The sequence below is a fragment of the Ictidomys tridecemlineatus genome, chromosome 14 (assembly GCF_052094955.1).
Source record: "Ictidomys tridecemlineatus isolate mIctTri1 chromosome 14, mIctTri1.hap1, whole genome shotgun sequence".
In the NCBI taxonomy this organism is placed as follows: Eukaryota; Metazoa; Chordata; class Mammalia; order Rodentia; family Sciuridae; genus Ictidomys; species Ictidomys tridecemlineatus.
In genome coordinates this window covers 62,295,849-62,551,253 of record NC_135490.1, presented here as the reverse complement: position 1 = coordinate 62,551,253, position 255,405 = coordinate 62,295,849, and the positions used below count along the sequence as shown (strand labels likewise).

General features: G+C 43.9%; 7 protein-coding genes, 3 long non-coding RNA genes and 1 other non-coding gene across 34 annotated transcripts; 6 read left to right on the top strand and 5 right to left on the bottom strand.

Moving 5' to 3' along the window:
• The first annotated feature begins 30,320 nt into the window (after positions 1 to 30,320).
• Positions 30,321 to 32,980, top strand: Adrb3 (adrenoceptor beta 3). The gene is made up of 3 exons (XM_005338381.5): positions 30,321 to 31,667; positions 32,088 to 32,148; positions 32,343 to 32,980. The coding sequence occupies exons 1-2, from the start codon at positions 30,475 to 30,477 to the stop codon at positions 32,125 to 32,127; spliced, it is 1,233 nt and encodes a 410-aa protein (XP_005338438.1). The 5' UTR covers positions 30,321 to 30,474; the 3' UTR covers positions 32,128 to 32,148; positions 32,343 to 32,980.
• Positions 32,981 to 42,794: 9,814 nt separating this feature from the next.
• LOC120884095 (uncharacterized) lies at positions 42,795 to 104,906 on the bottom strand. Of its 6 annotated transcripts, none has more exons than XR_013430431.1 (5): positions 104,296 to 104,906; positions 52,468 to 52,613; positions 52,127 to 52,222; positions 43,994 to 51,061; positions 43,422 to 43,652 (listed from the first exon to the last, which is right to left on the bottom strand). It is a non-coding gene; the product is annotated as an uncharacterized LOC120884095 (long non-coding RNA). The 6 variants fall into 6 exon arrangements; XR_013430433.1 differs by lacking the exon at positions 52,468 to 52,613 and having other exon boundaries at positions 43,994 to 50,261; positions 50,504 to 51,061; positions 104,296 to 104,905; XR_005726311.2 differs by lacking the exons at positions 43,422 to 43,652; positions 52,468 to 52,613 and adding an exon at positions 42,795 to 43,343 and having other exon boundaries at positions 49,425 to 51,061; positions 104,296 to 104,878.
• On the top strand, positions 49,800 to 54,846 carry Got1l1 (glutamic-oxaloacetic transaminase 1 like 1). The gene is made up of 9 exons (XM_005338406.5): positions 49,800 to 49,914; positions 50,585 to 50,766; positions 51,190 to 51,301; positions 51,717 to 51,826; positions 52,041 to 52,133; positions 52,229 to 52,379; positions 52,858 to 53,023; positions 54,043 to 54,185; positions 54,639 to 54,846. The coding sequence occupies exons 1-9, from the start codon at positions 49,800 to 49,802 to the stop codon at positions 54,812 to 54,814; spliced, it is 1,248 nt and encodes a 415-aa protein (XP_005338463.4). The 3' UTR covers positions 54,815 to 54,846.
• A 53-nt stretch (positions 104,907 to 104,959) lies between the features above and the next one.
• On the top strand, positions 104,960 to 136,327 carry Rab11fip1 (RAB11 family interacting protein 1). Of its 2 annotated transcripts, XM_005338379.5 has the most exons (6): positions 104,960 to 105,438; positions 120,668 to 121,113; positions 122,217 to 123,000; positions 124,098 to 125,909; positions 126,745 to 126,853; positions 132,681 to 136,327. In XM_005338379.5, the coding sequence occupies exons 1-6, from the start codon at positions 105,062 to 105,064 to the stop codon at positions 132,897 to 132,899; spliced, it is 3,747 nt and encodes a 1,248-aa protein (XP_005338436.2). In that variant the 5' UTR covers positions 104,960 to 105,061; the 3' UTR covers positions 132,900 to 136,327. The 2 variants fall into 2 exon arrangements, with proteins under 2 accessions (XP_005338436.2, XP_005338437.1); XM_005338380.4 differs by lacking the exon at positions 124,098 to 125,909 and having other exon boundaries at positions 104,962 to 105,438.
• Positions 136,328 to 142,425: 6,098 nt separating this feature from the next.
• Brf2 (BRF2 general transcription factor IIIB subunit) lies at positions 142,426 to 147,189 on the top strand. Its single transcript, XM_005338378.5, has 4 exons — positions 142,426 to 142,739; positions 143,375 to 143,434; positions 144,360 to 144,681; positions 145,879 to 147,189. Exons 1-4 carry the CDS (start codon positions 142,586 to 142,588, stop codon positions 146,603 to 146,605), a joined length of 1,263 nt encoding a protein of 420 aa, XP_005338435.1. The 5' UTR covers positions 142,426 to 142,585; the 3' UTR covers positions 146,606 to 147,189.
• Positions 147,143 to 185,426, bottom strand: Adgra2 (adhesion G protein-coupled receptor A2). Of its 5 annotated transcripts, none has more exons than XM_005338377.5 (19): positions 184,742 to 185,425; positions 173,077 to 173,148; positions 161,707 to 161,778; positions 161,373 to 161,444; positions 161,135 to 161,206; positions 160,707 to 160,870; positions 160,033 to 160,246; positions 159,140 to 159,304; positions 157,631 to 157,829; positions 157,056 to 157,205; positions 156,768 to 156,929; positions 155,829 to 156,053; positions 155,424 to 155,640; positions 152,731 to 152,930; positions 151,873 to 152,000; positions 151,435 to 151,558; positions 150,785 to 150,930; positions 150,218 to 150,307; positions 147,143 to 149,973 (listed from the first exon to the last, which is right to left on the bottom strand). In XM_005338377.5, the coding sequence occupies exons 1-19, from the start codon at positions 185,002 to 185,004 to the stop codon at positions 148,701 to 148,703; spliced, it is 4,008 nt and encodes a 1,335-aa protein (XP_005338434.1). In that variant the 5' UTR covers positions 185,005 to 185,425; the 3' UTR covers positions 147,143 to 148,700. The 5 variants fall into 5 exon arrangements, with proteins under 5 accessions (XP_005338434.1, XP_077887331.1, XP_077887332.1 ...); XM_078031205.1 differs by lacking the exon at positions 184,742 to 185,425 and adding an exon at positions 181,556 to 181,656; XM_078031206.1 differs by lacking the exon at positions 184,742 to 185,425 and adding an exon at positions 173,638 to 173,697.
• Trnaa-agc (transfer RNA alanine (anticodon AGC)) lies at positions 162,067 to 162,141 on the top strand. Its single transcript has one exon. It is a non-coding gene; the product is annotated as a tRNA-Ala (tRNA).
• A 20,307-nt stretch (positions 185,427 to 205,733) lies between the features above and the next one.
• Positions 205,734 to 227,035, bottom strand: Plpbp (pyridoxal phosphate binding protein). Of its 4 annotated transcripts, XM_005338376.5 has the most exons (8): positions 226,861 to 227,033; positions 221,328 to 221,435; positions 221,216 to 221,251; positions 220,422 to 220,497; positions 211,909 to 212,043; positions 209,852 to 209,994; positions 208,960 to 209,058; positions 205,734 to 207,499 (listed from the first exon to the last, which is right to left on the bottom strand). In XM_005338376.5, the coding sequence occupies exons 1-8, from the start codon at positions 226,957 to 226,959 to the stop codon at positions 207,368 to 207,370; spliced, it is 828 nt and encodes a 275-aa protein (XP_005338433.2). In that variant the 5' UTR covers positions 226,960 to 227,033; the 3' UTR covers positions 205,734 to 207,367. The 4 variants fall into 4 exon arrangements, 3 of the variants coding, with proteins under 3 accessions (XP_005338433.2, XP_077887330.1, XP_021590966.2); XR_013430425.1 differs by lacking the exon at positions 209,852 to 209,994 and having other exon boundaries at positions 207,350 to 207,499; positions 226,861 to 227,035; XM_078031204.1 differs by lacking the exons at positions 221,216 to 221,251; positions 221,328 to 221,435 and having other exon boundaries at positions 226,861 to 227,034.
• LOC144370451 (uncharacterized) lies at positions 223,396 to 226,852 on the bottom strand. Of its 2 annotated transcripts, none has more exons than XR_013430428.1 (2): positions 226,460 to 226,852; positions 223,396 to 226,148 (listed from the first exon to the last, which is right to left on the bottom strand). It is a non-coding gene; the product is annotated as an uncharacterized LOC144370451 (long non-coding RNA). The 2 variants fall into 2 exon arrangements; XR_013430429.1 differs by lacking the exon at positions 226,460 to 226,852 and adding an exon at positions 226,330 to 226,452.
• Positions 227,036 to 227,120: 85 nt separating the features above from the next.
• LOC144370450 (uncharacterized) lies at positions 227,121 to 235,966 on the top strand. Of its 2 annotated transcripts, none has more exons than XR_013430426.1 (3): positions 227,121 to 227,370; positions 231,503 to 231,690; positions 231,812 to 235,966. It is a non-coding gene; the product is annotated as an uncharacterized LOC144370450 (long non-coding RNA). The 2 variants fall into 2 exon arrangements; XR_013430427.1 differs by lacking the exon at positions 227,121 to 227,370 and adding an exon at positions 230,645 to 230,993.
• On the bottom strand, positions 233,065 to 249,227 carry Erlin2 (ER lipid raft associated 2). 9 transcript variants are annotated; one of them, XM_005338375.5, is made up of 12 exons: positions 249,096 to 249,227; positions 247,798 to 247,919; positions 246,180 to 246,261; positions 244,924 to 244,970; positions 244,260 to 244,321; positions 243,981 to 244,106; positions 241,633 to 241,706; positions 241,435 to 241,493; positions 240,679 to 240,770; positions 239,741 to 239,830; positions 236,606 to 236,685; positions 233,065 to 236,192 (listed from the first exon to the last, which is right to left on the bottom strand). In XM_005338375.5, exons 2-12 carry the CDS (start codon positions 247,902 to 247,904, stop codon positions 235,992 to 235,994), a joined length of 1,020 nt encoding a protein of 339 aa, XP_005338432.1. In that variant the 5' UTR covers positions 247,905 to 247,919; positions 249,096 to 249,227; the 3' UTR covers positions 233,065 to 235,991. The 9 variants fall into 9 exon arrangements, with proteins under 9 accessions (XP_005338432.1, XP_077887327.1, XP_013219740.1 ...); XM_078031201.1 differs by having other exon boundaries at positions 247,798 to 247,840; positions 249,096 to 249,204; XM_013364286.4 differs by lacking the exon at positions 249,096 to 249,227 and adding an exon at positions 248,837 to 249,088.
• Between the last annotated feature and the right edge of the window lie 6,178 nt (positions 249,228 to 255,405).

Genomic DNA, 255,405 nt, shown 5'->3' with positions numbered 1-255,405 from the left:
GGAGATATCATATCTCTTAAGCAGGGAGGAATGACATGATTAGAGTTGCTTTTTAGAAGGATAAATAGGGACTGTTGAGTCTACAAGTGGACTGAAAGAGGTCAAGGTCTGAGGTAGGAAGACAAATTGGGTTTGGTCTCACTCCTAAACTAAACTCTAGGCCTGCAGTGCCTAATATAGTAGCCACAACCCACAGGTGTGTTGAGCCCTTGAAATGCCACGTGTCCCAATTGAAGTGTGCTACAAGTGTAAAATACACCTCAGATATCAAAGACTTAATATTAAAAAAAAAAACATGAAATACCTCAGTAATTCATTTATTTTTTCCCCATAGCTTTATTGAGGTAAAATTGAAGTACAATAACATGCACATATTTGAAGTATGCAATTTGATCAGTTTTGACACATATGTAACCGATATAATCATATAAAAAGCATTTCCATTACTTTTTTAAAAAATTTGAAATCATGCAGACTGTTGTTTCCTGCATGATTTAAATAATTTGTTTTTACATTGATTACAGGTTCAAATAATATTTTTTAAAATTTATTCGTTGTAGACACAATAGCTTTATTTATTTTTATATGGTGCTGAGGATTGAACACAGTGCCTCACACTTGCTAGGCAAGAGCTCTACCATTGAGCTACAACCCCAGACCTCAAATAATATTTGGAGAATAAGGGGATATGTATAATATGTTATTAAAATGAGTGGAATGCAGTGATGCAACACCAGGAGGCTAAGGCAGCAGCATGGCTTGAGCCCAGGAGCCTGGAAACCAGTCTTGGCAACATAGTGAAAACTTATCTTAAAAAACAGTAAAAACGAATTCTACTTATTTCCTTTTTATAGTACTAGAGGTTGAACCCAGAGCCTTTTTTTTTTTTTGTAGTTGTAGATAGACATATGCCTTTATTTTATTTGTTTATTTTTATGTTGTGCTGAGGCTCAAACCCAGTGCCTTACACATGCTAGGCAAGCGCTCTGCTGCTGAGCTACAGCCCCAACCCTACTTTACATTTTTGAAGTTATATGTTACTTTTTTTTTTTTTTTTTGGTGCTGAGGATTGAACTTAGGGCCTGATGCATACAAGGCAAGCACTGTATCACTGAGCTACATCCCATATTTTACATTTTTGACAAATTCTCCACTAAATTCTGTGTCCTAAGGCAGGAGGATGGCTTGAGCCATTTCAACTGTGGTGATTTCTACCAATTTCCAGAGCAAGGATTTCTTCATATCAAGTCTTGTAACTGAGTACAAAGGGATATGGGGTGGGGGAGTGTTTTTCCGATTCTCACAAGGTCAATGCAACACTTTTGACATCAGATAAAGGGGCCTTTTCCTTTTATCCAACCAAGAAATTCTGCTGCAGGCATTCTGTAATGACACCAGCCCGATGTCCTCTAACTCAATTCAGTTCTGACATTACCTGCCTGGAGATAGTGTCAGAACCCCAAAGCTGAGGGTTGTCCTGAAACAGACTGTAGTTGGGGCTTCTCTAAAATGAAGGGCTGAGTGAAGGCTGAAGATATCCCCCACCACCACATCCCCCACAACCTGGGAGACACTAAGAAAGCTGAGAATGGAGATTCTCCCTGAGATAGGAATTTGGAGATGCAGAAAAGGAAAGGTAGACTGAGTCTTAAGAGGAGTGCCTGTGAACCATTGAAATGCAGAAAACACTCATGAACCCTTTTACTGTACTCCTGAGCAATCTAGCCCATGCCCTTCCTGAGCCCTTGACCCATGCCCTTGCTTACAAAAAGGAAGGAGAGGGCAATGCCCAAGTGCAGGGAAAACTGCACAAACTTGGGTAACCCCCACCCTAAATCCATCTCTACTGCAGCCCCTAGCAACTGTCCCTCTATAAATATCAACATCCTGCACCTACAGGTTGCTGTCTTTCCCTGAGGAGATGGCCTGCATTATCCCTTGAATATGTATTCTTTGCTTTACCCCAAAAGTGTCTCACCCTTGAGATAACTCACATTCTCCCTGGAATGTGCCTCTGCCTTCCTAGAGAAAACTTTTTCTGTCTCTCTGACTAGTACATGCTGGAATTTTCTACCATCACGTAAGTCAAGAACCCCACTTGTCCTGAATCTAGTTCTCCTTTCTGGGAACTCCTTGGTCCTTTGGTGACATGATACCCCCTTCCCAGGCCTGATTCGCACAGGCTATGGGCATATGTATATTTCCTGTCTTTTGCCTTACTATACCTGTCTTTTAAAAGCTTTGATTGCTCTCAGACCTGAAGATGGAATTTTTTTTTAATATTTTGCTTTTTAGTTGTAGTTGTAATAATATCTTTATTTTATTTTATGTGGTGCTGAGGATTGAACCCAGGGCCTCACACATGCTAGGTGAGCGCTATACCACGGAGCCACAACTCCAGCCTCTAAAGATGGAATTTTTGAAACCAAAGTTTTTTCTATCTTCCTTCAAAGCTGGCTTTGAATAAAACCAATTTTCTTACCAGTTTCATTCCTAACATTTGTAGAGCCTCTTCCCTCAGGCAGTATTAGTGTCATGGGGTAATAGTCTCACAAAACTGCCTACCCTCCTTCAGGTTGCAAGCACAGACCAACTGGTTAAAAACTGGGATTTCCGTGACCCCACTTCTTGAGTTCCAATAATTTGCTGAAGTGGCTCACAGAACTCTGGGAAACATTTACATTTACTGGCCTAACAGATACTACAAAAGATACAGGTAAAGAGATGCATAGGCCCAGGTATGGGAGAAGAGGCCTTCTCTTGGCACCCACCAACCAAGTACTGGATACCTGTTCAGATGTCTGGAAACCCCTCTTCACCTCTGTACTCTGTCCTTTTGGATCTTTTTTTGCAACTGGTGTTTGAATCCAGGGCACATGGAACCACATTGCCAGCCCTTTTTTTAAAAGTCTAAGACAGGGTCTCCCTAAATTGCTTAGGGCCTCAGTAAATTGCCGAGGCTGGCCTTGAACTCACTATCCTCCTGCCTCAGCCTCCCAAGTCTCTGGGATTATAGGCATGCACCACCACACCTGGCTTGTCTTTTGGGGTCTTTATGGATGCTTCATTAACTAGATATGATTGTTTATATCATTGGCCATTGGTGATAAACTTAATCTTCTATGCTCCTGCTGGGAACAAGGTGGGGCTGAAAGTCCCAATCCTGTAATCAAGACTTGGTCTTTCTGGTGACCAACCCCCATCCCAAAGCTAACTAGGGACCCCCTAGCCACCAATGCACTCATTAACAGAGAAAAGATACCCTTATCACTCTAGAGATTCCAAGGGTTTCAGGATCTGTGTGTCTGGAAACAGGACAAAATTTGTACTTTATGGTATCACAAAGTAGCAACCCCTGCAGGGCAGGGACCATGTGTTTACCCACTGTCACTCTCATAGTACCTACCTTAGAGAAGTTATTGATGATCTTTTTTGGGTGTTGGTGCTGCCTCCAAAAGCCACACTTGGGTGTTTATTTGTTTGTTTTTTAAGTATTACAAATAATTTATCAACTGGGTTTGATGGCGCATGCCTGTAATCCTATCAATTTGGGAGGCTGAGGCAAGAGGATCTCAAGTTCAAGGGCAGTCTCAGCAATTTAGCAAGGCCCTAAACAACTTAGCAAGACCCTGTCTCAAAATATAAAAGGGCTGGGAAAGTGTCTCAGTGGTTTAGTGCCCCTGGGTTCAGGAACACCCCCCTCCCAATTTTTAAATTTTTTTTTTAGTTGTATTTGGACACAATACCTTTATTTTATTTATTTATTTTTATGTGATGCTGAGGATTGAACCCAGGGCCTGGCACATGCGAGGTGAGCACTCTACCACTGAACCACAACCCCAACCCTTCCCAATTTTTTTTATTAGTACATTTTATTTTATTGTGGTGGGAGGTCTACCGGGGATTGAACTCAGGGGCACTTAATCACTGAACCACATCCCTAGCTCCATACTGTATTTTATTTACAGACAGGTCTCACTGAGTTTCTTAGCACCTTGCTTTTGCTGAGGCTGGCGATCCTCCTGTCTCAGCCTCCTGAGCTGCTGGGATTACGGGTGTCATCCTACAATAGTGCCTGGCTATTCCAGTCCCACCCCCCCATTTTTTGTTAAATATTTTTTAGATGTTGATAAACCTTTATTTTATTCATTTATTTATATCCAGTGCAAAAAAAAAAAAAAAAGAAAGAAAGAAAGAAAAGAATGCTGTTGCCAAATGCTCAGCAGATGCTAATAAAATGATCTTGGACCCTCAGCTTCCATAACTCTGAGCTAGGTAAGCTATTCTTTATAAATTACCTGGTCTCAGGTAATTTATTATGACAGACTAAAACAACCCCTTATCCAAGAAAGCACAGGAGCCTTCAGAGACCACTGGAGCCATGACAACAGGACCCAGGAGCTAATATGAAAGATTCTAAATGTTGAATTTGCTGTTTAAATGGCTTCATGGACTTAAGGTTTTACATAAGATCTTAGTGGCTCAGAGTAGGGTCTGCAGTCTCTGCCTCATCCCTGAACTCCAAGAATGGGCCGTTAGGTTTAATATCCTTAAGAATTACCCCTTTTCTTCTACAGTAGATCAGGTAACTACTAACTAACTTCTCTGGTAATTTTTCTTCTCCTTCAACAGAGAATCCATTCTCCAAGAGCAGGGACTTGGTCTTGTTGGCTTCTGGATCTCCAAAGTCTAGAACAGAGTTCGGCACATAGTACTTGCTGGGAATATTCCTGTTGAATGAGTTAACGGAAACAGTGGCATGCATATAAATAGCCTTACTGTGCTCTTGTGTGAGTGTGCATGCACACACAAGCATTTGTAGACCAAAAGTTTTCTTTTTTGGAGGGTGGGGCAGGGGTACTGAGCCATATCCCCAGCACCTTTTATTTTTTATTTTGAGACGGGGTCTTGCTAAGTTGCTGGGGCTGGCTTTGAACTTGTGATTCTTCTGCCTCAGCCTCCCAAATTGCTGGGATTATAGGCATGTGCCACTACACCCAGTTTGTAGACAAAAGTATTTTTAGGCTTTATGAGGTCCAGGTGCTGCAGTGTAACAGGAGGCTATGCAGTATCAGCAAGGGGTGAGACTTCAAGTATGTGGACATACAGGAATAAAAGAAGTGCCATTGAGTCTGCCTACCCAGCTACACATGAAAGTATGGATTCCAAGGTGTAATGCTGGGTTTTTTTTCTTTTTCAATTTTTTTTTTTTTTTTTTTTGGTGCTGGGGATCAAATCCAGGGATGCTTTACTACTGAGCCAAATCCCTAGTTCTTTTTATTTTTTATTTTGAGACAGGGTCTCACTAAGTTGCTGAATGGCTCACTAAATTGCTGAAGCTGACCTCAAACTTGTTATCCTCCTGCCTCAGCCTCTCAAATTGTTGAGATTACAGATATGCACCATCATGCCCTTTGTATGTTGATTTGTTGTTATTGTTTTTGGTACTAGGGATTTAACCCAGGGTTGCTTTACCATTGAGCTATATCCACAGCTTTTTTTTTTTTTTTTTTTTTGAGGCAGGGTCTCTCTAAGTTGATGAAGGTCTTGCTAAATTGCTGAGGCTAGCCTTCAACTTGTGATCTGCCTGTTTTACCCTCCTGAGTTGCTGGGATTACAAACCCATGCCACCATGCCTGGCTATATGTTGTTTTTAAAACAAAACAAAAAATTTGAAGTTCACTTACAATTAGCTTTAAGACGGTTATAAATCCTCATCCCATAATGTCTCACATGGCCCTCACTCCTTGGGTGCTGCTTGCAGTATTCTCTTTTATGGCTTATTTCTCCTACAGGATTCCTCTGAATTCATCTGAACTGACTTCACCCACACAGTGGTTTTGGAGAGTAGAGGGAATAGCCACTGAGTGATTTGCCTGGGTTTTCCTTCTTTAGATGGCTTTGGGTGTGTCCACCTGAGATGGGTTAGGCTAAGAAGGCATGTGTGTTGGTTGGGAGAGCCAAAACACCAGGGAGAAACTTGGGTGGCACTGGGGTCCTCAGTGACAGCAGGGGATCAGCTACTGGGACTTAACGGAGTTTCATGTACGTGTCTGTCAGGGTCACCCAGATTGGGTAATTTGAAAAGTTTAATAAAGTGATGATTTACAACAGGGCAAATTGAGTTTAAAACTTGTCCTGAATCAGGTTGGTGCACCCGCATGTAATCCCAGCAACTCAAGAGGCTGAGGCAGGAGGATTGCAAGTTTAAGGCCAGCCTCAGTACCTTAATAAAACCCTTAGTAACTTAGTGAGACCCTGTCTCAAAATAAAATAATAAAATGGACTGTGGATATAACAGTGGTAAAGCACCCCTGCTTTCAATCCCTGGTATCAAAATAAATAAATAAATAACCAAATAAATAAATAAATGAAACTTGGCCTGAAGGAGCAAGGGAAAGGGTGTGGGTGGTTCCTGGAATCCAGGGAGACTACAAGCTGTGTGGAGAAACCACCTCCTAGGAGCTCTCACCTTCAGTCTGGGCCACACATGGGAAGGAAGTTGGGCAATAGGTAATCATAGTTTGCTTACTCACCACATGACCTCAGATATCCCTTCCAGTTCCTTGATGGCAGAATTCAGCTGGAAAAAGAGCACAAGGAAGACCACTGATGAATGCTCTTAGAGGCTCCTCCTGGGGCCCAGAGCAAGGGGAAATGGGAGGAGAGTGGAGGCTAAGGACCAACAGAAGATTCTGGCACAGTGACAGAGAGAGAAAACAGGGAGAAGGTGTGCAGAGCAGACCAGAGCAAATGCCAGGCCTGAACAAATGTGTGTGTGTGTGTGTGTGCGTGCGTGTGTACATGCACCTGTGCACATGCAGAGTGTGTACTGAAGATCATAATGCTCTCTTCCTGCATTGGGGTGTGGGCTGTGCCCCAAGCCCACAATTCCCTTATACACAAGTGAGGCGTCAAGAGCCTCAGTCCACATGTTCTTTCTCACCCCAAATACCTTCGCAGATTGAGGCCTGAAATTGTCCTATTTTAGCATTTTTTATCTTTTAGCTAAAGGTTCTGTGAACTGTAACGGGCACCTTGGGGTTTCTGACACCACAACTAAGGGAAAAAGGAAATGAGCATTTACTGAGCTTCTACCCCAGGCCAGCGCCGTGCAGGAGGGTTCCCATTGATGGAGTCATTGAAATGTTGCCCAAGCATTTAAGAAAAATATGACCTCATTTCACACAGGAGGAAAATGAGGTGTGAGGTGGGGATGTGGTTAGCCTGCCCAGGCCCAAAGCCCAAGTTCAGGTATTTTAATACTGTGTTTAGTTGGAAGCCCACACAATTCACCACTGCATTTGAATCCCAGATGTCAGTGTTTCATATTAGCTGAGGAGCTTGTGAAATAGGTGGTATCTTTAACTGAGAGCAGGTTTTAATGTAAGGAGAGAAGAAAATAATTCTACAGAAGAGCAAAGAATACAGTGGAGGCAAGGACAGTGTGTTAGCTTGGGCTGTTTGAAGAAAATGCCACCAACTGGGGGCTTAGACCACACTGGAAAGTTCAAGATCAAGGTGCCAACAGATTTGGTTCATGGTGAGGGTCACTTCCAGGCTTGCAGACCCTGGTCTTCTCATTGTGTCCTCAAATGGCCATGGGGCTGGGTGTGGTAGCACATGCCTGTAATCCCAGTGGCTCAGGAGGCTGAAGCAGGAGGATTGCAAGTTCAAAGGCAGCCTCAGCAACTGCAAGGCACTAAGCAACTCAGTGAGACCTTGTCTCTAAATAAAATACAAAACAGGGCTGGGAATGTGGCTCAGTGGCCCCTGGGTTCAATTCCTGGTACCAATAAATAAATAAATAAATAAAAATTAAAAAAACATGACCATGGGGGCTCTGGTGTCTTTTCCTCTTTTTTGTAAAGACACTAATCTTATGTGGGCCTTATCTCATGATCTCATTTAAATCTGCCTCCCAAAGGCCCTGCCTCTCGTTACCATCACACGGTATTAGAGTGTGCTTCCATATATAATTTGGGGGACAATAAGGACATAAACATGAAGTGCAACAGACAGGAATCTAGAAAACTTTTGCATATGATGGGTCCAATCTTCTGAGAGGTGACAGTGTCCCTCTATCCAACCCCCTAGAAAGGCTCCAGTGTAACTGCCTTCCTCTGCTCTTCTCCTGACACCACCCGAAACCTGCATTCAATCTTCCAGCCTCCCTGGATCTCACATAGCAACACTATCAGTAGTGATATAATGGAAGAGAAAAAGCCGATGATATAGTTAATACTCTGAGTGTTCCTTCCACCTTCCACTATGGAACTAGGCCTCTAGCATGCAAGGCAAGAGCTCTACCACTGAGCCACATACACACCCCCTTTTTATAAAATAAATAAATAAGTAAATATTTTTGAGACAGACTCCCTAAGTTGCCCAGTTGGGTCTCAAACTTGACATCCTCTTGTTTCAGCCTTCCCCGTGGCTGGGATTACAGGTGTGCACCAGTGTACCAGGCTAATTCTATGAGATTTATAGACAGAAAGTCCTGGGTTCAAAATCCACAATCTATGTGCCCTTCACAAATCACTCTGAAATTCACTTTTCTCAGTTGCAAAACAGGGGTACACTAATTGCCTGTGTCTGGGGCCGTGTGGATTTAGGTAAAGGGATTCTTAGAAGACCGCCTTCTGGTTCCCAGGCCTGGGATTCTCAAGCTTCAAGCCCTCCATTTCCTTTATTGGAGACACAAAATGTGACATTTACTATGTGTCCCACCGACTAGAGGCTTGGCTTTGGTACAGATAGGTGCGTCCCCCACCACTGGGAGGAGAAAATCCGCCCACGAATGAAAAGGAAAAAGACAGAGCTGTGATAGGAAGGCAGGTGGCTGAAACAGCGGATGGCTGGAAGATGCTCTTCTGCAGCCATCCTAGAGCAAGGGGGACCAGGGAGCCAGCAATTTCACCGCGCCGCTCCCCAGCTCATTAGCTGCTGGGACAGAGCGCCCCCTCGTGGCCGTCCCTCTCAGCCTATAGGCTTTGCTTTGCTTTGTAAAATATTTTTCTTTTCAATAAAACCAATTCAGGGGCTGGGGCTGGGGCTCAGTGGTAGAGTGCCTCCCTCGCACGTGTGAGGCACTGGGTTCCATCCTCAGCACCACATAAAGATAGATAGATAGATAGATAGATAGATAGATAGATAGATAGATAGATAGATAAATATATTATGGCTATCTACAACTAAAAACGTATTTTAAAAACCCCAAGAAAATCCCAGTTCATTTCACAGTGGTAACTGCTGTCTGTTCTTTCTTTCCCCCAACAAATGTTTACAGCGAGTATTATTGGCCAGGGGGTATTCTAGGTACTGGGGACAGAGCAGTGAAGGAAGCAACCCAAATTTCTGGAGTGTTCTTTCTCTAAATTCACACTGTACTCCATTAGTAACTTCCTTTAGAACCGCTGAAACCTGTGATTTGTTCCTTTTTTTTTTATACTGCCAAAAGTGAACATTTTAACTACTATGCACAGAACCCAAATAAAATAAAACCAGAACATTTTCTTGTAATATTAGTGTAAATTTGATGATTGAACCTTGTGTGTGTGTGTGTGTGTGTGTGTGTGTGTGTGTGTATGTGTGTGTGTAAGTGGGGAGGGAACACTGGGGCTTGCACATGCTAGGGCATCCCTAATCCTTAGAAAAAAAGTTTTTTGAGACAGGATCTTTGTTAGTTGCTGAGGCTGGCTTTGAACTTGGGATCCTCCCACCTCAGCCTCCCAAGTTGCTAAGATAATGAACATGTGCCACTGTGCCTGGCATCCCCACCCTGTTTAAAATTTTATTTTGAGTCTAAGTTGCTTGGGGTGGCTCACACCCTACCCTACCATTCCCTCTCCACCCTCAGGCCTCTGCACCCTCTGCCCATATTTTCTGTGGCTCTCACTTCCTGTTGCCCAACAAGGTCTATGTTCTATGAGCACCTCCAGAGTACCTCTACACACTTGATACATTGCCCGGGATGTCCTCAAATTTGCAATTCTCCTGCGTCAGCCTTCTAAGTAGCTGTGCCACCACGCCTGGCAAAACAGGGTGAGATGATTGAGATGAATGACCTTGTTTTAGTTCTTCTCAAGCATCTTGTACCCAGAGGGCATCAGCAACCCAACACTGTGGTTTCAAAAGCTTTGTATCCGCCCAGCAGCAGCTGCTGAGTACATCACCCAGAGCTGAGCAGAAAGAACCGACTATCACTTGAATAGCGATGACATCAAGATACACCTCCTTCCTCCTGCTGAGTTCTGTTTTGAGGCCAGTGAGGTGATCAGGAGCCCTCTCCTACATTGTTTGCTGGCGTTTCCTCTTTCATTCTCAAGGGCTCATTAAAGGGTGGAGGCTTGGGTAGTGGCCAGGAGAAACAGAACAGTCACTAGAATGGAAGGAAGGTATCAGTGACTCTTTGGTCTTCAAGCTGGAGGCATCTGTGGAGAGGAAGTGTTTTGTTTTTATATTGGGGAAGTGGAAGAGGTCATGGCCAGATTACATTGGAGGGATTTCCTTCCTGCAGCCTATAGAAGTGGCCCAAATTCTAGAAGTAGCTGAAAAGATAACCCCTTAACCTGTGGGGTGTGGAGTTCTCCATTCCTTGGATCCCATTCTACGTTCCTGGTGTTCAGGGAGGATGTCTAAACACTCCCCTCTCCCTGCAAGTCCAGGAATCTCTCTCTTCCACCACACCATCCTGGCACGCCTTTTTGGCTACTAGGACTGCTACTTTGGGTCTCAAATGGCATCACGACATTGGAATCAATTTCTAATCTGGGGCAGATGTGAACCTAGGCATGAATGGAAAGTAAGTTAAACCAAATTAAGCACTAATGATTCCTAAATGATAAGTAATTGCTCTAACAAGACCCGCATAGATATGTTTGCTGCTGTGGTCCAGCACAGCCTGGGAGTTAAGTGGGCCATCTAATCACAGGCCGTCCCTCTGCCCATGTTTTCTGTGGCTGTCACTTCCTGTTGCCCAACAAAGTCCATGGTCTATGAGCACCTCCAGAGCACCTCTACACACACACACACACACACACACACACACACACACACACACACACACTCCTGCCTCACCTTGGGTAGCCTAGAGAATGTTCCAACAAGCATTTGATGTTAGGGCAACTGTCCCTTCCTCCTTATGAAGAAGGCCTGGGCCAGCTCACACCCTACCTTACCATTCCCTCTCCACCCTCAGACCTGCAAATGGGGTTGGGGGATAGCTGGGGACCTCACTGAGTAGGAGGGTGGTTGCACCTGGTGGTCTGCCAGCATGAATTTGAAAACCAGTGGACACAGGTAGTGGGGCTGTCAGGAGGGCAATTTCTATCTTTAACCCTCTCTATTTTTTTCAAGAATTTACTTAGGACACTGGAGAAAATGGAGGGAGAGATACCAAGAGGAAGGGGGAGCTTTGAAGCATGCCAAGCGATAGCAACTTTCTATTTGAGGTGATGCAGTCCTAAGGCTGGACTCATTCTTGTCTGCTCCCAATGGTGAATGGCAGATGTGAGGCATTGTTAACTGACTCAAAGACTCCAGATGGACTAGTGAACCCTGTGGGTTTCATGGAAGTCCTGGTTGCAAGTCCCTGAAAAACTTGGGCATACGTGACTCTACATGAGAACCCAGAGACTCCCTAGTAGGCCTCCAATTGACCTGTGTTTCCTTGTTAGCCAGCTTTCTGTCACTATAACAAAATACCTGAGAGAAATCAACTTATAAGGAGTTTATTTTAGCTTATGTTTTCAGAAGTTTCAGTCCATGGTCACTTGGCCCTGTTGCTTTGAACCTGTGGTAGCACAGTGCACTGTGGAGAGAGCACATGGCCAAGGAGCCCTGTTCATTTCACGGTTGCTGGGAAGCAAAGAAAGAGAGGAAGAAGCCAAGGTCCCAATATCTCCTTCAAGGGCATGCCCCAAAGACCTAAATTCCTCTCACTAGGTCCCACCTTTTAAAAGCCCCACCACTCCCAATAGTGCAATGAGTTGGGGACCAAGTTCTTAACTTATGGGCCCGTTAGGAGACATTTCAGATCCAAAATAAAGCAATCCCAAACAGGCCCCCCACCCCAACTGGTTGACATTTAGTTGGGTTTATAAACAAACACCAATGTGACAATCCTGGTTGAATTAGCGGGTTAGTCTAGTGGGTTCAGATCAGCTTTGGGAAACTCTGGACCTTACCAGAACATTTGGCTGCAAACTCCACATTTAACTCATTTAACTCTGCAAACTCACATTTAACGTTTAACTCCATGTGACAGGAAAGCACTCATGAGTATGAGCGTGGCTGCGTTCTCATAAAACTTTACGTATGGGTCTGAGTGTGGTGGGACACGCCTGTAATTCCAGCAACTGGGGAGCCTGAGGCAGGAGAATTTCGAGTTCAAAACTAGCCTCAGCAACTGAGTGAGGAGCGGTCCCTGGGTTCAATCTCCAGTATCAACAAACAAACAAACAAACACAAAAAGAAAAGAAACAACTTTCTTTTCAAAGAAAAGAAGCATATGACAAAGTTACTGACATCTAGAAGCATTGAGAACATGCTGAACTGATAAGTACCCTAAACTTTCTGAGGCACGTCTATGTGAAATGTGAAGGTAGGTCAAAATAAACAGGGCAGCTTTGGAAGTGGAAAAAGGTTGTCAGGTTCGCAGCAGCAGCCCTTTGGGGCGCAAGAGAGGAGCTGCGCCTATAGGGGAGGCACTTCTCCTTTTTTCTGTTGCCCTAGGGATCCTCCTTTCTATTTGCCCAGCCTGCTCTCTGGCACCGTCCACATTTTGCTATTCTTTTTTTTTTTTAGTTAATTTTATTTTTTTTTTTCACATTTTACTATTTTTATTTGAAACTGTGGGACTATAAATCAAGGTCTCTTGTCTTTTCGGCTCATTTGCAGCAACAATAAAGCCTAGAAGTTTTGTTTTTACTTTTTTTTTTTTTTTAAAGAACACTGACATTATTATTATTATTATTTTTTAAAGAGAGAGAGAGAAAGAGAGAGAGAGAATTTTAATATTTATTTTTTTTAGTTATCGGCGGACACAACATCTTTGTTTGCATGTGGTGCTGAGGCCGAACGCATGCCAGGCGAGCGCGCTACCACTTGAGCCACATCCCCAGCCCCAGTTTTTACTTTTTATTAAGCAACATTTTCAATATAAACAAAAGCAGAGAGAAGAACAGTATTTCTCTTCCCATGGGCCCATCACACAAAATCAATAATACATGGACAATCTCGTTTCATTTGTACATCCACTGGATTATTTTGAATTGAATCCCAGGAATCTCATGATTTCATTTGCACCTAGTCTATAACTAGAAGATAAGGGTTGTTTATTAACAATCAAACCATAATAACATCACTACCCCTAAAACAAAATCAGCAGGAGGCTAGGGATGTAGTTCCGTGCTGGAGTGCTTGCTTAGCCTGTGTGGGTTCCTGAGTTTGGTACCCAGCACCACCAAACAAAGAAACAAGCAAACAATACATAAAATTCTTAAAATTTTTATTATTATTATTATTTTTTAACCAGGGATTAAATTCAAGAGTGGACCACTGAAGCTACGTCTCTAGTCCATTTTATGTTTTATTTTGAGACAGGTCTTGCTAAGTTGCTTAGGGCCTCACTAAATGGCTGAGGCTGGCTTTGAACTCGAAATCCTCCTGCTTCAGCCTCTGAAGCTGGTAGGATTAAATTCTTAAAATCATCAAATATTTAGTTATTGTTATTGTATTCTCTGTCTCTCACTCTCTCCAGTTTTTAAAGATTTTTAAGGTTGTTGTATAACATAAATAATATGAACTTTTCCATTTTATTTGTTTCGTACTGGGATTGAACCCAGGGGCTCACCACTGAGCAACATTCGCAGCTGCCCTCCTACCTCCAGTATCTTTTTTAACTTTTTATTTTTATTTTTTTAGTTGTAGTTGGATACAATACCTTTATCTTATTTATTTTTATGTGGTGCTGAGGATCGAACCCAGTGTCTCACATGTGCTAGGCAAGTGCTCTACCACTGAGCCACAATCCTCAGCCCTTTTTTAAAATTTTGAGACAGAGTTTCACTAAATTGCCCAAGCTGTCCGGGAATTTGGGATCCTACTACTTCAGTCTCTGGAGTCCCTGGGATGACAGGCATGCACCACTATGCCTGGCTAAAATTTGCCATTTTAAATACACAACTCAGTGGCATTAATTACATTCACATGTTGTGCAACCATCACTACTATTTTTAAAAATTTTTCATGACCCCAAAAAGAAATTCTGTACCCATTAGGCAATACCTTCCTCTTTCACCTCCCCTCATCCCCTGATGAACTTTAATCGACTTTCGGTTTTCATGAATCTGCCTATTTTAGATATTTTATTTTAAGTGTAGTCATATGATATGTGTCCTTTTGTGTCTGACTTATTCCTTAGCTTAATGTTTTCAAGGTTCATCCGTGTTGTGGCAATTCATCAGAACCTCACTCATTTTTTTTTTTTGGATGGAAAATATTCCATTGCATGTTTGTACTGCATTTTGTTCCAACATTCATCTGATGATGGACATTTGGGTTGTTTACACCTTTTGTAAATAATGCTGCAATGTACATTGGTGTACAGGTAACTATTTGAGTCTTTGTTTTCATCTTTGAGGTGTATTCCAGAGTAGAATTGCTGGGTTATATGGTAATTATTTTACTTTTTCTGGAATAAATTATTTTCCATAATGGCTGCATCATTTTACCTTCTACCAGCAATGCACAAGGGTTCTGATTTTTCTAAAATCTTCTTCAATGGTTGTTATTTATTTATTTATAAATAAATAAATATATATTTATTTTGGTAGTTGCTGTTCTGCATTTTTATTATAGTCATTCTAATAGATATAAAGTCATATCTCAAGTTGGTTTTTATTTGCTTTTCCCTGATGACTAACGATGTTGAACATCTTTTTATGTTTTCGTTAGCTATTTACATAGCTTCTTTGGAGAAATGTATTCCTAAGTCCTTTACCCTTCTAAAAATTGGATGGTTTACCTTTTTGGTGTCAAGTTGTAGTAGTTTTGTTTTATGTCCTAGATAATAAATGCTTTCAGATATATGACTTAAATTTTATCTCATCCTGGGGATTATCATTTCACTCTGTTGATAGTGTTCTTCAGTGTATAAAGATTTTTAGTTTTTTTCTGGGCTGGGGATGTGGCTCAAGCGATAGCGTGCTCGCCTGGCATGCGTGCGGCCCGGCTTTGATCCTCAGCACCACATACAAACAAAGATGTTGTGTCCGCCAATAACTAAAAGAAATAAATAGTAAAAGAAATTCTCTCTCTCTCTCTCTCCTCTCTCTTTAAAAAAAAAAAAAAAAGATTTTTAGGTTTTTTCTTTTCTTTCCTCTGTGCTGGGGATCAAACCCAGGGCTTTCTGCTAAGCAAGTTTTGTACCACTGAGCTCTACCCCCAGCCCTATTTATTGATTTGTTTGTTTATTTATTCATTTTGGTATTGGGGATTGAACCAGGGGTGCTTTACCACTGAGCTACATCCATAGCCATTTTTTTTTTTTTTTTTTTGAGAGAGGGTCTTGCTAAGTTGTTGAGGCTGGCCTTGAACTTGCAGTTCTCCTGCCTTAGCCTGCTGAGTAGCTGGGTTTATAGGCACGAGCCACTGTGTCTGGCCCCAAATTTTTAATTTTAATAAAGTCTAATTTATCTCTTTTTTTTTTCTTTTGGTGCCATATTTAAGAAACTGGCTAAATCTAAAGTAATGATGATTTTTATAATTTTATTTCTTAAATGTAGTTCTTGTATCTATTTTAAATTATTTTTCTCTACATTATAAGGTAAATGCCTAACTTGAAGCTTTTGCATATGGATATTCAGTTTTCCCAGCACCATTTATTGAAGAGACTGTTCTTTTCTTATTGAATGGTGTAGTCAAAAATAATTGACCATGTATGATGTGATGGTTTATTTCCGGTCTCTCATTTCTATTCCATTGGTCTATATGTTTATCCTTACACCAGTACCACACCAATTACTGTAGTTTTGCAGTAAGTTTTGTTTGTTTGGATGGAGGGGTCTTGCTATGTTGTCTAGGCTAGTGTCAAACTCATGGGCTCAAGCGAGCTTTTCCCTCAGCCTCCTGAGTGCCTGAGACTAGAGGAATATACCACCACACCTAGCATCTGTAAGTTTTGAAATCAAGAAGTATGGGCCCTGGCTGGGGATGTGGCTCAAGCGGTAGCGCGCTCGCCTGGCATGCATGCAGCCCAGGTTCGATCCTCAGCACCACATACAAACAAAGATGTTGTGTCCGCTGAAAACTAAAAAATAAATATTAAAAAATTCTCTCTTTCCTCTCACTCTCTCTTTAAAAGAAAAAAAAAAAAGTATGGGCCCTCCGGCTTTGTTCTTTTTTCAATATTATTTTGGCTATTCCAATGTGAATTTTAAGATGAGTTTTTCCATTTATGCAAAAAAAAAATTGGGATTTTGATATGAAGCACATTGAGTCTGTGTAGTACCACAGATATCAAATCTTCCAATCCAGAACACACCCCCCCATTTATTTAGGGCTATTTTAATTATTTTCAGCAATATTTTTAAATTTTCAGTGTGAAAGACTTTTGCTTTCTTGATTACTTTTTTTTTTCCTAAATGTTTTATTGTTTTTGAGGCTATTGCAAATGGAATTGGTTTCTTAATTTCTTTTTTGGATGTCAGAATATAACGTACAGAAGTATGACTGATTTTTTGTGTTTTGATTTTTTGAGATGATGTTTTGCTGTGTGGTCCAGGCTGACCTCAAAATTCTCAATTCTAGGTTGGGGTTGTGGCTCAGTGGTAGAGCACTTGTGTAGCATGTGTGAGGCACTGGGTTTGATTCTCAGCACTGAATATAAATAAATAAAGAAAATAAAGGTCCATCAACTATACACACACACACACACACACACACACACACACACATATATATATATCTCAGTCCTTCTGTCTCTGTTTCCCAAATAGCTGGGATTTCAGGCATGCAATGCCAAACTTGGTTTGTTTGTTGATTTGCATCCTGCAATTTTGCTTAGTTTGTTTTGTGTGTATATGTGTGCATGTTCCTTAGGGTGTCTATATAAGATCATGCCATCTGTGAATAGGGATAATTTTACCTTTACAATTCAAATGGCTTTTCTTTCTTTTTCTTGCTTAATTACTCTGGCTAGAAATTCTAGCAGTGTATTAGATAAAACTGTCTTGCTCCTGATCTTAGGGGAAATCTTTCAGTTATTTTTGAGAACGATGTTAACTGTGTCTTTTTTTTTTTCTTAACATGAGCTTTATCATGTTTAGGAAGTTTCTTTCTATTCCAGTTTGTTGTATATTTTTTATTGTGAAAGAGTGTTGGATTTTTTTTTTTGTCAACATCAACCTTTTTCTGCATCAGTTGATTTGAATATGTGTTTTTTTCTTCTGAAGTCTATTATTGTGGTATGTTACATTGATTTTCATATATATATATTTTTTTAATATTTACTTTTTAGTTTTCAGCCGATACAACATCTTTGTTGGTATGTGGTGCTGAGGAATCGAACCCGGGCTGCACGCATGCCAGGCGAGCGCGCTACCGCTTGAGCCACATCCCCAGCCCCTTGATTTTCATATATTGAACTACTCTTGCATTCTTGGAAATCAGTCGGTTATGGTGTATAATCATTTTAGTATGCTGCTAAATTTAATCGAGTTAAAAAGTGTCTCTCATTTTAAAGTTTTAATAAGAGTTTGAGAAGAATTAGTGTTTCTTCTTCAAATGTTTGGTGTAATTTTCCAGTAATCTGTTTCTTTTCTTTTTTGGGAAATTTATTTTCTTTCTTGTTAAAGGATGATTAAGGGTTTCTAGTTCTTATTTAGTCAGTATTTGGTAGGAAATTGTATTTCTTGTAGGAATTTGCCTATTTCATCTAGGTTATCTAACTGGAATACATTTGCTCATAGTATTCTTTTTTTTTTTTAAAGAGAGAGTGAGAGAGGAGAGAGAAATAGAGAGAGAGAATTTTTAATATTTATTTTTTTTAGTTCTCGGCGGACACAACATCTTTGTTGGTATGTGGTGCTGAGGATCGAACCCGGGCCGCACGCATGCCAGGCGAGCGAGCTACCGCTTGAGCCACATCCCCAGCCCTCATAGTATTCTTTTATAATTCTTTTTATTTCTGTAAAGTTAGTGATAATGCCCATTTTTTCTTCCCCTTTCTTCTTCTTCTTTCTTTTTTTCCCTCCCTCCCTCCCTTCCTTCCTTCCTTCCTTCCTTCCTTTCTTTCTTTCTTTTTTTGGTGGTGCTTGGGATCAAACCACTAAAGCCACATCCCCAGCCCTCCCCTCTTCCATTTCTGATTTTAGAAATTTGAGTCTTCTCTCTTTTTTTTCATGATCGAGGTGCCATGCGCTTTGATTGCGTTACACTGGAAGGCATGTAAAATGTGGCTATCTCTCTTTTGGTGATATTAAAATTGATCAGTGGCATTTGGGAATTGCCATCCTGATGCATTCATTATAAATCTCCCCTTCAACTTCTCCCTAGTTGTTTTATCAGCTGTTGATGGTCACTGCCTGCATCCATTAATCCATAGGAGGGTGTGAGGGTTTTAAAGGATAATATATTCTTTTTAAAAAATATTTATTTTTTAGGTGTAGATGGACCCAACAGAATGCCTTTATTTTTATGTGGTGCTGAGGATCGTACCTGGGTCCCGCCCGTGCTAGGCAAGCGCTCTACCCATGAGCCACAATCCCAGCCCCCAAGGATAATATATTCTAATGAACTCAAATATGCCAAGATAGAATAAAGACAAATGTGTTTTTAATGTCCAGCTTTCTAGTTCTGGAGCTCAGTGTGATAGAAAGGAACTCATCTAGGAGTCCATAGCCTGGGAACTGGTCATGTGTTATAAGATCTTGCATAAATCATTTGCCCCTTTAAATTTTTTAAATTTATTTTATTTTTTGTTGCTCAAGACAATATAATGATCTTTACATATCATACATTTGATTCAAATAGGGTATGAATTCTCACTTTTCCACGTGTACAAATTGCAGGATCACATTGGTTATACACCCATGTGTATTCATACAGCATCTGGAAAGTAGTGTTCTGAGAAAGATGAATTTATTGCAATGTTTAATCGTATGTGTCAATTTTATGTGACTGAGCTAAGGAATGCTCAGTTAGATTTCTAGGTATGTGTGAAAGGGTGTTTCTGAAAGAAATTTGCAGTTGATTCAGTAGAGTGAGAAGACCTATCTTTACCAATATGGGTGGGTATAATCCAATCTATTAGGGGCCAGAATAGAATGAAAAGATAGAGTAAGGGCAAGTTCCCTCTCTCTCAATGCCCAACTTCTGCCATCAGATATTGGAGCTTCCTGTTCTCAGGCCTTCAGATTTAGAATGAATCATACATACCACTAGCTTTCAGCTTATAGATGGTAAGGGATGGGATTCGTTGGTCTCCATTGTTGTATGAGCAAATTTCCATAAACTCTTAGTTGTTTATATATCTATAAATACATATATATATTTATAAATATAAACATATGTATAAATATATATGAATATATATATTTATCCTTTCTTTTTTTGGTGCTGGTGATTGAACTCAGTGTTTTTTTTTTTTTTTTAACCACTGAGTGGCATACCTAGCTCTTTTTTTTTTTTTTTTTTTTTTTGAGACAGGGTCTTGCTAATTTGTTGAGAGTCTGACTAAGTTGCTGAGGCTGGTCTTGAATTTGTGATCTTCCTGCCTTAGCCTCTTGGTTTCTAGGATTATAGTCATGAGACACTGTGCCTGGTGCCATTTCCCTTCTTCTCCTCTCCTCCTCCTCCTCCTCCTTCTCCTCTTCCTCCTCCTCCTCTTCCTATTCCTTCTTTTCCTTCTTCCTTTTTTTTTTTTGGTACCAGAAATTGAACTCAGGGGCACTCAACCACTGAGCCACATCTCCAGCCCTGTTTTATATTTCAGAGACAGGGTCTCACTGAATTGCTTAGTGCCTCACCATTGCTGAGGCTGCCTTTGAACTTGTGATCCTCCTGTCAGCCTCCTGAGCTGCTGGGATTATAGGCATGCCACGGAGCTGGCTCCTTCATAGTTATCTCACAGCCACTGATGTTCACTTCCTTCTCTGCCTTTGTCATGTTGCAGTTATTCTCTTGTGTTTAAGTCTTGCCTTTTAGAGTGGACTCTGTCTGAAGGCAGCTATCATGTCTGATGCCTTTTGGTATCTCCCAGCACCTAGTCCTGTCCAATAAGTGCTGACCAAAGAGTGAGTAATTGATGCAATAGGCTAGGTATTCTTTCTCAGTCGTCTTCATCCAAACACACCAACCAACCAACAAACAAAGGACTGGCTTGAAGAGTTTCCCTGGGACAAATGACAATGGAACACGGAGAGCTGGCTAGCCAGTGACTTGTTGCCTCTGAGCAAGCAGGGGTTGTTCTGAGTTTAATTTAGTTTGCTCTGTCTTTCATCTTTAAAAGAACTTTCCCATGACAAAGTCAGCACCTGAAGTTCTGTGCCATTAGCACCATTACTGAGAGATGAGTGGAGAGAGATGCAGCCAAGTGCCAGCCCCTCACCTGGTTCCACTTCTGCACCAGGGTAGGGGTTTTTTGCATCCATGCAGGTTTGGTGTTTCCTTTCCAGCTCAACCAGATGGAGCATGCCATGTGGGCTACAGACCCTGGGCTTCTGCACGGAGTGTGGGCTTGCATCTATTACTTAGGCTGGGTGCACAATGACTATGCTTATGAATGTGATGACCCTCTTGGGGACTAAGGGTGTACATCTGAGTTGCTATGGAGTGTGTATATACCTCTCTGAATATGAGTGACATTGGTGGTGTGTGTACTTATGTGTGGGAGTGTACTTATGTGCAGATTACACCTGTGCTCATCTGTGTGTGTGTCTGTACATGAGAGAATTCTCAGTGAGTGTCTGCCTTGCTAGATGGGTGCAGGTGTGTCCCCTCTGGAAGTACATGTGCCATCCAAAGTGAATGTCAGCAGCTCTCCATTGGTTCCTAAGAACAATGGCTCCTTCTTGTCCCCAGACCCTAATCTTGGCACCACATGAAACAGATTCTAATTAGCTGGTTGGCTCCTCCTTCTCCTTCTGGAGACGGGGAAGAAGGAATGGAGGAAGCCCACACTTCCCCTAGCTAGGACTCTTCTTCATAAAGCCATTTCTTCTTGGTGCTCTGAGCCCATGGGAACCCCAGGAGTCCTGGGCCTTCCAACTCCATAGCATTATTTGGAGCATATTAGTGGGGTCTAGGTGGTGAAAAGGGAAGACCTTATTTAGAAAGCTAGTGTGTCTTCCATTGCCCCCCTCCCAGGAGAGAGTGGGCCTTCCCAGCACTGTTTACATTCTTTTCCTCTTTTCCTCCCCTTCCCCACTCGTTGTAGGACTTCTCACTCTGGGCTTATAAACAAAGCATCCTTCCTGTTCTGGGGGAGCCTGGCCCACCTTGACTCCCCATAACTTGGAATCACACACTTCCTTCACCCATTCTTCTTCTGTGGCCTCCTTCCCCACTGGAACAACCCTTTCCTCTCATTTAGGGGATCAGGATGCAATCCAAATTCTGGGAAATGGAGCCCATGTTAAAGATTTGTGACTTGTTTTCTGTCTCCTTCCTGCATCTCCTGCAAACCCCTGTAAACCCTTCTCCATCAGAGAAGGTAGGACTAAAGGAGGCAAGGGGCGAAAATCTCCAGGATGCAGACTCCAGAGAACTGGCTTTTCTTGGTCATCCCATTTTCCTCTCTGACTGAACAAGCCTCCTCACTAAGTCTGAATAGTACTATTTATGCAAGGAAAAATATAATTGCCACCAGCTCCTGCTGCCAGTATCTTGTAGAGCGTCCGTGAAACAACACTTCACAGGGACCATAAAGACAAGCTCAGGCAAGAGATTGGCAGGATGTGTAATCCAGCTTCCTCTGTCTCCTTTGGTGCTAGGGCCAGGTTTGGGAAGACAGAGGGATAAATTGTGACTGTCATACTAGGAAGGAGAAAAGGCATTCCATCTTTGAAGATAACCTGCTGTCCCATTGGCTCAGGGGAGACTGGGTCAAAGGTACAGCAGGTTATCCTCAAAGGTTTTACCTTGGTCATCCAAGAGATGACCAAGTTTGCTTTCTTTCCCTTCTCCATCATGGGATGAAGCCATCTCAGGCAGTGTCTACACTCAAAGCTGTCCATCACAAGGCTGGCAGCACTCCTTTGGGGAAACAAAAACCCAACTCCTTTCACAGAGCTGGGAGCCCCCTCCTGAGGGGCAGGGGAATGGATCCTAGTCATCTCTCTGTCAGCATGCCCAAGGTGGGGCCTGGCAGGCACAGGTGGGTTCTAACAGTATGTCAAGGGGTGACAGGAGGCTGGAAGCATGGCCACCAGCAAGGTCCTCCTGTCATCGTAGGAGGCCTGAAGTTGTCTCCCTCTTCCTTCTATTTTCTGTTTATCATGAGAGAGGAAGAGGAGGGTCCATCCTGACTAGAAATCAAGATGCCCTGCCTCCTCTTGGAAAAAGCAAACCCAAACAAAACAATGGCATTTCCCCCACCCATGACTTCTTCAAAAGCAGGAAACATTTCCCTTTCCATTTTCCATTTCTCTTTGCTTCAGCTGCTCCTGCTGGCATCTGGACCTTGACCATCCACAGACTCACTCCTTTCCTAATGGGCTTTTCGCCATCTACAAGGGTTTGTGGGGATTATAATGGCCTCCTCTTTCCAGCCAGTCCTGTGCCTTCTTCTTTATTTTCTGGTCATCCATGAAAAAAGTGACTTAAAAAATATTTCACGACTGAAGTGGGACCTTGCTCTGGTTTCTGAATAATTATTAAACCTTTCACTATCAGAAAAGAAGCTTCCCAGCCAGGGGTGGTGGCACACTCCTGTAATTCCAGCAGCTGGGGAGGCTGAGGCAGGAGGATCTGGAGTTCAAAGTCAGCCTCAGCAAAAGGGAGGTGCTAAGCAACTTAGTGAGACCCTGTCCTAAATAAAATACAAAACAAGACTGGGGATGTGACTCAGTGATTGAGCGTCCCTGAGTTCAGTTCCCGGTACCAAAAAAAAAAAAAAAAAAAAAAGTAAAAGGCGCTTATGAGGTATTGGTTTCCCCACTGGAGGGACCATCCTCATTGTTTTTTCCTCTGTCCCTTCAAGCACCAGCACCCTTTCCTCAGCGCATGCTCCCCAGGGGGAAGACGTGAGTTAATAGAAGGAAAGTGGCAGGGCATGTTCCTGCTCAGTACCAGCCTCTTCTTGAATCATACAGGCTCCAGCCTTGTTTGAGCTCCACCACTTCCTGTCTCTCTGGAGAAGAGGGGGAGAAAAGACCATGGACCCAAACAGCATGGTGGGTAGGCCCTCTTCCCTACTGCTTCCCTCTCCCCATAAGCCATGGCTGCACAGAGGTCCGTCAGCCTGCAGTGTCCAGGGGGACCTCTCCCACTGGTGTAGCCCCTCCCTTACTGTCTAGGAGAAGATGCCTTACTGGACAGAGACTTAAAGGTTTTTGTCTGGGCTATAGGTGGGAATGTGTGACCCCAGGGAGCTGTTTCTGATAGTTAAGGATTCAATGAATGATCATCCAGAGACTAGAGCATGGATTTACTCTTCTGACTTCAGGACTGAAAGACATATAGTCCTTCTTCCATTGCTGATCAGGAAATAAATGAGAAAGTACGGATCTGAGAATGTAGCCCAGTGATAGAGCATGAACTTGGCATTCTCCAGGCCCTGAGTTTGATCCCCAGCATCACAAAGATAAATAAGTAAAAAAAAAAAAAAAAAAAAAGACAAGGCACTGCTGGAAAACCCTATATGTCTGCCTCTTTCTTTCCCAATGTAAAGCTCTGGTCCCAGGCTAGCCCTTATATACTAGCACCTGAATACTATTGTTTCTCTGCCTCTTCTCCAAGAGCCTCTGGATCCAACCCTGAGAACCAACTCTAATGCACATGGAGTTGACTGGGCTGCATTATAAAAGACAAAGAAAAATCATAGATTGGGGGCTGCTTTTCAGTTCTGATATGTTCCACCTTTCTGCCCCCCAGGGGAATACTGGTCTATCCTGGGACCTCTAGAGATCAGACTAGAAGGTGGCACCAGCCACAGTCTGTTTGGGAGTGAAGGGAGGTGTTCTGGAAAAGGAGCCAGGTCTTCAGATGCCCAAAGACTTGCTATGAATGAACCTTGACTGTGTGATCATGAAGAAGCCTCAGTTTCTTCTCTGGGATCCAGGTTTTAATTCTGTAAAATGTTGGTGTTCTTTTTAATTGTTACTCTCCTTTTTTTTTTTTTAAAAAAATAACTTTTTAGTTGAGGATGAACACAAAACCTTTATTTTACTTATTTATTTTTATGTGGTGCAGAGGATCAAACCCAAGGCCTCTCCCGTACTAAGCAAGTGCTCTACCTCTTAGTCACAATCCCAGTCCTGTTAGTCTCCCTTTTAACTCTTAGTCATACCCCACCTCCCTGCTAAACCCTAGACCTTAAACTAATTTTTTTTTTGGCTACTTGGTGTTGAACCCAGGGGCGCTTAACCACTGAGAAATGTCCTCAGCCCTTTTTATTTTTTACTTTGAGACAGGTTCTTACTAAATTGCTTAGGGCCTTGCTAATTTGCTGAGTCTGGCTTTGAACTTGTGATCCTCCTGCTTCAGCCTCCCAAGTTCCTGGGATTATGGGTATGTGCCACTGTGCCAGTCTCACCCTAGACTAATTGTGACAAAAGGAGAAACATCAACACCAAGACAGCTATTCAACATAATTTAATAAAACTAAATGGGAGTGGGCTGGGGTCGTAGCACTTGCCTAGCAGGTGTGAGGCAGCAGGTTCTATCCTTAGCACCACATAAAAATAAATAAATAAAATAAAGGTATTGTGTCTATCTACTACTAAAATAAAAAAAGAAAAAAAAACAACTAAAAGGATGGTCATTGCAGGCTATGGAGAAGGAATACAGAGGTTACGAGGGTGAGAAGAACTTTAAAGCTAGGAGAGTTGATTATGAATGGTAGAATGTAGCCATGTTTTCGGGGTGTAGCTCAGTGGTGGATCATATGCTTAACACAAGCAAGGCCCTGGATTTGTAACAAGAAGCACATTCTCTCTCTCACACTTTCTCTCTCTCTCTCTCTCTCTCTCTCTCTCTCTCTCTCTCTATATATATATATATATATATATATATATATATATATAGCTACCTTTAACACATGTAGTCTTAGACAAGGTACAAGGCAATATAGTCCAATAAACTCTCTAGGTCTTCCTTCTGCCAGGTTGTGTAAACACACACAGAGATATAAGCACACATACATACACCCAGTTGTGAGTTTGCATGACTACAAACTACAAGCTACAAGGGAGAGGGAAGACCTCCCCACCTCTCTGCTATTAGAACCTCTCTTCATCAGGGGGTTGCTGCTTCTTCAGGCTCTGCCAACCACATATTCTGAATCACTAATTGCTATTCTCCCAGACAGTAGAGCCAGACTACCCCAGGTGCCCCCAACACACAAACAGCAGCCTGGGAACCTCAGTAGATTCAGAGGCCCATGTTCACTGCCTGCTTCCAAGGACACAGAACAAAGGTCATCTGAAACCCTGGGTAATGCTTACTCTGGGCAATGTATGCTTCTATCCAGAGTTGGATGACCTCTACAGACCAGGCAATACTAATTCCCTATGGGCCAGTCATTAGGATGACTTCCCAGAGCACTAGGCCACTTGCCTCCAACCCCCTGTTGGCCACCAAAAATGACGGTGAGAGTGTAAATGGGTACATTGCCTGGAGAGTGCAATTTGGCATTCTCTTCCAAATTTGCAAGTACATATGCCTTAAACACAGCGATTCTATTTGTAGAAACTTATTCTACAAATATACTTACACACATGTATGAACTAATTTATTCATTGCCACATCATCTAAATAAAGATAGAAAGTCTGGCTTGGTGCCTCATGCTTATATTACTGTCTACTTAGGAGGCTGAGGCAGGATAATCACAAGTTTGAGGCTAACCTGGACTGAGCAAGATTCTGTCTCAAGATAAAATAAAATTTAAAAAAGGGCTGGGTATGTAGCTCAGTAGTAGAGCATTTGCCTGGCATGTATAAGTCCCTGAGTTCAATCCCCAGTACTGAAAAAGAAGAATAAGGAAGAGGAGGAGGAAGTGAAAGAGGAAAAGAAAGGAAATAACTAGATATCTCTCAGTATATAATTGGTTTCATGGATTATGGTACATCCATGCAATAGAATATTTAAAAATGGGAAGATTTTATGTATTGATATGAAAGGATCACAGATATATAGTTAAGCTAAATAAGAAAGGTGCAGAACGTTGTATGTTTATGTGGAGAAGAAAGGACAAAAGAATATACATTTGAGCTAGGTATGTTGGTGCATGTGTGTTGTCTCAAGTTACTTGGGAGGCTGAGGCAGGAGGATTGCAAATTAAAAAAAAATTTTTTTGTTCTTTTTAGATATACATGACAGTAGAGTGTATTTTGACATATTATACATACATGGAGTATAACTTGTTCTAATTAGGATCCCATTCTTGTGGGTGTACATGATATGGAGTTTCACTAGTTGTGTATTCATACATGAACATAGGAAAGTTATGTCTGATTCATTTTACTGTCTTCCCTATTCCCATCCCTCCTCCTGTAAGATTGCAAATTTGAGGCCAGCCTGGACAACTTAGGGAGGCCCTGTGTCAAAATAAAAAATACTGGGGATGTAGCTCAGTGGTAGAGTGACCCTGGATTTAATCCTCAATAACACACACACACACACACACACACACACACGCGCGCGCATGCACACACACACACACACACACACAGAATGTGTTTGTGTTGACTTGCATGTGTATAAAGTATTATTGGCAGGATAAAAAAAAATCTAATGGGAGTTACTTGTTGGGGAGATGAAAACTGGGATGAAGGCAACTTTCTATAATATGCATTTTGAGAATTTTGATGGGTAAATAATGTGAATGTATTATCTATTTTAAAAATTATAAATTTAAAACACAAAATCACATAAAAGGAGACTATTCTATAGACTACAGTGGCAAAGGAGTGAGCCTTCCATGAGTCAGCCTGGGCAGGGGAGACAAGACCAAAAAATTAAAGGAGGAAAGGGCTAGCGCAGAGGAAGGAAGCCAAGTGCTTTGGCATTGACATTGCTCTGCTTGCTCAGAAAAGCCTCTGCTTACAGGAGTCTGGCATTTTTCTTCTCAGTGTCCTTTGGTTATTGGTTGAATCATTTTCCAAACTCAGGCATGCTCGTGTGATTTGAGAAATCTTGACTTTTTTTGAAAATGTAAACATTTTTACACATTTCCTCCAAAGAACAAGGTCACCCCCTGAAGCAATGACATCTTTTGAAGTGGCTGCACTTCTTGGAATCCCTTTCCTTTCCCCACCAACTCTGATGTTCTGGAAAAGAATGGTATGTATTTGTTTTAGAGATTATTTTTTGAGAATCTTATGATACCCCTTTGGGATAACTAGCAACACTCTGGGGTGTTGCAAAACCTGATTTAGGAGTGATCGTCTTGATCAGCAAGAAGCCACAGCCAAATGAGGCCTGCACCACTCTGGCAGGACTCTGGAGGGGGAAGGGAGAGGGAGAGGAGGGGCCAGAGGTTTCCTCTTCATCACTACCCCCCTGTGGGCTTCCAGGGATCTGAAGGCCTGTTTGGGGTACTTCAAGAGAGCTCATGACAAACCCTGCTCATGGGTGAACTGCTGGGTCCCCGGGAGATCCAGCTGGTTCTCTTTTCCTCAGGGATAATTTTAGGCTCTCACTTTGCCTTCAGTCTTTCTAACTCCCAACCCCTGGCTCAGCCTCCCAGAGGGACTGCTTAGACCAGTGACTATACAGTGCTCTTTTGAAATATAGAGCTGTTCAAAGAACATGCTAGGGCATAGCCCTGGAGGCATTTTCCATGATATATTTTTTTTTTCTCCTTTTGTCCCATTGTTTCAGGGGAGGAAACAAAATAGCTCGAGGATCAGGTCCTGATAGGCCTGAATAAAGGTATCATACATCCCTGCCCCCCCAACTTGGATTTTATTTTCCAACCTCTCTTCCCCACACCCAACTTGAGAGGAACTGGTTTAAAGCCTGGGAGACTGGGCTGGAAGAACCAGGCCTTGTAAGTCTGAATGAGTGAGCAGGAAAGGGGCCTCTGGGTTTCTTCAGGTGAGGCAAACTTGCTGGGAGTGAATAAGAGACCTCCCAGGCATTAGAATACCAGGCCTGACCTACTGCACTGGAGAATGCACATGAGAATTCCTAAATCCAACATCTTCTAATTTCCAAAAGCTCATGAATAAAGTCTTCACGGTAGTGAAGAAGAATTTACCATTGGTGGCTGGTGGAAGATTTGTGGACAGTTGAGAGTGATGGGTGGACAAGGCTTAACCTCAAACCCATTCATCTTTTATTTGGCAGTGTTGAGGACTGAACTCAGTGCCTCAGAATACTAAGTTCCCACTCTGTCCCTGAGCTACACCACCACATCCTATTCATCCTATTATTTTACTCTGTTATTTATTGATTGATTGAATTTTTGGTACCAGGGATTGAACCCAGGGGCACTTTACCACTGAGCTACATCCCCAGCCCTGTTATTTATTTTTGTGGTACTGGGGATTGAACTCAGGGCCTTATCTTGAACATGCTAGGTAGGTGCTCTACCACTGAGCTACACCCCTGTTCACTGTTAAAATTTCATTTGTGACAGGGTCTTGCTAAGTTGCCTATGCTGGTCTGAAACATTTTTTTTTTTTTTTTGCACCAGAGAGTGAACCCAGGGGTGCTTAACCACTGAGCAACACCCACTGCCGCCCCCCCCCTTTAAAATTTATTTTGTAGTTTTGGTGGACCTTTATTTTATTCATTTATTTATATGTGATGCTAGGAATCAAACCCAGTGCCTCACACATGCTAGGCAAATGCTCTACCACTAAGCCACCATCCCAGTCCTCCCCTGCCCTTTTTATTTTTTTTTTTATTTTGAGACAGGGTCTCTATAAGTTGCTTAGGGTCTCACTAAGTTGCTGAGGCTGACTTTGAACTCACAATCCTTCTGCCTCAGCCTCTCAAGCTGCTGAGATAACAGACTTGTACCACTGCCTGATCTGGCCTGGCACTTTTGTGATCCTCCTACATCAGCCTCCCCAGTAGCTGGAATTATAATGTGCACCACTCCTACTGGCTCTGTTTATCCCTTTTTCCTCAGGCTTACTAGGCAACTGCATTGCCACTGAGCTACATCTCTAGCCCCATCTATTTTAACATGTCATCGTGACAGAGAATTTTAAGAGATGAAATCTATCTAGAAAATTTCTAGGTGGAAAGGTATGTGAAGGGGGCAGTATAGGTAAGGGAAGATTGAGGAATCAAAACTCTTCAGCATCCCAAACTATATAATACCAAATCCAAATGAAAATGGGCAAGCAATGAAAGACTCCTGAAATAGCAATTTCCTCAGTAGCTGGGGGAAAAAGAAATACAAATAAAAACCCAGAAAACTGGAAGGGAAGAGAAGGCAAGTGAAAACAGAAAGGGAAAGTGATAAATCTCATCATGGCTTGAGGTCTTGGGAGAGGACAGGAGGTACGGGCTGCCTTCTATTACTTAATTTAAAATACCTTAGGCAGGATGTGGTGGTGCACACCTATCATTCAGCAATTCAGGAGACTGAGGCAGGAGGCTCATAAGTTGGACATCAGTCTGAAACTCAGTGACATCTTGTCTCAGAAATAATAAACAAATAAACAGCTAGGGCTGGGGATGTATGTCAGTGGTAGAGTGCCCCTGGATTAAATTCCCAGTACCAAAACAGTAAATAAATTTTGAAAATAAAATAAAATACCTTAGGTGGGCTGAGGATATAGCTCAGTGGCTGAGCATTGGCCTGCATGCAGGAAGCCCTGGGTTCCATCCCCAGCACCACAAAAAACGATACAAACACTTTAGCGGAGGCAACCAAGTAGATGACAGGCTACTCTGGATATTTTGCTTGCCTTGGGAAAGTCATCTTTTCCTCTGACTCCTTAAAGGTTGGAGGTGGGAGGGTTCTTTTTTACTTTCTCCCAGTGTTGCTCCTGGCCTGTGGCAATAATGGACACTCTGTGGCAGGTCTTCCCTTCCACCCTCCACTTTGTCCCTTAGAAACTATTGGTCGCTGCCCCTTTAAGCAGGGCCACACCTCCCCCCACCCCCGAGCTCTCAAGGGAGTGGGGGTGTGGTAGTGGTGGGGGGAGGCTGACCGGTCTCATCCCTGTCAACCACGGAAGATGGCCCAGGCTGGGGGAGTCGCTCCCACGTTCTGCTGCTCCCTCCCCTGAACCAGGGGACGGGGAGAGCCCCTCCCTCCCTCTCTCTCCTGCTCCACTCGCGACGCGGAGATGGCTCCGTGGCCTCAGGGGAACGGCTCTCTGGCCTTGTGGCCAGACGCCCCTACCCTTGTACCCAACACCGCCAACACGAGTGGGCTGCCAGGGGTACCTTGGGCTGCGGCATTGGCTGGGGCGCTGTTGGCGCTGGCCACTGTGGGAGGTAACCTGTTGGTAATCGTGGCCATCGCCCGGACGCCGAGACTCCAGACCATGACCAACGTGTTCGTCACTTCGTTGGCCGCAGCCGACTTGGTGGTGGGACTCCTGGTAGTGCCGCCAGGGGCTACTTTGGCGCTGACTGGCCACTGGCCCTTGGGCGCGACTGGTTGCGAGCTCTGGACCTCGGTGGACGTGCTATGCGTGACCGCCAGCATCGAAACCCTGTGCGCCTTGGCTGTGGACCGCTACCTGGCCGTGACCAACCCACTGCGTTATAGTGCACTAGTCACCAAGCGCCGTGCTGGAGCGGCCGTGGTCCTGGTGTGGGTGGTGTCCGCCGCGGTGTCCTTTGCGCCGATCATGAGCCAGTGGTGGCGCGTAGGGGCGGACGCCGAGGCGCAGCGTTGCCACTCCAATCCGCTCTGCTGTTCCTTCGCCTCCAACATGCCCTACGCGCTGCTCTCCTCCTCAGTCTCCTTTTACCTTCCGCTTCTGGTGATGCTCTTCGTCTACGCACGAGTTTTCGTGGTGGCCAAGCGCCAACTGCGCTTGCTGCGCCGGGAGCTGGGCCGCTTCCCGCCGGAGGAGTCTCCGTCGGCTCTGTCGCACTCTCGATACCCTGTCACCTCGGGGACGTGCGCTTCGACTCAAGTGCCCTCCGGCGGTCGGCGGCCCGCGCGGCTTCTGCCTCTCCGGGAGCACCGGGCCCTGCGCACCTTGGGTCTCATCATGGGCACCTTCACTCTGTGCTGGTTGCCCTTCTTTCTGGCTAACGTGTTGCGCGCCCTAGGGGGACCCTCTCTAGTTCCTGACCCGGCTTTCCTCGCCCTTAACTGGCTAGGCTATGCCAACTCTGCCTTCAACCCACTGATCTATTGTCGTAGTCCGGACTTTCGCAGCGCTTTCCGCCGTCTTCTGTGCCGCTGCAGCGGCTGCCGTCCAGAGGAGACCCGGGCCACTGCCTCCCCAGCCCGCCATCCCTTGAGCTCTCCAGCGGCCGGGGCCAGCCCCGTGGAGTCCAGGCCACATTCACCGCTCAACAGGTAGGTAATCAGGGCCGAGGGACAGGCAGTTTAGAGTCAGAAAGTATACGGCATCTTCATTTCTGAGTTTAGGGTTTGGTAGAAGGAAATGGGTGTCTCCGGGAGGGTCTCTGCCTTGAAAGAAGAGCGAACAGAGTAGGGAACCCAAAGGGGACCAAGGTCCTTTCCTTTCCTGGATCCAACCACAAGGGCTGAAGCAAAAGAGAGGCAGGTGGTGGGTGGTTCTTCATTCTAGGATTTGCCACAGAAAAGAATAGCTGTGTTCCCAGGCCTCTCCTCCCCGTGGTCGGCTCTCCTGTTGGTTTTCTAGCTCAGTTCTTTGGGCGCCCAGATTTCTGGCCATCATTATCACTGGCTCAGACTTGCATGGAAAACTAGTGGCCCTGTCAACCCCTGGTCCTCAGTTGATTTCTCTCAAAGGTTTGAAGGCTATGAAGGTGAGAATGCACTTCGAATATGAAGGACAGCGCAGGAGGAACCTGTAAGTAGAAATTTGTGCCCCATCCCCTTCAAAGACTGGGCTGCAATTGGGGGATGGGATTTTTGTAACTTAGTGGTCCCCCATGTGTGTAATAAAATATGCTTTCCAGGGTCCCTGTGGGAGCTATCCCTTCCCTTCAGTGCCCCATTCCCCCAGTCAGCCTTTACCCAAAATATGTTATCTCCATTTTTCAGGGCTTCCTGAGGAGTTTTAAGAAACAATTCCGTGGATGCAGAACCTTTGGAAAGTCTCTGGTCTCTGTTCAGAATGAGGCCTAAGGAGTGCCCCAGCTGTAGAACTACTTTCCAGAACCTGCCGACTGGGCTATGGAATGGGAAGGGGGTTCCTTAAACCAAGGGGGTTTTCACCATCTTCTCTCTCTCCGAGGGAAGTTTTCTAAACCTCATCCCACTACTACCTCAGCAGCCAGGCTGCCAGGCTGCCTGCACCAGCTGCCCTGAGAGCAGCCCCATGGCTATGACAGGGTGCGTATCACCTGGCTCACTTGTGTGTGGTGTGTGCAGGGCAAAGAGAGCACTCTAGCTCCATTCCTGCTGCTGCCCAGACCCAGAAAAACCATGGGTATTCTCTAGGTTCTGTGACCAGGCTAGAAGAGGGTTAGGGTTAGGGTTTTGTCCCTGTTTCCTGCTCTATGGCTCTTGGCACAACAATGTCTCTCACATTAGACACAGAACAAGTCTGATCTACCTCACAGCAGAAGGATTTCTTCAGGGTTGGGGGGGGGGATTCTAGGGTTCATAGGAAGATGAACCATTGGAACAGATCCCTTCTTTTCCATTTAAAATCAAATTAATAAATATTACGGAATACAGCTCATCCTTTGCTCTCTTTTTCTCTCCATTTGTTTTCTTTTCATAATCCATTTGCTCCCTTCCCTTTTACTCAGAGCTAGCTTTTGACAGAGACCGTAAATTATAACTAATCCCCGTCCCTTTCTTCCTAATCCTCAGAAAAACAAAAAATGAAAATCTGTGTGGGTGAAGTGTGAAGCGAGTCAGCTCAGGCCTTTGACTCTCCTGCCTCCCTATGCTTTCTGAAATTCCTGGAATCCAGTTGCAAGGGAGTAGCAAAGCCAGGCTCACTGTGTCCAGGATCATACATGGGACATTGGTCACTTTCCATATTATAAACCCATGGGGGATCCATAATCTTTTATTGCCAGCAGGAACCAGTTTGGTTCAGTGCCATGTCTATGTGATGTGTGTGTGTGTGTGTGTGTGTGTGTGTGTGTCTAGACATAGCACAGTATTTTTTTTTTGTGTTGGGCAATGTCTTGGGCAATAAACAAATATTTCCATAGCCTCTACCTTCCCACTCTATTCCTAGGCTGCAGAAATTTATGTTATTCTCTTCGAGTAAAACCAAAGTTACAATTTTGAGCCTGTTGATACCTTTTTTGTTTCTTTGTTTTTTGTTTTTGTTTTTATACCAGGGATTGAACACCCCGTGCTTTACCACTGAGCCACATCCCCAGCCCTTTTTATATTTTACTTTGAGGCAGGGTCTCACCAAGTTTTGTATGGCCTCAGTTTCTGAGGCTGATCTTGAGCTTGCAATTCTCCTGCCTCAGCCTCTTGAGCCACTGGGATTACAAACATGAACCACCATGCCTGGCTCCTTACTTCAATTTTAATGAAACTTATTGGGCAGGTTTCCTATGGAAAGAAAAATTCTATGGAAATCTCTTGCTCATTTTGTGGGCTCTTATTTAGACTCCATAAACCATGGTCTGGGCTGATTTACAGGATACTCAGTAAATCACTAAATGTTTAGCATGCTTGTGACATGGTATACAGTGCATTGGCTAGGTTCAAGGGCCCTAGAGTTATAAAACTTAGATCTGCCCTCAGGATAAGCTTAGTGTATTTCCACATATGGGTGTTCTCTGTGAATTGGACCCGGTCTATGCTGTTCTCTTTTCTTCTGGAGCCCAGGTTTTATGTCTCAGGATGTTTGCATACCAAAGATGACTTTCTCCTTTCCAATGCAGAGCAGTGTGCAATCTCTGGTGTCTGAGGTATCTAAGGTTTCTTGGAAAGGACTCAACTCTTGAACTGTCTCTTAGTGGAGAAGGAAGTCTTGCTCAAGTCTGGGATAAATAAGAGGGCCTCCTCTACCCATCTCTGAATATTTTCCTGACATCACTGAGGAAAATCGCCCAGTCAGTCCTAGGCAGGGAGAGGATGATTTGGAGGAGGGGACTCTGGTTTATAGAATCATCCTTGAATAGCATCCAGAGCTCATACTGCTTGTGTCTTGCTCGATATGCACCCGGGTGCCAACTGTCAGCCTCCTTTGGAGTGTTTAGACTTGTACTGGGCTGTGGATTCCATCTGCAGATTGTCACCAGTGTATTTGACAGCTGGAGAGGCAGCCTCTCTGGTCATTTCTCTAGCAACTTGTGGCCAGGTGTCAAACTGAGGGAGATTTACATCCTTGGGCGGAGAGCAGGCTGCTTTTGCTAGCAGGAAGCCTGTGCATTTGAACTGTGAAGATGAACAACCATGGCTGTGAACCTAGAGATGTGAAGATTACAGACCAATGAAAACTGAAGAGCCTGTGGAGCCACTGGTCCTTCCAGAAGTCTGTTAGCAGGAGCTGGGCATGAGATGGAAATGACAGCAAAAGGGGATTGAGTTGGAGAGTGAGTGAGAAGCAAGTGGGTTTTCCAGAGGTGACCTACTAGGTGGAACGAGAGTTAGAGCAAGGAGGAGGTTGGCAGCAAACTTTCCCAGGACTCCCCCATGGTAGATTCTTCTAAGAGATGGTGGTAAGTGTAGCCCACCATAGGCAATCACTGGGCTGTAATTATACACCAGCTTCATTCCTGAAATCTTAATAGCTTCTCCCAATAGAGACTAAAACTTTCTCTCCTCTCTTGTCTTTAGGAAGATAGTCCTTCCAGCTCTGTGAAGGCCTGGGCAAGAGCTTCACAGCCTTAGCATTGACTCCATCCCAGGCATAAATGGTCGTGGGCGCCCCCTGATGGTGATATGAAGTATAACAGGTGAGGACTTTGCAAAGCTGGTCTGTTAACTAGACTGGCAGCCAGAATTGCTGTTTTCATAAGGCTGCAAACTAACAGAGCTGGAAGACAGCATAGAAATAATTTAGTCCAGTCTTCTGGTAATCCACTTGATAAAAATGGATGAAGAATCTGAGATCTAGAGGGATGAATTTAGTAGCCAACATTCCTTTAGCCAGTGGAAGGCAACACTGAATTAGTGTGAGGAGCACAGAATTCAGAGCTGCAAAACCAAATAATAAACGGAGGAAGGAAAGAAACGGCCATTTAGTGAGCATCTGTTGTATGCCCAACACAGAGGTGCTCTGAAAATATCATTTATTTAATAATGATAACAAAAAAAATAGAGCCGCATAGAAATCAAATAGTTTTTGATAGTTAAAATTTGCTGGTGCTAATTTTAACCAAAATTCATTTTCTTTTCTCTAATAATACAGTTATGGGACAGTGAACAAGTTACTTAGCTTCTCTGACCATTTGGTTGCCAGTAAATCAAATGGAGAAATGGAAATTTTTGTTGTTGTTGTTTTGTACTGGGGATTGAATCCAGGGTACTCTACTACCGAGCTACATCCCCGGCCCTTTTTATTTTTTATTTTGAGATAGGGTCTGACTAAGTTGCTTAGGGCCTCACTAAGTTTCTGAAAATGACCTCAAATTTACAATCCTCATGGGAATAATAAGAATTCATACCCCATTTGAATCAAATGTATGATATATGATATGTCAAGATCATTGTAATGTTTTGAGCAACTAATAAATTTCTGATGTTTAAAAAAAAATTACAATCCTCCTGTCTCAGCCTCCCAGGTCACTGAGATTACAGATGTGCAATCAGTGTGCATGGCTCGAATGGAGATATTATTGCTCTACTCGGCTCATGCAGACTGATTTTGAAGACCAAATGAAATTTTGTATGTGAAGATTATTCGGAAATTGAAAGGGTTCCCCCAGAACAAAGTGGTGGAATTAAAGTTTGGAGGTAGGAGTCCCAGATCTCCTGGTTTTGGCCTACAGGTAGAGTTCTATTCATAGTAGCATCCTGGATCTTGATCCACACATTTTTGCTCACTGTGGGCATGCCTTGCCTGGTATTTCTTTCCCACCTCAGACTCATTGTGGGGAGCCACCCGTGAGCTATTTGAGTGGTACTGAGCCATGAAGATTTAGGTTTTTTTTTTTTTTTCCTTGGGAACTATCCTGGCTTTCCCATGTGCATCAGATCACCCAAGGCATGAGATCTCTTGTCCTCGATCTACTAGGGAGACAAGTCTTGTAGCTCCAGAGTTGGGTGAAACCCATTGGGAACTGGACAGTTCATCTCCTACCTTATTTGGCAAAGAACATTCCATGAAAAACCTTTGATGCTCCCCCTTGTAAAAAAAAAGCAAGCGTGGGCGCCATTCCTCTCTTTCTAGTGTGGAAGCTCGATCCCTAAGATTGGCTAGCTATCCCACCCCAGCTTTTTAAAAACTACTTTCTGTCCTGTGGCTTTTTTTGCAGCCTTGTCTTTTTTTTTCTTTAATATTTATTTATTTTTTTTTAGTTTTAGTTGGACATAGTACCTTTATCCCATTTATTTATTTTTATGTGGTGCTGAGGATTGAACCCAGGACCCCGCACATGCTAGGTGAGTGTTCTACCACTGAGCCACAATCCCAGCCCTTTGCCACCTTGTCTTACTTAGCCTTTATTTTGTAGCCAGCCACTCCACGAAGAGGAACCTCAATTCTTTCATTTGTGTGGGACGTGGGTGAGAACTCATATCCTTGGTTTCATAACCCTATCGCTAAACATTCACACCCTTGGCTCTGTTTCCATGTTCAAACTCTGGACTGGCCTGAGCCTAGTATTTTGACCCTGATTTGGATCATCCCACCATCGCCAATGCAGCATTGACAATGAGATACATTTCAAGGATGGGGAGAAAGTTGAGAGTAGAGGGCACTCACTGCTAGATGTCAGAATTTTATGGTCCAGCCAGTGTGGCAGCACACACTTAAAATCTCAGTGGCACTGGAGGCTGAGGCAGGAGGATTGCAGGTTTGGTGCCAGCCTCAGCAATATTAGCAAGGCCCTAAGCAACTTAGTGAGATCCTGTCTCAAAATAAAAAAATTAAAAGGTCTGGGGATGTGACTCAGTGGTTAAGCATCCTTGGGTTCAATCCCTGGGGAAAAAGAGATCTTATAGTCTGCTTTAGTAGGGGTTCATGAGCTTGGGCTCCAAGGAAGCAGAAAGGAGAGAGAAGGTATATAAATTTGAGAGGCTGCTGATAACAAATTTAGGTTTTTTCCCTTGGGAACTATCCTTGGGAATAAACATTTATTCTTTCACAGTGCTGGAGACTGGCAGGGCACGGTCCTTCTGAAAGCTCTAAGTGGAAACCTTCCTTGCCTCTCTAGCTTCTGGTAGTTGCCAGCCACCCTTGGTATTATTTGGCTTGTAGATATGTCACTGGAACTTCTGCCTCTGTCTTCACATGACCTTCTTCACGTATCTGTGTCCAAATTTCTTTTATAAGGACATCAGTCATTGGGTCAGAGCCCAATCTAATGCCATATGACCTCATTTTAAAAAAATATGTTTTTTAGTTGTAGTTGGACACAATATCTTTATGTTATTTGTTTCTTTTTATGATGCTGAGGATTGAACCCAGAGCCTTGCACGTGCCAGGCGAGCACTCTATTGCTGAGCCACAACCCCAGCCCCAAGTTTAACCTCATTTTAATTTGATTACATCTGCAAAGATCCCTTTTCCAAATAAGGAGACAGTCATAAGTTTTAGGGTTAAGATTTCAACATGTTTTTCAGGAGGACACAATTCAATCACCAACAGAGAATGTGATAGGGAAGGGGGATCCCTGTTTTTCCTGGCCTTTCTATCCTCATCCTATACCTGATGCTTCAAACCCATATTTTGAAGCCTTTGTTTTTTTTAATTGATGTGTTATAATTATACATAATAATAGTGGGATTCATTATGCCATATTCACACATGCATGTGACAAAATTTGATCAATCTCATTCCCTGTCCCTTCCCTTTCCTTCCTCACTCCCTCCCCTGATCTGTTTGCTCTACTCTGCTGACTTCCCTTCTATTATTTTTATTTTGATTAGTGCATTTAATATATTAATTTATATAATGAATTATATTATGTATAGAAATTATATACCACATGTGTAGATAAATATATTTATTGTTCATTGTGATATATTCATACATAGAGAGCATAATTTGGTACATTTCATTCCTCAGTCATTCCCCATCTCTTCCTTTCTCCCTCCCTCTTGATCTCCTTCCTCTGCCCAGTTGGTCTTCTGAAGCTCGATCCTATCATCATCTAGAAGGGTAGTGGGGGTGCCATCCATGCCTAGATTTAATTTCTGGGCCTTTTTGCCCACCTCCTGGGTTCTGCTTTGAGAAGTCACTGATGGAAGTCAGACCTTTAATATTAGAGCATCCTGTGAGCAGATGCTGCTATCCTTTCTCCATTCCTCCCTTCTTCCTTTAGTAATGGTAACCCTAAGCTTTATCAGGAAACATGGCCTTGAAGCTAAGAATGCTTTGCAGCCTCACTTGTAGAGAGCTGTGGCTAGGTGACCAAGTTCTAGCCAATGGAAGTATGCGATTTCCAAACCTGCGATTAAAGGGAAAGGGTATGTCCTCCATGACCTTTGCTCACCTTACCTCTGGCTGGAAGGCAGGTGTGATGGTGAGATGGTCGTGAGATGGCAACCATGTGTTGCAGATGACAGAAGAACTAGATGGAAGGAGCCTGGGTGTCCAGGAGTGTGGAGCCCCTATTTTAGTTCCTGCACTGCTTGTGTGTAAGATCCTTAAAGAAAACTTGTTCAGGTCCCAGTTGTTTTAGCCTTATTTATTTATATTCAGTAGCTGACCCAAACAGATGCATCAGTGAGGGAATGGTAAAGTAGGCTATTCCTTCTTCTGAGAGGTACATGGACATCCCCCCAGGTTCTGTGATGAGTGTACCTTGTGTTAGTCTAACCATAAAACTGCCTGTGCTAGGACCTCTTAGGGCATCTCTGATCTATGGGAACTGGCATCTTTGTAGAGTGTAAGTTCTTGTTGGACCTAATGCCACCAAGTCTGTCTCCTTGGCGCTGATCCCTACGGGGATAATTATCAGTGAGTTTATCAGTTTCCCAAGGCTGCCAAAACAGATCACCTTAATCTTGCTGGATTAAAATGACAGAAATGAATTCCCCCATAGCTCTGGAGGCCAGCAGTCAGGAATCAAGATGTGGGCAGGGCTGGGTCCTTCTGAAGACTCTGAGGGAGAATCTCTCCCGTGCCTCTCTCCTTGCTTCTGGGGACTTGAGCACTCCTTGGCAGTCCTGGCTTATAGACATATCACTCCACATCCCTATGTTCTTGTGTCTTCTCCTTTCTGTCTTTTATAAAGATACATGTTAGTAGACTTGGGACCCATCCTAATTCAGGATGATCTCATCTCAAAACTCTTCCCTTAACTACATTTACAAAGACCATTCTTTTTTTCTTTTTTTTTAATTGTTGACGGACCTTTATTTTATTCATTTATTTGTATGTGGTGCTGAGAATCGAACCCAGTGCCTCACACAGGCCAGGCAAGTGCTCTACCACTGAGCCACAACTCCAGCCCAACCATTCTTTAATATAAGGTCACATTCTGAGATTTTAGGTAGGCCTATCTATTTGGGGTGGCACCATCTAACTTACTCCCGTGAGACGTCTGTGAGCCCTTTAAGTGAGATTTTTGATCTCAAAAAATGATCATCCACTGCGATCACTTTTCAAGGAAGGACTGTTCTCTCCAGAAGCTCTTGGACTCTATGGCAGGCAGAAACCTGCCTGAGATGAATCCCAATGGCCCATGATCTATATACTCCTTTCCCACTGAATGTGGGTGGACCTATAAATTACTTCTAGCTCATAGAATATAATGAATGTTCCAAGAATCTTCTCCTGCAGTTATGTTGTTATATGGCATAAAGAAGGGATTTTTAAGATGTAATTAAGGTCCCTAGTCAATTGACTTAGTAAAGAGAGAGATGATTCTGGTTGAGCCTAATCAGGCCAGCCATTTAAAAGACAGCTGAGAGGTCAAAGACTGAAGAAGTCAGAGACAGACTCTTGCTGGCTTCCAGGAAGATAGCTACCATGAGTTGTACAAAGTTAGGGATAGGTTCTGCCAGAAGCCACAGGAGCTTAGAAAAAGATCTTGAGCCTTGGGTGAGACCATAGCCTTACCCAACATCTTGACTGCATTCTGTCGAGACCCTGGAGCAGAAGATCCAGCTAACCCACACCTGGGCTCCTGACACAAGGAAACCGCAAGGTTAATAAATTTGTGTTCTTCTGAGCTGCCACATGTGTGGTGCTTTATTACACACAATAGAAAATAAATACAGACTCACTGCACAATTCCGCTGGAGGCTGCTCTTTCCAGCACTTCTTCTCTGGCAATGTTTTTAAAGATTTCCCATCAGAACCCCAAACACAACAGGACTGTAAGCTCAGGAAGGTCCCCCTGCTGTGATCTAATGTTCCCTAGCCATCCTTTGCTTCTGAGAGAATGACCAGCCATCCCATAATTCCTTAGCCCTCACATACATCTTAAGAAATTTAGGAGCTAGAGGTCCAAAACCCCAAAGGGAGGAAGGATGGGTCACTTCTTCCCAGAGAAGAAAGAACTGGGCTTGGGACAGCTTTGCACCTGCTCAGTGCTGATCTCTGGTTTCTCATTGTGGGATCACGTGAGCAAGCCCTTCCTCCTAGGGCCTCCCCAGGGATCAAGTCTGAATCTAATAGATGTTAGAACTCTCTCCCAGACCTGCTGGGAGAATGAGGGAAGTACAGGAAGCTGCTTTTCCGTAGGAGAAATTCCTACCTTTGGGGGGAGGGGAAACACACGGGGCTGTGGGTGAACTTCACTGCTCTAGCACCCTAGAGACTCAGAGCTTGGGGCTGTAGGTGTGGCTCAGTGGTAGAGCCCATGCCTAGCAGGCGTGAGGCCCTGGGTTCTGTCCCCAGCAGCACAAAAACAAACACATTCACAAACAAACAACAAACAAAACCAAAACCCTCAGCATTTACCCCTAAGCCACTCTTACGAACCATCTCCTTGGTTAGTCATAGGGCAGGATTGCTCGCTATCTGGTATTGACTTTGGAAGTCTCTTGTTAAAGCTTCTGATCTTACACCAGAACCATTTTTAAAGCCTTGCCCATGCTTCTCTCTAACATTTTTGCAAATTGCTATAATGAAAAAATCATGTTTCTTAAAAAGAAGACTAAGGAGGCAGAAAAGTTGCACAAAATGAGTGGACTTTTGGATACATAAGATATTGTTTAAATTTTAAAAAAGATATTGTTTAAATTAAGATATTTTTCAAAACCACCTCTGCCTGCCTGCATCTCTCCCAAAAGGCTTGGGATGGTGCCTGGTATTTTTATGGAGGACATCTGTCAATTCTACTCCTCAGCCAGTGCCTTAGCCCAGGCCTTCCTCAGTTCTTAACCCAGTTAACCAAATAGGCTCCTCTTCAATCTCCATGAGCTCCCAGAAGGAATTTCTAAAACATAAGTCCAATCATGTTATTCTCATTCTTAAAATAACATGGACAGAGCCTACCTTCCTGACTTGATTTCTTACCATCCCCACCCCCATATACCTCTGTTTCAATCATACTTAAATCCACCAAGGAAATTGTCAAGTTTTTATTTTTCCTACATTGTGCTCCTGTCATCTTTACATATAACAGATTGTACCCTCTGCTCATCCATCCATCCCAGGAATGAATGAATGAATGAATGAATAAATAAATAAATAAATATTTATATATTTTTTATGTTAGGGATTGAACCCAAGGCCTTATGCATGTGAGGCAGGCACTCTACCAATGGAGCTATATCCCCAGCTCCAGCAGTAAATTTTTATTGAGTAAAGAGACACACATATTAAATATGCTACAAGGTTCAATTCTAAGATAATTTGCTGAAGTCTTAAATGTAGGATGTAATTATTTGAATATGGTTTGAATATGTTTCTAAGGGTTCACATAGTGGAAACTTGGTCTCCAGTGTGGGGGAAATGGAACCTTTAAGAAGTGGATCCTAGTGGGAGGTGTTTAAGCAAATGGGGGTACTGCTCTTAGAAGAGATTAACATCATTCTCATGGAACCCTGAGTTAGTTTTCAGAGAGCTCAGTTGTTACTGACCCCTCCCTGTGTTCTGGCTTGTGTCTTGCAATGTGACCTCTTCTCATATGCACTCCTGACATTGTGATGTCATTCCTATAAGGTCTTCACCAGAGCCAAGTTTATTCCGGAGCTGAGCCCTTGAACCTCCATAACTGTGAACTAAATAAACCTTTTGTTCTTTATCAAGTTAACCAGCCTCAGGTATTTCATTTAGTTGTGGAAAACTAATACATAGGGTATAAGAGAAAAAGAGAGATGTTAAGGGTAAGCGTAAGATTTTCAGCCTCAGCATTTGGCAGAATGAATTTGCCATTTACAAAATGGGGAAAATGTAATAAGAGCAGGCTCAGCGTGGGGATATGAAGCTATGAGTTAGTTTTTGGACACAGTATATTTGGAGAATCTATTAGTTATTTATTGGAATATCAAATGAGCACTGGATTTTTCAGTTTATAGGTCAGGCGAGAAGTTGGGACTGGATATATAAATTTGAGATATAGGTATATATGAATATACGTATTTTGAAAATGCCAGATGGGAGTTATTGTGGTTTTATCTAAGCATGCACATGTGCACACACACATGTGCACACACACACACACACACACAAAGTGCACATGAACTCTCTATTCATTTTCTTCACTGCACAGTCTGAAGTCAGGATTGGTGACTGACAGCCAGCTGGGCTGCTCTTCCCATGATGCTTTGTGGTTCTTGGAGGAAACATTGTGAGCAATCTCAGTACAGTAAGGTTTGCTGCACATCAGCAGCACTTCCAGCTCTTGCCATTGCAGATCAGGAACTTCCAGAAGCCACTTGGTGGCATGAGCTTTGCTTTCTTGTTTGCCCCATAACCAAGGCTGGACATCAAGATCTGGTCCTTGAATCTTCTCAGTGTTTTCAGTACCTCTGGGTTTGTGCCAGTAACACATCTTTGGTCCTCTTTTTTTTTTTTTTTTTTTTTTAAGAGAGAGACAGAGAGAGAGAGAGAGAGAGAGAGAGAGAGAGAGAGAGAGAGAGAGAGAGAGAGAAACAGAGAGAGAATTTTTTAATATTTATTTTTTAGTTATCGGCAGACACATCTTTGTTTGTATGTGGTGCTGAGGATCGAACCCGGGCCGCACGCATGCTACCGCTTGAGCCACATCCTCAGCCTCTTTGGTCCTCTTTTGGATGGTTTTGGGCTTCACATGAGGTCTGAGGGCAGCCAAGATGCCGAATAGGAGATGTCTGCCACCTCTCTAGGCAGCGCTAGAAGAAGACAAGAGATAGGTATTTAAGTTCATGAATGTAGATTACTTGCATGGTGAGTATAGATAGAGAAGAATTCAAAAGCCTGGGCTCTGGGGCATTTCTATATTTAGAGGTCATTTAGAGGATATTTAGAGGCAATGGTGCACCTCTTTTCCCAGGCACTTGGGAGGCTGAGGCAAGGAGCATCACTTGAGCCCAGGAGTTCAGGGTCAGTAGTGAAAGAAGAGCCAAGAGAGCAGGGTCCCAGAAGTCCTGGGAAGAAGATGTTTTAAGGAGGAAGCAGCCAGTGATGTCACATACTGTTGAAACATTGAATAACAAGAGGACGGAGAACATACCATTGAATCTGGCAGTGAAGGTCTGTCCTTGGTGACCTTGATGAGACCAGGCCCAAGGATGTGATGATGATGACATGCTGATCAGATTGGACCCAGCAGAATTCCCAGTGGAGAAGAGGTGACAGAACAGGAAGCATTCTTTCAAGAGCTATTGCTTTGAAGAGGGGCATAGAAGCACAGTGAGACTGATCATCTGGTGTCATCTTGGTTAATCAGGGAACTTTGGTTCCCAGCATCTTTTTTGAGACTCTGGGGTAAAGTTGGACAAAAGGGGAATGCACACAAGCTTTGGGAGGCAGAAGTGAAGGAGGATCCCTTAATACAGGGAGGACTTCAGGAGAGATATAGAAGCAGAAGTAGTTTGGGGGCTCCAGCTTGTCTTCAGCTCTGTTTGTGTCCAGCTCTGCTTGCAGACTGTTGGTTTTGCCAATCCTCAGAGGACCTCACAAGACACTTGACTGCAAACCCACAGGGGCAATAGCTGATCTGAAGCCCCATCTTCCCTTAGACCTCTCCATACATTCTGCCTCATGGGAACCATTTCTGCAGCTAGATGTGTTGGCTGGGCCTAATTCTTCTTCCTACATCTTCTACCTTCACTTCCCTAGCTCCTCCCCCAGCTATGTAAGGTCTAATTCCTAGAATATCCATCTTTTTCCTTGTTGAACCCTGATTGACAGGTACATGAGGTATCTGGAAGGAAAGTATGAGATCAAAGGAAAGATGTTTGTTTTTAAGGTGGGACTTTTACTGCCTGTTTATATGCTCAAGAGAACTCTCTAGAAGAGGGGAATTTTATTCTACAATAATGCATTTTTTCCCACATGCAACTCAAAACTCACTCTCTCATCCCAAAAGGAAACAACCCAAGCCACATTTAATATTTAGTTTAGAGCTCAGGATCTTTGGGTGAGATGTATTTTTCTGTATCTGAAAGTGGGTACTTATGACATTGGAACTTATGGACTAAAAGTAATGTAAATGTAAACACTCTTAAATATACTCAGTGTACAGTGCCAGGAAGAAAACTGCTCTAAAGCCCCCATTTAGAAAAATGGGAAGAGAAGCAACATAGTCTTCTTTACTTCAAAGCACATACTACCCCTACAGTTGTGGACACAAGGTATAATTACTTTTTAATTCTTGTTTTATGTTAGTCTGCTTTCTGTTACTGTAACAAACACTCAAGACAGATAAAAGGTTTATTTTGTTTTCCAGTTTTAGGTTTCAGTGCATGACCAATTAGCCCCATTGCTTTGGGCCTGGTGGTGGCGTATCATGGCAGGAGTTCAAGGAGGACCAAAACTGCTGAGTTCATGGTCAGGAAGAGAAAGAGAAAGAGGACGAGGCAAGGGTCCCACAATCTGCTTCAAGGGCACACTTTCCGGGACCTGAAGATCTCCTACTAAGTCCCAAGTCTTTAAGATTCCACGGACTCCCAAGAGTTGGGGACTAAGCTGGGGACCAAGCCTCCAATACATGGATGTCTGGGGGACACTTATTCAAATATAGCATGTTCCTAGCAATGAAATGAGCTCTTTGGATAAGCTAGCAAGGATACCTTTCTTGAGTCCGTTCCCTGCTGGCAGCCATTATCCTTTGTTCCCCTTGGCTAAGCCTGAGAGGGACTGGAGAGATTACCTAAGGGGCTATTTCTCTTAAGCAGTCATCTTCAGTGAGTATCTGTGAGCTGGACATTTTCTGGGGAAAAATATAATAACCTAGTTTGTTTGAACATCAGCTGTATTTCAGGGGAACTCCCAAGTATCCTGTACTATAAACTCTATCGTCAAAACTTACATTTGGACCTCAGTTTTTCAGTTTCTGTCTCTTTGTAACAGCTTGAGGGACATGCTTATTTCCATAAGCCTCACAAGTAAAACACAATGTTTGTTATTTCTATTAGATACACGCACACATGCACGCACACACACATACACACACATTCATGGATGCACACACACACACATATTTCAAAAGGTTTATACCCAAAAGACTTAAAATCAGCATACTACAGGGACACAGCCACATCAATGCTTATAGTAACTATATAGTTACTATATAGTTTTATAGCTAAACTATAGAACCAACCTAGGTATCCTTTGACAGATGGAAGGATAAAAAAAAGTGGTATATATACATAATGCAATATTTCTCAGCCTTAAAGAAGAATAAAATTATGGCATTTGCTGGTAAATGGATAGAGCTGGAGAATATCATGCTAAGAGAAATAAGCCAATCCCCCCAAAACCAAAAGCCGAATATTTTCTCTGATATGTGGATGCTAATTCACAATAAGGGAGGGGGCTAGGGAAGAATGGAATTACTTTGGATTAGGTAGAGGGAAGTGAAGGGAGGGGAGGAGAATAGGGGTAGGAAGGATAGTAGAATGACTCTCACATTCTATATGACTACACAACTGGTAGAACCAAAAGAACGAGAAGTTATACTCCATTTATGTATGATGTGTCAAAATACATTCTATTGTCAGTATAACTAATTAGAATAAAAAAATGGAAAAAAAATAATAAAAGATCTTGTGAAGATGTCAACTATTTAAAAAAAAAAGGTTAAAAATAAGCATCCTTTAGAGAAACATGCATTCCCATGTTTGTAGCAGCACAATTCACAATAGCCAAGTTATGGAGCCAGACGAGGGGTCTGTGAACAGATGAATAGATAAATAAAATGTGGTCTATATACACAATGGAGGCTTTATTAAGTTATGAAGAAAGATGAAATTATGACATTTGCTGGAAAATGGATGGAACAGGAGAAATGTCAAGGGAAATAAGCCAGACTCGGTAACACTAGTGTCATATGTTTTCTCTTATATGTGGAAGCTAGAGAGGAAAAAGCAAAAAAAAAAAAAAAAAAAAAGATCAAATTAAGTCTTAGATGTGTATGCATGCATACATATGTATACTCTGAGGTGCAGAGATTTTAAGCAACTTGCCCAAGGCCACAGAGGAACTAGGGCAGAGGACTGAGGTGGAAATCCAGGTCTGCCTGGCATCAAACGCCCTCCTCTGTCTTTGACCCTTCTCTGTCCTTAGGCTCCACTTAATGAGTTCTGGTGTCTGAGTACTGTTCAGAGGCAGGGAAGAATGGAGGGAACGGTTTTCAGGGGTCCCTGAGGGCCACAGGCAGGTGCTGGCTGCTGGTAGGTAACAGTTTTGCTTATGGGGGCTTCAGGAGACTGTCCCATTTGGCACCTTTGTGGATCATGTACTTGTTATCGTGGTGGCCAGTGCCTGTGGCAGTGGGGAAATACTGAGCCCACGTGACATTCTGAGAAGCAGATGTCAACTTAGGGGAATAGGACTGGGTGACCACGACAGCATGATTCCCAAGGTCCCACAAGAAACCATGAGGAACTCCCGGAGACAACTGGAGGAGGCAAAGAGGGGCCAGTGATTCTGCGCTATGTAGACAAAGGCAATTTATTCTAGATAATATAACCTTATTTGTGCTCTGGTTTGGTCAGAGATGGAAATCTGGGGCCACAATTATTGGCTACCCAGCCAACAGGCAGAACCTCTGACACAAACTAACTCCCCTCCCCTCCCACGTCCCTCACTCCCATTCACTGCTTCTACCCTCTGGGCTCTCCGTGAGAGAGGGTAAGCCCAAGGAAAACCTCCTCTGCTTCCCACGGCTGCTTATGGAGTTTGGAAGTTCAAGGCCAGAAAACAAAAGAGTAGCTGGGGGTGTGACTCAGTGGTAGAGCACGTGCTTAGGTGTTCAGAGGGAACTGAATTTAATTCCCAGCACCAAAAAGAAAAAAAAAAAAAGTAGTGTCTTTTAATTTTAGAACAGATCATGCAGTGAACATTTGCTGACAGTCTTTCCCCAGATCCCTCCTCCCTTTTCTCATTCTAAGAGAACCTGGAATATTCTTCAGGGGCATCTTTTTTAGCCATGCCGTATGGGAGGGCTAGACACCACCCATGGCTCTAGGTGATGGTGTGTGTGGGCTGGGGAGTGAACCCAGGGCCTTATAGGGGAGGCAAGCACTCTACCAACTGAGCCACATTCCCAGCCCTAGGCAATTGTTTTAAACTGACCAGAGTATCTCATCTCATTCATGGGTTAAGATCAAGAAATTGGCCCTGGACTCCACTGAAGCCAAGGAGAAAGGACCAAGAAGGATGTGGGCTTCGGGGACCCAAGAGAAGCCACTCTCTCTTCTATGTAGAAAGGATATAATGTCTGAAAGGCTGCAGCCATTTAAAAATGTATAAGCACGATTGGAGGTTTTTGCTTTTTTTTTTTTTTTTCCTGTACTGGGGAGTGAACTCAGGGGTGCTTTAAAATTGAGCTACCTCCCCAGCCCATTGTATTTTTTGAGACAGGGTCACACTAAGTTGCTGAGACCGGCCTCAAACTTGGGATCCTCCTGCCTTGCCTCCTAAGTTGCTGGGATTACAGGTGTGCTCTCCACACCTGGCTATAAGCATGATTTTTGAATGGGAAATCTATTCACATGGTCTAGGATTAAAAAGAAAAAAAAAGCAGCTCTTTCCACCAGATATCCAATGCCCTGGACAATCCCGGAGACAACTGGAGGAGGCTACGAGAGGCCGGTGATTCTGCGCTATGTAGACAAAGGCAATTTATTCTAGATAATATGACCTTATTTGTGCTCTGGTTTGGTCAGAGATGGAATTACAGAGGCAATTACACTTAGATGGCTCTTATGTATCCTCCTGGAGAATCTATAGGCACACAATCTTATCCATGCAAATAGACCTTTTCTTTTCCTCCAAATGTCCCTCGCATTGCTATGTATTCAGTATTTCCCATGTTTTCTGCTTCAGATATCTTAGAGATCTTCCCCCATCTGTACATCTGGGGCTGCCTACAACAGCTGCATAGAATTCCGTCATGTTGCTCTTCATGAGTCATTTAAACATTCCTTCAGTAACTGGTGTTTAGTTTTTCATTGGCATTGCAAAGAAAGCTATAATGTAGATCCTGAAAATCTGTCTCATTTTGTGCGTATTGCATTGTTTTTTCTGTCTGCTGGCCTCTGCTGTCTACCTGTACTGATGGGCCATCAGTCAAGCTGTGAAGTGTAGAAGTCTTGGCTGTAGATTACTGAGACAAACATGGACTTAACTGAGTTGCAAATTACACTGTTTCTAGTCATGGGACTCTGTTAAAATAACTGTGGAAGAAAACAGCACACTCTTCCTATTGCTTTTAAAAGATTAGGCCCTTTGCAAAATGAAAGTAGAAAGTTTAAAACTTTATCCCTCTGGACTGAGGGTGTAGCTCAGTGGTAGAGTGCTTGCCTAGCATGTGTGAGGCACTGGGTTCGATCCTCAGCACCATATATAAATAAATAAAGATCTATTAACAACTGATACAATATTTTTAAAAAAATTATCACTTGACTTGTGCTGCTATGTGATCTGGGAAGCCCTACCTGGTTCATGGGTCTCCAACCTTGTCCTATTTTCTAAACAGCTGACTTGGTATTTTGGATTGGATGACTTGGGGGCTAGAGAGAAGGCAGTGCGTTAGAGAAAAGTGCCTGGGAATTCCATGTCCTTCCCTGCCCCTTCCCTCTGCCAACTCTCCCAGGGGATTCTCCTCAAGTGCCATGGAATGTTCCCGTGGCCCTTGAGTGTTGCCCTGGTGGAGGCTGGGAGTTGTGAGGTTCTGTTGCTTGGCAACCAGCTGTCCATAGTCTCTGTATTGGAGCTGCCAGGGTCTGGGAAGAGTGAGGACTGTCTGGCCCAGGCCTTGGGGAAGAGCAGGGGTTCAGGCTCAGAGCCTGGGCTTCCCTTTCATTTTAGTTATGCCCACCCTTTCAGTGTTCATGGACGTGCCTATGATGCACAAGCTGGAAGGCACCTTGTTAAAGACCTACAAACAAGACGATTACCCTGACAAGATGTTCCTGGCCTACAAAGGTAGATGCTGGTAGTTTTAGAGTTGGAGACTTAATATAGATACAGCAGGATTTCACTGCTACAGAGGATGGAGGATGGCCCAAGCCTTTGCAGGTGGAAAGGTCTTTACTTTTTAACAGAATTGCCCAGTGGGGAAAAGGGCAGAGAAGGTCCCAAGTCATTCCATGCCCTCTGCTCTTCTCTGGGACCTTCTAGGAAATAGTCAGGGCCTCTTGTACAGTTCTATACTTTGGACTCTCTTCAACTGCTACCTTCTCTTCCTCCTCCTCATGCTCTTCTTTCCTTCTCCTCTTCTTTCTTTCTTATTCCCCAAATTGACCCTTCTGATATGCAATCAGCCCTTGGAACTGTGAAAGTCAAGGTTGCCTTGGTTTAGTGTTGTGTATCCATAACTTGAACCGAGTATACAATTTTAATCTCTAAAATGTCATAGTTTTGGTTGTCTTTTTTTTTTTTAAAGAGGAGGACAAAATTTAGACACATCTGCTAACAGCACATTGTTTATATGAAGAAAAAATAAAGGTGATGGTGGGGAATATCTTTTCATAGGCAACTTTCCAAAGCCCCAAGAAACCCAGAACAGACTTACTGTTTGTGGGTTGTCTGCAAAGCCCACACTTGTAGGCTCCAAGACTGGACATCAGAGCTCCCTCTGTCGCTTCCTTCACAGTCTGCATGACCAATGAAGGCCAACCCTGGGTTTCTCTGGTGGTAAACAAGACCCGACTGCAGATTGCACAGGATCCCTCTCTGAACTATGAGTACTTGCCTATGATTGGCATGAAATCATTCATTCAGGCCTCCTTGGAACTCCTCTTCGGAAAGTACAGCCAAGCCATTGTGGAGAACAGGGTGAGAGCCAGAGAGTAGACATCTGTGTCTGCAGAACCTTAAACCATCAAGGAACTTTGCAGGGCCCCCCCCCCAACATTGACAAAAGCAGCACGTGAGACTCAGAAAGTCCACAATTTTGCCCTTTAAGGGTCAGCCTGGATCTGAACCCCAATCCAGTGCTATTTGCACTCACTCACTCTGCTGGTTCGAAAACTCGAAATTCAAGAAAGACCTGAACTGGGGACCGGGGTTGTTGCTCGTGGTACAGCACATGCTTAATATGCACAGCCAGCCCTGGCTTCCATCCTTAGCACTGCAAAAAAAAAAAAAAAAAAAAAGTTTGAGTTCCAGGTTACTATTACTTCTTTAAAGTAATTCTAACTGAGTTCCAGTTACTATTACTTCTTTAAAGTGTTACTTCTGCTTATTTTTTACTGACAGGTCGGAGGTGTGCACACTGTTGGTGATAGTGGTGCCTTCCAGCTTGGGGCCCAGTTCCTCAAGACCTGGCTTAGGGATGCTCAAGTCGTTTGCATGATTTCAACTCAAAAAGGTGAGTGTTGGGTCTGGGACTGTGGATCAGTGGCAGAGCGCTTGCCTCACACATGTGAGGCATGGGTTCGATCCTCAGCACCACATAAAAACAAACAAATAAATAAAGGCATGCTATCTATCTACAACTATAATAATAATAATAATAATAATAATGATGATGATGATGATGTGAGTGTTGTACAAGATGAGGGCAACTGAAGATCCCCATTGCCTGTTCCTAATTCCCACCCCATCTGTAATCTTTCACTCTTGTCCTTATTCTCTATCATGAGAAACATGGTGCACAAGCCAGGCAACTCTCTTTCTGTTATTGTTCCTCTATCAGCCAGTGACTCAGCCCCGTTCTCCAGTGTCTCTGCCTCTATCTGTCCATTCCCATGTACCACAGCTGATGGAGGGCTTCATTCCTACAGAACCATATGGAATCGTCTTCCAGGACATGGGCTTTACAGTCTACGAATACTGCATCTGGGATCCCAAGCACCTGTGCATGGACTCCAACATATTCTTTGATGTGGTGGAGGTAGACGGATCCCCACTCAGAAACTTCTGCCCAGACCTGACTTTTAGTCTTATTTGCCTCTCCTCCTCCCCAAGTTGTTCACAGCCTTCACTAGGCTTGGATTTACCTGGCCTTGTGGTAGGAACCAACATGGACGAGCATTTCTCCTCCAAATGCCCTGGTGCCACTATCCTTTGGTAGAAGACCTACCTGATGAGACTGTCTCTACTTGCAGCAGATGCCACATGACTGTATCCTGGTGATTGGGAACATCACTGACTGCAAGTGGACACAAAGTCAGTTGACCAAGTTGATGCTCACCATTAAGGTAAACTCAGCGTCCTGCCTGAACTCCCTCCTTCTTGCCATCTGCTGTCTCCTCCATCAGGTCCCATGCTTTGCGGGTTCTCCTTTCTCCTACAGAACAAACGGATATTCCCATTTTTTGACATTCCCAGTCAAGGTTTATCCACCGGTGACCTGGAGGAAGATGCCGAAATCTTACAGTACTTTGTGTCTCAAGGTTTTGAGTTCTTCTGCAGCCAGTCTCTGTCCAAGAATTTTGGCATTTACGGTATGGTATGGGCAGAAGGAGAAGGGGTAGTCTGAGGTGGAATTGGTGCCACGTCCGTGACAGGAGCAGTATGTTTGACGACACTTACCCTCTGGAAGGAGTGCAGGACTCCAGGGAGAGAGAGCCATGGCGGCCGAAAGGATAAGGAATGAACTGGAAGTTGGGCTCTGATATGATACTGGCTTCCCAAACCAACTCTGGTCCAATCATTTCACTTGGTCAAGCCTCTGTTTCCTAAGACGAGAGGGTAGGACTAGCGATGGATCGTTCAAGTTCTTTTTCCTCCTTGAAGGAGGACATGTGGGTGCTTTTTCTAGAAGAGAATGTAGCAGCTTCCTGGGTACAGATACCACCGACTATTCTGCATGAAGACCTCATAGTTCAATCCTCTCTTCTGTAAGGCTGGGGGAGGGGTGTAGGTGAGGGTCTAGGTCACGCAGGAGGAGACTGAGGGTGAGCTGTCTTCCCCAAATTGCAGATGAAGGACTGGGGATGCTGGTCGTGGCAACACTCAACAACCAGCACTTGCTGTGTGTCCTCTCCCAGCTGATGAACTACACCCAGGCACTGTGGCTCAACCCTCCTGCCAGGGGTGCTCGCATAATCACCTCCATCCTCTGTAACCCCGCCCTTCAGGGAGAATGGTAAAGGCAGGAGGATTGGGGTAGGGAAGGTGGGAAGAGCCCTTGGATACCGAGACTTGGTTCATAGTATTCAGCTGGCTGGTTCTCTCTCTGCCATGTAGCCTGTTTATCTCATCATACATTCATCAATTCATTTGCCAAATTTTACAGAGGGACTACTGTATATGTATACCTGTAGCTATGCCAAGGGTTTGCCCTACCTTGGGAGAGGTGGAAAATAGAACATTCCTTTTGGAAATAGGCCCATGGGTTACTTGAACATTTTTTGATTGCAGGAAGAAATCTGAAAGCATCAGGAGATTGTTATCCTGGCAAAATCTGCCTGGGAGCCTGTTCAACATATTTAGATTATTGTGGGATCTGTATCACTCAGCTTTCCGTTACTGTAATAAAATGCCTTAGATAATCAACTTAAAAAGAGGAAAGGTTAATTTTGGCTTATAGTTTTGGAGGATTCAGTTTGTGTTTCTGTGGCTTAGGCCTGTGGTAAGGTAGTACAATGTGATGAGGAATGTGTGTGGAGCAAGCTGCTTATTTCATGATGGCTGGAAAAAAAAGAAGGGAGAAGAAAGGGAGTAGGGTCCCAATATTGCCTCAAAGGGCACACCCCCAATAACCTAACTGCCTCCCAGGAGGCCCTGCCTCCTGAAGGCTCCACCGACTCCCAGTAGCATCACAGGCGAGAGACCAAGGCACACGGGCCTTTAGGGGACATTTAAGACCCAGACTACAGCAGGATCAAATCTTCCTCCCATTTAAGCCACCCCAGAGCCCAGACTCCCCTGGTGTCCCTAGGGCACTCTGCTGGGGCTTTGAGCAGTGGGAGGAGTGGAAAGGCAGTAGGGAGGTTCAAAGCAGGGGAGGGGGCTGGGTGGCAGAGCACTTGCCTAGCATGTGTGAGTTACTGGCTTCGATTCTCAGCACCACATAGAAATAAAGTCCATCAGCAACAAACAAACAAGCAAACAAAAAGCAGGGGAGACCTCGTACTCTCATTTTTTGTTATCCTTTCTTGGCAGGAAGCAGAGTCTCAAAGAGGTTGTAGAGAACATCATGTTGATCAAGGAGAAGGTGAAGGAGAAGCTCCGGCTCCTGGGTACCCCTGGCTCCTGGGATCACATCACTGAACAGACTGGGACCCACGGTTATCTTGGACTCAGCCGTAAGTGTCTAGAGCAGGTGCCTCTCCTCTTTCTGATTTTGGGACTGTATTTGAGCCTTAAAGTTCACTGACTAGGTAACCAGTCCACAGCACTGATCCAGATTTGCCTGATCCCTCTGGAGAGTGGGGCTGCTTTGCCAGGCATTGCCGCACACACCTGTCATCCCAGCAGCTTGGGAGGCTGAGGCAGGAGGATCGCCAAATTCAAAGCCAGCCTTAGCAACTTAGTGAGGCCCTGTTCCCAAAATTTAAAAATACAAATAAAGAAGGGCTAGGGAGGTGTCTCAGTGATGAAGTGACTCTAGGTTCAATCTCTGGTACTAAAAAAAAGGGGGGCTGCTTTAAAGATCCTCTTGGAACCTCAGAAATGCCAACAGTTTCTATCCCAAGTAATCCTGCCTGGGAAATTAAAAGTGGCCAACTCCAGGATGTGAAGTCCTGTGATTGTCACAGACCAACAGGTGGAATACCTGATCAAGAAGAAGCATATCTACATGCCCAAGAGTACTAGGATTAACTTCACCTGTATCAATGCCAGCAACATTGACTACATCACCCAGAGCATCAATGAGGCGATCCTCTTCACAAAGAACTCCGAGAAACATCTTCAGGATGTAAATAACCACTGATTGGAATAAAAGCTGTAGTCTTTGCAAAAGTCCTGTGCTAATGACTCATTGCTACATTTCATTATATTCATCTATTTATGAAGCAACGGATTGCTTTGGTAAATGGCGGGGTGGGGGCAGGGAGAGCCAGAGAAAAGGATGTCTACCTTCATTGGTCATATATTTATTGAGCAGCTATTGTGTTAAGGCCTCGAGCTGGTAATGCAAAAGGTACAATTCAGTCCTTTGTCTCCAGAAGCTTATAGTCTAGTTGGGAGATAAGCCTTAGTCAGATGAAACAGTTAAGTGATATTTCAAGGCTGGATGTGGTAAAAGTCACACTAGATTCTCCAGTCAGAAGATATGTCAGAAATATCTCAGTGTGGACTGAAATAACTAGGAAAATTTTAAAAAATATATATTTTTTTAGCTGTAGATGGACACAATATCTTTCTCTTCATTTTTTTTATGTGTTGCTGAGGATCGAATCCAGGGTCTCATGTGTCCAAGACAAGTGCTCTACCATTGAGCTACAACCATAGCCCTTAGGGAATTGTGTGTGTGTGTGTGTGTGTGTGTGTGTGTGTTACTGGGAATTGAACCCAGTGTTGCTTTTCCAATGAACGACATCCTGGGTCCATTTATTTATTTAGACTAAATAAGTTGCTCAGTTGCTGAGGCTGGCTTTGAACTTGCAATCCTCCTCCCTCCGCTTCCCCGCATCCAGTCATTGGGATGACAAGCCTGCATTGGTACACCTGGCTTAGAGAAAACCTAATGCGGAGGAAGGACTTGATTTGGATATTGATGGGTGGCTAGGATTGGGATGATAGGTGGAAAGGAGCTAAAGGCATATCCTAGGTTTGAGAGCAACCTGAGAAAATGTCACTGGCACAATAACAAAAAATATTTACAGGGTATCTACTAATAGCCGGAACCCTCAAAAACCCAGGACAAAAATGTATAAGACACAATTCTGCTTTATGGTGCCTTCTACTCTAACTGGGGAGACAAAATTTATGTGTCTGGAAAGAAAAGTGTGTATGTGTGTGTGTGTGTGTTTTCTCTCTATTGTTCTACTCTCTGCTACTGCTCTCAATTTTGACAGCAGATTGTGTGGGGTCTCCTGCACAATAGTTCAGTTCTCTGGTGGACACAAACTGCATATTCTATGATTCAACAGTTTCTCACATGATCTACCTGGAGGTAGTGTCAAATCCCAAAGGAAGTTAAGGATTTAGTCCCATGAGACTGGCCCCACTTCAGATGCCAGTTGCAAGCCCAGATTGTCACCTGGGCTTCTAGCAGAACTGTTATAAACTGGAGGTTCCCATAAACCCCTCCTTGGGTTTAATAATTTGCTAGAATGACTTTCAGAACTTAGGAAGACAGTTTGTTAGATGTATCAGTTTATTATAAAAGGATGTGACTCAGGGACAGGCAGATGGAAGAGACACACAGGGCAACTATGAGGAAAGAGACCTGGGATATCCATACCCTCTTCAACGATGACCCCTCCCCATTCCTCCATGCATTCAACAGCCTGAAAGTTCTCCCAATCCCTCAAAGTAGGGTTTTTAAGCAGGAATGATTGACTAGATCAGTATGCATGATTGATTAGATCAGTATGCATGATTGATCAGATCAGTATGCATGATTGATTAGATCAGTGTCGTCAGTGATAAACTCAACCTCCAGTGTCTCTTCTTTCCTGGGAGGTTGGGGCTGGGGCTAAAATTCTGAACCCTCTAATCACATGATTGGTTCCCCGGGCAACTAGCCCTTCATCCCCAGAGGCTTCTAAAAGTCACCTCATTGACATAAGCTAAAGGGGTTTGCTGTGAACAAAATGATGCTTCCTTCACCTTTACACCTCTTAACACTCAGGGAATTTCAAGGGTTTTAGGGCTCTGTGCCAGGAACTGGGTGGAGATAAAATATATGTATTTTTAAAATTATAAATCACAACATCACAATGATAAAAATGTAGGCAACAACAACAACAAAAAAAGGTGACGTCCTAAATGCCAATGAGTGTTTCAGTAAAGGATTTAGCTGGGAGGAACTGATTGCCCAAACCCTGAATGTTCCAAGGGTCTTCAGTGTGGCCCTTGACCTGCTTCTCTTGCTGATTCTGCCTGGTAAGAGTGTCTTGATAAGCCTGAGGCCCCAGGATGTGCTCCCAGTGTGACCTCTGGGGAGTAATGGAGACTGAAGAGCAGAGGTCAGCTTATGTGAGCACTACATGCCTATGTGATTGATGTCCCCAATAAAAGCTCTGAACACCGAGGCCTGCTGAGTTTCTCTGGTTGGCAGCATGTCATTTATAGTGCCATACCTAGTTGCTGAAAGAGTTAAGTAATGTTTGTGTGACTGCACTAGAGGACCACGGCCACTCCCACCTGCCTGCTCCAGGACTCCATGTTGTGGGCCTTTTTCCTTAGCTAATTTCAGTCTGTCACTGAGATCCACTGTTACCACAGGTATGGCAGTTTTCTGGGTTCCATGAGCCCTTCTAAGGAATCATTACACTTGCAGGTGGCCCCGGAGGCCTTGACACACACATTAAATTAGGTGCAGAGCTGGGTCTAGCACAAGGGTTCAGGCAATTTTATTTTCAGGTCCCTTGCCTTCCTTGAAGATCACGCTTAAGGGGAGCGCAGACAAGCCACAGACTTTGTGGGGTTGGATTTGAGGTCCCAGAACCTGTCTGTTAAACTTATTGAGCTCCTGCCTGGAAATTAAATAGTCCCATTCCAACAGACTGTAATTCTTACAGAGGAAGCAGAAATTCCGTCGAGAGAAGGACTGCCATCAAGTTCATGGTCTAAGGTAGCCCTCTCCCCTAGCTTTCTATGTTTCCAAATAGATTGATTTTTAGTCCCTCTGTTTGTCCACAAATGCATGGTCCCCTTCAGGACTTCTGAAGCTTTCTTTGTCCCCAGGTCCTAAGAGCTTCCTGTCCCAATGTCAGGATAACTCCTGAGGACCCTTTAGTACCTATGGGTGGCGTGATTTAACTGTTCTCAAAAGTGGCTTTGCTCAGCTCTGGTTTCTTTCCAATCTCTGGGGCCAGAGAAAATAACAGACTCTTAGGGTTATGTCGATCAGAAAGTTTAGGTCCACTAAACTTTAAAACTTTCTATGGTAAGCATTTTCAAACACAGTAGGAAGAATTATATAAGGAATCTCCTTGTACTCATCACCTGGTTTCTGCGGTTAAATCATAGACAATATTGAGTTTCCTCTATATAGTCATGCATACCTCCAGGATATTTTGAAGCAAATCATCGAATATTTTCATCCATAAATATTTTAGTATGATTGTCTAAAGACAAGGACTCCCCTTTATAAAATAACTACAATAGCATTATCATGTACCCTCCAATACACATTACTTAATGTCACATATATGCAATATTACATTGCATATTATTTATATATATATACATAATATATAAGCATATATATAACATCTGTATTTCCCTGATTTTCCTAAAATTATTCTTTTTAACAATACTTTTTATACTAAACCGATTGTAATTGTTTATTATGGTGACTTTAATTTTTTAATTGTAGATGGACACTATACCTTTATTTTATTTATTTATTTTTATGTGGTGCTGAGGATAGAACCTAATACCTCACATGTGCCAGGCAAGGGCTCTACCACTGAACTACAACCCAGCCCCCCCCCCAAAAAAAAAATTTCTCGAAAATTCTTTGACATTCCTCTCATCAAAAGGTAAAGTTTTGGGGTTGGAGGTGTAGCTCAGTGGTAAATACATGCAGAGCATGCACAAAGCCCCGGATTCATTCTTTGGCAACCCCTCACCCCAGGAAATAAATAAATAAGATAAAGTTTAATTCTTCTTGCCTTAGGGAAATTTCTAACAAATGGAGTATAGCAGAGGTGATGCTGTGTGACTTTTGCAGCCAAGTTTTACAAGGTGGTACAGCTTCCACTGGTCCTCTATGTCTTCCCTCCTCTCCCCTTCCCTCCCTTCCCTCCCTTCCTTCTTGCTTTGTGAGCAAGCCAAGCAACCTTATGGGGTGGCCCTATGTGAGTGTTCTGGCCCCAGCTCCAGAGAAGGTCCTAGTTCACAGCCAGGATCAGCTGCTAGACATGTGATGATTCTAGCCTCCAGCCTTCCAGCCTGAGTGGAGCAGAGATAAATTGTCCCTACCCAAATGACAGATTCACGAGCAAATTAAATGTTGCCATTTTAAGGCACTAAATTTGGGGAGTATTTGTTATACAAGTATAGACAGCTAGGGCAAATTCTTTTGTCTTTCATATCTCCTTTAAAAAATAGTTTCTTCCTCCATCTTTTTTTCCTTTGCAATTTCTTAAAATTGAATTGGCTTGCTATAGTTCAGATTTTGAATGTCCCACAAAGACCCCAGACAGCTTGATTTTTTTTTTTAATGGTCTTAGGATGGTCACATGATAAATAGTGTTGCTTCTTTCTCCTGGAAGCACATGAAACTTGTTGTCTTATTAAGATGTTAGCAGTTATTGTTGATCATTGCCTGGCTCAATTATTCATTAGTGTTGCAGAATAGCAATATTTTACTTTCATGGTGCTGGGGCTCAAACTCAGAGCCGTGCACAAACTAGGCAAGTGCTCTACTGCCAAACTCTATCCCATCCCAGAAAAGTGATGTTTTAATTCTAACATTCTTTCTTTATTGATTAGCTGGAATAGATTTATAAGTAGAAACTTGCCCTCACTGTGATTTATTTTATGTGATATACATTTTATGTAAGAAAGGCAGAATTAGCAGAATTAGAGCTCAATTCTTTCATTACTTTTTTTTTTTTCCAGGGGGAACCACTGAGCCACATCCCAGCCCTTTCTTATGTTTTATTTAGAGACAAGGTTTCATTAAGTTGCTTAGGGACTTACTAAGTTGCTGAGGCTGGCTTTGAACTCATGATCCTCCTGCCTCAGCCTCCCAAGCTGCTGGGATTTCAGGCGTGGGCCTCAGAGCCTGTCCCATTACCTGTTTTTAAACGAAGGGGTTAGGGGCTAAGGCTGTAGTTGAGTGATAAATGCTTGCTTAGCATTTTACTTTCTTTCCTGATTATGTAAAGAACGTTCCAAAGTTAAAAATGTCTAGTTGCTTTTACTGTACCTTCCAAGGTAATCCTTCCCTTCCTCCTTTTAAAAAAAGTTTTATGATTTTATCTTTCCATTTTGTTTAAAATCTAATCAATATACATATGTATGTATAAGTATTCATAACCCCTTTAAAACAGTAGACTTTGGAGCACAAAAATAGTATTCCATTGATTAATATTAAATTTGAATGGTTCAGCCTCAAGAAGATCTGTGCTTACCCTATCCACATCCTGTTTTCTTTCCAGAGTCTAACTTCTTAGTATGACTCCCTTTCATTCATGGATAATTAATGTGACTCTTAAACTGGATGTGTATCTTTGAGCAGATAATTTCATTTTTCTGAACTTACTTAGTAAATGATAAAAATTTTTCAACATCTTTTTCTAATTAAGAACTTTATTATGTACCAAACTTTCTTCAATTAATGCATATTTTCCCCACACATTTTAAAAAATTTTGGGGAGGTATGGGGGTTGAACTCAGGGGCACTCGACCACTGACCACCTCCCCAGCCCTATTTTATTTTTTATTTTATTTGCAGACAGGGTCTCACTGAGGTGCTTTGTCCCCACACAGTTTTTATTGGTGCATTACAGTTGTACCTAATGTTGGAATTTGTTGCTACATATTTTACATGCACCCAAGTCATTTTTTATCCTTAAAGTATCATGTCCCATTGAATCATAACACTATCTAAACATTCTCTTGGCTCTTATATTCTGTGCAACTCTATCCAGCATCTGCCAGAGGAACCTGTGGCAAATGACAACCTTTGGGCCTTAGGAAGCCTTTGCTTTGAGATATTTCTATGTCATTCCAGTCATCACTCACAGTAGATTCCAAGTTTCTTTTGTATTTTGTATGAGACGCTGTGTTAGCTGATAAGCACACAAGGAGGTGTAGGACATTATTAGTCAAGCTGTTGAAATGTCAAAATTCGGCCAATAATTTTCTGCTATTATAGCTCCTAAGTAAATTTTTTTTAAAAAGTTGGTTTACAATATACACAACACAAAGAAAAAGAATTCCTTAAAGGAAAAATTGGCTAAGGATACAAACCAGCAATTTACTAAAAAAGAAACATGAGTAGTTGAAAAAATTATTATTCATTATTTATTAAATAAAGCAAACTAAAAAAAATCATTAAGAGGGTGGAGAAATAGACAAGAAAAATAAAATAGTCAATGTCCCTAGCATCCAAGAACAAGAAATAAAAGGGGATTGTATCAGTCAGCTTTTCCTTACTGTAACAAAATACCTGAGACAAATAAAAAAGAGGAAAAGTTTATTCTGGCTTATGGTTCAGAGGTTTCAGTCCATGACCAATTGGCCCCATTGCAAGACTGCACATCATGGTGGCAGTTTATTGTGGAGCAAGCTATTCATCTCATGGTAGCCAGGGTGTAAAAAAGAGAGGAAGAAGCTAGAGTTCCATTGTCCCCCTGAGAGAATACTCCCAAAGACAATGATCCCTGAGTAGGCTGCACTAGACAAGCACTCTAACACTGAGCTCCATTCCCAGTTATAGGCCCCACCTCTTAGAGGTATTACCATCTCACAGTAGTGCCATGCCGGGCATCTAGTCTTTAACACATGGATCTTTGGGGGGACATTCTAGATCCAAACTATAGCAGAGAGTCTGTGTCACTGGAGGGCAATAGAAAAATCAGGAACTAAGACACATTATTCCGCCTCTTGTGGGAAATGATCCAAATGAGGTGGCCCACACCTGTAGTCCCAGTCACTTGGAAGGCTGAGGCAGGAGAATCTGCCTGAGTCCAGGAGTTCAAGATCAGCTTGAGCAACATGGTGAGATCCTGTCTCCAAAATAAACAGATGAAGGTAGCAAAGAGTATGAACCGAGTGTCCAGATTATTATCCACTTGTGTTGAACAAGGTTCTGTGGTCTCTACCATAAAATTCAACTGCTTGTATGAAGACTCAGAGCAGATGGGTGTAATTAGGACTGAGGTTCCATAGGAAAATGTATGACACAGGAGAGGAGCAAAAGAGATACAGGGCCCACAGGCAGCAAGCAGTGTTCTACTCATGGTATCGTAACGGGGTGTGAAGGAAAGTTAAGATAGAGGAACAGAAGTGACATCAGTGAAAACGGTGGGTTAAGGACCTCTGGAAATCTTCTCCTCCACAAAAGCGGGGAGAATCTGGCAAGTTGTCAGCAACAACTTTTCCAGAACTCTGGATATTATCAAAGGCTCGCAGCAACCCAGAGAGTGTTTATTCAAGAAAAATAGCTGAACAATGAGCTTTGTAGTGCTCTAACTTACCTAATTCCCGTCCTCCTCTCTCCGGTTATGGCCTAGCTTTAAAAAGCAACAGCAAACAAACATGGTTAAAAACCAGTTTCTGATAGAGGGTTGAATGAGGTTGGAGCTCCTTCGAAGCCTCATTCCCAGAGAATTGTCAATATTTGACCCGTCTGGTGGTTCCTTGGAAGACACCACTTTTAAGTCTGACTGATAAGAGCTAACACAACACGAACGCCTTGTCTCCAGGGCGTTTGTCAGAAGACATTTAGCAGTAATGGTTTAACTTTGCAGCTGTCTAGATGGTGGGACAGATGATAACCTAACTAAAAAGCTTCACAGGAAAAGTTGGAGAATAGATGCTTACAGGGTTTTTGGAAAGCTCCCACATATTCCTGGAATCTCTGCATGCCTAGGGTTATACACGTGCCTCTCTAGCTTTGGCACGCCTGTTGCTAGGCTGGTATCCCTGATCACACCCAACTACAGCTGCCCCCGGCCCTTTGGAAGCCCTGGCACTAGCCTGGCCCAAGGCAGGAAGGATGACAAAGCTCCAGTCCCTCCTGCTATGGCAAACACAGCTGGCAGATGTTTTCTGTCCCACTTCTCACTACTGACCTTCCTTATATGACAGTCACTGACCTGGCGCCTCACTGAGGTTCTGCCTAAAAGATGAGCTCGTTGCAGCCTCTCTAACGCAACAAAAATTCCATGGGAGGCTTTTCAGCATGTTTAATAGATGACAACAATTTCTACTGATAGGAAGTCATTATTGGTCCTCCAGATGCACTTTAAGAATGTGGTGTTTTTTTTTTAGCCAGGCTCAGAGGCTCACACCTGTAATCCCAGTGGCTCGGTTCGGGAGGCTGAGGCAGGAGGATTATGAGTTCAAAGCCAGCCTCAGCAACAGTGAGGTGCTAAGCAACTCAGTGAGACCCTGTACCTAAATAAAATACAAAACAGGGCTGGGGATGTGGGAATGTGGCTCAGTGACCAAGTGCCCCTGAGTTCAGTCCCCAGTCCTCTCCCTGCGCCCCCTCCCCTGCCCGCCAAAAAAAAGAATGTGGTGTTTTTAAGACTCATCTCACTTTCCCCAAGTATTATTCCTTCCAGCCTCCTAAAATTAAATTCATTACAGATATCTGGCACACAAATGTTGATAAAAGTGATGATATTTGTATTTCTATTCTTCATGAGTCTAGGAAGGATAAATATGGTCATGAAAAGCCAAAGGAATACTGGCTTCCTCTCCACACTGTGGAAACCATCATATTTACTGTCATTTTTGTTGGGAAGCACTTGGTACTGGGAACACCATTTTGAAACATGTCCTCCATCACCTCATGGTCACTCTGACTCAACCTCACCTAAACTCCAGAAAATACTCCATCTTCATACAAAGAAGGAAAACCATTATCTGGGACTGAAAAATTCTGAAAAACACCTGGTTCCACATGGATCGGTTGCCACCTCAAAGAACGGAGGAGATGACCACAGGCCCTTTCCCTGACAACCCTCTAGCAAGGACCTAATTCCCCCACTCCCTCACGCCCCTCAACCACCCCAGGCTGTAAGCGGAAGAAGGGTCTCAGTCTCTCCTGGGCCCTCTCTGCAGGTTTGTCCTGATCAATCTGTGTTACTGGTGAGCCCCCTTCTCCTCTCTCTTGAAGTGTGAACAATGTCGACAAGAGAGCTCTCATTTCTCTTGCTGTTTCATTAGTGGACAAACTGTCATTAAAGACCTGGCACCTGTCAGCTGGTTAAAGGTGAGTAACACAGCTGCTGGTCTGGACAGATGGAGCTGATCCCTGTCACTTAGGTGTGGGCAATGCCGGTCCTGACTTGCTTCAGTTTCCTTTCTGGAGGAGAGAGTTTGTGCTTGGCACAGAGGAGGGCTGGGGACAATTGCAAGCAGAAGATTGGGGTGACTCCCCGTTGCTGCACAAAAAGATCAGACTGAGACTTTGAGACAAAGTCTCAGTCTGATCCGAGGTCTTTGGGAAAGAGGTGATCCGTTAATCCCAAGTGTGAGCCAGTCTCCTTATCTGGAGAAATGCCTGTTTCTACATGTACACCCTGATGGTCAGGCTACTCCCAACTACTCTCCATGTCTTGCTGACTCTCAATTATTTCACTTTCTCTCTGTCAAGGGCTAAATAGAGTCTCTAGAAACCTCAGGCTTTCTTATCAGAGTGCCTTCTTTAGATCTTCACAAGACACCTTTTCTTCTGTATTTCCCCCTCATCCTGCACAGAAAAACCCAAAGTTCTATATCATTTAATTACAGCACACTTCCTCTTATCTCTCCTAGTCCGGGGAATCTGATTTTTTGCCTTCTTAATTGGAGATATCACTCAGAATTTTTTGCCTCCCATGCTCAAAAGGGCAGCTTTCCTAGTTTCTTAGCTGCCTGCCTGACAGCCGTCTGATATGTCAGCTACAGGGGCAAGTGCTCGAGCTGTTTGGAAGTCAGAAAGAAAAAAATGTCCCTTTTAAATACCAGCGGATGTGGAACATAACAGACTGTTTCCTCTTTTCTTACTCTGGGATTCTGCTCTTTCAGTAAGTTTCTTGCACTCTGTTCTGCTAAAGATGTACCATATACCATTATGGTAATTATGACCACATCACTTTTTATTTCAAAGCCTCTGTCTTTTTCTGGTGAATTTACCTTTAATCCTGCATGCCTAAATTAGTATATTTTGTCTGATTAGTCTTGTTTTGTCTAACTGGGTTTTAAAAAATTTTTTCTCTCCTGTGTATGCTTTTTCATGCTGACCTTATTCGGAGGCCAATCACTTAAGGGTTAACTCTCGAATACACTGGAAAAGGAAAAAAAGAGCTTCTCCTTTGGAAAATCCTAAGGAGGAAAATAAACAGTAGTGATGGTGGGAGTAGATATGCCTCCATGGAAGATGAGTGGCCCCCTGAACCTTTGATTTCAGCACCCACCACAGCTGACAGGCTCTACCCCTAACATTCCCAACTGCACAGGCCCACCCCATACCCGGGTAATACTGTAAAAATCTGTGACTGGCTCTATTTTAATTTCTAAAAGGCTAAATCTGATAGATATTGTGTAATGACTTTTGCTCCCTACGTGTAGGGCATAAGGTTTGCTTCAGAATATGAATTTAAGAAAGAGTCTGAAATTAGAAAAGAGATCCAGAACATTATAGGTATGAAAATATATTTTAGTACTGAAACTGAAGTTTTAAGATGATACCTGATTCACTGCATCTGCTGGCAGGTGGGGCCTGCACAAGCTGCAGGCCGCTGAGAAGTGTTGCTGCTCTTAATGGCAGACCATGCCCTCAGCCCACCATTAATTTCTTCTTCTTTCAGGGTTATTGTCTCGTGAATTCAAAGAATGAAATCCATAGACAAGGATGAGTGAGTGTAAGGATTTATTGAAGAACAGAAGCAGAAACAGAACTCTTGCAATGCAAGAGGAGACCTGAGAGCAGGTTTTCTCCATCTGTGTGCACTAGTCTATGGGTTTATAAAGCACTGGAATCACTGCTATTGATCCAAACTTATGCTATTCTTTTTTTTTTTTTAACAATACTTTTATTTATTTATTTTTTAATGTAGTGCTGAGGATCAAACTCAGGGCCTTGCATGTGCTAAGCGAGCAAGCACCCTACCACTGAGCCACAACCCCAGCCCCAAACTTACGCTAATTAAGATTCGGAAATGTACTAACTCTTGAGTCCCAACTTCCATTCAGGTCTGCCTCGCTTCTATTTTCTTACCACAGGTCAGGAAGCAGGAGGTTGAGGTCATTCATTGGACAATCTATATTCACAGTTTCTGGGCTGCTGTGCTGGGTGGCTACAGCTGACATCCGTTCCGTGTCTAGGCCTGGCTGCTAAAGGGTGACAGGTCTGCACACCTTTTTAGCACCTCATGACTGCCACACCTGCATGATAGGCTCCATGTGGCCACAGGCCATGCTTGCCACCTGTGCTCCAACCCACCCATGCTGCCACTGTGCTACTCTACCCCTCCTCAGACACTCTTGGGAGGGACCCATAGACTGGCTGTGTGGCCTGGCAGCCAGGGAGCTATGTCAGTATGGAAAATCAGAGGAAAAATAAATGTTTCTGGATGAGAAAGTGTGTTATATGATAAAGTAATATTCTTGTGCTAAAGTCCAAGATGAAAAAGGACAAAACTAAGGATATAAATAAGTTGTAGAATGTCTAAGTAGGTTGCAAAAGGTTTGTAGAAGGTAAATCTCAAAAAGTTCCTGTATGTGGGCTGGGGTTGTGGCTCAGTGGAAGAGCCCTTGCCTCACATGTGTGAGGACCTGGGTTCAATCCTCAGCACCACATAAAAATAAATAAATAATGTAAAGGTGTCCATCTACAACTAAATGATAATAATAATAATAATAGCTTCTGTATGTGATCAAGTTGGCTATAATCAGCAGGAAATTATTCAAGGTTTTTTCTAAGGTTAACTTTTAATATGCTAATTCTCTATGTTTAGAAATAACAAGGTCTTCTTAAAATATTGATCTACTCTTTATGTAACAGAGGTCCATTTTTAAAAGTAACCTTTGCTGCCTGGCCACTGTGGCTTATTTCAAAACTGACACTTTTTCCCCTTTCTCTTCTCCCTCTCCACCTCCCTAACTTGAGAGGGAGAAAGAAAAACAAAACAGCCTGAATTAAGACAATAAGGCTTCACCTACAGGATGCTGAATGTGCAAAATCACAACATATCCACACTAAGAAACATTATAATAAAAATGTCCAACATAACAGAAAAAAGAGAGAATTTTAAAAGCTACAAGAGAAAGGAATCAGATTACATATAGAGGAAAACCAATTAGGATAATATCAGATTTTTCAACCCAGACCCTGAAAGATAGAAGATCCTGGAACAACATATACCAAGCTCTGAAAGAAAATGGATGCCAACCAAGAATCTTGTATCCAGCAACATTAAGCTTTAGATTTCTTGATAAAATAAAATCCTTCCTTCCATGATAAACAAAAGTTTAAAGAATTTAATGCTATAAAACCAGCACTACAAAATATCCTTGTAAAAAATATTCCATGAAGAGGAAACAAAAAAACAACAATGAAAATCAGCAGAGGGAAGTAGTAACCTAAAGGAAAAACTAATCAAAGAAGAAAATCAAGTCAAGTTAAATGACAAAAATAAACAAATAAGGCTTGGAATACAAACCATGTCTTAATAATAACCCTGAATGTTAATGGCTTAAACTCACCAATCAAAAGACATAGGCTAGCAGATTGGGTTAAAAAAAAAAAAGATCCAATAATATGCTGTCTCCAGGAGACTCATCTGATAGGAAAAGACATACACAGACTGAAGGTGAAAGGTTGGGAAAAACCATACCACTCACATGGACTATGGAAGCAAGCAGGGGTTTCCATACTCATATCAAATAAGGTAGACCTTAAGCCAAAGTTAATCAAAAGGGATAAAGATGGTCATTACATACAGCTCAAGGAAACCATGCACCAACAAGACATAACAATCATAAATATATATGGCCCAAACAATGGAGCAGCTATGTTCATCAAACAAATTATTCTCAAGTTCAAGAATCATATTGACCACAACACAATAATCTTGGGTGACTTGAACACACCTCTCTCACCACTGGATACATCTTCCAAACAAAAGTTGAGTAAAGAAACTATAGAACTCAATAATACAATTAATATCTTTGACTTAATTGACATATATAGAATATTTCAACCTACATCAAGTAGATACACTTTCTTTTCAGCAGCACATGGATCCTTCTCTAAATATGCCACAAAGCAATTCTTAGCAAATACAAAAAAGTAGAGATACTACCCTGCACTTTATCATATCATAATGGAATAAAATTTGAAATCGATGACAAAATAAAAAATAAAAATTACTCCAACACCTGGAGACTAAACAATATGCTACTGAATGAACAATGGGTTGCAGAAGACATCAAGAAGGAGACTAAAAAATTCTTAGAGGTAAATGAGAGCATAGACATAGCATATCGAATCTCTGGGACACTATAAAAGCATTACTAAGAGGAAAGTTCATTGCAAAGAGTTCATTCCTTAAAAGAAGAAAAAGTAAACAAATAAATGACCTAACATTACATCTCAAAGCCCTAGAAAAAGAAGAACAAATCAACAGCAAAAGCAGTAAAAGACAAGAAATAATTAAAATTAGAGATGAAATCAATGAAATTGAAACAAAGAAACAATTGAAAAAATTGACAAAATAAAAAGTTGGTTCTTTGAAAAAATAAATAAAATTGACAAACTCTTAGCTATGCTAACAAAGAGAAGGAGAGAGAAAACTCAACTTACCAGCATACGAGATGAAAAAGGCAATATCAAAACAGACACTACAGAATTACTGAGGATAATTAGAAATTATTTTGAAAACTTATATTTCAATAAAATAGAAGATATTGAAGGCATCAACAAATTTCTTAAGTCATATGATTTTCCCAGATTGAATCAGGAGGATGTACACAATTTAAACAGACCAATATCAAGTGATGGAATAGAAGTGCCATCAGAAACCCACCAACCAAGAAAAGCCCAGGACGGATGGATACACAGCCAAGTTCTACAAGACCTTTAAAGAAGAACTAATACCAATACTCTTCAATTTATTTTAGGAAATAGAAAAAGAGGCAGCGCTTTTAAACTCATTCTGTGAAGTCAAAATACCCTGATTCCCAAACTAGGCAAAGACACATCAAAGAAAGAAAACTTCAGACCAATATCTCTAATGAACATAGATGCAAAAATTCTCAATAAAATTCTGGTAAATCAAATATAAAGACATATTGAATATAAAGACATATCAAAAAGGTATGTAGGATTCATCCCAGGGATGCAAGGTTGGTTCAACATACAGAAATCAATAAATGTAATTCATCACATTAATAGACTCAAAGATAAGAATCATATGATTATCTCAATAGATGCAGAAAAAGCACTTGACAAAATACAGCACCCCTTTATGTTCAAAACACTAGAAAACAAGTTATAAGGTGACTGACTAGAAAAACAAGGGATAACAGGAACATATCTCATCATCATAAAGACTATCGACACTAAGCCCCAGGCCAACATCATTTTAAATGGAGAAAAATTGAAAGCATTCCCTCTAAAAACTGGAACAAGACAGGGATGCCCTCTTTCACCATTTGGGTTTATACACAAAGGACTTAAAAACAGCATACTACAGGGACACAACCACATCAATGTTTATAGCAACACAATTAACAATAGCTAAACTATGGAACCAACCTAGATGCCCTTCAGTAGATGAATGGATAAAAAATATGTGGCATATATACACAATGGAATATTACTCAGTAATAAATGAGAATAAAATCATGGCATTTGCAAGTAAATGGATGGAGTTGGGAAGGATAATGCTAAGTGAAGTTAGCCAATCCCCCCAAAACAAATGCTGAATATTTTCTCTGATATATGGTGACTGACTCATAGTGGGGTAAGGAGAGGAGCATGGGGGGAATAGATGAACTCTAGATAGGGTAGAGGGGTGGGAGGAGAAGTGAGGGGACAGGGGGTTAGCAATGATGGTGGAACGTGATGGACATTAATATTCAAAAAACATATGAAGACATGAATTGGTGTCAACATACTTTATATACAACCAGAGATATAAAAAATTGTGCTCTATATGTGTAATAAGAATTGTAGGGCTGGGGTTGTGGCTCAGTGGTAGAGCACTTGTCTCACATATGTGAGGTACAAGGTTCAATTCCCATCAACAACTAAAAATATATTTTAAAAAAAGAATTGTAATGCATTTCACTGTCATTCATTTTTAAAAAATCAATAATAAAGTGGAAACAATCTTCAAAAAAAAAAAAGACAATAAGGCTTCACCTCCAGGATAGATAGGATATAATCCTGACTTCTAGTACTAATGTTGACCCCAATTCAATGAAGTGATAACTGTCAAATTGTAGACTCTGAAGTTATAACCCATTATTACCATTAAGACTGCTGAAACTGGCCTGCTGGATGTTTAAAACTAAAAACGTAAAGACCCAAATCAAGGAAGTAAAAGGGCCAAGGAAAAAGTAGCCAACATTTTATCTCTCATCCCCTAAGGTTGGCTAGGATCCAGGGAATGATGAGACCCCTCTAAGGGCCCTGCAATGCTGACAAATCACCGAACCTCTTGATCAGAGGGATGGAAAGGACCCTAGAGAACAGGGAGCTAAACAGTGCACATTTAGCAAAGAGAAATGTCACCAGAAAGGGAAATGTCACCAGAAACAGAAATGTCCCTGATACCTCCAAAGGAAACCACATATGGTCAGCATGACCCTGACTCACTCTGGCAGATGGCGTGACTGGTAGAAGAAGGCTAAAGGAGCCAGGAGGCTTCCCACATGTTCCCAAGAGTGAATTCTAATGAATCTCAATTGACCCTAAGGGTAGATAAGAAAAAGGTCAATTTTGACCAACTTGGTCTTGTTTTTAAAAAATTTTTGCATCAACATCCTTTTATTTTGCCAGAGGATTCTTTGATGATGTTTTTTAAACAAGCAAGTATCTAAAATGAACTTACAAATATTTTGAATGTTGAAAACAGATTGACATGTAATTTGTCAAGGACATATCCTCTAAAGGAAGTATAGTTTTAAAGTGTTGAATAAGGTCATGAAAGTTTTTGTGGGAAGGAAAAGAATGTAACATTTATTTCTACCTTTTGTCTACATCTCAAAATAGACCAACTGTACATCCTATTGTTACTATTTCTTTGCTATGATATCAATCACATCTTATTTAATTTTAGTCCATGACCCTGAACACAGTGGCGTACTATGGAGATGCTTTGTCCTGGGACAAGTTTGTAGGGGCAGAGTTGTGAGGGAGGTTTGCCTAAGAAGTGGCAGGAGTGGGCTGCCTCGGAGGGGAGTGTGGAGAAGAGCCAGGGAAGGGCTGAGTTGTACCCAAGACAGACTTTTTTTTTATATGAGGGGGAGATTCCATTGTGGCCTCAAATGTTACCTGTCTGTCTCTCTTTCCCTCCCTTTATCTGTTTTTTGTTATGACTGGCCCAATTTGGTCTTAAACACCTAGCAAGAGAGTATAACCAAAACACAGTCCCAAACATGCATGTTAAGAAAAAGGCAATGACTCTTTTAATGTAACTTGAAATGTACACTTGTGTCTGTTTTCCTGCTAGTAAATAAAACAGGGAGGTTAGAAAGGGTTATATTAGACATTGCCAGAGTCACAAATTTGGTTTAAGTCAATTTGAGACCAACAGAATTTCTTGACCTCCTACGAATGTAAACTCAATCTGTTTCTCACTGGTATGATTATCTGGCTCTAATATTTGTCTCTTAGATTGGCTTAAAAGGGAAATCAGATGGCAGTCAGGCGTCAGTCAGGCTTGGGTGTCCAATTCCTATCCTTGGCAGGGGCATCCTAATCCAATTCAAGGCCTCCATTCATTTTAATTCCCACCATAGCTCTCCACACTCCTCTGCTTTCTTCTTTCAAAGAATCCTCTGGCAAAATATGAGAGGAACTACCCTACAGGAAAAGCCAATCAAAGGAGAAACCAAGTAAGTTAAAAACCAAAACGAAACCAAAATAACCGGGAATACAAACCATATTTCAATAATATCCCTGAATGTTATTGGCCTAAAATCATCAATTAAAAGACATAGACTGGTAGATTGGATTTTTTTAAAAAAAGACCCAACAACATGCTGCCTTCAAGAGACTCATCTCATAGGAAAAGACACACACAGACTGAAGGTGAAAGGATAGGAAAAAAACATACCACTCACATGGGCTATACAAACAAGCAGGGGTTTCCATCCTCATATCAGATAAAGTGGACTTCAAACCAAAGTCAGTCAGAAGAGATTGCCGCAGTCTGGCGGTGCTGATAACGCCAAGGTCGTGGGTTCATTCCCAAATGAACAGTCTGGCTGGGCACAAAATAACCGAGCCACCACAAAAACTTGTAGATTCCAACAGCAACTCTTTATTCCCGAACTCTCACCCGCACTCTACACGCACATTCTGGGAAAAATACACTACCTCCACCGGGCTCTGCGTACCAAATACTCTAAATCCCACGAGAACTCAATGGGAACACAAGGAGCAGGTGCCTGAGGCAGCAGGATATGCCCTATTCCCAGCAGGATCCACCCTAAACCCGGAGCCACCCTAATCCCTGAGCAAGGTCACCTTTCAACCAAAACTCTCAAACATTCATGCAATGTCACTGCAAATGACCTGGGTCCAAGGCAAGCCCATTTCCACAATGGAGAGTCCTCCCTCTAAGCAACATTGGGTAGGCTGACAAGGAAGTTGCCATGCGTCATTCCTACTTGGCTATGGCTCTCAGCAAGAGATAAAGAAGGTCATTTCACACTGCTTAAGGGGATCATACATTAACAAGACATAATAATCATAAATATCTATGCCCCAAACGATGGAACATTCACATATATCAAACTAACTCTTCTGAATTTTAAGAATCAAATAGACCACAACACAATAATATTGGATGACTTTAACACACCTCTCTTACCACTGGACAGATATTTCAAACAAAAGTTAGATAAAGAAACAATAGAACTCAATAATATAACCAATAATTTAGACTTAACAGACTTATACAGAATATTTCATCCATCAACAAGCGAATACATGTTTTTCTCAGAAGCACATGGATCCTTCTCTAAAATAGACCATATATTATGCCACAAAGCAAGTCTTAGCAAATACAAAAACACAGAGATTCTACCCTGCATTCTATCAGACCATATGGAATGAAGTTAGAAATCAATGATAAACAAATAAATGACCTGACATTACATCTCAAAGCCCTAGAAAAAGAAGAACAAATCAACACCAAAAATAGTAAAAGACAGGAAATAATTGATGTAAAGGCTGAAATCAATGAATTAAAACAAAAGAAATAATTGAAAAAATTGACAAAACAAAAAGCTGGTCTTTGAAAAATAAATAAAATGAATAAACCCTTAGCCGCCCTAATTGAAAAGGAGAGAGAAATTTCAAATTACTAAAATTCGTGATGAAAAAGGAACTATCACAACAGACTCTATTGAAACACAGAAGATAATTAGAAATTATTTTGAAAATTTATACTCCAATAAAATAAAAAATCCTGAAGACACTGACAAATTTCTAGAGGCATATGATCTGCTCAAACTGAATCAGGAGGAGATATATAATTTAAACAGATCAGTTTCAGGCAAGAAAATAGAAGACACTATCAAAAGCTTACCCACCAAGAAAAGCCTGGGACCAGATGGTTTCTCAGCTGAGTTTTACAAGATCTTCAAAGAAGAATTAATTCCAATATGCCTCAAATTATTCCATGAAATAGAAAAGGAGAAAACTCTACTAAACTCATTCTATGAGGCTAGTATCACCCTGATTCCAAAACCAAACAAAGACACATCAAGGAAAGAAAACTTCAGACCAATATAACTGATGAACATAGATGCAAAAATTCTCAATAAAATTCTGGCAAATCGCATACAAAAACATATTAAAAAGATAGTGCACCACAATCAAGTGGGGTTCATCCCAGGGATGCAACTTTGGTTCAACATACAGAAATCAATAAAAATGTAATTCATCACATCAATAAACTAAAACACAAGAATCACATGATTATCTCAATAGATGCTGAGAAAGCATTTGACAAAATACAGCACCTCTTCATGTTCAAAACACTAGAAAAACTGGGGATAGTAGGAACATACCTCAACATTGTAAAAGCTATCTATGCTAAGCCCAATGCCAACATCACTCTAAATGGGGAAAAACTTAAAGCATCCTCTTTAAATTGGAACAAGACAAGATGCCCTCTTTCACTATTTCTATTCAACACAGTCCTTGAAACTCTATCTAGAGAAATCAGAGAGATGAAAGAAATTAAAGGGATACGCATAGGAAAGAAGTACTCAATCTATAACTGTTTGCTGATGACATAATTTTATATTTAGAAGATACAAAAAATTCCACCAGAAAACTTCTAGAACTAATAAATGAATTCAACAAAGTAGCAGGGTATAAAATCAGTACCCACAAATCAAATGCATTTCTATACATTAACTATGAATCCTCTGCAAGAAAAACTAGGAAAACCACCCCATCACAATAGCCTCAAAAAAATAAAATAAGAGAGAGAGAGAGAGAGAGAGAGAGAGAGAGAGAGAGAGAGAGAGAGAGAGAGGTGAAAGACCTGTACAATAAAAACTACAGAATACTAAAGAAAGGAATTGAAGAAAACCTCAGAAGATGGAAAGATCTCCCATGCTCTTGGATAAGCAGAATTAATATAGTTAAAATCACCATACTACCCAAATTGTTATACGGATTTAATGCAATTCCTATAAAAATTTCAATGACATTCTTCACAGAACTAGAAAAAGCAATCATGAAATTCACTTGGAAAAATAAAAGACCCAGAATAGCCAAGGCAGTCCTTTGCAAGAAGAGTGAAGCAGGAAGCATCACAATACCAGACCTTAAACTATACTACAGAGCAATTGTAATAAAAACAGCATGGTATTGGCACCAAAATAGAAATGTAGACCAATGGTACAGAATAGAAGACACAGAGACAAAGCCACATAAACATGGTTATCTCATACTAGACAAAAGCACCAAAAACATATATTGGAGAAAAGATAGTCTCTTCAACAAATGGAACTGGGAAAACTGGAAATCCATATGTAGCAGAATGAAACTGAACCCCTATCTTTCACCCTGCACAAAAGTCAACTCAAAGTGGATCAAAGACTTAAAAACACTAGAACAAAGATTCAGTGCCTAATAGAAGAAAAATTAGGCCCAAATCTTTATCATATTGGCTTAGGACCTAACTTCCTGAACAAGACTCCTAAAACACAAGAAGTAAAATCAATAATCAATAAATGGGATGGATTCAAACTTAAAAGCTTCTTTTCAGCAGAGGAAACAATCACTAATGTGATGAGAGTGCCTACAGAATTGGAAAAAAATCTTTACCACATGCACCTCAGACAGAGCACTAAACTCCAGGATATATAAAGAACTCAAAAAATTTAACACCAAAAAAAAAAAAAAAACCCCAAACAAATAACCCAATCAATAAATGGGCTAAGGAACTAAATAGACACTTTACAGAAGAAGAAATACAATTGATCACCAAACATATGAACAAATGTTCATCATCTCTAGCAATTAGAGAAATGTGAATCAAAGCTAAGATTTCATCTCACTCTAGTCAGAATGAAAATTATAAAGAATACAAACAATAATAAGTGTTGGCAAGGATATGGGGGGCAAGGTACACTCATGCATTGTTGGTGGAACTGCAGATGGGTGCAACCTCTATGGAAAGCAGTATGGAGATACCTCAGGAAACTTGAAATGAATCCACCATTTGGCCCAGTTATCCCACTCCTCGGTTTATACCCAAAGGACTTAAAATCAGCATACTACAGTGACGCAGCCACATCAATGTTTGTAGCATCTCAGTTCACAATAGCTAAACTATTTATGGAACCAAACTAGATGCCCTTCAACAGGTGAATGGATAAAGAAATGGAATGTTACACAACAAAATATTACTCAGTCTTAAAGAAAAATGAAATTATGTCATTTGTAGGTAAATAGATGGAACTAGAGACTATCATGCTAAGCGAAATAAGCCAACCCTAAAAAAAAAAAAGCCAAATGTTTTCTCTGATAACTGGATGCTGATCCATAGTGGGGCAAGGGGATAGGGAAGAATGAAAGAACTTCGTTTTGTGTAGAGGGGAGTAAGGGGAGGGGTGGGGCTGTGAGGATGGGAAGGACGGTAGAAAGAAACGGACATTATTACCCTGTATACATGTATGATTACACTACTGGAGTGACTGAATCATGTACAGCCAGAGGAATGAGAAGTTGTGCTCCATTTTTATACTATATGTCAAAATGCATTCTACTGTAAAATAATAATAATAATTGGAGAATTGGTTATCTTGGGCTACTAGGACAAAATACCATTAGCTGGATGGCTCATACAACAGAAACTTAATTTGTCACATTTCTAGAGGCTAGAAGTCTGAGATCAGGGTGCCAGTGTAATTAGTTTGGGTGAGGGCCCTCTTTTTGGCTTCGAGATGCCTGCCTTCAGAGACAGAGAGAGAGAGAGAGAGAGAGAGAGAGAGAGAGAGAGAGAGAGAGAGAGAGAGAGAGAGAAGGCACATAATTCTTTGGATTAGCATTCTCCCTTATTACTCCATTTAACCTAATCACCTCCTAAATACCATATTTCCAGATAATCAAATTGGGGATTAGGGATTCAACATATAAAACTGTGTGTGTGGTATGCAACAATTCAGTCCATAGCAGATGGTATTAACCTGAACTAGATAGTAATAAATTAAAATGTCAATTGTAGGTCTGGAGTTGTGGCTCAGCAATAGTGCACTTGCCTGGCCTGAGTAAGGCACTGGCTTGATTCTCAGCACCACATATAAATAAATAAAATAAAGGTCTATCAACAACCAAAAAAAAAAAAAATCAATTGTAATCCTCAGGTCAACCAATAAGAAAAAAACTAAAAACATGTAGTAAAATGGATGAAGTACATGTCCATCTAAATTCTAAGAAGCAGTTTAACTTCAAAGACACAAATAGGTTGAAATTTAAAAAGTGTCAAAAGGTATACCATGCAAATAGCAGTCAAAGTCAAGTGACTATAATATCAAATGTAAAAGATTTCAAGACAAAAAATCATTACTAGGTACAAAGATAGACTTTTATAATGATAAAAAGGAATCCACTCAGAAGATTGAACAATTACAAACATACATGCACCTAACAAAATAACCCTAAATTACATGAAGTAGAAACTATCAGAGTTGAAGAGAAAATTAATTCAGCAATGATAATTGAAAACTTTGATAGTTCATCTTCAACAATGGGTAAAACAACTAGACAGAAGGCCAACCAGGAAATAGAAGACTTGATAAACAACATAACAAACTAAAAGACATCCATAGGATCGTGGGTGTGGCTCCCGGTAGAGCACTTGCCTAACACGTACAAGGTCCTGTCCCAGTACCACAGGAAAAAGTTTTTAAAAAGATATCTATAAACAGCTCTGCTCAACAATGGAAAATACACATTTTTTTGAAGTACACCTGGAACTTTTTTTTTTTTTTTTTTCTTGGTGATGCTGGGGATTGAACCCAGGGCCTTGTGTCTGCAAGGCAAGCACTCTACCAACTGAGCTATATCCCCAGCTCTCCACCTGGAACATTTTCGAGGCTAGACCAGATATTAAGGCATAAAACAAGACTTGAAAAAATATTTTAAAATATTGTTTTAAGTTGTTGATAGGCAGTTATTTTATTTATTTACATGCAGTGCTGAGAATCAAACCCAGTGCCTTACTTAGGCCAGGCAAGTGTGCTACCACTGAGCCCCAGCCCCAGCCCCAAGCCTCAAATTTTAAAAGATTGAAATCATACAAACTATATTCTCCAACCACAATGGGATGAAATTAGAAATCAATGAAAATGGGAAAGTTGGGAGATTTATAAGTATGTGGAAATTAAACAACATACTCCTAAATAACTGATGGGTCAAGAAATAAATCACAAGGGAAATTAGAAAATACTTTGAGATGAATAAAAATGAAAATACAACATTATGGGAAACACTGAAAGCTGTGCTTAGAAGGAAATTTATAGCTACTCATGTCTATATTTAAAAAGAAGCAATATGATTCAGAAATTTATAGCTATTTATGTCTGTATTTCAAAAGAAGAAATATGAACTAAAAATTCCACTTCTGGGACACGTTCAGTCCATAGCAATGTGGCCCATAATAGATGAAGTAAATGAAAATAGTTGGTAGATTTTGAGAGGAATGTGTGTGTGTGTATGTGTGTGTTGCTTGCATTCATCTAGTGTTTCTTGCAGAAAAGATCACCCACGTGTTATGGCTCAGATAAATTATGGACAAATTGTTCATTAACCTGTCAATCATGTTAAAACAAATTAACAAGCTGATTCTAAAATTCATATTGAAATGCAAAGGACTTAAAGTGATTTTGCCACAATTACTTTGAAAAAGAATAAAGTTGGAGATCTAACGCTACCTAATTTCAAGTCTTATATAGTTACAGTAATCAAGGTTATGTGGCATATTGTTAGACAAATAGATCAATGGAACAGAATAATGTCCAAAAATAAACATATATGAATAATTGGCATTTTATAAAGACGTGAATACACAAATGATGCTATAAAAGTTAGATGTCCATAGCAAGAAAAGAAAGAATGAACGGAAGGGAAAAGCAAACAAATGAGAGAACTTCAATCTATATCTCACATTATACACAAAATTTAACTCAGAATTGTCCATAGACCTTAATGTAAAACTTAAAACTATAAAACTTTAGAAGAAAATGCAGGAGAAAAGTTTTTTGACCTTGAGTAAAACAAAGATGGATTAGATAAAATATCAAAGCATAATCCATGAAAGAAAAAATAGATACTTTTGAATTCATCAAAACTAGAAAATTCTACTCTGTTAAAATAGTTCAGAGCTGGAATGTCTCCCCTTAAAAACTCCTGTGTTAAAGGCCTGATGATCAGCCTGTGGCGCTGTTGGGAGATGGAGATGGGACCCAGTGGAAGGTCATTGTGGACCTAGTGGAAGGTCACTGTGGACCCCCTGGATGTCATAGATGTGCAGCTGTCTCTACCGCATACTCCCACCAGGGTGTGCTGCTCTGCTATAGGACCAACAGACCATGGACTGAACCCTTTAAAATCATGAGCCAAAATAAACATTTCTTTTCTAGAAGTTGAGTTTCTCAGGTGTGTGAGGGTTTTTTTAAAAAAATTATTTATTGCAATACAGGGCTTGGAACCAGGGGTGTTTACCACTGAGCTACTACTTCCTTTTTTTGGGGGGGGTCACTGGAGATGGAACCCAGGTGCATTTATCATTGATGTATACCTCTAGGCTTTTCAAAAAAATTTTTTTTTTCTTGAGATGAGACAGGGTCTTGCTAAGGTGCTGAGGCTGGACTTGAACTTGGGATCCTACTGCCTCAGCCTGCCAAGTTGCTGGAATTACAGGTGTGTGTTTCACCATATCTGGCTACTTCCTTTTTTTTTTTTTTAGATAGAGTCTTGCTAAGTTGCTGAGGCTGGCCTCGAACTTGCCATCCTCCTGCCTCCATGTCCCAAGTAGTTGGGATTACCTGTGTATGCCATCGTACTTGGTGAGTTTCTCAAGCGGCTGACTTACATGTGCTTTTTGAAGTCAGTGTTGAAAGAATGAAGACAAGCTACAGAATGGGGGGAAAGATTTAAAATCATATATTTGATGTAGGACTTGTATCCAGAATATATAGATAACTCTACAAACTCAGTTATAACAAAATAAACAACACAATATTTTTAATGAGAAAGAGATTTTAATAGACATGTCATCCTTGACCACCCATGATAGCTGGCTAGCCAATAAAGCATTTGAAAAATTGTTCAATATCCGTAGCAAATAGGAAATTGCACATTAAAAGGCTGATCACAGTGAGTACTGGAGACGATGCAGAGGAACCGGAAATCTCCTATTCTGCATAAATGTAAAATGATGTAAAATGAATGTAAAATGATGCAAACCAGTTTGGCAGTTTCTTAAAGAGATGAATGAACATACACTTATTATGTGGTCCAACTATTCCACAATAGATATTTACCCCAAAGAAAAGGAAATACACGTTTTTATAGAGTCTTGTTCATAAACATTTTTTAAAAAAATATTTTTTAGTTGTACTTGAATATTTATTTATTTTTATGTGGTGCTGAGGATTGAACTTAGAGCCTCACACTTGCTTGATGAGTGCTCTACTGCTGAGCCAAAACCCCAGTTCCTTGTTCATAAGTATTTATAGCAGTTTTATTTGTAATAGCCAATAACTGGAAACAATCAAAATGTCTATCAACAATGAGTGGATTTGACTAAATTAACAAATAATGGTATATCCATAAATGGGACACAACTCAACAATAAAAAAATAAATACATATAATGACATGAACAAATCTCAAAATAATTACGTTAGGTAAAATAAGTCAGACAAAAAATGCATATTGTATGTTTCCACTTGTAAAATATTCTAGAAATGCAAACTAGATTGTAGAGATAAGAATCAGATCTTGGTTGTCTAGGGAGAGAATTGGAGAAGGAAAAAGAAGGGCAGATAACGAATGGGAAAAAGGAAAATTTGGAGAGGAATCATAGATATGTTCACTATCTTGATTGTGGTGATGAATTAACAAGTGTATACGTACAAGGGGGCTGGGGATGTGGCTCAAGTTGTAGCGCACTCGCCTGGCATGCATGCAGCCCGGGTTCGATCCTCAGCACCACATACAAACAAAGATGTTGTGTCCCCCAAAAACTAAAAAAAAAAAATATTAAAAAAGTGTATACGCACATTTCAAAACATCAAATTGCACATATTATGTATGTGTAGTTTATTATGTGTCAAGTTATACATCACTTTCTAAATTTTTTATTTGTTCTAATTAGTTATACATGACAGTAGACTGCATTTTGACACATTGTACACAAATGAAGCACAACTTCTCCTTCCTCTGGCTGTACATGGTGCAGATTCACACCAATAGTGTAATCATACATGTATATAGGGTAATAATGTCTCATTCTATCGCCCTTCCCATCCCCACAGCCTCACCCTCCTCTCACTCCCCTCTGCTCAATCCATGCTCAATCCAAAGTTCCTTCCTAACTGCTCCCCCCTCCCACCCGTCCTCTATGAATCAGCATCCACTTATCAAAGAAAACATTCAGCCTTTTTTTTTTTTTTGGAATTGGCCTATTTAATTTAGCATGATGTTCTCTAGTTCCATATGTTTACTATACATCACACTTCTAAAAAGAGATAAAAAATGATAAAGAGTAGAAAGTTATCTGGGTGTGGTGGTGAATGCCTGTAATACCAATTACTTGGTAGGCTGAGGCAGGAGGATGGCACATTTGAGGCCAGCCTCAGAAACTTTGTGAGATCCTGTCATAAACTAAACTAAACTAAACTAAACTAAACTAAACTAAACTAAACTAAAAGGCTAGTGATCTAGATCAATAGTACAGCACTTGCCTAGGATGTGGGAGACCTTGAATCTAATCCCTAGTAATTAATACACACATACACAAACACACACCCCCAAAACAAAAGAGTAGAATAGTTGTGGGGCCAGTAGAGGGTTTGTTGAAATCAGAGCAGAGGAAGAGGTGAAGATCTGCTGGTGGGATGGGTGAAATCAAGACTTCAGCAATGGAGCACTTTTTTTTTTTTAAATTTTCATTTTTTAGTTCTCGGCGGACACAACATCTTTGTTTGTATGTGGTGCTGAGGATCGAACCCTGGCCGCACGCATGCCAGGCGAGCGCGCTACCGCTTGAGCCACATCCCCAGCCCAGCAATGGAGCACTTTTTGGTAATGTTAATGACTAGATTATAACTACAAAAGGGTGACTAGGTGGAGTGGAGAAAGAAGGTTGTGTTAAGGTAGGGGAACTATTGGCTCATTCTTTCAACAGAGGTCCTAATATATGTACATGTTTATTTTTGTTTTTTTTTTTTAGTTGTTGATGAACCTTTTTAATATTTTATTTATATGATAGCTGAGAATTGAACCCAGTATCTCACAAGAATTGAATCCAGTATCTCACACATGCTAGGCAAGTGCTCTACCACTGAGCTACAACCTCAGCGCCATATGCACATATTTTGAAAGAAGGCAATTTCCTTAGTGCCCTGCCCAAAGTGGATTACTTTTTATTTTATTTTGTTTATTTTTTTAGTGTTGATGGACCTTTATTTTATTCACTTATTTATATGTGGTGCTAAGAATTGAACCCAGTGACTCATACATGTGAGGCAAACACTCTATCACTGAGCCACAACCCCAGCCCCCAAAGTAGATTACTTTTTGATGCAGCAATACCATTTCTTAGAATTTACCTCAAGGAAATAAACTAGTACCAATAATTTTGTACAAATGCTTATTATCAAAGATTTATATTATTAAAAAATGGAGGGCTGTTGGATATAGCTCAATTGGTAGAGTGCTTGCCTAGTATGCACAAGGCTCTGGGTTCAATCTCCAGCAACACACACACACACACACACACACACACACACACACCACAAGGAATGTGACTAAATGTTAAATGAGAGGGGATTGGCTAACTAAATAATAATATATCTATTCCTTTGAATACTATGCAGTCATTAAGAATGGAAAGAAAAGAACTGGGGATGTAGCTCAGTGGTAGAGTGCTTGCACTGGGAGAGAAAAAAGGTAAATGTAGAAGTTTAATGATTTGTAAAGCAAGGCATGTAGGGGTTAAGTATATGGACCCTCCCACATTTGTGATTCTGCCAAGTCATGTAACTTTTCTAGGATTTAGCTTTTACAAATGAGAACATGGAGTAACTCAGGGTTAGGCACCTCCTGAAAACTATTCATCATGGAGTAGCTCAGAGCAGAGCACAGCCTGCTGTCCATACACAAGGAGGTGTTAGGTACATTAACCCAGTTAACATGCAAAACACTTTAGGGCTTAACATTATTAAGTACCATATTAAGAATTATCTAGTATTATCATATTTCTTATCCCTTAAGTGAAAAATAGTTTATAAAACAGTATATACTACATGAGTCCATTTTTATAAGGAAATTATATTTAAATTATTTATATTTACATTTGGAAAAATCTAGAATGATATATTTCCAAGACATCTTTGGCTGATGGAATCATGAATAACATTTTTTTTTCTTCACGTATTTAACATTTGTATTACTTTCACATTCAGGAAAAAAAAAACTATTTTTATTTAATTAATTATTTTATTTGGTGTTGGGGATTGAACCCAGAGGTGCTTTACCACCAAGCCATATCCCAAGTGCTTTCTATTTTTTTCTTTTGAAACAGAGTCTCACTAAGCTATTTAGGGTCTCACTAAATTACTTAGGGCCTCACTAAATTGCTGAGGCTGGCCTAGAATTAATTTATGATCCTCCTGCCTCAGCATCCTGAGTTGCTGGGATTGCAGGAATATGTCACCATACCCAGCAAAAAAAAAAAACAAACCACTTTTATTTTTAAATGAATACTTATATAATAATTATTACTTAATAATTATCATATAATCTTATTAATCACTATATAATACATATATGGTAAATGATAAAAGAAGAATATTGGCATATTCCTATAATCCTAGTTACTCTGAAGTCTGAGGGAGGAATCTCAAGTTGAAGCCCAGCCCAGGAAACTTAGCAACACCGTGTCTCGACATCACCAACAAAAAAGTCTGGGGATGTAGTTCAGTGGTATAGCACCCCTGGGTTCAATCCCTAGTACAACAACAACAAAAATTAGATGAATATAAGCCAGAGATAATATTGTTTAAAAATTGAAAACAAGCAATTTATTAGGAATTGTGGGAAGGGGACAGTTTCCTTATTTGGATTTCTTCATGCTGGGGCAGAGTTAAAATGGGAAGGAATACATTTTCACTTTTTAAACTTAGTGCCCAGCTACCTTAGCAACCCAGCCTACAATGCTGGAAACACAGGAGCTTAGGCTGAGTAAATTGTCGTAAATGCATCTGATTCTTCCAAGAAATCAAGGCAGTAATAACAACCACTATTTTAGCAATTAAGGTCGTTGAGTGCTCACTCAGACCTGTTCCAAGTGTGTTAAGTCCGTGGTTTCATCTACTCTTCATAAACATTCTGTTTATTATTATTATCATTCTCATTTTACACTCTTGACAAGCAGCAGAAACCTGCCCAACCAAGGTTCCCCAGTGAGCAAGACGATGTGCCTGGGGACTGCTACGGTGCTGGCTTCAGGAGTCCAGGCTGCTTCCCATTGCTCCATCATTTTCGCCTCCAATGCTCTCGCACCTGAGGAGATGTTAAGAACCCAGAGCAGGGTCCAGAGAGCCCTGCGTCCATGCCTGGAGCCAACTTTACCTACCACCTTAAGGAGTTGCTGCCTAGCTGCGTCCCCACAGGCAGATCAGGAGACCACAGCGAGACCAATACCGGGACAGGGAGGAGGACAGGGAGGATGCTGCTCACTAGCGTCTGGAGGGGATGGCTGCTGAAAACCAGGGTCCAGAGCCCGGTCCAGAGGCGCTTTCTGCATAGACATGGTGTCTTAGCTTTTACTGGTGGCCGTCAGGTTCCCCGAAAGCATTGCTGACGGCTGAGTGGACCTGGCTGGCCAAAGTGGCTGAGGCTTGGGTGAGGGTTGTTGGGGAGGAATTATTACAAAGCTCAGTGTCAGGGATTCATGTGTGACCGTGGTTATGGGTTGAGTGCAGCCATCAGAATGCAAAGACATCACAAAGCAGAGATTGGAGCAATGAGATGGGGAGAAAGATTGAAGTGGAATAACGAAAGATTATAATCTGCAGACATTCTAGGAAGTCAGAGAAATAAGGAGGCCACACAAAGTCAGTTGTGCGGTCGTCGCTGGTCTTCAAGTGAATCCGGCTCAGAAGCTGTTTTGCAGGGACACTCAGGGGTTCCAGAGCGTCCTAGGGACGTGCCTGTGTCTTGATGGCTAGCGCAGGATTTGAGCCTGGAGTTTGGAGGCCTGCCCCCAGCGTCTCTTGGGCTCCTTAGGTATAACCTGCACTCTGGATCCTCCCTTAAAGACCTAGGAAGCTAGCCTTTGGGGTAGTATTCGGGGGCCCTATTATGTCTCTACACGGTTCCTGCACTCAGATCAGTAAATGTGGAACCCTGAGTGGAGGTGGGCCTGACCTCTACCTGTTCCCTTTCCGGGCAAGTTAGCACATCATGGCGTTCCTCCAAAACTGATTCCTTGCCACAGTATTGAAGCTGTCCCTGGAACCGCGGAGATGTGAATTTACTCTTTGTTGAAAACTTAGTAAATCCCTATTAGATCTCCCCAGTCTTTCCCCAAAGTCCCTGATTGGCTACCAGCAGCCTCTTTTCTTCTCCCATTCCTCTGGCTTCTTACATCTCTTTTAATGGCCTTGAGCAATTTGGTCCAGACTCCAGGGAGTGTTGGGGGTAGGAATTGGGGGGGAGGGTTATCACCTCTCCCTGACGAAATCCTGCAGCCTACTTAATGAAAATGAATTTCCCTGGAGGGGTAGGAGGGGGACGGGTATATTCTATACTTATGAAAAAATAACTTTTCCCCATTTTATTAGAACTTTTTTTTTTTAAGGACAGTCTAGCAGGAGACTATGTTTTGCAGTGAGAGGTTGAAATCTGTTTTTGCATTGACTGTGGGCAAATTACTGATTATCTCTAAGATTCTATTTTCTCATCTGTAAAACGGAGGTGAAATACCCACTTTTATAAGTTGTGGTGAGGATGAATAAGATCATTTATGTAAAGAGCTTGGAGCATAATAACTGCTCAATAAGATCTAGAAGAAGCGTTGGGGATGTAGCTCAGTGGTAGAGGGCTTGACTCGCATGTGCAAGGTTTTGGGTTCAATCACCCAGTGCTTGGGAGAAAAAAGCTAAGTCTTAGCAGAAGTCTTCCAGAAAGTTCTATTATCATTAAAGTCTGCAGGAAGGAACTCAAGGAGTCCCCAAAGCCAGGATGGATTATGAATGGCCTTTGTATGGCCTCCATATTTCTCTGACTTCCTAGAATGTTGCAGATTATAATCTTTCATTATTCCACTTCAATCTTTCTCCCCATCTCTTTGCTCAAATCTCTGCTTTGTGATGTCTTTGCATTTTGATGGCTTCACTCAACCCATAACCATGGTCTTACATGAATCATGGGTACTGTTAGGCATCATGGGACTTCCTCCTCAAGGAAGAAACCTGACTAATGAAAGCCATAGATGCTCATTTGCAAGGGGGTCTGGAGCTCTTAACCTTTTCTGGGTTGGGACCTTTTGAACTGATAAAAGATAGATAGTCCCTGTCTCCTTAGAGAAATGTATAATGCTCACATGCATGTGTAATTCACATACAGTTTCAGGGACTCTTGGACCCAGTGAAGCCCATTCAGCATTCCTGCAGTATCCTAGAGATCCAGGAAGCCCAGATGCCATCTTCAGGACTTTCCTGCACAGTTGTCCACAGAGCTGCAGCAGTAGGAAGATAAGCAAAATTCAACCCTCCTCCCTTTTCCTGCCTTCCCTTTGCCAGGATGTGCCAATATAAGAAAACAATCACTGTTTTAAGGAGAGTGGAGAGATAAAAAATGAAATAAGCCAGTGCTCAGAGACAGCTCATGGCAACTGAGAAATGACTGAGATGATAGGAGCATATTTTGTGAGCTTCAGGACGATTCACAATTCAATGAAAAAATATACAGCAATGAAGAACTTTAAGAATGGCAAGGGAGGCTGGGTACAGTGGCAAACACCTGTAATCCCAGCAGCTGGTGGGGCGGGTGGGCTAAGGCAGGAGGATTGCTAGTTCAAAGCCAGCCCCAGCAAAGCGAGGTACTAAGCAGCTCAGAGAGACCCTGTTGCTAAATAAAATAAAAAATAGGGCTGGGGATGTGGCTCAGTGGACAGTGCACTGAATTCAATACCCGGTACCTGCCCACCCTCCCACCCCCAAGCAAAAGAAAGAATAGTAGAGGAAACAGAGGTTGAGAAGAGAAAGTGTCATTAACAATGTTCCTGGGCTTAAAATGAAAATATCCCTGGAGATCAGTTGCATGACATTATGAGTATACTCAACACTATAGAATTGTACATTAGAAATTTAAATGTTTTCCTATGTGTATCTTACCACATTTTTTTTAAAAAGAAGTTTCTGGGCAATATGTCCTCCAAGAGAACTTTTAAAGTCTACCCTGCAAGACCTTGAACAGTTCACCACCCATTCTTATTAGGAAATGCAGAAGTCAATGACAGAACTTGGGTGTAGGACCCATTTTATCAATGGGAGTTTGATGATGGAGGATCACTGATGGGGCAGGTGGGAAGGAGGTGCCTAAAGCTGTGGGAAATTGGTGGGTTTTGGCCACAGAGGGGCTGAAGTGGACTAGGGAGGGGATGATGAGGAGAAAACACAAAGCTGGACAGCAAGTATGTCCTCCTCTCCCTCTGCCTTTTTTGAGGGTCTCACAAGTGAGCCTTAAATGTGAATCTGTACGGCTCATTCATGACTTTCTGGACAGCAGGTGGCGCTGTTTAACAAATGTGGGCACCGAGAAGCAACCTGAACTTTTAATTAAGAAATGAGCACCTGCATCCTGGTAATTGGCTCCATTTGATAGGCAGAGGAGGGTATGGGAAATGGGGATCTTCTTCCTCCTCAAGCTCCTTAGAGCACCCCAGCCAGCCCTGGAGAGGAGGGAGGGCGGGCTGAGATCTGTGCTTGTGTGTGTTTCCCACACGTGTTGCTATTCCAAATGTCTCTGGAATGTGGCCCAGGTGAAGTCCTGGGTGGTGGCCACCTGCAGTCTTTCTAGATGGGGTGAAGAAATCTAGATGGATCATCACACACCTTCCTTAGCCGGTGACTCACAACTCTACCCAACTCAGGGCAGCATCAATGACTTTGCCAGCTCCTCTTGGTCCTAGGATTGTCACCTTTCCTTAGAAAGCTGGAACTAGTCTGGGGGTGTGAATCAGTGGCAGAGTGCTTGCCTAGCATGAGTGACGTCCTGGGCTCCATTCCCAGCACTTACAAAGCAAAACCAAAATCACCACTCTGAGGACTCTGGGACTTCCCAGTAAAACAGACCAAACACTTGATACCCTTTCAAACATGTTTTAAAATTTTAGACTTTTTGGTCTGGGGTGGTGGCTCAGCAGTAAAGCGCTTGCTTAGCACAAGCAAGGCGCTGGGTTCAATCCTCAGCACCACATAAAAATAAATAAATATAAAATAAAGTTATTGTGTCCAACTACAAAAAAGAAAAATTAAAAAAAAATTCAGACTTTTATCCATGAATGGAGAGGTTGAATGGAGTGGCTGATGAACCATGGCGCTTTCCAAGTGGGTGATAGTGCTGGATTAGGTGGGAGGTCTCCTTCTACCTTGTGAATCAATAGATGTTTCCCCAGGCTTTTCCCCCTACAATGACAGGATTCTGGAGAATGAAAACACAGCACTGGTCTGACAGCTTCAGCAAGTTCTAAAAGGCTGGGCACTCCAAACCCTTCAGAGTGTCACGTCCTGGCCCTTGTTTTTCCTCTGCCTCACCTTTCTCACGGTGCTCAAATTTATGTTGTTTAACTTCATTTATGTGGTTTTGTAGAGAGCTTTAAAAATTTTTTTTTGAAACCAGGCAGGGTACAAATAAACAGAAAAAAAAAAAAACCCAAAACCTTCAGTTCTCAAAGGTTAGATGACTTGATATTGGCTGAATCTTGTGATGATGTAAGGAAATTGCCTCATCTCTCAGAAGCACAACATCCAGAATCTTCCAGACTGGCCGTGGAGAGAACTACTCTTTCCAGAGCAAGGCAGCAGAACTCGTGACCTAACTTTTGACCCCTGGAATTCCTGGTGCCGTTCCCTTGGCATCTCGGGTAGGGTGGAGATACTGAACTCTTAACAATTTTGCCATTGTTAGCTCATGACCTTTTCTTAAACTCCCCTAGCAGAGCTTTTAAATCTCTAAATTCCCAAGACTGGAACATTTTAAATGACTTTAAGAAAGGACGATGAGGGCTGGGATGTGGCTCAGCGGCGGAATAACTATCCAACATGTGTAAAAGAAGGCCCTGGGATTGATTTCCAGAGACACAGACACACACACACAGACACACACACACACACACACACACACACAATGTGATAACAAGCAAAATGTAAGACGAAATTAACACAAAACCAGGTCATTCAAGGTATAACTTATACTTCATTTTCCATTGTACGAGTCTCACTTAGTCTCCAGCTGCCTCAAGATACTGGGGCCATCTTAGGTTGTACACACACCTCTTCCAAGTCCACAGTGAAGGCAGCAAGGCCTGGTCAGAAACAGGCAATGCCTTGTCTGCCAACATCCTCAAAGCCCCCTCTTAGTTCTATTTTCTCTCAAAGAATTTGCTTCTTTTCCAGATAATTGATTCTTGGAATGACACCACCTTCCAAGGCTGTGCATATCAGAATAACACTTCACATGATGACCTCAACTTTTCTACAAAAGTCCATCAGGTCAGTGGTTAATTTATTGTACTAATTACAGACCTGAGCAATCTTCAAACTGCAGGACCTCATGTTTCCCTTCCTCAGCAGGGTGGTCCTTCTAGCGCATCTTCCCAGTGTCACTTTCAAACCAGGTGATGTTTTGTGACTTCCAGTACCAACTTTGGTTTTCCATTTCAACGTGGCCTTTCCCCCATTAGAAGATAACATAAACTGGGCACACAGCACAGACCTGTAATCCCAGTACCTCAGAAGGCTGAGACAGGAGGATTGCAAGTTCAAGGAGAGCCTCAGCAATTTAGTGAGAACCTGTCTCACAAACAAACAAACAAACAAAGGGCTGGGGATGTAGCTCAGTGGCAGAAGCTTAAGAGTTCTAGGTCCCGGGCTGGGGATGTGGCTCAAGCGGTAACATGCTTGCCTGGCATGCGCGGGGCGCTGGGTTCGATCCTCAGCATCACATAAAATAAAAAATAAATAAAGATGTTGTATCCATCGAAAACTGAAAAATAAATATTAAAAAAATTCTCTCTCTCTCTCTCTCTCTCTTAAAAAAAAAAAAAAAGAGTTCTAGGTCCTCAGCCAGGCACAGTGGTGCATACCTGTTATCCCAGAGACTGAGGCAGAAGTATCACAAATTCAAGGCCAACCTTAGCAACTTAGTGAGAGCCTCAGCAACTTAGCAAGACTGTCTCAAAATAAATTTGGTAGTAGAGTATCCCTGGTACCACAAAATAATCAAATAAACAAAAATTCAGAAGTTAAATCCTATTCTGTTTTTGAAAAGATATAGCTCAGGGTGTGGAGCCCCGGGCTTAATATTCAGTGCTTCCAAAAACAAAACAAAACAAACTTTAAGATGATGAATGAGGAGGTCCTCCTTAGTTTTATGAATCCATATGGAATGGTTTAAGTGTAATTCAGCCTGAAGTAAGGAAGCCCTTTGGAAGTCTTTTCTTATCTCTGATATCAGGATTCAGTGAAATAGATCAAAGAGGGAACTTCACGGCTCATTTTCTGCCATAGATGTCTTCTCCTCTCTTATAGAGTACAGAAAATGGGATAAATTGAATCTTACAGAACAGAAAGATTAGGATCACTCAGACAGACTGGATGTTTCTAAAAGACCTTGTAATTATAAGAATTTGTTATTATTAAAGAAGGATCAGAAATTCAGTAGAGTAAGGGTCAAGCTGTTGGATAAATTGTGTTTTAATATTTAATTAACATTTTGGGGGAAACAAGTAAAATTTATCTTTATACCACATCATGTACCAATACAAATTCCAGAAAGATTAACATATAAAATAGTAAAAGTTCACACCAAAGAACACTACATGAAAACATAGATGAGAATTTATCTAATATCCAAAGGGAGGGAGACTTTTCAAGCTTAAGCAAGAGAAAATATTTGCCCTCCAAAAATATTTTTGGCCTTTTTTTCACCCTCATTGTTATACAAAATTACATATAAGAGGTTGTGAGGGGAATGGGATAATAAACATGGAGGGAAATGAATTACAGTAGATGGGGTAGGGAGAGAAGATGGGAGGGGAGGGGGGATAGTAGAGGATAGGAAAGGTAGCAGAATACAACAGTCACTAGTATGGCATTATGTAAAAATGTGGATGTGTAACCGATGTGATTCTGCCATCTGTATTTGGGGTAAAAATGGGAGTTCATAACCCACTTGATTCTAATGTATGAAATATGATATGTCAAGAGCTTTGTAATGTTGTGAATAACCAATAAAAAAATAAAAAATTAAAAAAAATTAATGATCACATAAAAAGATACACAACAAAACTGAGGGAAGAAATAGATGATTAGAAACTATCCAAAGGATCAGTATCTATATTACATAAGAATACTTACAGATGAGCCAAGAGCACCAAGACCCCTATTAAGAAATGGGGCAAAGGATAAAAGCAGTTTTTTTCACAAGATAAAACAACTGATTAACACACGGAAAAATATTCAACCTTGAAAGAAAACAAAGAAATATAAATTGCACTATTTTGTAGATTATATATATATATAAATTGCCATTTAATCTATTAACAAATAACAGTGCATCATGTTGAATACTGGTGAAGAATGGGTGAACTAGTTTTTCCATACTTGATTGGGGGAGTGATATACTGTTATATATAATGAATATTAGAAATATTCACAGCTTTTGAGCATTTCCCAGCATCTACCCTAAGGAAGTACATTCAGGAAATAAATCTAAGGAAAAATGTTTTATGTGTAAAGATATCCATGTGTTACTTATAGTAGTAATATATTCCATAAAAGGGAGATGATTTAAAATTCCATCATATGATGGAATTTAGCAAATGATGGAAATTAAATTTATGCATTTTTCCAATTAAATGAAAAAATGTTGGGGAAATAGAACTCATAAAATTGTATACAGAGTATAAACTCAACTATATCTAAAGAAAAGTGTGCACAGAAAAAAAAAGACTGGAAAAATACACTGTAACAGTAATAGCTATCTTTCCAAGGTGGAATAGAATTGCTTTCTTCCCACCCCCTGGTACTGGGGATTGAACCCAGGGGCTCTGTACCACTGAACTACCTTCCCGGCCTTTCCTATTTTTTTTTTTTTTAATTTTGGGACAGGATCTCAATAAGTTGTCCAGGCTGACCTTGGATTTGTAATCCTCCTGCCTAAGCCTCCAGAGTAGCTGGGATTACAGGTGTGCACAGTGTTAAAAGTGCTTTAAAAAACAGAACAATTTTTTTCTACTTTTCTATTTTTTTTTTAAACTCAGGGGCACTCAACCACTGAGCCACATCCCCAGCCCTCTTTTGAAATTTATATATAGACAGGGTCTCACTGAGTTGCTTAGCACCTCACTTTGCTGAGGCTGGCTTTGAACTCGCGATCCTCCTGTCTCAGCTTCCTGAGTAGCTCGGATTATAGGCAAGCGCCGCTGCGCCCGGCTACTTTTCTCCATTTTTTAGATTTCCCATGAACCAATTCTAAATGTTTCCCTAGATGAACACTGAGTTCATGCCTTAAAAAGAAATGAAGTACTGGGGTGGGAATTGTAGCTCAGTGGTAGAGGGCTTGACTTACATGTGTGAGGCACTGGGTTCGATCCTCAGCACCACATAAAAATAAAAGTACTGTGCCCATCCACAACTAAAATATTGAAAAAAAGAAAAGAAATGAAGTACTCAGGTGAACTTTGAAAACATTGTGCTAGGTGAGAGAAGCCAACACAAGGCCATGTGTTGATTCCATGCATGTGAGATGTCAAGAGTAGGCAAGGCCATTGCAACAGAAAGCAGATTAGTGGCTACCAGTGAATGGGGACGGAGAAATCGGGACTGACTGTTAATGGGGATTTGTTTTTTCTCCTCCAGATGATAGAATTAAATATTGGTGATTACAGCATGACATAGTGAATATCCTTGACCTGGAGGGTCCCTGGAGGATTGGTTCTAGAACCCCAATCACATACTAAAACCCACAGATGTTCAAGTCCCTCCCATAAAGAAATAACACATTTGCATAGATCATAAGCACATCCTTCCAGATACTTTAAATAATCTCTAGATTACTTATAATATGTAATGCAATGCAAATAGTTATTTATTGTGCTGTTTAGGGAATAAATAGAAAAAGAAAAAAATAATTTGGGCCAAGAGGGTAGCTCAGTGGTAGGGCACTTGGGCAGGGACTTTTTTTTTCAGTGCTTCAATCCCCAGCACTGAAAAAAAAAAAAATAGAAAAAAGAAAGGAGGAGGAGGAGAAAAAGAGAAAGGCAAAAGGAAAAGAGATCTATATATGTATATAACCATTTTTTTGTATGTATATAATCATTTTTTCCAAATATTTTCAATCTGTGGTTGGTTGGGTCAGTGGATGTGAAACCAGTGGATACAGAAAGTCAACTGCATACTAAAACCCACTGATTTGAAGACTTTAAAAATGGTTAATTTGGCAGGGGGCAATGGTGCATACCTGTAATCTCAGTGATTTAGGAGGCTGAGGCAGGAGGATCACAAGTTTGAGGTCAGCCTGGACAATTTAGTGAGGACTTAAGCAACTTAGCAAGACACTGTCTCCAAATAAAAAATAAAAAGGGCTGAAGATGTAGCTCAGTGGTAAAGGGCCCCAAATAAATAGGTTGATTTGGGGCTGAATTGAGCTTGGGGTGTAGCATGGCTGTAGAGAATTTGCCTAGGAGGCCCTTGGTTCAATCCCCAGCACCACACATACACAAAAAAAAAGTAAATGAAAACATTAATTTTATGTTACCTATATCGTGTCCAAAGAAAGAAAACAAACAAGAAAAACTTAGATTTAAATTTTAAAATAGAAAAAGAACGGGACACACGGGCACGCACCTGTAAGCCCAGCTATTCAGGAGGCCGAGACAGGGGGATCACAGGATCACAAGTTGGAAACTTGTGACCTAGCGATTTGGCTAGACCCTATTCATAAATAAATAAATAAAATGATAATGGTAAAATAAAAAATAAAAGAAAGAAAGAAAATGGGCTGTGATGGGATGCAATCAGACGTGAAGACTCTTGGGTTCAAGCCCCAGTGAAGGAGGAGAAGAGGAAGAAGAAGGAAAAGAAGAGAAAGGAGGAGGATGAGAAGGAAGAAGAGGAGGAAGGAGGAAACTGAGATAAATGACAGCCTTTGGTTGGGAACTTAGTAGAACCCGCCCATTTTTAAATGGTGGTCTCTACTTTCAAGGCAGCAACCATCAAAAGATCTAGGCGTCCTCCCCAATCCTGGCAGACCTGATGGACCTCACTGGGCGGTGTATGTATCAGAGAGGGGAAGATGAAGGCAGAAAGTGAAGGAGAAGCATCAGACACTGCTCTGTGTGTTCTGACTGATGGGCTCCTCTAAGTATCAGAAATGTTTTACAAATTACAAATAGTAAAAAAAAAAAAAAAAAAAAAAGGAAAAAAAAAGTAAATTGATACCATTTATAATAGTATCCAAAATGTGGAACACCTGGGAATACTTCTATCAAAAGTCATACAAAACTCCTACACAGAACACTACAAACATGGAGAGAAATTAAATATAAAGATGTCTTTTTTTCATTATTTCAGATTCAGTATCATAAACATGTCATATTTCCCCAAATTGATCTATAAATTCAATGCCATCTTCATCAAAATTCAAGCAGGCGTTTTCCTCCCCAAGAGATGGGCAAGTTGATTCTAAAAATGCAAAAGGACAAAAATAGCCCAAGGAATCTTTTTGTTTTACAGTGGCAGTGATCAAACCCAGGTCCTTCCTTGCACATGCTAGGCAAGCATTTTACCATAGAAATCTTGACAGAGGGACAAAGATGAAAGCTTTACACTATTAGATATCAAGAAGTACTGCAGCCATGTGCAGTGGTGCTCTCCTGTAATCCTAGTGACTGGGGAGGCTGAAGCAGGAGGATCTCAAGTTTGAGGCCAGCCTGGACAACTTAGCATGTCCCTATCTCAAAATAAAAATAAAAATTAAAAAGGGGCTAAGGCTGTAGCTCAGTGGTAGAGTGCCCCTAGGTTTAATCCTTAGTACTGGAAAAATATGAGTTATAAAATTATTGTACTTAAAACAGTGTGGCACTGGCTTAAAAGTAGAATAGAGTTCAGGGCTGGGGCTGTGGCTCAGTGGTAGAGCATTCCCCTAGCATGTGCGCTGAGGCCCTGGGTTCGATCCTCAGCACCACGTAAAAATAAATAAATAAAGGTATTAAAAAATAGAATAGAGTTCAGAAATATGATACTGAAAAGCTGGTGAGGGAAAGCCGAAACTTTCAATAAGTGGCAGCAGCTTTCTCAGATATTCATACAGAAAAGACTTCATTCCATCTGATACGTGGTAGGGAAATTTTTGTGCTTCAGTGGAAAACTACATTGTCTATAGTACCCACTCTGGATTATCTAATTTTAATTCTACAAAAGCTATTTTACAACACTGTGACCTTCACATAACTAACTAATAGCAATGCAAAATTCATGAAAACAAATGTCCAGCCGAGGGTCACTCTCCCTCCACTGTGGAAAAGCCAGTTTTGCCTCCCTCCATTGACATGTTCATGTCAATATTCCTGATTTATAAATGTAGCTATTCTTTGAATTTACTTTTGAACAGGTGTTAACACTTTATTATTTTTTATTAATTAAATATAATTTTATTGTGTTCATTTTAAATTAAGTATGAGAGTCGTGATTTTCTCTTCTCTTTTTTTTTTTTTTTGGTTTTGCTTTGGTGCTGAGAATTAGAGGCAGAATCTCTTGTATGTTAAGCACATGTTCTACCACAGAGCTACACTCCAAACCCATGATTTTTTTCTTTTGGTACCAGGGATTGAATTCAGGGGCACTTAACCACTGAGCCACATCCCCAACCCTGTTCTGTATTTTATTTAGAGACAGGGTCTCACTGAGTTGCTTAGTGCCTCCCCATTGCTGAGGCTGGCTTTGAACTCAAGATCCTCCTGCCTCAGTTGCCTGACCTGCTGGGATTATAGGCATGTGCTACAGGGCCTGGCCAACCCCATGATTTTATCTTTAAAAAACAACAGACAAAAATTATTTCCAGGTGACTTGCCAATCTCAATGGAAAAAATAAAGTGATATTGCTTCCAGAAGATTTCAAAGGATAAAATATTCATGACTTTCGGATAGCAAAGATTTCTTAAACAGGGCACCAAAGCACTGACCATAAAAGACCGATAACTCAGGTTTCACTAAAATTAGGAACTTCTTTTTTTTTTCTTCCTTTAGTACTGGGGATTGAAGCAGGGCCTTGAGCATGCTAGGTGAGCACTGTATCACTGAGCTACATCCCCACCCCTTAGTTTTATTTTGAGATGGGTCCTGCTAAATTCCCCACAATGGTCTTGAACTTGCCATGCTCCTGCCTTAGCCTTAGCTGAGTAGCTGGTCTTACAAGTGTGAACCCCCGTTCCCACCAAGGAACTTCTTTTCATCAAGAAATACCACTGAAGGGGCTGGGGTTATGGCTCAGCGGTAGAGCACTCGCCTAGGATGCATGAGGCATTGGGTTTGATCCCCAGCACTACAAAAATATAAAAGAAGGATTTTGTGTCAACCTAAAACTAAAAATAATAAATATTGAAAAAAAGAAATGCCACTGAAGAGAGTGGAAAGGCAAACCACAGAGTGGGAGAAAATATTTACACTACATTTTTTTTTATAATAGTGCAATACAATGTATATATATCCCACAGTAAAAAGACAGACAAAAATCACTAAGACAATAAAAGAAAAGAAAAATGGACAAAAGACATGAATAGGCACATCACAAGGACCAAATACAAACAGAAAAAAATATACTTAAGAAAAACCATATAATCTCATTACTTCTTGGGAAATGCAAATTAAAAGCACTGCCCAGCCACCAAAAGGCCAAAATACAAAAGGCAGACAATAACAAGACTGACACAGATGTGGAAAAACTGGATCTCTCAAACATTGGTGGGAGTATAAATTGGTTTAGCCTCTTTGAAAATTTGTTTGGCAATATCTCAGTGCTGAACATATACCTACCTTGTGACCCAGCAATTCCATTCTTGGGTGTGGGTGAGCATTTATGTACATGCACCAAAAGACACAGGAGAACAAATAGCAAATCTATTCCTAATAGCTCTGATAGATCCCAATAGTATTCTGTGGCTATTGTAACATATCACCACAGACTTGGTGTCTTAAAACAACAGAAATTTATTTTCTCTCTCTTTTGGGGCTCAGAAGTCGAAAGTCAATAGAACTGAGTTTCCTCTAGAAGCTCTGGGAGGAGGGGATTTTTTTTCCTTGTCTCTTTGAGCTTCTGGTGGCTGTAAGCATTCCTTGATTTATAGATGTGTGTTAGTCAGTTTTCCATTACTGTAACAAAATATCTGAGCTAATCAACTTAAAAAAGAAAAAAGGTTTATTTTGGCCCAGAGTTTGGAAATCTCAGTCTGTAGTGGTTTATCCCATTGCTGTTGAACAAGGCAGCACACTGCATTGGAAGTATGTGGCAGAGGAAGCCCTCACCTCACGGCCAGAAGTGAGAGAGTGGAAACAGAAGAGGCAAGAGCTCTAACATCCCCTCCAAGGGCATGGCCCTAATGAACTAAGGTCTCCTATTAAGCCCCACCTCTTAAAGATTCCACCACTTTCCAATAGTGCCATGGACTAGGATCATGCCTTTAACATATAGGCTTTTGGGGGACACTGCAAATCCATACTGTAGCAATGCATCATTCTAATCTCTTCCTCTTTCTCATGACTTTCTCCATTTCTACCTGCCTCATTTTTGTTGTTGTTGTTGTTTGATTGATTGATTTTTTAACGCTAGAGATGGAACTGAGGACTTTATGTAAGAGGCAAGCACTATACTGCTGAGCTGTACCCCTGGTAAAGACATTTGTCATTGGAGTTAGGATCCAGCCAGATAATCCAGGATGACTGATCTCAAGATCCTTAATTACATCAGCAAGCACTCTTACATCTAAATGAGACAGCACTCATAGGTGCAAAAACTAGGACGTGGGCATATAGCTTCTGGAGAGCCACCACCCACTCCACTGCGAGCTTTGAAACAACCTTATTATCAGCTTTGGGATGAAAAATAACTTGTGGTGGCGCACTCATACCATGGAATACCATAACCAGTAAAGAAAACAAATTATTGCTATTGAACAGCTTTGGTGAATCTCATAAACATAATACTGAGTGAAAGGGGCCAGAACTGAAATAATCCCCTATGTTTGACAGATTAATTATGTTCAAAAATAGTGAAATTAATCTATGTAGATTTATTTCTTGATTTGGGTGGTGAAATTTCACCAAATCTAAGCTTTTTATATACCTTTTCTGCATAGGATATTTATAAATGTTCATTGGGTGAATGTTTTTGCTTTTTTTTTTATATCTATGCTATGTTTTAATTAAGAAGTCTGTTTTTAAAAATTCATTCCTGAGCTGGGAGGTAGCTCAGTGATAGAGCATTTGCCTAGCATATGCAAGACCCTGGGTTCCATCCCCAGCACTGAAAAAAAAGGCTCAGTTTGTATGTTATACAAACTATTTCTTCATATATAAACATATATACAAATATATGATTTCTATGTTTATGAAATATTATGAAGTGACAGGTGTAGTGGTGCATTCCTATAATGCCAATGGCTTGGGAGGCTGAGGCAGGAGATCATGAGTTCAAAGTCAACCTCAGCAACTTAATGAGGCCCAAAGCAACTTAACAAGGCCCTGTCTGTAAATAAAATATTAAAAAGGCTGGGGATGTGGCTCAGTGGTTAAGTGCCCTGGATTGAATCCCTCATACAAAAAAAAAAAATATATATGAATCATTATGACAATCTTTTATTTTTCATTATGGGTTTAGGTAGTACCGTATCTCAGAAATGTTTGTTTTAGGGACATGGAATACACACACAAGCACATGCATGTGAGCGTGTGCATATATGCACGCACATATGTACATATTATTTTTTCCCTCAACAAGTCTGGATGACCAATTAAAATGGAGGACTCAATCATGCCATGGATTAAGTTGCTTTATAATTCCATCCTCCAACTACTCTATGACTTTGGTATCACTGACTTAAAAAAAAAAAAAAAAAATATATATATATATATATATATATATATATATATATATATATATGGGCTGCTGATAGACTTTATTTTATTTATTTATAGGCAGTGCTGAGAAACAAACCCAGTTTGGTATCACTGACTTTAATTGCTGAAGGCATGTCCACATTTGGAGTGTAGGTGGTTGGGGTGGTGTGGAAAATGTTGTTATAGGAGAAATAAGCAGACTTAAGGGCAGTATAATGCACCCTAAGATGGATGAGGGGGTAGGGTTTCCCAAAAGAGGGTAGAGATTCATAAGAGGGACTATAGAGGCAGGTGAGAAGAGGGGACCTGAACAGTGAACCTGGGGCTGGGAGTGTGGCTCAGTGGCAGAGAACTTGGCTAACATGCTAGAGGCCCCGGGTTCTCCAGAGAAAGGCTGGGGGTGAGGGGAGAGCAAGAGAGACAGACACACCTGGTGTAGGTGTTGTCCCTAGGTAGAGAGCTTTATTGGTACTCCTCTTGAGACTCTGTAAACTCTTACATGTTGGGTTCAGTTTCCTAGTTTTAGCCTCAGGCTCAAAAGTCAACATACTCATCAGCCAGTGCCCTGTGTAGTGGCATGGAAACAGGAGAGGAGTTCAGGGGATGTGGAGTTGTTCACATCCACCCCGTGGCCAGCTCTGCGTGGAGGGGACTGTGGCCAGGGGTCCCAGTAGTTGAGAGAGTGAAGGCTCAAGGCGGATTAGAGAGAGGCCAGGGAATAGTCCCTGATGAGCTCTCCTCGGAACATTAAAAAATTCTGCTTTCCCTTAATGGCACAGAAAGTTCTGGAAAAGTGGAGTGGGGTCTGTATCTACAAAGAACACATACTTCTTTTCTAATTAGAAAAAAAAGAACCATCTTTAAAAGATGGTTGTACCGGATATGTGTGTTAAAGGTGGCGGCAGCAGTGATTGAGTGTTTGAGTCCTGAAGGTTGAAGTCATTTATGTCTCTTGTACCTAACTTGAACTGCCTTCTAGTTACAGGGACTTGGGCAGCTAGAAATGGTAATTTCTAGAGGTGAGCTACCAACTTTCTGCTTTGGACATGATTACAATAAATAAAAACAGGGACTGAACAAGAAATATATGAGGAGGGAAAGGCTGAGGGGTGATATTGGCTGAATTATATTGTGTGCATGTATAAATAAATATGCAACAACGGATCCCATGTGTTCAACTATAATGCACCAATAAAAAATGTGGTTAAAAACAAAAAAATGAGGGCCTGGGGCTGGGGATCAGTGGCAGAGCTCTTGCCTCTCACATGTGAGGCACTGGGTTCGATCCTCAGCACCACATAAAAATAAATAAAGATATTGTGTCCATGAATAACTAAAAAAATATTTAAAAAACAAAAATAAAAAAATGAATTAGGAAACAAGAAAGAATTCTGAATAGGAGCCACCAGGAAGACTTTGTATAAAAGGTGGGAAGGTAGCGTACACATGTCCTCCAGCCTTGGAGTTGTGAAATCCAAGGCCTTGTTTGAAGGACAAATTGGGAAGAGAATACCTTTGTGTTATCTATGACACAAACTTTGTTAAGCAAAGCAATACCAGCATGAGGTTGTAGAAAGGATGGCTAGCTATTCACCAGTGGCCAGCAGCTCAGTCCAGTTCAAATATTCTTGCCCCGCCCCCCTGCCCCTTAGGCCATGGGAAGAGAGGCTGATGCCAGGAACTGGAGCCCCCTGCCTCCTTGCTGATCCACTAGGCAGAACACCCCTTGCTTCTCAAGCCTGGGCCTGGAAGGCAGTCAGAGTCAACCAAGCAGTCAGGAGGCTGAGGCAGCTGGACACGGAAAAGCCAGACAGTTGTTTACCAGGAGTCAGGTGAATGAATCACTATGTGTGGACGTTTGTCACCGCACCCCAGGGGCTAGGCAAAGGAGAAAGACAAGCAGCCATTACCAGCTGCTTTCTGCCCCTCCTTGGGATAGCGCACTAGCCCATTAGGAACCCGCAGAGGGGATTTTTAAATTGGTGTTCCCATGGGGGGTGTGGAGGGGCTGAAGAGCTGCAGGGTGGAGTGACAGGCAGTTCGCAGGGTGGTGGAAATATCTCCCTCACATCTCCTTTCTCTTCACCCCTAGTGTGGCTGCACGGAATTCCTCATGGTGGGAGACGCTTCTCAGCTGGTCTCAACACAAATCTGCATTCCTGATCTGATCTAACTGAGCAACTGGGCTGCCCTGGCTCCAGGCTGTTGCCTGCAGAAGGGCCCAGGAGCATTTTGGCCTCTGGGAGTCTGCTGCTTTTGGAGGAGGGCAGGTGTGTCACCTGTCCAGTCTAACCTGCCAGGCACCTGGTCTGTGTGCTCAGGGCCCACAGAAACTCTCTTCCTCTTTCAGTCTGAGCTGGAGGCGGGGCAGGATGGGAGGAAAGAGCAGCCAGCTCACCGCACCCAGGCAGTGGGAGGTATTTACAAACACTCCTGGAATTCAGTGGAAATTGTGAAGGTTTGGTAGCCTTGGCCAGTGGAAGAGGTCAGAGGAGTTGTGGGAGAGAAGGGAAAGCCAGGCAGGGCGCCAGCTTTGTCATTGCCCTTGTCACTGTGCCTGTGATCTCCCGGGCCAGAAGGTAGGGTTGTAAGATTGAGAGAAGACAGATTTTCTTACTCCTGGGTGGTAAGTCGCTGAGTCTTGAGGACCATGTGCTCTGTCTTGGATGACCACCAAGAAGACGGCTCTGAGGCACATCCTCTGCTGGGGCTTCCTTCTTCTCTCACCTATTTCCAATTCCTGCCTGAGATGGGCCCCACACCTCTGAGTTACCCCCTGCCTGTGTCCCCAGTGAGGACAACCTTGATTTCTCCTGGTGGTGAGGTGGCCTCGCCCTCCCCATCCTACCACCTCTGCTTTAGCCAGAATCTGCAACTTACAGAAACCCAAACACACAGGGTCACAGGTGCTCAGAATTTTTCCTTCCTCTCCTGCTCCCCTCCCTCTTTCTAATTTTTTCCATGACAGGAAGAGAGGCTTCATTTCCCTCCGGGCCTATGAAGCTGCCCAGCTAGGTTTCATTCCTCGCTTTCTTCCTTGTGGAAGCTGCACTGACAATGTGAGTGTGGGGGTAGAAAGGAGACCAGAGGTGAAGTTAACTCCCAGGGCCAGCTTTGACCCTAAAACTAAACTTTGTGTAGCTGAGATGAAGCACTGGACAGTCAGGGCAACCAAAGAGGAAAGTGTATGCCTTATTTAATTCAGTATAAGATACCTAGCATGGGGAAGGGGCAGCTAGATGGGGAGGAGGCAGACAATCCCTAAGTGAAAATGAAGGAAGATATTTAGCTGTGACCTTGGCTGATCACATCTGCCCAGCAACCTGAGCACAGCCTAATGATATCACTGCTCAAAGCCCTCTGAAGGCTGGCTACCCATGTCCAACACTTTGGAATAAACTCCTTAGACTGTTTTTTTTATTTCTTTGGGGATTGAACCCAGGGATGCTCTACCACCAAGCTACATCCCTAGTCCTTTTTATTTTGAGACAGGGTCTTGCTAAGTTGTCCAGGCTAGCAACTGCCTCAGCCATCGGAGTTTCTGGGAGTATAGGGGTACATCACCATGCCCAGCCTTAGACTGGTGTTTATAATCTGCATGATCTGGCCCACGATGGATGACCTATTTCTACCACCCACCCCTATTACCCCTCTTAAATATCCTATATCTCAGCCTCCTTGGGTACCCTTGAACATACCATGACTCTTAGGTGCCCCTGCTTTTGCTTTGACTGTTCCATTTTCTCCTTAGCAAATGCTGTGCCTTTCTGTCTCCTTCTCTGCCCTTTGAATCTGAAATATTCTTAAGGGCCCAACTCAGTGCAATTTCATAAAAATCAATCTGCCTAGAGAAACCATTTTCTCCTTAAGACACTGAAAGCAGTTCATGAATACAGGAGTTCCTTTACATTATCATAGGGTGCCTGGAACTGATTCTTATTCAGCTTTGTGAAGCATCTAATATGTGCCTGGCACAAAGCACATTCTAAATAAATCTATATGAAAATGAATTGAGCCATGAGATTGAATGAAGTTAATGGATCTTCAAGAAGGGGAAATGGTACCAAAAACATTCTGTTCTGTTAGGCTTTGCTGCCCTGTACCTCGACCTCCTTATCACCATTAAATATTTACAATGTACTAAATAGGCCTGTCCCACACTGTATCTGCCCCCAGTTGCAAACCTGAGGCATATTTATCTTCTAATATCCTACATGGTAAAAGGAAACACTATGTACTCAAAGTTGGCTGGAATAGCCTGAAAACTCTTTGACACTATTTCCTGAAAACCTACTGTGTGCCCAGGTTTCTACTGGGAAGTGTGAAAGGGACAAGATGAATAAGTCACTGCTTGGTCCCTGCCCTCAAAGTGACTATTGGAAATCAAACCTTGGAAAAATTCGAGCAAAGCCTTGTAGTGAGGAGACCCTGGATAGGCAGAGAGGATGGCAAGGGCAACCAAGGGGACAAGGAGTGAACACCATGAGGGACAGAGATAATCTGGGCTGCATGTTTGTTTGTTCAGGAGGTAGAGGAGAATGAGTTGGGGTGGGACCTAAAGAGGAGTGTCTTGAAATCTCTTGAGTGTGAAACCAAATGCAGCTGGTGGTAAAGCAACATTTCAGGATTAGTGAAGGTTAGTGAAGCAACACACAGTGTGGATGACAGGGAGGAGAGCCTGCAGATCATGTGGGAAATAAAATCAAGGTGTGATCCAGGGCTGGGGTTTTGAGCATCTAAAAGAAGCAAGAGATGCAGTCAACACTAGATTGGGAGTCAGGAAACCTGGGTTTTCCTCCCAGCTCTGCTGTGGGACCTTGAACAGGTCATGTCTCTGTTCCATACCTCTTCTTAGTTGTAAACTTTAAACCCTACAGAGCAACTTTTCCAATCTGATGACCAATGTGGAGGAGTTGAGCCTTTGAACCAGGACTGAGAACTCAAGGGAAGCAACCAATCTAATAGACACTTGGAACAAGGAAGTGGCTGAGTGGAAGCCCAACTATGAAGCCCAGGAAGAGAATGAAGTTGACCTAGGCAGGGAGAAATGGGGAACTAAGGGGCTGGGTGGTGGCTGGACGCTGGTCCTGATGTTTGGTTTGGCAATCCCATTTCTAGTTCCCCCTTTCTTCACTTTTCCTAACTTAGCCTCACCTTATTTGGTGAGAGCAGGGAAGAAGAGGACACTCCCTCACCCATGTCATGCCCCTCAACTTACCTTCTCCTTTTCAGACCCTCAAAAGATCCTCACCTTCCAAGGCTCCTGCCGTCTTCCAGTGGTCCAAAGTAGAAAGACCACCGGGAGTCATCTTCATTATCACTCTGAGTTTCCATTTACTTAGAACTCACAGGTGCTAAGCACTGTGCTAAAAACTTTAAGGCATTATTTTTCTTTTACAGCAATTCTGGGGGCGGGGAGGTGATTTCAATCTCCTTTTACAGATGAAGAAACTGAGACTTAAATGTGTTAGTAATCTGGGCTGGGGTTGTGGCTCTGCGGCAGGGCACTCGCCTAGAACGTGCGGGGCCCTGGGTTTGATCCTCAGCACCACATAAAAATAAATAAATAAAGTAAAGGTATTGTGTCCGTCTACAACTAAAAAATAAGTAAGTAAATATTTTTAAAAATGTATTAGTAATCTGCAAAAGATCACACATCTGCCACTTGGCGATGCTGGACTGTAAACTAGGTCTGACTCCTAGGGCGGTGGAACCTTGGCAGCCGCGGACATCAACCCTCACCGACCACCAACCTCAGAACTCCTGAAGCCCTCTCCTCCACCCGCCCCTGCCCCACGTGACCTCCTGCCTCTTCCTCGGCGGCGCCAGCCCCGCCCTCGGCGCCCCAGAGGCCGCCCCGCGCGGGCAGGTGGGGCGGGGGCCGGCAGGGTAGGGGCGGGTCCTGACGGGGGCGTGGCCGGAAGCCTTAAAGCGGCCTGGACAGCGGGGCTGGCCCAACAGGCCCCGAGCGGCCGCGATCTTCTCCTGGTGCCCTAGCCCGCTGCAGTATCGTCACCATGTCTCTGGCGGCCTCGGCGGGCCGGGGCCCGGGGGCCGTGTGGTCCCCCACCCATGTGCAGGTGACGGTGCTGCAGGCGCGGGGTTTGCGGGCCAAGGGCCCTGGGGGTACGAGCGACGCGTACGCGGTGATCCAGGTGGGCAAAGAGAAGTACGCCACCTCGGTGTCGGAGCGCAGCCTCGGCGCGCCGGTGTGGAGGGAGGAAGCCACCTTCGAGCTGCCGCCGCTGCTGTCCTCCGGAGCTGTGCCAGCGGCCGCCGCCACCCTGCAGCTCACCGTGCTGCACCGCGCGCTGCTCGGACTCGACAAGTTCCTGGGCCGCGCCGAGGTGGACCTGCGGGAGCTGCACCGCGACCAGGGCCGCAGGAAGACGCAGTGAGTGCGGACCGGGACCTAGAGGACCAGGGCGGAGGGAAAGGGACAGCGGCGCAGGCTCGGCCCCTGGGCCAGTGGCCGCCGCACTGGGTCTCTTTTGGAATGGGCGTGGAAGTCACAGTCCGAGAGGGCTCCCCTATACTTCATTCTGACCTAGCTTCAGCTTCTCATCCAGCTCTCATAGTATTGAGGCTTTTTGAAAGTTGGGACAGGTTTGAATCTATCTTCAGGGTACCTCTCAGGCCCGGGCACACAGTAAGCACGAAATGAATTTTTGATGAATTGAAACTATACGTGGGCTGGCGAATTCATTTTATTAGGGTGGGGTCTGATACACCCAGTAACTCATGTGGAAGGCCTCCTGAGTATGTCACTAAACAGGACACTTTGAGCTGAGAATGAATGGGCCAGAGCACAGAGGAAATTAACCGGTAAAATTAATTTTCCTGACATCCCCAGAAGCTAACCCCTGGACAGAGAAGGATCAGTGCTGGGTGGATGAGGAAGGAGGTGGGGACCTGAATGGGGAAATGTCCACTGCTCTGTGATTGCTAGCACCCATTCTTTCTCCTTCCTAGGAGGTTGGTGAAAAGAATTTGCTCTTCCAGGAAGAACACTGGAAAAGTGGGATGTTTGCCCTAGGTCTCAAGTTAGTAAGATTTCCCAGTAATGGATGGTTCCAGAGTTGACCCCTTTGTTGAGCAGAATTGGGCATTGTTTCTTTGTCAAGCTCTTCCTTGGTCCCACTAGAAGTGGGTGGCTTCTCACCTGCCACTCCCCAGTAGAAAGTTCTTTGTCAGAATATCTCACTTCCACAGTAAAAGCCCAGCAAAACCTAATTAACTGCATTGTTAGTGATTTATTCTCTTTCACAGGTGTTTGGAAAGGGCAGGTCATAACCCCATTGAATATTTGATTATGTTTATCTGGGATGCCAAAGATAGCCTTGATCAGCCTAATTGGTTACTTTGCTGACCTTGAATATGCTAACCAGTCGTGTTACTACCAAACTCCTGACAGTTCATGAAGCACACTGATTCCCCTTGCATATTTTAGATATATAGAACATTCTAACTTTTCCTTGTGAGGTAGACAGGAAAGGCCAAAGGGCTTGTAGTTCCCATGCTCTTTTCTTTATGGTGGGTTCATTTTCAGCCTGCATGCTTGCAAATGAAATATCTGGTTTGCTTATCTGGCCCAAGGTGAATAGTCATTTCTAAGCTCAAATCAGATAAAAATGTAGAGCCTTAATATGATGATGGATGGGATATCTCATAGCATCAACTTACAAGCCATAAGTGTGAGCACCCTCTTTGCTAAGGAGGGGCTGAAGCAATGCTAATTTTCCATCTGATTAAATGAAATTTGAGGCCTTGGGTTATTGGCTGTTGGCTCTTCTTTGTCTTGCCCTATCCCAATATGTGTGGATATTCATTTCCATCTCTGCCATCTGTTTCTTATGTGAATATTTCATCTCCTTGAAAGACTTCACATCTCCCTGCCAGAAATGGGGCCTCAGAGTCCTGGTTCTGGTGTCCATTCTGGTTCTGACTCATTGTTGGGTTGCTCTGACTCTAAACATCCCCCTTTCCCTATTTATAAATGAAGCATGTTGCCATACTTAATTGATATTTGTAAGGTGTTTCTGGGTTCCTGGACTAATGAAGCCAATGTAAAGATTCAAAAGGTTCTGTACTGCTTTGAGAGAGATGAAAACTCAAGTTCTCTTTCAGGAAGGGTTCTGTCTCTGTATCTTCAGTTTTCTCATCTTCTCCAGGGTAATTCTAAACCTAAACGGTTACTCCTGTTTCTATTACCTGAGCTGATGACCGCTTAGTCATAGTATTGTCTTGCAGGAAAATGGTGCTTACTTAATGGGTTTTTATAACTGCTGTGGAAGGCTTTTTTGCTTCTGTACATGTGGGTGAAATTGTAAGCTTTCCATCTACCATTTCCTGGGACTTTCCAAGGTGCTGGGGGAACCCAGTTAAAGTAAGTTTGACGAGATGCCCAAGGTAGCTGAGATTTGGATAATAAGATATGCACTGACAGGTAGAAGTTTAACAAAAAGATACTGGTTGGGCTAGGAAAGTCTTTTGAACTAGTTATTAATGGTTTAACTCCACCTTAGACATTAAAAACTAAAAACAAAACAGAAGCTAAAATCTTGTCTGTAGACTGTGTATGACTCTTTGTGTATGTGAGTGTGTATAAAGAAGAGTGGTGCAACAGAGCATGACTTTTGTCATGAGTATGATGCTTAAACTCAAGAGCCAATAGAGCATTAAGAGCCAATGGGCTAATATTTCTACTTATTTTCTTGATAAGTCCCCATCTATCAAATTTATTTGGAGTCAAGAGAATGTGCTTTTTATCATGACTCAATTTGCTGGCCTCGAATTTAGTGTGGTGACACATACCTTTAAAACACCAAACAGGTTGACACATAGATAGAATACATTTAATAGGAAATAGTATGTGACCTTTAGTTAGGAAAAATCGAAATAAATCGATCTTTCACTTACATATCTGTTAAAGACCTGGGGTCTCAGTGGGGGTTGGTTAAATGGGAATCAGTTAAGTACCATGACCACAAAACAGACAGGAGTCTGAGGGGTACAATCAGGTGATCAGCATGTGAAGCCCTCTGCTCTGCTATCTAGTGTTGTATAGTTTGGGATCTTAGATTGATTTAAAAAAATATTTTAGGCTATAAAAAGTATCAGAATTTGGAGAAATAACCTTTTAAGGATTGAAATATTTATTGATTTATTAAAATATTTATTCAGCCCGGTGATTGGAAGGCCACTGTGTAATCAATATAATGAAACGTAATACTATAAGTCTTCCAGATATGGAAGAGAGTATGAATGATGGAGGGTCATTTCCTCGTACGTGTTAAAGACTCAAAACAGCATTTGGGTGAATATGAAAAGACTTAGATATCATAAAGTTTAGATTTTTAAAGAGCGGAAAGTGCAGTAAGATGTTGAAATACGTTGTCAATGTAGAAGTTTGGATTATTAAAAAGAAACAAGGGCCATGTGTAGTGGCACATGCCTATAATCCCAGTGATTTGGGAGGCTAGTGCAGAAGGATCTCAAGCTCAAAGCCAGCCTGGGCAACTTAGTGATACATAAATCACATGAATGTATACAGATTTGTTTTTTTCCTTTCTTTTTAGTAACAGGTGGGAAAATTCAAACAGTGTTGTTATTGGTTAAGTTTTTTCTTTCTTGAAGTTTCCCTTCAAGATAATATTGGGCCTTACTGGAAACCCTTTCTCCTTTCACAGCTACAGCCCCCTCCCTCCCACTCCACCGAAGGAAATTGAACTCAATGCTCAGGACTGAATTCTTTGTGGGTCCTGGGATAAACAACACTTTTCACTATGGCAATGAAGTAAAATGACTGAAAAAAGAGAGTACATCAGAGTCGTCATTAGGTGGAGTGCTTTTCTGATGGTATTGCTTATAATTTCCTTTGTAAGACATTTAGTTAGCATGGAGGAAGTTCCGACTGCTCCCTGCCCACTTCTGGTGTCTAAAGTTTATAGATTCTTTTTGTAAATATATTTAAATACCTACTACATGCCATTTGCTGGATATACAGTGTAAACAGTGGTGGACAAGACAGGATGATCCCTGCTTTCAGGAAGCTCAGCACCCTCGTGGGGGAGTAGACGTTAAACAGAGGAATACATAAATAAACAATTATGTAGTATAATGAGTATTGTGAAGGAAAAGAACAGGGTATCATAAAAGAAAAGGAGCAGGAAAGTTACTGCATGATATAAAGACAGAGATTGCAAAGCCTGGCACGGTGGCCAGGCTACCAAGTTTACCAAGTATCTGGGAATACAGGTACTTGGTAGACTGAGGTGGGAGGGTTGCTTGAGCTCAAGGTGTTTGAGGCCAACCTAGGCAACATAGTGAGAACCACCCCCATCCCTCATGTGTGTGGGGTGGGAGAGGGAGAAAGAGAGAACACATGTGAGTTAGAGAGTGCCTCTTAACCATTACCTGAAGAATAAAGAGGAATTCTTCTAGTGAAGAGCAAAGGAAGGAGGCCTACTGGAGGAGGAGGAGGAACCTGTGCAAAGGTTCAGAGGCAGAAGTTGGAAGATTGTGTAGGATGAGGCTGAAGAGGAAGGTATGGCTTTATTTAAGAACAATAGGAGAATAGGAAGCCACCAAATGTTTAGAGTAAAGGTGGGTGATATAATCCAGTTTGTCCAAGTTTACAGTGGTTACTGAATAGAGAATGGATTCAAACTTGGCCTAGCCTGCAATAGACCAATGGAAAGAAGCTATCGCAATAATCTAAGCATTGCTCGGTGGTGGCTTATAGTAGGGTAATGGCTATGGAGATGGACAGACATGGGTGATTTTAGAAATATTTGTGAGTTTAATTGACCTGTCTTATGATGGTTTGGAAGTGGAAGGGGCTCAGGGAGAGGAAGTGATATGAATGAACAAATTATGAGAGCTTGGTGTTGAAAGTGAACCAGGAAGTTGTGGTTGCTTTCTTCCCCCAACAGTTACTCTGATACCAGCATGAGGTCACCATTACAAAGCTTTGGACAGTGCCACCTGTGAGTTGAGTCTTCTGTTGTAGTGAATGACTAGGAAACACCATTGAAACCAGGGTATGTATATATGTGTCTTCCAATAGTTACCATTTTAGTGCAGGTGAAGTCTTTGTTTTGTAATTGTGTGGCTGGTATAGTCTCATTGGTGTGTTCTAGTGTGGCTGATGATGTCACTGCTTCAGGGGATATAGGACTAAAAAAAGGAAAAAATAATATGTAACAGTAGGAAAGACAAGCCCATAAATGGAAAAAAAAATCAAAAAACAAAAAAACACACTAAAACTTTGAAGTAAGCAAACCATTTCAATATTTCACATTAGTGAAGGTAAGCCTAGGAAAAAGTCTCATGTCTTTTTTATTTGGCTATATTTCTTTTTGGCTATAAAGACCTTTATTGTACTTTCATGACTACCATCAGAGGAAAATTTTTATGAATAGTATCTGATATGTCATTTTAATTGTAGTTATTAACTTAAAAATTATATAATTACATTACAAGGAAGACATGTGCCTATTAAAATTCTAGCATGTATTTGCTGACATCACTTTTCCCTCTGCCCCTTGAAGATAATCTGAGACATCCATTAAAATACTGGAGTTTTAATTGCCAGACACCCTGGAAAATCATGCACCTTCCCGTGTATTTTAGAGGGAGGGACAGCTAGTTGTGGCTTAGCTCCAGACGGATTAAGGAGCCCTGGCCTTAAATGGAGAGAGTGCTGGGAGCTCATTTGAGGCCTTATCTTCATCAGAATAATTCTGAGTTGACCTTTGGCTCTGGGGCTGGTGTAGGTTTCTTTAAATTCCAACAAAATCAGTTGGAATTTATTGGTAAAGTGGGTTCTGTGCCCTTTAAAGTGTCAGATCTCATGCCCCTGCTGGCTCAGGAGGATGCCAAGCCTGACTTTCACCTGCTTCTCCCAGGGGCAGGGACCACTCTTGTATTGTTCTTTGCTATGTGACCCAACACAGAGCTTGAACAACCCCATGACCAAGGGGTCTTTGCAAGTGAGTGGTGGGTTGAGTTTCCTATAGGGCAGGTAGTAGTTAGCCTGAGTCAACCTGGAGAACCATTTGATTTTAGGTTTGGCCCAATGATTCAAGGAGTAGGGATACCTGGAGTAAGGGCTAGACCCCTTCTCTTAGTTTCCAGTGTAGGGATCTGGCTGTGTGGTCAGCACCCTTTGAAGAAACAGGTTTACTGGCTGCCTTTGGCAAAAGGAGCTGGTTTGCACCAGTAATGAGATGAGAAATTCTTTTCCTGCAGGGAGAAGTCTGTTGATAATCTGGTAGAGAAAAATCAAGGGCTTTGGTCTCCAGGGTATCCCTGGGGGACACATTTAGGAATGTGCTATGGAAAGAAAGAGGGCAATGGTAATTAAGCGTGGCCTTTGAATGGCAAAAAGGGAAGGCATTTATAAGAAATCCCAGAGAAATATTTCTGGAGGTGTGATTGCCACACACTTCACTTTTTATATACTCTTTTTTTTTTTTTTAGAAAGAACATGGCTAATCTCAGGTAGAACAGTTGGGACTTCTAGAAAGCCTAGTCTAAAAGGGCCTCTTGTTATCATAAAGAATGGTGTCCTATGTGAAGGGCAGCAGGGACAGGCTGAGCTCTGGGGTGTTTGCTCTGGGGTGTAGCCTCCCAGAGTGCCTGGTGTGTGGGGTTTTTCTTTCATGGACAGTGAACGTGACATACAATTCACCAAAATGGAACTTTTCATTTTAACTAATTATTTGTTATTAAAACCGGATTTAAAAAAAATTCTTCTTCCTCTTCCTTTGGACTCACCTTGATCACAAGATAAATCACAGTCTCTGCTCCCTTGCCAGGAACTCTCATAGAAGGGAGTACGTGAGTCAGTTTATGGGGTGAGGAGTGGACTAAATGCTCTTTGATGTTGGTCATATAGAAGTTTGTGTTCTTTTGTTCTGGCCAAGTAATGGTAAACCAAGCAATAGCATTTTATGTTTCTATCCTTAAAAATCTTTTTGCTTGAGGCTGGCCATGGTGGTGCATTCCTATAATTCCGGTGGTTCAAGGAGCATCACAAGTTTGAGGCCATTCTGGGCAATTTAGCAAGGTCCTATCTTAAAAATAAAAGATCTGGGTGAGGTGGTGCATGCCTGTAATCCCAGTCACCCAGGGGGCTGAGACAAGAGGGATCGCAAAGCCAGCCTCTGCAAAAGCCAGGCACTAAGCAACTCAATGAGATCCTGTCTCTAAATAAAATACAAAATAAAGCTGGGAGTGTGGCTTAGGGGTCGAGTGCCCCTGAGTTCAATCCCCAGTACTCCTCCCCACCAAAAATAAAATTAAAATAAAAGGACTGAGGATGAAGTTCAGTAGTAAAGCGCTTGCTTAGCATGTGTGAGTCCCTGGGTTCAGTCCCTGGTGCTACAGAAACAAACAGAAAAACTCTTTGCATGAGGACCCCAGGGTTGCTGTGTAGGCTGTTTTTGGCAGATGAAATATAATGCATTGTTGGCATTTACATCTAGGCAGCAGATGAGATACAGGATCTGATGGTAGAATATTAACATTTGTGGCTTTTGAGATATGATCAAGCTGTTTAAAGAACTGGTAAGTAGATGATTGTAAGAGTGGTAGGCTTACGTGTTTAAAAGTGAGTCAGTTTTTCTAATTCTTAGAGAATCTTCAAATAAGGATGCTTGGAATTCCATTGGTCTTCCCCTAAAGGAATCTCGTTTTGCTTTCCACTTGTAAAACTTGCCTTTATTTGCACAGTTTGGGAATTCTCTGTTTCTCACCTCTTCTACTGGTATGGAAACCCCGGAGGGTTTTGTGAGGATGAGTATGTCTCACAGTAAGTTGCAGAAAATGTACACTGATCATGGTGTTTTAAAAATTCTGAATGTATTTTTTAAGTTTTGGAAATTGTATTATACAAACCAGTTGTATAGGTGAGTCCTTTCCTAGTCTCTTCAAATGCAAATCATTGTTATTTGTTTTTGATGGCTAACTTGGGGTACTTAGTAATATAGTCAGTTAGAACTGTTGATATCTTAAATTCCCTTTCTAAGTGGATAAATAAACCATGGAATATATGCACAACACAGAATATCATATGACCATTAGAACCAGTGGGTAGGGATACTGCAGTGCAATAGTGTATCAGGTGCTACAAATAAAATTGCAGGTGTGCTCTGGTTACAACTAAATAGTAATTATAGCTATGGCTTATAGCCAGGTATTGTTCTAAGCACTTTACATGTATTAAGCACTTAATCTTCATAATATGCTTGCAAGGTAGGTGCCCTTATGCCTGTTTCAGATAGGAAGCCTTAGCATAGAAAAGTTAAATACTTTTCCCAGGGTCTGTAAATAATAATAATTAAAAAGTACAGGAAAAAGACTTGAAGAAAATTTATGAAACAGTTAACATGGGAGTGAGTCAATTTAAAAGAAAAATATGTGTGTATATATATTTTTTATATTATTTTTTCTTGCACCATGTTTGATCACAGAAATTCTGTAGATTAGCTAATATAAGAAGAGACCCAAAGAATTTTTTAACCTGTGTTTTCTGCATTCTTTCTTCTACCATGGTCATTTACCAATTCTTAGGTTCAAGTTCAGTGGTTATGAATGACCTTCCTGTGATTGTAAAATGTCTATTTTAGAGATTAGTTTTAAACAAACAAACAAACAAGCAGTGAACTATCCTATCCTCTGCTCTCAGAATTGACAGGAGTTCTTCCAAGTAATTGACAGCAGGCAGAGGGTAAGGTCTAGGGAGGAAAGATTGACTGATGGGTGATTCTGTACTCAAAGCTAGGTGCTGTTGACCAAGTACTTCATTCCATTACAAAACTTGTTAAACTCACCAGCGTTTTATAGGTTGTAAACATTTCTATCCCTGTGTTACGCATTGTTTCCAGGCTACCAGGGGAAGAACCTGAACATTTTTACCCAATGGAATTACCCCTTTTCAGAACCTTTATAGATGTTCTCAATGGCTTACCACATGACATTCAGCCTTATTTTTATTCTCTGGGGAAGACAATGCATGAATCGCTTTGTAAAATGTCTACATTTAAGAAATTGAGTGTGTCCTCCTTCTAAATATTCTATCAGGTGCTGTTCTGGTCTTCCTGCTTCTCTCCTCACCAGAGGCCATAATCCCCTGTGTGGTGATGCTTGGTTACTGTGGGTATGACTCACGCTAGAGGTCATAGTTGCCATTTGGCCTGACAACTAGGGAAGTAGGCATTCCACACTGACCCTGGAGTCCAAACCAAACCCAGAGATTGTGACCCTTTGAGATGAACACGGATGCATCTAAAATGTGGAAGTAATGGCTTAGCTCATTGTCCTTCTTTGCCTTTCCTTTCCCAGAACCTCTTGGGTTTCATATGGGATTGCTGCATTTATACATTTTGCTATAAGGAATGAACAATCAGTCACTAGGTATGTGGTTCTAAGAGCCCCTGGGGGCTGAAATTAGCTGAGAACCTTATTTGTGGTGAAATTGTGTACTTTAGCATGTGGAATTATTTTTGTATGCTCAAAGTGAGAAGGTTAACTGATCATGGTGGCACATGCTATAATCCCAGTGACTTGGGAGACTGAGGCAAGAGTTCAAGGACAGCCTCAGAAACTTGGTGAAACCCTCAGCAATTTAGCAATTCCCATCTCAAAACAGAAAAGAAAAAGAAAAGGACTGAGGATGTAGTTCAGTGGTATAGCACCCAGTACCAAATCCCTAGTACCAAAAAAAAAAAAAAAAAAAAGGTTGTCCAGTAGTTTTCCAATGTTCAAAGTTATAAAGTGGACAGAATTTGTCCCAATGTAATTGACACTTCATGATGTTTGGTGAACCTTCCCTCCATCCCACTGGAGGGTAAGCTTTTTAGGGACTCTTTATCTCTTGTATTTCCAGTGCTGGCATGTAAAAATGCTGCACTCAATCTTTGAAGCAGTTCTTTCTCTGCATGTCTGCCCTCTGGAATGTTTTAAAGGAAAAACATGTTTGCCTCGGCTGCAGAAAGATTGTTTTTGAGGCATACCAGACAGTCCTTTAGCAGCCAGTGTAATCTTGAATGTCTGCAGGGATGCAGTGGGAGACTTCATTTCTCAACTGGAGGAACTGCATTGCCTGCTCCCGCTACATTCCTGTGGAAGGGCCAGGGATCAGCTTTCTGTGTGTTTGACACACTAACTACATTCTTTGGCAAACGGGCCATATGAATGAGGCATGGTCAGGTGGTGTAAGCTGTTTTCAGAATAAATGTTAGGAGGGATTTCACAGTGCCTCTTAGCTGGGCTGCTCAGCTGTGTCCTGTGCTCTGTTCCCATAATGTGGATACAGATGCAAGTATCTTTTTTACCTCTATTTAATTCATTATTCTCCTTCTCCTTCTTCTTCATCTTCATCTTTTTTTTTTTTGTACTAGGGATCGATCACAGGGGCACTTTACCACTTCAGTTACATCCCGGTCTTGCTAAATTGCTGAGGGTGTCTCACTAACTTGCTGAGCCTGGCCTTGAACTTGTGATCCCCCTGCCTCAGCCTCCTGAGTTGTTGAGATCATAGGTGTGTACCACAGCTCATGACATCATTCTTTCTCTTCTTAAGTCATCTTTTTGAAAGTGTAGAAAACATAAATGGCTTTTTGGATATTTTTATAATATCCATGTCTTACTTTGTGTTTGACAGAAACAAAACAAACAACACAAAAACAGTATAGTACAGTAGCCTGCTGTATTAATATATGTTTTGCTTGTATATGCCCATACTGTCACTTGGATGGGTGTATAAGGTTTTTAGCAGTAACATCTCTGGGAGAAAGACTGAGGTGCATGGACTTAGGGGTAGGAAGACTAAACTTTTCATTTTATATAATTTTGTCTGATTTGAATTTTTACTCTATGCTTTTTTTTTTTTTTAACTTAAAAATACGGCTTCGGACAGGGAGCTGGGGGTGGAGCCTAGTGGCAGAGCACTTTCCTAGCATGCACAAGGCATCAGCAATACACACACACACACACAAGATTTAAATAATTTCTTGTCACTTTCTACATATTTAGATATTCTTTTAATTTTCAAATGACTATTTTAAGAAAAATTTGCTTAGAAAAGAGATCACTTGATTTTTTTTAAAATAGGTTACAGAATTTTTTTTTTTAAAGATTATGGGTTTAAAAATAAACTTGCTGCATTGGGATTATGACTTTATTTCTGTACTGTGCCCTTTGGTCTAAGAAAATGAACCCAACCCTGATTTCTGAGATAATTCAGGTTTTCTGGGCCCGTGTAAAAGGTAATGCCGGGAGACACCCACACTGCCCTTACTTGCTGGGTGTTCTTGCTAGGGCTGGATTATTTAAGAACTACTTCTGTGAAGTGCAGGAACTAAGGGAAGTAAAAAGTCCAGGGACAGAAACACTGAAAAAAACAAATTGATCTTAAATGTTGGAACATATAACCATGTTCCAATTTGGTATTTTTTGGGGAAAGACATTCATGCACTATGGCTTTCACTCTTAACCTAATTTTGCTGTCTTATATTACCAGGTTACCATGTTTTGACTTTTAGGATGGTATTGGTAATCAAAGAAACAATTCCAGGGCTCAGGTTGTGGCTCAGTGGTAAAGTGCTTGTCTAGCATGTGTGAGGCACTGAGTTTGATTTTTAAACACCACATATAAACAAACAAACAAATAAATAAATAAAAAAGAAACAATTCCAGTTTTTCTTTCCAGCTCTTATAAATCTGGCACAAATTTTAAAAAAATTCTGAACTCTTGCTGGGATGCTTACCTGTGATTCCTAGTCTGCTTTTTACAGCCTAAGGCTGGTAGCTGTTTTTAGCTACCTGGTGTTTGGTTTTAGGTTTGCTTGTGAAAATAAGCAGCAAGAAGAATTGGTGAAGTTTCTGTTTGCAACTCCTTGTGGTGTTGGAAGTTTCCAGAACAAATCCCTTAGTGACTCAAGTAATTATCAGCTCCCAGGGAGGATTTGGAATTGACTCTAGATTTGCTCAAAACAAACACTTTGGAGCTTGTAGCCTTTGGAAAGGCAGGCCTGGTCCCAGGGTCTGTCAGTTGGAATTCTTTGAAGGTCTTCAAAGTTTCTTGCATCCTCAGGGAGGGCTAACTGAAGAGGCTCCATGGAAAAGGCTGTGTGGTAGATCCCCTGAGGGCCCCTCCTCCCTGGGCGGGGAGGAGAAGCGCCTGTTCCCCGTGGCCACTGTGGTCATCTGAGCCTCACAGTGCCCTTCCGCAGCTTCTCCTTTTCAGGTGCTTACAATTGGTATTTACAGAAGCCAAACACCCCTCATCACCAAGGCAACCATTTACCACATGACTGTCAGAGAAGAAAAATACAAATAATCCTCTCAACATCTAAATGACCAATATGCAAACTATTGCAGGCTAGGTCCTAGAAAATCTATTGGAAAGAAAGACTCTAGGCCTTCTTTTGGCAAGGGTTAAGTAGTCCATAAAGACCTTATATCTCAAAACATCAACAGTCCTTCTCCATCTGTGAATTTGTGACTTTAAAAAAAAAGTTTCTCCTAAAGATCCCAAGTGGTAGCTCACCTCATTTTATTAGATCTTGACTGTATTATGTTATACAGTTTAAGTTCTTGATGATGTGAGCTTTATATAATCATATGATTAATGATTGATGGCAAGCTATGGTAGATTTCCCCCCTTTCTCTCATTTGGACACATTTAAATTAGAAGCTTATTAAAAATGGAAAACAAAAAATAAATAAAAACTAAACACCATAACAAAAAAGAAAAACAAAAAACTACCAAAACATTAAAAAACCATTAAAAAAATAAATTAGAAGCCTATGGAATGGGGGTGGAGTGCTTGCCTAGTATGTATGAGACCCTGGGTTCTATCCCCAGCACTGCCAAAGAAAAAAAAGAAAGAAGAAAATAAACTTTCTTCATAAACAATTTCAATTTGAGCCTTCCTTTCTCTCTGTGTTATGAAAGATGGCCCACTGAAGATAAATTAGGAGAGAGTTAAAACAGGAATCTTGGTGGAGGAGAAAGAATAGGAGCTCTGGGGAAATGCAGAACTGATTCAGAATCCTAGCTGCACCCCATAACAGCTCTAGGATCTTGGACCAATGACCTAATTTCCTAGCTTTCATTTCTTCATTTGTAAAGTGGGTGTAATATCTACTTCACAACATTCTTGAGACTTACATAAGAGTGTTTTCAAGTGTGTACAATGGCAGATATGCTGAAGGTGCTATTTAAGTGCTAGGTTTCTACTTCCCTCACCCCTTTCCTTTACTTGAAGAAAGAGCTAAATAATGGGACCTGGGGTCCTGTGAGCAAGCTACAGCTAAAGGTGAAAGAGGAAACGTGTTCATTTAGACAAAGCCATCATTTCCTTAAAGTCTTAAGCCTTCTTCTCTTAAATAGGTCACCCAAAAGAACATCAGAATGTGGTTCTCTGAGCTAGTTGTGGCGGCACATGCCTATGATTCTGTTGAGTTGGGAGGCTGAGGCAGTTGGCAGGTTTCAAATCACAAGTTTGAAGCCAGCTTGGAAAATTTAGCAAGGCCCTCTCTCAAAAACTTAAAAAAGGGCTTGAGATGTAGCTCAGTGGTAAAGGGCCCGTGGGTTCAATCCCTAGTACCAAAAAAGAAAAAAATAAAGTGTGTGGGAGTCCTTATTTGCAAGGGTGACCTGTGGATGGAGCTTTCTGTAGGCCAGGCATTTGGAGTTTTTTGTCCCATAACATTCATGCTACTAATTGGATTTGCTGTTCACCAAAGGCATCAGGTTCCCGGGTGGAAAATGAATGCCAAAGAGATTTTCTTTATCTAAAGTTTGTCAACTGGGTGTGGTGGCACTTGCCTGCAATCCCAGCCACTTGGGAGGCCAAAGCAAGAAGATCACAAGATAGAGGCCAGCCTTGGCAATTTAGTGTGACTCTGTCTCAAAAAACAAAAAGGGCTGGGGTTGTGGCTCAGTGTGAAAGTGCCTGGATTTAATCCCCAAAATCAAAAGGTGGGGGGCGGGGAGGCAACTGCAGTTTGTCAAGGGAGTGGACTAATATAATATGATTTGTCCTGTCTTGAAGTAGTTTGCAAATGACCAAGTGAAATATTTGAATGGTGTTTGAAATGTTCCCCTTTTGGATTATTGAGTCAGAGGAGAATGCCTTCTCTCCCATGTCTCATTTTTTAAAACTTGTGATAAAATACACATAACCATAAAATTTACTTTTTTTTTTTTCAGTATTTGGGATTGAACTCGGGGCTTCACACGTGCTAGGCAAGTACTTTGCCACTGAGCCATACTCTTAGCCCCAAATTTACTGTTTTAACCATTTTAAGTATTCAGTTCTATGGTGGTATGTACATTCATTCACATCATTATCTAACCATCACCATCATTCATCCCCAAAACTTTTTCATTTTCCCCAACTTGAAGTAGAGTTTAGTACCCTTCAAAATCATCACGTTCTCCTCCCTTTTTCCCTTAAATCCTGGCACCCATCATACTTTCTGTCTCAAAGAATTTGACTACACTAGGTACCTCATATAACTAGAGTGTACATTTAGTTTTTATTGTTTTGTGGCTCTTTTATTCCACTTTAAAAATTTTTAACTTCATCTTGTATGTTCCATTGTTTTTTGTTTTTTGGGTCCTGGGGATTGACCTCAGGGGCACTCGACCACTGAGCCACATCCCCAGCCCTATTTTGTATATTATTAGAGAGGGGCTCACCTAGTTGATTATCACCTCACTAAATTGCTGAGGCTGGCTTTGAACTCAAGATCCTCCTGACTCAGCCTCCTGAGCCGCTGGAATTACAGGCTTGCACGGCTGCATACAGCTTGTTCCATTGTTTCCTGGCAGGCATTATTCTTTTCTATGAACTTTTGATTTTTTTCTTAGATTCACAAAGAAATTTAAGAAGATAGCTGTTTGTACCTGATCTTTGAATTTTTATCTTATTAAAAAAAAAATATGGGGCTGGGATGTAGCTCAATGGCGAAGCATCTGCCCTAGCTCCAAAAAGAAAAAAAAATGTCATTGGAAATGATTTTGAGTATTTATATTTTTCTTTTTATTTTCTTTTTACTTGTTTATTTCTTTTGAAACAGAATCTTGCTATGCTCCCCAAGTTGGTCTCAAACTCCTGGGCTCCTATGATCCTCTTCTCAGCTTCCTGAGTAGCTAGTACTACAGGTGCATACCACCATATCTGGCTCTTTATTTTTAGAAATAGCTCTTTTTTTTTGGATTAGTATTTTAGATAATTTTAAAGGCTAAGAATGTAACTACTGGTACCATACTTGCCTAGCATGGTTGAAGCCCTAGGTTCAATCCCCAGCACAGCAAAAAATAAATAAATTAATTAATTAATAAATTAATAAAATAAAAGGAAAGAAAAAGATGATGATTATACACCAAGTTCCACATCAGATTCTATCTTTACCTAGTGCAGAGGGAGAAAACCTCAAAAATAAAAAAAGTTCAAGTTCTGTGCTCATCCCTCTCCCCAAAGTGAAAGCATAAGAATGTGTTTATAGAAGATGCTGGAGCAGCAGAGAGACGCCAGTTAGTCAGGATAGTAAACACTGTTGTAGACTCTGCCATCAAGCTGATCTCTCAGCCTTTCTCCTCTTAGGTGGTATATCTTGAAATCCAAACCCGGAAAGAAGGATAAGGAGCGAGGAGAAATCGAGGTCGACATCCAGTTTATGAGGAACAACATGACTGCTAGCATGTTTGACCTCTCTGTGAAAGACAAGTCTCGGAATCCATTTGGAAAATTGAAGGACAAGATCAAAGGGAAGAATAAGGATAGTGTGTCAGAAACCACTTCAGCCATAGTCCCCAGCATGTCACCCTCAGTCGACAGTGATGACGAGTCTTTTTCCAAAGACAAGAAGAAGAAATCAAAGATCAAAACCTTGTTTTCCAAGTCGAATTTGCAGAAAACACCACTTTCCCAATCTATGTCTGTCCTGCCTACTTCAAAGCCAGACAAAGTGCTGCTTCGTCCTGGAGATTTCCAGTCCCAGTGGGAGGATGACGACAATGAGGATGAATCCTCCTCCTCTGCCTCAGACAGTGAGTATCTGCCTTCTCTTCACTTGGCCTCTCTTCCTCAGTTACCTACATGTCTTTGAGAGGGAAGAAACAGATTTTGGTTCACTTCCTTGGTTACCTCCACGATGATGGTAATGGTGGGCAATTGTAGATAGTAGATGATGATGATGATTTTCTTTTTCCTTTTTTTTGGAAACACTAGGAATTAAACCCAGGGCCTCGTGCATGCTAGGCAAGTGCTCTACTATTGAGCTCTACCCCTAGTTCTTTTTATTTTGAGACAGTTTTGCCAAATTGTCTAGGCTGGTCCTGAATTTGCAATCCTCCTGCCACGCCCTCCCAAGTAACTGGGATTATAGGCCTGTACCCTGCTTGGCCTAAACCTTCTGGGTTTCTAAGAATGAATAAGGTGCTTTTTACAAAGTGTCTTATTCTGTAACATATATACATTAATACTAGAATATGGGACTAACAGAATGAGTGCATCCAAGTTTTGTTGTTTTGCAGTTTTCTTTTCTTTTTTTTAATTTTTCTTTAAGGATGAAATTATACGTACCTTGTCATAATTTTGATACTTCTTTAATTCATCAGATGATTAATGAGTCCCTATTACAAGCCTGACTCCCATGGGATACATCCCTAAGTGATCCCGGTTCCTTTCTTTCTGAATTAATTCCATATTCTGGACTTCAATTTCAGTGACTAAATCTCTGCTAGCCTCTTCCATTGGGTTAACACAAGGTTTCTCAATCAATGTTGATTGTTGGGGCCCAATAATTTTTTGTTGTAAGGGTCTGTCCTGTACATTGAGCATCCTTGGGTTTTACCTGCTAGGTGCCAATAGCACCCCCCCCCGCCACACACACACACACACACACACACACACAGTTGTGACAACCAAAAATGTATCCAGACATTGACAGATGTCAGCACCTCCTATTGTAAATCACACATTTAATTTTTCTCTCTCTTCATTTCTCCCTTTCCTTTCCCTTCTCTTTTATGGTGCTGGGGATAGAACCCAGTGCTTTGGGCATGCTAGGCCAGTGCTCTGCCACTGAGCCCTAGCCCCAGCCTCCACTAGTTTAATTTCATATCCCCTATTTTTTTGTGTTTTTTCCTAGTCATGTCCCACAAAAAGACAGCAAGTGCAGACTCTAAGCAACTGAGCCAGATCAACTTCAGCCTTCCCAAGAAGGAAGGACTGTCCTTTCTTGGGGGCCTTCGGTCCAAGAATGACACACTTTCCCGCTCTAATGTCTGTATCAATGGGAACCATGTTTACCTGGAGCAGCCAGAAGCCAAGAATGAGACCAAGGAGAGCAGCCCTTCTTCTTCCCCATCCCCCCAGGGCTTCAGGAAGAAGCATTTGTTCTCATCTACTGAAAACCTGGCTGCCCGATCTTGGAAGGAGCCTGGGGAAGGAGACAGCCTGTCTTATGATAAGTGGCTATCTGATGTCCCCACCAAGGAGTCCATGAAGTCCATGACTCTGCCATCCTACCGACCACAGTCTAGTGGTGACAATAGGGAAAACATGGCTTCAGCGAATTTGGAGGTTACAAAAGAAACCAAAGACGGCAAGAAGCAGGAGAGCAAGAAGTCCTCTTTGTTTTCTCTGGTGACAGGAAAGAAGGATGTGGCCAAGGGCAGTGAAGGTGAAAGCCCTCCTTCCATCCCATGGAAGGAGAAGGAAGGCAAACTCAAGGAAGCCCAGCTGAGAGAGGAAGACCTCATGAGAAGGTCCGAGAAAGATGCTGCAGCTGACGCCTCTGGACAGGGTAACTCCCTGAACCCCTTTGAAGATGTGCAGATCTCAGAACCAGAAGCCAGACCTGAGTCCAAGTCTGAACCAAAGCTACCTATTCCCTCTGCAAGGGCTCCCCAGACCAAAGCCGTCAAACCTCGGTAAGTCTTTCCTCCTTGTTCTCTGTGGCATTCAGCAAGGCCTCCATTAGAGCAAATCTGGCACGTCCCATAGTGGTACCTATGTGTGCCAAAGGTGTCCTATTTGGGGTTGTTTGTTTTAATGGGTCCCTACTGCCTAGATACCCTGCCCTGCACAAAATGCAGTGTTATTTCACAGCCCAAAAGCCACTGCCCAGCAGACATGGGTTGTCCTTCTCAGGAAGCTAATTAGACCGTAGTACAATGTGATGGTTTGTGACAGATTCTGAGTGTGTGTGTTCAGAATACCAGGTTGGGGATGCTCCGTGCACAACCTATGTTTGTTAAGTTATTGGTGCACATAACCCTTTGAAAATGTTATTTTTCCTCCTTGCACTTTGGCCTTCGTTTGCTGGCATGAGAGACCCTCAGTCTACTCTTGAGTGTTCCTGTGATGGTTCACTATGTTTCCTCTGCATTTGGTTGAAAAACCTTCCCCGAGCCTAGAGGGACTTCTGCTTTTCCACATAACTTACATGCACATTAGAGATATTTCTGTAATCTGGGGGTAAGAAAATTTTTTTCGAGATTCTGCTTGCTTTGATCACTCACACACACACACACACACACACACACACACACACACACATACACACACACACACCATTCTCTTCAAAATCTGTACCCATTTCCTTGTGTTACTTCTTTTACTGCTTTGAACTTTTTAGATGCTTTTTGTGCTACCAGGATCAAATGCTAGGGCTTTGTGTTAATGAATCAAAGCAACTGCAGGCTGCTGCTTTACCTGGGTCTTTCCATTCCTCTTGCAACATACCTTTTGTGGCAGGCATGCTGGGTGATTGATGTAAGTGTCCCTTTTAGGGGCTACGGGTGAAGCTCAGTGGAACAGTGTATGCTCAAGGGCCTGGGTTCAGTCTCTATGACCTCCTCCAAAGTGTCCCTTTTGAATTTAAAGATTGGTATTCCTTTTACTTTATACAAATACTTCCCCTCAGGTAAAAAAGTTCTCCCCCTTGAGCAACTTTATTTTTACATGTTTCTGTTTGTTACCATGCATCTGCAACTGACCTGCAGATTTTATTTTGTCCTTTTTGCAGACTGGAAGTGTCTCCAGAGGCTCAGCCCAAAGCCAGGCTTCCTTCTTCCCCTTACTCTCCTCTCTCTTTTTCTGCTCTTCCTTCCAGTTCTGATCCGGCCCCTGTCTCTTCTGAATTGGGGCATAGTTCAGAGACACACTCCTCTGAAAGTCCCTCTGTCTTCTCTTCCTCCTCATCTCCCATAGTAGCTCCAATTTCCACATCCACCCCGATCGAACATGGGCTCCCCACAGGCCAGGGCCAGGCCAGTTCTGAAGAACCATCTTTGCTTCTTAAAGCAGAATTGCAAAAGGAAAGTTTAATAGCAGTTCCAAATACAATGTCTTCTGCCTTGGGATCACTTTTCAAACAACCACCTGTCTCAGCATGGAAAGCAATGGAAGATTCTCCAAGGGGGCAGATCAGTGAGACAGGCAAGGAGAAGAATGCCAGCAGCAGTGAACCCAGAAAGCCTCTCCTGGAGCATCCTGAAGCGGGGCAACCAAAAGAAGAACTTCTGAAAGTTCCCTCCCCAACACGAGACCGCATCCCCTCATCTCAAGAGGCCCATGAAGTCCCATTTGTGCTTTCCCTCAACAGTGGTAGAGAGGTAAGCCCCGCTGGGAAGCCTCCCTTGGAGGGAGACCACAAAGTTAAGGATGGGGGGATGACTTCCGCAACTGAGGAAGCAGTGCTCTCATTTGACGCCATGTTGCAGAAACAGGAAGAGAGGGGTCTGAATGTCAGTGAGGGTGAAAAGAGAGTCAAGAAGCGCGTATCATTTTCGGAGCAGCTCTTCACAGAAGAGGAGGTAGGGAAACACACTTGGTTGGGGGAAGAAGAAAAAAATCATCCCCAAGAGGTGACTTCTGAAGGGACTGCTGAAGAAAAGGTGCCTGATATGGAACCTCCTGGGTGTCCCCACACAGAAGACTCGGAGAGGGAATCTGTGGCTGTGGCCCAGGCTTTCAATGCATCAACCCCCACAGAAGATTGCCTTCTCGCTCCTCCTAGTGATGAGGGTTCCTCAGAAGACCCCACAAGTGAAGGCAGCTCTGCGAAAGGCACCCCACTCTTCAGGATTGAGGGGGACGATGCCCTTCTGGCTCAATATCAGAGCAAAGCCAGTGATCATGAAGGTTTGCTGTCAGACCCCCTGAGCAGCCTTAGATCTGCCTCAGATGTGAAGTCCCCCATCATGGCTGATCTGAACTTGACCCTCCCTTCCATTCCTGAAGTGGCCTCGGATGATGAAAGAGTAGATCAGGTTGAAGATGACAGGAAGACAGCAAAGCTGGCTGCAGCAGGAGCTTCATCCTCAGTCACGTTACCTCCCTGTCCTGAGATGGGAAAGGGGCTGAGTGGTGGGGCAGATGGGTCGGCTCCCATGGAGAGTCTGCACGACTGCAGGTCAAAGGCCCCCACAGCAGCTCCTTCAGAGCAGACGGCAGCTTTAGGAATTTTAGAACCACATCTTGGCAAGAGCTCAAGTGTGGATAAACAGCTGCCAGACCCTGGCAGTGGTGAGGAAGAAAGTCTAAAGGGAGACGAGAGGCCAAGTCAGCCTCCTGTCAAGGCCCTGGACTCTCCTGTGCCCAGCTCCTCCCTTTCTGAGACCTTTCCTGCCATACACTCTCTCCCTAGCTCTCCACATCCCAACACTCACCACACCAGTACAGCAGAATCTCAAAACAAAGCAACAGCAGAGGGCTCCGCTGGTAAAGTTGACAATTTTGGCAAGAGGAAGCCGCTTCTTCAGGCCTGGGTCTCACCCTCGGAGACACATCCAGTCTCAGCTCAGCCAAGCGCTGGAACTGGGGCAACCAAGCACAGGTGAGAGATGGGGAGATTGTCTTTGTAAATGGGAGAGATGTCCCCCCTTTGCTTCTACCCACAGAGGATATGGCTTTCAGACCACATGGATGTCCTCGTGTTGTAGCTTGCGTGATTTGCTGGTAGGGCCTTTTGACAGAGTCTGTCCCTTGTGGTGAGGATACCTCAAGATTGCTTTATTTTGTAGCAAGAATGTAGCAATAATCTTCAAAGATAGTTTAGGAGTTGTTTTGCACAGTCAGATCAAGAGTTCTCCAATTGCAGAAATATAGTGTGACCAGTGTATAAGTCTCAGAAACCAGCTAAGATAGAGCAGTAGAATCTAGTAGTGTTGAACAGCTGGCATATTTGTTCTGAACTCTTTCTTTACTGCAGAAGCATAAAGAGATCTGCAGAGAGTTCCTCAGTGGAGTCCTAGGCTATAGTTTCCACCAAAAATGAAACTGTACTCTTTCTTCCTTTTTTTAAGGCTCTGGGGATTGAACCCAGGACCTCGTGTATGCCTAGTACACATTCTGCCACTGAGCTATACCCCCAGCATGAGACTGTCTTTCATCCTTTCTAATACTCATAACAAGACTGAAGGGCTCCTGAGGACATCAAGACACCTGGCCAAGGATGTGCTTTGCTGGCTTTCTTGTGGCTGCCTAGTCCTGCCTGCTTTCATTTCCACAGGAACTGAGACCTTGGAGTATATGCTGGATGGAGATGTGAACAGAGTGTCACTACTCTCCCCATCCCCTTGCCTGACTTGCTGCCCGCCATCTTTAAAATGGTCTGTTTCTCAGTTTTATGGTTACAAAAGGCTTAAGGGTCCTTTCCCCATTCTCTTTAGACTTCACCCTGTGAAGCCAATGAACACAACAGCCACCAAGATTGCTAACTCCAGTTTGGGAACTGCTACCATCATCAGTGAGAATTTGATCAATGAAGCCATGATGAAGGTATGTGTTCTAAGACGTTGTCATGTTAGTTAGGGGTCTACAAAACACTCATGTCCAGAGTTGTCATTATAGCTGGTTGTGAAGGCACACACCTGTACTCCCAGGAGGCTGGGGATACTGAAGCTGGAGGATCACTTGAGCCTTTGGATAACCTGGAAGCCCTCAGCCTTTCTGCTGGATGGATAATTACTTTATAGTCACCTATTCATTGTTGAAATTGTCTTAACATGCTTGAAACTGGCACTTCTTTGTATTTACTTTAAATTTTTATTTTTTGCAGTTCTGGGGATCAAACCCAAGGCCTTACACATGTTGGGCAAGTGCTCTCTTACTGAGCTACATCCCCAGCTCCTGGTACTTCTCTTTAATGAGAAGAAAATGTCACCCACAATCTGGCCCATTCAAGTCAGATGCTTTCTTTTTTTCCATGTTTCCTTTTTATCTTTTGGTAAGAATATAAAATTCTTGAATTGTGATTATTGCTTAGATGCACTTGTTTTATGACTTTATTTTGAAATAATTTCAAATATAAAAATGTTGCAACAACAGTACAAAGAACTCCTGTACACCCGTCCTCTGGATTCACCAGTTTTGTTAATGTTTGACCTTTTCATCCTTGCCTCTTTGCTTCTTCTCCCTCCCCTTCTTTGCATGTGTGTATACCCAGGCCACATGTAACTTCGAGTCTGAACCATTTGAAAGCATGTTGTATACACTGTGCCTTTTTTTTAAACCCTTAAATATTTAAGTACATAATTCTAAGAATAAGGATAGTCTATAAACTTAACAATACTGTTTTCTCATCTATAGTACCTATTTCAGGTTCTTCATTTATCCCAATAGTGACCTATTTAGTTGTTTTTCCAGTCCTGGATCACTCACTACAGGTAGTTGTCTCTTTAGTATGTTACTCTAGAATAATTCCTCACGTTTGTGGGGGTTTTTTGAACTGGGGTTGAAACCCTGGGCCTGAGCATGCTAAGTGTGTACTCTACCCCTCAGTTACACCCCTGTCCTCCCCACATCCTCTTTCTTTTTGTTTTAAAATCCGGAGGATTTAGAATACTGCTGTGTTGCAAAGCCCTGGTCTTTGATTCATTATCATAAAAACTGGAAGAGAATGATTTATGGAGAAACAGTGACCTTTAGTAGGCAGGGATGTGTTGTATTTCAAATATGTAGAGAGGAACTTCCTCCTGACTACTGGGAACTGCAGTCTGTAGAAATAAACTCTTGAGCTGGGGGTATAGCCTCAGAGGTAGAGCACTTGCCTAGCATGTGTGTGGCCCTGGGTTCCATCCCTAGCACTGCAAAACTAACAAAAAACTTTCTTTTTATTTTGATTCAGGGCAGCTAAAAGATTTCTTTCAGTCACAGATTTTATAGTCCCCTGGACTCCAGGGCATCATTTTGGTTTTTGAAATAAAAATTTTTGCTCGCACCACTATAAACTTTTTTTTTCTTTTTTGTTGTACTGGGAACTAAGGCCTTGGGCATGCTAGGCCAGCACTCTACTACTGAGCCACATCCCCAGCCCCTGAAAGCATTTTTCTTTTTTAATTTTTTAGGTGTAGATGGACACAGCACAATACCTTTATTTTTATGTGGTGCTGAGGATCGAACCAGGGCCCCGCCCATGCTAGGGGAGCCCTCTACCCTCAGTCATAATCCCAGCCCAGCATTTTTCTTAAGTGCTGGGGAATGTTTCTCCTTCTGTCTTCATTGTACCTCAGCCATGAGGAGCTGGGATGAAGATACACTGGAGGCTGGAGATGCGAGTCTTCAGTAAAAGACTGAGCAGTGACAATTAATTATTGCTGAAAACAAGGTAGCCTCCTCATTCAGCTCCCTTGCCCTCTCTCCCCTGGTAGAACATTCCAGTGGGCCAGGTGTTAGGCATTGTTCTCAAAATTACCTGCTGTGACCACACTGAGTACCTACTACATTTTAGCCCTAACCTAAAAATTTATACGTACTATAAACCGACCTGCTCTGCTTGGCTGGCTTCTGTGTGATTGTTGCAGGTAGAAGCAGCAGTACTGTCTTCTTGGAGTTAATAATATTTACCAGGAAATCAGGCAAAAGAACAAAATAAAGGTGACCAGAATGAAAATTGAAGTCATTCAGCAGCCTCCCATCCCCTCTTCCTTTCACTGTAGAATGCTTTGTGGCTCTTTCTGGTTTGTTTATTTATTTTGGTGCTGGGGGTTGAACCCAGGGAGAAACAGACACTTTGTTTTTGGGAAACTGGAAAGACTCTGGGCTTCCATTTTATTTACTCTTCAAAGCTCATTTAATCGGAGGTCTATCTCCTGGAACTGATTAATAGAATGACTTGCCTCAAAACAAAGGCAACACTATTTATTTTGCCCTGATATGTACACCCTGCTGCTGCCCCTTTGCCTGCCACAAATCTCTTGGTCCTGGACCCTCTCTCGTAAATATTCTTTGTAAATGTGGAAAATCCCCTGGAGACTGTACCATTGGCCTGCTGTATAATAGACACTTTGTACTAGGCATAAAGCAGTATTTATAAAAATAACTACTCTTAGGAATGTCGCAAAATAAGAGAGGTTAGGGAAAGAAATTGTATAGCTAAACTTAGGAAGGCCTAGCTGGATCATTACTACAGTGATTTCTGCCCCACCTCCACCCCCGCCCCCCGGCTGTAGTTTTAGGACCTCCATTCTTCAAAGATGATTTATAATTGGGAGTGTATTATTTACCCAGGTGGCTTTAACACTCCCATTTTAAAATAATAAAGACAACTGGATCCTAAAATCTTCTGTTATATTACATGGAAAAAGTTGGATATGCATTTCCATGTATGTCATTATTGCAACTACATAAAAAGAAAAATGCAGTGTGAAACTAGATCCTAGTAGGAAATACACAACAACAAGCACCGTTCTTTCTTGTATTACCGGGTGTTATCTCTGTGCCTCTTCCATGAGCAGCTCACTTTTTAGAAGGCTGGATTGTTTTATGATTTTTCTTTTAAATCACATAACTAGGATTGCTTCATGATTTCAAAGTCCTATTTATCTTCTTTTCCCTTTGATTATAGAATCCAACTTGAATAGCTGGTTGACAGTTTGTATGAAGACTGTTAAGACTCTTAAATGTGTTCACCTTTTCAGTTCTAGGTGTTTATGTTAAGGAAATATTTAGAGATATAACAAAGATCTATGCATGCATTTTAATAAAAATGTTATGGATAATTCTGAAAATTGAAAAATGACCTGAATATCTAGCAATAGAGAGATGTTAAAATATAATGAGTTTTTAATAATCTATGAAAATAATTTTAACCAAAATTTTATGATAGGAAAATTCTCACAAAATAGTAATAATATAAAATTATATTCTTTATGATTCTAACACTGTAAGACAAATATTGTTTTTGTAATTGAAAAAAACTGTTATTTGAGGGAGAAATGAATTGATTGATTACACTGCTGGAGATTGAACCCAGGACCTTGTGAATGCTATGCAAGCACTCTGCCTCTGAGTTTCATTTTCATCCCAGGAAAAAGAATTTTTTTTTTTTTTTGCCTCAAAGTAAAAAAAGGTATTGAGAATGTGGCTCAGTGGTAGTGTGCCACTGGACTCAAACCCCAGTACTGCAAAAACAAAAAAAACCTTTGAGAATGTATTTTTGGCCCTTATTTACAAAGATGACTTTTCTCTTGATACAAAATATAAGCAGACATGGTACTATTTTTGTGGTAAAATATACATACTATTAAAATTTCCCATCTCATCATTTTTAATGTAGCATGGTAGTGTTGGGGACATTCGTATTGTTGTGCAATCAATCTCCAGACCTCTTGCATATATGCAGTTGTTTGGTTGAATATAGAGTTGGAAGTCACAAATAGAGTGACTGAGCTAGGGGTATAGCTCAGTGGCAGTGCTTGCCTAGGGTGTGCTAGGCACTGGGTTTGATCCCTAGCACTGAAAACAAAAACAAAACAGTAACTGAGATGCAGAGGAGATACCCTAGGAATGTATGCTTTCAACAAGTTAAAATAATGAAGGATTAAGGAAGATGCAAGTTTTAGATAAGTAGTCCAACATCTCATTTATTATGTGCAGCCTGAGTTGGGTTAAAACTCACTCTGTATACGTAAATGTCAGTGTGTATTTCTAAGCTAGTATTGCGATCATGAAGTTTTTGTTCCAGGCCAAAGTAGGAGGGTTGGGACTCCAAGTCCGAATTCTGGCTTATATACAAGCAGTTCACTTCACTGACTGGAATGGGCTTCTGTTCATGTGTTGAACAGTGAGTGTTGATTCTGCCCTTGATTTAGCTTCTCACAACTTGGAGGAGGTAGTCTCTTAACCTTCCTGGTAGTCTGTGAAACTGTTGGACCCTCAGGACAATGAAACTGTCATTGCTTGAATTCTATAGGCAAAAATCATCTTGTGGTTGCTCCAGGATCTTGTTTCCTTAAACTTATAAATCTCCTAAGCCGGAGATTACTGGAAAAGTCACGATTTTTTTCCTCCTTTATGGAGACTTAGTATGATTTGTTATGTATTAAATACAACTTTTTCATCTTGTGTTTCCTCAGTGCTTCAGGCTTCTTTGGCTCCTGTGGTCCTAGATTATAAATGCTAGTAAGGAACAGCAACACAGTAGCTATGCAGGGCTTCTGCCCTCATCAGGAGTGAGAACACTCAGCTCTGGGACAGGCCACTGTGTACCCAGAGGGCGTGTCCTAGATGGCTGCCAGTGAGACTGTGACCTAGTGGCACTTGGCTTTGACTCTGCATATTTTTTGAGTATGAAATTACTTTAGGTGAGGTCTTTGAGTGGCCACTGCACTGACCTAATCACCACATCCTTCTGAGTGTAGCTTAGGCAGTAGCAGACTTTCTGGAATGATCAGCATCTTGTCATGTTGGCAGGAGAGCACCTTCCTGCACCTTCTGTCTCTAGGGATTCTTCATGGTCCCCTTCTTCCTTGGTGCTTGCATTGTTAGCACATTTGGAGGATTGAGTCCTCCTACTATTATTATTATTTTTTTGACATGGGGTCTCACTTGTGAGCTCAAGTGATCCTCCTGCCTCAGCCTCCCAAGAAGCTGAGACTACAGGTATGCACCACCATACCTGGCTGATGACATTTCTTTTTCCTTTTCTATTTTTGCTTGCAGTGCTGGGGATGAAACCTAGGGCCTTCAGCATGATAGGCAAGTGCTCTGCCTCTGTGCGATAACTCCTAGTCGTGGAAATATTTTTAATTTTTATTTATTTATTTATTTAGTTAGTTAGTTGTAGATGGATGGCATGCTTAATTTTATTTGTTTATTTTTATGTGGTGCTAAGGATTGAACCCAGTGCCTCACATGTGCTAGGCAAGCGCTCTGCCACTGAGATACAGCCCCAGCTCCTGTGGAAATATTTTTTGAAACCACCAAACCAAAGTCAAGTTCAGAGGTCTGTGGCCTATGAGCCAAGTGTAGTTTTTACTTGTTTTCTTTTGCAGTGCTAGAGACCAAACCTAGGGCCTTGCACATGCTAGGCAAATCTCTACCACTGAACTATATCCTAAGCCCCTGGCTTTTTACATTTTTTAAAATAATAAAACAAAAATCACAACTAAACAAAAACATGCAACAGAGACTCTATATGGTCTATAAAGTCTAAAATATTTCTTACTCACCCTTTATAGAAACTTAATCAATAATCTGTTTTTACTGTGCATTGATTTCCAAGAGACTGAGGTCACTAATAACATTTTCTTTTGTTTTCTTTTTAAATATTTGATATCTATGCTGATTTTAATAATCTTTCCCCCGCTTTCTCCCTTCTCCCAAGAAATACAATCCTTCAGACCCTGCCTTTGCCTATGCACAGCTGACTCATGACGAATTGATCCAGTTGGTCCTCAAACAGAAGGAAACCATAAGCAAAAAGGAGTTTCAGGTTCGAGAGCTGGAAGACTACATTGACAATCTGCTTGTCAGAGTCATGGAAGAAACCCCCAACATCCTCCGCATTCCTGCTCAGGTCGGCAAAAAAGCAGGAAAGATGTGAACTTCCAGGATAAAACACAGATGCTTTTGTGTTTGTTTCCACCTTCTCTTGAAGTCAAGAACATAGTATGTCTGATAATCAGCCAGTAGGCTCCAAATCACCATCTCTCCTGTGTGTTATCTGTCAACAGTTAATTGTACCAATCGAAACTAGGTTAATTATTACAGTGAATCTTTTACTGTACATTCCCAGGGTTTTATTTTCAAATGCCACTGTGCCTTGAACTAGGTTGTAAATATTTTATGCCCACCAGAGACGTAGTCTTAAGAACTAATTCCGAATCAAAGATTCAGATGGCACTGGACATACTAATGTCTTTTAATAGTGGGGTTGTCTTTCTTATTGAGCTTTTTCAAATATATATCTCCAGCCATTACCGTTTGGGGTGAAATGAGAAAAGGACCGCAATTGGTGCTGTTACCTGTTTTTTTCTTGGCCTTTAAGCAGCTCAGGTGTGGCTTTTTGGAGGCAGATGCTGAATTTTGATACCATGTAAATTTACCAGGCTTCTTAGACTTGCTTCTTGTTTCTCTTTTTCTTTTGACTTGGAGCAGTCATTTAGGGAAAGCCTCTCGAGTGTGCCTCTTAGATTCTGAACAAACCACCTCTTCTCAGCATCAGCTTCCACCACTCTCTGACCTTAAAATATCCATAGGTCCTTTCTCTTGGAGGTGTAAAAAGTAGAATATGGGACTTAGAGGATCACTTTTCACTCAACTAGGAGAAGTTGATCAAAGTCAAGGTTCCTGCTGGCTGGACTGGCTTTGACAGTGCCTTAATAAGGGACTGGGTGATCCAAACTCTTACTAAAACAGTTCTTTCAGGTACAGAATGGTTTTAGTAAGATTCCTTTGGCCATTTCCATCTGTGCCTTTGCTTGGCTTGCTGGTTTCTTTGGCAGCTTCCCTGGAGCGGGCCAGGGCCCCCTGACTCCTCAAGATGAAGAAGGCTGGGGTGTAGCTCAGTGGTAGAGCTCTTACCTAGCATGTGCAAGGTCCTGGGTTCCATCCCCAACACCACAAAAAAGAGGAAGTAGGAACCTTTGTCATGTGTGTCATGAGAAACCACAAAGGGATAAGGATGTATCCATATGACTTGTCCTCTAAATACTGTCTGTCTCTGCTTGAAAGGAAACCTGAGTTACTCCCAGGATACTATGAGAGTTGTAGTGCAGGGCTTAATTTAGTTGATAAAATTTAAAAGCTAGTAGAGAACAGAAATGCTGCAGCCTTTAAACTGTTGCTTATTTTTTGTTTTCCTTCATGAACAGACTCACAGACATTTTACCCCCTTGTTAGAAAATTGTGAAGAGTGGGCTGGGGATGAAACATATGCAGAGCACTTGCCTACATTTGGGAGGCCCCAGGTTCCATTCCCAGCACCAGGAAAAAAAAATTGTGAGGAACAAGATAATACTTATTTTGGGCTGTCTGTATTTTTAAAATTAGATTAATACGGACATTTTTTAAAGCTAGGTATCTGCCTTCTTTGTAGCTTGTACCACCACTTCAAGTTTTTCAGGTAATTTTACTGTTGTTCTCATCATATTGAAATTAGAATGTTTTGAGTTGCTCATTTTTCCCCTCCTGATTGTGATGGAATTTCATCAAATCCTGACATCTCTCCTGGAGAGGAATCATCAGAGGTCAATGGCATGGGCATGGGTTGAGATGGTGGCAGTTATTAAATGGAGACTGTCTTCTGTGTATGTCCTTATTACGGTGAGGGCAAGGAACAAGAGTCCCTTTTCAGGATTGTTCTTCCTGCAGCCTTGGTTCTATTAGAGCACTTTAATCTGAAGGGTGATATTGTAACTTGATTTACCTAATTAGCTTTTAGGAATCCATAGCTATTTTATTTTATTTAATTCTTTCCTGTAGTACTGGGACCACTGTAAACTTCTCAGATGCCTCGTATTTTTGTAGTGCTGTGAAATGTGTTGACATGCCTCTAAAGAAACTGTATATCCACTTGAGCTCTGGAAATGTACATGTATATATTTGTTCTGCATCATATTTTTTACTTGATATAAATGTATTTTACTGTGATAACCCAAGTGCGCTGGGAGGCAGGTATATACTGGATGGTTTCTCTCCTTTGAAAGAGCTAGTGTGAGGATCTACTCACACTACATGCTTTGGAGATATCTGCTGCTAGGACCTTGGATATGTAACTCAGTCAACATTGGAGAGGGACATCTGGGTGGAGGAGTGAATTCCTGTTCTCTGAAATGCCGCTTGGGAACTCTGGAGAATGAAGGACAATTTACTTCAAGGGTATCTGGCTTCTGCCACTGCTGGAAAAAAAAACCAAAAACACTTTCTAGCATTCCTTGTACCTCACAAAATAGATAACCTGGAGGTCATTTAGTTACTAACTGTCCTTGGCTCAGTTTGGGGCTGGGAGAAGGGACTTATCTAAGAACAGCTGCAGCATGCTCTGAGCCATTAACAGAAGTTAGGGAACAGCCTCTGCACAGGAGCAGCTCTAACTGGCATAGGCCTAAGGGCAACTATCCGTCTGCACCAGGAGAGCTGGCACTTGCCTGAGCCCCCTGCAGATGCTAATACCTAGCAGGCCCTGGGAGGAAGCTGTGTTCCACAGAAGTGAGAGCAGCTCTTTTTTGGGGGGCGGGGGGGGGGGCTTGTCTGGTTTCCTCCAGAAACAACAGCCAGGACTGGAGGAAAGCATCAGATTAAGTACCAGTGAACTTCATTTGGAGGTCATTTTTGTGAAAAAATGTCAATCTTTGGCTTGTTTCATATCATCTCATTCCTTGGGCTTTGCCAGATGTCCTGCCTTTTTATTCAGCCTGCTGACCTCATTGAGGCAACAGAAGGTGGGAGCAAGCAGCTGCCCTTTGCCATGCTCTGTATGGACCCAGAGTGGAGGGCCTGCATGGATGAGATGCAGCCCTGTAGAAAGCTTTCTACAGGGCCCAGAGGGAGGAAGGTCCGACATTGTGCCACATACTGTATTGAAGGCCGGAGGCCTGTTTGTGTTAAGTTATGTAAGACCTTTCTCCCTGGGTTCCTTCTCCCAATCAACCTTCTTTTTTTCTTCTCTTGGTGCTGGGGATTAAACCCAGGACTTCGCACATGCTAGTAAGTACGCGTTCTACCACTGAACTAAGGCCCATCTTTTTCCTTTTTTTTTTTTTAGATCTACTAATTAATTGCTTTAGATGGGAGAACCTTCCCTTCTAATATCCATACCAGTCTCAACTCTGTATTCTTCTTCTTCTACTATGTGAGTTACTAGTTGACTTTCCCCTCCCTCCAATTGAAAGATCCCCCAGAGTTTTTGGATTACAGAATAAACTATTTCTTGTTTTGTTACTTTGGGATTTTAAAATTTCTTTTGGCTTATTTTTAAAAAGTAACCTAAAATTTCCTATAACACTAAATAAAATGGTACTGTCTTTCAAAGATTTTTGTGTATTTATTTTAATATGGGTATGATTAAAGTTTCTTCTGTCTTCTGGAAAATCTCTTAGAGTGGTATATGTGACTCTCCCACTTGGATTCTTGTTGCTACCACCTTGCTTGATGCCCAGGGGTCCCTAGGCCCTTTCTCCATCAGAGGACAAGACATCTCTATATCCCTTCGCTAAGACACACTCCTCATCTTGTCCTGAGAGACTATGGTATGACATTAAGCCAGTACACATCATATGAATATTCTGCTTCTAGCTCTAAAGCTGCACCTTTTCCTTTGTAGCTGGTGCCTTTAGCTGAGCCAGTGGACACAGAGCTTTTCTTGTTTTCCTGTGCTTATACACAGTTTTCCCAGAGAATGAAGTCTTCACCTGGGGACATGAGTTGAATTCACACTGGGTTCGTAAGTGCCCCATCTGGGAAGCAGTTTCTGGGTTCAGTCAACTTAGTTGATCCGCTTAAGAATAGAGGCTATTGGGGCAAGACAAGAAGTCTCCTCTGAGCTCATCTCTCCAAAGGCCAAATCTTTTTCCCAGTGAGGGAAATGTTTGTCTTGTAGATATTAAGGTCACATTACAGAGCAACAGAGGCAGGTGGAGCCCATGAAGCTCTGGGTTGGGTCTGGGGAACCTCCCTGGATTTGGTGGAGAAGCTTGGATACCCCAACTGGACATCAATGGAAACACCATGTCAACGCATCTGAAAAAAGTTTCTTTTCATCCCCCGCCCCTTTCTCTCTACTGGGGATGGAATCCAGAACCTTGCACATGCTAGGCAAGTACTTTACCACTAAGCTACATCTCCAGCCCCAAAATAGCTTCTCTTAATGAAGAAACTCAGCCATATAGGTTTGGTTAAAAAAAAAAAAATCCCTGTACAACACTTCCGTAGCATGTGTGAAGCCTAGATTCAATTCTCTGTACTAGAATTTAAAAAAAAAAAAAAAAAAAAGGGAAGAGGCTTCTAGGTGAAGTCTCCAAGGAAGGAAAGCTTACACAAATGACCTCAGCTTTTCTCTTGTAGAGTCTTTTGCTTTTGGAATTCTCTGTTTGGTTCCTGCTACTGCCACCAAGCCCAGCCCCATTTTCAAAATCTAGGGACACAAGTCTCTCTTTTGAGTCCCCTTAGCCCAGCTGCTAATAACAGAGCTTTTAAAAAAATACCAAAAAAAACCAGGTGGCACAGGTTCTGCTTAGCTGATCTAATGACTTCTTGTGGTCCATTCTGGAGCAGCAGAAAACACTGTTCCTCCTCCTCCACTCTCCAATCCATATGCTCAGTTTGCAGATTTTTCTAAGTAATATCATAACATGTTTGTAAAAAAGTAAACAGTCAAAACTTCCCCCTACCAAGAGGTAACCACTATTATTTTGACTACTTGTCCTAGAAATTTTCCTCTGATACAAATAGATACACTTTAAAAGGAAGATACAACACTTGTGGCTTGGATCTTAAATATCCCCCAAAAGCCCAGATGCTAATGGCTTGCTCACCAGCCCATAGGGCTTTTGGGATGTGGCAGATCTTCTAGGAGGTAAGACCTAATTGGAGGGAGTTAGGTCTTTAGGGGTGTGTCCTAGAGGGAATTTTGGGACCTTGGCCCCGTTCTGTCTCTGCTTCCTGGCGGCCTCGAGGGAGGCAGCTTTACTCTACCACATACTTAGCTATGATCTGTGACCTTGCCACAGGACCATGATCCATAGAGCCAACGGACTAGGGACTGAAACCATGAGCAGAACAATGCAGAAGGGAAAAACAATGTGAGCAAGGAGAAATACCAGAATTTTGGAAATCCTGGCCAGGTTCTATACTGCGTCTCGTGGCTATCTCACCAGCAAGTGCTAGAGAATGAATGTCCACCAAAGAGCTGAGGTGGTAGAAAGAAAATCCAGTCAGAAAGGCTCCAAGGCCTGAGGCAGTTGCCAGGCTTAGTGTGACAATGAGACAGTGTATTCAAGGCTCAGAGTGAAACTGGGTTAGAGTCACAAAGTTTCAGTCAAATGCGCTGAGAGCGCCCAAGATTGGAGCCGAGTTACAGACCTCAAGAGCAGCCTGACTCTCATTGTTTACTTGCTCTGGATTAGAATGATTCTCCCACTGTGGAATTCAGTCCATCTGGTGCTTCTGACAGTCCCACCCGGAACAGGTATTCACAGGAGTTGGGCCACTTTTTTTCTGAGCACCATCTTCAGGATAGGAAAGCCAATCTTTCTGACAGAAACCTGGAATCAAAGGGAAAGTGAGACTGGCAAACTGCTCACCAGAATACACATGGCTAACTAAGGGAGGGTGGGCAGAGGGCTTCCTTCAGGCCATATCTTGCTCTCCTTCCATGCTGTCCTTTTTAATGTACCTTCTAGAAAGGGCCTTGGCCTCAAAGTCAGCATTGCACATCTGGAAGACATCTGGGGCTGCCTTTTCTTTCTTTTTTTTAAGTTTTATTTCTCAGTTGTTGATAGAACATTATTTTAATTTATATATGTGTGGTGCTAAGAATTAAACCCAGTGCCTCACATATACTAGTGCCCTACCACTGAGCCACCACCCCAGCCCCTGGGGCTGCCTTTTCAACAGCTTCCCCCAACCCCCAGCAGCTCTAACCCAGCCCACTGAGCACTCAGCTGAGGGGCATCACTTACACCAACAATCCCTATCATGAAAGACAATAACACTAAGAAGAGTCAGTGGTAGGGCAAAGCACACTGAGGATGATGTGTCTGTCCTGCATTCTTGCCGCAAGGCAAATAAATACAAGAACGCAGGACAGACACATTTCCAAATCAATCACTTTCCTGAGAAAGCGGAGACTGCGCAGACTTAAATGGCTTAGCAGAGTGCGCCATCTTCTGACCTGGATTTTACCTTCCTCCCAGCCTGTGTCTGAGGACAAGGCTCCATTATGGTACCAATACACCCATCTCTTGTGACTAGAAAAGGGAATGACATTTCTACCTCCTTACAACTGCTATTTGGAGGATCTAAGAACTGCTTTCCCACCTACAATGTATATATAGTTGGGGAAAATGGAATGTTGAAGTAAACCCCTTATTTTTGATACTGGGGATTGAACCCAGAGGGGCTTAACCACTAAGCCACATCCCCAGCCTTATTTATATTTTATTTAGAGACAGTATCTCACTTAGGGCCTTAACTTAGAGTCTTAGAGCCTCTCTAAGTTGCTGAGGCTGGCTTTGAACTCATGATCCTTCTGCCTCAGTCTCCTGAGCTGCTGGGATTACAGGCGTGTACTACCACACCTGGCCAAAAGCCTACTTTTTAATATTTTTACTTTATTTTATTTTTGGTGGTTCTGGGGATCAAACAACATGAGGCTATACCGGTGGGTCACACCCTTAGCCCTTTTTATTTTTTATTTTGAGACAGGGTCTTGCTAAATTACTGAGATTGGCCTCAAACTTATGATGTTCCTGCCTCAGCCTACCAGATAGCTAGGATCACAAGTGTGTGCCACTGTGCCTGGCTTTTTATTTTTATTTATTTATTTTTTTAAAATTTATTTTAATGTAGTTAGGTTCAAGATCTGCACAAAATTGGGAATAAGATAAACCTGATTCTATTCTGTTTAATAAAGTAAAGAATGACTTCCGATGATAATTATGTTGCCTTTAGGTACATGTTTCTTCTCCCCAGCAGGAATGTCAAGTGTATATTGTAAAACTAATGGAAGTCCCTGAGATGTACATGTGTTCTCCCATACAAGTGTGTCTTACTATTTACCTGCCAGACAAACAGAAGTAAATCGTCACCCAATACCTCACTCTGGTGAGGAAATCTTGAAGACGGGGGACTTGGAAGGCCATAACCCAGATGTGGCTGTTGTGCTGAAGCCCAATTCTTGTATGGAGTTAGGGCAAGAAATTCAAATTTAAGTGAAGATTAATTAGGGATTATTATGTCCCTTGATTGGGGGAATGTCTTCTAGTATGATAAAGCCCTGTGATAGTGGATAGGTTTTCTCTAAAAAAGGAGTAGTGATTCTCTGCCAGGAACAGTGGCCCACACCCATGAACCTATGTAAGGAGGTTGAGGCAGGAGGACTGCAAGTCAGAGGCCAGCCTGAGCAACTTAGCAAAACCATGTATCAAAATAGAAAATATAAGGGCCTGGAGATGTAGTTCAGTGGTGGAGTGCCCTTGGTTTTAATCCTCAGTAAGGCAAAACAATAAATTTTATTCTTGCCCTATGTGATTGTGCTCTTCTGAAGTCCCAGTCTCTCAGGAGGCTGAGGCAGAAGGAACACCTGAGGCCAGGAATTCAGGGCCAGCTTGGGCAACTCAGCAAGACCCCATCGCTTAAAAAAAACAACAAAAAACAACTTTATTGCTGGGTGCCATGGTGCAGCACCCAGCAGCTTCAGAGGCTGAAGCAGGAGGATCACAAGTTCAGAGGCAGCCTGAGCAATTTAACGAGACCTAAGCAATTTACTGAGACCCTGTCTCAAAATGAAAATAAATAAATAAATAAATAAATAAAAAGTTCTGGGGAATGTGGTTCAGTGGGAATAGCCCTTCTGAGTTCAATTCCTGGTACCAAAACCAAACCAACTTTATTTACTTATTTGAGATACTACAGACTGAATCCAGGGGATTACACATGCTTAGGCAAGCACTCTTACCACTGAGCTACATTCTTAACCTGCCCCATCACTTTTTAAATTTTATTGTGACTTAGGGTCTTGCCAAATTTCCCAGACTGGCCTTGAATTTGCAATTCTCCTGCCTCAGCCTCCTGAGTAGCTGGGGGTCACAGATGTTACCACCTTTCTGGCTTAAAATCTTTACTCTTCATGAATACAATTAGAACTTACCTATAAGAAAATATACTGTTGGGTGGGGGCTGTGGCTCAGCGGTAGGGTGCTTGCCTAGAATGTGCGAAACCCTGGGTTCGATCCTCAGCACCACATAAAAATAAATAAATAAAATAAAGGTATTGTGTCCAATTAAAAAAATAAATATTTTTTAAAACAGAAAATATACTCTTTTTGTTGATGTTTAATTTAGACTCAAACATATTCATCATGTCTTAATCTTTGTGCTGCTATAACAGAATACAGGAGATTTTGTAAATTATAACTAACAGAACTTACTTTCTCACAGTTCTGGTGCCCAAGAACTCCAAGATCAAGGTGCTGGCAGGTTTGAAGGCTGTGTCCTCCAGAGGAGATTAATCCCATGTCCTCACATGGCAGAAAAGTGAAGGGCAAAGGGACCAACATCTCTCCATTAAGGCCTTTTATAACTGCATTAATCCATTCTCTTTTTTAAATATTTATTTTTTAGTCATATGGACAAATATCTTTATTTTTATATTTATGTGGTGTGGAGGATCGAACCCAGTGCCTCATGCATGCTAGGTGAGCGTTCTACCTCTGAGCCACAACCCCAGCCCCCATTAATCCATTTTTTTAATACTACTTTTTAATGTGAAAAGTAAGAACAAAAGGAATAGAAGATAAACCAGAAACTAATGAAAAGTATTACCTCTGGAGGTTAATCCATTCTTAAGGGCAGAGCTCTCATGATCTAAACAACTTCCCAAGACCCCACCTTATAACATGTTACATTGGGGATTAACACATGAATTTTAGGGGACACATTCAGATCATTGCACATTTCTACGTGTTGGTTTGAGATGGGCCTTCTTGCACCTTCCAATTTGCCAAAAGCCTCACTACTGCCTATTATTTCACTCCAAAGTCCGTTAGACATTCTTTGCAATTTGCCTGGGGAAGCAGCTCTGAAAAAGAGAATAAAATTTCCTGCTCTCTCACTACATTACTCTTGTAGCAACATACTTTGCACTCGGGCCAAAATTAACATTCGAAGAGAAATGAAGAACCTGCGATTCCCAGTGCTTTAAAAACAGGGTGGTTCAGGAGTGGCAACAATTTCTAGTCTGTTATACGTGTCCATGTACGTAGAAAGTTTCCCCAATTCAAACCCCACATGGCCCATCTCAAACCAACTACAGAGAGCAGAGAATGTGAGTCGCAGTTCAGACCGGGAACCTCTTCTCTGAACTCATGTTTCTAACGGAGCCTGAAGAGGAGAAGACCGGAAGTGGCGCGCCGCCGTGGGGAGGAGCCAACCATTTATGCCGCCGTCGCTCTGGACGGAAAAGAAAAGTGCAGCCCTTATAAGGGTCCCCTCCTACTCTGATAACACAGTTGCTGTTGCGGACGGGGAAGGGAGTATCCAAGGCTTCAGCGACGTTGCGCAGGTGGTGAGATGCCGGGCGGAGGCCGATGCCCCGACTGTGGTTCTACTGAACTCGTGGAAGACTCTCACTATTCGCAGAGCCAGTTGGTTTGCTCTGATTGCGGCTGCGTGGTCACCGAGGGGGTACTTACCACCACCTTCACCGATGAGGGCAACCTCCGAGGTACCTGTGTTTGCCCTTTCCTGGGCCCTGGAAACAGCCTGGGGCGGTGGAGGGATTTCTTCTCTTCTCCCCCACTTTCCCAACACGCGCTCACTTAATTGTGGCAGAAAACGGCCTAAAGTGAATAAATGAGCTGAGGACATCAGGGACTGCCACTCATCTGTGTTTCCTTAGTACCTGGAATGATGTCTGGCTTATATTGTAGGTATAGTCAATCTTAAATAAGTGAAATTAAGGAAGTTCTACCTAGATGCCAAATCAAATGATTGTTGAAAGATTGTGGGTAAATTCTTTAGGAATACAGCACATGCCAGTATCCCAAGTAGTTTTAGCGTTGGTGAACCATCTCTTTTTTATTTTTCTTTGATTTTTAAGTCCCTGATCAGTGCAGCCCTCAAAGTATTCAGCGAGATTACTGTACCTTCCTCAGTCATTGTGCATTTGATATTGCTTGTGGACACAGAAGACCAAATGGACTTTTACCTTTGCATGCATGGGCATCTTCTGTGAAACAGGGAGCAGATGCACAATGATTTGAATTCTGTTCCCTGACCTTGTGTATGTGTGTGTTTGGGGGGTGCAGAGTTCTGATGAGTAGAGCTTAAGCCTGATATTTGTTGTTCATTATTTTACAGAAGTAACATATTCTCGAAGCACAGGGGAAAGTGAACAAGTTAGTCGCAGCCAGCAAAGAGGTGAGAATCACTTTTATGACATAATGGCTTTAAAGAAAATTATCCTGATGGCCCAGCTCATCTATGTGCTTTTTCTGCTTTCCGCATTAAGGTAGAATATAAGAAAATAATAATTAGAAATAAAGGTTGGGAGTCAGGTGGTGGCACACACCTATAATGCCAAGCTACTCAGGAGACTGAGATTGCAAGTTTGAGGTCAGCCTGGGCTACTTTGAGACCCTGTCTCAAAATAAAAAAAAAGGGCTGGAGGTGTAGCTCAGTGTCAAGAGTGCTTTTTTTATCCTCCAACCTTTTTTTTTTTAAGTGGGGGACTTAAAAAGAAAGGTGGGGGTAGTTCTGAGAATAGGAGAGAGAGAAAAAAAGAATAATAAAGGTTGGGAGTGGTTGTGAGAGCAAGAGCAATTCAGTATAATATTTGGATATGTTTGTATAGAGTATATCTGAGGTAGCCTCAGGGAGTCTAGGTAATACTTTGGCTTTGGGGTTGAGAGTGTAGTTTTGTGGTAGAATGCATGCTTAGCATGCCTGAGGCCCTGGGATCAATTCTTAGCACCAAATAAAGAAAGAACTTTACAAAAAAGCTTTGGCTTGACCATGAATCAAACAAGCCTCCAAAAAAGTGGTGACTTATTTGTGATTTCTTTTTGCAAATGTTTCTGTACCTTTAGAATGACCACATTGGAGCTGAATTGTAGCTCAGTGGTAGAGCTCTTACCTAGAATGTGTATGGCCCTAGGTTTGATCGCCTATACTCGGGGTTGGGTGGGGTAGGGGTAGGAGAGTGTTCTGTTCATGCAGAAAGGTCATTTTTGCATTTGGTATCTGTAACAGGTTTAGCAGAACTGAATGAAACCCTAGCAGAACTTGCTAGGAGATACACACTAGTTCCTTTGACCGTTCTAACTCTTGCTGTGGGTTTTCCTAGGTCTCCGCCGGGTGAGAGACCTTTGTCGAGTTCTGCAGTTGCCACCAACGTTTGAGGATACAGCAATTGCTTACTACCAACAGGCATATCGGCACTCTGGCATCCGAGCTGCTAGGCTGCAGAAGAAGGAGGTGTTGGTTGGATGCTGTGTTTTAATCACCTGCCGGCAGCATAATTGGCCCCTAACCATGGGAACCATCTGTGCCCTATTGTATGCAGATCTGGATGTGTTTTCTGGCACTTACATGCAGATAGTGAAGCTCCTGGGGCTGGACGTGCCATCCTTGTGCCTGGCAGATTTGGTGAAGACTTATTGTAGCAGGTACCTGCCTAGGAAGAGACGCTGAGATGAGTTATATCCTTATACCTAAATTCTTTTTAACTGAAGGGTTTTTGTTTGTTATCAGAGCTCAGTTAAAAGGATGTGGAAGAAAACTATCTTGTTCCCACTATTAATGAGATTAATACTGTTATATATTTCTAGAATTTTATAAGTTTCAAATTTCATTGCTTTCACAGCAACCTTAATGATGTAGGAAAAGTAGTTCTTAACCTTGGCACAAGGCTGCTGTGTTGCTCTACTCCTGTTACATGCTTTATGAATGGCAGTTCTGGGAATTGCATGGTATGGGGCATGTGTGGCTGTGTGCAGTGCCCTGCCTCAGCAGGATCATCTGTAAGTGGAGCTGAAAGGATATTAGTTAATGGAAGGACTGGGGTTAGAAGCTAAGTCTTTTTATTTTATTTTATTTTTTAAGTAGCTGTGTTCTTTTAGTTTGTTTTTGTTTTTCTTTGGTATCAAGGATTGAACTCAGGGGCCACTGTGACCACTGAACCACATCCCTAGCACTATTTTGTATTTTATTTAGAGACAAGGTCTCACTAAGTTGCTTAGGGCCTTTCTATTGCTGAGGCTGTCTTTGAACTCTAGATCCTCCTGCCTCAGCCTCCCAAGCCACTGAGATACAGGTGTGCGCCACCACACCTAGATTATTTTTTCTAACAAGTATAGTAGATTCCCAGCAGCACCACCACCACCACAACAACAATAAAAAAGTAATGGTTAGGGGTGTACCCCTGTGGTATAATGCTTGCCTAGCATATGAAAGACCCTAGGTTTGATCCCCAGCACCTAAATATGTGTGTGTGTGTGTGTGTGTGTGTGTGTGTGTGTGTGTGTGTATAAAATAATGGTTGAAGCTTGATTACTTCCTAGCTAGATGACTAGGGGCTGAGTTTCAACTCTAAATGCATATAACTAGGTACATTTTTATGAAGATGAAATGAGAGAACATTGTAGAGCACTTAGAATAGTGACTGTCAGGGAGGTGCTCAAGTGATAGTACCTTGATGCTTTCTTCGACTACCTCTATGAATTTGCTGTCAGTAAACTTGAGTGTTCCCAAGAGGTCAGAATAGCTTTCCCTCCTTGAGTGGCCTGCCCTTCCTCATCCTGATAGAGCAGACTACCCCACCAGCCATCATCATTGAGAACTGACCCTTATTTTGCTTATTTCAGCTTCAAACTCTTTCAAGTCTCCGCATCAGTGCCAGCCAAATACGTGGAAGACAAAGATAAGATGCTGTCTCGAACCTTGCAACTGGTAGAACTGGCAAATGAGACGTGGCTGGTGACTGGGCGGCATCCCTTGCCTGTCATCACTGCAGCTACTTTCCTGGCGTGGCAGTCTCTGCAGCCTTCAGATCGTCTGACATGTTCCCTTGCCCGATTTTGTAAATTGGCAAACGTGGACCTCCCGTACCCTGCTGCATCTCGCTTGCAGGAGCTGCTGGCTGTGTTGCTGCGGATGGCTGACCAACTGGCATGGTTGCAGGTTCTGAAACTTGACAAGCGGTCTGTAGTGAAGTACATTGGTGACCTTCTTCAGCACCGTCACATGCTGATCCGCATGGCCTTTCGGGATGGAACAGCAGAAACGGAGGAGGAGAAGGAGCAGCAGGGGCAAGGGCAGGAGCAAAACCATGGAGAAGAGGAGGTGGGGGATAGCTCCTTAGATCTGCGCAAGGGGAAAAGGCCAGCTAGTCCTGCCCTTCTTCTCCCACCCTGCATGTTAAAGCCTCCAAAGCGGATCTGTCCGGTACTCCCTGTATCCACAGTTACTGGAGATGAGAACATCTCTGATAGTGAAATAGAGCAGTATTTGCGTACCCCTCAGGAGGTTAGGGACTTTGAGAGAGCCCAAGCTGCTAGCCAAGCTTCCACAAGTGTCCCTAATCCTCCTTGATGCACAGCCACTGGAGGTACCTTACTTCCTGACAGCAACTGGATAATAGGCCTGTCAAATTCAAGGAAATGGGTATATACAAGCCCTTGGATATTGTCTTGTGTAAAGGGATCAAGAGTGGTACTACAGTTAGTTGGACTGGAAGTCCTGGAGTAGAAGCTGGGAGGAGTGACTACAAGTGGAAAAGAGTCTCCCTTGGTGCAGATCAAGTTGCATGTGTTCACATTCTGTGGGATGTGAACTGGCTTCCTCCTGATGTGGAAATGCCAGCCTCTTTTGCATTAAACACATCGATAGTTTTGCAGGCCTAGTATGGCTGCCTTAGTGGCACTTCTGTGGGGTGGCTGGTACTGTCAGTACTATCCAGCCTCAAGAGCAATAACTGGAGAATTCTTTGCCCCATATCCATTCTAGGTACTGGTGGGTTTGTGTATGGTGTCATGAAATCCTCTACCTCATTAACAAAAGGACTGTGTGTGGACTATGGCTATAGCTCAAAGGGTCTTGCAAAATTTTAATATATTAAAACAAGAGGCATCTGCTAGAAAACATTCTATTGTATAAAACCCGAGCTTTTAAAAACATGTTTTCTTTGGCACTTTTCATTCCCTCCCTCCCCTTTCCCCAGAGTATTGCAAAAAGCTCTCCAGTGCTAAGGCATTGGCAGGGTATGTAAACAGCAGCCAGCGTATGTGGAAGAATAATACAAAGCTTTTTTTTTTTTCCCCCTAATATTGTCTGTGCAGCAAGCATAAATAACAAGACCCATCTCAAGAAGCATGGGTTTCTCCCTTCCCCCGTGTCTTCTTCCACTTGGTGGTCAGGCCAGGGTGATATGAAGACAAGGAGGGGACTTGGACCAGATCTGGGTTCCCTGTTGCTATTCACAAGCCCCAAGGTTCCCTTTACTTCATTTGGTCCTATAGTAAAAGACTGGTGGTTGCCATTTAGGTTGGGGAAAATATGGGTGCTGAAATTTTAAAAGTAGTGAAGGCACTGGCCCTTGATGAGCTGCAGGAACCCTAGCCATTACCTCTAGGTTGGGCTTGGGCTTCTGAGTCCAGGAGCTGGTTTGACATTTGGGGGTTTCTCCCTACTGTGGAATTGAGAAAGAGATTATGGGGTGACTCTCCCATGTGGCTCATGGAGGCAAGGAGATGTTCTTCCTTGATGTTGGAAGGCCCAGACTGGGAAATAGTTCTTAATTGAACAATAAGTGCTTTTCCAGACACCACCTGCAATGTTAGGGTGGAGCTGCACTTCAGAGCATTTGTAGATTCCACCCATATCCATGTACCAGCTCCCTCCACTTAAGCCCATGGGACATGTGGCAGTCAGCTTCTCAGATATATGACCTAGGCTTTGTCCTGAGGCACTGCTGCTGAGCCCTGCTGTAGGGTTTGTGTACCACTCCATGGGGATGGTGTCTCTCCCTAATTGTGCACCTCCTCTCCCCTAGGATTAGCTGATTTGCAAAGCTGCCTTTTACACTGCCCCCTCTTTATTGCATAGTAAATCCCAAAAAGCAGCACCTGTTACCTGACACCTGGCTCATCTGCTAGGATGGCTCCCTCAGCCAAAACCTGGGGAGGAAAAATGGCCCAGGATCTAGGCAGTGATCCACCCACCTTGCCAGAAGAGGGCGATGAGGAATAATGTGGTTCTCAGGCTACCTCCCTTCATCTGTGTCTCTCTAGTAAGGCAGTGTGGATGGGACTGTGGGGAGAACTTAAAAGCCCACCTGGGCTGTGCAGTGCCCTTCACTCTATTTGCGGGTTACTCCATAGACTGATAAGGCTTTCTCCCTTTTCTGGGAGGCCACCAAGAACTTGACCATCAAAACTGGCCTGAGCTGGACGGACATGTATCACTTTTGTTTCTAGGATTGTCTGTCGCTACTGCAGTGGTGGCCCTCCAGGCATGTGGCAAACATCTGCCAATCTCCTCCCAGCCTCCACGAGACTAAAGCTGGTGGGCTCACATGCAGCCATCGGGATGGCCACCTCAAACCTGTTGACGTACCGGTAGACGTCTTTCAGGGCCCCGGTATGAGCCCTTGTGACCGGCCTATACTAAAGCGTCCCCCGCCCCTGCCCTAGACGGTGGTTTCGCTCTTCCAGAGGCCTGTCTTCATGCAACCGCCCCCAGCCACCTCTGCGCCTGTCATGTTGACATCGTCGTACTTGCCCCCCTTGGGGGCGCCGTTCAGGTTGGCTGTGTTGAGCGGGTACGAGCGGCGCTTGCTTTCTTTCTCCAGCGCGCCGCCGCCTTTGAGATTGTCGCGGCTGGCGCTGCGGCGCTGACCCGGCCGCCCGGTCTCCGGGAGTGGTGCGACGCTGGTGTCGCTGCCCTCGGATGGGGTGAGCATGGGCTCGCCCTCCAGCGGGAGGCCGGCGCCCGGGCTGTTGCGGCTGCTGCCTGGGTAGCTGTCGGAAGGGCTGTTGTGCAGGCTGCCGCTCTCGCTGGATAGCAGCTCTGGCGCCCCGGGGGCCGCTCCTGTACGCAGGGCCTTGAGCCGGTTCTTGCCCCCAGCTTCCCCCGCGCGGTGCCCCTTGGCCCGACTCTTGTGCACTCGGCGCCCATGGTGCAAGTTGTTGGGGTGGCGGGCAACAAGGCTCCCCCGGGAGCCCGTGGGCTCTGGCTCCCCTTCCCCACGTGCTGCAACCCCTGCCTCGCACACCTGACTCTGGGCCAGCTGTAGGTTGGTGAGCTTGCAGGGGCCCAGTGGTGGCATGTGGCCGCTGCTGCCGCTGGGAGAGGATTTGAGGGAGGCGGGCCTCTCCCCCAGCACAGGGGAACCGTCCTCTAGGGGGGCGGGCAGGGCTCGGGGTGGGGTGTGGGAGGCCGAAGGCGAGGCAGGAGGACAGCAGGCACGCCAGGAGGCCCTAACGTCCCTGCGCCTGGCACAATGATGAGTGAAGACGAAGAGGCCCAGGGCAGAGGCCGCCACCCCATACAGACAACTGCACACTACCCGGGGCAGCCAGCGCTGGGACACTGCCAGAGCCCCGCAGGCCCACATAGCCAGGTACAGGAAATGTGTGGTCATCAGCGCCCCCAGCTGGACTCCCGGAGAATAGAGGACGTCACCGTCCTCCAGGGGCCCGGGAGTCGCCACTCCAGCGCTCCCAGTAGCCAGAAGGGAGCCTGAGTCACTCAGAAGGGCACCGCTGCTCCTGAGTCGGGTGGAACCCCTCATCTCCTCTCCAGGCTCCAAGGAGATCCTGCTGTTGCCTGCCTTTGTGCTCTGTGCCAGAGGACCCCGCAAATGCAGCCCTGCACACAGGAAGTAGATCCAGGTGATCAGCAGAATCAAAGCTACCGGGATGTAGAAGGCTCCGAGGCTAGGACGCCACACCAGCCAGCAGCTGAGGGGAGACACAGAGGCAGTGGATGAGGATGAGGAGCAGCACATCTGACACAGGACCCACAAGCGGAGGTGGTTGGGGAGATAGGATATGGGAAGTGCAGAGGCAGCTCCGGGCTTAATCAACATGCATGAGATTAGGTGGGGTCCCTGGCAAGGTAGGCCTGACCAGTTATGCCTCCCTATGGTATAGAAGGCATCCAGCGACCATGGGTAGGTTTGGGGCAGAAGGAAGTGGTGCTCACTAGGGACCGTGGTCCCGGTAGTTGTGGATGTTGACTGCAGCGGTGATGCCACAGATGATGAGTGGAATGCCTCCAGCAATCAAGTAGAACCTGGAGAGGAATGGGGTTTGGAGATCAGCAAGATGGGAGAAGGAAAAGGAGATCCAGGAACTCTGAACCCTTGACCTGATATCTTTGTCCCAGCCTCTTTCCCCTTGAATCTTGTCAGAATTGTTTTTGCCAGAGATGCTGGCTTAATAGGTTCCTACAGGACTTGACCGAGAACAATCTTGCTCTCTCTGACCCTAAACAGTATAGAAAAGTCCCAGCTGCCACTCAGGTTTTCATGATCCCTGTCCAATGTCTTTTGGAGTTACCTCCTTCCCTGACCTTGTCACATCTGAAAAGCTTGCAAGAAGGACCCACTCCACAGCCCATGTAACCTGTCTGCACCAAGTGCATTGCCTCTTCTGTCTTTGGAGAGTGATCTCCAAGGATCTTGCATCTACTCTGCATCCACCCTGGGAGCTTTGCTACACCAGCCTGAGTCCCTCTCTGGTTGCAAAGCTGACAGTTGAAAGTATGTACCGGAGCATGGGGCGGGGAGCAGGCGGGGCAGGGTCCCCTTCTTGTGGAGGGGGTGCCCTCCAGGTGAGCTCCTTGTGCAGGACTCGGGCCTTCACCCCCATCCAGAGCAGTGTGGACAATGAAGAGTAGTGCAGAGTGATGCCCACCTGCAGGGTCAAGGCACTGAGGCTGGGGGACCTGGGCTGCTATGACCGGGCAACCTCAGAGCCTCCGCCCTGACAGTATGCTCCCACCCCTCCCAGTGTTTCCAGCCCCCACTCCCACAGCTCTTTCTTTTTACCCAGATCATGACCTAGATACTCACTAAGCTTCTGTATCTGTTGCTATTCCCTCTGCTTCCACCCAAGGTTCTCTCCTGCCCCACATATTTTCAAGCACCCTGCCATTGCTGTCTGTCTGGCTTGTCCCTAACCCACCTCCATTGTGATCCCCACTCTCCACTTTGAAGCCCCATCTCTTATTTTCTCTGATCTGGTTCTTACCATGCCTTCTCATTCTCTGTGCCACCTCCACCCACCCTCCAAGGCTGGCACAGAGAGAACAGCGGAGCTGGAGCCTCTTCCCATGAGCCTCTTTATTGCTGTACATCTCCCTACTCTAAGCCTAGGCTGCTATCACTCATCCTGGGGCCCCTAGCCCTTTCTGCTTACCGCCTGGCAGACCATCTGGTAGTTGGTGAGTGTGATGCCCCCGGCAAAGACAGCAGAGGTCATGGCCATGTGGAAACACAGGTTCAGCAGCATGTGCCAACCCTTCCGGGACACATGAATAGAGCTGCCCCAAAAAGAGTCTTTCATTAATGGGCTGTCCAACACAAGGTAGGCCTATGGAGTCCCAAGGACACTGGAAGAGCTAACGGGGAGGGGGGGAAGGCAGATATCTATGCATGTGCATGTGTGTGTGAGTGTGACCAAGGCCACAGGACAGAAAGTCCTTAACTCCCCACATAATTCTCCAACCTTTAGATACAATACTAGACAAGAGCCTGGCTAAGTCATGTGGACCCACCTGAGAAAGAAACACCTGCCAGTCCTTGGTGACACCTGCTCCCATCCCCCCTCTCCCTCCTTTCCTGCATCAGCTCCCACCTGTGGTTGAGGATGTAGGTGATGATGGTGGAGAAGAGGCAGAGCAGCAGCAGGGCTGTGCACGGGTACACGACAGGATGCAACCCAGCCCCAGAGCCCCCTGCCTCCCTGGGGAAAGCACTCAGCTCCTGGGAAAGAGGAAATAAGTAAGAGTAACAAGCCAACCTGTTCAGTCCCCGCCCAGGCCATTTTCCTTCTTCCTGAGCCCTGCTAGCATGGAACCTGAGAGTTGGTTGGTGCTGAGTCCATCCAGGTAGGCCCAGATGGAAACATCAGGACATCCACTCTCAGGAAGTCAGCTTTAGGGAATACTGACAGTCTACTGCCCGCCTTCCCCCTCCCAGTGTCCTGCTTTTCTGGGAACTTTTCAAGAGGAAGAAGGTTCTGTCTGTGACATAGCAGCATGCCGGCTCCATATCTGAGGAAGTCAAATCAGATGAGGAAATGGAGAAGGTTCTGTCTGACACAGGAGCAAGCCAGCTTAGCATCTGAGAAAGTATGGTATGAAATGTGATGAGGGAGGGGATGGTCAGAAAGAGGAGAAAAGTTCCCAGATTTTTTTTTTCCTACTTTAAGAATCTGGGTCTCAGAAAATACAGGATGTGAGAGTCAGACTGGGTAGTTTTAGATCCATCTCTCTAGAAAAGGGCAAAGAGGTGACCCTCCCTGGCCCTGAAAGACAGGGATATGGGAGAGGCCAGAGACCCATTTTCCATGAGTCCTGACAGTTATGGGGCTCAACAAAGCTGCTGTCCTTTCTGTATTTCACCATGGTCCCAGGCAATCAGAGGACCCCATCTACCTCCTGTACTTGCTTGTGCCCTTGCCTTCCCACCTCCAGGCCCCCATGATACCCACCATGAGGACAGCCACGTTGCCCAGGTGCTGGCAGTGTAGGGAGCTGACATTGGGCTGACTGGAGCGGAGCCGACAGCCCTCAGAGCTCCATCCCCCAGGCCCCTCCTGGCTCCACCAAGCTGCCATGGGGTCAGCCCCCTCAGCCCAGTGCCGCAGTGAAACAGCCACAGGCTCAGTCAGGTTTCCCACGCCACAGCCACCTACAGGGGAAAGGGAAGTCTACATGGATACACACCAGGCTGCCAGAGAGGCTGGATCAGTGGGGAGGAAGCTGCAGCTGCAGTAGCTGCCAGAGATGTATCAGACCCCTGCTGGGTGGGGCACTGCTGGCCTTCAGGGCAGAGCTGGATGCCAAGTATGGACCTCAGTCTAACTTGGGAGACTAGATAGGGGTGAAGAGGAGATCTACTCTAGGTGCCCAATGAGAGGTGGTGTTGTCCTCTAAGAAGAGCCAACTTGGACTGGGGTGCTCAGGGGCAGGGAGAGAGAAGTTAATGTGGAGGGAATAAAGATCAGGTGATGCCAGGCATGGTGACACATGCCTGTAACCCCAGAGGCTTGGGGGACTGAGAGGCAAGATCATGAATTTAAAGCCAACCTCAACAACTTAGCAAGGCCCTAAGCAACAAAGCAAGATCCTGTCTAAATAAAATATGAAAAAGGGGGACTAGGGTTGTCACTCAGTGTAGAGCACTTGCATAGTGTATGTGAGACACTGGGTTCAATCCTCAGCACCACATAAAAACAAATAAATAAAAGTATTGTGTTCATCTACAACTAAAAAAAAAATCCTTAAAAAATACAAAAAAGAAAAAAGGTTGGGGGATGTGGTTAAGTGCCCCTGAGTTCAATCCCCAGTACCAAAAAAAAAAAATCAAGTAAAAGGAGGAGTCTGTTGTCTCCTGAGAGGGAGGGAAAGTGGGTTGGAGTGGACAAGGAGGAGGGCAGGCAGGAGGCAGGAGGGACATGAATGGAACAGGTGCTTGTAAAAGCAGAAGAGGGTGGTTAGCTAAAGGGGGTGTGTGTGAAGGTATTCCCAACAAGAGAGAGGGGCCCTGCACAGAGGGTCAAGAAGGAATCTGCCTGAGACACGAAACCACAGGCTCCTAAACCACCCACCTCTGTGCACACAGTTCAGTGAGCCCATGAGGCTGCTGACGCTGACTCTGACCTTCCCAAAGGTGGTTCTCATCCTTTGAATCTTGTTGGAAACCTCACTTTTCAGAAAAGCCTTCCCTAGGCCCTAACCAGGTTCAGCTGTTCCTCATAACGAATGCTCCAGACACCTCACATGGCCGTCCACTTCCAATGACTTCTTCAATGCCTGTCTCCTTTGCTGAAGTATATGTTTCTCCTAGACAAGGACACAACTGTCTGCACTCAGGTGTGTTCTAATCCCAGCACAGTCTGGCACACGTCAGGGCCTCAGTGAGCATTCCTGGCCAGAATGGAAACGGCCTATTCTAAGAATGGGAAGGGAACCCCAGAGAGGTGACAGCAACACCTTCCGGCTGTGAGAAGGTCCTGGAGCCAAGTCACGTAGGCCCCTGAATGGCACGTGGAGGAAGGCAGTTCTGATGATGGGAAACCACCAAGAATTTCAAGGGGCTCTCTGATGTGCACAGGATGTTGTAAGAAGATGAATCTGGTGGCAGTGTGTGGGCGGGACTGAAGTTGGAGAGAGACTGGAAAATAAGCCCAGAGCCTGGAGGGTGGGAGGATCAGCGGGATGAATCACAGATAGAAAAAAGGCATGGCGGGCCTTGGTGATGCATGCCTGTAACCCCAGTGACTTGAGAGGCTTGAGGCCATAGGATTCCGAGTTCCAGACCAGCCTTGGCAACTTAGTGAGACCCTGTCTCAAAATAAAAAGGGCTGGGGCTGTAGCTCAGTGTTAGAATGCCCCTGGACTTGATCCCTAGTACTACGGGCGGAGGGGAATAGGAAAAAAAAAAGGCACGTGGGGTGGCGGGCAGCTGGCCTGCAGGAAGCTGCCTTGGTGGAACCGGCTAGTTGAGGATGGGCCAACCCCTAAGCAAGGCAGAGTTTGGCACAGTGTGTCCCACTCATCAGAGCTCTGCTCACGTTACTCCTCCTGCCCTGCTCTCCATCTTCCCTTACTGAAATCCTGACCATTCCTCAAGGCCCACTGTACCAGTCCCACCTCTGACCATAATGCCAGAGCCATCTTGCCTTTTTAGGACAGTTCTCACCCATGATGTCTCTTCAGAAGACTCCAGGAACCTCTGTTGTTCCCCTGGCATGTTACACAGCCTCCTGTTGCTCAGTGAGATGGTGGCCTCTACGAGGACAGGGGCCCCAGCCTAGATGTTTTATTCCCTGTTGTGCCAAGCTTCATACTGAGCTGCAGAAGGTGCTCATGCTTCCTGCCTGGGGCTGTGTGTTGCAGTGCAAGAAGCTCGTGTGTTTTGGTGTGTTGGAGGGAATGGGTTGAGGGGTTATGTTTACAGCCCTCATGAAATGTGACAAACCTGGGACATAAATTCCAGTGTTCCCTGAGCCTTTTCTCCACCAACCCTTCTTTTATGGGACATCTCTGCCCTCCTCTTGGGAAAAGGTGAGGAACCCACCATCCTCTGCTAACTCAACTCGGGCAGTAAGGGACTCTGGGTAGAGGGGAGGGCAGAATGAGGGGCACCAGGCAGACGTATGCTGGGAGTTCAGTCCCTTACTGGTTCCTGCAAAGATGACTGGGGTGGCCACACCACGCCTCTTGCCAGGCCCAGCAGCTCCTGGGCGGGAGGTGTTGCCATGGCTGCGGAAGAGGCGGCCGTTTCGGAAGACGAGGAGTTGCAGGGTGCAGTCTGGAGGTACTGGAGGAGCCAGGGCAGCCGGAAGGGATGAGAACAGGCTAGGGGGCAGCTGGATGGAGGCCAGGGCCACGCTGTTCTGGGGGGGACATAGGAGCTCCTTAGAGATACTCAGCATCCTCTGAGCTCTGAGGTCTTCCTACATCCTCCGGCTTCTACTCTCCTCCCCCCTTTCACCTCCCACTTTCCCAGCCCCTGCATCTGCTCACTCCACCCACCTCCACCATCTGTACCTCCAGTCCCCACACCTCGGCACCTAGTGCCCACCTTGATGTGGAAGGATGACAGAGAAATGTTGGGCCTCCCGGTGGTGCAGCGGAAGCGGAGCTGCTGATCAGCTGGGGGCTCAGGTTCGGGCAGGGCGTTCTGGCCAGGGCCTCCCAGCCGTCCACCTGACAGTCCTCCTTCCCTCCTCTGGAAGGCTGTGCAGGTCAGGCCCACATAGCTGTGTGGCTTGATGAGGTAGGCCTCCAATGCCACATTCCTTGAGTTCTAGGGACAGAGAACTTGTCACCCCTCCCACACACAGTGCTGGAGACTGCACATTCCCTCTGCAGATCTGCTCAGGCTGTGCCCATTACCCTTTATTCTTCACTATCTATCTTTTCAAAGCATGCCCAGTCTTACACGTACCATGGAATGTCCCACCCAACCTGACCACAAGCCTCCTCCCTCCTCCTAAAGCACTGGTACTCCCGTGGTCACCTGGTAGCATTTGCTACTTCTATCGCCTTAATTCAGCTCTAGAGCAGGGTCCATGTCTAACTTCCTATGTATCTCCTGAAATGCCTAGTGTATATGCAGAAGAAACTCTACCATGGTTGTTAATTCCACCCAAATGGAAATGTCACACTCTTCTCAGTGACTTCTCTCACTGCATCATAAGTGCTGTGTGCCCTGCTACCAAGCCTTCTTCCTGCTCCTTCTGCTCCTTCCTCCTGTTTATGTCCACCAGACTAGCCCTCCAGCTCAGTTCCCCACCAGGAACTCTTGTGCAATTTCTACACTGCCACTCGCCCTTGGCACTGCCCCTGACAACTCAGAGCTTAGCCAATTTGGCTGTTCTTCTTAGCTGAAGCCTGGAAGGCACATCTCAGAGAAGGAAGTGCTTCTCTTCTATGAATCATGAGTGTTGGCCCCAGTTGACTCTGATGACCCTCTCAGTGCTCAGCCCCAAGGGAATCCCTTCCACGCTGACCCATTTACCACAGAGATGTGCTGGGCATGGGGGCTGAGGGCAGCACCCCCGATGCGCTCCAGGGCACCCACGATGCCACTGCAGGCCTTGTCCTCGCGCTGGGCCAGCCACAGCAGGTGTTCATCCACCAGCATCAGGTTACTGGCCATGTCCACCATCACCTCCACCAGCTACAGAGGGGAGGGTGGTCACTGAGTGCAGGAGTAGGTTTCGGGACCAGTGGCTGGGGTGTGATAGTGACCTGAACCAATGATAGGGCGGTGTCTGGGGTCCTCAGTGGACTAGTTGAATCTCACCTCTTTGATCTGGTCGACATAACCCAAAAATTTCTGGATCATCTGAGCCACATAGACTACATCCATCATGTCCGAGAAGCTGGCAGCCTCAGCCGTGTACACTCGCAGCTGGTGGGCCAGGGTCAGCGCATTGGAGGCATTGATGGGCATCTGGGGTGTTAAGGAAAGAAAGAGGATCGTCCAGTCTTGTTCTTTCTGCCCTAGAATTGTCCCTAGGGGCCCCTTTCTTTGATGCTGGTGCTCAGGACAGTGCCTGGGAGAGGGTCCTAGAGCACCTGCAAGGTTTGTAAGATAGGAACTCCCCTTGCCAGTGCCAAACATCGATGTGTTAGCAGATAAAAAGGGGTGGAGGGTGGTCTTATTAGAAACTCAAAGACAGCACCAGGGACAAGGTGGCTGACCCACAACCCTCCCTGTGCACACCCCTCACTGAGCACACCCTGGACGCAGGAGATACAGCAGAGCAGCCTTCGAGCTGGACTTCCCTCCCCTGCAGGTCATGAGGCTTCAAACCGTCCCATCCCTAGAACCAGAGCTGAAGGGCTGCTCCCTGCCCCCTCCTCTCCCAGCCTCACCAGCACAAAGGTATAGAGCACCCGGGTGATGTCATTGGTGTACAGACAATGAGAGTAGTCCCCGGGTTCCCAGCGGCCAGCTCGGTCACATCGGCGGGAGGCTCGGGTGCCTGGAGCGCCCCCACTCAGGGGCACCGAGGTAAAGGGATACTGTAGGCAGGACTGGTAGGCTGTGATGCCAGCAAGAGTTCGAGGCCACCTGGGGACAGAGGTTGGAAGATACTGAAGACTCAGGCTCTTTGGGACCCCCCACCACCACCACCACTGCCCTTAGAACTGTAGTGCCAGACCTCTGGGGCCTTTGGGAAGGACCTAGGAGAGGATGTTCAGTGGTCTTCAAGGTGTTCCCAAGTTCTACTTTCTAGAACTTTCACAGGTGATGAGGAATGCAACTCTGAGTTCAAGTTCAAGTTCCGTCTGTTATTAGCTATGGCCTTAGGCAGGCCACTTACCCTTTCTGAGCCTTAGTACTCTCAGCTATACAAGGGGAGAATAATACCTGCCCTGCTTTATAGAGAGGGCTGTTGGGGATATTAAGATGTGATACAGTTTGTGGGAAACCTTTGCAAACTATTAATACGAGGAACACATTTTTTTTTTTTTTATGGTGCTAGAGATCAAATCCAGGGCCTTGCACATGTTAGGTAAGTGCCCTACCACTGAGCTATATCCCCAGCCTCTAAGGGAGCAATTTTAAAAGCCATTGTGGAGGCTGGGTTTGTGACTCAGTGGTAGAACACTTGCCTAGTGCATGTGAGACATTGGGTTCAAATCTCAGCATCACATAAAGATAAATAAACAAAATAGGTGGGGGGAAAAGCCATTGTGTGGTTAGGCATGGTGGCACATACCTGTAATCCAAGCAACTTGGGATACCACATATCACAAGTTTGAGGTTGGCCTCACAATTTATCGAGAACACTTCTCAATATATAAATAAATTAATTAATTAAAAGCACTGGAAATGTGGTTGGTGATAAAGTGCCCCAGGGAAAGAAGGAAACGAGGGAGAGGGGAGGGAGGAAAGCTCATTATGTCTTTTTGTTTGTTTTCTGGGGTTTTTTTTGAGGGGAGTGTATCAGGGATTGAACTTAGGGGTACTTGACCACATCCCCAACCCTATTTTGTATTTTATTTAGAGACAGGGTCTCACTGAGTTACGTAGTGCCTCGTTTTTGCTGAAGCTGTCTTTGAACTCATGATCCTCCTGCCTCAGTCTCTTGAGCCCCTGGGATTATAGGCATGAGCTATTGCACCTGGCTCCCATTGTGTTTTGAGCAGGACATTGCAACTGGTGAGTGAATCTATAAAGATAATGTTTCTCAAGATCCAACAGCAGGACTTCAGCCTGAATGACAAGAAGGGAGTCTTTGGGATCTCTGAAGAGAACAGTGGGGAGCCCTTGGCCACTCTCGGGTGTGAAAGCAGGGATGGGGACTGGGGCAGCATGTGGTGGAAATGTGGCTGGATCTCTCCTGGCAGTTCTCTGCAGAGTGGAGCAGCACGAACCTGAAGTCCCCACGGTTGTTGGCAACACGCTCAGCAGGGCAGTAGGAGGCCGAGGACTCCAGCACCACAATCTCCACCTTCTTGCTGGTGTTGCCCTGGACCGTGGACACGGAGCATTCCCACTCGCCTGAGGCCCACACGCCGATGTGAGACAGGGTCAGCTCGCTGCAGGTGGGCAGAAGGCAGGAGCTGGCTCAGTGAGGCACTCTCAGGCCCAGCCTGCCACCTTCCCTCCATGGCCCTGGCCAGTTCACCCGCTTCAGGTTCTTTATTCCTTAATAAAGTGAGAGATAGCAGTGCATGCTCTTCTGATTTCGATTGGCCTTACGGTACTGTGTTTCTGAGTTTCAGTTCCTCTATCTTTATTATGAAGATAATCATAACTCTTACAGATCTAACACAAAGATTACACCTGATAATACAGATGAGAGCCACCACAGACATTGTTAATCACTAAAGAAGTGTCAAATGTCACTTTTTTTTTTCTATTAGGCATTAAATTTCTTTTTTGGTGGGGGCAGGGAGTACCAGGGATTGAACTTAGGGGCACTCGACCACTGAGCCACAGCCACAGCCCTATTTTGTATTTTATTTAGAGACAGTGTCTCACTGAGTTGCTTAGCACCTCATTTTTGCTGAGGCTGGTTTTGAACTCACGATCCTCCTGCCTCAGCCTCCCAAGCTGCTGGGATGACAGGCATGCACCACCACGCCTGGCTAGGCATTAAATTTCTAGCTTCTATGCAGACGATTTGTCTGACCCTTAGCTCTCCATAAACACATGCACACACATGGGAAGGTGCCTGGGCCTAGGTCCTTTGGGGACAGATGGTGGGTACTATGCCTATTGTCACCCTGTGCTGTGGGCTAAGAAGGGGCAGCAAGGCCTGTACCTGGTGATGAAGGTGCAGTCATGAATGAGGCTTTCAGCCAGGAGGATGCCTGCCTGCTCATCACCCTCCACAGGGGCCCGGTTGTGGTACCAGCGAATGTGGGTGTCGTTGCCCAAGTAGCTGGCAGAACACTGGAAGGGCAGCCGGTCACCCTGGAACACCACTTGGCGCAGGGATGGGATGAGGTGGTGTGTGTGCAGCTCCAGGGCCCCCTCTGTGGAGGAGACACCAGGTAGCTAGGCTGGAATGCTCACGTGTGAACCTGCATGTGCATGTGAGACTCCACTAGGGCAGTGCTGGGCCCCTTGGTGTGTATCCGCCCTGGGCTAGGAAGAAAAAGGGTCAAGAGAAAGTCTGGAGCAAGTGAGAAGAGCAGGCAGGTTTTGGGCAAAGAAAAGGGCTCCCAGTAGGCATGTTATCCAAGAGGTTGGGACCAGACAAAAACAGGAATAAGCAAACAGCCGTAAAGGACATTTAGAAAAGCAAATGGAGGGCAGCCCCCTGGGGGGGCTGAGGGAGAGAGGAAGACCCAGAGGACACTGCTCATCACACAGACATACAGAGAGCCAAGAAAGCCTCAAGCCATCAGGGCCATATGTGAGGGACAGGGCTTGTGTCTGGGGTGTGAGGACAGACAGGGTCCCTGTAGGTATGCAGATTGAGGGCTTGCTCACCACAGCGGAGCTGAGCCTCTTGGAGGCTGCCCAGGGTCTGGGCACGCAAGGCGCTGGGATAGGCACAGAGTGTGTGGTCCGACAGCTGCAGGGAGTGATTCCGGGCCCAGGGCAGCAGCCAGCGAAGGTGGCAGTCACAGGTCAGGAACTCTGTGCCAAAGTCTCTGCAGAGTGGATAGAGGAGTCACGGAGTTGAGTAGAGGGAATGTGGACTCATGGCGTGGGGATGGGACCAAGGCCGGAGAGGGCAAACTTGGGTATGTGTGTGCCACCACCATTACCAAGGGCATGCTGATTCTGGTAGGGTTCCAGGCACTGCTGTCTGCCTACTCATCAGGCGGTCCACAGTGGTCACGATGTTTATGTGACTCCCTCCTGAGCAGAGGAAGGGAGCAGGGGTCTGGTCCTGGGCTAGGAAAGGTACTCACACAATCTTAAGGGCTGGCAGCTCATCAAAGACCCCGGGTTGCAGACTGGAGAATATGTTTCCAGATATGTTTCTGCAGGGGGCAGGGAACAGTGAGACGGGATCTTAGGGTCTCCTTGGGTCAGAGTGGGGGAGGGATGAGAGAAGAGAATGTAGGGACCTGTAAGGGTCTAGCATTGCCTTCTTCCTCCCCAACCCTCCATCCAGCTCCCATCTCATACCCTTCACCCCTTACTCACAGTCGGAGAAGCTTGGGAAGACCTTGGAAGGTCTCAGAGGTGAGACAGCCAATCCGGTTGTTGGAAAGATCTCTAGGGAGACACATACTGAAGAAGTCGGCTATGTGGCAGCACATGGGATGGCTGGCGCATGTGTGCAGCTGGAGGGACTAGCGTGGGGAGTGGGCTGGGGCCCAGTGCCACAGCTGGCTTAAAATGTCAGCTGAATAGGGGCTGGGGGTGTAGAGAAGAAGGGAGAGTTTGGGGTGGGTAGGAGGGGTGGTTGCTCATTGGATTTGGGGAAAGGGGAGCGGTGGGAGGTGTGTGTATGTGTCGGAGAGAACATGCCACTTACAAACGCTTCAGCTCCCCTAGGCCCAGGAAGGCTCCAGGCTGCACAGTGCTGATGACATTGTTCCTTAGGTCCCTGTGGGAGACAGTGGGAAAGCCCTCACACCTCAACCCCTCTGGGATACCACCTTATACTGGCTTTCTTTTGGGACTTGATTTCCTTCTAAATCTCTACTCCTCATCACTGATTGGGAAGTTGGATTCCTGATCCAGCCAGGTCTCCTCAACCTCCTTGGTTGCCATCATGAAGTACTGGTCAGAAAAACATTGCCAGCTACTCAGGCAATGAGGCAGGAGGATTGCAAGTTGGAGGCCAGCCTCAGCAATGCAGTGAGATCTTGTCTCTAAATAAGAAATGGAAAGAGCCAGGAGTGTGGCTCAGTGGTAGAGCATTTGCCTAGCAAGCACGTGGCCCTGGGTTCAACCCCCATGATAGGCAGTGGGGTTGGGGGACCAAGTTAGAACCAATGCAGGAGCCAAGAGACAGGGTGGGAAGGGACTCAGAAGGGCCACAGAGGAGGAACTGGGTAGAAGCAAAGGGTCAAGAGAACCCTGCCTTGGGAGTCAGGAGGCCTCAGCTTCTTACACGCTCCATTTCTGAGCTGCCCTGAGGACCTCGCTGCTTTGGGAAGTCTTTGAACATAGGTGTTTAGAGTCTTTTGAAAATCGCTACACAAACGTACAATCTTCTTGAGCCTGGCCATCACGAGGTATTTTATAAGTATTGTATCCTTGCAGATAGATTGCTCCAAGGGACAGGGGAGGGTAGCTGGTGGATAAGCACATGTTTTCTGCCCTGGTGGGCCTCTGGGCTCTTGGGGGGATCAGTGAGGACTAAGTTGAATGCTGACTCACAGGCTTTCTTCCTGACCCAGTTCTCCACTCTGGGCACGGTCAGGAAGAGAGATGCCCAAAGGGCCAGTGGTCATCACCAACCAACACAAGGGCCAACCAGGTCTTTCCTGCCCAACTCAAACCAGGTTGAGGCCCACAGAGCACTTTCAGAGCCTTCCTGATCACTGCCCATGTTCCAACATCCTCTCCGCCCTCACCCAAGGGCCCAGGAGGTTAGGAGGCAGAGAGTGAGTAGGTGACTCCTGGAGCAACCTCAACGTCACAAGGGCACAGAAAGACACCGATTACGAGAGAGAGAGAGCTCAGGTCAACCTGCCATCCAAGGCCCCGCAGCCCTCCAGCCCAGACACAGGCGCAGGGTGGAGGTGGTCTTGGTTCTGCCTGCCAAAGCCTCAGAACCTGTCTGGATTATGGACAGGAGGGAGTTAACGGAGCAGTTCCCTGCTGGGCAAGAGGAAATGGGTGTCCAGGGAAGGGAGGTGCTGTCCCATGAGGGGGCATGTTTGTGCACAGTTCCAGTGGGGTGGGGGCGGACATGGCCAGTTCCCTCTCACATGAAGGACTCAGCCCCCTCCATAATCCTGAGTCCCCTGAAGAAAAAAGAGAAAGCCACAGGAAGGGACCAGCTTCCTAGAGGAAGCTGGAGCTCCGGGAAGGTGCCCCCAGTGCTGGGCACCCATGAGGAATGTGCAAGAGACAGGCCCTCTCAGACGCTGCAGGCGGAGCAGAGGGAGTGGAAGTGACACGGGCAGTGTCAGCACCCCGCTGGCCTGGCGCAGTGTGGCCCTTACTGCCTGTCCACCCCCCACTGTTTTACGGCCCAGGCCCCCACCCTCACAACCCACCCCTCTGGTGTGGTTCCAGCACGTGCCCCTTGGCCCCTGGTGGGGTCTGGCGATTCTCAGGGCTCTGCCTCCCACCCCCATGTGGGGACGGGCGAGGGAAACACATTCCTCATTGTGTCACTTCCCTTCATGGGCTGCCAAGGGGCTGAGGCCGCAGCCCCCCCTCCCGCCCCTTCCCTCTCTGCTCACTGGTGTTTATTCTCATTTCCTCCCCAGGCCCCCCTGTGAACCCCCACCCGCCTGCCCCACTGATGCTCTGCAGATGGGAGCAAGGGGGCCCCTCAGGCCCCAGCCCCTCTTCCTGCCCTCGATTTCCTGCAGCCTGAGCGAGCCACGTGGGGCCTCTCTGAGAGGGGAGCTTCCACCAAGTGCGGGCATTCTTTCCCTCTTGCCCAACGTCTGCCTGGAAGTGGCTTCAGGGCTGACCAAGGCCGTCCCCTGGAGTGCTCCTCTCCTGATCGTGAGGGGACAAGTTGGGGGTTGCTCTCTGGGCTGAGTTCTGACATCCCCCTGGGCCCTGTGGCAACCGATACCTCCTGGTTGCTCAGCGTGAGGGAAGCAACTCTGAGGCTGTATGTACCCTGAGGGACAGAAGGAAGCGTGACCACAGAATCTGGATGGTTTTTTGGGATCTGCAAGGCCCTGACTAGTTATTCTGAACATTTCTTGTTTAGTGATGTTGGGAAAATCTGATGAAGGCCCTGGAGTCCTAACCCCCAAAATGCAGCCTGCCTCACACTGTGGAACCCATGTTAAGGACCCTTGCTCGGGACTGTCTAAGCTGATCCCTTAAGTGAGGTCACAAGGATAAAGTAGCCAGTCCAAGGACGCACAGATGTTTCCATGATGTGGAATCTCTTATGCTTTGGCTGCTTCCTCAGAGCCCTGTTCTTGGAAAGATGCAGCATGGGTTAAGTTTACCCTCCCCTCCACCTGGTCTATGTTCCCCCTCCCTGGACACCAGGCACACTCCCTCCATGTAGCTGTGTCACTGTGGAGGAGAATGCCCTAAGGTAGACTTGAAGGGAGAGTTCCTGGGAACAAAACACCCTCTGCCCTTCTTAGGAAAAATAGCAGCTTGGGAACTGAAACATGTAAGCGTCAGTGAATGAGCGCAGGCAATAAAATGGAAGATAAATTGGGCATAAAAAAAATAAAAAAAAGTTTATACCTTAAAGGATACCTTCAAAAAAGTAGAAGCCAACCACAGAATGGAGAGAAAATGTTTGCAAATTAGATATCTGATCAGGAACTTCTACCCAAAAGGGATTGTGACTTTGATCTCCTGAAAATCTCAAAGGACACCATCACTCCTGAAAGGGATTATAGAGTTACACGTATAATACTTCTTGGGATTTTAAAAGATTACAACTCAATAATAAAGACAAATGACCTGGGGCTGGGGCTGGGGCTGGGGCTCAGTGGTAGAGCATTTGCTAGCATGAGTGAGGCACTGGGTTCGATCCTCAGCACCACATAAATAAATAAAAGAAAGATGTTATGTCCATCTACAACTAAAACAATAGATATTTTTAAAAAGACACCCAGCTGAAAAGAAAAAGGGCAAATGATTAAAAAACATTTCTTCAAAGAACTCATGTGGTAATGTGAGCCTGTAGTTCCAGATACTTGCGAGGTTGAGGCAGGATTGCTGGAGCCCAGGAGTTCAAGGACAGCCTGGGCAGCATAAGACACAGAGATGGCCATAAACACACGAGAAGAGGCTCAACATCACTTAGTTGTAAGAGAACTGCAAATCAAAATCACAATAAGATTCCACTTCATCCACTAAAATGACTATAATAAAAAAAGACAGTTGTGATGTGGTGATGCACACCTATAATCCCAGCTCTTCAGGGAGGCCAAGGATCACAAGTTTAAGGCCAACCTCAGCAATTTAGTGAGACCCTGTCTGAATTTTTTAAAAATTAAAAAAGAATAAGTAAAAAGAGCTGGGGAATGTAGCTCAGTTGAACCCCATACTGGCATTTCTTGAGTCCTGGGTTCATTCCCATCCCAGTACTGCAAAAAAAGGGGGGGGGGCAAATAGCAAGTATCGATGAGGCTGTGGAGTGCGGAGATGGAACAGCCACTTTAGAAAATGGTTTGACAGTTGTAGTAACCATATGACCCAGCACTTCTGTTTCTTAGGTATACATCCAAGAGAAGAGAACAAATATCCACACAAGAACCAGTAGATGAGCTGGGGGTATAGTTCAGTGGCAGATCACTTGGCCTCACATGCTCTAGGCCCTGGATTCAAACCCCCCCCCAGCATTATCAAAACAAAATAAAATAAAATAAACAAAAAACCCTGTAGACGAAAGTTCCTAGCAGCATTATTCATCATAGCCCCAAAGAAGAAAGCACTCAAATGTCAATCAACTGATGTCAGCCAACTGATAAATGGGTCAACAGCCAGTGGACTATTCAAATGGCATATTATTAGGCCATAAAGAGGGATGAAGTGCTGATACCTGCTAAAACACGGGTGAATCTGGAAAATATTACGCTGAGTGCAAGAGTCCAATTTTAAAAATGTAACATATTATATGATTCCATTTATATGAAATGTCTGTAATAAGCAAATCTATAGAGACAGAGAGTAGATTAGTGGTTGCTTAGTGCTGGGGAATAGCTGGTGAAGGAATGGGGAGTGACGGGGCTAATGATTCAAGGGTTCTTTTGTGGATGATGAAAATGTTCTAAAATTAGATTATGGGGATGATTACACAATTCTGTAAAATATACTACAAAACATTGGATTGTGTACTTTAAATGGGTGAAGTTTATGGTATATAAATTATACTCCATTAGAGCTGTTAAGAGTGTGTGAGTTAATGGTGTGTGTGTGTGTGTGTGTGTGTGTGTGTGTGTACCCATGTTCACTCAGGATGGGGCAGCACCAAATTGGCCCCCTCTGGCCCCCACAGACCTCCCTGCTTGTGGATTTGAAAACCAAATTATAGGTTTGGAGGCCACAGAGCAGCTTTCCATGGGCCCTAGGAGATTTCCAGGGTTCTTTAGAAAGTGTGGGCTGCTGTGAAGAGAGCCAGAACACCCCTGCAGGTACAGAGGTTGATGGGGAGAGGAGAAAGGGAGACTCGGGCCCCAGGAAAAAGGATGGTCCCAGCCTCACGCCCATCCCCCAATCTGCGGGGGGGGGGGGGATGGGCGGGGACTCTCGTCTCTGATGTCAACCAACAGGTTGACACAGCACGTACACTGTGCCCGTCGCTGGGGCTCCCACAGCAGACAATAGGGCTGCCCTAGAACCTGCCGACCTTCCTCCACGAACATCAGTTGTGCCCCAGCTTCTGTGTGGCATTCCTCGCCAGTTGGGTGGGGATGGGAACTAGAGGGAGGGACAGAGCCCCAGGCCTCACCCTTGGCTCCGCCCACAGATTAATGGAAACCACCTGGCGTGTGAGTGTGCCCGCCCTCCACCCCACGCCCCCACTTGCCTTCATTCCCATGAGCATCTGCTTCTAATGAGCGCCCCAGCACCCGCTGCATACCAGCCCCCGGGGCTCATTAATCTCATTAGGCAATGACAAATCATCCCCGGGTCTGACCAGCCTCCCTCACCAGGCCCTTTCCTCCAGCCTCTGCATCAGCCTCTGGGGGCCTGTGTCCACACAGATCCACATACTCTAGAGCACCGCTACCTAGCTACCTTGGACTCTTCTGGCAGCTTTCTGAAATGTGGCCTCCTTGATTCGTAGTCTAAGGGGCATCTCACTGTGACCAGGACACCCTCAGACCCCTTGAAAAGTCTTCTGGTGGCTTGCTCCTCCCCATTGTATGTGCTTGGTGGAGGATCCCGACTGAGGAGGGACAAGAGGAATGAGTCTCGGCCTACTTTAAGTACTCACATTTCTGGCTGGGGGGTATTTGTGGAGTGGTGTGCTGGCCTAGCCTTTGTGAGGCTCTGGGTTGGATTCCCCAGCACTCCCAGGGGTGGGGGGAGCACTGACATACCTAACTGCTTGTACAAGTGCACAAGGCTGGAAAAGTCTGGACAGCTCTGCAAAGGACAGGTGGCCAGGCAACACCGTGCAACTTGGAATTCTTCAGAGAGGCAGGGAACTGCCATTTACTGAACGCTCAGGCTGTCTGGGGCACTGTCAGGGAGTCATCCACAGTCCCATTTTCCAGGCCAGTAACCTGAGGCTTGGAAAGGCACCCAGAGAGTAAACAATAGAAGCAGGATTCACTCCCAAGCCTCCCTACCCCAGAAATCTTCTGGGCATCACACAGGCTTAAACAGACGACGAGGTAGTGGGATATAGATAGAAGGGCTCAGGGAAGGGCCTCATGCATCTCTGGGCCCTTCGGCGCCCTCCCTAACGGCCTCTGATGGGCTCCATTTCAGGTTTTCTGTTCCATCTTTCCCAGCTAATAGAGGTGGGTCCACCCATCTGCACCCCTAGCCTCTCTGGAATGCGTTCACACAATTGTCACCATCACCTGCCTACATTCTTCCCCAGCTTCAGGCAGGGACCTGCATTGCAAAACAGACCTCGTGTAGATCTACTGCCCACTCTTGGCCATCAAGGGGCTGCCTCACACACACATGCACACCTGACCCATTCTCTAAGGCCTAACAGTATCGTAATCCCAGCCTCTCAGGAGGCCGAGCCAGGAGGTTTCAAGTTCAAGGTCCTCCTAGGCAACTTTGGGAGGCTGTCTTAAAATAAAAAATAAAAAAGGGCTAGGGATAAAAAAAAGAGGGGGGGCTAGGATGTAACTCAGGGGTGGAATTGCCCCCCCCAATCCCCAGTTTAAAAAAAGAAAAAAAAAAAAAGCTTGAGGTACTCTGTGCCATGTGGACACCTCATGGAGCAGTTTGAATCTATTATTTTAATTATTAGATTAGATCCCAGCTCTCCCATGAGACATGCTACTTGTGGACTGGGGTATGTTAAGCTGCTATGGTCTACCCTGCCCAAGCCTAGACATCTGAGCCTGACAGGACAGAGAGATCAGTGTTTCCTGAGCATCAACTACACACCAGGCTGTGGCATCTTATTTGTGATGAATAGGCCCACAGTCTAGGGGTCATCTGGTCCACTGGCTCCCAACCCCGGATGAGCATGAGAATCGCCTGCAAACTGTAAAAAAAAATTCCTAGGCCCCATTTGTCTCAGCATCTCCAGGAGCTGGGCACAGAGTCTGTGTTATTCAGGGCCTCATTCCCCACACTGGGATGGTGGTTGTGATGGGTCGGTTTGTGTGACAACTTGGCCAGGCTACAATACTCACTGGTTTAGTAAAGCACGAATCCAGCTAGGCACACAACTGTAGTCCCAGCTACTCGGGAGGCTGAGGCAGGAGGACAACTTGAGCTCAGGAGTTTGAGGCCAGCCTGGGCAACATGGCAAGATGCCATCTCATAAAAACAAAAGCCAGGCATGCCCAGAATCCCAACAACTCAGGAGGCTGTAGCAGGAGGATCACAATTTCAAGGCCAGCCTCAGCAATTTAACTGTCTCAAAATAAAAAATTTTAAAAAGGCCAGGCAAGGTGGTGCATGCCTGTAATCCCAGCATCTCAGGAGGCCGAGGCAGGAGGATTATAGGTTCAAAGCCAGCCTCAGCAATTTGGTGAGGCCCTAAGCAACTTTGTGAGACCTTGTCTCAAAATAAAAAATATTTTAAAAAGCGAGATGTGGCTCGGTTGTTAAGTATCTTGGGTCAGTACACATACACATACAATAAACAAAACCAAACCCACTAATCTGTAAAGGTATTTTGCTGTGAAAGTATTTTGTAGATGTGGGAACCTACAATTAGTTGAATTAAATAAAAGTGATTATTCTTTTTTTGGGGGGGGGTACTGGGGATTGGGGGCACTCAACCACTGAGCCATATCCCCAGCCCCATTTTGCATTTAATTTAGAGACAGGGTCTCACTGAGTTGCTTAGTGCCTCACTTTTGCTGAGGCTAGCTTTGAACTTTTTTTTTTTTTTTTTTTAAGAGAGAGGAGACAGAGAGAGAGAGAATTTTTTGTTAATATTTATTTTTTAGTTTTCGGCCGACACAACATCTTTGTTTGTATGTGGTGCTGAGGATCGAACCCAGGCCGCACGCATGTCAGGCGAGCGTGCTACCGCTTGAGCCACATCCCCAGCCCAGGCTTTGAACTTTTGATCCTCCTGCCTCAGTCTCCTGAGCCACTGGGATTATGGGAGTGCGCCACTGGGCCAGGTGTAATTATTCTTAAAGACTGTCTTTGACAATGGAAGTTGACGATCAGTTGAAAGCTTCAAGAGGAAAAACTGCACTTTCTTGGACAAGAAATATTGTCTCGGGGCTGGGGATGTGGCTCAAGCGGTAGCGCACTCGCCTGGCACGCGTGCAGCCCGGGGTTCAATCCTCAGCACCACATACAAACAAAGATGTTGTGTATGCCGATAACTAAAAAAAAAATAAATGTTAAAATTCTCTCTCTCTCTTTCCCTCTCTCACTCTCTCTTTAAAAAAAAAAAGAAAAGAAAAGAAATATTGCCTCAAGATTGTGGCAACTCCTGATTTGCTAGTCCCCATGATCATGTGAACCAGTTCCTTAAAATACATGTGTATGTATGCGCGTGCGTGTGTGTATGTGTATATGTATATATAGATAGAAAAAATCAGTAAGGAGGCAGTCAGCCAGGTTGCAGACTCAGCTCCTTCATCCCTGCACTGGTACCCTGCTGTCCTGCTGTGTACAACACACACCCTGCCCAGAGCCCCTCTTCTCAAAGCCTGGCCCCACCCACATCTGGGCTCTGAACCTTCTAAGCAGCAATGTGGATATCATACACATCCAAGGGTCACGGGATTTTAAACCAATAATACTCCTTATAGATCACCCCACCCACTGCCCCGCTCCTGTGTTTTCACAGTGGGGAAACTAAGGCCCTATGCCTGGAGCCCATGCCTATTTCTAATCACCCTGACTTTGATGCCACCACTTCCTCCCTTGCTGTCTGCCCACTCACACTGTGCTTCTTTCTCTCTTTCTTTTTTTTTTTTCAGTGCTGGGGATTGAGGCTAGGGTCTCGCTCGAGCTAGGCAAGTAGTCCTTCAATGAGCTCCATTTCCATCCCCTCATGGGCCCAAGCTGGCCTTAAACTCCTGGATTCAAGCAATCTTCCTGCCTCAGCCTCCCAGGTAGCTGGGACTCCAAATGTGTGCTACTGCACCTAACTTGTCCTTCTGTTTCTCAGGCTCATCAGGACCCAATGGGCTCCACGGTGGCTGTTCTCTCCATCCTTCCTTCCAGATAGCCTCCTGGCTTCTATCCCTTCAGGTCCTGATCACCTTAAGAGCAAGTCTTCCTTGTCCTCACTACATAGAGCAGCATCCCTGTCCCTTTGCTTTCTATCCCCCCTTACCCTGCCTTGTTTTTCTTTGTATGCATGTCCTATGATATGATACACGTATTCGCTGTTTCCTGGGTCCTATCGGTAGAGGGTAAGTGGCTTGGGGGAAGGCACCCAATGCCTGGAACAGAGCCTAGCTCACAGAGGGGGCTCCTCAAACATCTGTAAAATGAATGAAGGGATTCATAACTTGAGGTTAAACCCTGAGATCTGAGTTGGGAATTCCGGCTCTACTGCCCTTTCTCATGCCCGCACTCCTCCCACTTCCCATGGCTCAGCATTGAGACAGATGCTCTCAGGAGTCTCTTGATGTCCTCCCAGGTTTCTGATCCCTTCCCATGCTTTGAATGCTCTTGCTGTGTGGTCTCCTGGGTCTACGGTGCTGGCCGGGGAGAGGAACCTAATTCAGTACGTTGCATGGGTGGGAAGGAGAGGGGCTATCTTTTCATTTTTATTAAAAAAAAAAAAAGATATCCTGCTCAGATTGAAGGACAGGAGGAAGAAACAGACTAGTGAATGGATGGGAAGGGAAGAATTGTGGCCACCTGAGACTCAAAGCAGCACTCACTGGCTGGTGCTGAGAAGGTAGAGGAACTTTGAGCCAAGTCTGGCCCTCTGGGCAAAGGGTTGGAGAGGCAGCTATAGCTCACTTCCTCCAGAAGACCCCTGAAGGACCCTCTAAGACCAAGCCTGCCTAAGGGAGGATCCAGCTCCCAAATGCTTAAGGGTTTGTGGGAGGATAAAAACATTCCCAATTTACTGGCAACCAGTGAAGCTTGATATAGCAACTCGGAGGCAGCCCTTTGTCCTTGTCAATATGATACGGCTGCAGAGCAGCTGGTCAGAGGGACCTGGGTTCAGAACTGTGCATGTACCCACTGTCACCTCCCAAGACTCTTTCTGGCCCCCAGCCTGCCCCAGATGGCAATTTTCTGCTCTGAATGTGGACTTGGCCCTTTCTCTCCCACCACCCTGCTAGGTCATCCAGCTCCCTCCAGCCTGGAGAGTGGGAGTCTGGGCACAAAGCTTTCCCTTCCACTGTGAGCTGGGTGGGATAGAGGCTACTTCCCAAGACAGCCATCATGTTAGAGATCTAAACTCCGTGCCCTGTAGAAACTGCATCTCCATTACGCTTGAACACCCCAGCCTTCTCTGGTGCCTCCTTTGAACTTGACAGAAAGAAACCCCAACCTACTTAATGCTAATGTCTATGGCGTTGTCTGTGGTCTCCACTAGACTCTGGTCTCTTTGGCGCTTCCAGAGCACCTTCACACCTTCTTTTGTATCTCCCTTTGCATTGACCCAAAGTTTTCAGGCAAAAGAGTAGTAGAGGAGGCCAAGGACCCTGCCCTGTTGGAGGAATTTGGAAGTCTCACAAGAGGGGAGAAAGATGGAAGAGGAGTTTGTGGGTTGGAGAGAAAGCAAAAATCAGTCTCCAGGAGAGACAGGAGGTGCAGTTCACTTCTGTGAAGGGAACAAGCACCCAAAGCCATAGTACAGGCTGAGGATCCCAGAGCCTGATAACAGAACAGGGAATTTGGAGCAGTTAGTCTAAGCCTCTCATCTGGCAGGTTAAGTGGCTAAGCCAGGTGTCCCACCAGGGACTTACCCCACCCAACCCAGGCCCTTAGGAACACCTTGGTGTGGCGGAGGGGTTGGGCCTTCTTCATTCCCCACTCTTTTGGCACACAATCTACCATAGCCTTGAGCGCCTTCCCAGTAACTTTACTGGCTGCCACCAGACCTCGAGGGTCCTTGGCCTGGGAGGAGGCTCTTGGGGACCTACAGGCAGCCTGAAGGACACTGTTGCTGATGCAGCTTTAAACTCTGTAAACCCAGGCAGGGCTGGGGGAGGAGGCTTAGAAATGATCAACTTTCCCCACCCTCAGCCCAGGACTCTGCCCCCTTGGGGCTTTGTTTGTTGATTTGTTTTTCAGAAGGAAAGAGGCCTCAGTCACATTAAGTCTCCCTCAGCCCTTTCATGCTGGGCCCCCAGCTGGGAGGAGGGGGCCAGCTCAAGGGCTCAGTCCTCTCAGCTAATTGCTCATTAAAGAGCGTTAATGAGCTTCGCTTAGCCCCATCCCTGCCTAGACCAGTGAGAATTCTCTGGGCTGATGCTGGTGAAGGAGCTGCTTGCTCTACCAGACCAGCCCTGCTCGGTCCTCTGTGGTCAAGTCCTGGGCAGGACCAGGCCATGCAGGTTCTGGGGTCATTCAGTCACCAGCGTTCCTTATCCTCCCCAGAGTGACTCTTCCACCCAGCGCCAGCATCCCCTATGCCTGCCCCACCATGCCCAGCACTTACAACTTCTCCAGCAGGTACAGTCCCAAGAAAGATCCATTGCGGAGCCCAGTGATCTTGTTGTTGCTCAAAAGCCTGAAGGGACAGGGAGAACACAGATAGAACGTGGTGTCAGACACTGGAAAGTGCAGATGCCCTGGGGTCCTGGGCTCGCTGTTAGAGCCGTGCTGCATCCTGTGTAAATGGGGACCCCTAGAGTTGAGCCTGGCAGATACCGGACCTTCCACTCCCTCTGTGCAGGTAGGTTGAGTGGGTGTGAAATCAGATTCCCCTTTCCACTTTGGAACCTCAGGTTTGACCCCATAGTTCCCCTGTTATCCCTTCTCGGCAGCATCCAGATCAGAGTGGAATCAACTGGGACAGGACTTGACTCCAGATGGAAGAAGCCCAGCAGGTCTGGACGTGATGGATGCCCTTCTTGGGTTCTCTGACACACTCTCCTGAGAGCTGAGGACCCTGTCCATAGATGACCACTCTGAACTCTCAAGGCCCCCAATTCAGAGGGCCTGAGTGCCCAATGGCTGGGCTGCACGGTACCCTTGCTCCCCAAGTCTGCCTGCAGACCTGGCAGACAGCTGACAGAGCCCTAGGTCTGGAAGAAGCCCTGGCCTCAGCCTTTGCCACTGCCCCCTCTGAGTTGTTTGTTTATTCAGTTTTATTTAAGGGAGGAGGAAATAGGCACCCCCCCAATGTCATCTCCGCCCACCCACTCAGTCTTTCTCTGCCAGACTCCCTGCCAGGAGGAGGGTGGGCCAGACCAGCCAAAGGGCTCATCCCTCCACTTAATTGCTTATTAGAAAGCTTTAATGAGCCTCTCAGCCCAAACACGCCTGCCCTGGACTGCAGCAAAAGGGTTTCCCTTCTTTCCTATGCTCTTACTGAGGGAGAAATGACCTGAAGTCCTGAGGTTCAGTCCCTCTCTTGAGTGGGCAGCCTAGAGAGAGAGTAAGGAAGAGGAGAGGGACCAGGCAAAGTGGAGCTGTCAAAGAGATTCGCCCAGTTTTCCTGAAAGTGGGTGGATGAATCTACCAAGAAGGCATATTCATATCAAGAAGGCAGTGAGGGGGCTCCAGACTTGTGGCTGCCCTTGTTTGTTTATTTATTTATTGTGGGTGGTACTGGGGATTTAACCTAGGAGCGCTCCACCGCTGAGCTACATCCCCAGCCCTTTTTATTTTTTATTTTGAGGCAGGGTCTTACTAAGTCGCTGAGGCTGCCCTCAAAGTTGCAATCTGCCTGCCTCAGCCTCAGAGTCACTGGGATGACATGGGTGTCATACTGTGTCCGGCAAGAGTTTTTAATGGAAGATTTTTTTTTTTTGAAAGATCATTGAATCAAAAACAATACTAAAAAATATTCTCCCACTTCCAAGTCCCCAAGATTAAAACCTGGGACTCTGGTTTCAGAGTAGTCCAGAGGTGGTTTTAGGGGTGGGGACTCCCTGCATTCTTCAGACCCTTCAGCTATGAGTCCTAACTTCTTTCAGATCAGATCCTTTAAATTAGAGCTGGCCCATAGAAATACAATGTGGGCTGTAGATGTCATTTTAAACTTTCGTGTAGTCATATTTAATTAACCTCAGGGGCTGGGGTTGTAGCTCAGTGGTAGAACGCTCACCTGGCACTGGCAAGGCCCTGGGTTCAATCCTCAGCACTGCATAAAAATAAATAAATAAAATAAAGGTATTGTGTTCAACTACAACTAAAAAAAATGCTAAAATTTTTTTAAAAATTAACTTTAATAAATATTTATTTAATCCAATGTATCCAAAATATTATATTTTGATATATAATCAATATACAAAATTATTGATATTTTCCCTTTTGTGTGTATGTAGTCTTTGTAATCTGGGATGTATTCTTCTCCAGCACATCTCAATTTAGATCACTCATATCACAAGTGCCCATGTGCCTTTGTGGGGTGGGATGGAGGCAGAACAAAAAATTAGAGACCAGATCTAGCTCTGAAAGTCTTGAAATGCAATTTTTTTCTTGCTGCAGGGACATACATAGCCCTGAACCCCACCCTCTGACCCACTCATAAAGAGAGGCAAAGAGTATTTCATCCTTCTCCCCAGTGGGCCCCTGTCTAGCTGCATGCTAGCTCCTGGACAGGCTGCAGGCAGATGGCTACCTGATGCCAGTCCCCAAATACCCAGAATTGGATCGTTTGGTCTTTACCACCTGGAGCAGTTTGAGAAAATTTATTTTAAACCTGGCTTATCCAGAGAGTGGCCACCTCTGTGTTTGTGGGTTAAGTTCTCAAGTGCGTGGATCTGGGGATTTTATTTTTTAGTGGCGCTAGGGGTGGAATCCAGGGCCTGGAACAAGCTAGGCAGGTGCTCGACACTGAGCTACACCCCAAGCCCCTGGGTCTGGGAATTTTATGGGCAGATGGGAAATTGGCAGTTAGAGGGCTATTAGAGGGGTAGATGGACACATGCCACCCAGCTTCATCCAGTGGGAAGGAAAATGTTCCCACCGCTCGAGGCTGTCTCATGGGAAGAAGACAGTCAGGGTGGTCACACAATTGGCAAAAGCAAGGAGAGAGCTTAGGTCCCACAGTTCTACCCAGCTGTCCCAGAAACAGTGTCAACATGGATCCTCTTTAATTTCCTCACACAAATACCTCCTCAGCCTGCACCATCCTCTTGCCTTACTGCCTCAGAGGGAGCCAGCCTGGCGGGTCCCCTTCCAACCGCACTAACCCTGCAGGCCCCACAGAGTCCTGGCTCTCCCAGCCTGGCAGCTTCAGTTTCTCCTGCCCCCCCCTCCGCCCCACGCCCTCCCTCCTCCTTCCACCCCCAACCTCAAGCAAGTTTTCCAGGGGAAGGAGGGTTAGTCCCTGGAGTCCCCTGTTCCCTACTCCAGAGTTTGAAACCTGGCCAAACAGAGGGGGCATACCAAGTCCCTTCCTGAACGGTCTGCCGGCTGGGGTCCTATTTTAGGGAAGAGAAGCGGAGTTACCACTAATGAGACTGGAGGCCAAAGGAGCGAGTGGCTGGCGTCTACAGAGAAGCCCTGTGGCCTCTGGGCAGCCGCAGGAACTCACCAGATACCACCCGACATCAAAGGTGACCCTCCAGGAGTCACGTGGGCGTGCTCTGTGGGGCGTGGAGCCAGCACGCGCCTGCAATAATCGTTTCTCACATGTGCAGGAAGAGTCGTGCATGTCAGTCCCCCTCCCCAAACCAACCAGATGAAACAACCGTGTCTCTGGATCTGGGGATGTACACTCAGGAGTTTGACTCTAGAGCCGCAGAGGGTCCAGAAGCCTGGGAAGGCTCACCCACCTCCAGCCGGAGGTTTGGTGGTGTTTAGAGAGATGAGCAGTGAGGGGTGGTGGTGCTGGTCTACTTGCTGATATCAAAAAGACCTACAAAATAATCATTCCTTCTAAAATGTAAGTGTTCGGGATCTCCAAAGGGAATGCCAGAAGGCCCGGCTTCAACACACACCCTTAGGCTAAAGACTGCCCTGCTGTGGTTTCCCTTCCCTTTGAGGTTGCCCATCATGTCTATTGAGCCTGACTACAAGCCACAGAAGTGTCTGAGAGGACATGCAAGTTGCCTTGCTTACTCCTGCACTTCCCTACCATCTCTGCCTTGCTTAGAAGCCTATCCAGTTGGCCCCAAACAAACTATTGGCCCCAAACTTCTATTATACCTGCAGGTAATAGAAGAACCCAGGAAGGGGCTTCCTCTCCAGCTCTGAGAATGCCCCTGAACTCAGCCTAGAAGTTGGGCCATCTAGGTAGGGCCCAAAGTCAAGGATAAGGTCAAGAGGAAAAACAGTCTTACAGCGACTCCTGCTTGTCTCCTTATCTCAAGCCTAGCTTCTTCAGAAGGTCTTACGTCCTTTACTCTTATCTACCCTCTCTACAAGGGCACCTTTACCCCATCTTGGTGGGAGGAGGTAGATCCAAGGAACTGGGGCTTAGATGGGAAGGATTGACCTTGAGCTTTGAGATGGTATCTGGAGGAGTAAACAGAAGAAAAAGTGTTATAGGTGTTTGTGGAAGGTGATGAGTGTGCCTCCAAGGGGGGGTGTCCTAGCACTCTTGTTAGAGAATGAGGAATACAGGTTGTTGTAACCATCCACACCAAAGCTTTCATTCATTCATAACTCACACCTCCCTAGGTGGAGGGAGAGGTGTCCAAGAGGGTGGAACACATTTGCATCTCTCTCTCTCTCTCTCTCTCTCTCTCTCTCTCTCTCTCTCTCTCTGTGTGTGTGTGTGTGTGTGTGTGTGTGTGTGTGTCTATTTGCCGTAGTTCAGTAGTAACTCCCAACCCGTCTTAAATAATTCCTCCACACGTGGCCTAAAATTCCAGCACTGGGGAGCCAATCTTTGGAGTGAGTGAAGACAGTAGGCTTCTTTGAAAATATAAATGGACCTGGTTGGGCATGGTGGCACATCCCTGTAATTCCAGCTACTCAGGAGGCTGAGGCAGGTTGGTAAGTTCAAGACCAGCCTCAGCCACTGGCATGCCCCTGTCTCAAAATGAGAAACAGAAAGGGCTGAGATGTAGCTCAGTCATAGAGCACCCCTGGCTTCAATCACCAGTACCACTCACACATGAGTAGCTATAGATACAGCCATACAGATATAGACATAAACACACCTGAAAGGATCATTCTGTGATCCGTTTTTAATACCTATGTATAAATTAGATCCCTAACCTTTCCTCCCTAGAAGTTCTATGTGGAACCCTGATCCTGCACAGTTTTGTGAGCTTATATCTTGGTCCTACTGTGACTGTAGGGCTCATTAGGGCAGGGAGCAGGTTTCTCACTTCCTGGCAGAGGATGGAACACACAGTAGGCACTGGCTGAGTGAGTGGAGGGAAGGGGTTCCAGGTTCTCCTGAGTCAGGGGACAGTTTCTTTCTACCTTCAGTCCCTACTAGCTATGCATCCCCCATTCCAGGAAGAGAGCATCCGTCCTTTTCCATGCTAGCCTGGCTGGGTGGTCCAGCCCTTTGTGATGCTGCTCCCTTCAGGGTCACATTTGTTTTGGGTTGTCCAAGTCCCTTGAGGAGAGGGGGATAAATCACCTGGATATACAATGTAGAGAGACCACAGGTCTCACAATCCCAGGGTCAGTCTGATTTAAATGCTCTGTGCAGCAATTTTGTACAGTGGTCCCCCTAAGTCACTTGTACTTGTTAGGTCATTATTGGGGGATCCCCTTTTCCTTGACTCATGTAATCCTCATGGAGGAAATTAGTATATCCGCTCTGCTCTGTCCCCAGGGACAATGTCTCTGATCGGTCAGTGTGGAGCTGGATCGCCTGCCTGTAGAGCCATGTGCTGTGGGCTCTGCTCCTTCCAGGGCAGGTGTGGTAGAGCATGCGCTCTGGGTGGGAAAATCTGATTAAACCCCTTGCTGCTAAACCTCTCAGCCAGGTCTTGCAACCTAGCTTTTATCAGTACTGCAACATCCTGATCTCCTTGTCTGCTAACCTTTTCTGTTTCAGCAACCTGACTCAAGTAAAGAAAGGGCCAATGCTATTTTTTGAACCCTTTGAAACTCCAGAGCCATGAGCCTCTGGGCCCCTGCTGCCTGCTGCAGAAGGACCTTTGGGGGTCAGGATGGAAAGCCACCCCAGACCTGAGAAGCTTCGGAGTGCCCCAGTCCCTGTCCTATCTCATCAGTCGTGAGTCCTTCTTTTGGTGTGGCTTCTTTATTTCCACCTGCAGCGGTGACTTCTCAGTCAGGGGCCCTGAGCTCTAGATTCGGACGTCGGACTGCATGGCCTGGGACAGGTCAGCCCCCTCTCTGTGGATTTCCTGTTCAGTAAAGAAGGGTCTGGACTGCAGGACCTCCCACCCCCACCGCCACATCTTTGACAGCCTTCTCATCCTGGAGTCTCCTGAAGTCCTAAGTCCTAGCATTTCTCCCTCCCCACACAATTCCCAGCCAGACCAGGAGCCCTGGAGGGGGAGGGGAGGGAGGGGGAGGAGGGGGCTCTTAGACCTTCCCTCCCTTTCCAGCTGGAAGATGTCTGGCCCCTGGGTGCAGGCTGGAGCTCCCTCCACGGGCCACACTCTCCCTCTCCACCCCCCTTGCCTGCTCCTCGGTGACAGATGGGTTCCCCTGCCCCTCACCTGGCCCCATCCATCTTGCACACCCCCTTGATCCCCCATGTGGGCCCTCCCAGGCTCCCAGAGGAATATGGGAGCTAAGGCTGGGGGAGTGGGTCCTGGGAGGCTGCCCGGTTAGCTCACTCCAGTCTGTCTGCTTTCTTCCCTCCTGGCCCTCCCCTCTCCATAGCCCAGTCCTAAAAGCAAAGGAATGTTCTGGAGTTTGGGAAGGATGCCCCCCCACCCCCAGGAGGGAGGAAGGGGAGGAGGCAGCTTTGTCCTGTCAGTGTCTGAGCTCTAAATAGAACACAGCGGCTGGGCTGGGGGAAGGAAAATAAACAGCCCCTCTCAGCGGCCCTTCCTAGCGGTCACCAGAGTTTCCTTCTGGTCCCTCAGTCCAGGGCCATTTCCCTCTGCTCCTCTCCTTTCCCCTTCCCTCCCTGGGCAGCCTGTACCTCAGGGTTGACAGAAGAGTTAGGGGTACTGCAGCAGGCTGTGTGGCATCAAGGAACTTTCTTCCCCTCTCTGGGCTTTGGTGAAGAGAGCAGCCAAGCCACCACTGAGTGGAAGGACCTGGATCCATTCACAAGTAGCTGGAACTTTTTCTCCTTCAGAAAAAGTTCTTAATCCCAATGACTCCCATGTGGGATAAACTTAGAAACACTCTCTCTCTTTAAAAACATGACCCCCAATTGAAGGGTCAATCTATGGTTAGGTTCAAATTACACTGGTTTGCCCATGCCTTGGGGGAATATTCTCAGACTCACCCTGGGGCTAAGAGTTGCCACTCCCCCTCACCAGTCACTGAGGGGCGATCCACAGCGGCCAGCAGGAAGGGACTTCCTTGGGATGAGAGGACTGGCTGGGTTCTTGCGCATATTCCGAATATTTCAGTCCTAAGTAACCCATCCTGGGTCCTGGGCCCTCTGGGAGCTGAATTCTACGTGCCACCTCTGGAATGCAGCATGATGGCCTCTCCAACCTCTCTGCTACAGTGAGGACTGGACCTGCAAACCCCAGAGGGCTCTGCTCTCTGCCCAGTGCTCTGAGACGGGATCACAGAACCTAACAGCAGGGGGAGCCCTAAGGGCAGGGGTTCCCAAGGCCCCACAGGAGGAGATGGCAGAACTCCTAGAGCCTGGGCTGGTACCTCTAGCCCCTCCAGCATATAGATGGGAAGATTCTGGAGATACTTGGAATCCTTCTGGGTCCCTCCCTTCCGACAGGCAAGGGGTAGGGGGCTCTAAGAGCCCACCTGGGGTGCTTGAACTGTGTCCCTGCACCCCAAGAGGGTAAGGCAGTATGATGGAGTCTCCCAGCCTCCCCTCTCCTTCTCTGTCTCCAGTCTCTTCCCCCTTTTCTTTCTCTTCCCTCTCTCCCCCTCCCCCTCCGCTCTCTCACAAAAGCTCTCTGTACACAGCCACTTCCTCTGGCTGCTGTCTCTGAGCCCAGGCCTTATGAGAACCATATGGGGGAAAGAGGGTGGAAGAGAAGGGGGTGGGGGAGCATGGCTGGGTCCGCCCCTCCAGCCAGCATCTTTCCCCTGCCCCTGGGCTGTGTGCATGGCCGTTGGCACACTTTGCCCCCAATTCCCCTAACTGGACCCTGGTGGCTGCAGTGACTGCGTCCCAGTCCAGAACTGGAGGTCCAGAAGGACAGAACTGCTCAAGAGCCACCTCCCCGAGGTGGGAGCACTGCACAAGGGCCATGAAGTGGCCTCCTTACCTGTCTCCCATCCTTCCCCACCAAGACCACCGAACTCCCAGCAAAAACACACAGCCACCCCTGGGCACATCTGAGGCAGATTGCCCCTTCTCCCCAGGGCGGGCAAACCCCCTGCGATGGGAGGCTAAGCAGGTTGAGGGAATATGAACTGCCCTGTCCACGCCTGCCTCCTTCTCCCCAGTCTGGAATGGTCTCAGGTTGAAAGGTCTTTGGTCCTCCTGGAAAAAATCTGGGATTTTAAAGCAGTGTTTGTGTCCCGGGTCCAGGTAAGTGAAGAGCAAGGCCCTCATCTGACAGGGAAGCCAGGAGAGCCCAACTGGTTGGGTTAGGTCAGATGCCGACTCCAGCAAGCTGGGAGACCATTATTCAGGCCCTGTCCCTCTCCAGCCTCAGTGTGCTAAGCTGTAAGATGTGGGGGCTGGACTTGCTTATCTCAAAGACCCTTTTCAGTACAGTCAGTGTAGGAATTTATGACACTGGCTGGCGTCTTCTGAGGGGCTGCTCAGATGCCCTGGGAGGTCTGCAGAGGAGATTTCCTTCTGGAGTTATCTATTATCAGTCCTTTCCTGGAATTCCTTATTCTCAGACCCCTCTCCTCCTCCTCCTAATTTCCAGAGCCGAGAACCAGTGGGCAGGCCCTCAGTTGCTGCCCAGGAGTCAGGGGAGGCTCACCGTGGGCTCCTATCCACAGCCAGGTTCTCCCTGGGACATCTCTCTCCGGAGGGGCCCTTGAAGGCTCCTGCTCTGGACCAGAGCATTTGTGCCCACAGCTGCCCTGCAGACTGAGCTGTGAGACTGGGGGTGGGGTGGGACAGATGGATCAGGAAGGAAGCCAAAAGCTCCACTTTCCTGGAAAACTGCAAATGAAAGTCCATGAAAGAAAGAAAAAAAAAAAAAAAAAACAAAGGGTTGGGGAGAGGGGGCATGGAGTCTACAAAAACAGAAGGCAGAGTAGAGATAACAGGGTGGAGGAAGGGCTTCCAAGGAGGTAAACAGGACTGTTCACTCCTCAGTCTCTCTCTGAACTGAGAAGGGAGCCAGCCCCCTTGCAGACGGGACCTTCTCTGGCACTTTGAGTCCCAACACTAAGTGTCTGTCAGGGTTCCCAAGGTGGAATCCTGAGGTCCCTGAGGACTGATGTGACTGGGACCTACCTGCATGCCCATTCTGGAGGAAAGGAAAGGGTCCTAAGTTGGAATGTGGGGATGTTAGGGAGGGAGGACACTGCACAATGCAAAAACAATTAATTGGCTCATGTCTTTTGTTTGTACCAGGTGACAAGCTAAAAGGCAAAAGGGAAATTTTGTGTGGAAAATAAATTAGATTAGAGGAGTTTGGGAGGGTGTGGCAGTATGATGGAGTCTCCCATGATTTTTGTTGTTGTTGCTGGTTTTTTTTTTTTTTTTTTTGGTCTTTTGCTTTATTACCAGGCAGAAGTGGCAACCCCTTCCCAGCCCTTCACTTCTATAGGGCCTGCATCCTGGTACCTGGCACAGGGCTGCACACCTGTAATCCCAGTGGCTCAGGAGGCTGAGGCAGGAGGAACTCTAGTTCAAGGTCAGCCTCAGCAGAAGAGGGGCACTAAGCAACTCCGTGAGACCCTGTCTCTAAATAAAATACAAAATAGGGCTGGGGATGTGGCCCAGTGGTCGAGTGCCCCTGAGTTTAAAAAAGGTGGGGGCGGTGTGGTGCAGGGGATGTGGCTCAGTGGTAGAGCACCCCTGAGTTCAATTCCAGTACAGCAAAAATTTAAGAAAAAGAAAAAAGAAGAAGAGAAAAAATCCTTGTCCTACTTCTGCTGAAGAAGAACTCCCTCCCCCTCCCTTTTCCCTTCAGAAGGCAGCTGGGGGAAGGAGGGCACCACCAGGATCAGGATTATGTGTCTGGCTGGGGTTTCAGTCTCACCCAGGCTGATGGGTGATTGGGCTCTCAAGGAATTTCCTTGCCTGCCTTGTCCCTGTGGGGATGTGAAGTCAGGTTTGTGGGCCCTGTTCCTTTGAAAAGTGTCTTCAACCAGCCAGGTCAGTGTCCTAGGAGGAAAGAGGGGAACCTTCCTCCGGGGAGGGTTGGAGATGGGAAGGTATGCTAGGAGTCATATCTGCTGTCACTCTGTCACAATATATTCTCACCAAGGTTTGCCCCACTCTCTCCTTGGAGTGGCGTCAATGGGAATTAGCCATGGCTGGAAAGCATTACTTGCCAAATCATTCTAAGATGTACTGCAAAACCACCTTTGGACCTCCCCCCTCTTTCTTTCTGCTTTGGCTGTCTTAGGATTCCCTAATCCCCACCAACAGGCATACAGAGACAAGGTCCACATATGTGAGTGCATTCAGCCACAGGAGCTAGTGCACAGCCCCCATCTCAATCTCAGAACTGATTATCATTGTGCAGCTCCGCCTCACACTGAGACCAGCCCAACTATTCCACACAGCAAGCAATTCTCCAGAACTGAGGGGGCCGGTGAATGCCCAGGCCTGCGGACCCTTAAACACAGCCGCACACCACCCTCTTGCGTGCCCACGGGTTTGGGATATAGCAACTATTGCCTTTCTGGCATTGCCATATCCCCGAGTTGGGATTGGACAGACACACTGCCTCCACCCCAAGGCATACACGCATGCACACACCCCAGCTGGGGAAAACTCAGGCCAGGCGGCCAACGTCACAGGCTGACCAGTTGTGTCCTGTCAGGAAGCGGACAGCCTCTGAACTCACCCAACCAGAGGCGTTACTGTATTGTTCTGGACACAATCGAATAGACGGAGCCAGCCCCAACTCCCGAGCATGGGGTGGTGGAGAAACGGTCGCCACTGGGGTCAGGAGGACAGGAAAGGGGAAGCGACTTTTAGGCTAGATCAGGACGGGAAAGCAAGGGACCGCACCTCGGACCAATCCTCAACTCCACGGCCTGCGTGGAGGTATGAGCACGTGGTCAGCACAGGAAATCGCAAAGATGGAAAGGGGTCGCAAATACTCCTGCGGTTGCCGGGACTTAAGATCCCACTGAAGAGGCTTGGGCTTACATTGTGGAGCAGCGGCGCTTGTAGCCGGTAAAGCAAGAGTCCCTGGTTGAGATGGGAATCACAGGAGTCTGGGAGGCATGCGCCTCCCCTCTTCTTTTTTCCTAATCCTTGCGCAAAGTCAATCAGAAACAGCCAAATCTCCATTTATTTCCAGGGAAGGGAAAGAACAGGCAGGCGCTCAGGACCCTGCATAAGCTCACGACACATATGCACTCAATGGGAAAGGGACCCAAGAGGAATTGGGACGCCCGGGTCTCATTCAGACCAGAGCGCCCGAATTCCAAGAACGGATTTTCTGAGTGTATTCTCCCGCCTGCCCTATGCAAAAGGGCTGGAAGCGGGGCTGGAAGGCCCGGGGAGCGGATCAAGTACCCTCAGTGTGAGAAGGCAGTACCGCCCCAAAGCCCGGGAGACTCCTGCAGTACCGCCCCAAACGGGCTGCGATCTTAAGGACCTACTGGGCCGCGGGCGGCATCTTTCCTAAGCTTTCTCGGCCCCCACCCTCTTCAGGTCCCTAAAGTCCCTAACACTAGCCTGGGCTGGAAACAAGGGGCAGGGACGTCCTGCAAGCGTGCATTCCACTTCACCTGTGCAGGTGACCTGCGGTGGGTGCCTCTCTCTGGGGCATACCTGACCGCACAAGCCCCTTCCTCCCTCCGCGGCCCCAAAGTTCCAACTTTCCCCCTACTTTTCCAAGCTTTCCCGCTCAGCGCTTGGACATAGGCCTGTCCCGGAGTCTCTGAAGTGGCGGAATGGCCCCCTTTCTCCTCCTCCCGTCTGGCCTGCATTTGTCCTCTCGTCCCGGCTCGTGCCAGTGGTGTAGGGTACTCACAGGGTAACGGTGCCGTTTGGCAGAAGGCCAGGCTCCGGAGGCTCTGGAAGGTCCCCGCCGCCGCACACTACCCTCCTGCGTGCCGGGTTTGGGGTGCCGCCGCTCAGTCCCTTGGGCCGCTCCCCCGAGCACTTGCAGCTGCGGATGGGGACCGGGCAGCCGGGCGCGCCCTGAGTCTCGGGCGCCAGGAGCAACAGCCACGGCAGCAGCGGCAGCAGGAGGCGCGCGGGCGCCCCCCGCATCCTGCGTCCCCTGGCGCCCATCAACCCATCGCCCCGCGGGGACCCACAGCGCTGGGGCCAAGCTGCGAGCCGGCGGGAGGGACCCGGCGGTGCGGGAGGCGTGCTCAGCGGGGGCCCAGGGCGCCCGAGGGCGGGGCGGGGGGCCCTGGGCGGAGGCAAGCCCTGGGGTCCCCGCCGCCGCGCCCCGGGGGCATGTCCGGCGAGCGCCCCGCCGGGGAGGACGCGGGCGCGGCTGTCAGCGCAGCTCGGGCAGCCCCCGGCGGCGCGGCCCGAGTTTCAGGGCAGTGCTCCTGGGCCGGTGAAAGCCCGGCCGCTGCGCGTCTCCCACTCGCTCAGCGTTGGGCTGGGACCTAGCGGATCGCGCCGGGATCCTGCCGCCGCCGCTGCCGCCGCTACTCCGTGCCATGGATGGAGGCAGCTCGGCGCCGTGCTGCTCCCGCCGCCGCCAGCCCCCGCGCTCTCCCCTCCCGCTTCGGCACTCCGCGAGGCCCTAGCGCCTCCAGATGCTCAGCCAGGCAGCTGCCCCCTTTGCAGTGTGAGCTGAAGAGCTGGCTTGAGACCCCCCTGTGTTCCCAGTGCCCGCCCTGAACCAAGACTCTTCTGCCTCCCCACTCGTTCCCCCGGGCTAGAACCTTTCCTCTCTACAACTCGTCTCAGACTTCTAAACCAAACACCATCACTTTCCACAAAACCCTCCCAGGCACCCTGCAGACCTATGCGTATGGGGCTTTCCTTGACCTGTGGTGTGACCTGAGATGTCTGGTGCTCCATGATTTGGATTGAACTTTGCTCACCACTGTGAGGTTTCCACTGGCCTCTGACATGATGGGCCAGTCTGGAGGTTGGCTCTCACTCTCACAGCCCTATTGGGGTCACCGCAGGAGAATACAAGACAGAAACAAGGAGGTAGCAGACCTAGACCTGGAGCAGTGACCTTGCCCAGCGGGGAGTACATGTCATTAGGCTAAAAGGAGGTCAAAGGTCAAGGCAGATCCTGCTAGATCTGGCCTCCTCCCCTTTCCACCTCCGTGTGTGTGTGTGTGTGTGTGTGTGTGTGTGTGTGGTGTATGTGTGAGCGAGAAGGGGGAGGGGGAAAATGAGAAGAAGAGTTATAGGGATCTGTGCCAGAGTGTGGGTCGAGCACTGGGCAGTAAGACAGGACATCCAATGGGTCTAGCTAGGCTCAGCTCTGTCTAGGGTGAGCTCTGTCTCTTATAAGCTGTGTGACTTTGGACATAACTCATAATATCTCTGAGGTCAAAATGGAGTCCTGTCTGCCTCCTATAAGTATAAATTGTTACAGGAAAAGGAGGAGAGGAGAGAGAGGGGACAGCTTTGGGCAGGGTCTGATCTGGACAACTGGGGAGGAGGGTGAAGAGTGCCTGTGGGTGTGAGATGAACTACAGTGCAAACTGGAGAGGGGGTTGGGGACAGAGGGAAAGGGGAAGAGTGGCCCAGGGTGGCTGCCTCAGTTTCCCCACAGAGGATGGCCTTTCTGTCACTTAATGGTATCTTTGCTGCCAAGAGGCCAGCTGCCAGGATGAGGCAGGACTCCTGTCCCCCAATCATTACTGCAGCACCAAAGTGTCCCCTAAGGCGACCACTTCTTTTCATGATCTTGGCTCTACTTTTCTAGTACCACTGTGGCCTGCCAGCCAAGTCTCCCACCCCCTTGCAGAGAAGTGGCTTCTCTCCCTCGCTGGTTGGCAGCAGATACTGGACCTGACACTGGCCTCTCCACTCTCCCCCCCTGGCTCCACAAGTCTCTCCCAGTTGCAGGCTCTGGTTCCTTGAACTTCCAAAGATAAATAAATAGTGATTGCAAATGGAGGAAGGGAGAAGAGGAATGGACTCCCCCAGCAGGAGCCCTGGAAAGCCTGGCTGAGACTGCATTCCTCAGGAAAGGGTCGAGCAGAGCCACAGCCCACAGGCGGGGCTGCCCATGCAGACCTCCTGTTCTTGCAAGGAAAGCTCAGGGAGAAGAGGAGGAAAGGCCTCTGGCCTGGGTCACACAGCTTCTCTGTGACTTCCTTTTGCTAACTGAAGACACTGGAAGTCTGGAAAGAAATTCTCCAGTTTCACCCACTCTCTGAGGATGAAGAGAGGCCAGATGACATTGGCAGGACAAGGAAGGGAGGCTTTCCTGTGGGTGGGAATGAGGTGCCAAGGGGAGAGATTCACAAACACTCCTGCCTCGATGGACTTCCCATTTGGCTTCTGTACACACGAGAGGTAAATGGAATAGAGGCCACTTTCCCATTTTGTAAGTATGCATGAGGAAACCAAGTCAAAGAGCTTGGAGTCCAGGGGTGGAAGCTTACCTTATATTTTTTATTTCTTTACAGCACTGGGCATTTAACTCAGGAGTACTTTATTTACTGAGCTACATCCCAATGCTTTTTATTTTTTGAGACAGGGTCTCTAAATTGACCAGGCTGGCCTTGAAATTGCAATTCTCCTGCCTCAACTTCCTCATTAGCTGGGATTAGGCATGTGTCACACTGGATGGACCTTACCTTCTGATTCCTTTCTAAGTGCCCTCTGAATCGCTCAAAAGACTTTCCCATAGGATGCTTCCTGCTATCTGTACTCAGAGGGGTGGAGGGGAGTAAACAAACTGCACATCAAAATCTTACTTTATTTTTTAAAATTAATTTCTCGTGGATGTACACAATGGTGAGATTCACTGGGATATATTCATATATATACATAGGAAAGTTATGTCAGATTTAGTCTACTGTCTTTCCTATTCCCATCTCTCCTCCCTTCCCTTCATTCCCCTTTGTCTACTCCATTGAACTTCTACCCTCTCCTTATTGTGGATTCGTGTCCACATATCAGAGAAAACATTTGACTTTTGGATTTGGGGGATTGGCTTATTTCACTTAGCATGATCAAAATCTTATTTTAAACTGGGCACAGTGGTGCATGCCTGTGGTCTCAGCTACTCAGAAGGCTGAGGCAGGAAGAATACTTGATCCCAGGAGTTTATGGGTAACACAGTAAGACCCTGTTTCTTAAATAAAATACAATAAATAAAAAGCTTCATAGTTTGAAGTTTGAGATAGCATGCTTCAAACTTAGTTCCTGACCTCAGAATATCTGACTAGGGAACTTGACCAACAATTCTTTTCCTTCCTTCCTTCCTTCTTTCCTTCCTTCCTTCCTCTTTCTTCCTTCCATCCTCTCTTCCACCCACCTCCCTTTCTTGTGTTAGGGGTTGAACCCATGGCTTCATACATTCCAGGCTCTATCACTAACCGACACCCTTGTCCCTTTAATATACTTTAATAAGAGGTGATAAACTCTTCAGTGGAGGTAAGGTACTATGATAATAGAGTAAGGCTGAATTAATTCTGACCAGAGCAAGGAGGGTACTTACCAAAAGTGTAAGTCCAATGAGGGTAGAAATGTAACCCATCCTTTTTATTAGATCTTATTCCATAAGGTCTGGGGGTTCCCATGTACTGTCTTCTGAAAAGAAGCTTGGTGCCCTTATCTAAGTTCTTTTCCTTATTTTTTCATTTAATATAATGACCTCAGTTCCATCCATGTTGCTGCAAATGACAGGATTTCATTCTTTTTTTTTTTAGAATTTTAATATTTATTTTTTAGTTATCGGTGGACACAACATCTTTGTTTGTATGTGGTGCTGAGGATCGAACCCGGGCCACACACATGCCAGGCGAGCGCGCTACTGCTTGAGCCACATCCCCAGCCCCAAGATTTCATTCTTTTTAATGGCTGAATAATTTCTTTTTAAATTTTTAAATGGCTGAATAATACCACATTTTCCTTATTCATTCATCCATTGATGGACACCTTTCTTGATCCTGGTTTTCTTTTTTTTTTTTTTCCTTTTTTTTTTTTTTAAATTTTTTATTTTTTTTATTGGTTGTTCACAACATTACTTGATTCTGGTTTTCTTTTTGGTACTCAGGATTGAACTCAGAGGCTCTTACCACTGAGCCACATCCCCAACCCTTTTAAATCTTATTTGAGGCAAGGTCCCATTAAATCCCTTAGGGTCTCGCTAAATTGTTGAGGCCTCAGCCTCCAAAATAGCTGGGATTGGATTACATACAGGTGTGCACCACCATGCCCAGCTGATTCAAGTTTTCTATGGCACTGTAGGGTAACCATTGGTTATTGATTATAATATTCTATGACACATTTTTGTCTTTTGTTTTTGGCACTGGGGGTTGGGAGATTGAATTCAGGGTACTCTACCACTGAACAATATTCCTAGCACTTTTTATTTTTTGAGACAGGGTCTTGCTAAGTTGCTGAAGCTGGCCTAAAACTTGCTATCCTTCTGTCTCAACCTCCTGAATCACTGGGATTACAAGTATATGTCACCATGCCCACCTGTATTTCTGCTTTGATTACCCTGATTTGATCAATATACATTATATACATGCAACAAATTATTATACTTTACTCCATAAAGATGTATAAATATTGTGCCTCAAAAATATAATAACTATTCTTATTTGAACAAAAAAATTTTTTTTTCACTACTGGTGATTGAAGCCAGGGCACCTTACCACGGAGCTACCTTGCCTGTCCTTTTTTTAAGTTGACTCAGATTCTCACAAAGTTGCCCAGGCTGGCTTTGAGTTTGGGATTCTCTTGCCTCAGCCTCCCAAGTGGCTGGGATTACACAGGCCTGTGCCACCTCACCCAGCTAAAAATAGAATTTTTGAAAAGTCTGTCTTTGTCAGGTGTGACTGCAGCTGGCCATTTGACTGAGTACTGACTATGTGAGAGGCCCTAGTTCAGTACATTTTACAAGACTTAAGTCATTTAGTCCTCACAACAAGATGAGGACAATTATTTTAACAGAAAGGGAACCAAGGAGTGCGGAGACATCTGAACAGTCACCTCCCCAAGTATATGTACTGGTAAATGAGAGACTTGGGATTTGAACACAGGCACTCCTGGTACCGGTATCTACTTTTTTTTTTTTTTTTTTTTTTTGCCCCTAGTGGTGGAGATCAAACTTATGCATGCTAGGCAAGCACTCTACTACTCTCAGCCCCAGGTCCAAAATTTTAACAGTCATTCTCTAGAAATTCTTGGGAGGAAAACAGCTCTCAATTCTCCAACAAATTACATTTCCCTTGAGGTTTGCTCACTCTGATTCCCTGGCTCTCTCTGAACCAGGTTTTTAAAGATGTCTGCTTCTAAAGCAGAGGTGGCAGTAGAGCCAGAACCCCCTTTACTTAATCCCCAGCAGAGCCAGGGAAGAAACTTTCCAAAGGAGCCTCACTCTGAAGCCAGGAGATAATAAGGTGGTGTATAAAGAACCCAGGAAGGGGGCCGGGAGCATAGTTCAGTGGCAGAGCCCATGTTTAGCAAGTTTGAGGCTCTGGGTTCAAGCCCCAGCACTACACCTATAATCTTAAGTACTTGCAAGGCTGAAGCAGGAGGGTTATAAATTTGAGGCCATCATGGACAATTTAGTGAGACTCTCTCTCAAAATAATAAAAAAAAAAATATTGAGGATGTGGCTCCGTGGTAAAGTGCCTTTGGCTTCAATCCCCAGTACCACCACAAATAAATAAATAAATAAAATATGATTTTAAAAAGGTAGTGGGGGTGGCTGGGATGTAGCTCATGGGTAGGATGCTTACTAGCATTTGCTAAGCCCTGGGTTCAATCCCCAGTACTCCCAGTACTGTAAAAACAAACAAATAAATAAATAAATGCAAGTAAAATTATAACTTTGAAGCTGGAGGTATAGCTCAGTGGTAGAACATGTGATTAGCATGTGTGAGACCATGGGTTTGATCCCCAGTACCAAAACAAAAACAAAAGAAAGAAAGAAAGAAAGAAAAGAAAAGAAAAGAAAGAACCCACAAAAATCAACACATAGAGGTATCTGAAACTATAGTGGCATTTTCTCAGCACCAGGCCCTGTTCCCTCCTGGGATCTGTCTGGTGCCCCGCCAGGCTGTTCACCTTTTGATTCTTAGGTTTTCTAACTCTGTTCTGTGAGTCATGGCTTTTCAGAGGCAGAATCCTAACAACACAGACTGGACAGTGCAAATATGGGGTTTCTCCAGGTTTCCATTAGCACAGAACCGTAAGGAGAGAGAGAGCTGGTGACCCTTCCCTACCTCCCTTTTAGGATGGCGCTACTGGGTCATCCTGGGACCCTCTTCCCTATCCTGTACTTCCCTGTGGGGACTGTGCCAAGCTGCCTGCCCGGTTAGAACATCTGCACTGAGTGTTCCTGTCAGAGAAAAGCACATGCCTCAACCAGAAGGAACGAATCAGGATTGTGGGAAGCTACCCAGATAAATATCTGGGCCTGCAAGGACTTCTCTTTGGTGATCGGATTCCACCACATATAAAATACTTGTGTATACTTTAGACTTTCCCACAGGAAAGGGTCATAATCTCTGTTGCTATTAAAGTCCTACTCTCCCCGCTACCCTCCCTCCAAGACACTGGGAATTGAACCCAGGGGCACTCTGCCATTGAGCTACATCCCTAGCCCTTTGTACACAACACTTTTTTTTTTTTTTTAATGGTGATACTGGGGATTGAACCCAGGGATGGTTGACCACTGAGCTACATCCCTGTCCTTTTTATTTATTTTTGAGATAAGAGTCTTTTTAGTTGACAAGGCTGACCTCCAACCTGGAATCCTCCTGCCTCAGCCTCCCCAGTCCCTAGGATTACAGGCCTGTGCCACTGCACCTGGCCAGATTTGGTTTTATAGAGAAAAAAGGACTGAGGAAAGCAGAAACAGAAAAACAAAAAACAATAGTTGATTCAAATTACTTACCTTGTAAAGGTTAAAGCAGAGGGAATTTCCTTATCTTTCTGGCTAAAACTGGCCTGTTGGAGGATTTGGGTATTATCTTTTCATGCTCCTGATTTCTCAGAAGGCCAGATAGAGCAGCTTAATTCCAGTTTGGTGACATGGAACTTCAGCATGAGTGACTCTCTTTTGGTTTGGTCTGTTGGGCCTAATGCAGGAGCTTATCCAAACCAACACCTGTAAATTTTTATCACTGTAGCGGCTTTGAGAGACTAGAGTGGGATTTTTATTCTGTGTAGTATATTACAGACATGTATTTGATTTTTCTCCCTGGCCCCTGCCCCAGAGATCCTAAAGCTCAGAATTCCCTTAATGGTAGGAATGTTCTAGCTTTATTTCCCCCACAGCCGACCCACTGCTATCACTTGTCCTAGCTAGGAGTGATTTTTAATGAGTCCCTTTGTGTCATATCTTAGTTTATGTTAATAGGGTGACTTAAGATGCAGTTCCTAGATAGCTTCAGTATGGGGCTTGCCACCAAAACCAAGTGAGTGCAGGATGAGGACTTTCTGCTTCACCCACCAACTTTTAGGAAGGGGAGTGGGAAGCTGGAGATTGAGCTTAACAAATGCTCTCTCTCTCTCTGTGTGTGTGTGTGTGTGGTACTGAGGATTAAACCCAAAGGCACTGAACCTCAGTGTTTTTCATTTTTTTTTAAATCTTGAGATAAGTTCTTGCTATATTGCTGAGATTGTTCTCAAATTTGAGATCCTCCTGCCTCAGTCTGCCCTATAGCTGGAATTACAGGTGTGTGCCCCTGCTCCTGGCTCTCTAAAAACTAGTGAACAATGAGATCCAGAGACCTTCCAGGGCGGTGAACACATAAAGGTTCTGGGAATGTGGCATGCCCAGAGAGAGCATTAGCGCTCTGTGCCCTTTGCTCCCCACAGATCTCACCCTATGCATTTCATCCATTTAGCTGTTCCTGAGCTACACTTTTTGTGTGTGTCCTAGGGGTGGAACCCAGGACCTTTTGCATATTAATCATGCACTGTAAGATTGAGTTACACTCCTAACCTAGAAATTCTTTCATTTCTCCCTCTCTCTTTCTCCTCCTCCTCCTCCTCCTCCTCCTTCTTTTTTGGTACTAAGGATAGAACTCATAGAGCTACATCCTCAGCACCCCCCTACCTCCTTTTGAGCCAGGATCTTCCTTAGACAGCCTTGGTTGGCCTCAACCTTGTGATCCTCTTGCCTCGACCTCCTGAGTTGCTGGGACTAAAGACCTATGCCACAATGTTGGCTTCTTTCATTTATTCTATGACCTCCCTGCTTGTTTCAATGCCCAACCAATAATTAGAGACATTATTTCACTTGACCAAGCATTACTAAGGTCTTAGTCATGTGTTTAAAAGGTGTTCACTGAGCATCTACTATGTGCCATATGCTGTTTCAGGTTCTGAAGGAACCAAAAGACTGTCTGTGGTTTCATGAGGATTAACATTACAGCAGAGGGGGATAGACTGTAGTAAAAAACAAAACAAAACAAAACAAAACAAAAAAAAAACCCCAAACCTATAGGCATGGTCTGGCAGGTGAGGAAAAGATCAAGGGAGCAAAATCAAACAGGGCAAGGGATGACAGATGAAGGGAAGGCCTGTCTGATAAGCTACCCTTGGAACAGAGTTCTGAAGGAATGAAGTAGCAGGCCACAGGGATTTGGAGGGACAGAGCAGCCAATGGGGAAGAGGCAATGGTAGTGAGGTGGGAGGGAGCTCGGTGTGCTCAAGGAGAGTAAGGGGGCTAGTGTGGTGGGAGGGGAGGAAGCAAGAGGGAGACAAATTAAACTCCGTGTCACAGTGACAGATTAAGTTGGAAAAAGACTTTGATTTTCTCTGCACTAGAGGAGAAGCTAAGAGGGTTGAGAATGAACATAATGTGATCTGAATTAGATTTAAGTCACCTCTCTGTTGGAGGACCAAACTGTAGTGGGACAGATAGGGGGGAGCAGGAGATGGCGAGGAGGCAGAGCCACAGTCCAGGGGAGAAATCATGGCATCTTGGGCACAGAAGGTGGTGAGGGAGGTGAAGAGAGGTTGGATTCTGGATATAGTCTGAGATCAGGATGTGAGACTATGGAATACTTTACTTGGTTTTGCTCCCATTTTGTGGCATCAAAGTCCTAAAATCCTTGGAGTCTGAAACAATAAGTGTCTTTTTGTAGGCTAACGAGTGGACAGATGGCTGGCAGTCTCTACGAGCTTGAGGGTGGGGGCTGGACACAGGAAAGACCAGGGCAGGATTAGAGGGTTGGGAGGAGAGAGGGGCTGAAAGTGAAGTTGATCACCTATGGTCAATGATTGAATCGATTGTGTCTATGTAAAGAAGACTCCCTAGAAACCAAAAGGGACAGGGTTTGGTGAGCATTTAGGGAGCCAAACATGTAGAACACGTAGGAGAGGGCGTGGAAGCTGCATGCACCGTGCCCTGTACCTTGCCCTGTGCATGGACAATCCTTGAAAGATCCTTTACAACAAATCAACAAGTGTAAGTAAATGTTTCCCTGAGTTCTATGAGCCACCCCATCAAAGTAACCAACCTGAGCAGGGGATTGTTGGAACTCCGATTTATGGCCCATTCTCAGAAGCCAAAAGTGTGGCGGGGCCATCTGGGGGATGGAGACCTCAACCCGTGTGATCTGATGCTATTTGCAGGTAGACAGTGTCAGATCCAAGCGGAATTAGAGCACACCCAGCAGATGTCTGCTGTAGCATTGCTTGCTTACAGATGGAGGGACATCCCCATGTTTTGGGGGGGGTCTCAGAATTTTCTGTATCCGAGCAGAGAAAAAATAGTTTGCTTTTCTTCTCATGGTGTCAAACAGGATTTTCTGAACCATATATTAAGAAACCTTTGTCAAGAACAACCCCTAGCCAGGAGTGATGGCTCATGCCTGTGATCCCAGCAACTTGGGAGGGTGAGGCAAAAGGATCACAGTTCAAAGCCAGCCTTAATGGGGCATTAGCAACTTAGTGAGACCTTGTCTCTAAATAAATAAATTTGAAAAAAGGGCTAGGAGTGTCGCTCAGTGTTTAAGCCCTTCTGGATTCAATCGCTGGTACCCATAAGCAAGCAAGCAAACAAACCAACAAATAACCCCAAGATTTTTGGGTGAAGGTATAGAAGAGTAAATTGCATCCTGTATGGTAATGCATCCTGTAATCCCAGTTATTCTGGAAGGATGGCAAGTTCTTGCTCAGTGAGATCCAGACTCAAAACGGGGAAAATAATGAGTGGGGTTGCCATTTATCAAGTTGGAGAACACTCAGAAAGAAGAAGATAAGATCTGGGGAGGAAATCAAGTTTGGCCTGCCTCTCTGCTCAGTGCAATGAAGACACGGCTGCTGCCCTCATGGAGTTGACAGTGCAGTAGGAGAGGCCGTTACTGAATGGATAAGGGCACCGATCGATAATCAGAAATTATGGTAAATGCTTTGAAGGAGAAGGGAGCCATGAGAGAGAATTAGTGCGGCAGAGGGGGCCCGTGGTTTCTGTGGGGTCAGCAAAGGCCTCTCCAAGGTAACAGGTAAAATTACCTGAAGGATAAACAGCTTGTTAGCCAGGTGAGGAGAGCGGTTAGGAGCTTCCTTACATCTGGGCAGCCTTAGGAGAGCCTCATGCTGTTGGAGGAAGTCAAGTGGGAGAGTGGGTGAGTGTGGGGTGGGGACCAGAGGTGCTGTCTCCTCCTCCCTCTCCTGCTGGTCTTCCACTCCTGGCCAGGAGCAGGAAGCACCTCTTCCAGCTCCTGGGATCCTCTGAACCAAGAAGCTTAGATCTCTCTCGCTCAGGGTCTTAGAAGGCTCAAGACTCAGGAGTGTCCTCATCCTCAGTCTCATCAAGCCCTGAAAGAAAGGTCTTTGGGTTGGTGGGGGGGACTAGGAGGGCCATGCCCATAGGGGACTGGCTTGCCATCTGTGACCTGTCTTAGGGCCAGGTGAGGGACTGTTCCCTCATAGCCTTTTCTCCCCAGAGATAGTGGAGAAGATGAGGCCCACCTGCTATAAGATTATTCAAGTCCGACAGGGAAGAAGTACTTCTAGCCAACAGGGGAGGGTATGTGTGTGAGGGTGGAGGAAGGAAGAGGTGACGGCAGAGGGGAGAGAAGGAGACCTGAGGCCAGAGCGTTTTTTTTTTTTTTGTTTCCCTCAGTGCTGGGGACCAAACCCAGGTCCTCACACACATGCGAGGCAAGCACTCTACCACTGAGCTACATTCCCAGACCTTCATATTTTATTTTATTTTTTATTTTTAAATTTGAGACAGGATTCTGCTAAGTGGCTAGGGCTGACCTTGAACTTGTAATCTTTCTGTCTTGGCCTCCTGAGTTGCTGGGATTACAGGCATGCACCACTGTGCCTGGCCCCAATCTCTTTTTAAAAAGGCAAGGTCTTGCTAAGTGGCTGAGGCTGGCTTTGAACTTGCAATCTTCCTGCCTCAGTCTCCTGGGTCGCTGAGATGACAGGCATGCACCTCCATGCCCAGCTTGAGGCTAGCATTTTCTTTCCTTTTTTTTTTTTTTTTTTGACATGGGGATTGAACCCAGGAGTGCTTTACCACTGAGCAGCATCCCCAGCCCTTTTTATTTTTTATTTTTTAAATGCTTTTTTTTTTTAGTTGTCAATGGACCTTTATTTATTTATATGTGATGCTGATAATCAAATCCAGTGCCTCACACATGCTAGGCAAGAGCTCTATCGCTGAGCCACAACCCCAGGCCCCTTTTTTTATTTTTTAAAAGTATTTATTTTGTAGGTGGACATAACACACTGCCTTTATTTTTATGTGGTGCTGAGGATCGAACCTGGGTCTCGCCTGTGCTAGGCGAGTGCTCTACCGCTGAGCCACAATCCCAGACCCTTTATTTTTTATTTTGAGACAGGGTCTTCCTAAGTCCTTACAGCCTCCCTAAATTGCTGAGTCTAGTCTCCAACTTGCAATCCTCCTGCCTCCGCATCAAGAGCTGCCGGGATTACAGGTGTGCCTCACCAAGTTCAGCAAGGCTCACATTTTACGCAGGTATGTGGTTGTGTTTCTTCACGGCTGTGGAAAAGGAAGAAGAGCCACACTCACTGGGACACTGAGAAGCACTGCGTATTCTGGGATTGTTGCTCAGCGGTAGGGCACGCGTTGTTTCACTGACCATTCCCTCTGGTCCACATGTGCTCATGTGACTGTTACTTTTTCATAGATGAGGACTGGAATTCAGTGTGTGTGTGTGTGTGTGTGTGTGTGTGTGTGTGTGTGTGTGTGTGTGTGTGTGTTGGGGTTGGGGAGAGTCATCCTCCTTTTGGGCTTGGCCTTCCTCGTCTCTGTGTTACTCAGGGTCACTCACGGAGGAGCTGGGCTGGGGCCTGCTCTCCTGATGCCTCCTCTCCGTGCTACCTGCTACCTTGCACAATAGAGGTGAGTGTGGCAAGTTGTGGACCGTGGCCTCCCTGACCCAGGCCCAAGGCTCCCACCTCAGCACCCCTCACACCATTCGAGAGGCCTGAATCAGAAATGAAGCAAAACAGAAGAGAGGGGTGTAGTTTAGCCAGAGAGCACTTGCCTAGCATGCTCACGGCCCTGGGTCCATCTTCAGCACTGCAAAAGCAAAAGCAAAACCAGAGAGAGAGAGAGAGAGAGAGAGAGAGAGAGAGAGAGAGAGAGAGAGAGAGAGACTGACTTGAAGAAAACCGAAGGGGAACAAAATGTTGCTGGGTGGAGAAAGTTGCAGATAATATTCTGGGGAAGAGGAGGGGTGGAGAAGCCAGGGCGAGCTTGGAGTGTTTGGGGTCGTCCAGGGGCACTGGGCCAGGTGGGGGCTGGTGACAGTGAGAAGTGAGCTCCTCTTTGCAAGGCATGTGGCAGGGAGCCTGAGGTTGAGGCAAACCTCAAAAGTTTGTCTGGAGCTAAGCCTGCTTCCACCTCTCACCACTCTTTTAAAAGTTATTTTTTATCGAAGTAATGCAGACATATGGTTAAAAAATGGACCAATGTGGAAGAGCTTATAATTGAAAGCAATAGTCCCCTTCCCAGCTTGCTCCCCGGAGGCCATGGCTTTTAGCTGTTCCTGCTTTTGGTTCTCTTCTCTTTGTTGAAGCAGCCGAGGAACAAACAAGGCTTAGTACCCTGAGACATCCACCTACCCCTTCTGAAGGTGGTTTTTCAAATCCAGCTTTGAGGAACTCCCTTTCCCAGATCCCCATCAGGCCACACCTCTCTCAGAGCCCTATGTAGATTTCCAAACTGGCTTCTCTGGGTCACTGTGACTCCTTCCCAACACCATGGCCCCAGCTGTGGGCTGTGGAAATTGCCTCCAGTTATGCTGGAACCTCAGAGAAATGTCCCTATCCACTGTTTTGTTTTATTTTGTTTGGTACTAGGGATTGAACTCAGGGGCACTCAACCACTGAGCCACATCCCCAGCCCTATTTTGTATTTTGTTTAGAGACAGGGTCTCACTGAGTTGCGTAGCACCTTGCAGTTGCTGAGGCTGGCTTTGAACTTGTGATCCTCCTGCCTCAGCCTACCGAGTGGCTGGGATTACAGGCATGCACCATTTTGGGCACGTGGCTTGGATATTTAACTGGCTGGTAAAGTCCATCTTTGCATAGAACCCTGATTCCGGCAGCCTCCTGCTTTGGGGGGCCTTGCTGGCCTGTGGGAACCCTGGAGCTGCCCTTTCTGCTTTGACTTCTTTATCCTCTCCCTCTGCTTCTCTTCCTTCTCCTCCACTTTTTTCTGTGCTTTACTTCTGCCTTCCTCTCCGTCCTCTTTGTGCCTGTTTCTCACATACACCCTGGGTCTTCACTGTGGAAAGAAAAGGTAGAGCTTTTGGTAGGGAGTTGCCATTCTATTTCCCAAAACCCAGGCTGCGGGTGAAGCTCAGTGGCAGAGCCCATGCTTCGTGCGCATGAAGCTCTGGTTCCATTCCCAGCACCACGTGGGGAGAGGTTATTTCCTTAGACTGTCAGCTCCTTCTTGGACTCCAGAGGGCCTATAGTGGAGGTTGGAGAGATGAACCAAGGGGATCCTTTCCCTAGAATGGAGCTTGGGGACAGCATTTGAGGGAGTTTGGGTGTTGCTGGAGTCTGGAGACCCAGAATGTATGAGGCAGAGTAATGGGTTTTTGTGTGTGTGTGTGTGTGTGCATGCCACCTGCCCCCACTTTGTGGCACTGGGGATTGAATTCAGGAACTTGAGTGTGCCAGGCAAGCACTACCACTGAGCTCCATTTTCAGCCCACTTTTTGTTTTACTCTTGTCTGAAATTTGCTGTTTTCATGCCCCAGCTGTCAGTTTTGTTTTTGTTTGGTTTGATTTTGTGCTGGGCATGGAACCCAGGGGCTCACCCACACAAGGCAAGTGCTGTACCGCCAAGCTAACCCCTAGACCTGCAGCCGGGTCTTTCATTTAAAGCGAGGGGAAGCTCAGTGAAGGGGCATAGACTTGTCATCCCAGTGGCTCAGGAGGATGAGGAAGGAGGATAGCAAGTTCAAGGCAACTGAGAGAGATCTGTCTCCCAAAATGAAAAATAAAAAGGACTGGGGACTTAGTTTATTGGCCAAGCCTTTCCCAGTACCACATAAATAAATTAAAAAAAAAAAAAAACTGGGAGAGCTGCAGGAGGCTTGGATGTCCATGTTTGGGCAATAGTTACGGGGAGGCAGGTCCTCCTCCCAGGCCAGTGTGGTTATGTCAGCTGTCATCCATGAGCCACCCACGAGGGGAGTCTGTCTCGGGGACATGGAGATTTAGTGGCCTCTTGGAGGGTCTATTTTTCTGGGCCCTAGAGTTTCAGGTTTCACTTTTGAAGGAAGGCAGCAGTTTTCCTAAAGGACCTTATCAGCTCTGTCCATCAAAGCTCCACCCCATTTCTCCATGGAGATTCAAAGGGTCAAGAGGGCAAAGGCACTGGGCAGCTGAATATGCACCACCTGAACTCTGAGTGCCAGGCTTTGTGCATGTCCCCTGAAGTATAGGAGCATGTGTAACTTTTTTTTTTTTTTTTTTTTGCAGTACTGGGAATTGAGCCCCGGGATGCTCTACCACTGAGCTCCATCCCCACTCCTATTTATTTTTGAGACAGGGTCTCGCCGAGTTGCCCAGGTTGCCCTTGACCTTGTCATCCTCCCAAGTCACTAGAATTATACATGTGCACCCTCACTCCTGGCAAAATCATGTTGCTCTTAATATCACCCTACTTAATGCCCTTGGTACCTTCGCTGAGGAATTTGGCCGAAGGATTTTATAGATGAAAATAAAATTTGATTTGTAACGTTAAAAAAAAAAAAAAAAGAATTTGACCTAAGGTAATTTGGCTGGTAAGGAACAGATTTGAGATTCAAACCCAGACAGACTGAATCCAGACTCTTGGAGGAACAGTCCTGTGGCTTGTGTGTAGGTGTGTGTGTGTGTGATTGCATGTGTGTATTGTAAACATGTAGATATATGTATGTTTGTGGCTGTGTGTCTATGTGCATGTATTGTGGCTGTATGTTGTATTCATGCATATGTGTATATGTGGGTTGCTGTGTGGATTGTGTGTTTGTGGCAGTATGTGTGTGTAGGTATGTGTGTATGTGTGTGTTTGTGTAGCAGCATAGGCTGTCTGCTTAGACTCCTGCAAGCTCCTCCCTCTCTAAGTATGTTCTTGAACTTACTGCATAAAGCGCTTTTGATGACTGGGTTCCTTGAAGTGGACAGACACAGTGAGAGCCCTGTTCCCCGTTCCCCACCCCCTGCCCTAGGCTCTGGGCCTCAGCTGAGAGGGCCAAATGCCACACTGGCTGCCAAAGTGGGTATGGGACTCCAGGTGAGCTGTGCCACACTGCCTGGCACTTGCTGAGTCCTCAGAGAGAAGCCCATGACTGGGCACACACAGAGACACCTGTGAAGACCCCATACCCAGAGAGAGGAAAGGGTGGCTCTTACGGAGACCTGCTGCCTCCTACTCACAAACCTGCAACAGGAGGAGAGCCAGACCCAGGTGGAGCCATCTCCCTGCCAGAAAGTTCCACCAAGGGGCTCCCTCTACCATCCACAAAGGCCCCCAAATCCCAGCCTCCCTGGTAGCAGCTTCAGGGTGCTGGCCTCCTCCTGTCTCCTCCCTTAGGGCTGATCAAAGGAGTAACGAGAAGCATGGCCACTCAGAGATCTCAGCTTTGGAGTTCCTCCTGTTTCCAGTGGAGAAGGATAATGAAGGGATCGGAGGGGAAGGCGGCTTGAGACAGGACATGGAGCTGAGTGTGGTGGCACATGCCTGGAATCCCAGTGGCCTAGGAGCCCGAGGCAGAAGGATCACAAGTTGAGGACAGTGAGCTCCTGTCTCGAAATAAAAAAAGGGCTGGGGATATAGCTTAGCGGTAAAGTGCCCCTAGGTTTAATCCCAGTATAAAGAGAGAGAGAGACAGACAGACGAGGTGGGGGGTGGGGTGGGGGGACACAGAGAGACAGAGAGAGCAGAGATGGTTGGGTTTTTCCAAGGACCCACAAATTGGGGCACACTCCCTTTTTCTCCAGTGTGAGACTGGTTCTCCTAGGAAGACCAGAAGGAAGCAGGAAAGCTACACCAGCCCAGGGTGAGATGAGGCCATGGGACTGCCTGGGGCTGCAGACCCAGAGTGGCAGCTCTCTGTAGCCTGGGGGAACCTGTGGCCCAGCTGGGAAACCCCTCCCCGAGCGAGCCCCAGCCCATCCAGCTGTGGAGTGCTGTTGGCAGAGGCTGCCTCTCCAATCTCTGGCTTTATCTTCCCAACACATTGAAACCATCAGGCTCCAGCCCTCCACTGCAGCCTGCCTAGTTCTGTGGGTTAGAGATGTCTCAGAACACTGTGCTTTCATCCAAACCAGACCTGCCCTCCTCCGACTCCCCACTCGCAGGGAAGGGAGGGCAGGCCCCTCACTCATGTTCCAGTTGCAGAACTTGTTGACTGTTGTCCTCCATTTCCATTTCCCCTCTGAAATGTTTGTGAGGCCACATCCCACTCTGGGCTCCTTACTCTACCTTCATCTTCCAAAGGGATTTTTTTTTTTTTTGGTCCATGCTGCCTGAAATAGGGAATTTGGGCCCCCCAAATTCTGTTGTTTCTCCATCAAAGCAGCGAACACCCTTCAGTGCCTCATGTTCTGGGGAAGCCAAATCAAAGGCAAGCCCTGAATTCCTCTTGCTCACGGCCAATAAAAACCTTGCTTTGGTGCCCGCTTCCTTTGCTGAAATCAGATATCCCAGTAATAAACAAGTCCGAAAGGCAGGGGAAAGCTCTCGCTTCTTTCTGCTGATTAGTTTTTCTTCCTTTGAAAAAAGGTCTCTCCTATAACAGGATGCCTGCCCCAGAAACTTGAGCACAGAACTGCCGCCCTTGCCTGCCCTGCCCTGCACACCCCACCCCTCCAGAACCTTCCCCCTGGGCTCCCGCGGGTGGGGTGGGGCTCTGCTTCCCCAATACTAGAATGCTTAGCTCCAGGGCAGGTCAAAACGGCCAGGGGAGAAGAAGTCTTGCTGCTTGGGGAGATGGTTACACACTTACAGGGATAGTTGAGTCTCTAGTCTTTGGTTGCTGGTGGCCATCTTTCTGAACAGTCCTTCTGAATTCTCCATGTACTATGGGGTCATAAAAAGCACCGTGGGGTTTATTTTATTTTTTGTGGTGCTGGGGATCCCAAGCTAAGGCCTTGTACATGTTAGACAAGTTCTCTACCAATGAGCTACACCCTCAGCCTCTATTGATTGATTTTATTTTTGCAGTGCTGGGGGATAAACCGAGGGCCTTGCACATGCTAGGCAGGTGCTCTACCCGGGAGCTACATCCCCGGCCCTTGTGGGTTTTAATATTGGGAAGCCTGACTAGGCAGATCTTGAGGCATCAGAACAGATGGTAAGCAGAAAAATTTGGGGTTTGGCTTTCTGGGACACCTTGCCCTTGCATATCAACCCTCTCTGGGCTGCCCTTTCTGTCCTTGTCCAGTCTCTGGGCAAAGTGTCTCTCCACATGTGGCCTGCTGTCAAGGAGTGCCCGCCCCTGATGGGCTGACATTTCTCCTCTTCTCCCCCCAAATAGGTTTTTAAGTGACTTCGCTGTCAGAAGATGCTATTCTGTTTGTTTTTCCTTCTGACACTATCTCTCCGGAGAGTTTCTGGTCAAGAGAATTATGTTGAGGCTGCAGATTGCAAGAGAATTGTGCCTAATGGGGAACAGACGGACAAGACACCTTTCATGTCCAGCCAAGTTTCTTTTCCCTTCTCTCTCTCTCTCTCTCCCACTTCTCATCTTCCCTTTTTGGCTTCAAAGTTGGCCCTGGTCTGTGCGTGTTTCTTCGGTACATCTGCTGAATAAGGTCACACATTGATTTTATTTTGGAGATTGGCAGCCGGGTCAAGCTCAGCTCTGAAGCTGGAGAGCAGCACGGCCGTTCCTTGGAGGGTGGGTGGGGGCAGACGCTAGCAGGCAGCTGGCAGGGGGTGTTTCGGCTAGCATGACCTGAGCCATGGGAGAGGCACTCAGGCATCGAAGTGTGGCATCTGCTCCCTTGGCATCCCACAGCTCAGGAGCTTGAGCTTGTAAAGGTATTTTAAATACAAGAAAGGAGTGTGGTGGCACGTGCCTGTAATCCCAGCTACTCAGGAGGCTGAGGCAGGAGGATGGCATATTCAAGGCCAGCCTCAGCAATTTAGCAAGAGCCTGTCTCAACACACACACACACACACACACACACACTCACTGCGGAGGTGGGGCAAGGGTGGCTGAGAGTGTAGCACAGTGGTAGACAGCCCCTGGGTTCAATCTCTAGCATCTCCTCTCCCTTCTGGCCCAAATACAAGAAAGGTACCCAAACTCCCTCTGGTGGTCCCCACACTTTTTTTTTTTTTTTAAATATAGTCATATGACATGATTTTTGTCTTTGGAGTCCTTTATTTTTTTTATTTTTTTTAAAGAGAGAGAGAGAGGATTTTAATATTTATTTTTTAGTTCTTGGCAGACACAACATCTTTGTATGTGGTGCTGAGGATCGAACCCAGGCCGCACGCATGCCAGGTGAGCGTGCTACTGCCTGAGCCACATCCCCAGCCCTGGTATCCAGAATTGATCTGTGTTGGACAATAAAGTGCTAGCTCCAATGTCCCTTGCGACCTCAAAGTGACTTTGACTCAACTACACATAGGTACAGTATATACGCAATGATACAAATGGGACAGGAAAGAAGCCCATTTCTTGAACTGGGGGTGTAGCTCAGTAGCTCAGTGGTAGAGTACTTGCCTAGAACTTGCCTAAAATGCACAAAGCCCTGAGTTTGAGCCCCAGCACTGGGGAGAAAAAAAATCTTTTTCTCTTTTTCTTTACCTATGTGTTCCTTCATGGAGGGCAGATTTGTACATCATTTTGGAGGATGGTGGTTTGGATTCTTTTACCCTTAGTCATGAGGCTGATGTAATAGCATTCAACTGATTTCATGGTAAAGACAGTCACTGTTCCCAGAGCAAACCATTTCCAATTGCATACTGGCAAAGTCCCACCCCTGCTGTAGTCCTTCAGGAATTATCCTTCCCCTCTAAAAGCTTTGGTGGGAAGAACGGGGTTACTTGTTTTCCAAAGGACAAAAATGTCTTGGGTTTTAAGAATGCCCCGTTCTGACCTCATTCCTTCTGTGTCTAGTCTTGGGTAACAGAATTGACTGCTGGTTCAGCCCTGGGGAGCGGGGGTGGGAGGGAGGGCACAGTCTTGCACACTCTGAGCCCCGCAGACTGTGGGAGAGTTTGAATTTGGAGGAGGAATGTGCATGCCAGGGAAGTGGGATGACGGAAGGGAGGCTAATCCTCCTCATGGCTGAGTTTAATTCTCTCCTTCCTTCTCACCACCACTGCTTGTGGTTTCAGAGTTTGTTCTGCATTAAGATGCATCGATTCTCAAGTAATACAACAAACTAAAAACTGCACATTTGTTATATAGTGATATGTCTCTGAAGTTAGAGCCGCAAATCTAAGAATGCTATTTCTCAGTGATTAAAGCCAGAGATAGAGCACTTGACTAGGACATGAGAAGTCCTGGGTTCAATCCCTGTTACGGCAAAAAGCCAAGAATACCATGGTAATGTAGTGACCAAGCTGCAGACCAGAGAAGTCAGGAGTCTGGAGTTTATTTCTTACCCTGCCACCAACTTGTTCTGATCTCAAACAAGGAGGGTCCCTGCTCTGGGCCTCATTGCCTGTCCAAAAAATGATATCACCAAGTAGCCTAAAATACACGACCATCTGTTATGAGATTAAAATAAGAGAATATGAGGGAGAGTGCTTATTAACCATGAATGCTAAAAAAAAGAGAAAAACTGGAAGGGGATACAATTGAGAGGTTGCTTTAAGAAGTGTGATAAGCCTACTGGGTATGGAGGGAGGCATAGGCCTGAAATCCCACAGACTCAGGAGGATCACAAGTTTGAAACCAGCCTCAGCAATTTAGTGAGGCCCTGTCTCAAGATAAAACATAAAAATAAACACACCAAGAAATATGATAAGGTTAGCAGTGCAAATCAATGATAGAACGATTGCCTACCATGCATAAGGCCCTGGGTTTGATACCCAGCACTGCCCAAATAAATAAACCAACAAAAGAGAGAAGGAGACTAAAATAACCAGGAATCCCTTCCAGGGTAAATTGCTGACAGTGGAGCCCTAATTCTTGCCCCAGTTTAGCCAATGTCGCCATCTAGAGGCAATTCAAGAGTTTCCTGCAGCCAAAGCTAACCTCTTTGTAATTCCTGAATCATCTTTAATTTCCTTGCCCTAGAAGTTCAGAATCTCTTTTTTATCCGTAGCATGGCTTTGGCTGCATCTGTGATCCAAGAAAAACCCTTCTTCAAAGCCCAGGCTGGCAAGCAACAGGCGCAGCTGCTCCCTGTCGGTTCCAATGCCCACCTCCTGTTAGATCACTTACTACACCAGATCATAAAAAATAAATCTTTTAATTGCTTTGTAATTGGCACAGATGGTATAATTCAAACTCACATTTTATTTAACATTCTGAAATATCACACTATAGCTTTGATTTAAACAGTACAGGAATCATAATGGTGTGTTACAAAATTACATTCAGCAGCAGCATCATGTTCTCAAAGTTATTTCATAAAATTAAAGACGACGGCTTGAACAAATAAGAGAAAAAGCTATCTAGAAAATAAACAACCCACGTTGAATCCATCTGTCATGACTGTTAGAGAATTGTGCTTTCTGGTTTTTGAAGATATCAATGCTTTATTAACAATCAAGAAGAGCTTCAAAATTCTGGCTTATAAATACAGCGGGGAGCTGTAAATGTGCGTAGAAAACGCTTCCCCAGAAAGGAAACGTCAAAGGAAAGCCTTGTTGAAACCATGTGCCTGAACTGGCTTTAATGACTTCAATTTTTTTCTTTTTCTCCCCCCAGTACTGGGGATAGAATCCAGGACTCTATGTGAGCCAGGGAAGTGCTCTACCATTGAGCTATACCTCTAGCCCTTTTTTATTTTGAGACATAGTCTCACTAATTGCCCAGGTGGGCCTCAAACTTGAGTTCCTCCTGCCTCAGCCTCCCAAATGGCTGGGAATATAGGTGTGCACCACCGTGCCTGGATAGAACTTTCATTTTTGAGGAGTGGTGAAATTCAATTTTATTGTCTAGAAAGTCACCCGAAAGAGGATTATGGTGGAGGAGAAATTGTATTAAATTCCATCACTGTAGGTCCTAGAGGTAAAAGCTCAAAATCCGGTCTGTTCACAAGGAACTCAGAAAGACCCAGGTCCTATTTACAATCAATTAACCCCTGTAATTTCAGGGTCAGTATCACAGTGGTCAATGACACAAACTCCCTCTAGCAAAAATTTGTGTTTGGAGCCTAATTTAAACCACTGTTTATGTTACTTATATTGCCATTCCTGAGCAGAGAATGCCTTCCCTATCTACTGAGCAGCAAAGGTGACCATTAAGTAGCAACTTGTAAGAAGTCTGTAATCATAGGAATTTCCTATTGAAGTGGGAGGAGGGTGGGGAATCCCTCTGACTTCCATAATTATAGGCATTCATGACTCCATTTTTTTTTTTTCCCCCAGTACTGGGGATTGAATCCAGATTCTCAGACAAGTGAGGCAAATGCTTTTCCACTAAGCTATATCCAGCCCTTTTTATTTTGAAACTTGCTAAGGGTCTAAGTTACACACTCTGGCCTCCAACTTATGTTACTCCTCTTTCAGCCTCCCCCTGGGATTATAGGTATATGCCACTACCTTTGGCTCAATGACTCAAATTTTAACTTGAAAAAGAGATTCACAGATTGGTTGGTGCTTGTCCACAGAATTCAACATTAAACTCACTTCCTGGCTACGGATTTGGTATTTGCTCTGTAGAAGAGACTGGATTTCTCAAATTTAATCCAGAGCCACTGCCTGAAGCAAGCTTTCTATGTGAGATGGTTTCCATCAACACATGTGATGATCATCAGTGCTCTATCAAGGTCACAAGAGAGCATGATTGGGCTGTAACACGGGGATATCAAAATGAGAATCAGGGTTTGTGCATAGTTAGTCTTCTTGGTTGTCCTCAGCTCAGTGTTCCTGTGCCACCCCCACTGGGGCCTTCAGGTCTGTTGTACTCTTGTCCAGGGCAGGTTTCTTTGAGAAATCCCGGGCTCCAAAAATGGTGCTTCCTATCCGGACGTTTGTAGAGCCTACTTCAATCTATGGGAAAGAGGAGAAAGTATTGAGGATGATTTTTAAAAATAGTAAAATGAAGTTAATCTGAAACTGTGCCTCTCCTTCTGGCACTCCAGAGGCTTCTATAAAGAACATGATAATGCAGCTATGGGGTGTGGTTCTCCCTGGGGAAGTACCAGGGAGGTGTTCAGAAAGCAAGTAATGATTTCTGGGTTTCCACAGAACTTGGGGAGCTCGATGGCATTTAGTTCAGTGGACACCAGGGCTGTTGGACACTGGAGGTATATAGGATACAACTGTGTAGTGAAGAGTTGTCTCAGCCCACATGCCTTTCCAATGTGCCATGGTCAGGTAGAACAAAAAGCCTTACTACAATTATTAGAGCACAGAAGCTAACTGCATTTAACTTATAAACAGAAAGACTTTTTATACTGGTTTAGTATATATAATTTTCCAGGTATGTATTATGCTTTAATTTTTTAGAATTTTATCAAATTACTTACTATTCTTATTCATTATTATTATTATTATTATTTTGGTACTAGAGATTGAACCCAGATGTTTTACCACTGAGATACAACCCTAGTACTTTTATTTTTTAAGACCAGTCTTGCTAAGTAGCTTAGGGCCTCGCTAAATTGCTGAAGCTGACTTTAAACTGGTGATTCTCCTGTCTGAGCATCCAAAGTCACTGGCATGTGCCACCATGACTGGCTAGTTATTTACTATTCTATAAACTCATGTATATGTTGCCAATAAATATCCTCTATCAGTTTGTATTTACAGCTGTTGAATTCATGGTGAATCTACACATGATTAAGTATCAGATCACCTCACTAAGATTTACTGTCATGCTGGGCATGGTGGTACTCACTTGTAATCCAGTGGCTCGGGAGGATGAGGCAGGAGGATCTTGAGATCGAACCTAGCCTCAGCAACTTATCGAGGCCCTAAATAACTCAGCAAGACCCTGTTTCTAAATAAAATATAAAAGGGCTGGGGATGTGTCTCAGTAATTAAGCAACCCTTTTTAAAATCCCTGGCACACACACACATACACACACACACACACAAAAAAAAAAAAAAAAAAAGAAAGAAAGAAAAAGACAAGAAAAAAATACTGTCATATATTCATGCCCTGGTGTTTACATGATGAAAAATTAGTGAATTTCTCTTTTTTTGGTGTCAAAGGATTGAACCCAGGGCTTAGTGCATGCTAATGCATGTGCTCTACCACTGGGCTATCCTCCCAGCCTATAGTTTCTTATTTTCTTTTAGATTACACTCAGGAAATTATACTGAATTTTTGAAAATTAGATGTTAGGCTGTACTGTCTATAAATTTTCTTAGAATAGTTGACAATTCCTGGGACTGAGTAATCTGCAAGGAGGCATTTCAAAAGTTTACCTACCAAAAACCTATTTCTGCTTCATCCTTTTGGACCCTACTCTAAAGCAGAAAAGGGCACCCAGAAGGACACTTACTGCATGCTGGAAGTCCATGGACATGCCCATGCTCAGCTCAACTTGGTCAGTGGGGATGCTCAGCTTTCTACACAGCTCCTCCCGCAGGGACAGTAACACCTGACAGAGACACAAGCGTGATACCCATTTTATTCCTGCCATCTCTAATGATGTCTGAAAATAACCAAATCTGATCATCCCTGAAGATTATTTATTCTGCATGATTCTGAGGCCTGTCAAAAATGCCAGAAGTATTAGAAATGCTTTAATAAAACCCCCCACTTTCAAGAAAACTATTGGGCTATGGATGTAGTTCAGTGGTACAGCTCTTGCAGGAGGCCTTGGGTATAATCCCAGAACTGCAAACAAAATAAAACAGAAAAAAATAACAATGAAAGAAGAAAACTATCAGTCATTAGGAAGAAAAAGCTTTAAAAACTGTGTGAGCCAATTTCAAATTAGCTAGAAATGTCTGTGGTGTTTGAGAACCTACTGTTTCCTTTCCCTTATGAGAGAGTTCAGAAGATAATATCTACTAGGCAATATGAGGGATGTCTTTTTTTCTTTTTTCTTTCATAGCTCATAATTTTTTTAAAATTAGCAGTGGTGTTCATTTTGACAAGTCATATATGCATGGAATTTAATTTACTCCATTTCAGTCGCCATTCAGTTCCCACTCTCCTGCATTTCCCTCCTCTCCTCCCTCCGCCTAGTTTCCCTCCTCTATTCTGATTTTCCTTATTTTTGACTGTTACTTTTTATGTATGTGAAATGTCTTTGAAGTTAAACAGCCGGCCCAGGGCCTCATGCACGCTAAGCATGCGCTTTACCATAGAGCTACACCCCTAACCCTAAGATCCTTCTTTTGCACATGAGTAATCCCTCACCCCACCCAATTCCTGGCCCCCAGTACCTGGAAGTCGGGGTTTGGTCCTTGGCTAAGATCATGCCCAAAGCTTCCTATGGTCATCAGTCCCACGAATTCCAGGCTGGGACACTTGGTATTTATGTGTTCCACCATGGGTATTGTCTCTGAAGGTGGAAGGCCATGTTTACCTTCACAAAAAGAAACAGAAGACACATAAGCTGAAATGCCTTAAACAGCCAGAGGAGGAGGGCTCCATTTTCTTCCATCTCTTCTACCAGAGAAGGTAACTCTCAGATGAATACGTTATCATCAAGTCCTAAGGAGCAACTTTAGGTTTGGTGTTCTGTGTTGCTCCCCTTCTAGCCAGGTTCTGAATTTCTCAAGGAAAGAGCTATAAATCGGATTCTTTTTACTCCATCTCAGAATTTTGTTATTCATTTTTTTGTGTAGTGCTGGAGGAACCCAGGGCTTTGTACATGTTAGGTAAGAGCTCTCTGAGCTACATCCCCACCCATTTTCCCCCTAATACATGGAAATAGGGACTGAACCCAAAGATGATCTACTACTGAGCTACATCTCAAAACCTTCTTACTTTTTGAGTCAGGGTCTCATTAAACTGCAAAGGCTAAACTCAAACTACTGGGTACTCCTGCCTTAGCCTCCAAAGTAGCTAGAATTATAGGCATGCGCCACCATGCCTGGCTTCAAACATTTATTCTTAACAAAAAGATGCTTCCAACCTTATATGTGTGTGTGTGTGTGTGTGTGTGTGTGTGTTTACTTACTTACCTACCAAAAAGTTCCTTTATTTATTTTCTCACTTACTTACTTGTCATACTGGGGATTTTCCTCAGAAGCACTCTACCAGTGAGCTACATCCCAGCCTTTTTTTTTTTTTTTTGTGGGTCCAGGATTAAACGAGGGGCATTCTATCAATGAACTATACCACCAGGGCCCACCTGCTTGCCCACATTTTAAAATTTTGAGACAGTCTTGCTAAATTGTTGAGGCTGGACTCAGACACTTGTGCCACAATGCCTGGCTTCAAACACTTATTTTTAACAAAAAACTAAGAAGGAAGATGTGTGGAGTTCTGTGCTTACAGCTTTGCCTGCATCACCATATTCAATCCTTGCCACATTCTCTGAAATGGGTACTATTATGATACCATTGCCAGACAAGGAAAATGAGGTACAGGAAGGTTAAGTAACGGACCTCAAATTACAAAGCTGGAAAGTGGTGATGTTCAACCCTGTCTGATTTTAAAGGTCATGATCCTTCTTGCTATGTTAAGTTGTTATTCTAGGCCTTGTAAGATAGTCATTGACTGGTACTCACAGGGATTTTTCTTCGATTTTCTTCCAATGCAACACTAGGTAATCTTTTCAAACCCTAAAATGCATTATTCGTGTAACTCTACAGTCCCTTTCAGGAGTGATGATGACCTTTGGGGATTTTCAGGAGATCAGAGTCTCAATTTCTTTTTTTTTTTTTTTGGTGCTAAGGATTGAACTCAGTGGTGCTCTATCACTGAGCTATATCCCCAGTCCTTTTCATTTTTTGAGACAGGGTCTTACTAAGTTGCCCAGGCTGGGCTTGAACTTGTGATCCTCCTGCCTCAGCCATCCAAGTTGCTGGGATTACACATGCATGTGTCACTGCACCCATCCACATCCTTTCTTTTTTTTGTACCAGGGATTGAACCCAAGGGTGCTTAACCACTGAGCCGCATCCCCAGCCCTTTTTATTTTGAGACAGGGCCTTGCTAAATTGCTGAGGCTGGTCTCTAATTTTCTCCTGCCTCAGCCTACAAGCAACTGGGATTACAAGCATTTGCCACCCCTCCCAGCTCTGCACAATTCCTTCTTGATTCATCCTCTCCTCGCCCAAATTAAGATATAACAAACCAGGACATATTAAAGAATCATATAAGGACTGGCTTGCATATCATTATACTTCTATATCACACATATAACAACTTAGAGGCCTGTGACTTCTTTCTATAACTTTATGGGTCAGATACTTATGCTTATCATTCTCTGAGATCTTTAGTCATCTTAAAGGAGAGAAAAAAAATCTATAATTCAGGGATGGTAACTTACTCTCCTCTCCACTGGTGTTAATCTGGACCATAACCTTCAACCTTTCAGCAGAACCTTTCTTCTGCCAGGAACTGTTCACTTTGTCTGCTAACTTCATAGAATCTACTGTTTCCAGCATGAAGAGGTTGGGAACAGCTGTAAATAAGAAAGAAGCAAGGTAATTAACATGCAGTAAATCTTTGAACTGCTATAGGGAAAAATATCCCAGGAAAAGAAAAAGACATTCAAAGCTTAGTTCCACTAAGGAGATAAAAGGAGACAAACACAAGAGTTTACAAGATCTAAGTTCAAACATTAGATCATCAATGGCTCATGAGCAAAGTTGAATATGGAAAGGGAAACAGACACACCACAATCAGGAGGCTGGTAATTTGAGAGATTCTGAATAACAGGTTTCATCTGATTAAGTCTCAGTTCACACTGAGAGAAAAAGGTGTAGGTGACAAGAAAGACTAACTAGTGGAAGCCAGAGTACATGATATCAATGTGTTCTTAACCCTTCTGGGATGCAGGTGTTCTTGTGTGACAGGGATATCAAAATGACCCAAACAATGAAAGCTAAGTGGTTCACTGAAGGCACTGGAGCCATCTCCTTTTTCAAAGTGTACATGAGATGAAGTATCAGCCTTGCTTACCTCAGATAAAGATCAACAGTGACAGGCAACACCAACTAGTTATTTTTTAATTTAATTTTATTTTTTGTGGTACCCAGGAGTGCTTTACCACTGAGCTAATTTTTTTATTTTTTAAGACAGGATCTCACAAAGTTGCTAAACTGGCCTCAAACTTGTAATTCTCCTGACTCAGCTTCTTGAGTTTCTTGAGTTGCTTGGATTATAGGTCCAGCTATTTAGCATTTAACTCCCTACCCACCGTTCTGTGGATAGACCCCAGGGCCTTTGTGTACACTAGGCAGGCACTCTACCACTGAAAAATACCCCTAGCCCACATAATCATTTTTTTCTTTCCTTTTTTTTTTTTTTTTTTTTTTTTGAGACAGGGTCTCATATTGCCCAGGTAGCATTGCCCTCTCAAGTTTCCTGCCTCAGTCTCCCAAATAGTTGGAACTACAGGTGCCTGGCCTAAATTCTTTTTTTTTTTTTTTGTACCAGGGACTGAACCTAGGGGTACTTAGCCATTGAGTCCCCTTCCTTTTTATTTTAAAATGTTTCTTATTGTTGTTGTTGTTTTATTTTGACACAGGATCTCGATAAGTTACCTAGGGCCTCACTAATTGCTAAGGCTGGCTTTGAACTCATGATTCTCCTGCTTCAGCCTCCTGAGCCGCTGAGATTATAGGTGTGCGCCACTGTGCCCAGCTTAATTATTCCTTTTTAACAGCTAATGAAATACTATTATCTCCATGTAAAGAAGGGAAAACTGAGGCAAAGAATAGTCTTTTTAAATTCAAGTTTACAAAATTAACAAATATTAGAATTGTGATTTAAATTAAGGCAAACTGACTCCCTTTTCTTTTCTTTTTGTGGTCCTGGGGATTGCTCTACCCTATCCCTTACCTCCATATTCCATACTCTTTTTTTTTTTTAATGTTTATTTTTTATTTTTAGTACACAGTATCTTCATTTTATTTTTATGTGGTACTAAGGATCGAACCCAGTGCCTCATGCATGCCAGGCCAGTGCACTACCACTTGAGCCACATCCTGAGTCCCTCCATACTCTTTTTTAAAAAATTTATTCTTTTTAGATATACAAGATGAATTCTATACTCTTAATACTGAATTTAAGCTCAGGCTACTTTGCTTAAGAAAATAAATTTTTAAAAAATGACAAAGTATATGTGCTTCATTTAAAAAAAAAATCAAGCAATGTAGAAGCATATATGTAATAGCACCTGATATGGTGGCATATGCCTCTAACCCCAGCTACTCAGGTGGCTGAGGCAGGAGGATGACAAGTTCAAAGCTAACCTGGGCAACTTAATAAGACCCTGTTTCAAAATAAAAAATGAAAAGGGCTGGGGAGAAAAAAGAAAAAAAAAAAAAGGCTGGGATGGAGCTGGTGGGAGAGTACCCCTGGATTCGATAGTACCAAACAAAACAAAACAAAAGAGCAGGTACAATAAAAGTCAAAGTCCCTCACCCTAGAAGATTCTACTGTGTGACCTTTGAGATGAGAGTTCTTCCAGATCTATAGATGCTGGGGACTTGGGGACTGAACCCTGGGCCTCACCAATGATGTACAATGCCAGCCTCCATTAAAAAACAAACAAACAAATACCACAAACTGAATCATACTAAACACTCCATGGGTTGTCTGTTTCCATTCGTGAAATATACTGGAGATTTTTCCACATTAGTACCATAGAGCCACTGTTACTTAACAAACAAGCAAACAAACAAAAACAGCATTCCATAAACATATGATCACAATTTATATAATTATTCCTCTTTTAATGAACATATTAGGTTTTTTCTTTCTTTTTTTTTTACTACAAGGCTTAGATGTAGAACTTGTGCACATGTATAAGTATTTCTATGAAATAAATGAGCTCTAGAATTAAAATGACTAACCAAGCAGGAAGTAATTTGTGTGTGTGTGTGTGTGTGTGTGTGTGTGTATGGGATTTAATCCAGGGGCATTCTACCACTGAGATACATCTCCAGTACCGCTCCCCTCCCTTTGATTTTTCAGGCTTACTTAAAAAAATCTTTTTTTTTTATTTTTGTAGTTGTAGATGGACAGAATGCCTTTATTTTATTTGTTTATTTTAATGTGGTGCTAAGGATGGAACCCAGTGCCTCACACATGCTAGGCAAGTGCTCTGCCACTGAGCTACAGCCCCAGCCCTCTCTAGCCCTTTTTATTTTGAGACAGGATCTCACTGAATTGCTGAGACTTTCTAAGTTGCTGAGGCTGACCTTAAACTTGCAATCTTCCCACCTAAGCCCCCGAGTTGCTGGCATTATAAGCATGCAACACCATGCTGGTGCCATGATGTATCTCCAACAACAATACATTAGACCTCTGCTCCCAGACAAAATGGAATACAGGAACCAGATTTGCCCTCCCATCTTTTGAAACAACAAATAGTGTAAGAAACGTACATGAAATAATAGTTATAAGAACTAGATATCACATAATGAAAGACAAAAGAGAAACAAATGGAAAGAGCACCACAACTATTCCAGCTTACTGTCTGGAGAGAGTTTTCTAGAATATGATACTGTGAAGAGGAACGGAGGTAGAGTGTGGTGGACTTTGAGTTAAGGGAATGGAGCTGAGTACCTAGGAAGACTAAGGCAGCCATAGTTCACAGGATGGAATGACAGAGAGGAGGGAGCTGCACACAAGATGCCAGTGGTCTGAAATAGTCTCCCTTCAAGTATTCAGGTGGGCAATGATCAGTGTACTCATGTGAGGAAATTGCACAAGGCCCAAGAAAAAATTATTTGAAAAGATAAGAAGAAACAGTGCCTGAGGTTCTCATAGGATGTGGAACTGTGCCAATTCCCACCAATCAGGCTGGAAAACTCAAGATTTAGGGCAATGGTTAGAGTACAGAGGGGTCTAGCCTTAGTACCAGGGAATAATTAACCCTAAACTAAGTTCTGCTGTAGTCACACCAACTAATCTTAAAAGCAAGACCTAAAAGTATCAAACTATTCCCAAGAAACTTAACTCTATTATAGAAAAAAGCTAAAAAATATTAATAGGAAGATAAAAATACTACCATTCAACAAGATAAAATTCACAAAGTCTGGCTATCCAAACAAAAATTACCAGGTATGTAAGCAGCAGAAAAATATGATGCATAATGAGGAGTTATATCAATCAATTGAAACTGATTTAGAACAGACAAAAATGAAAGAATTAGTAGAAAAGGTTAGACAAACACTTATAGCTGTCCCATATATTAAAAAAAAAAAAAAACATGGAAGGTATGTGTGTGTACACACACACACCCATATATATGTAGACTCAAACTGAACTTACTTGTTTTTTTTTTTTTTTTTATACTGGGGATTGAATTTAGGGGTACTCAAGCACTGAGCCACATCCCCAGCCCTATTTTGTATTTTATTTAGAGACAGGGTCTCACTGAGTTGCTTAGCGCCTCATCTTTGCTGAGATTGGCTTTGAACTCTCTATTCTCCTGTCTCAGCCTCCCAAGACACTGGGATAATAGGTGTTCTCGGCTCAAATTGAACTTCTAGAATGAAAACTACAAGGTATGAGATAAAAAATTTCACTGATGACCAATTAGACATGGCCAAAGAAAAGATTAGTTACCTTGAAGAAATTATTTAAAATGAAATAATAATGCTCCAAATAGTCCTAAAAAAAGTCTATTTTTTTTTTTTTTTATGGTGCTGGAGATTGAACCCAGGGTTTGCACATGCTAACATGGGCTCTACTAACTGAGCTAAATCCTAAGCCTGTTTAGTAATTTTCTAAAAAATATCTAAATATGATGAAAACTATAAACACACAGATCCAAGAAATTCATCAAACCCCAAATATAAGAAATATGAAAAAAGGGGAAATAGCCAGGTGTGGTGGTGCATGCCTATCATCCCAGCTATTTGGGAGGATAAGGTAGGAAGGTTTAGAATTTGAGGCCATCCTGGACAACATAGCACGACCCTGTCTTAAAATTAAAAAGCACAAAGGAGTTGAATAGATATTTCTCCAAAGTATACAAATGATCAATAAGCACAGGAAACAATGCTCAATATCATTAGCCATTAGGTAAATGAAAATCAAAATCACTACGCAAAAAAAATTACCATTTCATATTTTATGATTCCATAGTTCCTTTGTTGACTTATTAGCCATAACTCTTGTGTATGTGTGTGTGTGTGTGTGTGTGTGTGTATTTGTGTGTAGTACTGGGGACTGAATCCTGGTCCTTGCGTATGCCCGGCAAGCATTTTACCACTGAACTAACAGCCGTAGCCCTTTTAAAAAATTTTTGACAGGTCTCTCACCAAGTTGCTCAGATTGGCCTTGAATGTGTGATCCTTGTGCCTCAGCCTCTGTGTGCGCTAGTGTGCTTGGCAATGGCAATAACTCTTTATTAAGTGATTTTTTTTAGAGAATTTTTTTTTAATATTTATTTTTTTAGTTTTTGGCAGACACAACATCTTTGTTTGTATGTGGTGCTGAGGATCGAACCCGGGCCACACGCATGCCAGGCGAGCTCGCTACCGCTTGAGCCACATCCCCAGCCCCTATTAAGTGATTTTATTAGTTGCTTTAGGGTTTAACAGTTCACCTTCAAGGGGTATATCATCATTTCACATATAGTTCAAAAACTTTACAACACTGTATTTTTCTCTCCTTTTTTTTTAAAAAAATATTTATTTCTTTTAGTTGTAGTTGGACACAACACCTTTATTTCACTTGTTTATTTTTGTATGTGGTGCTGAGGATCGAACCCAGGTCGTGTGTGAGGCAAGCGCTCTACCACAGCCCTCTCCTATTCTTAATGTCATTGTTGTTATGCATTTTGCTTTCACATGTGATAAACCCCAGAATACATATTTTTGTTTATATGACAACATATTATAATAATAGAATAATAGAAAAAATTAGGTAGATTGTAGGCTCTGTCCAGCACAGACTACTGAACCCGGGTCGCTGGAGTGAAATTGGGGTGACATGAAAAGATCACGAAGACACGGAAATACCTTTTTCTGGGCGTCAGGACAGCTTCGCTGTCTCACAGCCTCAAGCTCCCGCAAAATGGGGCAAGAGAAAGACACGAGAGGCTGGTGTGAGAGAGGGGGCACATTCTGAGGTTCAGCTTTTATTTCTGAGGGGAGCTAATCCATGGAACACTCTATCCAAATAAGGGCAAAAGGGTAGGATTACAACAAACAGGTGGGTGTAATTCAACCCCATTGGTGATGCCCACTCCCAGAGATGCACCTTTCTAATCTGAGCCGGAGGTAAAGTCCACTTGCATTGCAGAGTACAATACCAGTCCAATACCTCATTACTCAGGACTCAAAAGTGTGTGCCCAGCTCCTGTTCAGGGTGTCCCCGACAGTAGATAATTTGATAAATCTCTAGCTAGATGGGATTAGTGGGAAAGTGAGAAGATACAAATTACCAATATCAGGAAGGAGAGAGTTGACCTTACTAGAGATTCTAAAGATATTAAAAGGATAATATAAAAATATTACAAGCCAGGTGCAGTGGTGTACATTTGTATCCCAGCAACAAAGAATAAACTGATAAATTGGACTTCATCAAATTAAAATTGTTTTTCAAAAGACACTGTTAAGAGAACCATAGACTGGAGGAAAATATTTGCAAAGCACATATCTGATAAAGGACTTATATTCAGTACAAAGAACTCTCTAGTTTCAATAGTAATAGTACAATCCAATTAACGAATAAGCAAAAGAGGATTGGGGATATAGCTCAGTGGTAGATATGTGTTTGCCAGGCATGTGTGAGGTTCAGGGTTCACTCCCCAGCAACAGGAAAAAAAAAAAAAGAAAAACAATGGGCAAAAGACTTAAGACACCTGAAAATATGTAGACATCAAAGATGGTAAACAGGTGAAAAGATGTTCAACATCACTAGCCATTAGATAAATGCAAAGACTTGACTCCATATCATCATCTTCTTCTTTTTTTTTTTTTTTTTGTAATAAGGACTGAATTGAGAGGTTACCATTGAACTACATCTTCAGTCCTTTATTTTATTTTTTGAAGGGGGTACTGGGGATTTAAACCAGGGATGCTTTATCACTAAACTACATCCCCAGCCCTTTTTATTTTTTTAGTTTGAAACAAGGTCCTGCTAAGTTACTTAGGGCCTTGCTAAGTTACTGAGGCTGGCCCTGAACTTGTGATCCTCCCACCTCAGCCTTTCATTGCTGGGATTATAGCCATGCACTATCAAATTAGTCACATACCTATTAGAATGGCTAAAAGTAAAAGACTGGGGCTAGAGATGTAGCTCAGTGGTAGAGTGCTTGCATAACACGTTCAAAGCTAGGTTTGATCCCCACAACTACAAAAAAAGGACTGACCATATACTGTTATCAAGAACTTCAACAATGCTGGTAGAAATTTAAAGTGGCACAACCATTTTGGAAAACAGCTGGCAGTTTCTTAAAATCTAAAGATTGCTGGGTGCAGTGGCATGTGTCTGTAATCCCAGCACTTGGGAGGCTGAGTCAGGAGGATCACAAATTTGAGTCCAGGCTCAGCAACTCAGCAAGATCTTCAGCAACTCAGTGAGATCTTATCTGAACTGTCTGAAAAAAAAAAAAATAGAAGGACTGGGGATGTAGTTTAGTGATAAAGCTTCTTTGGGTTCAATCCCCAGTACCCCCCACCCCTCCCCCAAAAAGGTAGAGATAAAAGAGCAGTACAGAGTTTAGACCTCAGCACTAAAAAGAAAAAAAAAAGTTACACATTAGACATACACTATGTGAATCAGTCATTCTACTTTTAAGTATTTTACTCCAATGGAGAAGAAAATATATGTCCATACAAAGACTTGTACATGAATGTTCACAGCAACTCTCTTGTAACAGATAAAAATTACAAGCGAGTCAAATTTTTGACAGATCCATGGATAAAGAAATTGTGACATATTTATACAATGGAATAAAATAAAGAGAAACAGTAAAGAGGAGCAAACTGCTAAACACATGCACGAACATGATGAATCTCAAATTTATTATGCTGAATGACAAATATACGAAAAAATATAAAATTGTGAATTAGTCTACAGTGATAAAGCAGGTAAGAGGCACTTGAGCAAGAGAAATGGGGAGGAGCAAGAAGGGAAGGATCACAAAGAGACAGGGGGAAACCTTTTGGGGAAATGGATATGTTGATTTTTTAATTGCGATGGTTTCACAGGTATAAACTTATGCCTAAACTTATCAAATTGTACATTTTAAATATGTGCAATTTATCATAAGTCAATTATACTTTTATCAATTATATTTTAATAAAGCTGTTAAAAAAATAGTTTAGTTTTGATACCTTGAGAGAAATTCAGTTCCTCAAGATCTCCATCTGTCACTATCATATAGTTAAACCTTTCTATAGTTAATTTTTTTTTTTTTTGGTGCTGGGGATCAAACCCAGGAGTTTGTGCATGCTAGGCAAGTGTGCTACTACTGAAGTATAACCCTCAACCCTGAAGTTAATTTTTTTTTGTACCAGGGATTGAATTCAAGGGTGCTTAACTATAGAGTCACACCCCCAGGCTTTTAAAAATATTTTATTTAGAGACAGGGTCTCACTAAGTTGCTTTAGGGCCTAAGTTGCTGAGGCTGGTTTTGAACCTGCCATCCTCCTGCCTCAACCTCTCAAACCACTGGGATAACAGATGTGTGCCACTGCACCTGGCCCCTATAGTTAATTCTTAATTTTACTTTTCTAAATATTATTTTAAAAAATTCAACAATACACATGGTGAATTGGGTATGCTCTAGTAAGTTGCTCTCTTACATAGAAGGTAGCCTAAGCCATATGATGTTGCAGTAGTTTTGTTTTCATATTTAGAGTTTCATCTTACCCATCAATTTGTTGACGTTTTGTTTCTGTAGGTGGCCAATGAAATGCCATTTGATCTCAGGACATGAAGACAGAATCTGAAGTGAAAAAGATAACCATGTTTGACTCATGTTTTATGGAGGCCTCTCCAGTTCAAATAATTTGCACACTTCTAGTGACCTTTCAATCTGCTCTGTCCCTTAAATGTAATAAACTGCTATTGCCATCTCTTAATGAGGCAAAAGGAAACTTAAAAGAAAAATCTAAGGCTTCTACTGTGTGCCTTCCTTGTTCCCATCTACTTTCTCCATCTTTTAGATATTACCCTTTAAGGATGAACTGATTTAAGCTTTCAAATCTCAAAAGGACAGAGGATTACAGCAAGCTCTTAAAAATCATCACTTCTTTCCAGACACAGTGGTGCACACCTGCGATTCCAGAAAACCAGGAGGCTGAGGTAGGAAGACTGCAAGTTTGAGTCCAGCCTCAGTTGTATCATGAGACTTTGTCTCAAAATAAAAAATAAAATGGATTAGGGGTATAGTTGAATATAAAATGCAATGAGGTACCCCTGGTTTTAATCCCTAGTACCAAAAACAAAACAACAACAAAAATACCATTTCCAAATGGCCACAAAAGAGAAAACAATAGTGTGAATAAAGACAGAAAAATCTGAGTATTTGGGACAGAAGGCAGAAATGAACTAAAATTTTTTACTCCAGCCCAATTTCCTGCTTAACCACCAACAAGGAATCTAATTTTCAATTAAAGGGTCAAGATTCAGATACAAACAGGAGACTTCTGATATCCACTTACTTTAGGATTTGATGCTTTTTCTAGAAGTTCCTGAACCTAAAGGGTAAAAACAGAACGTCAGAAGCCTGGCAATCATGACTCTTTCAAAGGCTCTCTGGGAGAGGGTTCTTACATAGTTCTCTCCAAAAGTGCGCTGGCCGTGACCATAGGCCTCAATCACCATATCTGCTGGTTTGGTTTTGCTGACTGCTACTAGCCGGGGCTGGATGGCTGGGAGATCCTGCCAAGAGATAAAGCATCACATGAGTGAACATTTGGGAAAATTATCCCAGTTAAGTCCTGTAGGATGCATTCTGTAGAACCATCGGCATAGATATCAACTGGGCATTGGTAAGATACATTTTTCTGATATTTCAGGGAGATTAGTATCAAAGAATAGTGAATTGCCCGACTAAAACTCAGAGATAACTCCAGGGAAACTGGGCTAATTGGGTTGCGCGAAATAACCACACAAGAGACACAAATACCTTTTTCTTTTGGGGTTGCTGTGACAGTTCCTCTGATATTAAGGATCCACAGAAGAGAGAGAGAGAGAGAGAGAGAGAGAGAGAGAGAGAGAGAGAGAGAGAGAGAGAGAGAGCACACACTGACCCCTTTTATTGAGGAGAAGCTATTCAAATGAGGCAAGGGGTCAGGTGTCAGGGGCTGAGTCTATCTTCATGATGTCTGCTGTCAGCAGGTTGACCTACACCTGTGTAGGCCACACTCAAGGGCACAGTAAGAGAAGGGGACACACACAAGGCACTTCCATGGAAGATTTTATCCTAAACAGGGCAAGGGGTAACATTACAAAGGAATAGGTGAGTGTAGCTCCACCCATGGGTCTATAGCAAGACACACCCATGCATGAGACACCATCCCTCAAACCCAAAAAGGGTGGGGAAAGCTTTGCCACATTCTGCCACTGAGCACCTCAGCATCTAGCTAGGGAGTGTGACTCAGTCACATGCAAGGTTGGTCTCCCACAGTGAATAATGTATTTTATTTTGAGACAGGGACTCATTAAACTGCCCAGGCTGACCTTGAATTTGCAATCCTCCTACCTCAGCCTTCCAAGTAGCTGGGATTATAGGTGTGTATCACAGTACCTGGTTCATAAATGTCTTTTATATTCCTGGTTCCTCAACTTAGTGTTAACTACTTTAATAACTAGCAAAAGGTATTTCTCTCTCAGGGGAGCTAGACAAGTTAAAGCAATATTTCCTTAAAGTGCAGTCTTTGATCAACTGCATTAGTATCACCAGGATCCCACTGAGATCTACTGAATTTGAATCTCTGGGGCTGGGTTCTGAGAATCTCCCTTTGGTTTTGTTTTTATGGTGTCACGGATCAAACGTAGCACCTTCTCCATGTCAGACAAGTACTCTGCCACTGGCTATACCCCCGACCCTCAGAATCTTTTTTTTTTTGGTACCAGGGATTGAACTCAAGGGCCCTTAACCACTGAGCCACAACCCCAGCCCTTTTCTTTTGAGACAAGGTTTTGCTAAATTGCTTAGTGCCTTGCCAATTGCTGAGGCTGGCTTTGAACCCGCGATCTTCTTGCCTTAGCCTTCTGAGCTTCTGGGATTACAGGCATGCCCACCATGTCTAGAAAGAATCTCCTTTCCAACAAGCTCTCCAGTGATTCTCATGTACACCAATGTTGGAGACCACTGAGTCTGGCTAAAGGAAGTTTCATGGAGACTTAAGAATCACTTCCTGGGGTCGGGAGTGTAGTCAGTGGTACAGCACTTCCTGGCACTGGGTTTCCACCACTGCAAAAAGGAAAGAAACAACAAAAAAACCCAAAAAGTCATTTCACTAAAGGGAGGCTTGGTCCTTGTCCATGGTGACATTCCAATAACAGGGGACAAGGTTTTGAGAAAAAGGATAAAGTTTTCCCAATTTGCTAGCACACGAGAAAAGCAGCAGACTAAGCTGTTAAAGGCTGTATGCAATTCTAACTGCCAGGAGAACAGAGGGTTTTTAAAAGGGGAATACATGGACTGTGCTGCAAGCATTATGATCAGTAAATATAATAAGTCCAACTTGTGTCCCTGAGAGAGCCATTGCTTGGGTTTCCAGGTCTGGAATTTCCTCATACTTGTGGGCATGATAGCTTAACCTGAGACAGGAAAAATGTTAGTCGTTTTCTCCACAATTAGAGAGGGGACACAGTTTTGGAAACTTACTCTAGCCCTGGTAAAATTACTTTATTTTTTCTTCAAAGAACAATAATATTTATTGGGGAACAGCAGAGCACTACAAGGGTAATATGAGTGCCTTACAGTAAACTATGGGTGTATTCAAGGAGGTCGAGGCAAAGGAAAGTGTTTCTTTTGGGAGAGTGGGTACTAGAGATTTAACCTAAGGGGGTTTTACCACTGAGGTACATCCAAAGCCCATTTTTATTTTTCATTTTGAGACAAGTTCTCAATAAATTGCTGAAGGCCTCATTAAGTTGTTGAGGCTGGCTTTGAACTTGTGATCCTCCTATCTCGGCCTCCCAAGTCCCTGGGACTATAGGTATGCACCATTGAGTCTGGCTAAAGGGAAGTTTTAAGAGACAAAAATGAAGATTACATCAGATATTTTGAAACAATTATCTTTTGTCACCATGATTAATAACAAGAATGGTGTCATTCTGAGGTTGAACACATAGCTTTTGGGTAGATGTCTTTGTAGAAATACTCCCCCGCCCCCTGCCAAGTACTGGGGATTGAACCCAGGGATGTTCTACCACTGAGCTACATCTCCAGCCCTTTTTGTTTTTATTTTATTTTGAGACAGGGTCTCACTAATTTGCTGGGGCTGGCCTTTAACTTGTGATCCTTTTACCTCAGCCTCAGGAGGAACTGGGATGCAGGCATGCACCACTACTCCCGACTAGGGAGTACTTTTTGTATAAGGATATGGTGGTCTTTTTAAGCTTTAAGCTTGTGGTTCTTTCATGGTAGGTGAAATCAGATGATTATGCATAAGAACCATTCTAAGGTTCCAGATTAACTTCTAGGTTTTTGGTGTTTTTAAAAAATGTCTTTATTAGTGCATTTTAGTTATACATACAAGTGGGATTGATTTTGACATAATCATACGTACATGGAATATAATTTGTTCTATTTCAGTCCCCAGTGATTCCTCTTCCCCTAATCTTCTCCCTTCCTTTTCCTCCCCTTCCTCTCTTCTACTGGTCTTTCTTCTTCCTTTTATTTATTTACTTAGGTATTGGGGATTGAACCCAGAGGTGTTTTACTACTTAGCCACACCCTCAACCCTTTAAAAAAAACTTTTTTAAAAAAATTTTTATTTGGAGACAGGACTGTTCTAAGGTGCTTAGGGCTTCACTAATTTGCTGAGGCTGGCACTGAACTTATCATCCTCCTGTCTCAGCCACCCAAGTTGCTGGGATTACAGGCATGGGCCACTGTGTCCAACCTATTTATTTTTTTTTTTGAAAAGAAAAGAGTGATTTATTTGCTGCAAGCTGGGGAAGTAAAACTGGCTCCAACATGCCTGGACTCAGTCTCCCTGCTGCTCACTGGGATACCTATTTATTAATTGGTGCTTTATAGATATACAGAGATAGAATTCACTATAGTACATTCAGTTATGTACACAGCATAATTTTGTCAATTGCATTCTGTAGTTCTTCCCTTTTCCTGTCCCTCTTCCTCCCTCTCAATACCCTTCCTTTACTATACTGTCTGCTGTTTTTATGGTATCTGCCTGCCCTCCTTTCCCTTATTTTGCTCTAGCTTCTGCATATGAGAGAAAACATTTGATCCTTGACTTTCTGAGTCTGGCTTATTTCACTTAGCATGATGTTCTCTAGTTCCATTCCTTTACCAGCAAATGCCATAATTTCATTCTTCTTTACAGCTGGGTAAAACTCTATTGTGTATACATGCTATATTTTCTATATCCATTCATCTGTTGATGGATGCCTGGGCTGGTTCTATAACTTGATTATTGTGAACTGCATTGATAAAAACATTTATGTGACCATATCATTAGAGTATGCTGATTTTAGTTCTTTGAGAAAAATAACAAAGAGTGGGATAGCTGGATCATCACATGGTGGTGCTATTCCTAGTTTTTTGAGGAATCTCCGTACTGCTTTCCAAAATGGTTGTGTTAATTTACATTTTTACCAACAATGTAGGAGTGTACCTTTTTTTCCCACATCCTCGGCCTGGTCTAATTATTAATATTGCCCCATTTATTCTAAAAGTGGTCTGATTAGGTCTATGTCCAAACCACCTGTGAACATGCCTGAATGGATGATGATATGTAATTTATTGTTCAATCTAAGACTCTGCCACCCAGTGGCAGAACTGAGACTGGAACACAAACAATTCTGGACTCAGGTGTAGACCTATCTGACCTCTTCCTATACCAATTACATAAAGAGCACTGCTTCCCTGTATATTCTGCTGCAACGAATCCACACAGAAGCAATCAGAGACTGATTAATCCATATAGGTCAGTCTTCAAGTCCCTCACTCAACCTGGGATTTTCATAGAATCACAGTATTCTCAAAGACATGTAGGAGTCCGGTTGAGTGTAAAAAGTCTCATTTTTCTTCTTTCTTAGGAAGACCATCAGTTTTGTAGGAGACAAAATTCCTAGGATCATGCTGATGAATAAATGGTTTTCAGAGGGAAAAGTGGAATAGGCAGCCCATCTACCTGCCAGAGACCCTGGGATAACCTCCCAAAGTGATGTTTATTAGGGGAAAACCTAGATTTTTTTTTCTTGGAGAATCATTGATAATCATAAAATATTAATTCCAGGAAGAAGCTTAGAGCTTTCAGAGTTCATTCTATTGCTGTTCAGAACAGGAAACAGAGCGCCAGAGTAGTTAAATGATTTGTTCACGGTAGCATCTAATTAGTAGTTAAGGAAAGACTGGAATACAGGTCTTCTGTCTTCTTGCCAGCATTCCGAGTTCTGAAACCATAAACACTTTATCAGAGAGGCCTTTATCCTTTGGGTTCAGATCATTGATACTATTCAGCTATCTTGCCCAGAGATGAGCAGGTACTGATGATCCTGGAAGCCCAAGAGGCAACAAAATATATATGGTAGAAAAAACAAAAAACAAACAAACAAAAAAACCCCAACAACATACTTCTTTAAAACCGCTTGGGATGGCTTCCTCCAGCTCCAGACTCACAAATGCAGTTCTGGTGCCTGCAAAGTCGGGCCAATCCACCACCAGGATTAGCCAGGGGAGGAAACGACATTCACTGAGCACCTACCTACTAGCTGTCAGACACTGCCACACACGTGATCTCGGGTGATGAGGCTCCTTTGCATGCTGTGGAATCACACACTTCTCATGCAGCCTGTGTCTTACAAGACCCCTACACCAAGCAATGGAAAATGGCCCCGACATCTGGAGACCAGTCATTTTTACTATGTGGTGGGTCATTTTTGAACCGAGAAAGCCAACCTCTGGGGAACCTAACAGACACAACTCGAGGTCACGGAGGAGATCCTTCGCTAGCCTTTCTGGGGCTCCGCAGTTCCTCGCTCACGCTTCGCCTGCGGGTCCCGCCCCTCGGGGAGACACTTGTGCGTCACCGTGACGACCTAGTCCCACGCAGGTGTCCCCCTCCTCAGAGGCCGCCCATCGTTCCCCCACATGCCCTTTCCTCACCCTCGGCCGCCTCGCCACAGCCTGCTGCACGCGCTCGTTCACTGCCCGCAAGGCGAACCCGACTCCCAGCTCTGCGGACATGCTGCCAGCTCTCCACATTCCCCGGGGACAGACGCAGAGCCCCGGACCCTCGGAACCCAGGGGCTGGGACCACCTTCCGGTCCCGCCCAGCTCCCGCCCTGAGACCCAATCACAGTTCTCCACCAAGTCGTCTTACCCAATCCACACGCGGCAGCGCGGGGAAGGCACGCGGCGGACGGCCCGCCCCTCCGCAGTGGCCATCTTGGGGAGGTCGCTTGCGGGCCTGGCGGGGGAAACCTGGAGGGGAGCTGGGTCCCCCAGCCGCGGGGTGCTGAGGCCGCCGCGGGGTGCCGGAGGCCTCCGCCGCGAGTCCTCGGGTACCCGGTCTGCAGTCTTCTCCTTCCTGCCGCTCCCTACCCCCAAGGGACTTCTTTGAGGCAAACTCCGCAGCACGTTCTCAGGGTCCTCTTCCCTTAAATGCATTACAAGGTTTGCCCGTTTGTATAAACTGAAATTCTAGGCGAAGTGACCAGGATTAGATACTGCTAGAGCAGAGATATAGCTTTTAATATATTGGATGGTTTTTGTGAGAAACCCTTAATAGATATAAAAGAACACTCCAAAGACAAGGCACGATTCAAATGTATGGTTATTTTTGTCATCCTGTAAACCAGTGCTTGCTTATAGAAATATGTGGTTCACACAGAAATCAAGAATTTTCCACGTGCTTATAAAAAATAAACCAATTAAATTATATATTTATTTAACCCAATATATCCAAAGTAAGATTACAACATGCAATCAATAAAGCAAGCTGCAGTGACGCAGACCCATAATCCCAGCGACACCAGAGGCTAAAACAGGAGGACCCCAAGTTCAAGGTCAACCCCCGCAATTTAGTGAGACCCTGTTTTAAAGATTAATAAGGGTTGGGGATGTAGCTCAGTGGTAGAGTGCCCCTAGTTCAATCCCCAGTACAAAACAAACAAACAAAAACCAAAAGAGCAGCTTTAACTCTTGGGGAAAAAAATTTAGATAGTATTTGAAATCTAGTGTATAGTTTTGACTTACAGCCTGCTTCAGTTTGGGCTATCCATAACACAAGTGGTCAGGGGCTGCATAGGCTAGTGCTGCTTGTCACACTTGTCAAAGGAGAGGACAGACAGGTTTAGGCCAACAAAAATGAGCTCAGCACACAGTCCAGTTCTTCAGTCTCCTGTTTGTCCAGTTCTCTGGCAAATAGGGTCCTAAATTTGATGAGCTAGATAAACACCACACAGTCTGATGGTAAAATAGTAGGTACTATGGCAAGTAGAAAGAGATTGCTTTTATGGAAAGCAAATTTGGTTGCAATTACTGTTCAAAGAGTCTCAATTCAGTTTAATGACATGTGATGCTATTATGTTGGAGAAAGGCTAAAGTTTGTTTTTTAGCCCTTTAGGTTGCTTTTTTGGTCTTGTGATTGGGCTCACTCAGATTTCTGGAAAGAAGAGATAATATTCTTCTTATACCTTTTCCCACCAGACAGAACCTTACATCCTTGCAATGAGACTTCTTTTGGAGAAGTCTATGGTCATTTTTCATGGTACACATGACTAGATTATAAACTAGAATTGCTGAAGATATTAGGAGTAATTGTATTCAAGTATCTCTAGCGTTGATACATTTTTACTCCAAAGTGGTAAACATTAAAAAGTGACCAGAATAGCCCTTCATGGAATAAGCCTAATAGTTGTTTGTTGTAGAGGCACAAAATTGTATAGAACTAGCCAGTAGGAAGTGATGGAAGGAACAAAGGAGATGGCGGTGAAGGGATGTATAGAGAAAGGAAAGGATGAGCATGAAATACTTTTAAAGAAATATGCTATTTGGAAAACATTTTAAAACCATAAATATGTTGGCTTTAGTGGCATACACCTGTAATCCCTGCCTTGGGAGTCTGAGGCAGGAAGATCACAAGTTTGAAACCAGCCTTCCCAATTTAGCAAGTCCTAACCACCTAAGTGAGTTTGTCTCAGAATAAAAAAAATATAAATGGCTCAGGGTATAGCTCAGTGGTAAAGCATCCCTGGGTTCAATCTCCAGCACCAAGAAAAACAAACATACAGAAAAAAAAAACCCATAAATACTTCATAGATCTAGGGCATGTCTAATGGTGATAGCAATTCAGGTGATAGGTCACTATGATAACAAGTAGTCCCTTCCTTCCCTCTTTTCTCCTTCCTTCCTTCCTTCCTTCCTTCCTTCCTTCCTTCCTTCCTTCCTTCCTTCCTTCCCTCCCTCCCTCCCTCCCTCCCTCCTTCCTTCCTTCCTTCCTTCCTTATCGAACCCAGGGAGTTTTAGCAAAGTGACTATATCTCCTGCCCTTATTTTAAAAGTAACTACATCCCCTTATTTTTCAGACAGGGTTTCAGTCAGTTGCTGAGGCTGTCTTCAACTTGCAATCCTCCTGCTTCAGCCTCCAAGCCCCTGGAATTTCAAGTGTATACCACTGGTCCAGTTTGTATCTTCACTTAATAGATGAGGTCTCTCTCTTCTGTGAATTACTAGGCAGTGCCATCCTCCACCTTCTTACCTATTCAGTGAGCCTGTGTTGAGGCATTACTCTGTAAAGGAAACTTGCAGGAGACCAGGATGAGTTGAGATTTTACTGTAGATTTATTTCTAAGATGTTTTTCATTTCTAACACTCTACGATCTTATGAAAATGGAAGTAGGAAAAAAAAAGTTAATGGTCCTAGTCCTATTATTGTTTCACATTCCAGCTTCTTTACTGTTTAAAATTATTTAGCTTTTGAATTTATTTTTATAGTACTGGGGACTAAACCCAGGGGCATTTTAAATCCCTAGCCCTTTTTCTTCTTTTTTTTTTTTTTATATTTATTTTTTAGTTCTCGGCGGACACAACATCTTTGTTGGTATGTGGTGCTGAGGATCGAACCCGGGCCGCACGCACGCCAGGCGAGCGCTCTACCGCTTGAGCCACATCCCCAGCCCCCTAGCCCTTTTTATTTACTGTTTGGAAACAGGACCTTACTGAATTGTTGAGGCTGACTTCAAATTTATGATCTTCCTGCCTCAGCCTCCTGAGAACTGGGATTACAGGTATGCACCACTGCATCCAGCTCCTTATTTTCTTTTTTAGTTTTTTCTTCAGTTGGATGGATATCAACTATCTAACTTAACCTTTTATTCTCCCCTGCTACATAATCCTTGAAAAATGCGAGTCCAGAATTATTTCAGCACCAGTAATATGTCTTTAAATCCTTCCCATAATTTGCAGAAACAAAGGAAAAAACAGATTAAGAAGCCAAACACCCAAAAGGAATAGATCATCTTCTTCTCCTTCTCCTTCTCCTTCTTCTTTGTGCTGGGGATTAAATCTAGAGTTTTGAGCATGCTAAGCAAGTGCTCTACCACTGAACAGAACTTTCAGTCCTTTGTATTTTACCTGAGCTATATCCCCAGCCCTTTTTTTTACAGTTTTATTTTGAAACAGAATCTTGCTATATTGCCCAAGTTGGCCTTGAACTCGAACTCCTGCCTTGTCCTTCGGAGTAGCTGGCATTACAGGAATATGCCATCATGCCTGGCTTCAGAGGAACAGATTTTATGAATAATCTAAAACTTGGTATTCATCATAAATGTCATCAAGTTTTTAAAAATATTCACCTCTATAGTCCTAGGTCCTCTATATGAGAGAAGCATATAAATTTTAAAATTATTTCCTGAGCCTATAGTAATTCTGTTTTTTTTTTTTTTTTTTTTTTGGCGGGGGCGGGGGATGTTAAAAAAAGATTACTGTTGCTTAGTTATTTGACTTTGAAGAGAAGCGGAGTCATAGTGCCCATGTCCCAGTTTAAATGAATTCAGGCAGAGTAGCCTATGACAGCAATTCCTGCACAAACAGGCTGTCATATTTGGCTTTTGAAATGTCAAGTATAGATTGTAGACCTGGGGAGGGCCCTAAAAAATCATCTGATCTTTCACATAGAAAGAATGACATTTAGACCTTCCCAAAGAGCATAAAATTTTCCCCAATTTCTGAAGACTTCTCAGAGAAGAAAATGTTATCTGTGCTAATCCCTGGACTTAATTACTTTCTATTGGCAGGTAACTACTTATTCCTATTTCAAACTTTAGCCAGATGTATGTAAATTCTTTTAAAATACTCTGCCAGGTGCAGAGGTGTACTTCTGTGATCCCAGCTACTTGGAGGCTGAGCTACTTGAAGCAGATGGCAAATTCAAGTCCATCCTGGACAATTTAGTGAGACCCTGTCTCCAAAAAAAAAAAAAAAAAAAAAGAGTTGGGGTTTGGGGATGTCATTAAGTGGTAAAGGGCCTGAGTTCTATCCCCAGTATCACCTGTGCCTCCCCACGCCCCAGCCCAAAACAAAACAAAACAAAATCTAACAACAAAGCCCAGTGAAGTTGTTAAATTTCCCTTTTGCCTTTTGTGGGGGCAACTGGTGAGTTCACTTTTTAGAGAGTTCCTCACTGACCCCAGTGCTGGGGGTTGAACCTAAGGCCTCATGAATGCTGGGCAAGCACTCTACTGCTGAGCCACATTTCCCCTCCCCCACGCCCTCCACCTTGGTTTTAACATTGTTCTCTTTTTAGAATCTTCAGGTTTCTATTTATTCATTCAATACCGGGAATGGAACACCCAGTGCCCTTGTACATGGCAGGCAAGTGCCACCACTGAACTACTCCCCAGCCCTGTTTGTTTTAATTGGAGCCCAGAACCAGACAATTCCTCTCAACAGGGTCAAACCAGCTTATTTTCTGCATTCTCCATTTTCACAGAGGTATGTATTCTCAATACTGTATTTGCTGCACGGCCATGTTCCCTTCTTCCTCTACATGCTATCCTATTTGTAATCTTATTTATTTATTTATTTTTTAATTTTTTTAATATTTATTTTTTAGTTATCGGCGGACACAACATCTTTGTTTGTATGTGGTGCTGAGGATCGAACCCAGGCGAGCGCGCATGCCAGGCGAGCGCGCTACCGCTTGAGCCACATCCCCAGCCCTCTTATTTATTTTTTAAAAAGCAAATTTGACTTTCTACTTGGTGGCACCCACTTAATAGTTATGTGCTTTCTAACTTGTTTTCCCAGAGGAGTAAAAGTTCTTTTTGAACACTTACACATGCTAAGAACAATGCTAAAATCCTCCATATGAATTATTTCTTATAGTTCACTTGATACATTTTATAGATGAAGACAGAGGCTTATATTAAGACCACACACCTAGGAAGTGGTAGGGCAGGGATATGAACCTAAGCAGTCTAACTCCAGGAATGGTACTCTTATCTTACTCACTCAATTCCAAATTCATAGTTTGTGTATTGGGCCTTTGAGCCATTAAAGTCTGGAAGCCCCAGGAAAGCCTGGACTCAGGTTGTCAGATTTAACAAATAAAAGTATAGGATACCCAATTAAATGGGAATTTCAGATAAATAACATACTTCAAAAAATACTTTAAAAAAATAAGTATGTCTCATACAATATTTGGGATATACTTACACTAAAAATTATTGTTAGTCTGAAATTTACATTTAACGAGCCACCCTGTATTCTTTCTGGCAACACCAGGCAAGGAAGCATGCCGAACAGAGCCTGGGACTTCCCCACTGAATTGATATCAAAATGCATTTTGGGTCAATTGAAAATATTCCTTCTCTTTGGAGAACTTCAGTGTATTAATTCTTTAAAATGACAATTCTCTATAACACCTGCGAAAAATTTATTCACAAATTAAGTTGTTTGCTTGTGTGTTCTTAATGAGATTGATTTTCATCTGAATATATTTTAAGGGATAACTTAATTCACTAGCCAGGGATGTTTTATTTCTTTATATCACCTATCCTTATATTAGCAATTGCTACATTCACTTTAATAAAAAATAAATCCAAAGACTTATTTTATTTAGACAGACTGAAAATAAAACTAAGACATAAATTCATGAGGCTTTTTGTGTTGTCCCAAACAATTCTTCCAGCTTTCGACCCAAGGCAGTATCATTTATAGAATGATTAATATAACAAGAAATTATTTCTCAGTAACAAAGGGGATCATTAAACTCTTGGGGCTCTTTGAAAAATTACTTTGATTATTCAATCACTAGCCCATACAAAAGCAGAAATAAAAAGGAATGAAAATACAAACACAAATGAATGGTTATTACCTCTTTTATAAGGAAACAATAAAAACAGTGGCTAGAACCATATTGAACAGGACCAAGAAATAGTGGTTAAGATTTTAGACACAAAGTTGCCATTCACTAAGATACAGTTTATTCTCAAACTCCATAAAGTCAGTAAATATGACCATCTGACTTTAACTACTCTCTTTAAATGGTAAAGTTATCAGTGTTAAAGGAAACAGACTCATAGAAACTTCGAAAGATCATTTATAAAACATCTCCCTTTTTTGGGATCAACACATTGCTAAACTTCAGTGATTCCCTCTTTCTCAACTTAATATGAACACAGATCCCTCCAAATCTATTTTATTTTAGTTATATAAAAATTAACAAACTTTGGCTTCCTTACAGACATTCTGTACTTATATTAAAAAGAGTGATTAAAAGCGGTACTGAATATGAATCACTTCTGTAAAGTTTTAATGAGAAACATTCCACCAAGGTGCTATTCCTTGGGAAAATTCTACAAAAACTGAATTTTATAAACAGTTACTTATTTTGATAGAAGTTCCACTTATAAATAGCAGCCATTACTTCACTGCCTACAACACTGCAGGCTATCACATTTTATGTTTAGAATTCAAATGTTTGAAGATCAGATTTTCTAGTAAGTGTTAAAACAATAAAGATGGGTTAGTTACCCAAGGTTAAAGGAGACAGCTGATTTCCATGATTTTACTGTTCAGACAGATACCCACAACCACTGGATTTATGCTAATGAGCGTGACAACATTTATATTTTTTGTTTAAAGAGGAAGCAACATTAATCTGGTGGAAGGTAGTTGCAGCAACAGGACTTACTGAGGCTCTTTTGTGGTCAAGGGACAAACTATCACAGGATGTTGGTACAGGAGAGACTTTCAAGTTAAAACAAACCTGAGGAAAGTGTGCTATTTAGAGGCTGAGATAACACTACTCCTGAATCTACTGTGGTGAGATGGTGTTTTCTGAGGCTCATGTGGAATAATTCAGACCAGAACAGACATATATGTAAACAGGGGATGCTGGCTGTGTCATGCTGCTCCTAATAAGTGACTAACAGCATTGAAATGAAAGGAGGATGAATGCATTTTAATAATGGGGAGATGGACCTTCTGCAAGTAAGAAGTCTTAAGCACATTAAAATCCATCCCTACTGGGAAACATTTTGCTGCCTGAACAAAGCAAAATGAGGACTGTGGTTTGAGAATTCTCAGGGCCAGGAATGAGAACAGAGAAGGGCAACATTTAAAGTAAGGGGAGGTAATATTTTGCATCTTTCTTTCTAGGCAGGCTGAACATTTCCTGACAAGCCTGGTGCTACTTAGGAGCAAGCTACCCTGAGTTCTAGGACTATTGGATAAAACAGAAGTCTGGGCATGGGACTAAAAATGAGGTGGGGATTGGTGCCAGAAACGCTCACTGCTAGTATTCACAGAGGGAAGAGGGGTACAGTAGGAATTTTTATTTCTGCTCTTTCTTTGGGGTAGGGGCAGCTAGACAAAATCCTAAGCCAAGGCTGATAATGGTCACTTAGCATACCAATACGCTTGCAAATTAACTCCAGATAGCTGCTCTTCACTTAACAATTCTGTACACCAGTCATGAGCTATACATGTTGGATTCCCTACCCGCAAAACATTATTTTCAGGATACAAGAAAAACCTTTCTTTCATGTTTGCTCTCTCCCATCCTGAATCTTCCAGGGTGACTCATAATTTTCCCAACTAGGAATGAAAAAGAAAACATTTTGAACAGATATTGATGTAGACCAGGGACTCAGCACAGGAACACGGCATGAACTTTGACATATATCCACACAGATGTCTCTGGAGAGTTAACATTCAGTCCAACCTCTGTGTGGCTGCCTGGGAGCCCAGGATTTAAAAACATACACTACTTAGAGAATAGATTCCCTTTATCACCATGTCAGATAAACACCCAACAGGAGCCATAAACATTAGGACTTCAGAAATCTCTTGGCTGACCCTTCTTCCTCCTCCATACATGGTGTCAGAGCTCTTCAATGAAGAATCGCCACAACAATAAAGATACTTGATTGCAAGGTACATACATAATCTGCCAAGCAGGTACTACAGTGGCTAATAGTGTAATGATCCCACTTTAGCACTAGTAAGCCACTTGAGTTGTTTGTTCCTATCTTCTTGATGCTAAGTGGAGCCTACAGAGAGATTATTTGAGAAGAAAAAACTGAATCACAGATTAAATGAAAAGTTTCTAAAAGAATGTGTGGTGGTAACCAAGCCCTGACTCTGGAAATGTAGTCAGAAACCACCACTCTTGAGCCCTAGGGCAAGGAGCATAGTGTATAGAAAATTTTGCAAAACCTAGCACCAGTTCTTCCTTCAGAGGGCTCAAAAAAGCTTGCTTCTAAAATAACCCATACATGCACTGACAAAAATGCCAGGGAAGCCAAACATTCTCTGCAGCTGTTTTTCCACTGGCAAACGTACAAGTGCATGTTTGTTCAGTTGTAAGCCTCCCCCACAGACTTCTGCCTTGGAGAAGGGGAGTGCGAATGGTGAACTGTATTTTCCCAAATAAGGAAAATCAAATCACCAGGAGGCAAGAGCCTACTTCTCCCACCCTTTAGTGACAACATCCCTAATTAAGTCAACTTCAAAGGGACTAAATTGGTGCCTGCAGGTCAGAGGTCCAACCCATGGTTTATAATCTTATCAGAAGCCAGATACAACCTACTTACCTGAATAAAACCCCAAATCATCAATCCCCACCCTCCCTTCCCAAGAAGGGGAACAGATTTAAATCCTTTTCTTCTTTTCACCATAGTAACTTGAAGAGTCAAAGAAGGTAGTGTGGGAGGAAGGAGCATTCTGTTTCATCTTAAAAAATAAAGATCTCTGTTAAGTGTCATCTGAAGTTGTATAATTTTTTTTTTTCAATTCTCTGGTGTGGTTGCCTCCAGAGGCTCGTCTTCTTCGCCAAAGCTCAGCTTGTCACCTAGCCCCTCATACTGCTTGCTGATACCGCCTGCAGAGTCCATGAACATGTTAGGGATGTCTTTGCCAAAGTAAATCTTGCTGTTGGAAGCAATGGCTTTATACTTCATCAGCTGTAGATATTCTGGTGTCAGCTTCAGCTGTGACAAAAAGTAAAGCCTTAAGTGGGATTATATTGGAGAAAATTTTTGGCAGCACCCCTTCAATTTTCATATACAAAGAGTTTCTATCAAAGAAATATGCCTCTTTCTACTTTCCATGGGCTCCTTGTTTATATTAGTAACAGTGGAGCCATTTCTTTTAGGAGGAAGTAATCTAAGCTCTTCAAGACAGAGTGGCAAGAGCTGTAGAAATTTCCATGTTTAACATCAAAAATTAAATTTCTATTAAAAACTCCTATCAAAGGAAAATACCTGACCCACACAAAACTGGAGCCCTCAATTCTGGCCCCAAGGGGCTCTAGGTGGTGACAGTCATTTAATACCAGATACTCTCAAGCAATGTAAACCCAAATCTAAAGACATGTCTTCATCAGGCTGTGCTGAGCCTTTACCTTATTTGCTTCAGCTGTTTTCAAAGCAGTGTAGCACTCAGCGTCAGCTTTTGCCTTTTCCCGGGCCAGAAATGCAGCATCTGAGGGGGAAGGAATGTAGGAAATTGGATGAAGTGCAAAAACTAGACTTTGCAGGAAATGCAGAGTCTAACAGAAGACTATGTTCTGGGGGATGGGGATGTAGCTCAGTGACAGAGCACCTGCCTAACATGTGCAAGGCCCTGGATTTGATCCCTAGCACTGGGAGGTTGGAGGGACTGTTGTGGTTCTTGCCCCTATAACTCTTGCTCTGCCTCTTTGCCTCTATAACCTTGGGGAGATTATCCCCGCCCCCCAGCCCTTCTCTCTCTCTCTCTTTGCTTTGGATTTTTTTTTAAGAGAGAGTGGAGAGAGAGAGAATTTTTTAAATATTTATTTTTCAGTTTTCAGTGGACACAACATCTTTATTTTATTTTTATGTGGTGCTGAGGATCGAACCCAGTGCCTCACGCATGCCAGGCCAGCGTGCTACCACTTGAGCCACATCCTGAGCTCCTGCTTTGGATTCTTTTGGCATTTTACACTAGCTGGTGTAAGGATCAACCAAAGATGAAAAAGTGCTTTGAAAGTACCTACCTAGGACGGGGACTAGTTATGTACAAGTCTGTTGCTGGGGGCAAAATCATACATGTTGACAGCATAATCTAAAAAAGTACAGCTACCCAGAGACACTTCCTATTTCCACATGCTTCCTTTTTATGTAGCTCCACATCTGTGAAGCAAAGGAGTGGGTCCCTGCCTCAGGCCTCAGTTTCAGAGCTCTCCACCTATCCCTCTCCTGCTACTTAGCAAAAGCAAGTGAAGCCCAAAGGCAGCTCTGAATATAGTTAGTGGATGAATCACCTTAAAACTGAATACCATCAATACAAAATTGTTCAATTCCTTTCCAAAATCATTTCCTTGTTATTTCTTTTTTTATTTGTTCTTTTTAGTTATACATGACAGTAGCATATACTTTAACATACCATACACTCATGGAGAAAAACTTCCCATTCTTGTGGTTCTACATGATGTGGAGTTACACTGGTCATGTATTCATATATGAACATAGGAAAGTTATGTCTGATTCATTCTACTGTCTTTCCCATTCCTATCCTCTTTTTAATTTCTATCAATTATTTAAAAATATTTATAGCCCAAGGGCAGTGCCCATGCCGGCAATATCATTAACTTGGAGGGATGAGGTAGGAGGCTAATCTGGGCAACTTAGGAAGACCCTGTCTTAAATTTAAAAAATAGCCGGGAGGGCCTAGAAACATGGTTTAGTGGTAGAGTACCCATGGATTCAAAACCCAGTACAGGAGCCAGGTGTAGTGACACACGCCTGTAATCCTTGTGGCTTGGGAGGTTGAGACAGGAGGAACTTTAGTTCAAAGCCAGCCTCAGCAATGGCGAGGCATTAAGCAACTCAGTGAGACTCTGTCTCTAAATAAAAAATACTAAATAGGGCTGGGGATGTGGCTCAGTGGCCAAGTACCCCTGAATTCAATCCCCAGTACCAAACAACAACAACAACAACAAAAAGCCAATATAGGGAAAAAACATTTCTAATTAACAATGATTAAGCTGGCACAACTCTAGAGAGAATTACATACAGTGGTCAAGACTAATACATGTCTGGATTCAGATCTATTTAATCCCACTCTGCAAGTGATATGCCTCTTGACTTAGTTGGAACTAACTTTCTGTCAAGCTGATGAAAAATTTTTGATGTGTGCCCCCTTGCCCTGGGAATGACGTCAGCCACAGGTAATATCTGTAGCAAAACACCTGGGGAGAAAGGTCAGTCTGTGGGGGTCTTAACTGCATGCCTTCAGCATGACCCTAGGGTGAAGGAACCTGTAGTCTGGCTGCCTTGGGAAAATTCAACTGGCCTTAGTACCTGATGACAGGTATATACAAAAAATAAAAATGTATCGTTTACCTGAGTGCAGTGGCACATGCCATTAATATTAGCTACTTGGGGGTGCTGAGGCAGGAGGATCACAAGTTCAAAGCCAGAAATAAAATAACAAAAAAGAGCTGGGAATGCAGCTCAGTGGTACAGTATCCCTGGATTCAATCCCAAATCCCTAGTACTGAGAAAAAAACAAAACAAAACTGCTGTTTTGCTAAGAGATCCTGAATGAGAAGCCACTGATCTGTGAAATCCTAACTGGCTCCTCAGTGGGTCCTTGAAAACCTTACAAGTCCCATAATGAATATAACTGGACATAACACTTTGTAGCCTAAGGATCCATTTTTGTCCTAAAATTTGCTTGACAAGAGGACCACATGAGATAAAAGGTGGGTAGTGGGAAAGAGGTGAAGGCTTAGGAGCAGGAACTGAAGGTGAATGATATTCAGAAAAACTAGCAAAGAAAACACTTTAGCTTTAGTGTTGTTGGTTTTGAATTTTCTTTCTTTCTTTCTTCTTTTTTTTTTTTTTTTGTGGTGTGTGGTATTGGAGATTAAATCTAGGGGCACTTTATTATTACTGAGCTGCATTCCCAGCCCTCTTTATTTTTATTTTGAAACAGGGTCTAAGTTGTTGCCCTTGAACTGGTGATGCTCCTGCCTCAGCCTCCTGAGTAGTTAGGATTACAGGCATGTGCCACCATGCCAGGCTTTAAAAAAACATGTTTTCTTCAAAGCCAACTTAGTATCTGCTTAGACCTTGAGAGCAGACTTAAAGATCAAAATAATGGCATGGACTGATTTTAAAGGAGTGGGTGGCTGAGGCAAGGGGGACCAGCTGTTATTCTGGCCCAGCTTCTAAGTTTACTCCCAATGCTCAGAGGCCCCTGCTAAACTGTGAGCTCCAAAACAGCAGGGACAGTGACTTCCCTTTTCCTTATATTTCATAAAATGCCTGGCACACAAAGGCGCTCAACCAGAATTTGCTGAATGAATGAATGCTCTCTAAAGTAGAATGCTGAATGTTATCCTGGCTGAAATATCCAAACTTGAGTCTAAGCACAGAGTAAAACACACGTTTCAGAGAGATTATGACATCCTAGAAACAGAGACTAAAAAGCAAAGGAAACAATTCTCTTATCCACTTGCTAAAAAATATAGGCCGAGTCAAACTCAGGCATCAATGTTACTTCTGCTTACCCTCAATTTCCGAGATCCTCTTTTCAGTTTCCTTCTCCATCACCTTCTGCCCATAGGTGATTTCTGCAACCTGAGCTACTTTTTCTGCTTCTATAAATGAAGTTGAGAAAAGACTTACAGCTCTGACACTTCAAGTTTGACTAATTTCACTTTCTACCTGATCTGAGTGCCCTGTGCATGACAATGGATATGCTCAGATGGAGAGCTGCTTTCCCCATAGGGCACCTGTGACAGGCACATGTGGGCAGAGATTGAATGAGGAGTGAGTATAGCAGCACATCATCAGTGCAAGATAGTAACCAATAGTAACTGGCCCCAGGGAGTAGAATCATTTCTCTGAGGAAGGTGAGGAACAAGTCCTGACTTCTCTCCCAAGTCACAGGTATACTTCTTCCCAAATAATATTTTAAGGACACTTCATTTTAGGAAGTAGTTGGGTTGGTTGTTGATAATGCAGTGTAGTGATCAGGAGCATAGTCTAGAGCAAGAATCTCTGAACTTGAATCCCAGTCCCACCTCTACTTGCCACAGGACTCTGTTATTCAACTTCTCTCTGCTTCAGTTCAGGTAATAAGACCAATTATGGTAGCTACTTCACATGACAGTTGTGAGGACTTAGTTCCTTCACATATGAAGTGCTTAGAGAAGAACATGACTCATAGTAAGTACCCATTAAGTGTCAGCCATTGTTATTATTATGACTTATGACTAATAGAAAGGGCTCCTTCCATTTATGAAATAGGTAGAAACTCAAAACTCATTACCCTGGCCATGATCTAACAGTTTCAACTTTGCTTCTGGGGCATGAATGCCTCTCTGGCGTGGTGGAAATGTTTTGGAAGACTATGTAGTCTATTCATGCCTGGGCCTTCCCTGCATCTTCCCATCATTTCCAGCCCTTCCACCCTGAAAAGGAGATCACAGAACCACATTCAGACCAATGAGGGCCTTCTTCCGCTCTGTCTCAGCCTCCTTCTCCACCACCTTCTGTTTCTGGGCTGCAATAAGAAGCTTTGTCTTCTCACTTTCCCTGAGGGGGAAAAATATGCAGCTGTGAGGCTATAATAGAAAAGCCGCTGCAGAACTTCACTGTCCCCTGGAGAAGCCAAACTCTTTCAGTGAGGAGAAGCACATTATAATTTCTTGCTGTCTCCTGGAAGAATGTTCAATGGCCCAGGTAAAAACTGATCTGTTGCAGATAGTGACTCTTTCTCTTCCAAGCTAACTCATTTATGAAAATTAAAAATAATGTAACAGCTGGGCATGAAGGTACATGCCTATAGCTTCAGCTACACAGAAGAGGCAGAATTAATGCTTAAGCCTAGGATTAAGCCTAGCCTGATCCCATCTCAAAATCAAAACAAAAACAAAAACATAATGTACTTTTAGTCAAACGGACCTGCTATCTACTTACTCATCTTTCCCTCCTATCTTCATATTTAGCATGAGCCACTGAACATGAAGAAAGCCCCAGGCCTTTTAAAAGCATCCTGCTCCACACAGCTCATTCTCTCAGTTAAGGAGTCCCTGTGAGGGCAGTGACATGCCTGTGTAATCTAACAGTGGAGTAGGCTATCATAACTGCTCAAGAAAGGGAATAACCAAAAAGCCTGGCACAGTTTTGGTTAACTCTGAGATGGGAAAGGTGGGAGGTGGTAGAGTGCGGTGGTCAGTTAGGCCTAGGGCATACTCACATCAACTCATAGTTCCTGCGGATGGCCTCAGGTATATTGGGCTTTGTCACCCGCACAGCCTGGAGAAAGATACAAATAGCGAACAGTGGGAAAGTGAGGGTGGAAAGATATATAAACTCCTACAGAGCCTACATATTCCTGCATAAAAAGGACATCCCTTGGAAGAGATGACCGTTCTCCCACTGTGGCAATGCTTACTTGGATGACAAGCCCAGGGGCCATTGAAGTCAGGTCCTGTTGCAAAGCCAGTTTGAGATTTTCATCAATCTGGTCTGGAATCAATAAACACACACAAAAAGGAAATGTTATACTTTCTATATTGGGGAGGGTGGGATGGAGGTAAAGCACAAATGAAAATAGCAGCTCAAGAACATAGGCAAAAGGTCTTCCTAATAATATCATACTGCAAAGCCCAGAAACATAAGGGTGTAAACTGCACCCCTTATTTATTTTTTTCGACAGTGTAGGGGATTGAATCCAGGGCCTTGTGCATGCTAGGCAAGTACTATGGTCACTTATTAGGCTAAATTATATCTGAGTCATGGTAGAAAACTGTTGCCCTGGGCTAGTAACTTACTGGGGAAATCTAGAAGAAATATTTTGCAAAGCATTTCAGTAATATTGATGGTAAGTTGCTTATATGTTATACTGATATTGATAAATTCTAATTAAATCATATTACTGGGCTGGGGATGTGGCTCAAGCGGTAACGCACTCGCCTGGCATGCGCGCGACACTGGGTTCGATCCTCAGTACCACATAAAATTAAAATAAAGATTTTGTGTCCACTGAAAACTGAAAAATAAATATTAAAAAAATTCTCTCTCTCTCTTAAAAAAATCATATTACAAAGTAAACACAAGTGGTTCTTCAGGTAAAGTTCTGAACAAGTATTAGAAACTATTATTATAAAATGGTCAAAGAAGATGTAGCGTAGTAAGAAGTGATAAAAATAATGCAGAGTCATGTTTAAAGATGAGGCTGAGAGAGTTCTGAGTAGTTCAAGGAACATTAGAGATATGAATTTCTCCTTTATGAATATACACAGATTCTAAGTAAAACAGTGCTTGCCAGCAAGACTGAAATTAAAAAAGAAAAAAGTACCAAAGCAAATCCATTTTCCTGGTTCCTCTGTATAAAAGCCACACTTCACTGAGCTACCAAGTTTATTTATAACACAGTAAAAAGTATTTAAATACAAGACAATTTAGTATTTTAATTTTCTCTTCAGGGACATTAGGAATTCTTTCCTTTTTGTTGTTTCAAATGCTTCAAAATGTTCATCAAAGGCACTATTCTCAAACAATGGTTAGAGAGAAAATTAGTATTTCATAAAATTCTATTAGTTTGAGGTAAAAAAAAAATCAATAGCAAATCTGCCAGTCTTTCCTTGAAGGTACAATTCCAAAAGCAACGAAAGAATACAAACCCTATAAAATGAATTTACATTCAGTTTTCCACTGCATAAAAATAAAGTGATTCTGATGATTTTCTAAATCTTAGACAAAGCAAAAGGTTATTTGTCTAAGCAAATGGTCACAGGCAATATAAATGATTCATCCTTCTGTCCATTAATAAAAAATATTTTTAGGTTTGAGGTGTAGTTCAGTGGCAGAGTACTTGCCTAGCATGCACAAAGTTTCTGATTCCATCTCTGGTACCATAAAACAAGACAAAAGAAAAAGAAAAAACCCAAAAACCCACATAGGGGCCTTTTTATATGGACTCCAGGGAAAAATCATCATCCAGTGTTAGTATCAGGAAAAATTCATTTACTTCTATCATTGGCTACTAGAAAATTCTAGAAGCAAGTTTAAACAGAATACCATAAAGGAGCTGTAACAATTACTGAAATGTCTCCTTCCTTTGTTGCTAAAGTCAGGTTGGGTTTCCTTTGATCAGGTAAAAAGGACAAAGGTGTCAACTTAAGTATGTGGATCCTTTTTCTTTAAACCATTTTCCTGTTCATCTCTTTAGGGACAGAGTGGCATGGGGGGGAAGCAAAAAAGGTTCTAAGAACTGTAAAAAGTTAAATTCTCGTCTCACTTTTAGAATTATAGAACCATAGCATTTTCATCACCCAACCCTGGGGCCCTTCACTTGGTGTGGTGTGGTACATAGAGAACACTGAATTAATAGCCAGCAGAGAGAGGTTCTAGTTTCAGCTCTGCTACGAACTAGCAATTAGCTCATAACTTTCTTGCTTTGGGCCTCAGTACACTTATCTTAAAATGAGAATGTTGGGAGGATAACCTCTAAGGTTCTTCTAGAAATGATGGTATCTTCATTACATAATGATATTTCAGGGGAAGAGAAAACACTTTTCCGTTCCAGTTCTCTGAATCCAGTCAAAAGTGAATACTCTATTCTACTATTATTTTTTTTTTCAAGGATCTTCTTTCATTGACATTAATATTTTCCAGGAACTCCTTAGGAACGAGTTCCTAAATACTATCTATCTTATCTTGTGGGAGCTAGGAAACAGGTAGTGGAGTGATGTAGGATTGCTAAAGCCTGGTATGAACGGGGAAGGGGGACTTTCTTACCAAACAGCTCAATGTAGACTTCTTGAAGTGTATGTACACTGCAGAACTGGTTCAGCTCATGATGGATCTTGTTGAAGATGAGGGCCTTGTCATAGTCGGCAGTATAGTTCTTCACTATATCATACACTGGGTGAGGGAGGAGAGAGTTCAGTATAAGGAAATGTAAGATTCCAAACTCCTCAAACTTTCTAAGACACAGCAACTGTCCCTTACTGAGACACAAGAGACAGGCAGATATGGGGGAATTAAGCGAGTGGAGAGGGTACACTGGAAGAATACCTGCATTTGGTACCAGGAAGTTCACCACTTCAATTCTGTCAAAGTAGATCATCACACCACCACTATTGGAGGAAGAAGGGACAAAGAGTTATTAATAAGTTCTGGAATATTGTGCAATCTCCAGATAGCATAAGATGTGTGATTGGCAGAAAAGGAGCAGAATATTTGTGGGATATCAGAGCTCATATCAACAACCTGATCTGAGAAATTACACCTCTCAAAAATACCTCCATAAGAACTAGTGATACTTTTGGGATATCAGTAAGAAAAGAGCAGTTCATATCTTTTGAATCAGCAATGCCTTTTGATGAAAGCAATGGACTGCAGGGAGTAAACTAAGGAAGGTAAAGAAGTTTTCAGAACACACAAGTTCACTGTGGAATTTTATGGTGTTTCTCACTTTGGCTTTGCCATCATATTCGTTCAGCCCTCCCTTACCCCCTCAAACATTCATTATTAAGAACAATTTTTTAACATGACATTCTAGCCCCTCCCAAACCCTCTTGGATCCTCTCTACTACACTCCATTACTTGGTCAAGTTAGAATAGAGGGGCAGGAATATGATAAAACCATTATAACACAGTGTCACTGTCTCTTACTTCAGCCACTCAAAAAGTCATTTCCCTTACTTATTGGGGTTTAGCTTTATTCTGGGTATTTTACCTGGTTCCACAGGGAACATTCTTCACCTCGTCTGTCTGGAGTGTGGTCTAGAAACAGAAGAACATCAAATACTTTAAGATGGACAGTGACAAACAGTGAAATTTACTATTTGGAATCTCAAATACCCTTGGCCTTAACTACTTGTTTGGGTTAAACTTTGCCTTTGTTAAACATGAATAACTCACCTAATCCCCCTTTACAGTATGTGCATCTAAACCAGATAAAGGTACCTAAACTATCTTCACTGTAAGGGAACCACATTTAAACAGGCAGAGAAATAATGGTTTAGGTGAAAGATCCTGGATTAGGAGTCTTAAACTGTGTGTAACAGCAAATTCCTATTTAACCTGTCTTAGACTTCAGTACCTGCTTAGCCTGTCCTCAGGATTACTGCCAAACTCAAATGAGGTAATATACTTGAATACATTTTTAAAACCATAAAAAAATGACTATGAGGTATTCTAGGACATTTTGCTGGTTCAGTTGAGAAGTTATTCTTGAAATCTGATTTTTTCTTACATGGACATATCCCAGAGATGTCTAATCTATCTTAGCCATGTTGAGATCTGTCACTTATAACCTTTTTTGTTGTTGTTGTTTTTCTATTAGTATTGGAGATTGAATCTAGAGGTGCTTTACCACTCAGTATGTCCCTAGTCCTATTTTTTCTTTTGAGACAGGGTCTGGCTAAGTTGCTGGGGCTGGTCTTGAACTTGTGATCTTCTTGCTCAAACTCCCTAATAGCTGGGAATTACTGGTGTGCTGGGCATTCTACAGCTCATTTTACTCTTACTTCAGATGTTATTACCCCTCACTAATCCAGCTTCCCTCTTCCGCCTAAAAAGTTATTTCACATTTCTGAAGTTTAAATAAGAACCAGCAAAATTGCCATGCTTTATTTCTATCTATCATGTAGTCTGTGCTCTAAAAAACACAGGCATACATACATATACATTAGACTTTTCTTTTATATTTTCAGAAGAATCTTCTCTGGTTTTGTCTTGAAGTGAAGAAATAATTTCCATATGGGGCTAATGGTCCAAGGCAAGGCAATGATGATTCCATTCAGCTACTTCAATAATCAAGTAAAGCTCCAAGAGCCTCACTGTGTTTGCATACCCATGTGTGTTTGTGATACTTAAATCAGTCTCTGAAAAGGCATTTTATTTATCCAATGGCTCAATAATTTCAAATCATGTTATTATCAACAATCCAAATTTGTAGTCATTCAACCATACCACACAAGCCAAGTGTACCTGCACAGACTTATATGATGTGATGAAAGGGAGCATGAGATGGAAACCAGGGCCACTGGTGGAAGTCAGCAGGGCACCACCTCTGCAGAGGAGGGAGAGAGAGGAAGGTTCAGTGTAGTAACAGGATCTATTACATTATTACCACGTGGGCTAACTTTCTCTTCAGTCCTATAAACATTTAATATAGAGTGACACATGCCACAGTCACATCCAGAGATATTTTTCTTCCTCTTGCTTCAACACTAGGAAGCCTGAAAGTAAGCTTTTGCACTAAGAAAAACAGGCACATGGGTGAACTGAAATGAAGACAGTAAACTGGGTGCAATGGTGCACGCCTTTAATCCTAGCAACTCCGGAGGCTGAGACAGGATTGCAAGTTTGAGGATAGGCTCAGCAACCAAAAAAAATTTTTTTTTGTGAGACTCTGTCTCAAAATAAAAATAAAAAAGAGCTGGGGATGTAGCTCAGTGGAAAAGTGCCCCTGTATTAGATCCCCAATACCGACCCCCCCTTCCCCGCAAAAAAGGGACAGCAGAATCCCTGGCTATATTCAAGATAAGAGAGGAAGTCTTTTTCACTTAATCATCATCTGTTGAGCTTGTGGCAATTCTTTAGGGAACTTAAATGAAGTGATAACACCATAAATTAATTGCATTGTTTTTGAGAGTTCAGTGACATGGCCAACTAAAAGAATAATTTTATGTACACACTATACGTCATTTAAATATATTTATTGGACAATATTGAGTTACCTTCCTAATCAGGTTGTTTGTAATGATAACCTGTTTGGGGAATAAATAAATTGATGGTGGGGAGAAAAAACTAAAAAGGACCTTAGAAAGTAGGGGAGAATTCAATCAGAATTTTAAATTTTTTTTTGGGGGGGGCACTGTGGATTGAATCTAGGGCCTTGTGCATGCTAAGCATGCTTTTACCACTTAGCTACATCCCTAGACTCTAGAGTTTTAGAAGTTGCTATTGGCAATCCAGAAATAAGCATCATAGGGCACATTTAAGAAGAGGTTCATAAAGACTTAAAGCAAAAGCTTTGGCCATGGAGGATATTAAAAGGAAACCAAACCAAGATTTACAAGTGTTTCTTTGCTTTACACTGTGAAGTAAAATTTAATTAAATAAAGAATAACATAAACAATGATATAATTGTAGGAACCATTATCTTAAGGTTTGCCTTGACTGATACAGATCAACTTGCAGAACCTTTTGTTTTCCCCAAAATGTTCATTCTAAAAGAGACTCCCAAATTATCAGAGTGAGCTATCTTCTCAAGTTGCCATCAAGAACTGTGACTCAGATGGCTTTTCTAGAGGTAACCTGATAGTGTTGAGCCAAGCCTCCCAGAAGTATGTTTGAGAGGGATGATCAGGAAAGAGTGCTGCTTTTGTTTCTGAGTCTATATACACATTTATCCATCACCAATACTAAGGGAAGTTCTAAATATGCATACAAACACACTTGCATATTCACACACTTGGTTTGTCTTGGTCACTGACACAAAAAGCTCAATCTAAAAACACTGCTGTATGCGATAATATATAAACTTAGTAAAATCTGCTATAGTAACTAAAAAAGGGAAAGTTTCTACCTGTCTCTGCCTTACCTGTAATATACCCCAATGTGTCCCTCTTCTATCTTGTGCACAGCTGAGAAGAGAGAAGCACAAAAGAAACTGGAAGCCACCGCCACAACTGCTCCCAACTGAGCCATCAGTGAACCTTTATCCTAGGGAAAAGATGTGGGAAAATGTGTATGGCCAGACATGCAGGAGAAAAGCCATGCTAGTGAGTGCCTCACCAAGTAAGGCTCCCTGAAAGTGACTCATATGCAGCCTACTGTAGTAGGAACATAAGGCTACATCTACAACTCATTTCATCCTTGCTCTCAGTCAACATTCCTATTCCCTAAAGGTGGAATTATGTTCCCCATCACAGTGAAGAGGCAATGGCTTCAGTCCTTGTCCAAGTAAGAACCAGTGCCAATTGGCAGGGTTGGGAACACAGCCTTAACTTCCTGTGAACATGAATGTGCCGTTACTGGAGCCTCACACTAGTAAAGGGAAGGGAGCCAGCTGCAGTATGCTGGCCCAAATTACAGGGGATGTCAAATGACAGGCAGTTGTGGCTATGTAATTCTGGTCAGGGCCTCCCAGTTCTAATTGCCTGCCATTTCAGAGGAAACCATCATTTACTCATTTCAGATGCTAGAGACAGAAGCAGCAAGCAGCAAAGTTCCAAAGTGGGATCCTCCGGCCTTTCATCCACCTTCCTAGTTATTCATTTGGACCTAAACGGGATGGGACTGTGAACTGAAGCCACTCTCTTGCCCATATCCTTTGCACTAGAAACCGGGACGGCCCAGGCTGGGAGACTGAGGGCTCCTGGGTCTAAATGCGTTCAGGCACCTGGATGTGAAAGAGCTGGCATTCAGAAACTCATTTCCTGAACCTTGAACCTAGATGACTGACGGCAAAGTTCAGTCGGATGTGCCAGGGCCCATCAGCGCAAGGCATGGATTCTGCCTCCCGGGTCTAAAATAACTGGGACGCAATGTCTGAGGCACTTATTTTACCGTGGCCGCCTCTAGCTACCGATCTGTAGTTGCGTCCTTTTTGCAAATGCCCTTTCCACCCCCGAAATCACCTCCACCCCGCCTCGCGCCCCTTCCCCGCTCTCCTCTGAGAGAGGGTCGCGCGTCCCAAGGGCTCCAAAAGCCTCCGCTCGGTCCCTCCTGGAGCTCGTGGGCAGGGAAGAGACAGAAAGGGTTTTCTTTCTCGCTCCCGAAGGGGCAGGCTGAGGGAGAAAGGCGGCTAAGGCCGGAGCTCCGGTGGACCGAGGCTGAGCTCGGGCCAGAAGCCGCAACGAGGCCGGGTGCGCGCACTTAGGGGCGGGGGCCGCGTACCAGGCTGTCCCTCCAGGCGCTCCGTACTCGTCCGAACCCCAGTGCAACCGCAGAAACCGCCACACCCCTCAGCACGCTGCTTCCTTCCGGGCCCGTCGCTCTGGTGACGCCATCAGTTCCCGCGAGAAGACCACACCCCCTTCCCTCGACTACGTTCGTCCGCTCCGCCCCTCGCGATCCTAGCAGTCAGTGTCCGTGGACTGCCGCCAGGGAGCGCTCGCGATTCGGTCCGCGAGGCTTTAGACCGGTGTAGGATTTCGGGGCGGGGATGGAGTGGAGAGAGAGGTGGTGTCCAGCGCTTAGGGAGTGAATGGCAGGACGCGCGTGGCGGCGGGTATCACTTTCCCAAGTTTTGACTTTGGAGATGGCTCCAGATTCCCCTCCACGTTATGTTAAACCTGCTTCTTTCCCGTTCTTCCGGAGGAGGTACTAACGAGTCACAACGTTCTAGTCTAGTCCTCGGCTCGACGCTTTCCCGTAGCACAGCTGAAGGAAACGATCTTGGAAATGTGCAGATCAACAGAGTGACGTCGATAGTCAGCAATCCCTACTTTGAATTTCCATTTACAATTTTCTGGGAGATTTGTCCTTTGAGGTCCCCACAGCAACATAGGGTAACTAAGGACTTACGATTCCCAATTTTAAGGGACGGAATCTGAGAAGTTCAGTGAGGTGTGGGGATGGCAACAGTCAGTAGAAGCTTCCTTCTCAGTTTCCTTTATTAACTTGAGCTTCCCGCAGGGCTTGTGCGTGTCCTCCTCTCCCTGGATAGTCACTGTTTTTACGGAGGGCAGATGTTTTTCCTTTACAACCCCGGGTCTTAGGTGCGTAGGAGGTACAGATTGAAGGCATAGTGGAGCCAGGACCAGAAGCTAGACTGGTGCTCTTGCTCTAAGGACCTCAAGTTGTCCTCAACCTACACTGTTCAGCAGCATCACTTTGGGGCATTTTTATTAGAGAGAGAGAGTGAGTGTGTGTGTGTGTTTCTGTGTGTGTGCGCTCAGAATTGAACCCAGGGCCTTCCACATTCTAAGAACTTGCTTTACTACTGAGTTGCACCCACCATGGGGTATTTCTGTCAGTCACTGAAGTCATTTTGTTTGTAGGTGAAAAAACTTTGAAGTTCACTGGTAAATGCTAAACTTTTACCTAGGGAAGATGGCAAGCTGGCAGTGTCAGATGAATTCTGGGCTCAGGAAAAGGAAAGTGTTGGTTTTCTAGGCATGGCTGCTTGGAATTTAATGCCCATTTCCCCTCCCTGAGTTTACTCTGGGTGAGTTTACCAGTATCACACGTTCAAGCCCATAAATGGGCCACTTGGTGCTGATTGGGAGCCCCGCCCACACCTGTACGCTGGAGGGCCTCTCCCGTCCCCACTCTGTCACAGTGCACTCTCCTCCTGCAGCACACACATACACAGGTCACCAACCTCTTCATGGATTGTATCAGAACTTGAGAGCCTTCTCTTTCTCAACTTTTAGATAGGCTTAATAGAAGTTTATTTGCTAGTTGAGTGAATGAGTAATAAAAATAGAAATGTGGAGGCTTGTCAACCTAGGGAATGGAGTTGTCTGCAGCATCAATTGTTTAAATTACTTAATTTAAAATTTTCTTAACTATTAAACTTTGAAGTAAATTGTGAGTGGAAGTTGTGGGATTTTGTTCTCAGGAGGACTTTTGCCAGGTCTGAGCTATTTAGTTATGGCCTTGCCTAAAGGCAGCAGATGGATCCAGTGGATGGTGTTCTAACAGTTCTGAAAACCCTTCTTCTGAGAGACTTGTAATATTTATGACACAGTATCCAAAAAGTTACCAAGTAGATAAGTCTGTGATGATTTGATTAACAAAAGTGTTTTTAAAAAATGGTTTTAAGAAACTTGCTGTGAAAGTTGGGCATGGTGGTGCTCATTGTAATCTTAGTGGCTTGGGGAGACTGAGGCACGAGATTTGCAAGTTCAAGGCCAGCCTCAGCAATTTAGCAAGACCATGTCTTAAAATAAAAAATAAAAACAACTGGGGAGGTAACTCATTGGTAGGGTGACCCTGTGTTTAATCCTCAGTATGAAACAAACAAACAAAAACTTATTGTGGGATGGTGTAGCTCAGTGGTAGAGTGCTTGCCTAGCATGTGTGAACTCCTGGGATTCATCCAGTATGGCAAAACAAAACCTTGTAGAATAGAGTGGTGGTTAAGATGGAGGTAATAATAGTATGAATCTTGCAGGACTGTTGTAAGGATTAAATAGAAAATCAATAAAAACACATACAAGATGTGATGGATTAAGTGTTTGCTTAATGTTGCTGTTTTAAATAGTAAATTTCCTTCATGTATTTCTGCATATTTGTGGGTTCAGATTATTAATGTGACAGAGGGTGAGGAAATCCTAAGCTTATGTGGTATTGCACAATAATCAAATGAAGAGTTATCAGAAGAGATAAGAGACCCAGAAATAATATCTCAATAGGTATTTACTAAACAGTTTTCATGAAGCATTATTGAGTGCTTTCCATGTTATCAGGCCTTATGGCTTATACTTTCTCATCGTGCATAAGCTTCAGGTCAGCCCTTTGAGTTCAACTCCATTTTGGAGGAAGAAGTCAAAACTTAGAGAAATTAAGGGATTGTCTAAGGCCTGTAAATTGCAAAAGTAGAATACAAATGAACCCAAGTCTAATTTTTTATAATAAATGATGTGGAAAATGATTCATCTTAAAACATACACACATAATACATTCGCAGACACAAGTACATACACCACATTTATTTCACATGTAGCCTCTTAGGAATCAGTGGTCAAAAATTGCAAAACTTTAAGTTGGGCCTAGTCATTGTGCAGCTGCAGATTGAAGCAGCATGTTGGTCACCACTGTATTATTGTAAAAAAAAATACCTGAGATAATCAATTATTAGGATTTGGATCTAAAATATCCTCCAAAGTCTCAGGTCGAAGGATGTTCCCCAATGCAGCAAGGTTCAGAGGTGAGGCTTTTAGGCAATGATTGGATCATGGGGGCTCTGACCTCATGAGTGGATTAATCCAAGTGGATCAATTCATTGATAGCTGAAAGGACTCCTGGGAGGTGAGACCTTGTGGGAGAGTGTAGGTCACTGGAATTATACCCTGGAAGGGTTTATCTTCTCCCTAAGCCCCTCCCTCTCCCATCTGCTGCCATGAGCAGCTTTCCTCTGTCATATACTCTTCTGCCACGATGTTCTATCTCACCCCAGGCCCAGAGCAATGGAGTTGGCCAGTAACAGACTGAGACCTCTGAAACCATGAGCCAAAATAAAAATTTCCTCCTCTAACCCTCTAAGTTGTTCTAGTCAGGTTTTTTGGTCAGAATGATGAAAACTGACTAACACATGAACTTGAAGGAGGAAAGGTTTATTTTGGATCACAGTTTCAGAGGTTTAAGTCCATGGTCACTTGGCCCTTTAGGCCTATAAGCACAGAATATCATGGTGGGAGTACATGGTGGAGGAGGCCTGTGCACCTCATGTCAGCCAGGAAGCAAAAAGAGATTCAGGAAGGGGCCAGGGTCTCAGTATCCCTCCAAGGGTATGCACCCAATGACCACTAGGCCCCACCTACTAAAGGTTCCACTACCTCCTATAAGTATTATGGGTCCAGCCTTCAACACATGGATCTTTGGAAACATTCAAGACCCAAACTGTAACAAACAGCATGAAAAATGCTCCCACCCAGCTGGACATGGTGGTGCATGCCTATAGTTCAAGCAACTTGGTAGACTCAGGCAGGAGGATTGCAAGTTCAAGGTCAGCCTCAGCAACTTAGCAAGACTCTGTCTCAAAACAGAGTAAAAGAAAAGGGCTAGGGATGTAGCTCAGTGGTAAAGCACATCTGGGTTCAATCCCCAGTACCAAAACAACCCCACCAAACTCTCACCCAGTGTTTGGATCATTTTTTTTTTTTTTTTTGTGACTGAACACAAAAGATATGATAGAACAATTTTAGAGGAGGAAAAGTTAATTTGGCACTCACGGTTTCAAAGATTTCAGTCCTTAGATGGTTGATTCCAAAGCTCTGGGCCCAAAGTGAAGCAGAATGTCAGAGCATAAGGGCATGGCTAAGAAAAGTAGCTGAAGACATGGCACTGGGAAGGAAGGAAATTATAAACCCCAAAGACATGCTCCCAGTGATCCACCGCTTCCAGCCACACCTACCAGCTTGCAGTTACCACCTAGTTAATTCATCAGTGGATTAATGCACTGATTAGGTTAAGGCTCTCATAACCAATTATTTTATTTCTGAGTGCTCTTGCATTGCCTCACACATGAGCTTTTGGGGGAAATCACATACATATCCAAACCATAATGCCTAGTAATCCACATCCCCCTATCTCTGGATTGCTGTTTGGTCCTTTCATTAGCTTTTATTAGTGAGAGTGCCACTTCTAAGAGAGAAGTGACCCCCTTCTTTAGCAATGGAAAGAAAGCATTTAAAAAAATTAGAAACCAGTTAATGCCAAAGGAATGAGGTAATTCTTCAACTCCTTGGCTTCAGTTCTTTTATATCATAAGAATTAAAGTTTCTGGCAAAAAGTTTTTGTTAGATTTTTTTTTTACTTTAGTATCTAAAACAGAGAACACAGGTCATCTTTCTGAATGTTTGATCTCAGAATCAAGATTTGAGTGAGTGTGGGAAAAGAGTGACAAACTATATGCTGGGAGTGCAACTCAGTATAGAGCACTTACCTAGCATTGCATGAAGCCCTAGGTTCAATCCCCAGCACTGCAGAACTATGTCCTTAATTATTAAGAGGTATACTTAGAATTTTCTGCTCTTTTTTTTTCAATTGACAAAAATGATCCAAGAACAAATGGAAATTTGCTTAGAGCTAATGACATTTCTCCAAGGCAGTTGGGTAAAGAGATCAAAGAGTCATCATGAAAAAAATTGAGTTGGAAGACACCTAAAGGTCCCTTTGTGATTATATGCTTTCCACAGCTTCATTGATGTATAATTGACATGCAATAAGCTGCCTATAAAGCATATGATTTATGTTTTGGCACAAATACATCTGTGAAATTATCACCACAATCAAGATAATGAACACATATACCATGTCCTTCATTTCCACATGCCTCTTGATAATCTTTCCCTCCCACCCCCTCTCTGAGACAACCTCCATATTTCTTCCCCAAACAATGACCTGCTTTCATCACTCTAGATTGGTTTGCATTTTGTAAAATTATGTATAAATGGAATCATACAATATGAACTCTTCTCTTGAGGAGGGGAGTTTCTGTCTTTCTTTTATCCAGAAAAATTATTTTGAGATCCATGTTGTTCAATCTGTACGTGGTTTGTTACTTTTTATTCCTATGTAGTATTTCTTGGTGCAGCCATAAAACAATTTGTTTATACATTCTAGGATGAATAGGATGCTTGTGACGTTAATCCAACCCATTTATTTTATTCACAGACAAGCAGAGGGCCAAGGGGAGGAAGTGTCCAGAAAGGGGACTTGGTGAAGGTCCTGAGTGCATTTGGAGGGTGATGAGAAGTAGTATTCTTTTACTCTGAGATTCTATAGGTGGTCTGGCATTTTGTAGTTTGGCTTGGCCTGTTTTGCCTGGGGTGACTTTTCCTTTGACATCTCTAACTCTCCATCTCTAAATTTCCAACAATATTAGAACTAATAGAAAAAAGATTATGTGGAATTTTATCTGCTGATGTTTATCTATACAACTCTCTATGTCATTGATAGACTCCTCTTTTGCCATAGACAAAGATATACATTATATACTTGTGTGTTAGTCTGTTTCTGTTGCTATAACTGAATATTATAGCTTGGGTCACTAATAAAAAATAGAGGTTTATCTATCTTACAGTTCTGAAAGAACATGCCACCAGCATCTGGTGGAGGGCCTTCATGCTGCATCATAACATGGCAGAGAGCATTACATGGTGAGACAGAGCAAGAGCGCTAACTCAAGTCTCTTTTCTTTTTATAAAGCCAGTAATGCCCTCATAGGAGCTTCCTACTCCCACCATGACCTCATGTAATCCTAATTACCTTTCAAAGGGCCCACCTCCAAATATCATTAGCATATGACTTTCAGGATTAAGTTTCCAGCACATCAACTGAGGGAACACATTTAAATCACAGCCCTTGATAGGTGATTCTCAGAATATAAGATTCCCTACATCCATTCTAGGACAGTCTTTTCCCACCTGGATTCCATGCACCTGCTACCATGCCTGGCTTAGATCTGGATTGTATTTGTTCTTTCTCTCTCCTCAGGGACATAGAACCTTCAGTTAGCTACTCTTCCTATGAGTTC

Bases quoted from the DNA above. Each gene is read 5' to 3' on its own strand.
- Got1l1 (XM_005338406.5), top strand. From the start codon at position 49,800: ATGCCCACCCTTTCAGTGTTCATGGACGTGCCTATGATGCACAAGCTG. The intron at 50,767-51,189 runs GTGAGAGCCAGA...TTTTACTGACAG, and splicing joins AAGCCATTGTGGAGAACAGG to GTCGGAGGTGTGCACACTGT. The intron at 52,134-52,228 runs GTAAACTCAGCG...TTTCTCCTACAG, and splicing joins AGTTGATGCTCACCATTAAG to AACAAACGGATATTCCCATT.
- Plpbp (XM_005338376.5), bottom strand. From the start codon at position 226,959: ATGTGGAGAGCTGGCAGCATGTCCGCAGAGCTGGGAGTCGGGTTCGCC. The intron at 221,252-221,327 runs GTAAGAACCCTC...TTTACCCTTTAG, and splicing joins GCACTTTTGGAGAGAACTAT to GTTCAGGAACTTCTAGAAAA. The intron at 220,498-221,215 runs GTAAGTGGATAT...TTTTCACTTCAG, and splicing joins AAAAAGCATCAAATCCTAAA to ATTCTGTCTTCATGTCCTGA.
- Adrb3 (XM_005338381.5), top strand. From the start codon at position 30,475: ATGGCTCCGTGGCCTCAGGGGAACGGCTCTCTGGCCTTGTGGCCAGAC. The intron at 31,668-32,087 runs GTAGGTAATCAG...TTTCTCTCAAAG, and splicing joins CCACATTCACCGCTCAACAG to GTTTGAAGGCTATGAAGGTG.
- Erlin2 (XM_005338375.5), bottom strand. From the start codon at position 247,904: ATGGCTCAGTTGGGAGCAGTTGTGGCGGTGGCTTCCAGTTTCTTTTGT. The intron at 246,262-247,797 runs GTAAGGCAGAGA...CCTCCTCTGCAG, and splicing joins CACATTGGGGTATATTACAG to AGGTGGTGCCCTGCTGACTT. The intron at 241,494-241,632 runs GTAAGCATTGCC...ATCTTTCTCCAG, and splicing joins CCCCTGGGCTTGTCATCCAA to GCTGTGCGGGTGACAAAGCC.
- Adgra2 (XM_005338377.5), bottom strand. From the start codon at position 185,004: ATGGGCGCCAGGGGACGCAGGATGCGGGGGGCGCCCGCGCGCCTCCTG. The intron at 161,779-173,076 runs GTAAGTGCTGGG...TGTCTCCCACAG, and splicing joins CTGTACCTGCTGGAGAAGTT to GGACCTAAGGAACAATGTCA. The intron at 150,931-151,434 runs GTAAGCAGAAAG...TTGACCCTGCAG, and splicing joins ACCAGATGGTCTGCCAGGCG to GTGGGCATCACTCTGCACTA.
- Rab11fip1 (XM_005338379.5), top strand. From the start codon at position 105,062: ATGTCTCTGGCGGCCTCGGCGGGCCGGGGCCCGGGGGCCGTGTGGTCC. The intron at 125,910-126,744 runs GTGAGAGATGGG...CATTCTCTTTAG, and splicing joins ACTGGGGCAACCAAGCACAG to ACTTCACCCTGTGAAGCCAA. The intron at 126,854-132,680 runs GTATGTGTTCTA...CCTTCTCCCAAG, and splicing joins TCAATGAAGCCATGATGAAG to AAATACAATCCTTCAGACCC.
- Brf2 (XM_005338378.5), top strand. From the start codon at position 142,586: ATGCCGGGCGGAGGCCGATGCCCCGACTGTGGTTCTACTGAACTCGTG. The intron at 142,740-143,374 runs GTACCTGTGTTT...ATTATTTTACAG, and splicing joins CGATGAGGGCAACCTCCGAG to AAGTAACATATTCTCGAAGC. The intron at 143,435-144,359 runs GTGAGAATCACT...GGGTTTTCCTAG, and splicing joins TAGTCGCAGCCAGCAAAGAG to GTCTCCGCCGGGTGAGAGAC.